This window comes from Odocoileus virginianus, chromosome 22, assembly GCF_023699985.2.
Source record: "Odocoileus virginianus isolate 20LAN1187 ecotype Illinois chromosome 22, Ovbor_1.2, whole genome shotgun sequence".
NCBI lineage: Eukaryota > Metazoa > Chordata > Mammalia > Artiodactyla > Cervidae > Odocoileus > Odocoileus virginianus.
In genome coordinates this window covers 21,233,261-21,521,618 of record NC_069695.1, presented here as the reverse complement: position 1 = coordinate 21,521,618, position 288,358 = coordinate 21,233,261, and the positions used below count along the sequence as shown (strand labels likewise).

At 38.7% G+C, this 288,358-nt stretch overlaps 2 protein-coding genes and 3 non-coding genes across 9 annotated transcripts; 1 reads left to right on the top strand and 4 right to left on the bottom strand.

The window, feature by feature from the left end:
• Window positions 1–42,339: 42,339 nt before the first annotated feature.
• On the bottom strand, window positions 42,340–42,409 carry LOC139030462 (small nucleolar RNA U2-30). The gene has a single exon (XR_011482833.1). It is a non-coding gene; the product is annotated as a small nucleolar RNA U2-30 (small nucleolar RNA).
• Window positions 42,410–42,546: 137 nt separating this feature from the next.
• LOC139030463 (small nucleolar RNA U2-19) lies at window positions 42,547–42,624 on the bottom strand. The gene has a single exon (XR_011482834.1). It is a non-coding gene; the product is annotated as a small nucleolar RNA U2-19 (small nucleolar RNA).
• Window positions 42,625–140,429: 97,805 nt separating this feature from the next.
• On the bottom strand, window positions 140,430–234,978 carry METTL4 (methyltransferase 4, N6-adenosine). Of its 5 annotated transcripts, none has more exons than XM_070452711.1 (11): window positions 234,621–234,978; window positions 233,778–233,984; window positions 232,685–232,818; window positions 231,651–232,044; window positions 230,084–230,146; window positions 226,054–226,423; window positions 223,601–223,670; window positions 217,351–217,525; window positions 214,727–214,833; window positions 214,252–214,343; window positions 140,430–140,973 (listed from the first exon to the last, which is right to left on the bottom strand). In XM_070452711.1, the coding sequence occupies exons 4-11, from the start codon at window positions 232,035–232,037 to the stop codon at window positions 140,723–140,725; spliced, it is 1,515 nt and encodes a 504-aa protein (XP_070308812.1). In that variant the 5' UTR covers window positions 232,038–232,044; window positions 232,685–232,818; window positions 233,778–233,984; window positions 234,621–234,978; the 3' UTR covers window positions 140,430–140,722. The 5 variants fall into 5 exon arrangements, with proteins under 5 accessions (XP_070308812.1, XP_070308811.1, XP_070308814.1 ...); XM_070452710.1 differs by having other exon boundaries at window positions 234,643–234,978; XM_070452713.1 differs by having other exon boundaries at window positions 234,907–234,962.
• Window positions 234,979–235,118: 140 nt separating this feature from the next.
• Window positions 235,119–270,157, top strand: NDC80 (NDC80 kinetochore complex component). The gene is made up of 17 exons (XM_020886354.2): window positions 235,119–235,200; window positions 236,856–236,965; window positions 238,388–238,465; window positions 242,822–242,945; window positions 243,049–243,221; window positions 243,913–244,015; window positions 245,867–245,956; window positions 248,087–248,180; window positions 249,215–249,321; window positions 250,140–250,284; window positions 251,672–251,877; window positions 255,770–255,922; window positions 258,515–258,604; window positions 265,950–266,042; window positions 266,509–266,639; window positions 267,420–267,522; window positions 269,741–270,157. The coding sequence occupies exons 2-17, from the start codon at window positions 236,865–236,867 to the stop codon at window positions 269,876–269,878; spliced, it is 1,929 nt and encodes a 642-aa protein (XP_020742013.1). The 5' UTR covers window positions 235,119–235,200; window positions 236,856–236,864; the 3' UTR covers window positions 269,879–270,157.
• A 4,267-nt stretch (window positions 270,158–274,424) lies between these two features.
• On the bottom strand, window positions 274,425–274,559 carry LOC139030502 (small nucleolar RNA SNORA70). The gene has a single exon (XR_011482866.1). It is a non-coding gene; the product is annotated as a small nucleolar RNA SNORA70 (small nucleolar RNA).
• Between the last annotated feature and the right edge of the window lie 13,799 nt (window positions 274,560–288,358).

The following is a 288,358-nucleotide window of genomic DNA, read 5'->3' as shown; positions in this document are numbered from 1 at the left end:
TGACAGAAAGTCTTAACCCAGCTACGAAATGGATAAGTCAAACAGGGTTTCTTCAGCAAAGGGTATCGAAGGAAGCCAGGACAGTCAAAATGCACAGCAGAGTGATCACCAATACCCCCTAGGGTAAGGGAAGGCCTGCACCTGGGAGCCTAGGTTTGCTGATATTTGATTGAGACCTACATCACACCTTCTGAAAGATAACTATTTCCTCCAGGAAAGTCAAGGCTGGAGGTATAGCACTACTGTAGATAATCTCACTGAGTATGAACCTGGCCTACAGTAACACCATCTCTCTCAAGGTCATCAACACGCCACATAAAACCACAGAGCACAGGACCCAAAGTACTCTCAGGCATGTTCTTCTTGTTGTTGCTGTTTAGTCGCTGAGTCGTGTCCGATCTTTTGCAACCCCATGGACTGTAGTCCACCAGGCTCCTCTATCCTTGGAATTTTCCAGGCAAGAAGACTAGAGTAGGTTGCCATTTCCTTCTCCAGGGGGTCTTCCCGACCCAGGGATTGAACCCACATCTGCACTTCAGGCAGATTCTTTACCGCAGAGCCACCAGGAAAGCACTCTCAGGCATAAACCCAGTCTAATATGTCTTGATCCGAGGGCATAGTTGAACTCAGTTCCAGGGAAGTGAATCAGAAGTTAGTTCTTCACTCACCTCTAGGAGTTCTGCTAAGGTTTAGGTTGGGAGTATATATTAAAATACGCATCGAAATTTGACTATGTGTTTCAATATTACAAACAAATTCTAAAAGACTTTCTTTATTTTAGGTCCTTGCCTTTAAAAAATTCAGCTATTTTTGAGTTTGTAAATAACAAGATGAAAGATACCATCTCAGAAAGTAACAGGCAAGTAACACACTGAGGCTGAAAATAGGCTTCATTCCCAACCAAGGAAATCATAAAACGAATATGATCACCACTATCTTTTTTTTTAAATGAGATCTTGCTTCACTACATAAGAATTTTCATTAAATGGTTGCCAAATTACAGCTTTGTCACAAATTATTTTAAACTAAATTGCAGATATATTAGAATTTTATCCTCTTCATTAGATTCTTAAATATCAATGTCAATATTCCTAATGCTTCATGACAGTAAGCCATGGGTGCATTACATGTATGGATTAAACAACATATGATCAAATATTTATCAATTTAAAATTAAGTGATAAATTCCCATCCAATTTATAATTTCTCTACATATATACTGGATAAACAGTAGCAGAGTTCAAACTGATGCACTTTTAAAAGGGAAAAACTCAAATAATTAGTTTATTCAGTGGGATGTGAAAACACACTTCATTGCCACCTTTAAGGATGAACCCTTGTCTGTCCCCTAATCAGTGGCCCTAAACTACCCTAACTGACCCCTAATCCATTAGCTCGTTTCCAGTCTTTTCTCTGTGCAGCTCAATCTACTGAAACAACCAACCAGCAACTCTGTTCATGTCACTCCCCTTTCCAAAAATAGTTTTCCTTTATCCTTCCCAATTCCCTCATTCTTCTAATCCTCTCATGTAGAAATTGTGTGTCCCACTCTAACTGGTTTACAGTCTCTTTCTTATAAAAGTAATTTTAAATGTGCAGTTCTTTGATTCTTTATTTCTTTTACTCTGTATGAACACTGTCCTAAATATTGTTTATCATGACTCTCCACTGTGCCCTTGGTCTTTGGCTGGATTCTCTATGTGAAATATCTTTTTCTAATTACCTCTGACTTTTGAACACCATGTGCTAAGGAACAGAGGCAAGAAACAAGAGGTACATGTTGGGGGCTGCCAAGAAGCTCAATATGCAGGCAAAGTGGATGCTTCTGAAGAGGGTACGGTGATGCCAGAAGTGCAGACAGGGATCAAAATTGAGGAGCTCTGACAACATCCAAAGGACTTTCACCAGAAAACTGAGAGCCATGGAAGGTGTTTAAGCAGAAAAGTGGTATGAACAGGTACATGTTTTAGCAAAGTCATTTTTGGTTGCATTTAGCAAATAAGACTAGAGTTAGGAAGACTAATCAGGGAAATCAGTTTCACTTGTGTGTATGTGTGCTCAGTCATGTTCGACTCTTTGCGACCCCATGGACTGTAGCCCAACAGGTTCCTCTGTCCATGAGATGTCCCAAACAAGAATACTGGAGTAGGTTGCCATTTCCTCTTCCAGGGGATCTTACCAACCCGGGGATCAAACTCTAGTCTCTTGTGTCTCCTGTATTGGTAGGTGGATTTTTTCCCACTGCACCACCTGGGAAGCCATCAGTTTCAGTAGCATAGGAGATAAATAGCCAGGATCTGAGTCAAGGAGTGGAGGTATGGATGGAGGGACAGATGGAGTCCAGAGATATCTGGGAGGTACTATTGATGACCACGTGCAGAGTTCTGACATGTGAGACTAGACTGAAGCACAGCAGGTTGAGGCAGATTGCGAGTTCATTTCTGATGCATTGAATATAATACATGTATATGTAAAGAGATGTGTGGTGTGGGCAGCGGAATAGAAAGAACAAGGAGGATGGAGGAAAAATATAAACACAAAACAAGAGACATTTTGAGCACTGATGCTGACAATGATGATAAATGTGGCACATGATTAACACTTCACTCTGATTTCTGACACTAAAAAGAAAAGAAAACTACAAGAAGAGGCAAGTTGTTTTGCAGCTGTTGAGTAAACAATGAAGCTCCTAAGGAAGTAAGAATTACTCCTATGGAACATTTCAGAAACACTTTGGGAAAGCAACACATACCAACTTTTCTCAGAAAGTTATTTATGGGATCCCAAGTAGCACTGTAAAAATATTTACACCTCAACCCATCCATCAAAAGTGCCAAGATGTCTCTTGGTGCCACTTTTGGCCCTAACAAAGCTTTGTGTTTTCAGAGGAGCCTTTAGAAGATATAATTTCTATATTTAACTATCTGTACATTCTTAATTAGTAGTTAAATGCATATTTTGAGTGAGTTTTTCTTCTCCAAATTAATCTCTGTGTAGTACATGGATTTGGCCACCTGTGATGTGAAGAGTCGAGTCATCAGAAAAGACCCCGATGCTGGGAAAGACTGAAGGCAGAAGGAGAAGGGGGCAACAGAGGATGAGATGGTTGGACGGCATCACCGACACAATGGACGTGAGTTTGAGCAAACTAGTGATAGGATAGTGAAGGACAGGGAGGCCTGGCCTGCTGCAGGCCATGACATCACAAAGAGTTGGACACAACTTAGCGACCGAACAACAATATATGGATAAGGTCTTTTCAGAATGTTTTCCACCATCTTTGCTATTCATTCATTTTTTTCCTCGGGGAAGCCTTTATTGAATCCCCAGACAAGGTCAGCACCCCACTGATACACTCCAATGAAACCAGGTACCTTTTCTTAGCACTCAGCACAGATGTCACTTTTATCTTACTGTATTTGCTTAATATTGTTTCTTCACTAATCTATAACCTCCAGAAGGCAAGGACTAATTCGTTTCACTTAATAGCTTATCCTTCAGGGCCTAGAATAGCATCCAGCACTTAGTAGGTATTCATGAAAGAGTTGTAGAATGAATGGGTTTCCCTGGCGGCTCAGTAAAGAATCTGCCTACAATGTGGGAGACCCGAGTTTGATCCCTGGATCAGGAAGATCCCCTGGATAAGGAACTGGCAACTCCCTGCAGTATTCTTGCCTGGAGAATCCCATGAACAGAGGAGCCTGGTGGGCTACAGTCCATGGGGTTGAAGAGTCAGGCATGACTGAATGACTAACACACACACAGAGAGAATGAATGTATAAAATAAAAAAAAAAGGAATGAAAGAAATTAGCATTTAAACTTCGACTAAGCAGAGCCTTCTCTTCAGTCACAGAAAATTCACAGGATCTCCAAGTCCGATGAAGGCATTCCTGACAGAGGCTCAGCAGAGAGTACAAGCACTCTGCAAAGGCAAAGCAAGGAGAAAACTGAATAATTATTTAAATTTAAAATATATTTCTCTGTCATGTCTTTGCATTTTATGTTCTGCCGGGAGGTCTGTACCGTGAGATTTTCATAAAGAAAAATGAGGAAATAGATGCAATAGAATAAGCAGTGGCACAGGGACATGAACTCTTCACAGTTGGTGGATGGTGGGCACAGAGGTGAGGGGTAAACTAGAAATTACACCAGAAATCGAGCTGGAGAGAGCCTTGAAGGCAATAAATCTGGATTTTAATCAGAACATGCTGGAAGGGGGCGTGGGTGCTGAGGATTCTTAATGCAAAATTTACACCAATTAGAGTTAGGCTTTAGAAAGCTGACTCTGGAAGCAAAGTAGAAAATGGCTAAGACTCACAGGGAGGAAAACCTGTTAGGAAATTACTGATACAATTTATATTGTAAGCATTTAGGGCCTGAAATAAGGTAGCAGCCAAGACAAAAAAAGGAGAGAGAGCTTTCATGATCCTTCTGAATGTTGGGTAATTTACTGTGATGCTGATTAAGGAGGCAGAAAAGGTCTAGAGAGCTGGGTGATGAATTCAGTCTCATTACTGAACCTCGGGGCTGTCTGTGTGAGCAATGTCTAGCAGGCAGCTAGACACAAGAGCTGCAGTCCTAAAGAAGGCCTGCTCGGAAGATGCATGTTAGTGAAAGTGAAAGTCATTCAGCCATGTCTGACTCTTTGTGACCCCATGAACTATACACAGTCCGTGGAATTCTCTAGGCCAGAATACTTGAGTGGGTAGCCTTTCCCTTCTCCAGGGGATCTTCCCAACCCAGGGATAGAACGCAGGTCTCCCACATTACAGATTCTTTACCAGCTGAGCCACAAGGGAAGCCCTGATATAGGCTGAGAAGGTGCATATACAGAGGAGATGGTCAAGGAAGGTTGTCCAGAAAGAAAGAAGAATAAAATTTAGGAGAGTATACTGAAGAAAGCCTACATTTACAAGTGAGAGGAAAAGAGGAAGGACAAAACATGGTTGGGAGAGAAATAGGAGTAATGATACAGAAGCCATATGGATGGGGTGTTTATGAACCCTGGGCATCATGGCAATCAACAAATAGGAGTAACTCCTGCTGGCTTAAGTATAAAAGAAATGTATTGGAAAGATGTTGGAGAGCACACAGAATTTCCAAGAGGTTCTGAAAAACACACTCAGAAAATAAGCAGAAACCACAGAACACTGGTTGGCCAAGAACACAGTGAAAACCATGCTATCGTTCCTCTGCTGAGCCATGGCAGCCAGCGTGGCTGGCCCTGGACACTGAACAGGGCCCCTGGTACCTGGTTCAGGCTTCCCCCAGGATATGGACCTGGACACTGCTTGTTCCCACCTGGATCAACTCTCTGTTGATCTGTCCCTGATTCTTTGACCACTAACTTGGGGTAGGAAGATTTCCTGGAGAAGGAAAGGGCTACCCACTCCAGTATTCTGGCCTGGAGAATTCCATGAACTGTATAGTCCATGGGGTCACAAAGAGTCGTACACGACTGAATGACTTTCACTTTCATTTGCAATTCAAACCCAGACATAAAGCGTCTTATTTGCCAAATCCACCCACCCATCCACTCCAACTGCCAATAATGCAAAGGATAAAGTCAAGTCCCCGGAATATTTATCTTGGGGGGAGGGAAAGAAGACATTCTATAGAAATGGAAAGATCATTTAGGGAGCAAGGGAGAAAGGGTAAGAAGACAAGGAAAAGAAAGGGACAAGGTAAGAAAGATAGAAATGGGGGGAGGGATGCTGGTGGGGGAAGCCTAGGACCAGCTTTGACTCTCCAGCATTGAGTTTTGCCTGAATCAGGACTTTCAAGACCTATTCTGTGATAGTATATGACACATCAAATCTACATAGCATCTTTACTTGAAAATAAGTCAGAAATAAAGATGGTATCCCTCATTTAGGAGCACAATTGGTTTTAACAGATGATTCTCAAAGTGAATTTTAAGAATCAGAGTATAAATCTGACCTCTCACGATGGCATTTTCCTTGTGACCTTGCCCACTCTGAAGCCAACTATAATTAAGCATGCTCATACGGATGTTAAATTATCCAACAATGACAATAGTACAAAGAAAAGAACTGAGAGAAATTCACAGGAAAATTAATTGAAATACCATATGTATTATCTGAATGTATTTCAGTATTCTTAACTGACCTATGATTCCTTGAGTAATTATCTGCAGATCTTCAAAATTGGTGAGAGTTTAATCAAAAAGCAAATAAAAAGGCATGTTACATCTTTTGTACTGGGAATAAAAATAGAGTCTAATTCCACATTAAAAAAAAATAACTTGGGCATTATGGAAAGAGTTACAGAAAAAAAAAAAGAAAGCGTGTGTGTGTTGGGGGACTGGGGAGATGAGACTTCCTCTATTGCCAAGCTAATATCCTTTTTCCAGACATTCTCACCATTAAAAATATATCTTTAATATTCATTTTCTTTAGGAAAAAAAAAGTGTCTCATCCCTTTAAATTCTCTATCCATTGAGTTCTTAGAATGCTTGATTCCAAACACAGTGGGGAGGGATTTTTTTCTTAATACTCACATGATCATTTCAGCTAATTCTTGTACTAAAGCAGGAGTTGTCCAGATGGGTACCAAGGAGCCCCAGATTTCTGCAGACATGCTTTAGAACTCACCACAGAAGGCAGAGACCCAGTAGGCCTGGTTCAAGACTCCGATGAACTTACACTTCCTACATCAGCTCTGTGCTGGGAAAGGCCAAACGCTGCTCTGGGCTGTGCTTAGTCACTCAGTCCTGTTGGACCCTTTGCAACCCCATGGACTGCAGTCCGCCAGGCTCTTCTGTCCGTGCGGATTCTCCAGGCAAGACTTCGAAGTGGGTTGCCATGGCCTTCTCCAAGGGATCTTCCCAACCCAGGGATCCAACTCAGGTCTCCCACATCACAGGCAGATTCTTTACTGATTGAGTCACCAGGGACCTCAAGAATACTGGAGTGGGTAGCCATTCCCTTCTTCCCAGCCCAAGAATCAACCCAGGGTCTCCTGCATTGCAGGCAGATTCTTTACCAGCTGAGCTACCAGAGAAGCCCAAATGTTGCTCTAGGGGAATACAATTCATCACTGACCAGTTATTCACACCACTGCTGTGAATAGTAGAGTTTACTAAAAAGTATGTAAGTATCCATTTTAGGACCCCAGACATAGAGAATGTTAATATTCCTAAAAGCCAAATGCTGCTAAAGAAGAAGGGGGTCTCAGCTTCTACTACCCACCCAAAAGGCTAGTCCATCCAGGATCTGGACCTCCAGATGAGCTTCAGATTGACGGTTGCCAGATTTACCATAAAAGCATAGAATGCTCAGTTAAATTTGAGTTTCAGAAAAATAATGAATAAACTTAGTGTAAGCATACTTATTGTAAAAGTGAAAGTGAAAGTGAAGTCGTGTCCGACTCTTTGCAACCCCGTGGACTGTAGCCTACCATGCTCCTCCATCCATGGGATTTTCCAAGCAAGAGTACTGGAGTGGGTTGCCACTTCCTTCTCCAATACTATTGTAGCATACCCCAAGTAATATTGGGGGATATACTTTATACTAAAAGTCTTTTCATTGTTTATCTGAAATCCAAATTCATCTGGACATCCCATTCCTCATCTGGCAACCATACTCAGATCAGGCTCAAGCATGTGGGTCTTCTGTAAAAGGAGTTTATATAACCCACAAGTGTCAAAACTTGCATCAAATATGTGAGTATTTTATCATCAGGAAGGTCTACTAGTGGGCAGAGCCAACAAACCAGCCTGGACAGTACTTCGGAAGTTCAGCACAGGAAGTGGTCCTGGCAGATGCCCTGCTGCTCATTTTGCTTCTGGCCTCCTGACTTAGCCATCCTCTCATCCCAGTTACTGACTTAACCTTACTGATCTGCTGAGGGTAGACTTTTTCCAACTCCTTCAGTTCCGAGGGATATCAGCTCCCAACCTGGCCAGGTGCAGAGCCTTGAATGAACTCCTTAGTCCTTTCACTTCTTCATGGTTATAGATATAAACAGGACTCCTTAACTCCATGAACCAGGGTTCCTAATTCTCAAAGCTAGAACCACTTAAAAACCCCAAAAGCAGCTCAGCAGGATTGCCTAAATCACTCTCTAACATCTAACCTTATATCCTTCTCAAGTAACAACTTCTCAGTAAGGACGTCCCTAACCACAATATTGAAAGCTACATATATATCTCTTTCATGGCACTCAAACAAGTTCATCTTGTTTAATTTCTGTCCCTCTTCACTAGAAGGTCAGTTCCAAGGGGGAAGTCTTTTTGCCTATCTTATTCAGTAACTAAAGCAGGAGAGACACTCAAAAATATGTTTTTGGAATACCATGCCCTTCTTCTAGTAGCTGGATTACTAGAAGTTATTATCTTGTTATTTTGTCCTAGGTCTAAGTCTCCTTTTCTTACCCAATACCAGGGTCCTACACTAGGGCCCTACCTTCCTTCCCTGGCCAATAATTTTCCAAAAATGTCCACCCTACTGTAGCCCTCAAAACCACACAGCCAGCTGGCTGGTACTTGCCATCAAAGCTTCTAGACCTGAACTTTCTGTATTTTTAAACATCTCTATAATGTCAGAGTCCATACTAACCTGCCTATAACCTACAAAAAGAGGAATACAGAGCCTTCTTGATTTTGAGATCAAAGAGGTACTATAACAATGTGGAAGAGATCTTCCTTCTCACACGTGTAAAAGTCTCTGAATTTCTAGTGTCTTTTCTGTGTACAGTCGGCCCTCTGTATCCATGAGTTCCACATCCACAGATTCAACCAAATGCAGGCCAAATAAATCCCACCCCCCAAAAATTGAAGAAAGTCCCAAAATCAAGACTCGATTAGCTGTGTACAACAACAATTTATATAGCATTTACAGTGTATTAGGTATTATAAGTAATCTACAGGTTACTTATTTCAGGTATGCAGGAGAATGTGTGCAGGATATGCAAACACCACACCATTTTAGTTAAGGGACTTGAGCATCCACGGATTTTGGTATTCACAGTAGTCCTAGAATCAAAGAACCAGTCCCCCATGGATATGGAGGGACAGCTGTATATGGATTAGCAGGCTGTACTTCTATGTCAGGACTCAGTGAATGAACTTCTGAAATTCACATGATCTACTACTTTCATACTAGAGGAATAAACTGACTTCAGAACACAAATATCCTGACAGAACAATATATTGCACTTGCATTTTGGGGGACTGTTAGTGTTCTAAGGGGGCTTCCCTGGTGGCTCAGCAATAAAGAAGCCTCTTGCAATGCAGGAGCCACAGGAGACATGGGTTCGATCGCTGGGTCAGGATGATCCCCTGGAGAAGGGCATGGCAACCCCCTCCAGTACTTCTGCCTGAAGAATCCCATGGACAGAGGATCCTGGCGGACTATAGTCTATAGGATCTCAAAAGAGTCGACACAACTGATGCAGCTGAGCAGTGTCCTGAGAACCACTAGATGGTGTGGTTTTGTGATTTTAGTAAGAAAAGTATGTTCGGTCTTCACCCCTGTTTCTAGGATGGAACTTCTAAAACTAGGAATTTCCTAAGTGGCGGGAGAAAAAATATTTTTGTTATGTCTAGAGTTAAAGAACATACATATAGTCATAAATATAATACTAAAGTTCTCTCAGAATGCCTGGAATTATAGCCTGACATTCAGCTTAATTGGATTTAACCATCAATTCCCAAGGGGGTTAACTACTAAGAGTATTTCACAGTCATTATATAAGAGCTATCCTTCAATCTTAATCTTCAACATAACATGGTAGCAAAGTTCCAACACAAAATATTGGAAAAAGCATTTTAGTGACATCCTAAAAATAAAGATGAATTCCAGCATCTATCATGTTTTCTGGTCATCTTGCGGTTGGCCAGGAAAAAAAAATAATGATTTTATAAGAAATATGAGTTTAGAAGCCAGAAGTGTGACAGCATGTGCCTTTGATCACCAATTCCCTTTGTAAATAAAGTTTCAATGTAAAACAAAGCTGAAATTCAAAATTATGGCACAGAAATACCCATTGCCTATTTTATTTTTTATTTACAGATTTGTGCTCCAGATGAAACAACCAGAAAACTACTGAAATCTTACCCATTAAAATATTGTATGGTTTATTCTGCTCCAAATTACATCAAAATCTAGTCATTTAGATGACTGCTTTAATAGCAAATTTTCAAATGAACATTTTCCCCCAGTAATGCAAATGAAAAAGCAAACTTTCTTGCTTTTTTATATGATTTATATATTCTTCAAAGTTAAAAATAACAGAGATTTTAATGTCTCTTGTTATAAACATGATATTATGAAAATCATGGAGTTTGTTTCATGCTTTTAGATCTTCTTTCTCTGTTATATAAAGAATCTCTATCATCTCTTGGTAGAATGTGATAAATAATTTGACTACTAAGCATATTCTACCTCCCAGAGAACTCAAGTAGTCAAGTCTCAAGGAAATCCACAGCTGCTTTTACATTATTCATTCTACAACTGTGCCATTCAACATGGTAGTCTCAGCACACTAGTCACATGGTAAAAAATAAAAATGAATCAATTCTAGGTTGTCCACAGTAGACTCACTTCAAATATAATGATATACATAGGTTACAAGCACTAATCAAAAGTAAGTTGTAGTCCATATTAATATCAAACAAAGTAAAATTCAGAACAAAGAAAATTTCCAGGGGATAAAGAAAAATATTGCCCATTGATAAAAGGACCAGTTCACACAATAATGCACAGCAATTCACACAATAAGGCACAGGAATTCAAAATGTTTGCCATATTACACTGGAGTTTCAGATTACATGAAACATAAACTGAAAGCATTGAAAAGAGATACATGCAAATCCATGATTATGATTAGAGAATTTGACATTCCTCTCTCGGTAACAATAGAACTAGTAGACAGAAACTCGCTAAGGATAAATAAGAACTGAACAATGCCATTAACCAATTAGATGTAATAAACATTAACAGAACATTTCACCCAACAACAGTCTTTTCTGGTGTACCTAGAACTTTCACCAAGATATGTCCTGAATCATAAAACAAATCTTAAAATATTTAAAAGAATTTGGATTATGAAAAATATATTTCAGACCATAGTGAATTATACTGAAAATCAATATCAGAGAGATGACAAAAAAAGCTACAAATGTGGAAACTAAACACTTCTAAATAATCCATGGGTCAAAAAAGAATTATAAAGGGAAATTTTAAATATTTTTTACTGAATGAAAATGAAAACAATAGCCAAAACAATTTGCAGAATATAGTATTATATTCTTATAAGAGAAAAGAAGAAATGTCTCAAATTAACCAAGATTCTACCTTAAGAAGCTAGAAAAAGAAAAGCAAAGTAAAAGCAAAGTGAGTCAAAGGAAATAATAAAGATAAGAGCAAAAGTCAATAAAATTGAAAAGAGGAAAGCCATAGAAAAAATTAATGAAGCCAAAGGCTGGTTCTTTGCAAAAGTCAATAAGATTGATGAACGTCTAGCAAGATTGAAAGTAAAAAAAGAGAGAAGAGGATTTGCCTTATGATAAAGGAAATGAAAACGAAAGAAATATGATTACTATACACACAAAAGTAATTTCCTCTTCCTTTTGGTGAATGAATATCACACTAATTTTTAGTCTTTTTATGGACCTACGGGCCTTCTTTAAGGAAAAGGGCAAGGATACAAACATTAGAAAGTTGATTTCCATGATGCATGGTTATAGGCACTGAATAGAATTTACCTGTGTCACTATTTTCATGGTAGAAACTTTCCCCAGCATTTTGACAGGAAGCAAACCAAGCCAAGCATTAGCCAAAGTTCACCTGTTCAACTGGAACAACTCACTTTGGCTATTTCAAACCCTCATAAAAACATAGAGAAATTTAAAGGATAATTTTAAAGATTTTTTAAAATGTTTCCTTGAGTTTTATAAGTCGCTCTAGCAGGTTAATTGAACCCAAGTAGGGGATTGTGGGAACCTCTGACATATAGCCAGTCAGAAGTACTGGTAACACCTTGGGTTTGTGATTAACATCTTATAGGGCTAGGCCCTTAACCTGGGGAATCAAATATTATCTCCATATAGACAGTGTCAGAATTGAATGAATTCTCAGACACACTGCGGGTATCTGAGAAGTGTTTGTTTGTGGTGTGAGAAAACCCCACACACATTGAAGAAACTGGGTTCAGAAACATTTTATTAATGCTCTAATACACCCTTCAAAAATACCTGTAGATTCTGGCAATGGACAAAATGATCATGAAAATGGAACAAAAGCAAGATTAAATTATGAAAGTGGTGAATATCAAAAATAAGTCTGAATTGAATTCTGACCAGCAAGAAAGAACTATTGCATAACCCTAACACCAGAAGCAACAGGAATCTTTAAGAAAAGTGGCCATATTCTCTTCAAGTTCATAAAAACCAAGGAGGCAATAATAGGCAGGACTTCCCTGGTGGCTCAGATAGTCTATCCACAAAGCGGGCGGGAGACCTGAGTTCGATCCCTGGGTTGGAAAGATCCCCTGGAGAAGGAGATGCAACTCACTCCAGTATTCTTGACTGGAAGATCCCATGGATGGAGGAGCCTAGCAGGGGTCACAAAGAGTCAGACACGACTGAGCAACTAACACTTTTACTTTTTCAGACATTCTATGCATTATCCATGAAGATATCAACAATAGCAGCAACAACAACAACAACAAAAAAAAAGCAGAAAAGATTAAGATGAGCCCATGTACACACGCTATAAAAGAAAGAAAGGTGCAAATGAACTAAGAAGTTCTGATAACTATAGATCTATCAATACAATTACAAATTATCCTAGAGAAGAAGAAAAGGGCAAAAGCAGCCAATGAAATTAATTTGTAAGGAAATGCTCTAATTAATAGAAAGATGTCTGTATATCTGAGGAAGCCACAAAAGAAGAATAAAAATATCCGAATTGACTCAAGAAAGAAGAACTGCAGAGTGAGCAAAGACTTGGAAACCTAGTATAAACAAGAGGAGGGGGGAAATACATTTGCAGTAAGTTCAAAACTGAAGAAAAAAAGAAAGGAATTGAACCAGTGCTTGGGGCAGATGGCAAAATGTTAACAGATGCAGAAAGAAGACAAAACGTTCCATTTTTTTTCTCTAAAATTTTAAATGCTATTTCTCTCGTTATTTCCAACCTGGAAAATTATCTTAAGATTGAGAAACAGAAAGAAAACCTGAGGGGATTACAGCCAAGGTAGATAATGAATTGAGTAGAAGAGAATACAGCTACTTTAAAGCAGCTTCTGCCTATAGCCCTAACAAAATATGCCCAACGTGCTGAAAGAACATGCATATTTGACTGCACACCACAGAAAAGGAGAGGGATGAAAAAAGACTGGCAAAACTCATTGCTATTTTCAAAGTGAGAGAAAAAATAATTGTGGAAATACAATTTTGTGAGAGTGCTTGATTTCCAAAAAAATTCTAGAACAGTTTATTACACAAGAGGAAAGTTGTAGTCTAAAAGAGCCAGCATGAGTTTACTCAAGAGCAGATCACAATGAACAAATTTCATTCATTTATTTGTATAAAAAAATTGAAGGATTTTTTTTTAATATTTATTTATTTTTATTTGTTGGAGGCTAATTACTTTACAACATTGCAGTGGTTTTTGTCATACATTGAAATGAATTAGCCATGGATTTACATGTATTCCCCATCCCGGTCCCCCCTCCCACCTCCCTCTCCACCCCATCCCTCTGGGTCTGAAGGATTTTTTTAAGATATTAAAGCTTTTCCCTCAGAAGTCTACAGAAATGCCCTCTTCTAATAATTCAGTTCTCAGTCCACATGCTACTTCTTCACAGAAACTTTCACAGACCACCCATCTAAAGTCCTTCCTTCCTGCTTTCAGTGTTCTATTTTCATTCACACTGCTTAATTTTTATGTAGCAATTATATAAAATTATTTTGTTTGTTTATTGGTTATATATCTGGCTCCCCACCCTTATGAGACTTTAAGAGCCCATGAGAATAAAGACTTTATTATTCCCCATTGCATCCCCTTTTCTTAGAAAAAAAAAATGCCTGGCATCAAATAGGCACTCAATAATATTTTGAAATGAATTGATTAATTAACAGATTATCTGAACTGAAGGAACTTAAAAGTAACCTAAGCCACACACAGTCCCTACTCTTACCCTCAATCAATGATCCCCGGAATGTTTTCTTAAACCTCCAATGGCAGGTTGCCTCACTTCAGTTACTTTATTTTATCTCAAAACAGCTCTAATTGTGGGTAAGCTCTACTTATATTAAACTAAACACTATCTACTCTTTGTGTCCATCCATGAATGTCATCAGAACCTAGCTCTTCCCATAAGTCAATATGTAACAACAGATTTAATCTCTCTTTTACATGACAGTCATTCAACATTTGCTTCTTCACACTGCACAGTTCCAGTTCATGAAAGTTTTCCACATCAGGAAGAATTCGGAGACCTCTCGCCATGACAGGCATTGTCTTATGAGCACATTTTAAGTCTAATCTCTAGACATTTGGACTGTCACAATGTAGATTGTCACTACCATCCTTTATCCTCACAATCAAAGAAGCAAACACAGACACACAGACAGATACTAAATTCTCCATCCCCACAGCTGATACAACAAATCACACCCGGAATTCTGTTTGCTTAAATCAGAATCATCTGCAAATAATCTCAATACAACGTCTAGATCACCACTACCTTCTGATCTCTTTGATACTAAAGAGAAAATCAAAGTGTCATCCCTGTACTAGATATTACTACATCCTAAAGTGACATATATTTTTGGCAAATAATTGATATGCTAGTTTCAGAGAGCCTAGTAAATCATTAATTCATTTTTCCATGTGCTGCTGCTAAGCAACATCACCTCCATCTCTTATTTACGCAGTTTCATTTTTATTTTGTTTCTGAAAGCAGTTGCATAGGCCTATGTTCAATGACACTCAACATGGATACAAGGATGCATTTAATATGTAAAAATGTAGCACTTCACTGGTGGCCCAGTGGTTAAGACTGCATGCTTCCACTGCATGGGGCACAGGTTCAATCCCTGGTCAGGGAAGTTCTGCATGCCATGCAGTACAGTCAATTAAAAAAAAAAAAAAAAAACACCTATACAACTGTAGACTACCCTGGCAGTTTAAGTGGTTAAGATTCCACACTTCCAGTGCAGGGGGCATGGGCTTGATCCCTGGTCAGGGAACTAAGATCCTACATGCCACGCAGCAGGGCTAAAAAAATAAAATAAAAGTCAATAAATTTAAAAAGCAAAACCCGTTATTTGGTTGAATTTTCCATAAGTATGTTAAAAAACAATATAATCTATTATCATAAAATGGAAGAAGGGAATAAGTACCAAAAAGCCATCAAAAACTATGACTGTAGGGAAAGAACTAAGGATCTTAACTGATATCAAGCAAAAGGGGCAGAAAGTTTACTTAAAGAAATAATGGCTGAAAACCACCTAGTATTCAGAGGCATATGAACATCTTGATCATCTTGATATATGAAGCTCAGAGGTTCCCAAACAGTATCACTCAAAAAAGATTACACCAAGACATCTTATAACAAATTCTCAAAAGTCAAAGACAGAATTCTGAAGGGAAGAAGACAAAAGCACCCCATCACATACACAGGAATACCCATAAGGCTATGAAGAGATTTCTCACAGAAACCTTGCAGGTCAAGAGGGAGTGATACATCACACAATCCTGATGATATAGTCAATGTGCTAAAAGTTAAAAAAAAAAAATGACCAAGAATACTATACCTGACAAAACTATCCTTCAGTATTAAAGGAGAAATAAACATTTTCCCAGACAAACAAAAGCTGAGTGAGTTCACCACCACTGGAACTGCTTTAAAGAAATACTAAAGGGAATTATTCAAGTTGGTATAAAAGGATGCCAATCAGTAATATGAAAACATATGAAAGTATAAAACTTAATGGAGAGCCTCTTATGATCCTCTGTATTTCAGTGTTGTCTGTTGTGATCTCTCCATTTTCGTCTCTAATTTTGTTAATTTGGTTCTTCTCCCTTTGTTTCTTAATGAGTCTTGCTAGTGGTTTGTCAATTTTGTTTACTTTTTCAAAAAACCAGCTTTTAGCTTTGTTGATTTTTGCTATGGTCTCTTTAGTTTCGTTTGCATTTATTTCTGCCCTAATTTTTAAGATTTCTTTCCTTCTACTAACCCTGGGGTTCTTCATTTCTTCCTTCTCTAGTTGCTTTAGGTGTAGTGTTAGGTTATTTATTTGACTTTTTTCTTGTTTCTTGAGGTAGGCCTGTAATGCTATGAATCTTCCCCTTAGCACTGCTTTTACAGTGTCCCATAGGATTTGGGTTGTTGTGTTTTCATTTTCATTCATTTCTATGCATATTTTGATTTCTTTTTTGATTTCTTCTATGATTTGTTGGTCATTCAGAAGTGTGTTGTTTAGCCTCCATATTGAATTTTTAATAATTTTTTTTCCTGTAATTGAGATCTAATCTTACTGCACTGTGGTCAGAAAAGATGACTGGAATGATTTCAGTTTTTTTTAATTTACCAAGACTAGATTTATGGGCGAGGATGTGATCTATTCTGGAGAAGGTTCCGTGTGCACTTGAGAAAAAGGTGAAGTTGATTGTTTTGGGGTGAAATGTCCTATAGATGTCAATTAGGTCTAGCTGGTCCATTGTGTCCGTTAAAGTTTGTGTTTCCTTGTTCATTTTCTGTTTAGTTGATCTATCCATAGTTGTGAGTGGGGTATTAAAGTCTCCTACTATTATTGTGTTACTATTAATTTCCTCTTTCATGCTCGTTAGCGTTTGCCTTACATATTGCAGTGCTCCTATGTTGGGTGCATATATATTTACAATTGTTATATCTTCTTCTTGGATTGATCCTTTGATCATTATGTAGTGTCCATCTTTGTCTCTTTTCACAGCCTTTATTTGAAAGTCTTTTTTATCTGAGTATTGCGACGCCTGCTTTCTTTTGGTCTCCGTTTGCATGGAATATTTTTTTCCAGCCCTTCACTTTTAGTCTGTATGTGTCCCTTGTTTTGAGGTGGGTCTCTTGTAGACAGCATATATAGGGGTCTTGCTTTTGTATCCATTCAGCCAGCCTTTGTCTTTTGGTTGGGGCATTCAACCCATTTACATTTAAGGTAATTATTGATAGGTATGGTCCTGTTGCCATTTATTTTGTTGTTTGGGGTTCATGTTTATACCACCTTTCTGTGTTTCCTGTCTAGAGAAGATCCTTTAGTATTTGTTGAAGGGCTGGTTTGGTGGTGCTGAATTCTCTCAGCTTTGGCTTGTCTGTAAAGCTTTTGAGTCCTCCTTCATATCTGAATGAGATCCTTGCTGGGTAGAGTAATCTAGGTTGTAGGTTATTCTCTTTCATTACTTTAAGTATGTCCTGCCATTCCCTTCTGGCCTGAAGGGATTCTATTGATAGATCAGCTGTTATCCTTATGGGAACCCCTTTGTGTGTTATTTGTTGTTTCTCCCTTGCTGCTTTTAATATTTGTTCTCTGTGTTTGATCTTTGTTAATTTAATGTTAATTAAATTAATGTTAATTAATATGTGTCTTGGGGTGTTTCGCCTTGGGTTTATCCTGTTTGGGACTCTCTGGGTTTCTTGGAATTGGGCGGCTATTTCCTTCCCCATTTTAGGGAAGTTTTCAGCTTTATCTCCTTGAGTAACTTCTCATGGCCTTTCTTTTTGTCTTCTTCTTCTGGGACTCCTATGATTCCAATGTTGGGGCGTTTCACATTGTCCCAGAGGTCCTTGAGGTTGCCCTCATTTCTTTTGATTCTTTTTTCTTTTTTCCTCTCTGCTTCATTTATTTCCACCATTTTATCTTCTAACTCACTTATCCTATCTTCTGTCTCTGTTATTCTACTCATGGTTCCCTCCAGAGTGTTTTTGATCTCATTAATTTCATTATTAATTTTTAATTGACTTTTTTTTATTTCTTCTAGGTCCTTGTTAAACATTTCTTGCATCTTCTCAATCTTTGTCTCCAGGCTATTTATCTGTAACTCCATTTTGTTTTCAAGATTTTGGATCATTTTTATTATCATTATTCTAAATTCTTTTTCAGGTAGATTCCCTATTTTCTCCTCTTTTGTTTGACTTGGTGGGCTTTTTTCATGTTCCTTTACCAGTTGGGTACCAAAAAAAAAAAAGAAAACTACAGGCCAATATCACTGATGAACATAGATGCAAAAATCCTTAACAAAATTCTAGCAAACAGAATCCAATAACATATTAAAAAAAATCATACACCATGACCAAGTGGGCTTTATCCCAGGAATGCAAGGATTCTTTAATATCTGCAAATCAATCAATGTAATACACCACATTAACAAATTGAAAGATAAAAACCATATGATTATCTCAATAGATGCAGAAAAAGCCTTTGACAAAATTCAACAGCCATTTATGATTAAAACTCTCCAGAAAGCAGGAATAGAAGGAACATACCTCAACATAATAAAAGCTATATATGACAAACCCACAGCAAGCATCACCCCCAATGGTGAAAAATTGAAAGCATTTCCCCTGAAAACAAGACAAGGGTGCCCACTTTCACCACTACTATTCAACATAGTTTTGGAAGTGTTGGCCACAGCAATCAGGGCAGAAAAAGAAGTAAAAGGAATCCAGGTAGGAAAAGAAGAAGTGAAACTCTCTCTGTTTCCAGATGATATGATCCTCTACATAGAAAACCCTAAAGACGGGGGGGAGGAGCCAAGATGGCGGAGGAATAGGACGGAGAGACCACTTTCTCTCCTACAAATTCATCGAAAGAACATTTGAATGCTGAGCAAATTTCACAAAACAACTTCTGATCGCTAGCAGAGGACATCAGGCGCCCAGAAAAGCAGCCCATTGTCTTCGAAGGGAGGTAGGACAAAATATAAACGATAATAAGGGAGTCAAAAGAGCTACGGACGGAGACCCGTCCCGGGAAGGGAGTCTTAATAGAGGAAGTTTCCAATCACCAGGAAACCCTCGCACTGGCGGGACTGGGGGAAGTTTTCTGCATTCTAACTGGGAGGAAAAATTAAACAAGGCCCACAGATTACGTGCCTAAAAGCAACTCCCAGCAGAAAAGTACCCCAGACGCCCGTACCCGCCAGCAACAAGCGGGGCGGAACGGAGAGGAGCGGGCGGCATTGCTTAGGGTGAGGACCGGCCCGAAGACCCTGAGAGCAATCGGAGGGAGCTTTTTTAAACTGTGGGATAGCAAGGGACAAAATTAACTGGCCCTAAAGACTCTACCAGAAAATTACTAGAGCTAATCAACGAATACAGTAAAGTTGCAGGATATAAAATTAACACACAGAAATCTCTTGCATTCCTATACACTAATAATGAGAAAACAGAAAGAGAAATTAAGGAAACAATACCATTCACCATTGCAACAAAAAGAATAAAATACTTAGGAGTATATCTACCTAAAGAAACAAAAGACCTATACATAGAAAACTATAAAACACTGATGAAAGAAATCAAAGAGGACACAAACAGATGGAGAAATATACCGTGTTCATGCATTGGAAGAATCAATATTGTCAAAATGTCTATACTACCCAAAGCAATCTATAGATTCAATGCAATCCCTATCAAACTACCAACGGTATTTTTCACAGAACTAGAACAAATAATTTCACAATTTGTATGGAAAGACAAAAAACTTCGAATAGCCAAAGTAACCTTGAGAAAGAAGAATGGAACTGGAGGAATCAACCTGCCTGACTTCAGACTCTACTACAAAGCCACAGTCATCAAGACAGTATGGTACTGGCACAAAGACAGAAATATAGATCAATGGAACAGAATAGAAAGCCCAGAGATAAATCCACGAACCTATGGTCACCTTATCTTCGACAAAGGAAGCAAGGATATACAATGGAAAAAAGACAACCTCTTTAACAAGTGGTGCTGGGAAAACTGGTCAACCACCTGTAAAAGAATGAAACTAGAACACTTTCTAACACCATACACAAAAATAAACTCAAAATGGATTAAAGATCTAAATGTAAGACCAGAAACTATAAAACTCCTAGAGGAGAACATAGGCAAAACACTCTCTGACATAAATCACAGCAGGATCCTCTATGACCCACATCCCAGAATATTAGAAACAAAAGCAAAAATAAACAAATGGGACCTAATGAAACTTAAAAGCTTTTGCACAACAAAGGAAACTATAAGCAAGGTGAAAAGACAGCCCTCAGATTGGGAGAAAATAATAGCAAATGAAGCAACAGACAAAGGATTAATCTCAAAAACATACAAGCAACTCCTCCAGCTCAACTCCAGAAAAATAAGTGACCCAGTCAAAAAATGGGCCAAAGAACTAAACAGACATTTCTCCAAGGAAGACATACAGATGGCTAACAAACACATGAAAAGATGCTCAACATCACTCATTATCAGAGAAATGCAAATCAAAACCACAATGAGGTACCATTACACGCCAGTCAGGATGGCTGCTATCCAAAAGTCTACAAGCAATAAATGCTGGAGAGGGTGTGGAGAAAAGGGAACCCTCTTACACTGTTGGTGGGAATGCAAATTAGTACAGCCACTATGGAAAACAGTGTGGAGATTTCTTAAAAAGCTGGAAATAGAACTGCCATATGACCCAGCAATCCCACTTCTGGGCATACACACCAAGGAAACCAGATCTGAAAGAGACACATGCACCCCAATGTTCATCGCAGCACTGTTTATCATAGCCAGGACATGGAAGCAACCTAGATGCCCATCAGCAGACGAATGGATGAGGAAGCTGTGGTACATATACACCATGGAATATTACTCAGCCATTAAAAAGAATTCATTTGAATCAGTTCTAATGAGATGGATGAAACTGGAGCCCATTATACAGAGTGAAGTAAGCCAGAAAGATAAAGACCATTACAGTATACTAACACATATATATGGAATTTAGAAAGATGGTAACAATAACCCTATATGCAAAACAGAAAAAGAGACTCAGATGTATAGAACAGACTTGTGGACTCTGGGAGAAGGCGAGGGTGGGATCTTTCGAGAGAACAGCATCGAAACATGTATATTATCTAGGGTGAAACAGATCACCAGCCCAGGTTGGGTGCATGAGACAAGTGCTCGGGCCTGGTGCACTGGGAAGACCCAGAGGGATGGGGTGGAGAGGGAGGTGGGAGGGGGGACCGGGATGGGGAATACATGTAAATCCATGGCTAATTCATTTCAATGTATGACAAAAACCACTGCAATGATGTAAAGTAATTAGCCTCCAACTAATAAAAATAAATGGAAAAAAAAAAAAGCAAAAAAAAAAAAAACTTAATGGAGAGCATAAGAATATACTCAAATTCAGAATACTATAATACTGTAATGGTATATAAATCACTTTTAGTTCTTATATGAAAGTTAAAATATAAAAGTATTAAAAATAACTAAAGGTATAATAGTTTATTAATGGTAAATAATATAAATGATATTAATTACTACATAAATAATATTGGAAGACATAGAATACAGATAATGTTCTTTTTTTAACCTAGGTGTTTTGCTTTGTGATAAACCTTTATGTTTTATATCTTTTTATTGTGTATTTATGTACACATTTGTCATATTTCACAACAGAAACGTTGTTTTAATACTCTTAAATTATAACCAAATGAGCCCTGATAGTGTTAATCATTTGAAGCCAGAAGCACTTCCAAAAGTATACAGAAATTAAAGTAGGAGACAGCATTCCACTTCAGTAAATGGCTTCTCCCTTCTGCCTCACAGAAATTAGTGGACTCCACATGGGCAGTTCCAGCCACTGTGAGCCGTCATAATAATGCATCATGAGAAGGGAATATAGGGACACAGAGGCACCTGGAAGGGTGCCTATTACAAGGTTCATTTTTCTTTTCACCTCATGCCTAAGAAGCTGAAAGAGAAAATATATGTGTCTCAAAGGCAAAAGAGCAGGCTTTCCACACTGATCATTAGAGCTTCCCACACATGCTCAGAACAGCCCTGGCTGGATGGTGATATTCCTCAGGAAAAGTAAAAGTTTTCAAGCTAATGCAACAGAGTTTTCTGCTCACATTCCAATCAAGGAGTGAATAAAGATAAGCACATGTGCAGGGAACTGGACATTTCTAATAAGCAAATCATGACTATGGGGAAAGCCTAAAAATCCATTAACTGTTCTTAAGGCAGATCTTTGGGGAGTCTTCATTATCTCTGTTTTGACTGCTTTAAGAAAGAGCTTGGGAAAGCCTATTAGGGAGCTTTACAAAATAATCTTTTGACAAGCGGCTCTTGTACTGGACTGTGGAAAACCTGACAGAACTTTGATTTTTTCCTTTTGATCCTTTCTCAGTTTTGTCCACAATCAAGCTGCCAGTGAAGGTATCAGCAGCCTTTCCTAAGCACTGGATGGTGTTTTTCACTCTTACCTTACTTTTCTCCCTTGTTAAACATGGAAACTCCTGAGACAGAAAGGCACACACTGCCCTCATCAGGTCAAATCATCCAGCAATATGGGATTCTTTGGAAGAAAAATCATAAAACTGAATGTAGCAGATATGCACAAAAAAGCAGACTTATTGCAAACCTCAGTGGAGAGAGAAATGGCAACCCATTCCAGTGTTCTTGCCTAGAGAATCCTGTGGACGGAGGAGCCTGGTGGGCTGCTATCCATAGGGTTGCATGAAGTCCGACACGACTGAAGCAACTTAACATGCATGCATGCATTGCAAACCTCTTGGATCCCACCTAAGGTTATTTCCATTGAATGAAACCTGCTGCTAATGAAGTTAGTTTTAAATGAATCACTCTTTAAACAGATCCTTATTTCAATATTCATTTGTGAGCATTTTCTCTGTAATTTTAACACCACAAACGTAGTTGTCTCATACCCTCACTTCTTACCAAGGAAAGTAACTCAAGGAAAAAGACAGAACTATTCTTTTTCCTCTCTCTCCATTTCTCAGAATCAATTCTTTAATTCTTAAAAAAATCAAGTAAATTCAGAACCATAAACAGTTTCCATAATATATCCTATTACATGATGTTAATCCTCCTCTGAAATTTTTAAACAAGAGCTATATGCTTTATCACTTTATCTTCTTTTTAAATTGCCTTGGGGAAATTTGGATTTTATTAATAAGTAATTGCAAGTGAAGTAAACATTTGATGATGTTGATGGCAAAATTTATTCATTAGGAGTATCTTAGAATCCTTCTGGAGTAAGAACCAATGCCTACTTATGTATGGAAATATGCGAGGCACTATAGGAATTCAACCTCAATGTAAACTAAACTGGCCATAGCCCATGCGATGTGATTTTAAAGAGATGCTTGTCCAAAAAAAAAAAAAAATTCCCCATCTGCCTGCCTAGATATCAGAAATTTCCATATCAAGTACTTTTTAGAATAAGTCTATAACTCAATCTAACTGCAAATGATAACACAGTAAACTTAAGTAAAGTATCTGGTGGTAGACAGTCTCTGAAGAAAACACACGCAAGACAGGTAAGGGTTTTTTTTTTTAGCTTATAAACAGAAGTTTATTTCTCATGGTTCTGAAGGCCGAAGTCTGAGATCAAGGTTGTAGGGTAAAGGTCTTTTTCCTTCTTAAAAAATTTATTTTTAATTGGAGCATAATTGCTTTACAGGGCTTCCCTGGTAACTCGGCAGTAAAGAACCCACCTGCCAATGCAGGCAACTCAGTTTCAAATCCTGGGTCAGAAAGATCCCTGGACAAGGAAATGGCAACCCATTCCAGTATTCTTGCTTAGGAAATCCCATGGACAAGGAATCTGGTAGGCTACAGTCCATGTGGTCACAAGGAGTCTGACATAACTTAGGGACTCAATAACAACACAATATAGACAGGTACACAAATTACTTATACATTGTGCTCGGCTTTTGCTAATTAGAAAAAGTAGCATTGTCAGTTACAATATTTTCATTGTCTATAAGATAAAATTGTACCAATTATTCAGGAGAAGTACAACTGCTCTTGGTATTAAGAGCAGATGGGAATATCTTCTGGGGATTCTCACATGAAATATAACGAGAAAGGCAATTAGCAGCATTACTGACAATTCACATTTTGTCTCATTTTGTTGGATATTTTTCCATTGATTGTCAGGAGAAGTGAATGGAATTACACTACAGTGCTAATGAAGACCAAATTTTCTGAGAATCATAGGCAAGTTAGCTTCTTCCTCTTTCATGAACTCCCGCACTTGGTGTATAACATCCATCATACCATTTACTTCACTCAGTTTGCATCTCTCTTTACAATCAACACAGTGTCTTCTTGCACATAGCTGTAATCAATAAAAGTTTTATGACTGAATAAATAAATGAATAAATGAAGCACTTGGCATCCAAAAGAGGGAGAGGAAGAAACGATAACAACCACAACAAAAATTGTGTCTGCTTCACAATTTGGCAGGAGTCAAAATCTCTGACATGTAATTTTCAACCTAAGACAGGTATTATTGATAAAGACAGATATAAATGACCTACCGTGACACTGAACTACTGCAGAGATTGAATGTCATGTATTAATCCTGTTCAGAAGCAAGCAATGTAACTTTACAACACTTTTCTATATTTTTCATCCTTTTCTTAACATTTTTTATTCTAACATGAAAATAGCTATTTGATAATAAGTCAGTATAAAATGGGATTCCCAGGTGGCTCAGTGGTAAAGAATCTGCCGACCAATGCAGAAGACACAGGGAAGGTGGGTTCTGTCCCTGGGTTGGGGACATCTCCTGCAGAAGGAAATGGCAACTGACTCCAATATCCTTGCCTGGGAAATCCCATGAACTAAGGAGCCTGGCAGGCTATAGACCATGAAGTCACAAAGAGTCAGACAATGCAAGAGGCAGTCATGTTATACCAAAGTCAGAAACAATTAAGGGAGAAATTGCTAGTCCAAGACTTTATTGTTTGAGCTAACTTCAGATTTTGTTACGCAAATCTCTTTCTTTTTCTGCTGGCGCTTTCATTTCAATTCTCTACTCTTCCCTACATTTTAGCCAAGTCATTGGCTCAGTTGGCAAATGACAGAGCTTTCCTATAGCTGAAACTGCATTTGTCACTTTAGTATCATTGTGTCCTGTCTCTTAGGATTGATGTAGTCTTGTCTCTAAGTGCAACGATCTGTCTTGTATCTCCCTTCTGAGTGAGATTTATGAGGGAGAGCATTTGAACTGCTCATCTCTCTCCAATTCAGTCATCATTCTGACACTAAAATGTCTCAGAATTTTCTCTTTATTGCAAAAGAAATGTTCTCTCCTTTTTTCTCTTCAACTAGCTTGTCCTGCTTTTTTCCTATAAAATAGCACACGATGGGGATAACTTGGAACCCTTGGGGCCTGCACTGTCTCAGCTGCAGCCAGGTATAACAACAACACTTCATTCATAGTTGATACATAATCTTTTTCTCCTTCTCCTTAGTCTTCGAATTTTATTTAGGCATCTAACTAAAGTCTGAATGCTCTTAAGAGCAGCATATTTAGTCTGATATCTTGCAAACAATAAGCAGGAATTAAACTTTGGCTAATTAACTAAAGCTATTGTTTTTCCAGTAGTCATGTATGGATGTGAGAGTTGGACTATAAAGAAAGCTGAGCACCAAAGAATTGATGCTTTCGAACTGCAGTGCTGGAGAAGACTCTTGAGAGTCCCTTAGACAGCAAGGAGATCAAACCAGTCCATCCTAAAGGAAATTAGTCTTGAATATTCATTGGAAGGACTGATGCTGAAGATGAAACTCCAGTGCTTTGGCCACCTGATGCGAAAAACTGACTCATTGGAAAAGACCCTGATGCTGGGAACGATTGAAGGTGGGAGGAGAAGGGGACAACAGACGATGAGATGGTTGGTTGGATGGCATCACCAACATGATGGACATGAGTTTGATCAGACACGACTAAGCAACTGTATAACAAATTAATTATATAGAGAGGAAAGGCTGAAACATACAGGTTTCATGGGGCAGACCCATTTCACGATGACTACAAATGTATTGTTAACAAATAAGATAAATATCATATACACTCATTTCCAATAGTGCCTGAAATGGCTCGAGAAACTGGATAGAATCTTGTGGTATATTAAGATGGGAAAGGAGTAGGTTTTGGAGAGCATGAGAAAAATCAAGATTTCTGTTTTGGTTATGTTAACTTTGAGACGGCCATAAGACCTCTATGTGGAAATGTAAAGCAGAAAGTTGGTCTTTGATCTGGCAACTTGTGCTAGTTCTCTGTGGTTGGGGAAATTAACACGATTCAAAGAATAACTGAATTTCAGAACTTGTAAAAATTCCTAGAAGGCACATAGTTCATTCAGCCTGGATTCAGATTGCTGCAGGCCTCACTGAGTTCAGCCAGTTTGTTGCTGAGATTATGAATCTGAGTTGTTTTGTACGTAGATCCCAATATAAGTACTTTTTCGTGTCACTGAAAAATCTTTGATTTACTTGTACCTGATTCCTGCATCTTGGTCCAAACTTGGGGTGGGGACAGGGTGGGAGGCAGAGGACAGGAGAAGCCATTTATTTATTCACTACCAACACAGCCATATGAAGTCCCAATAAATTTCACCACCAACCTACATTTCTGTCCTGTGTTTCTGCTATTTTCATGGCAAGAGCTACCTAATTCTACCTATAGCCTAAGCACTGGCCCAGAAGGGAAAATGCAAAGTTTTCTGCCACATGCCATTCTTTTTATTATTATTACTATTTTATTGGAGGATAATTGCTTTACAATATTGTGTTGGTTTCTTCCATACGTAAACATGAATCAACCACAGGTATACGTGTATCCCCTCCCTCCTGAGTCCCCCGCCCATCTCCCACCCCACTCGCCCCTCCAAGTTATCACGGAGCACGGGGTTGACTCCCTGTGTCAGACAGTACGCAGGGAGCTGTGTGTGGCTGAGCTCCCACTTGCTATCTGTTTTACATGTGGGAATGTATGTGTTTCCATACTATTCTCTCAATTTGACCCACCCTCTCCTTCCCCCACTGTGGCTACAAGTTCTGTTCTCTATGTCTGTGTATCCCATTGCTGCCCTGCAAATAGGTTCATCAGTACCATCTTTCTAGATTCCATATGCATGGTTAATATACAGTATTCGTCTTTCTCTTTCTGGCTTACTTCACTCTGTGTAACAGACTCTAAGGTAATCCACCTCATTAGGACTGACTCAAATGTGTTCTTTTTTATAGCTGAGTAATATTCCATTGTATATATTTACCATAGTTTCTGTATCCATTCATCTGACAATGGACATCTATGTTGCTTCCATATCCTCAGTTCAGTTCAGTTCAGTAGCTCAGTCATGTCCAAATGTTTGTGACCCAATGGATTGCAGCACGCCAGGCTTTCCTGTCCATCACCAGCTCCTGCAGCTGGCTCAGACTCATGTCCATCGATCTGGTGACCCCATACAACCATCTCAATCCTCTGTTTTCCCCTTCTCCTCCTGCCCTCAATCTTTCCCAGCATCAGGTCGTTTCAAATGAGTCAGTTCTTCACATCAGGTGGCCAAAGTACTGGAGTTTCAGCTTCAGCATCAGTCCTTCCAATGAATATTTAGGACTGATTTCCTTTAGGATGGACTGATTTGATCTCCTTGCAATCCAAGGAGCTCTCAAGAGTCTTCTCCAAAACCACAGTTCAAAAACATCAATTCTTCAGCACTCAGTTTTCTTTATAGTCCAACTCTCACAACCATACATGACTACTGGAAAAACCATAGCTTTGACTAGACAGACTTTTGTTGGCAAAGTAATGTCTCTACTTTTTAATATGCTGTCTAGGTTGGTCATAACTTTCCTTCCAAGGAGTAACCATCTTTTAAATTCATGGCTGCAATCACCATCTGCAGTGATTTTGGAGCCCCCCAAAAAATAAAGTCTGCCACTGTTTCCTCTATTTCTCCATCTATTTGCCATGAAGTGATGGGACCAGATGCCATGATCTTAGTTTTCTGAATGTTGAGCTTTAAGCCAGCTTTTTCTTTTTTTTTTTTCCCCCATTTATTTTTATTAGTTGGAGACTAAATACTTTACAATATTGTAGTGGGTTTTGTCCTACATTGACATGAAGCAGCCATGGATTTACATGTATTCCCCATCCCGATCCTCCCTCCCAATCCCTCTGGGTCTTCCCAATGCACCAGGCCCGAGCACTTGTCTCATGCATCCAACCTGGGCTGGTGATCTGTTTCACTATAGATAATATACATGTTTCGATGCTGTTCTCTCGAAACATCCCACCCTCGCCTTCTCCCACAGAGTCCAAAAGTCTGTTCTGTACATCTGTGTCTCTTTTTCTGTTTTGCATATAGGGTTATCATTACCATCTTTCTAAATTCCATATATATGTGTTAGTATGCTGTAATGTTCTTTATCTTTCTGGCTTACTTCACTCTGTATAATGGGCTCCAGTTTCATTCATCTCATTAAAACTGATTCAAATGAATTCTTTTTAATGGCTGAGTAATATTCCATGGTGTATATGTACCACAGCTTCCTTATCCATTCATCTGCTGATGGGCATCTAGGTTGTTTCCATGTCCTGGCTATGATAAACAGTGCTGTGATGAACATTGGGGTGCACGTGTCTCTTTCAGATCTGGTTTCCTCGGTGTGTATGCCCAGAAGTGGTATTGCTGGGTCATATGGCAGTTCTATTTCCAGTTTTTTAAGAAATCTCCACACTGTTCTCCATAGTGTAAGCCAGCTTTTTTACTCTCCTCTTACTCCTTTTACTCTCCTCTGCCCTTTCATCAAAAGGCCCTTTAGTTCTTCTTTGCTTTCTGCCATAAGGGTGGTATCATCTGCATATCTGAGGTTATTGATATTTCTCCCGACAATCTTGATTCCAGCTTGTACTTCATCCAGCCCAGCATTTCTCATGATGTACTCTGCATATAAGTTAAATAAGCAGGGTGACAATATACAGCATTGACATACTCCTTTTCCTATTGGGAACCAGTCTGTTGTTCCATGTCCAGTTCTAACTGTTGCTTCCTGACCTGCATACAGATTTCTCAAGAGGCAGGTCAGGTGGTCTGGTATTCCCATCTCTTGAAGAATTGTCCACAGTTTATTGTGATCCACACAGTCAAAGGCTTTGGCAGAGTCAATAAAGCAGAAATAGATGTTTTTCTGGAACTCTCTTGCTTTTTCAATGATCCAGCAGATGTTGGCAATTTGATTTCTGGTTCCTCTGCCTTTTCCAAAACCAGCTTTAACGTCTGGAAGTTCATGGTTCATGTATTGTTGAAGTCTGGCTTGAAGAATTTTGAGAATTACTTTACTAGCCTGTGAGATGAGTGCAATTGTGCGGTAATTTGAGCATTCTTTGGCATTGCCTTTCTTGGGACTGGAATGAAAACTGACCTTTTGCAGTCCTGTGGCCACTGCTGAGTTTCCCAAACGTGCTGGCATATTGAATGCAGCACTTTCACATCATCGTCTTTCAGGATTTGAAATAGCTCAACTAGAATTCCATCACCTACACTAGCTTTGTTCATAGTGATGCTTCCTAAGGCCCACTTGACCTCACATTCCAGGATGGATGGCTCTAGGTGAGTGGTCACACCATAATGATTATATGAGTCGTGAAGATCTTTTTTGTGTAGTTCTTCTGTGTATTCTTGCCACCTCTTCTTACTATCTTCTGCTTCTGTTAGGTCCATACCATTTCTGTCCTTTATTGAGCCCATCTTTGTTTGAAATGTTCCCTTGGTATCTCTTATTTTCTTGAAGAGATCTCTAGTCTTTCCCATTCTATTGTTTTCCTCTATTTCTTTGCATTGATCACTGAGGAAAGCTTTCTTATCTCTCCTTGCTACTCTTTGGAACTCTGCATTCAAATGGGAATATCTTTCCTTTTCTCTTTTGCTTTTCGCTTCTTTTCTTTTCACAGCTATTTGTAAGGCCTCCTCAGACAGCCACTTTGCTTTTTTGCATTTCTTTTTCTCGGGAATGGTCTTGATCCCTGCCTCCTGTACAATGTAACGAACCTCCATCCATGCAGTTCATGATACATATTAAATTATACTTGATGAGACAATCCTTGGAGAAAGTTCTGAGATTATATCTCAGTGAAGCACACAGGTAAGGATTTCTATTTTCTATGAATATCCTCAGTGAGCTCATATAATTCTGGGGCAGCCGCTACAAAAAGAAACTATACAATTCAAATCTGGGACACTATCATGGAAATCCCTGCCTGCATAACAAAGTAGGCAATCAGAGAACAACAAAACTCAATGCATTATTCATAATTGTACCTCTGGATCATATACAACCATCATAAAAGCCAAGGATGTTTTCAGTTTATATTACAAGTAATTTAGACATCATATGCCTATTTATAAAATGACATAACAGCTCTCAGATGCAGTATGGGAAGTTCCATAGTTTCATTTTCTGTAAAGATGTTTTAAAGTATTTACTGTTCTAAACCTTGAAAGGCACAGACAATAAAATCACTGTAATAATCCTTACAAGTGTATTAAAAACCAGAGACATCACTTGGCCGACATACATCCATGCAGTCAAAGCTATGGTTTTTCCAGCAGTCATGTATGGATGTGAGAGTTGGACCACAAAGAAGGCTGAGCACCAAAGAATTGATGGTTTTGAATTGTGGTGCTGAAGAAGACTCTTGAGAGTCCCTTGGACAGCAAGGAGATCAAACCAGTCAATCTTAAAGGAAATCAACCCTGAATATTCATTGGAAGGACTGATGCTGAAGTTGACGCTCCAATACTTTTGGCCATCTGATGCATAGAGCTGACTCACTGGAAAAGACCCTGTTGATGGGAAAGTTTGAGGGCAGGAGGAGAAGAGGGCAACAGAGAATGAGATGGTTGAATGGCATCACCGACTTAATGGACATGAGTTTGAGCAAGCTCCAGAAGATAGTGAAGGACTGGGAAGCCTGGCGTGCTGTAGTCCATGGGGTCACAAAGAGTTGGACACAACTGAGAAACTGAACAATGACAACAATTCTCACATGAAATAACAACTGGGAATATTTTCCTCAAAGCTGTTCTTCCCTCTTGTCCCTTAACTCTTGGTTCCAAACAGAACTCCCCAAAAGAAATAATGCATCCTGAATCCATTTCCCAAAGTGCAGCTCTTCAAAGCACCAAAATAACCTTATGTGCAGTGTCTACACAAAGATTGCTTTTAATCCTCAAATGAAAGTTCTATTTTAAAAAAGGGGGGGAGACAAAATCAGAGATCCAGAGATCCTGGATCCTGAGATCCAGGTTACACATCTCAGAATAACCTGGACTTTGACACTCACTATATAAAACAATAGAGGAAATTAAAAATGAGAAACTAGGATCACAAACAACATTATCTTGGGGAAAACAGAAATGTAAGAACATTTAAAAGAAAAAGGAACTGGCCCTTGAGTTTTAAAAACTTTGAATGAGATACACTATTACTGAGAGCTTGTATCTTTGCTTAAATTTCTCCATCAGTATTGTTCAAGTATGTGTGTAGATATTTGATTTTAGCTTCCTAGAGAGTTACTTCTGAAGAAAAGCACAAACAGACTAACCTAGAGTCCATACTATTATAGCAGGAAGAGACATTATTTCTACATGTATAAGGTTGGGGAGGCAGGAATGGGAGGAAGGGGATGTTGAAGAGGGAAAACACATTGGCTTGTATTTACTGTATGTATTGTTGCCTAGAAGTTGGAAATAACTCTATTTGTCTACAAAATAGTTCAAAAGGAAGCCCAAACTATGACTCGGCCAGTTCAACTAAGGTAGACAGATTTTCCTACAGTTAAAAAAGGACAGAGAAACCTAGCATTACAGCTAGCTTTTCCTTTGCTTTGTTTACATGCTGAGCCCAACTATTAAAAAAAAAAAAAAACTAAACAAATAAAAAAAAAAAAAAAAAGAAGACTAGAAACAAAAGAGCCAGTCTACTTTCCATATTCCGCAGTCTCTATTCCCCATTCCCAAACAAACAAAACCTGGTATTCTATAACAGTAATCCTTCCATTGTCTCTCAGTTTTAAAGCTTTTCTGATCTTTCAATGGAATTGATTTCTGCAATAACCAGACTCCAGTTAACAGCCAGTTCATGCTTATTGGCACTGCCTGCATTATGCTGTCTACAGCTCATCCACCTTGATCCCTTAAAGATACTTGAAGAAATGGTAATACGCCCTTTGTCAATGCCTAAGCTCTTGCGGCAACAAGTCTGTAAACAACAAGAAAAATAAACAGAGGCCATCCTATTTTATTAGAGCCTGATAATACATACTCACCAGGCCTTTTGCTTAAGCGCTGAAAACAAAGGCAAATACACCATGGCAAGAAGGAAAGAAATGCACACAGTCAAATATGGCCTTCACCGGAGCCACACTCCATGGAGTGTTCCTGCCAAGGTGGGTCTGACCGATTGCTACCCTCCTCACTCCCAGGCCTCCTGTATGGATTTTCTCCTCTCCTTCCTTCTCTCCCCAGTGTTACATACAAAGGGACTAACCAGCACATCATTAGAATTGAATTCACCTTCCTAGAAAACTCATTGTTTCCAGCTTGTTCAACCGCATCTACACCTGATTTTAGCCTCCATACAGTTGGCTCCTATCTCAAAAACAAAGTTGTTTCTGGAGCTTTGAGAAAAGTCTTCAGAGATAAAATCTGCTTTTTGGTCTAATAACAGAGATAAAAATCTGCTTTTTGGTCTAATAACAGCTTCCCTGATAGCTCAGTTGGTAAAGAATCCTCCTGCAATGCAGGAGACCCCAGTTAGATAACCTAGTCAGGAAGATCTGCTGGAGAAGGGATAGGCTACCCACTCCAGTATTCTTGAGCTTCAATGTGCCAGCTAAAAGCCAGAGTTTGTCTGTCTAAAAGGGAGGAATGGATTTGGGGAGGCACGTAGAACTTCCTGCCACATGCTTCTCTCATTATTTTGTATAACTGAGCATGATCTACGTGATCATCTTCACACAGCATCATAGACAGCATGGACTTTTTTGTGTGCTAAATTCTTCAAATGCATTATTTTATTTAATCCTCGCATCAAAACCATAAAGCTGGTACAATTTTTAATCCCATTTGACAAATTTAAAAAAAAACAGACTTAGGAAAGTGTATCAATTTCCCCAAGTTCCACTGGACATTTGTGAAATTTTCAGGTGGAAATTATGTTTGTAGCCTAAATTGATTGCATAAGGAAAACCATTTTTCTGTTTCATCAGCTATCCAAGTATTTAATATTTAAAATCAGGAAATACAGAGTGATAAAGTAAGCAAACACCAACATAAATAAACATAATTTGAAACAAATATGACAGAGGAGTTTTTGGTGATGGTTTTGAAGCAGGGAAAGGCTGCAAAGGAAACAATCGGACTTTTAGGTTCCCAAGAAGTCTGATGATTTGTGAGAATTATTAGCTAACTAATGAGGCACAGTGGTAAAGAATCCGCCGGCCAATGCAGGAGACTCGAGTTCAATCTCTGGGTCAAGAAGATCACCTGGAGAAAGAAATGGCAACCCCTTCCATAGTCTTGCCTGGGAAATCCCAAGGGCAGAGAGGCCTAGCAGGTTATAGTCCATGGGGTCGTAAAGAGTAAGGCACGACCGAACAACTAAGGAATACCACCACCTCTTCTCACAACTCACTAGCCTTAACCAGTCATGAGACTGCCTAACTGCAAGAGACAGATGAGAGAAACTGTCATCTTCTTGTGAGGTCAGAAGAAGAGAACAAAATACAAATAAGATGTAGAAGATTTATTACATAGCAGATGTTTAAAATGAGCTATTATTTTAGTATTTAATTATCCTTCAAAATTGATGGATTAGGAATGGAACTTCTTTAGTACTAATCCCGCTATGATTATTTATGTTTGTCTTTTTTTTCAGTTGGCTTATATGCTGTGTGTACTCAATCACTAGTCGTATCCAACTCTGTGACCCCACAGGCTATAGCTCACCAGGCTCCTCTGTCCATGGAATTTTCCAGGCAAGGATACTGAAGTGGGTTGCCATTTCCTACTCAATTGGCTTATAAATTAAGCTAACATTGTGCATGCTACTATACCAGGCTGGATTCAGTACTAAATTCAGGTTATCCCAGAAGTTGCCTGGTAGCTAGCCAAACTACCTACAAGCCTGCACTAACTTTGTTAGGCTATTACTATTTAATAAATCACTACTTTGTAAACAACAGTATAAGATTTCAGGCCACTAGGATTTAATTTCTAAATTGCCACATGTTGGCATGTAGCGGCAGTTTTGCACTACTAATTGCTGTATCATAATCACGATGGTGTGATCACTCACCTAGAGCCAGACATCCTAGAATGTGAAGTCAAGTGGGCCTTAGGAAGCATCACTATGAACAAAGCTAGTGGAGGTGGTGGAATTCCAGTTAAACTAAACAGTCCTTAAAGATGATGCTGTGAAAGTGCTGCACTCAATATGCCAGCACGTTTGGGAAACTCAGCAGTGGCCACAGGACTGCAAAAGGTCAGTTTTCATTCCAATCCCAAGGAAAGGCAATGCCAAAGAATGCTCAAATTACCGCACAATTGCACTCATCTCACAGGCTAGTAAAGTAATTCTCAAAATTCTCAAGCCAGGTTTCAACAGTACATGAACCATGAACTTCCAAATACAAGCTGGTTTTGGAAAAGGCAGAGGAACCAGAAATTAAATTGCCAACATCTGCTGGATCATTGAAAAAGCAAGAGAGTTCCAGAAAAACATCTATTTCTGCTTTATTGACTCTGCCAAAGCCTTTGACTGTGTGGATCACAATAAACTGTGGACAATTCTGAAACAGATGGGAATACCAGACCACCTGACCTGCCTCTTGAGAAACCTGTATGCAGGTCAGGAAGCAACAGTTAGAACTGGACATGGAACAACAGACTGGTTCCCAACAGGAAAAGGAGTATGTCAATGTTGTATATTGCTACCCTGCTTATTTAACTTATATGCAGAGAACATCATGAGAAATGCTGGGCTGGAAGAAGCACAAGCTGGAATCACGATTGCCGGGAGAAATATCAATAACCTCAGATATGCAGATGACACCACCCTTATGGCAGAAAGCAAAGAACTAAAAAGCCTCTTGATGAAAGTGAAAGAGGAGAGTGAAAAGGTTGGCTTAAAACTCAACATTCAGAAAACTAAGATCATGGCATCTGGTCCCATCACTTCATGGCAAATAGAAGGGGAAAGAGTGAAAACAGTGTCAGACTTTAATTTTGGGGGCCCCAAAATCACTGCAAATGGTGACTGCAGCCATGAAATTAAAAGATGCTAACTCCTTGGAAGGAAAGTTATGATCAACCTAAACAGCATATTAAAAAGCAGAGACATTACTTTGCCAACAAAGGTCCGTCTAGTCAAGGCTATGGTTTGTCCAGTAGTCATACATGTATGTGAGAGATGGACTATAAAGAAAGCTGAGCACTAAAGAATTGATGCTTTTGAACTGTGGTTTTGGAGAAGACTCTTGAGAGCTCCTTGGATTGCAAGATCAAATCAGTCCATCCTAAAGGAAATCAGTCCTGAATATTCATTGGAAGGACTGATGCTGAAGCTGAATCTTCAATACTTTGGCCCCCTGGTGGGAAGAGCTGACTCATTGGAAAAGACCCTGATGCTGGGAAAGATTGAAGGCAGGAGGAGAACGGGATGACAGAGGATGAGATGATTAGATGGCATCACCAAATCAATGGATATGAGTTTGAGTAAACTCCAGGAGTTGGAAATGGACAGGAAGACCTGGCGTGTTGCAGTCCATGTGGTCGCAAAGAATCAGACACAACTGAGCAACTTAACTGAACTGAACTGACTGAAATCCAGAATTTCTTACCTTCTCACCCTCTTCTAAAACAGAAAGGCATGAATAAATTTCTTTCTTTAAAATGTATTATAATAGACTACATTTCACCTTATAACAAACCAGTGCAAGAAACAAAAATTACAAGGATTCTTTCCACCTTTATTGTCAGAGGTCTAGACTGTCTCCGTCACTCAAGTAAGCCTTAGTCAACAGCCTTGTCTAGAACATAAATCATCACAGAAGTGACCTTGAGGAGCTCAAAAGATATTAGGTAGCTTGCTCTTCAAATGTCTTTAATAAATACGCTTATAGATTCAGATTTGGAGCGTCAAAGCTAAGTTGGCCAGGAAGACTTCTTAAAGAAGGGGCACAGTCATAAAGACCTTCAACAGATTGTTTTTAATCATGGAGACTGGCCACAACACTTGTTTCCTATCACTGCTGTTAGAAATCACAAGTTTAGGGACTTACAACACAAATTCATCATGTTACAGTTTTGGAGCTCAGAAGTCTGAAAACGGTCTTAATGGGCTCGGGGTTAAGGTCCTGGCAAGGTTGTGTTCCTTTATGGAGGATTTCAGAGAGAATCTGTTTTCTTGCTTCTAGACTGCTCATATTCCTTGGCTTGTGGCCCCTCCATCTTTGAGATAAGAAATTGTCAGTTGAGTCCTCTAATCACATCACTGTGATGCTCCTCCTGCCTCCCTGATCTATTATTAAAGACTCCAGTGATTACACTGGGCTTTCTTGGCCAATCCAGGATAATCTCAGCATCTTAAAGTTCTTAACATAATCACATCTGCAAAGTCTGTTTGCCATATGAAGCAACATTCACAGGGTATCTTATTCCATTCTTATAGCAAAAATATCATTGCTATAAAAAAAGATTTAGAAGATTTTACAGCAAGCATTTATTTCTTATAGTTATGGAGGCTGGGGAGTTCAAGATCAAGGTGCTAGCAGATTTGTTGTCTGGTGATAGCCTGCTTTCTGATTCATAGATGGCCACCTTCTCACTGTGTCTTCACATGGCAGAAGGGGAAGGAGTTCTCAGTAAGTCTCTTTTATAAGGGCAGCACCCCTTTCATGAGGGCTCCACCCTCATGACTTAATCACTTCCCCAAAGCCCCACCTCCTAATACCATCATATTGGGAGTTGGGATTTTAACTGTGTTTAAAGGGGACAAGGTCATTGTGATTAGGATGTAGGCATCTTTGGAGGACCATTATTCTGCCTACCACAGACATTACTCCCAGCAGCTCAGGGTGACTTATATAACTAAGGTTCTTTTTCATATGCAAACAGAAAAAAAACAAGTTTTGTCAGAGTTTTGTGGTCAGCCAAGAAGCTAATTGCCTAAGTAGTGCCAACAACCTTCAATGTCAACCTGGTAGTCAGCCCTGTCAGTTCCAGTACTACCCTTGCCACACAGTGAAACTAAGTGATCTTGCTTCCAACAGTAACATGCTCCTTCTCTGCGGAGTCATTGCAAAAACATGTCCGCCATCTTGGCCTGAATCAGTCGTTATAGAAAGTAGATTGAACGATACTTCAATGAAGCAATCTCCAGGAGGGAAATTACTGTGATACTAAAAAGTAAGGATAAAGTTATGTCTCTGATTTTGGCTTTATTACATTTTCCATTCCTGCTACTGCACTTTCTAAAAGAGGTTTTTAATCAAACTGAGTCTACCAGCTTTCTTGCAAACCAAACAAAACTGTTTTCCCTTGTAAAATCAAATCTAATAAAATTTCCTCATGAATCTGCTCTACAGGGAAAAAATACCCCAGAGCCTCAAGAGACTAAATGAACGTAACAAACTAAGTAGAAGCTTGCAGTAGAAAATTATGGATCATCTTTTGAGCACAAATTTTTGAGATATTTAACTTGGACCTATGGAGACATCCAAAAATGGGACAGTAGTTGATGAAAAAGGGAAGATGACTTAAGGGTCAAAGAGAAGAAATAGGAGATTAGAGGTACAAGCCTGTATGACCCCAAAGCAAATGGCTGTATTTCATTCATTTCATTCAAATAATGTTTTCACCTACTATATGACAGCCTTGATGCTAGTGATTGGGAATATGAGAACATTCATCACTGGCTTTATGGAGCTCACTGCTGGAGGGAGGCATACATCAAATAATTGAAGGAAGTACACCATAAATGGGAATAAGGGCTATGAAAGAAAAGTGACAACATAAGAGAACTAAAATAATTTGGATCTGCTAATCCCAAGCTATTTTATATATATAGGATGAATAAACAACAAGATCCTACTGTGTAGCACAGGGAACTACAGTCAATATACTGTAATAAGCCATAAGGAACAGAATATGAAAAACAATATTTATGTATAACTGAGTCACTTTGCTATATAGCAGAAATTAATGCAACATTACAAATCAACTATACTTCAAGAAATCTTTTTTTAAAAAGAAAAAGAGAACTGAGCTTTGTCTGGGTGAGAAGGGATGTAGGAAAGACAAATTTGAGCTTAGAGGCAAAGGAAGAGTTTTGGAACTTCCCTGGTGGTCCAGTGGTTAGGACTCATGCTTCCACTGTAGGGGGCATGGATTTGATCTCTGATTGGGGAAGATCCCACATGCCACGTGCTGTGGCAAGGGGAAAAAAAAAAAAGGAAGGAAGAGTTGGTATTAGTGGAAGAAGTGGATAGAAAAGCAACCTAGTAGAGGGATCAGGATGTACAAAGGCTTTGCTTCTCAAACCGTGGCTGCTAACTGGCCTCCATCAGTGATGGTTTAGTAATCTCATTTCAGTCCATCAGCTATCAAAGAGTTATGACTCAGGAAAATCATCATTATAAACAGTTGATAATTCTAAATGCAGAGTTCCACAGTTCCCACAAATATTTCAATAGTAAATATGTCAGCTAGGTGTCAAGATAAGAAAAATAGAAAGTTCAGGACACTGCTTTTCTGCAGAGACGATAGTGGAGTGTAATAACTGGGCAGAAATGCATGTTTTTTTTAATTGGCAGATAATTGCTTTATAATATTGAGTTGGTTTCCGCCATACAACAGCATGAATCAGTCATAAGTATACACATACCCGCTCCCTCTTGAGCCTCCCTCTGCACACACCCTCACCCATCTCACCACTCTAGGTCATCACAGAGCACCAGGCTGAGCTCCTGGTGTTATGCAGCAGCTTCCCACTAGTGAAATATTTTACACATGGTAATGTATATAAGAAATACATATATTTTTATTTGCTTCTAACTTTGATTGCTTTTTTTACACATTCTGAATTAAATATTTTAAGTATAATTCAGCCATTTTATTTAATACTAACCATATGAAGTTGGGTTTAATATATTTAAGAATGTTGAAGAAGTTATTTGTTCATCTGAAGCCTCAGCCTTTGCAAAGAAGTTCCCTTCTTTTTTTTTTTTTTTTTTTTTTTGCAGCAACTTGTAGGTATTTTCCCTTTAGAAAAAATTTCAGTGACAATATTGTAGCCCCCTTACCCCTCTGCAAAGTTCAGATACTTACTCATCATTGTTCACTGACTCTATATCCTTAGATAATTTTTTGTTTTTGATCCCATCTCTGCACAATGTGATTTTATAGCTTGTAAACTGCAAGAGCATTCACAGTATTATAAGAGAAACTATCTTAACATTTCTGGTCAATTTCTTTTAGTCAGGGAAGTTTGGTATATCTCTGAAATCTGTCAGAACTGTCAGGAGTTACCCTAATCTTGCTCTACTATGGATCTTTTTGTGTTTTCTCATCCTTAAAGTTTAGCTGACATTGTAAATCTCATTTTCTTTTATCTGTCTTTGCCATTTTTCTCTATTGCTTTTTCTTTTAGAGAGTATACCAGCTTGAAATCTTTCTGCTTTTCCCCTATCTGAAGATTGACAGAAAACAATGACGAGGCTGTCTTTTGCCAAAGGGTTCAATATAAAACAAATAAAAGTAGACATCAGATTACTTTTATAAAATGCCAGCAATAAAAGTTTTCTTATATTTAACACTCAACAAAAGGAGAATGATTCTGGTACATCTCTATACACAAGAAAAAAAACAAACTGCCTTTGAGCACAAAATGCACAATATCTGCCAATGTTCTTATTACCATATTATATATTTGGTTAAGATACAAATGACTCTGTGTGAAAGACTGACCTCTGTTTTATTGCCTATGTTTAATTTGCTTTTTGGCATACTTGGAAATCTATGAGCCCTCTAAGGGGAAGAATTTGCAGAGATTCTAGAATAGATGGAAGTCATACTCGGTTTAAGTCACTTTCATTCATCCTCTAAATATTAGTTTCCTGTGGATTGGCCCTCCGCTCACTTCTCTTCATTTTATATTCTCTTGCCCAGGTGACCTCATCCAGTTCCATAGGTTAAATGAAATCTATTAACTTCAGGCACTCCTGGCAAGATATTAACGGAATGTGAAAACCCTCCCACTTCAAACCTCCAGAAACACTGGACAGAACGTACAAAATTCACTCTAAATGGAGGAACAGAGGTTCTAAGTGATAATGTCAGAAATGACAAGGAAAGGGACCACAGAGGTAAGCAAATGCATCAATGATGCTGTTGCCTTCAAGTAAAATGATCAAAAACCCAGTAGGATACCTAAAAAGAAAACCCCAAATATACAAATGAAAACATGGCAGATTAATGATGATATCCACACATCCACAAGCTTACAGGGAAATATTAATGCATCCCTCTGTGTTGCTGATAGATCAAGCAGTCAAGAACTAGTACAGATATAAGAACTGGAGTGCATGATGAACAAGTTTTATACGTATATAACTACATACCTAACAATTGGAAAATACATATTTTTAAGAGAATCATTAATTTTTATGAAAATGGACAGCATAATAGTGTAAAGCATTTCTGTGGATACTGAAGGGACTCTTTGATACGAACCAAAGTATGTTGTCAATGCAATAAAAATGAAATGCAATTTTTAAAAAGGAGGGGGAAGATCCTACTGAAAACACAATCACACTGTGAACTACACTTAAAGAAGAAATCATCATGGAAATAATATAATATTTTAAACTGAAAGAGTATATATTAAAAATAATAAGATAGATATAAGTTTCTAGTAGTGAGGCAGATGAGAATTACTAACACCTACTACTACAAAGCACTTTTATATGTTTGAAAGAAAATATTGAAAATAGAATAACTTTTCAAGTAAATGTATGAGATTACAAAAATGCAAGAAGTATGAAGCCGAATACAAAGGCAGAACACTAGTCCAGGGAAGTAAATAAATACTGAAACCATCAGCTATCTTAAGAATTTATATATACATACACTCTTGTATACAGCAGGGTAAGTTCACTTATGTAGACAAACTCTCCATGGAGGCTTAAGTAAACAAACACACAAAAATAAACTGAAGATTTCCCCTAGAATCCATGGCAAATGGTAGGACCACTTATAAATGATTTAGGCCTAAATCTTTGATATCTACTTGATCTAAAATCCACAAGCTGAAAAATGTAATAAAAGTATTTAAGGCTAATACATTTTCCACAGTGTCAATTTAACTACATCTTGTAAATGCTGATGTGCAGCACTTTCATTTTTGTTCTGTACTAAGTATTTCCTAATTTCAGTTTAAATTATGTGTAAGTATTTTAAAATTTTCAACAAAATGAAATGTCTTATTATCACTTTACTATTTATTTCAAATTCAATTGTGCTGCCATAATAAAGTGATAATAGTAATTCTTTGAAATTATGATTCAAAACAAAGTCAGTTTTCATAAATGAGTTCTATGTGTGTTTAAATGAATATTTTCCAATTACTTGTACAGCATGCTATTTCCGATATGTCTGATCAAGAGGGCTTACCATGGAATACAATGTTGGTTTAACATTAGAAAATTCTTCAAGGTACTCCAAAATTTGTCTGAAGAAAAGACAAAAATAATTTGCTTAAGAAGTTCATAAAAAATCATTTAACAAACTTCAGTATCTTTTTGTGATTCTTTAAGTATCACTCAGAAAAATAAAATGCAGGTTCTATAATTTGATAAAGGTCATGTTACAAAATCACTGCAGACTGACTGCATCCATGAAATTAAAAGATGTTTGCTCCTTGGAAGAAAAGCTATGACAAACCTAGACAGTGTATTAAAATGCAGAGACATCACTTTGCCAATAAAGGTCTGTTTAGTCAAAGCTATCATTTTTCCAGTAGTCACGTATAGATGTGAGAGTTGGAGATGGACCATAACATTTGGAAATTCTCAGATTGTGTTTACTCAATTCATGGGATTCTCTTTAATGCAAAATTTATTTTTATAAGTATATAATACTGTGTATTATGCTACCTTAGTTTCATTTATATACACATAAATTGTATGTATATAATACATATATATTATATACGTGTACATTATTTATCTATGTATATTTTGTAGGTATACTTTTTTTAAATTCTGAGCTCAGATCAAGTGTAGAAATCTTTATAGTTATAAAGGTCTGCAGTAAAACATTTTCATCATTGCTCAGAACTTTGATCAGCCTTTCATGGAGGCACACCCACAGCCAGCTCTCACTTACCCACCAATAAGCCCCAGTCAACTTTACACACGCGCACACACACATACAACCTTCACACTCCTAATTTTAAATTACTCTTTTGTGTCTCAGAACTACAGTGATCATGCTTCAGGTAGACTGGGCAGTCTTCTGATGCTCAGATTTGGCTATTTTCTGTAGATATACTTCAATAGACTAAGAGAATAAGTTGTGTTATAAAACTGTGATTGGCAATGTAATAAAATCCAGCCTTTCATACTACAAACACTTTGGCTTTTCCAGAAATTCAACTGTCATTCAAAGATGGCAGCATCTTAATGCCTATGAATTGTGTGCTTCTGGGTTCTCCAGTTCTTTCTATCCTTTCCCTGAACTAGCGCCTGCATTTCTGTTACTGTCAGAAGGTAACAAAGATCTTCTCACAAGTTTAAAGTTGAAAGCAGAAAGATAACATCCTAGACACATGGAATGAAAATCCATTAATATAAGGTAATGAGTGGAAATGGGTTGTACGAACATTGTGTTTATCAATTTTATCACTGAATAATTTTTTATGTAAACTATTATCTGTACACAGGAGACAAAGTCATTACCTCTAACAAAAACAAAAATCTCACTTGTGCCTAGAATTTTAAGCCAATAGCTGGAACCACTGAGACCCAAGGCTGAGACACTTGCTCTAATACACAAATAATTAATTTCTTAATAGTTATTTTGTTAACATTGGTGATATTCAATGCCCAGTGGGAAGGTAGGTTTGTTGATGATAGTAATCATCCTTATTCAAGTGAAAGTTTTATTTGCCTCATATAAAAATGTATTTGTATCTATTTTACAATGTTGAAATTAATAATGCTTTTTAACATTGTCTTCAAATATTTTAAAATATAAGCAAAATCTCTAAGTTAGATTTCGTTAAGTCAAAAGCCAAAGGCAATAATTCTTTCCTGTATCTTTTTAATATGTTCTGTAAAAAGAGAGAGGGAAGGAAAAGAGGAAAAGGGAAGTGAGAAGTAACTCAGGCATTTTCACTGATGAAGTCCATATTTTGTCTCTCTCTCCATCTCGGTGACACCACAGTCAACATGTCCTGAGTTTACGGCAGCCATCTGGTGGCAAGAAGAGGTAGGGGACTTGTCTTGAAGCTGTGTTTACAGTGTGAACACACTGTTTCTCCTTAGGTCTTATGATCCCTGGGGGGCTGGGATCATAGCATGGGTTTTAACACCCCTTCCCCAGCTAGGCCTGACACTGCTCGGCCTGTGTTCAGACACCCTGCACACCTGCCACAAGCCATGCACTCTCCATCTTAGTTTCTGGGGCAACAACAGTGAACAAGGACGTTATTCCAATGACCTAACTGGGGATGTAGGGAAATCAGCAAGTAATTATAACAGAATGTGAGGATGGACTGTGACAATGGTAGACCATAGAAACCAGCCTGGGGAAGGGGATGGGAGTGACCAAGGAACTTCTAACTAAACCGAGATCTGAAGAAGGAAGGGTTAGTCTGCCAGAAAGGAAGAAATAGCAAATGATATTCCAGGGCTAAGGAGAGAAAGCCAGGAGGAAAGCAAGAAGATGGTAGGGCAAGTTTGTTTGTAACAGTCATGGTGATTCAGGTCCACATGTATCACACAGGTGCCTTCCCCATCAAGTGTGTTTGATGACAATATGGGAAGTGGAAGACCCACTCCCCTCCCTTAGAAGAGACCCAGTTCCTGTCTTGGAACCTGGAAAGTACCACAGGGTTAGAGAGGATCAGTTCCTGAGACTCCATTGGCTAGTGTCCCAGAAAGACCAGGACTTGCCAGTCAGAATCTAGTGCTGCTTATGAGCTGTGTGACCATGAGCCAGCTACTCAACACCTTGGGCCTGAGCTTTCTAAGCAATATCACCTCCCAGAGTTACTGAGGATTAAATGAGAAAGTATCTGTAAAATATGGTGCCCTTTCTCTTAGTGAGTGAAAGTTGCTCAGTTATATCCAACACTTTGTGACCCCATGGACTATTTAGTCCATGGAATTCTCCAGGCCAGAATACTGGAATGTGTAGCCTTTCCCTCTCCAGGTGATCTTCCCAACCCAGGGATCGAACCCAGGTCTCCCACATTGTAAGCAGATTCTTTACCAGCTGAGCCACAAGGGAAGCCCACCCTTTCTCTTAGGAGCTGCTCAATAATTGTTCCTTCTTTATCTCACCTCTTCCATCTTCAGTGCAAATGACCTCTGAGAGCAAATGCTTAAACCCCCCAGGCCCTACGCACACACACGTACATCCACCCACAACTCAGTTTCTATCCAAGAGACCCCAAATAATGCTCCCTGGCACTGCTCCCAAGTCATTTCTACTGGAGCCACAAGTATAGGAATGTGGAAAGCACTTTGGCTGTTTCTGAATGGACTGAGTCAAAATTAGGAAAGGAGTACATCAAGGCTGTACATTGTCACCCTGCTTATTTAACTTATATGCAGAGTATATCATGAGAAATGCCAGGTAGATGAAGCATAAGCTGGAATCAAGATCGCTGGGAGAAATATCAATAACCACAGATATGCAAATGACACCAACCTTACGGCAGAAAGTGAAGAGGAACTAAAGAGCCTTTTGATGAAGGTGAAAGAGGAAAGTGAAAAAGCTGGCTTAAAACTAAACATTCAGAAAACTAAGATCATGGCATCTGGTCCCATCACTTCATGGTAAATAGATAGGAAAACAATGGAAACAGTGACAGACTTTATTTTTTTGGGCTCCAAAATCACTGCAGACAGTGACTGCAGTCATGAAATTGAAAGCTGCTTGCTCCTTGGAAGAAAAGCTATGACAAACCTAGAAAGCATATTAAGAAGCAGAGATATTACTTTGCCAACAAAGGTTTGTCAAGTCAAAGCTATGGTTTTACCAGTAGTTGTGTATGGATGTGAGAGTTGGACCATAAAGAAAGCTGAGCACCAAAGAATTGATGTTTTTGAACTGTGGTGTTGGAGAAGAGTCTTGAGAGTCCCTTGGGCAGCAAGGAGATCAAACCAGTCAATCATAAAGGAAGTCAGTCCTAAGTATTCATTGAAAGGACTGATGCTGAAACTGAAGCTCCAATACTTTGGCCACCTGATGCAGAGAGCTGACTCATTGGAAAAGACCCTGATGCTGGGAAAGATTGAAGGTGGGAGGAGAAGGGGACGACAGAGGATGAGATAGTTGGATGGCATCATTGATTCAATGGACATGAGTTTGAGCAAGCTCTGGGAGATGGTGATGGACAGGGAAACCTAGTGTGCTGCAGTCCATAGAGTCGCAAAGAGCTGGACATGACTGAGCAACTGAACTGAACTGAACTGAACCACCTTGTTCTGCAGAGAGTCCAATGCAGGAAGGGTGTGTGCCGGCACTGGCACAGACTTTGCCAGGAGACGCAATCAGTCCTGTCTACACTGCAGCTGCCTCTCTGATTTCCATTAAAAGGGGAAAAATTCAAAAGCAGCACACTCCCACTTGTTTCGGTTTTATTTTCTTCGAAATAGAAGTCATTTGTAAAGTTCTCCAGTCCAAAAATATCTAAGCAAATTGATCAAGCTTACAAATCTAAAGGACATTTATGTGGTCGTGTTCTAAAAATTTGAGCGTTCAGACACATTAAAACCAGCTGGTCCCAGAGATGGTTTCACTCACCCTTCTTCGACATAAATTATATATGCTCTGCTGCTTCAAAGCCTCTTTAGCTTTAGCACAATATTTCTTTCCTTTAAAAATGCAACAGATCAGAAGAGAGTTGGAAATATCATCTGAGGCTATATAAAACAAAAGAGATGCTGCTAAAGAAATAAAAGTGTACTCAACCAAAAGAGAGAATAAACCTTCAGAGAATGAGCTGGGACAACCCTATGAGTCTCACCAGGAAACCAAATAATAAGCAAGGCAAGTTAATAATGAATGAACAAATAGACTGGAATTAGATACTCTAAATCCCTGAGAAAAAAGCCCTCCTCCTGTCTGTTCTGACTTTGGCTCTGTTTCTCATTTATTGATATCAAGAGCAGTGTATATCCTGGACTGACCCTTGAAAAATAAATGATCTTCAGAAATTCCACTCTATGAGAGGTTAAGACACATGACTCAGTGTATAGGGGTTAAATTTTAATAAAGTAAAAATGAAGAGTTTATCCCAAAGCACACTTGAGTTTAGGAGTTGGGTTTTCCTGCCCCAGACTGACATCCCACAGCAAAGGGCAGGATGGATCATGGAAAGTGAAAGTGTTAGTCACTCAGTCATGTCCAGCTCTTTATGACCCCATGGAGTGTAGCCTGCCAGGCTCCTCCATCCATGGCATTCTCCAGGCAAAAATACTGGAGTGGATTGCCATTTCCTCCTCCATGGGATCTTTCCAACCCAGGGATCAAACCCAGGTCTTCTGAGTTGTAGGTAGATTCTTTACCATTTGAGCCGCCAGGGAAGCCCAGAACGGAGCATACTCTCTGCGAAGAAAGAGTGAAGTCGATCACCTGCTATTTGTACTGAAACACGTAATTATGATCGTTTCTCCTGCTGAAGCCCTATGCCCTCTGGCAGTTGAGGAAATTTGGACAGAACATCATTCTACCAGGGACAGGTAAATAGCATCCAATATAATGACTCATTGGTAACTCATCCTTGGAAAAGCCCACCACTAATTCTTCAAAGTATATAAAATATTTAGCATTATCCTTATTTTCTGATGAAGAAAAGCGAGTCTCAGAGGTTAAGGAACTTGCTTAAGGCCACATCCCTTAACCTAGTAAGTGACAGAATTAGAACTTGAACCCTAATCTTTGACCCCAAACTTTTGGGCCTTGTCCTTACAGTGGCAACCTCCCCAGTACTGCACATTTTCCCCTGACTTAACCTAATTAGGCAACTGGATATAGCTCAGGTAAAAATGTATGTCATTATCCAAAGAAATCTGTCTCTCTCTGTCTCTATATCTCTGTCTCCCTGGGTATATGTGTGTCTCTCTTTGTGTGTATACAGCCTTGTACACCTTTTACTATGTAAACAGACATATTTTTCATAAAATTGGAATCATGCTATCTACTTGGTTTTGTATTTACCTTTAAAATATATTTTAAACATTTCCCCCATGGCATTAAGCATTCTATGTGCCTTTTAATGGATAAACTCAGCTTGCCTGAAAAATGCAGGAAAAGAACCTGAAAAGGCATTGTTGTTGTTGTTCAGTCACTAAGTTGTGTCTGACTCTTTGCAACCATGAACTACAGCTTGCCAGGCTCCCCTGTCCTCCACTGTCTCCCAGAGTTTGCTCAGATTCATGTCCATTGAGTCAGTTATGCTAGCTAACCATCTCATCCTCTGCCACCCTCTTTTCCTTTTGCCTTCAGTCTTTCCCAGCATCAGAGTCTTTTCCCGTGTGTAGGCATCAGGGTGAAAATGAAAAGGCATTAGTGTAAAATAATGTTGTTCAATTTAGAAGTAACCAGAACATGCTTATGGATCAAGAAGAAAGACTCCACCAGGTAACTGAAGAGGACTATTTACTAAACGAATTGAGGGTAAATACAGGAGGAGAAGGCAGAGAGTTAGGTTACAGGGCAGTGGGATTTAGCCTTGGGAACCAGCAAGCATATTTTCAAATGGAAACAGACATACTTTAAGTTGCATAGTTGGGGAAATGATGAAGAGATTGCTGGCTGTCTTTGATATTTGCAAAAAACTAAAGGTGTAGTCATCTTTTAACATATAAGAAAAAGAGAAGTTAATTTCAAATGATAATTGAAAGTTGACATTTTCCCTGAGGGCAGAGAAGTGGGGAATTAAAAAGGAGATGAAACTATCATATATAGGTACAGATTGTATTAGTTAGCATGAACTTAGAGCACATGGAAATGTAAATAACTCCATAGATATTGCTGAGATTTTGAGGTTTAACGGCTAAACAGATTTTATCTGAATGAACTGTTTGAATTTGCTTGGCCCTTCTGTTCTCATACTGCAGGTTCATAAAATACTCTTGAACATCTACTAAAAGAAGGAAATCTTTATTGGGGAAGAAGAGATAAACCTGTCTTATTCTTATGTAGCTTTGAATTTTTACTGTCTTTATAGACATGTTACATTCTGGCCTCATCTCTAGGTAGAGTAATAATTTTCTTTGGACTTTTCAAAGAAATTGCTATTCAACCTGAAAATCCTAATTTCTTATTTCTGAACTACATAGCAAAAGACTTAAATACTAGCTGTTTAATCTTTGTTTTTTCAGTTTATGTGGTCTATAGAAATTACTAATGAAACATTTCTGTATCTATATAAAAAAACGTAAGTTATGTGTGTGTTCAGTTGCTTAGTCATGGTCAGTTCTTTGCAACCCCATAGACTATAGCCCACCAGGATCCTTGGTCCATGGGATTTTCCAGGCAAAAATACCGGAGTGGGTTGCCATTTCCTGCTCCAGGGGATCCTCCCAACCCAGAGATCGAACCCACATTTCTTGCATCTCCTGCATTGGCAGATGAATTCTTTACCATTGTGCCACCTGGGAAGCAAAATATAGAAGCTGATATGTAATTAATGATGAAAATTATGAAAATTTCCCACTCTAGTTTCTCTGTGATTTAAAATTTTGTGTTTTGTTGTTGTTGTATCCTCAGGTTGATTCTATAGCCACAGTAGCAGAAGGTTTCTAGCATAATTTATTTAATAAGTGTCAGCAAAAGCCATCAATTCTGCTCCATCCAGTGCTGACCTTGGAAATCAAGGTCAGTTATGCCACAGCTGTGTGGTTTAGGAAAGTCTTTTGTTTTTACTCGCTCCTTTGCTAAATGAAATGATTTAACTTGGTTGTTTTTATGTTCCCATTCAAGGTCTTGAAATCCATATCTATATTTCAATTTGCATAGCAGGACATCATAATAATTAATAACATAGTTACAGACAGCCCTGCTGTGTAGATTATATTAATGGATGTAATGGAAAACAAACACTGAAATGAACCCTTAAAAGGCTTAAGAATAACATTGCTGCTGGCAGTGTTGGTGTCTTTCTAAGACAACCATCAGTTTTAAAGACTGGCTATGTTGAGTTGCTTATGTTATGACTAGGCTTCTTTCCCTAACAAATAATGTTCATACGATGATACCGAATGTAAGTGAAAAAGATCACACAGTACCCAGTCACCTCAGGAAATGGTCACAGTGTACTATAGGAAAGTAAGGCAACAAGAGCAATTATGAGAGTCAAGCTGTGACATGGAGAAGGTTGAAATGACATTTCGAAGTTGGAAATTCTATTTATAGTCACTGGGATTTTTCATGATAGTTTAGTTTTGGGCTTCCATGTTTTGGACATAATCTCAGCTTCAAGGAAAATTTATCTGAAGAGCATTATGTGAGTCTCCTAATTCATCTGAGTTTATATAGTATGTGAGGGAAAATAATCTGATATTTTGGGGAGAAAGCTCAAAGATAGCTTCCTCATATTAAGGAATAGCTGGATGTTTAACATACATATAGTGACTTGCTGACAACACGATTCATTTCAAACAAACAATTAAACAACTCCAATTAAGTGATTCTAGTATACAATCTATATTTTAATCTATTTCTATCTAGAATGTCTCTGGATAAATGCTGTTTCTGCTGTTAAAACAGATGCCCTTTTATTCCAGAAAGATGGTCTTGCAGACAAAAGGCATCAGATGATTAAAGACTTGTGTTCAAATATAGCACTGTAATAAGGAAATTCATGTAATCAGTCAGGGAAATACACTGGGAATTCTTACATCTGTTAAGGAACAGGGGACCAGCTGCATATTGCCCCAGATTACTTCATAAATACTTAATAATATATTATATCATCTGGCTACTTAGTTTACATCTAAAGTTGGTTTGTCACATTTGTCAGAACAAAGTGCCTTTGTCTTGTGAAAAAGGAAAGCAGTGGGTCCGCCAGACACTGACGTTTTACCGTTTTACAATTTTAGAGGGTAGGATAACAAGGAAAGCGCCTCTTTAGAAAAAACATGAAATAAGATATACAGAATAATTTGCTTATCAAGTTATTATTATCCATGCTTGCAGGAAATTCCCATGAGGAAATGAGGAAATAAATGAAAGCAACTAATTTTTTTTCATGTTGTCAGTATAACTGCTCCAAGGGACTGCCCTTCAAGTAGTCGACTTGTCAGGAAATAGAAACAGAGCAGGGTACAAAGATTTACAGACTTCCTGTTTCCACATCAGAGAACATGGGCTTTCTTGTTATTAATAATATTTGATCTCTGCAAACAGAAAATGTCTGGCCTCTTAATCTCATGCCGAAAGACCAGAAAAACTCACAAAGTCACTATCGTTTGTCTCACAGACTGTCATTTGATTCTTTGGGTTAAAAGCCCAGTGGAAGCAAAAGTTTAAGAACCTTCTACGCTTCCTGGGATTTAAATCATTTAACAATTTACAAATTAAATTATTAAACAGAAAAAAAGGCACAGTCCCCAGAGTCATGATGCATCTTTGTCACTCATTTAGTTTGTCTCATCCAGTTAAATCTAACTAGTTAGGAAACCCAGACTAAATCAATGGGAGGAGATGGCTGTAAACTAGCCAGATGGACTCTCATATATTTTCCTGCACAGGTCCAAAATACATTTCTAACCACTTGGTAAGGCCAGGGGTAGGCTCTCCATTAGCTTTCAATCATTTGCTGTTATCTCAGTACAGAGGAGCCTGTGGGTACAGTCCACGGGGTCGCACAGAGTCAGACATGACGAAAATGACTTTGCGCGCATGAATATACGTTAAAAAAGACTTCGGGTGTGTACAGCCACATAACTTCAGAAATACGGTATACGTTTATACCCCTAAAGAAATGAATTTAAAGTTTTTTTCTCAAATTATAGCTAAAAACTGGTGTTTTGTTTTTTAGTTTACAGTTAATTGTATATGAGGGTAAAAATATATTTTGGTTTATTTATCAAATACATAAATGTGCTAAATTTTTATTTCCTCACTTTATAAAATTTTATTAGTCTCATTTTTCTATATGGTCATTGCCTTTTGTTAATTTGTTCATTAGCACTATTACACTGAGGTTAGCATTGTCATTGATGATGGCTATAATAATGACTACATTTTTTGAGTTATTGGCCCTTTTTCTTTCACACGTTTTTTAAAAATTTGTTCAGTTTTGTGTCTGCATTTTAATTTTTGGCAAAGTATATTTTTCTTTTAATTTTTGGCAAGGTATGTTTTAAAAAGTAGTCTGCTTTTTTATGGAGGTATAGTTTATATACAGTAATATTATGGAAGTTACAGGTATACAATATAGTGATTCATAATGTTTAAAGGTTATACTCTATTGATGGATATCATAAAATATTGGCTTATATATCCCATGTTGTACCATATATTTTTGTAGCTTATTTTATCCCTAATTGTTTGTACCTCTTAATCCTGTATTGCCCCTCTCCCCTCCCCTCTCCCCACTGGTAACCACTAGTTGTTCTCTATACCTGTGAGTCAGATGCCACATTTTAATAAGTGTGCAAGATAATTCATAGATCACTGATGTTTGTAAAGCTCTTTGTTTATTTGTACCACAATTTGTCGTTGTTTAGTCCCTAAGTCGTGTCCAGCTCTTTGTGACCCTATGGACTGTAGCCTGCCAAGCTCCTCCGTCCATGGGATTTTCCAGGCAAGAATACTGGAGTGGATTGCCATTTCCTTCTCCAGAGGATCTTCCCCACCCAGGAATCAAACCCACGTCTCCTGCACTGGCAGGCATTGGCAGGCTGATTCTTTACTGCTGAAACACCAGGGAAGAATGAATGTACCACAATGCCCCTCATCTAAAGGGTCTTCTCTTCTCCAAACTCCCCAAGCTCAGAGCTCTTCTTCATGAGGCTGCCTTGTACCACTTCCCCTCACCTGCTCTCTTTTGTAGAATTCCTATTGCAAGTTTCCACTCATTTTGACACTTAACATTCTATTTGCCTTTCTCAAAACATGCCAGCCTTCCCCAACTATATTGTAATTGCCTGAGCAAAGGTTTGATTTGCTTTCCCCAGTACACCTGGATAGATAATAAAAGTTTATAGAGCAAATATATTTGTTCAATACTTTCTAAGTTGAAAATCATTTCGGTGTTTTCATGTTTTAGAAATATTTTATTTTGCAAAATATCCCACTGGCTCTTTAAAGTTTATTCCATGTCTCAGAAGAATTTAAATATATATTTGTCTCTTCTAAATAAACTGATGAAACGTTTCTACTTGTACCAGCCTTCCCTAAAATATACTAACATTCATTGGTTTATCTCCACGTTCCAAACACTTTTGACTTCTTGTATTTAAACCTTTATACTCAGCAGGGAAATATGTTCTATTGTTTCCCAGACCCTTCTTGGAGATGAATAAAATTTAGAGATCTTGCCTAAGGTCACACCGTGGTAAGTGGTGGAGCCAGGCTGGGAACTCTCAGTGACTCTTAACCATTAGGAAACAGTCTGCTTCATTTGCCTGCATAATTAATATCACTGTTAATTCTAATTAAACAGAATTATGGAGAAATGTCAAGGTATATGGAGATTAATTATAGGATGCCTGTAAGATATTTGATTCCTTGAGAAAAAAAATTAAATAGTCATGGAAAAGACTCCATTTTGGAGTGTTAGGTAATTCTCCACCATCACTACTTATGCATACACATGAATCTCTAACAGCGTTTCTAGTTTTTTTTTTCATGTAAAGTTAGAGGAGTTCAATGATAATCATTAATTGACAGTCTTCAGAATTTGCTCTAATTTGGATACGCATCAAGCTTATGGCCTGCAGATAAGTTATTATTTTCAGAGAAAATCTTTTTTTCTGAGAAATCTATAACAGAATAGTAATGTGTTGGCTGAAGTTAATACCCTATGGCCCTTCTAAGTTTTCAGATGCTAGCCAAGAGCAAACTTTATAAATAATCCCCTTTCTTCACAGTTTTATTATGCCATTGATTGCTTTCTATTTAATTTTTAATATATGAACATCTTTCAATAGTGGTAAATATCATGCTGTTATATTCAATGCCAATACTGTTTCCATTGTATGCATTGTTTATTTAATAAATCTATCAGTAGATTTTTTAAATGTGGCTTCATATTTTATTCTAATAAACAAAAATGCAAAGAAAAAAATGCCTATGGCAATGTTGTGATTTTTAGAAAAATCTAAATTAACCCAAATTTTTAACAACAAAATTAAACTTGTTAGTAAAAAGGTATAAAATTCAAGGAATAAGCCAACCAAAATCTTCTTCACATCCGAAGCATTACTAATGCAGTGATTTATACTGGCAGTTACATTCAATAGTATTTCAGAAGTAATATATACAATAAACCTCTCTGTGACCAATATATTTCAATAATGTGTGCTCTTTGCCAAAAGACCTACAGCAGAAAAGGGTAGAGGAGGAAAAGCAGGGGCTTTGGAGCCAGGCAGACCTGAGGCTGAATCCCAACTTAATGTTAACCTTGGGCATGTTTAACTTCTTAGATAACCTTTTACCTAAACTGGAACAGAAGGATAGAATGGCTCTCTTGCAAGGCTTTCTCAGGATAAATGTAACATCTGTAAATTTCCTTACAATGTTTAAAATATTATAGCTAGCATTACTACTTCAGGCATATTAGTTGCCACTCATATTGTGAAGATTATGAATAAATAAAAAGGGTGCACTTTTTAAATGATCCCACAGGCAGACTTTAGCAAGATAGCAAAATAAAACCCTCAGACTTCATTCCCCCCAAGGAAACACCAACTTAACAACATATACCATCTAAAAAGCCTTTACGAGAACTCCAGAAACTAGTTAAGAAATCACAGTATCCCAGACAAGTGTGAAGCCAAGCCCAGCCTCATTGAAATGGATACAGAAATCTGTTGCATTTAACCCAGGATAGCTCTTCCCTCAGGCCAACACAAAAACCTACCTTAATGAAATAGAGACCTCAGAATTATATGACAGAGTCAAAATAACCATCTTAAAGAAGGTCATTTGTTTATTTTTGCTTTTATTTCTAAAATTCTGGGATGTGGGTCATAGAGGATCCTGCTGTGATTTATGTCAGAGAGTGTTTTGCCTATGTTCTCCTCTAGGAGTTTTATAGTTTCTGGTCTTACATGAAACATGTATATTATCTAGGGTGAAACAGATCACCAGCCCAGGTTGGGTGCATGAGACAAGTGCTCGGGCCTGGTGCACTGGGAAGACCCAGAGGGATTGGGTGGAGAGGGAGGTGGGAGGGGGGGCCGGGATGGGGAATACATGTAAATCCATGGCTAATTCATTTCAATGTATGACAAAAACTACTGTAATGATGTAAAGTAATTAGCCTCCAACTAATAAAAATAAATGGAAAAAAAAAAAAAAAAAAGGTCAATGAACCATAAGAGAAAACTGACAACCAAATGAAACCAGGAAAACTATGCATGAACAAAATGAGAATATCAAGAGACAGTGTTTTAAAAAATAGAATTTCTGGAACTGAAGAATATAATAACTGAATTGAAAAGTACAGTAGCAGATATATTTAAAATGGATAACCAGCAAGGTCCTTCTGTATACACAGAGAACTCTGTTTGAGTTATATGGTAGCCTGGATGGAAGGGCAGTTTGGGGGAGAACAGATATATGTTATATGCATTACTGAGCCCAAGCTTTCTCTGCTCACCACACAACAGGCCAATGAATCTGAGAGATGAGAGGTTGAGGCAAGGAAGACTGAGGGAGCCAGCTGACGGAGAAGCTGGCGGGCTAGACCTCAAAATCTTGTCAGGGCCTGGCTGCCAGGTTCCTTTATGGATCAGAGATGGGGGAGTTGAGGAAACGAAGTAAAAAGACTATTCAATCCTTGCAAATATCCCCCAGAATGGCAGGCCTCAGGCAGGTGAATGTGTTGGTCTCACTTCCTTACAGTCCTTCACAGGTGGGTGACTCAGGTTATCTCCCTGAAAGAAAGTGTAGTGGCTCAGTCGTGTCAGAATCTGTGCCAGAATCTTTGCGACCCCGTGGACTGTAGCTCTCCAGGCTCCTCTGTCCATGGAATTCTCTAGGCAAGAATACTGGAGTGGCTACCATTCCCTTCTCCAGGGGATCTTCCTGACCCAGGGATTGAACCTGGGTCTCCCTCATTGCAGGCAGATTCTTTACCAACTAAGCCATTGAGATCCTAAACTGTTTCTTTGGGGTTTTTTTGGCTTCTCCCCACAGAAGTCCCCAGACCAGGGATCGAACCCACGGCCCCCACACTGGAAGCTCAGGGTCTTAATTTACGAACTGCCAGGAAAGCCTCAATCTCCCTGAGACAGGCCTTTATGTATGTTTTGTAACAAAAAAGGGTTAAAGTCACAGAAGTAGATTCAGTGAAAATTTAAAACTAACCCTTCCCAGTTACATATGTATGGCTGAGTCCTTTTCACCTGAAGCTATCATAATATTGTTAATCAGCTATATTCCAATATAAAATAAAAAGTTTAAAATTTTTTAATAAAAAAAATTTAAATACAGTAGCAGTGTTCAAGAGAACTCATAAAACTAAAGAAAGAAGAAATCAGTAAACTCAATGGTATCTTTTGAAATTATTGAGTCAGTGAAACAAAAAGGAAAAAGAATGAATAAAAGTGGGGGGGAAATGTCTAAGGGATTCACAAGACACCATTAGGTGGACCAATATACACATTATGAAAGTCCTAGGAGAGAGAGATAGGGAAACAAACAAATGCATATAAAAAGAGATCAGATTCATGGCAACTAGAGATGGCAAGGAGGGGAAGGGAAATTAGACGCTACAGACTTCCACTTATAAGCTAAATATACTAGGGATATTTGCTTCTTTAGAATTTAAACTGCTCTATAGATAGACAGTTAAATGCAAACTGTTCTGTGGCACATAGAGGACACCTGTGTGTTTCTCCTTAGGAAAAACATTAGGAAGAGGCAGGGAGAAGAGTAGAAACCGTGAGCACCATTACAGGAATTGCCTGTGGCTGTCATCTTACTTCCCTTGCTGCTGGGCGTGCAGAGAAGCTTTATTTTTGTCACAATATTAATAATCCAATACCAAAAGAACCTTGTAGTTACATTTCTGGTAGGGGGAAACATTTCCTGTTTTGCTCGTATCGTTTCTCAAGCCTTGGGACTCATAGTCAGAAATTAAACTGATATAGTACGACAATAGCGAAAGCATAATGTGAAATGAATAGCCAGGCTCCTATGTAAATCTTCATCCCGGAAGTCTGACACTGGTTTTGGGGTTTCAGTTGAAGTTGTTGTGTATTCTCTGCTCAGTTTCTCTGTCGTGCCTGACTCTTTGGGACCCCACGGATTATAGCCCATGAGGCTCCTCTGTCCGTGGGATTTTCCCGGCAAGAATACTGGAGTGGGTTGCCATTTCCTCCTCCAGGGGATCAGTTGAAGCTAAAGGTTATTATTTATACTAACTCCTTCACTGAGGCAAATGCTACTGAATTGCTAAATTGCAGCTATTTTCACGGTGTCACTGCTGAGCCTTCCAACAGAGAATCAGTTCACAAATAGTAATTTTGTGTTGGTGTTGATTGTCAAGCCAATTTAAGGTAGCTAGAGTAACTCAACAGGTAAATTTGAAAGACTCAGTGAAACTCATACTTTCGCTACAAAATAATCTTGAACATGAACCATGCATTGAAGGAAAATTACCAAAAACAAATGAGGTACAATGTATCATGGCCAAATAACAGCCTTTATTCATTGTTGCTGTTGTTCAGTTGCTCGGTCATGTCCGACTCCTTGCAACCCCATGGGCTGCAGCATGCCAGGCTTTATTCACACATGTGACAAATATCTCCTGAGTGCCCACTCTGTACCTGACCCCATGACAACACCGGAACTGTAACTGAGAAAGACACAGTCCCATTCCTCAGGTAGTATAGTGTTCAGAGGAGGAGTTAGAAAGGAAATTATTATTTTTAAGTATGGGAATTTCTCAGCCGCTCAGTGGTAGAGAATCCACCTGCAATGCAGGAGGTGTCAGGTTCTATCCCTGGGTTGGGAAGATCCCCTGGAGAAGGAAATGGCAACCCACTCCAGTATTCTTGCCTGAAGAACCCCATGGACAAAGAAGCCTCATAGGATATAATCCATGGGGTTGCAAAAAGTCAGACAAGACTGAGCGCCTGAACACACACAAGTGTGGGAAGTACTATAACAGGGCTATGTGAAAACTTTACTCTTCCTCGTAGGATCAGAGAAGACTTTTGAATAGAGAGTTATTTTAGTTGAATTTTGAGGGCCTATATTTTTTTAACTTTTTATTTTGCGTTGGTGTGTAGCTGATTAACAATATTATGATAGTTTCAGGTGGATAGCAAAGGGACTCAGCCATACATACACATGTATCCATTCTCCCACAAACTCCCCTCCCATCTGGGCTGCCACACATCATTGAGCAGAGTTCCCTGAGCTATACAGTAGGTCCCTGTTGGTTATCCATTTTAAACATAGCAATGTATACATGTCCATCCCAAATTCCTGAGGGGTTATAGGTTAAATAAGTTCTTTCCCATCTGGTGGAAATGGTGACCAACTGGGCAACTAGTCACTTAGAATTTATCTCATTTAACACCCCTCCCCCCCAAAAAAAAAGTACTGTCATGTCCCTCTTTGGTGAAAAGAGAAACTGATACTTGGAGAATATAAAGTAACTTGCCCAGCATCACAAGGCTGGTAAGAGACAGAGCTCAGATGAGTGTCCAGACAAGCCAATGGTCTGAGCTTGCTTTCTCCCTATCTGTACATGATCATCTATTCCAGTTGCTAAAGGGGGCAGGACAGTGCAGGCAGATGAAGCAGTTTACACAGAGCTCTGAGCCCCTGGAATTTAGAGTGCATCTAGCAGAGTGCTGGCAGCTGAAGCCACGAAAAGCACAGGTCAGCTAATGTGAGGCATATACACCACGTCCAGGCACCAGGCCTTTATCTTGTAGGTACTCTAAGAAGACTGGTCCTGCCTTTTCCTAACTTTTATGTGTCACCTTCCAGAATGGGGGAGGGAGACACCTGACCTCTGTCTGCAGGCTGGAATCAACCATCACAGGCAGAAGAAGCATTTGCTAAAGAATGAGACACAGGCAGATCTATGGCCCAAACTCTCAGGTGCATCACACTCTCCCTGCTCATCCCTGACCCCAATATGGGCTCTTATCCTATTCCCAAAATGTAGGCCTCACCATGTACCCCATCTCTGCAAACAGAACCCAATATAGTGTCTGTCCAACAACCCAGACTTAGAAACATGTCAATGATTCTCCTCCCCCCAGCACAGCAAGCCCCTCTGTCCACCTGTTAGCCTAGTTCATGCCCCCTGATCTGCCAGGATGCACTATTCCACCAAAATGAACTGCTTCATACCCATCCCATTTAAATTCAGAATCATTTAACTTAAGTGAAAGTAATCCACTTTTAATTATAATACAGACAGGAAATCCAATACTGGAGAGGCAGAACATAATGAGTTTGAAGCACTAATCTGGTATATTGTGACACCTAAACAAATTTATAGTGATGATATAGACATGATTTTAAAAGTCATCATCAAAGAACTATACTATCAATTTATATCAAGTTCAAGAACAGGTAAAGCTAATATATCATGATAGAAGTCAGAAAAATAGTTACCTCTGAGGAGAGAGTCTTACTAATTAGGAAAATGCAAGAAGAAAATTTGGAATAATGGAAATGTTCTCATCTTGATTTGGTTGGTAATTATATTTAAGATTCCAGCATTTTACTGGCATGAACATTATACCGGAATTTTTATAAATGCAAAGATAAAAGAGGATAGACAAAGTTTGAGAACTGATTTATTTATCTGCCCCTAGTTTTCAAATATGTTTAACCTTAACCACTGAAAAGATGAATGTCTGTACAGAAATATTTTCTCCTACAAAAGCAGATATTTCCATCTCTCACCATCAAATTCTACTAATTTTAGTTTGTGGAAAAAACAGAATTATTTAGTGAGGGTCTACAGAAGACCAAAATTTCAAAGCATGCCTGGAAAGAATTGGCAACTAGCAAGAACAAATTGAATTCCCCTTGCTTTTTTTTAATTGATAATTTGATTGCATTAACTTGGCTACATTAAGACAATTTATTTTTGTTTGGCTGGCTGTAGCTAAGCATTAGTTAGTAAGAGAATGTTTTTGAAACAGTTACATTATTATGGCCTCTTTATGCTCTTTTAATTTTTCTCATTATGCTTTTGTCCTTTACCTCAGGTTTTATGTTGCCCACTCCTTATATTGAAAATCAAATGCTGTATTTTAATCTCAAATATACAAATTATTTTGAGAATTTCTGTAAGTTAGTAAGAACAACTACCAGTCATGATATATATTAACTATCAGATCGCTACCATATAGAATCATTTTTGGGGGCATAAGATCAATGAATTAAATTTCTTTGGGGGTGATATTCAGAGATGACTTAGGGTGAAATCTTGTTAAGCTAAAGTGACTGAAGACAATACATTATTTAATAGTGTCTATTCCAATTGCCTGCAGAAACAGCTCATCAATCTTACCATCTTCTAGGGGTGCAGAGGGTATAATTCCTCATCACCTGACACAAAATAAATGTGAAAGTGCCTTCTGTAAATTTTTGGTATTTGAGTATGATGAACAATTGAAAATTAAAATGGATTTTCACTTAATCTCAAAATTGGATTTTGTCATAAAATGACAAGTTATATTTAGAGTATAACAAGGTATTGGCTGGGCTTGGTAAAGATTGTTCCAGCAATTACAAGATTTAATTTTTAAGAGTTTTATCTCTCTCATCCCCTCTTTCTCAAAAAAACAAAGATTTTGTCCCAAATTTAAAATTTGGCATTGCATGTATTTTGCTAAATTAGGAAATAAATTTAATCACAGAAATTCTATTAATTTGGTGTTATGAATTTATGATATACATTTTGTGTGTGAATAACTTATCAAAGAAACTGTAGAGTCCAATTATAGAATTCAAATAGAGTGTTGTCTTCAATACAAGCTCCTCTACAAATCTGTGACTTCTCTATTCCAGTGAAGCACGTGTTAGACTATGGCATTTGTTTATCAATACATCTCCACAATTAGATTACTGGCTCCTCAAAGAAAGGGGTAATGTCTTTTACATTTGTGTATCCCTAAGGCCTACTGGTGTGGCATACACAAGATCCCCAACAAATATATGATGGAATAAATGAATTAATTATTCTTACCTCCTCTATTGCAGTATCTGATTCTCTCCAAATATTTTATCACTTCATTCCTCATTTTTCCCACAGTCTCTAATTCTGGATTCCTCTTGCAGGTATATTCCATAATATTCTTGAGCCCTGGAATCCACTTTTAATTGATTATTCTTTTAATTCCTTACTAGTTTTATTAATGCTTATCTAGCTAAACTGTGTTGTAGCCTTTCAAAGTCACCTTGAAATTGAAATCCTTAAATCAAAATTGTTTCCACAACATATTAGAATCTAAGGGCTGGAAGGATCTTAGACATCATCTGGACCCACTCCCTCATTTACCAAAATAGAAAACTGAGACCTACAGAAAATAAGCCACTTGACTCAAATTTTACATTTCTTGTTCTCAGTTCTGCTTTCTTCAGTTGATATTAAATACTTCTGCCAAAGAATGTGTCTCATTGGAGAGATATGAAATTTTAAGGGTTCGACAGAATGAAAGAGGTTATGGAAGTAGGGCTGAGTAAGTCAAATAGGCAGCAGCCCTCTTAATGGTAGGCTTAAAACAAACACACTTTGTAAGGTAGTGAAGTCAGCTGCATGCTTGGGAGCCTGAAATACTCTGTTAGAAAATTAATCCATTAGTGTTATGAGAAATATCCAGTTTTTCTCTGGCCCAATCCTGCTTCTTCCTTTTTCCTCTCACTAGTACTATTCCTCAATAACGCTTTACTCCTGTCTCAGCAAAGCTTGATGCTGGAGCTCTAACAATGTCACCAGGAGCTGATTCCTCTCATTCCATTTCTTGGCTCCAAAGTCCTCAGTACTGATGCAATGCTCAAAATCTAGACCAAGGAGGCTACAACTCTTCTTCATATATTCTCTTATTCAAGTCTAGCAGAAAAGGGCACCTCTCTTCCTGAAACCTCGTAAAAAATCTCATTGTTTGGGTCCATTTTCATCCATAAAGTATGACCAAGTGGTAGCATGTGCTCATTGATGCTAGCCAATGCGGGCCCATTCCAGGCCGTAAGGATGTGATCAAGCCACCTAAACCACATGGGCTGAGAGTGGGACTTCTCCAGACAAAACCTGGGGCTACCCAAGGCTGTAGGTCCCTCCATCTGTGTAACCATCTTGAATTTGCCCCTATATGACCCGGGACCTGGAATACCACTAACATTCTTACCAAATTGTGCAATTTCACCCCAGAACCTCAGATAAGAGACTAAGAACTTTGCTTCTGCAAGGAAAGACCTATTTTACCAACTGCCTGCCTCTGCCAAAGACTCATGCCACACACTTCTGTATGGGGTTTGGCCACACGTTCGAAAAATTCTTCTGCTATGTCGCTATCAACCTTCTTGCAGCCAATGTATTTGTCTCAATCTGCCCAAATTATTTTTTTACAAAGATGCAAAGAGCCAACTCATTAGAAAAGACCCTGATGCTGGGAAAGATTGAAGGCAGGAGGAGAAGAGGTTGACAAAATGAGATGGTTGAATGGCATCACCGACTCAACGGACATGAGTTTGAGCAAGTGCTGGGAAATGGTGAGGGACAGGGAAGCCTGGAGTGCTACAGTTTGTGGGGTTACAAAAAGTTGGATACAGAGCAACTGAACAATGCTACTCTTCAGCTTCCCTGGTGGTCCAGTGGTTAAGACTTTGTACTTCCATTATGGATCTGATCCTGCTAGTGCCTGCCTCAGTTTTGAAACAGGCCCATCCAGGAATAAGTTGTTTCCCTGATATGAAAAGCATTTATTTATTTATCACTTCCCTGATATGAAAAGCAATCAAGAAAAATATATAAATGTATCAATTTCAACTCATTCGAATTTAGGATTTCTACCTTTCAAAAACAAACTCTGTATCTGGACCAAAAAATGAAACATTTTTTAGGCTTTCAGGCCATTTTCCCCATGATGGAAACATGTGATTTTATTGTTTCAGTAAAAACCAAGGTTCTCCAACAAACTTAGGTCAAGAGAAAAGTGTGCACTCTCAGAGACTAATTAAACTACAAAATGTAATTGTATTGCTTAATATGGTCTAGATTACCAGTCCTATTGTCAGAATATACTGATAGTGAATGTCATTCCTACCAACTTCCCAATTAATAAACATTTTCATCAATACTTAAAAAGACACAAAAGGTCAATTCTAAAGGTACCACACCACTCAAGTGTTCCTTCACCACAGACTTGATGTGGAAAGGGAGAAAGAGTATGAAAACAAAGCAGGAAATAGAGTTGTTTCTCTTTACCATGGATTTAGTGAGAGAGAATGTGCTTTTTTAATGACATTTTCTAGAGGACAAAAGCTAGAATATTTTTACTTAGAATGCTTTTGTATTAAGGTGACATTTCTCTCTCTGTTGCCTTTTTCCTGCATTTTGTTTGCTTACTGACCAGATTATTTGCCTGTTAGTTAACAAAATGAGGGTATGGAGCAGGTAATGGTTGGATTTGCATTATATTTCATCCCCCTGGAGAAAGTTGATGTGAAAAATACGTATTTTGAGCTTGGAAAAGCATTTTTTACTATGACTTTATTTTTTAGATTTGGAAATCAGCTTATGGGCTATTCCTGTAAGACAAGTTTTTTTTTTTCCCCGAACACAAAAGGGAGATTATTTCTTTCAAAAATAGGCAACCCAAGAAAGATAGTTTTTTATGATTGTGACTAAATGAAGTTTTAAACAAGACTCATGTAACTCTCTTTTTTATACTAGGACATACATGTTTTGAATGAAGTACAGTTGATGTACCATATTACACGGGACAGGTTTACAATGTAGTGATTCACCATTTTTCAAGGTTATACTCCATTTATAATTAAAGAATATGGGCTATACTCCCTGTGTCATACAGTGTGTCCTGGTAGCTGATTTTGTAAATAATGGTTTGCACCTCTCCTCCCTCCACCCCCTCCCCACTAGGTAACCACTAGCGTGTTCTCTGTATCTGTGAAGACTCCCATCATTCTTAAACTTTAGCTGACTCCCCTGTGCACGCTCCTCGTTTGTGTTTTACTCCCTCACACCACATCCCTCCCAACAGGGCATGTTTATGGCTAAATAGATCTTTCACAGTTTTAAACTCCTTAGACACTTCTGCTACTGTTTTGTGCTATCAACTCTTTGCTCCAAGGGAATCACACATGTGTTATGGGAACCTTAACAGTCCGCGATTGGCAAGTGATGGCAGGTCCCATCTGCTGCTGACATTTTCAAACTCTAATTATCAGCATCACATTACTTCAGCCTCTCTGGACAATGTGCATCTCTAATTCCCTGTCTGTGTCCCTCAATCCACTTCCCCGTCTCCCAAAGGATCGCTTTCCACTAATAACAGTCTTGGAATTAACATCTACAATTCTCTCATGACCTGTGCAGCAATATATGACATTTTTAATTTAAGAATTGAAACAGCTCCAAAGACTGGATGGAGCCTGTGGTATAATCCTGGCCTCGAGTCTGTACCACAGGTTAGAAAACCCCCACCCCTTTTGTTCTTCCCATGGAGGCAGGTAGCAGCACTTCTGCCACTCTGCCAAGCGACACTCCGACTTTGCTGATCATTTGGCAGTTTACTGCCAAGGCAGGAAAATCTGTCGAAGGCTTTCAGAAGGTCTGAGCATCTACATAGGATTTTGGAAGAGTGGGTTTATTTGTTCTACGACCTCACCTGCCTTTAGGTTACTGACAGTCCAGAAAATTGAATTGCCTCCACAACTCATTCATAATCCATTCCACGTCTTCCGGTACAGTCAAGTAAAATTGTCAGCACAGAGTAATTCATAAAGGTCTATCTCGAATGCTTCATAGAAAGCTATATAATGCACTTTTCTTCCAAGGATCTCAAGGAACTGCTCAGAGAATCTGAACTATATCCTAATATGAGGATTCAGGTCAGAGATTACCTCTTCATTTGCAGGAAAACATAAAATAAAGTAGGGGGAATTTTGACTCATTTTTCACAGTCAGGATTCATCTGACTAATGATGGGAAATTGACCATACTAGAAATGACAAAAGTCAAATCCCCTTCCATGCCATTCTTAGAAAATCTCTAAGTACAGATAAAAATAAATAAATAAACTATAACAAGTCAGACTCTTTTGCTAGTCCCAGTTCTTAAAATTCAATGAAAATAGAAAGAAAATTGTACAAGACTGGGATCCATCTTATAATGAGAATTTTGGAATTCTTAGGAAAGTACCTAGTTAAATAGTACCAAGTTAGTTTTATAATCCGTCTTTGGGACTATTTTCTACCAATATTTTATCCATTAATTGTTGGTGATATAGGTGATATAAGAAAGCAATAATGAGAAGAACATTTTATCCTATGCCTAAGAACTTAGGAGTAACAGAAACTAGGTTGTAACAAAGTTAGTAAAATACTAGGTGGGAATGAGGCTCAAGACACTCAGTCCCCCCGAGAGTAACTCAAACATTATAAATGGATGACAGAGAATTTGCGAACACCAAGCACTCAATTCAAATAAACTGGATGAGATCTTAGAATGAAAGGACTGGGATGAGAATGCAAGTTAGTAAATAGTAACAACCCAGTTGCCTGTAATTTGTCTGGATGAAGCTTAAGACCAAAACTGCAGTGGAGAGCTTGGAATACAGAAAAGGAAAGTGGAAAAAAATGATAATTTTTGGTGTTTATCCAGCACCATCCTGAGAGAAGAAACACTAAATCCAGGACAAACATATGAACCTTAGAGGGATAAATAATGTAGCTCTTAAGACCATTGGCTTTGGACTCCAACCTCTCAAATTTTCCAGCCTTTGACCTTAGGGGAGGACACCTCCCAGGAGGTTACTTCATGGAGTGGCTAGGAGTATTAATGAAGTGATATAAGTTACGGTATTTATAATGTGCCTACAGGATGATTCATAATCATATATTACTACAACTCTACTTCAGCTCAGGGATGATTCAAAATGCCATACCATCAGCTGGTTAAAATGACCAAGATTATCCATCTCTCTTTGTCTTAATACCATGCTTACCAAGCAACCTGTAAATTATTCACTTGGTCTCTGAAGTATCCTGATGTAACAAAGAGGGTACCCTGGGTGAGGTTACAAATATTCCTCCTCATCCTCCCCTACTCCGCTGTGATTTGGTAAACTGGTGGTCCACTTTGTGTATTGTCATCTCATATAGAATGATTGGCATGAGGTCAGCCCTTCTCGGTTTCCTCAACTCCAGGGCTCTGAAGAAGCCAGGTCCTGGACTGCCCAAAATGCAGCCCAACAAAGGCTTTTACACCTTCATACCTCTCCTGAAGACATTCAAACTGCCAAACTTCTCCCTTTCCTACCTGCAATGTCAATTAAAATATCCACGTTCTGAAGTGAATACATCACTTATCCACTTCTGTGAGTATAATTATAATTTATATCTGATAGGTTTGAAGCCCAAGATTCAACTTAATTTAGACCCAGATAGATGCTTTACTTCTATCTTTTCCTTAAAGACAAGATCAAATTATCTATCATGTTCCAACAGGTACTTAGAGCTGATTTTACCAATTAATGTAAAATTTTAAAAATTAATCCTGATGAGACATATCAAAGGAGAGTAGGAAAATGTGTATGCTATGGTAAAATCTTTAAAGATAATGTGTGCTGAAGAAGTTATCCTCAACAATCTCTTCTGTTTTTCTATATTTATTTTCACAATAGTATTCCTTAAAGAGTCCAGCAAATATAAGTAAAATGATATTTCCTTTATCAAAAGAATAAATCTTTCTAAAATACATTACACATTCTCTCCCAGCTTAGGTAAAGAAAAGAAAGTCTGCTGAACATAACTTAATTTTTCTTGATGGATCAAGGGTTGCCATCATGAACATTAATTATTGTTTTATGCTGTGCACTTGGGATTTTGATATATGGAGTTGATTATTCCTCCTCTGAATTTTTCCCAACAGCTGAGCTGTTGTATTTTTTTCTCTCTCTTTCCAGCTTCATGTCTGCTATTTACAGTCTCCTTTTTATCTTCTGTTCATTTTATGTTTAATTTTCTTATTTAACTTTCTATAGGGAAAGATATGTAGTATGGGATCAAAATATAAACCATAATTTACTTCTGAACAAATCTGATTAGAAAAACTATAGATAAACAACAAAGTATCACTTATTTACTATTGATATCAACAATATTCGTGAATGTGATTTAGGTTTCGAAAACCAGGCGATTCTTGAACCAAACCCAAAAATATGACAGACATTCACAAATACCAGGTTGAGTTCCAAGTGCTGACTCTAAAAGCTGTAGCATAGAAGCACAGAGCAGAATTCTGCTTCCTGTAAGCAGCTAGTTTCCAAAAGAAACAGAAGAAGCTGAAGTCCTGCTTCTGAATTAACTAGTAACTTCTAGAGGAGTGAAGAGTGCAGAGAAGCCAGGATGTTCTCACATATGGCTCAATTAACATGGGAAAGGAAATTCCACCCCCAAAGAGCCAAACAGACAAAGACTGGAACCTCAAATCCGCCACAATAATGTGAAGGCAATCAGATTACCAAACCTCAATAATCCCCATAACCTTGCTCATAGTCTCTTGAGATTCTTTTCTATAAATAGAATTATTTTCCATAGAGAACACTGTTAAATGATTTGCCAATGGTTTTAGGTATTTACAAATTCTCTCTGCTCAGAAAATATTTTCTCTTGAGGCTAGGCAGACATCACCCTAGCTTTTCTTGTAATGCTTTCTCTCATTCATGATCATGACTTTTCAGTCTAATTCAACTAAAGAGCCCTACAGGCTTCCAACTCCAAGACAGGCTATAACAGACTTCTCTGAGTCTCTGACTCAAGTACTCCTTGATCAACAAATACCCGCTTATATACTAGACATTAATAAAAATAATCCCCAAGGTCATCTGAGTAAATTTCATATTGATTCCAAATCAACTTGTGTGGTATAGAAAGAACCCAGCACTTTAAACTTAGTTCTGAATAACAGCTCCCTGTGATGATAAGTAAAGTCATCTAAAAGTACACTTGTTCTACTTTCCTTTCAGTTTAACTTGTTCTGAAAACCACTCCTCCCAGCTACCTCCCAGGTACCAGGCAACTAAGGTTCAGCGTGTGCTTTAGATTCCACTAATATGAAGTACTCATGGGATATCTGGAAAACAGAAGTCTTCAGAAGCTACTTCTATAGCTCCTATTATTTCTGCTGGTGCACAGAGATACAGGGATCATGGGGACTTGGTTTTCCCAAAAGAGTATCAGCAAAGAGCTGAGTGTCCAGTAACTGGTTTAGTGAATGCTGAGAGGCAGAAAGCAGACTATCCATTTTGCTCCTGTATGTATTGTAATCTCAGCCTGGCTCTGGAGGGCCTCATTCTGATGCCAGCATCTAAACCCCAGATCATAGCCAAGACAGTGTGGTCTTGGAGCAGCAATTGGCATGAAACTTCATGACTCCCAGTTACCCAGATGCAGTAGAGACAACAGTTCCTTTGGCTGGATAGTTCTGTAGTGGTGTTCTGGGAGTCATTCCATGAGGCCCAGGTTAGGGGCCGCTGCATCAGCACTTTCCATAATTTTAAAAATACTACATTTCTTAAATTAAATTCCTTTTCATTAAAATAGCTTGAATGATTTCTGTCCTTTGCAAAAGAACCTTCCTAAGTCGTTTCCTGTCTCTTACATCGTTTCCTTGTGTAAAAATAAATAAAATGTCTCTCGTCTTGTAGGCCAATTGTGATAATTAGTGGCGATTCATTTTATGCAGTGAGCGCATGTGTGCTCAGTCACTTTATGCTGTGAGTACTGAGTCAGTAAGTTTAACTGAGAAATGCCAAGTGGGCCCTCGCAGAGGTCTTCAGCACCATGGACAGTTCTAGCTTTTGCCGAAGCGGGTGTACCACAGCCCAAAATGCAAATCACTGGCTCCCCTCTCTCTTAGAAATCTTAAATTCCCTTCGAGATTAAGGACTCTCCTTCTCAAATAACATAACAGTTATATCATCGTAAAATCTCTTATGTGTCTGGCACAGCTCAGGGTAGGATTTTGATAACATCTAAAAAGTTTAAGGTATTTTACAAATAAAGTTTTTATACATGATATTTGGTTCCAGTGACCTTAAGGAAAAACTGGTTTATTGTGTGATTTAAAGAACTTACTGTACTTAGTTACTTGAAAGTATATTCATGGTATTATAGGTGGGAAAGACTGATTATAAAACAGGAAGATATCATGTTTGTGTGTATATATATAATATGTATATATATAATTTAAATATATAGCAAACAGCCTGAGGAGTGCTACATACTAAATTGGTAGTATTTATCTCCAGATAACAGGATTGCAAGATTTTTCCCCTTTTTCCTATATGGTTGTTAGTATCTTCCAAATGTTCTTAAATGAGCATATCTTTCTTATAAGAATAAATCATAACTTTTATGTGAAGGGTGTGCTTAATTCTTCTTTTATTTTCTTTTTCTACTTCTATCCAATCTCTCTGAACTCTCATCTGCTAAGTCACCTAACGGTCCGTGCCTACTCACACCATCCACGCTGCAAAGACTGCTCTGTTACAATGAACACCAGTGCTAGTCATTTGTTGTTAAACAGTAAATTTTGAAAATTCAGGTCAGTCTAAAGACATGGGCACCTTTATAGCATGTTCCTGAGCTTACAGAACCTCTCCTGCACCCATGAACTAAAAAACTCTCCAGTATTTCACTTACAAGCTGCACTGATAACAAGTAAATATGTTTTAATTCCTCAGTGATTGAGCTAAAAATATACATTGGCATGGGAGGCAAATTGAGAGCCTGGTCCATTACTACCAAGTCAGAAGACGTTCTGCATATGTGAAATTAACTCAATGACAGTAAATAAATGCAACTTTTGCCCAAAGTCTCCCAGGCAGAAGCAAAAGTCAGCATCTAAATGAGAAGAGGGAAGATATTCCTACATTTAGGCTTACATTTCTACCATTTTAGGGGGACATCTGATTTACATGTAGTGTCCTTTTGGAAAATCACTATTACTTACTGAAATCTTCAGAGGCAAATACAGCAATGGTCTCCATTAGAGTGTTATATTGGTGTGTGCGCATATGTGCTCAGTTGCTCAGCCATGTCTGACTATTTGTGACCCCATGGACTGTAGCCTACCAGGCTCATTTGTCCATGGGATTTTCCAAGCAAGAATACTGGAGTGGGCTGCCATTTCCTCCTCCAGGGGATCTTTCTGATCCAGGGATCAAACCCATGTCTCCTGTAGCTCCTGCATTGGCAGACAGGTTCTTTACCATCTGAGCCACATGGGAAGTCCTTTAGATTGGTGTACATAATCTCTTTTCTCATATGTTGCTTTATTCCCTTTTATACATTTTAATATTAACTAATCAAAAACTGTAAGTTCACGACTTCAGATTAATGACACTGCTTTCTGTTAAATGTCAGACACCAGCAACCTTCTGGTTCCTCCATTGTAAATGACTAGGTTGTTTTGATGTCCCATTTTCTTCCAGCTCTTAAGTTCTCAAAACCAAAGAAATATTCTCAGTCTATTCTTAGTTCTTTCATTTTACAACTTCACCATACATTAAACAAAAATACAAACAAAAAAAACAAAAAACAAAAAACCTTTGCCGCTCTAAGCACTTGCACATACATGACCTTGCTTGTCCCTCACCACTACACTGCTACAGAGTCTCTCCACAGGTACCATGGACAGAGCCGAGAACACTGGCCAGGCATTGGGTTAAAACTAAGGACCCCCTCCCCCAAAAAAAAAACTAAGGACCCAAGGACTGGTTACTGAAGTTCCCCATTTAGCAGGGAGTTTGCTGTCTGATAGAGAGTTTATGATTCTTACCTAACCAGCACAGACACAGCATAGCTTAGCACAGGAAAGCTCACCCTATTTGACCTGGGAAGCTCCTTTAAAGTGATCTAGTTCAACCACCTCACTCTGTAGGTGAAAACCCAGAAGTCTGGACTCCTTCTCATGAACAAAGCTAAAAGCATTGTCTGTTTTCAGTCTGACTCTTCCTTCCTCAATCAGCTTTGCCCTTCGAGAATGAATAATTTCCTCCAGAGGACAGGGAAATAGATGGAGTAAATTCCCTGAATCCCTCTGTAAATGGTGTGCAGTTTATCTGGTTGTCAGGTCTTTTCTTTAAAGGTCACTCTCTCGTGGTAAGAAACTTTCTGACGTTCTCGTTAGAAATAAACTGAATTGTTTGGAGAATGAAGATGTGATTGTGCATGGATGCTTTTTCTCTGGAGTTTTACTCAGTTTTTGGTATCTTATATACATATATACAAATTGATCACAAAACTTAACATGAAAAATATGAGAAAACAGATGTAACCTTTGACAAGTTGTAAGTAATATTCCATTTATCAACATTTTATTGTATAAAATATGCTGGTCCTATGGATAGCTTTGTAGTTTCTTATCTAATAAAGGTCATTTCCAATGTTGTTTTTAACCCAAATACCAAGGCTTTTATCCTTGCTCTGATCTTTCTTGTATTCCTCACAGAAAGCAAGGCATCTTCTTGTCCAGAAAGGACCTGAACCAAAGATGACTGACCCAGCAGAACAAGCCCCAGCACATGGGGAATGGGCAGATAACAATAACTAAAATTTACTGAGCACTTACTTACTGCCAAGCACTGTTCTAAGCGCTTTAATGCATTAAATTCATTTACCCTCACAGCAGCCCCTGAAGTTGTTTCAGAAGTTATGGAGTGAGCCAAGGGTGGCGTGGAAAAAGCACACACAGGATGTTGAGAACGCCTCCCAGAGGACAGACACACAGGACAGGCTCCAGATGAGGCCATGAGGAAGTGGGAGTGCACTGTGAGTGCAAGAATGCAAGGCAGAAAAGGAGCAAATGCATTCCCCTTATGCTCCCAAGGTCTTCCCTGGTAAAATAATCTGCCTGCAATGCGGGAGACCTGGGTTTTACCCCTGGGTCAGGAAGATCCCCTGGAGAAGGGAATGGCTACCCACTCCAGTATTCTTGCCTGGAGAATTTAATTTCTTTGACAACAATAAATGCATTATTACAGACTATAACCCTATTCTCCTTCCTCTATCCCTCCTCATAAAGACTTTACCACTATAAAATAGAATAGCAGAATATATAAAAGTATACATGCAACAAACTTGACCTAGATAGCACTTCCTCGATTCAGGTACCCCCCGACACACACCATGGATAGCATACTTCCCTTTACTGTGTCCTTGTGGCTATCATTTTAGGGAAGAAATAAAAATTTTTTTCATATAAGCCTCTCCCAGTGAGGCAATAGCAACTGTTCAGATCTTCTGAAAACTTGATAAAACTATTAAAAGATTACAAATGTTGATTAACAGTTTCACTGAGTATCAACAAGCAAAATTAAACACAGTTCAGGCTTTTTCTATTGCCATACCTTGAGCAATTTCAGACTGCTGTTGTAAAGAACTATGACCTACCAAAAGGTAGTTACACAGAGGAAAAAAACAATTCTTGCATCGTGCTTCCAAAACTGACAGAAAGGGAAATTGGTGATAGAAAATAATGTAGTAAAAGCAGTTCTCAAAATTGAATATTACATTATTTGCAATGGTGGCTCAGTGGTAAAGAATCCACCTGCCAATGCAGGAGACATGGGTTCGATCCCCAGGTTGGGAAGATCTCCTGGAGAAGGAAGCAGCAATGCACTCCAGTATTCTTGCCTGGAAGATCTCATGGACAGAGGAGCTTGATGGGCTACAGTTCATGGGGTCGCAAGAGTTAAACACGACTTAGTGACTAAACAACACAAACTTATCTCCCATTTTCATATTTGAAGATGGGGCCACAAACACAGCATTTTGCCTACTGTATGCTGTCATCCTCATTAGTACAGCACACTCAGCCTCTGCTACTAGGTGTGTTAGATCTTAGCAAACAGGAGAGCTGAGAATTTATGAGGATGGGCAGGGCAAAGGCCAGGAGGGGATAATGTAAACATCTTCATGGCCTCTCAACAGATACAAATCAATTGGGTGCTCTGGGTCTGACATAGGCAAATGTCAATATTCAAAAAGTTTAGTATGGTGAATGAAGATCAGAGCAGCTGGAGACCATATGATTCCTAACAGGCAGGTGGTGAGGAGTAAGTTCTGGATAAAAGGTAATGTGTCCAGGATGATGCAAGACACTAGCCACAGATATAAACTCTGGAACAAGGAGAAGTGTCTGTCAGGAGGAGGTTCCTTGGGTCCCAGTCAAACAGAATTCAAGTTCCAGCCCAGTTATCCACCGTAGATAGACTTGGGGGTTTTGAGGATATTGAAGGGCTAGGCGATGGCTTCTCAAGGAGTTACAACTGCGGGCATTAGACTGATTCCTCACCTCCCCTCCTAGATAAGGTAAGCTGCTAAATATCCCTATGGACGTGGTCAGAATTGACACAAAGACTGAACACAGCTACTTTCTCCAGCTGAAATTCTTTAGGGCTTAATGCTGAGCAGCACTAAGGGAACCTGAGATTAACACACCCTCCATGTGTGATGAAAATGACATATGTGTGGCCCCAGGTGCCTTTCCATTTGCAGATACAGCTGATATTTACAGCGCCCCTTGCTGTCTGCCATTTAGGTTATGTCTAGACAGAAAAATACGCCCAAAGAATAGTCAATCCAAAACTTAACATTTCGGGAACAGAATTGAATCAACTGCAATAAGAAGGATACATCATGTCTAAACCAATCCTAAAATGATCCTCTCCTACTACAACAACGACAAAAAGAATCATTTTGAAAAGGTCAATTCTATCGCACTGTGTGGTCGAAGTCTGAAATCGTTGCCTCTTAAAATCTCCACTCCAAAGAATAATTTATAATCACGGTCACTGGGAAAACCCACCTCTTACTGTTGTTTCCAAATGAGTCAGAACCATTATGCTATAATAACATATAGCCAACAACTGCAAAGTTTTGCCCCATGATTTTTGGAAGCTTTCCAAACTATGCCCTCCTTAGCCCTCCAGTCCATCACAAATGCTACACCTAGTTGTTTAATCACCAAGGAAAACACATTCTTAAATCAACTCTCTAATGGTAGATATTTTTTAAATGTTCTCTTTACAACCATAACTCTGATTCAGTAATTTCCTGGGTTGTATTAACAATGTTCTTCTTTGAGAGGTGCTATTCTGCTCTTAGGGGTTCCCTGGTTGCTCAGACAGTAAAGAATCTGCCTGCTATACAGATAGTAATCTGAGCTGCAATATGGGAGACCTGGGTTCAATCCCTGGGTCAGGAAGATCCCCTGGAGAAAGAAATGGCAACCCACTGCACTATTCTTGCCTGGAGAATTCTTTGGACAGAAGAGAATGGTGGGCTACAGTCCAAAGGGTCACAAGAGTCGGACATGACTTAGTAACTAAACCATCACCACCACCCTGCTCTAACGGCTGTTCCTACTTCAACAGAGTTTCCACTGTTCTTAATTCTGTATTGTTTCCAAAATTAAGTTCTTTCAAAGCTTTGGGTCTATTCAAAAGTTTTCTGCCCCAAATGTGCTCTGACTCTTCACTCATCAATTTCACTTCTAGGACTCCTTTCTAAAGAAGGAATCAGAGCGGAACATAGCTACTGATGCATTTGCAACGGGTTATAGAAAGAAGGGAAACGACCTAAGCATCCAGTTACAGAGCTGGTTAAATAAACTATGTTATATCCCCATTCCAGAATCTATGCAGTCTTTAAAAATATGTGAAAGAAAATGCAATAACATGAAACTTATTAACAGTATGCTGTGCCTAGTTGCTCAATCATGTGTCACTCTTTGAGACCCTGTGGACTATAGTTCGCCAGGCTCCTCTGTCCATGGGATTCTCCAGGCAAGAACACTGGAGTAGGTTGCCATTTCCTTGTCGAGGGGATCTTCCCCACTCAGGGGTTGAACCCAGGTCTCCCATATTGCAGCTCAGATTACTACCTGAGCCACCATGGTAGCCCAAGAATACTGGAGTGGGTAGCATATCCCTTCTCCAGGAGATCTTCCTGACCCAAGAATCAAACCAGGGTCTCCTGCCTTGCAGGCAGATTCTTTACTGGCTGAGCTACCAGGGAAGCTCTATTAACAATATACTGCTAACTAAAATAAATCTGGTAACAAAACAATATGTATGATACCTTTTGTTTTTAAAACTCTATCTACTTAATAAAACCTGTTTCATGTACATATATAAAAATCACTTCTTGTACAAAATACAAAATAACATTTCTATACTGGCTTCATAATGTTTTCATGATGAAATTTATAAGTGCCTTTAAATTTAAAATGTAACATAATAAAATTTTTAAATCATGAGTGAAAGCTTACTGAAAAAGAGGATTTAATATCGGATGTCAATCAAAATGACCAGGCTTCACCAACCATTAAAATGGAAATTCCTAGCTTTAATGGTGTCCTACTAAACTGATCCAAGTAAAATTGTACCAGTGAAACATCCTCTAACACAATATACATGGAAAGGATATGTATTCCATTTCTCATAGTGATAATAATATTGTGAATCATTCATTCTCCTTTTTTGAAACTTTTTCTAAAAAACCTTTCCCCTCGTTTGTTTCCTCCATCTCTTCTGCTATCTGATGGCACATCAGGAAATTTTATGTCTTCTCTGTTCAGCAAGAAATGGTAGAAATGGGAACTGGCTTGAGCCTCTGCCTCCAACAGCCAAGTTCTCTCTAACTCTTCTAACTCCCAAGACATTGGCTCGATATATTCAGCAGAGGAATAGAGGTCAATGTAACATGTTCATTAAAATAAGTATTTATACACTCTCTATATAGCATGATATATGGCTCCCCTGCTCGCAGGCAGCTATGTGATGTATGTATATTCACCTACAGCCTCAGCTTTATGAACTGAATTCCTTGGAGATGTCAGTGCTCCAATAACTAGGTACACAGTCAATAATTACTTTCATCTTTCTCCTTTTATTTACTCTTTAAGAGATTCATTAAGATGAAGAATGACACCCTTGCTTGGCTAAGCCATTTTGATTACTTTCCTAATTCATTTATCATGACCTTTGGAACTATTAGTTTGGTTTTTGCCTTCCAGTCATCCAGAATCTTATTTTATTAAAACTAGTTTCTGCATCCTCAGTGGTTGTTTTCAGATGGGTCTTTTGGTCTACACACTATTTAACAGAGGTGACATATGGCAGAATTTTTCTTTTATTAAGACACACAAGTATATAATATATATGGTCACTGAGAGTCACTATATATGTTTAAAGTTGGTACTGGATCACTCATAAACTTTCTTTATGGCTATTCATTTTGTAGCCTTGAATCCTTCCACAAAAAAGCAATGCTAAGGGAAGAAGGAAAGGTGAACAGTGGCTAATGTGGGGAGCTCATATCACAAACAAGGGGCTATACTAGGTGTTATGCTGTGTCACTGATCCTCACAGAAACATTACAAGTAAGCAACAGCCCACCTATTTTAGAGATAAAGAAGTTGTGGCTCAAAAAAGAGTAAGTGACTTGCTCAAGGTTACACAGTAAAGTACACAATAAATACTGATATGGAACCAACTATGCCGGTGGCTGGTGCCTTGTTCTGTTGACCCGTTCCTTCTCCTTTCTCAACCCTAACCACTAAAAAGATACGTGTCAGATATATGTCACTTGCATGACGCAAAGGTAAAAGTCTGCATCTCTATTGTCTCTTGCTTGAGTTCTTCCTCAAAGGAGACCTGCCAGGCATCCCTTAATCCTTAACGCAGAGTATCAATCATTGAGAGGTTAAACGTGCAGAAAACTTACTCTATCTTGTGGCTGTCTTAAAGTAGAGATCCAAAACACACTGAAAAAGACACTATCAAGGGAATGAGAAAACGAGACACACACTGGGAGAAAATATTTGCAAAAGACATATTTGATAAAGAACTGTGATCCAAAATAGACGAGCAACTCTAAGACTCAACAGTTTTTAATTTAAAAGATGTTCTACATCATATATCATTGGGGAATTGCAAATTAAAATGAGATACCACTACGCACCTATTAGAATTTCCAGACACCAAAACACTGATACCCCAAATGCTGGTAAGAATGTGGAACAACGGGAGTTTTCATTCATTGCTTGTGGGCATGCAAAATGGTACAGCCATTTTAGAAGACATGCTGGCAGATTATTTTTTACAAAACTAAGCATACTTTTACCATGTGACACAGTAATGTGTTCCTTGGTATTTACCCACAGAAGTTGGAATATTAAATCCACTCAGAGACCTGAACATGGTGCTTATATCAGCTTCATTCATAATTGCCAAAACTTGGAAGCAACCAAGATGTCCTTCAGTAAGTGAATGGATCAATCAACTGAATGGATTCACACACCCAAACACTGGAATGAATGTTACTAAGTACTAAAAAGAAATGAGATGTCAAGCCATGAGGAGATAGAGGAAATATAAATGCATATTATTAAGTGAAAGAAGCCACATGAAAAGGGTGCATACTGTATGATTGCAACTATATGACATTCTTGAAAAGGCAAAACTGTGAAGAAAAAAAACAATGATTCCTGGAGGTGACATTAGCAAGATATTTTGGTATATCCCAAGAAGTCCCAACACCCATCACTCCCACAAAAGCAACAAGAACAATAAATAAACAACTACAAACTGATGAAACTAGCTCTGGGAGAGCTCTAAACTATAGTGAGGAAACAAGAGAAACCTGGTGGGGCTAAAGAAAGGACGGCCCTCTCGAAGAGCATAGGAAGCATTTACCTGCCTTGCCCCTACCCCAGTCCAGAGCAGCTCAGCATCAGGAAGGATCCCACAGAGGGATCTTACCGTGCAGGGAAAAGGAGAGAAGGAGACCCCAGCAGTCTCACCACGGCAGAGGTTTGCAACCTGTTCTGTCAAGGACTCCCACAGTCTTCATCAAAACTGAGCTCAACTGACAGAGCCACCCCGAGTCCCCACTGCTGACTCTCCTCCTCAAGGATGGAGCTGCCTCCGCAGTAAGACCTGCCGCTACCCCCATGCCAGCTCTACACGACCAGGATGCCACTGCATCTTGCCATACAGGGGACTGGAGCTGCCATGGTTCTGCACCCACTCCAGGGTCTTAAGTCAGGGCTCTGACCCACCGTAACAGGGGCCAACTGCTGCTCTGTGTCCCACCCCCGGGCCCCAAGTCATGCTTTGACTGGTCATTACTGGTGCTCAGCTGTCACTGCCCTGAACTGTACCAAGTAGGGGCTTCAACCCACTATAGCCGGGCTCGTTACTGCGAGTATCCAACTCCCAGTGCTCAGTCACAGCGTTGCCCCATCATCACGGGGGAGAGCTAATATTGCCCAGCACCTCTCTCCCCATTTCCCAGTTGGAGATTTGGCCCCGCGTAACTGGAGCCAGACTGCTGCTCTGCACTCTCCCCCAGGGGACAAGTATCTCTCACCAAGGTATTGCATGCTAAGTCACTTCAGTCATGTCCAACTCTTGATGACCTCATGGGCTGTAGCCCACCAGGCTCCTCTGTCCATGGAATTTTCCAGGCAAGAATACTGGAGTGGCTACCATTCCCTTCTCCAGGGGATTTTCCCAACCCAGGGAGTGAATCCACATCTCTTATGTCTCATGTACTGGCAGGTGGGTTCTTTACCACTAGCTCCACCTGGGAAGCCCACCATGGTAGAACACAAAGCCGTAGTAAGTGGTGTTTGGTCCCTCTCAGCAGACAGGGTTAGGGTGTGGATGAATCAAGGGAAGACAAACATAATTTTAGTTAGGGCTGAATTTACTGATATAGGTGAATTTAACGAAGTTCTTGGATTCAATATGTTAGCTGCTGGGAGCAGTTCTAATTGTTTCATTGTTGATAGAGTTAAAAACTGGACTCATCAATCAATGTGATACACCACATCAACAAAAGGGAACCTTCCTATACTGTTGTGGGAATGGAAAACAGTATGGAGTTTCCTTAAAAAAACTAAAAATAGAGTCGCCATATTTGTCCAGAAATCCCACTCCTATGCATTGATACTCCAATTTTAAAAATAAATTTTAAAAAACGAGGGGAAAAACGATTTAATGCAGAAGCAAACATGAAAATCCTGTGGTCATCTAATGAGACAGACAAGAAATAGACTTGGAAAACTAAGAAAATGTAAAAGGCTCCACTTTTCCCACCATTGTGTTTATTTTGGGAAATAATTATTATATTAAATGCATGGGTTATTAATATTATTCTAAAATTAATGAAAAAATTTAAAAATAAAAAGTCCCTCTCGAGAGAAAAAAGAGCAATATTACAATATGGATAATGTTTAGATTTATATAAAAATAATGGAGTAAATTTTTTAAAAGAATAAGTGTGATTTTACCTAGGAAAATGAGAAATTACTACTGTCTTGCTCAACCAGTGGAACCTGAACTCCATTAATATTGCTGTGAAAGGGCACTGTGTCAGAACTCAACAGCTTCACAATCCAGGGTGGGGTCACATTTGACCAAACATTGATAAACACCTCAAATATGAAATAGAAACCAAATAATCACTTTAAACTACAAAATTCCACCTGCACTGTTTACAGCTTAGCCATCTGATTAAAATTTACATGCCATTCACTGCAACTCTGGTAAAGATATCTATGAGCAGAAATTTCATTTTGCTCACCTCACCAAAAAAACAAAAAGTCATAACTTAGAAATAAACTTCTTGCAACCCCATTGATAATCCTAAGACTCTAATAGACCTATACAGATTTATCTCCAAATAGGTGCAAATTACTTGATTAAGGATTTACCATAACGAATATTAAAAATATCTATAATGATTATAACCCAAAATGACAACAGAAACTTTCTGTCGAAGTATGAAAGAAAACAGCTTTTACTATATTATCTATTGCTAGATGAGCTTAAGATTCATTGAACCCACATCTCTTGCATCTGCGTCTCCTGCATTGGCAAAGTGGATTCTTTACCACTGTGCCACCTGGGACGGCCCCCTTTAGTTCCCACTTGGGTGCTAATTTCACAAAATCATTAGAGGCAAATAAGGTAATTTATTATTGTGGTCATTTGTCCTGTGTTTTTACAGCATCAGTTCGCTTTTCCAAGATGTCCAGCACTTGTGCCAAGAGAAAGTGAGAGACAATGTCTACAAAATGGATTGAGCAACCAAGGAATCAGGAAGCCAGGCAGGAATTAACACTTTAGAAATAACTGTAAATTATTTACACCAAAGTACTACATTTAAAAATTAAGATATATATTTTAAGATCATTCCTTAACTCCATACACAAAAATAAGTTCAAAATGGATTAAAGACCTAAATGTGAGACCAGATATGATAAAACTCCTAGAGGAAAACATAGGCAGAACACTCTCTGACATAAATCAAAGCAACACCTTTTTTGATCCATATCCCAGAATAATGAAAATAAAAGCAAAGATAAACAAATGGGACCTACTTAAACTCAAAAGCTTTTTGCACAGCAAAGGAAACAAGAAACAAAACAAAAGACAACCCACAGATTGGGAGAAAATATTTGCAAATGATGCAACCAATAAGGGTTTAGTCTCCAAAATTTACAAATAGTTTATGACACTTCATAAACTCATAGCCTCAAACTTCATAGACTCAAAACAAACAGCTCACTCAAGAAATGGGCAGACCTGAATAGATATTTCTCAAAAGAGGACATACAGATGGCCAATAGGCAAATGAAAAGATGTTCAACATTGCTAGTTTTAGAGAAATGCAAATCAAAATCACAGTGAGATATCACCTCACACTAGTCAGAATAGCTATCATCAAAAATTCTAAAAACAACAAATGATGGAGAGGATGTGGAGAGAAGGAACCCTCCTATATTGTTGCTGGGAATGTAAATTGGTACAGCCACTAAGGAGAACAGTACAGAAGTTTCTTAAAAAACTAAAAACAGGAGTACCATAGGACCCTACAATCCCTCTCTTGGGCATATAGCTGGAGAAAAACATGATCCAAAATGATACATGCACCCCGATGTTCACTGCAGCACTGTTTACAATGGCCAAGACATGGAAGCAACCTAAATGTCCATCGACAGAGGATGGATAAAGAAGATGTGGTACATATCTACAATGGAATATTACTCAGCCATTTAAAAAGAATGAAATAAAGCAATTTGCAGCAACACAGATGGACCCAAACAGTGTCATACTGAGTGAAGTAAGTCAGAGAAGGAGAAATATAATATGACATCCGTTATACATGGAATCTAAAACAAAATGATACAAATGAACTTACAAAACAGAAAAATACAGACTTAGAAAAACGAACTTATGGTTGTCAGGGAGAACGATAGTTAGGGACTTTGAGAGGGTCATGTACACACTGCTGTATTTAAAATGGATAACCAACAAAGACCTATTATAGGGCACATGAAACTCTGCTCAATGTTGTGTGCCAGCCTGGATGGGAAGAGGGTTTGGGGTAGAATGGATACATGTTTATGTACAGCTGAGTCCCTTTGTTGTTCACCTGAAACTACCACAACATCGTTAATTGGCTATATCGCAATACAAAAGAAAAAGGTTAATGTTTAAGGGAAAAAATTAAAAGATAAATATTTTAATTAATTAATTATTTTTAATCATAAATTTTAAAAATTCTGTTTTAATGATTAAGTACAAATCCATTAATGACTAATATTAATAACTCATCAAATGCATAGTTGGTACAATCAAGAGTCCTTAACTTCAAGAATCTCACACTCTGTTGGGGTAGGAAGATGGTAAGGTTTCAGTACTTGCTAGGGTTAGCAAAATGTATGTAAGTCAAATTAGGAGTCCCAGGACTCCTTTCAAGGGAGTAATACTGAGTTGGGATTTGATGGTAGAGTAGATATTAATTAGAAGAACAGGTGGTGGCAAGATATTCCAAGCAGAAGGGAAAGCAATTCAGAAGAGAGGACGGCATGACAGAGTATGACTTATTCTCAACACTACATCTCAGACACATGAAGATGAGGCAAAAGCAGAAACTAGGAGTCAGAGAATAAAGACATTCACAGGCTAAGCTGAATAGACAATTTATCTGTAAAGTGATGGGATTTGGGGGGACCATTTCAAAAGGGGAGTGTCATCTTCAGGCTTGCATTTTAGCAACGTAATGAGTGATGGGAAAGAAGAGACATCAGATAAAAGAGACATTAGGAAGCTATTGTATCCTATTTTAATTACTGAAATCTCTCACAATGACAAAACTATCACATAGGACAGTAAATGTATAGTAATTCAATCAAGCTTCTTGGAAAAGACACATTTAGCAATCTGGGATGATGCAGAATTACAGGAAATATCAAATGATTCAACACTGGTTCTTTTTGTCATTTTACAGACATCATTTTAATATTAGACCAAGTCACAGAACATTTAGTGCACAAACCAGCTTCTTTTTTTCAAGATCTAGCATTTTTATCATAGTCTTTTATCTCATTTTGGACCACTTGTACCCAGTACTCTATCCCACTATAGACTGTTGAACTTAATCAACAAAATCAAAAGTGATTTCTGACCAGATTTATGGAGGACATGAGCATTTATACTGTCAAAGTGTTTGCATAACCAAAAGTACAGTAATAAAGATGAAAATGCCTCCAATTTTGCTTAGAAAATAATACTTTATAAGCTTGTTTCATCTATGAACCCAAAGCTTAGAATGCTTTTGCTGTCATTGTTGTTTTGCACTGAGTCGTGTCCAACTCTCTGGAACCCCCATGGACTGTAGTCCACTAAGCTTCTCTGTCCATGGGATTTTCCAAGCAAGAACACTGGAGTAAGTTGCCATTTCTTCATTCAGGGGATCTTCCCAACCTAGGGATCGAACCCACGTCTCCTACACCAGCAGGCAGATTCTTTACTGCTGAGCCACCAAGGAATTGGACAAAAGCTAATCAAGACTAAAAAATTTTCCTTCATGTTATTTCCTGCACTGATTCTCTGCACTTTGGGAAGATTTTTTTTCTTTCTTTCTTTACCTATCTTTCCTCTATCTTCTCTTTTCTAAGAGATACGAAACTATTTTACAACGATCTCCTCAGGCCTTAAAAATGATGGCACCTTATCAAAATTTAGAAAGAAATGCTCTCTGTAGAAAGGGTTTCTGAGACAAGCAGGTGAAAGAAAGACCAGTGTGTGTGTGTGTCCACTTTGCAACTGAAATACCTTAAATATCCATATAAAAATACTAAAAAGCAAATAAACCAGGAAGGAAGCATAATATAAAGAAAGATGATAGAAGACAAAGACAGAAGTGGTTGAGAACTCTTTCTTGGCCCTTTTTTCTCTCCACATGACTGAATGAAGATGACTATCTCCTCCTTCAAGAATTTAGCTCCAAGCCTTGAGTTACCAATCAGCAGCCCCACGGTGCCTCCTTGAAGATCCATCCTGTGTCCCAGACTCTAGAGCTAATTGCTGGTCAAACAACCCCAGCTAGATATTCTCCAAGCACTTCAAACACAACCTCTCCAAAATGTCCAAGGTCAGTTTCCCTGACAGTATTTCTCATGTCAACAAATGGAACCCATCATCCTTCCAGTTTCCCTCCTTTGAGGACAGAGAATGAGCAAGCAAAGAGGAAGCTGGTGTTAGCCTGGATGCAGTCTCTTTCATCTCTCATATCCAGTCAATCATAAAGTCCTGATAATCTTACTTTACTGGTGTCTTTAGAATCAGTTCAGTTTTTTTCATCTTAAACACCACTCCATCATTCTCTCCTAGTGAAATACTGTAATAAACTCTACCCGTCCTTCTGCCTCTAGGCTAGCCCAGATCCTATCTATTCCTCATGCTATCACCAAAGGAATCACTCAAAAGCAGATCCGGTCACATCACTCAACAACTTAATATGACTCTTGAGAATCTTCTAAATGAAAGTGAACCTCCTTATAGGATCTGTCATGACTGCACCATCTGTCTCTCTAGCTTCCCCCTCACAATTCCCACCACTTCCATCCTCCCTCAGCCTCAGTGATGCACCTGTACACAACTACTTGCACTTTCTAGAATGGATCATTCTCTCTCATTCCCCAGCCTTTACACATGTTATTAATATTTTCTGTCTGAGACACCCATTCCTGTTTCCATTCTTAATAGATACCTATCTACCTTTCAGGACTCAAGACTACATCTAGATTGCAACCCCCCTCTCTGGACACCATTAGTGCTTTGTCAGTTTATTTATTTGCCACGCCTGTAGTGAACTGCAAGCACTTTGAGCTCTGACTGCCTTTGCCATTTTATTCCCAGGCTTAGCCCTGTACCTAGCGTAATAGGAGCTCGACATATGTTTTGTTAAAGGGATTCGGTATCTCTCTTACTATGATTCAGACTTTCAGATTAAATTTTAAAGTTTGGTTACAGCAGCTAACAAAAGAACGGAAATGTAGGAATGGCACAATTATGAAATTAAGAACTCAGGATGAAAGCATTAAACAAAGCAGAGCATCACTGCATTTGTCCAAATGATGCCCTCCTATCCTCCTTCCATCGAGACTGGATTAGGTTTCTCCCCAACCACCTCAGCTCTCTTGCAACCCTCTCTAACTGCATTGTCCTCACATCTCGTGGTGTGCTTACAGACTATTCCAGGAGATCTTTGAGAGGAGTGGCTACATCTTATTTATGTTTTTATCTCTAACTCTTGATAAATGTTGAATGAATAAGACACAGTCACAAATCTTTTGCACTAAATAACACGACATCAAAATATATGAAGGAAAATGGTTGTAAATGAAAGTAGGAAGGACAGTCACACAATCATGAGATATTTTAACTCACTACTATCCATCTATGACAAGTCAATTTAATAAAAAATAAATAAGGGCATAGAAGAATTGAACTATATAACAAGGTTACATTAATATATGCTGAACTTTGTAACCCCAGAAATGGGGAATGCTTCTATAAATCAAACATTTACTAAAATGAATCATGACTTGGCCACAAAGAAAACTTAAACTCAGCCCACACAGCTCAAATGATATACACCGAGTTCCTGAAGGAAATATAAAAATAAAAAGGAATGAAAAAAGAGAAACAGCAGAAATTTTAAAATATCCAACCACTTGGAATATAAACATTATTTCCCTAAATGATTAAAATGTTGTACTAGGAGGAATATTTAAGTTTAAAGGCTATGGAACTTACATAAAAGCAAGTGGATAAATATGAGTAAATAAAAATTTTAAAGTTACATAAATCAAAAATGTAACAAAATTAAAAAGGCAAGGAATAAGCTCTTTCAAAATATTTGCCAGAAACATAAAACAATTGACATCTTTAAAGAGCTGTTATAAATTGGCATATTAGTGCATATATATGGAATCTAGAAAAATGGTACTAATAAACCTGTCTGCAGGGAAGGAGTGGAGACACAGATGTAGAGAACAGACCTGTGGATGCAGCAGAGGAAGGAGAGGGTGGGACGAACTGAGAAAGTAGCATTGACGTGTACACACTACATGCGTGAAACAGCTAGCTAGTGGGAAGCTGCGGCCTAGTGCAGGGAACCCAGGCTGGTGTTCTGCGATGACCTAGAAGGGTAGGGTAGAGGGTGAGGATGAGAGGGAGGCTAAAAACGGAGGGCATGTTGTGTTGTGTTAGGTGCTCAGTTGTGTCCAACTGTTTGCGATCCCATGGACTGTAGTCCACCGGGGTCCTCTGTCCACGGAATTCTCTAGGCAAGAATACTGGAGTGGTCACGGTCCCTTCTCCAGGGGATCTTCTCAACCCAGGGATCAAACCTGGGTCTCTTGCATTGCAGGCAGATTCTTTACAATCTGAGCCCCCAGGGAAGCCCTACACACACACACATAGTTGTGATTGATTCACACTGTGGTACAGCAGAAACCACGCAACATTGTAAAGCAATTATCCTGATTGAAAAATAAAAAGATACATAAATAAAATGGAAAACCAGCAAGGACCTACTGTATAGCACAGGAAACTCCGCTCAGTATTATATAACAACCTAAATGGGAAACAATTTGAAAAAGAATGAGGAAGCAAGTGCTAGTTACTCAGCTGTGTCCTACTCTTTGCGACTCTATGGACTGTATCCCACCAGGCTCCTCTGTCCATGGAATCCTCCAAGCAAGAATTCTGGAGTGGGTTGTCATTCCCTTCAGGGGATCTTCCTGACTCAGTGTTCAAACCCGGATCTCCCGCGTTGCAGGCAGATTCTTTACTGTTTTAGTCACCAGGGAAGCCCCAACCACTGAAAAAGAGTAGATACATGTATATGTGTAACTGAATCTCTTTGCTGTACACCGGAGACTAACAGAACATTGTTAATCAACTACACTCCAATATAAAATAAAAAGTTAAAAAAGGTAAAAAGGGGCTTCCCTGATAGCTCAGTTGGTTAAAAAAAAAAAAAAAGTAAAAAAAATTAGTGAGAAAAGTACCTTTTCTACAATTTTAATAGTAAATGATATTAATATACAATTTAATAAAGTAAATTTAAAGTGAAAATTTCAGGGTTAGTAGAAGGAAAGAAATCTTAAAAATTAGGGCAGAAATAAATGCAAAAGGAACCAAAGAGACCATAGCAAAAATCAACAAAGCTAAAAGCTTGTTTTTTGAAAAAATAAACAAAATTGACAAACTGTTAGCAAGACTCATTAAGAAACAAAGGGAGAACCAAATTAACAAAATTAGAAATGAAAATGGAGAGATCACAACAGACAACACTGAAATACAAAAGGTCACAAGAGACTACTACCAGCAGCTCTATGCCAATAAAATGGACAACTTAGAAGAAATGGACAAATTCTTAGAAAAGTATAACTTTCCAAAACTGAACCAGAAAGAAATAGAAGATCTTAACAGACCCATCACAAGCACGGAAATCGAAACTGTAATCAGAAATCTTCCAGCAAACAAAAGCCCAGGACCAGATGGCTTCACAGCTGAATTCTACCAAAAATTTAGAGAAAAGCTAACACCTATCTTACTCAAACTCTTCCAGAAAATTGCAAAAGAAGGTAAACTTCCAAACTCATTCTATGAGGCCACCATCACCCTAATTCCAAAACCAGACAAAGATACCACAAAAAAAGAAAACTACAAGCCAATATCACTGATGAACATAGATGCAAAAATCCTTAACAAAATTCTAGCAAACAGAATCCAACAACATATTAAAAAAAAAATCATACACCATGACCAAGTGGGCTTTATCCCAGGAATGCAAGGATTCTTTAATATCCGCAAATCAATCAATGTGATACACCACATTAACAAATTGAAAGATAAAAACCATATGATTATCTCAATAGACGCAGAAAAAGCCTTTGACAAAATTCAACATCCATTTATGATTAAAACTCTCCAGAAAGCAGGAATAGAAGGAACATACCTCAACATAATAAAAGCTATATATGACAAACCCACAGCAAGCATCACCCCCAATGGTGAAAAATTAAAAGCATTTCCCCTGAAAACAAGACAAGGGTGCCCACTTTCACCACTACTATTCAACATAGTTTTGGAAGTGTTGGCCACAGCAATCAGGGCAGAAAAAGAAGTAAAAGGAATCCAGATAGGAAAAGAAGAAGTGAAACTCTCTCTGTTTGCAGATGATATGATCCTCTACATAGAAAACCCTAAAGACTCTACCAGAAAATTACTAGCGCTAATCAATGAATATAGTAAAGTTGCAGGATATAAAATTAACACACAGAAATCCCTTGCATTCCTATACACTAACAATGAGAAAACAGAAAGAGAAATTAAGGAAACAATACCATTCACCATTGCAACAAAAAAAAATAAAATACTTAGGAGTATATCTACCTAAAGAAACAAAAGACCTATACATAGAAAACTATAAAACACTGATGAAAGAAATCAAAGAGGACACAAACAGACGGAGAAATATACCGTGTTCATGGATTGGAAGAATCAATATCGTCAAAATGGCTATACTACCCAAAGCAATCTATAGATTCAATGCAATCCCTATCAAGCTACCAATGGTATTTTTCACAGAACTAGAACAAATAATTTCACAATTTGTACGGAAAGACAAAAAACCTCGAATAGCCAAAGTAATCTTGAGAAAGAAGAATGGAACTGGAGGAATCAACCTGCCTGACTTCAGACTCTACTACAAAGCCACAGTCATCAAGACAGTATGGTACTGGCACAAAGACAGAAATATAGATCAATGGAACAGAATAGAAAGCCCAGAGATAAATCCATGAACCTATGGACACCTTCTCTTCGACAAAGGAGGCAAGGATATACAATGGAAAAAAGACAACCTCTTTAACAAGTGGTGCTGGGAAAACTGGTCAACCACCTGTAAAAGAATGAAACTAGAACACTTGCTACCACCATACACAAAAATAAACTCAAAATGAGTTAAAGATCTCAATGTAAGACCAGAAACTATCAAACTCCTAGAGGAGAACATAGGCAAAACACTCTCCAACATGAATCACAGCAGGATCCTCTATGACCCACCTCCCAGAATATTGGAAATAAAAGAAAAAATAAATAAATGGGACCTAATTAAACTTAAAAACTTTTGCACAACAAAGGAAACTATAAGCAAGGTGAAAAGGCAGCCCTCAGATTGGGAGAAAATAATAGCAAACGAAGCAACAGACAAAGGATTAATCTCAAAAATATACAAGCAACTCCTCCAGCTCAACTCCAGAAAAATAAATGACCCAGTCAAAAAATGGGCCAAAGAACTAAACAGACATTTCTCCAAAGAAGACATACAGATGGCTAACAAACACATGAAAAGATGCTCAACATCACTCATCATCAGAGAAATGCAAATCAAAACCACAATGAGGTACCATTACACATCAGTCAGGATGGCTGCTATCCAAAAGTCTACAAGCAATAAATGCTGGAGAGGGTGTGGAGAAAAGGGAACCCTCTTACACTGTTGGTGGGAATGCAAATTAGTACAGCCACCATGGAAAACAGTGTGGAGATTTCTTAAAAAGCTGGAAATAGAACTGCCATATGACCCAGCAATACCACTTCTGGGCATACACACCGAGGAAACCAGATCTGAAAGAGACACGTCCACCCCAATGTTCATCACAGCACTGTTTATAATAGCCAGGACATGGAAGCAACCTAGATGCCCATCAGCAGACGAATGGATGAGGAAGCTGTGGTACATATACACCATGGAATATTACTCAGCCGTTAAAAAGAATTCATTTGAATCAGTTCTAATGAGATGGATGAAACTGGAGCCCATTATACAGAGTGAAGTAAGCCAGAAAGATAAAGACCAATACAGTATACTAACACATATATATGGAATTTAGAAAGATGGTAATGATAACCCTATATGCAAAACAGAAAAAGAGACACAGATGTACAGAACAGACTTTTGGACTCTGTGGGAGAAGGCAAGGGTGGGATGTTTCAAGAGAACAGCATCGAAACATGTATACTATCAAGGGTAAAACAGATCACCAGCCCAGGTTGGATGCATGAGACAAGTGCTCGGGCCTGGTGCACTGGGAAGACCCAGAGGGATCAGGTGGAGGGGGAGGTGGGAGGGGGGATCGGAATTGGGAATACATGTAAATCCATGGCTGATTCATGTCAATGTATGGCAAAAAACCACTACAATATTGTAAAGTAATTAGCCTCCAACTAATAAAAATAAATGGGAAAAAAAAAAAACACTGAAACATCTCCAAACAAAAAAAAATAAAATGAAAGTTGCTCAGTCGTGTCCGACTCTTTGCCACCCCATGGACTATACAGTCCAAGGAATTCTCCAGGCCAGAACACTGGAGTGGGTAGCCTTTCCTTTCTCCAGGGGATCTTCCCAACCTAGGGATCGAACCCAGGTCTCCTGAATTGCAAGCAGATTCTTTACCAGCTGAGCCACAGAGAAGCCCAATTGAATTTAAAGAGGTTATTAAATATTCAAATAGTTTAACTTCACCAAGAAATAACTGTAATTTAAAGCAAAATATCATTTTTGCCTATCAAAGTAGCCTATCAAATTTTCCTATCAAAGTCTCGACTTTTTTATTGCTTTGTCCTTATCATTTTGCTTCTTAAATGCTTGTGTTCAGTGCTGATAAGATATAGTGAAAGACATACACTAAGCCCTCTGTTTAAAACAGTGTCAGTTTGTTCAATGTTTATTGGAAAACAGCTTAGAACTCTTTAGGGATGGTTTTATAAAAGTTGACGTTATAGACGGTCTCTGACTTAGATGGTTCAACTTACAATTTTTCAACTTTACAATGGTTTGAAAGTGATACACGTACAATAGAAGGTATGCTTCATACTTTGAATTCTGATCTTTCCCAGGCTACTGATATGCAGTATGCAGCTCTCTTGTGATGCTGGACAGGGGAGGGAGCCACAGCTCCCAGTCAGTCACGAGATCACGAGGGTGAAATCTCATATGCTTACAACCATTCCATACCCATAAGACCATTTTCATGTTCATGTTCAGTATACAATTCAATAAATTACATGAGATATTCAATACTTTATTATAAATAGACTGTGTTAGGAGATTTTGCCCAACCATAGGCTGATGTAAGTGGTCTGAGCCTGTTTAAGATAGATTAAACACAGGCTAAGCAGTGATGTTTGGTAGGTGAGGTGGATTAAATGTACTTTTTTCTTTTGGATTTATGATATCTTCAACATATGATGGGGTTATTGATGATGAGGTTATTGGGACATAATCCCAGCATAAATTGAGAAAATCTGTATTTGAAGTGACAATTCCCTCTCAAGAGATTCAGCTCAAGGAAGTATTCCCAATTGCTTCCTCAGATTTGTGCATTAAAATATTATTGCAAAGCATCATTTATACTAGCAAAGAATAAAAATCATTTAAATGTCTAGCAAGAGGGAAGTGATAAACTACAGTGCATATGTAATGCAATATTAGGCTTCCCCGGTGGCTCAGATGGTAAAGAATTTGCCTGCAATGCAGGAGACCTGGATTTGATCCCTGGGCCAGGAAGATCCAGTGATAGAAGATGCAATATTGTGAAGTCATCACAGTTTATACAGTTTGTAAATGCATGAAAATATTTATGATCATTTCAGTTAGGTCACTCTATAACAAACCACCCCAAAACTTAATGCCTTAGAGCAACAGCTTATATTCCTCACAGTTCTGGGTTAAATTTGGCTGGGATCCTGGGACAGCTGGAAGGGAAAAAGGGGCCTCTCTCATGAGCCCAGTCTTTGGTTTTCCTCCACATGACCCACTCCATAGGATTTCTTGAACTTTCTCAGAGAATGGGGACTGGAATCTAAGAAAACAGTAGGTCTCTTAAGGCCCAGCCTCAAAAGTTATAGTGTCTCTTCTGCTGCATTTTATTGGTCAAAACATGTCCCAGGGCCAGTACCCAATTCAAGAGAAGGGAAAACAGACTGCATCTCTCAATGGGAGAAGCAGCAAAGAATCTGTGACCATTTTAATCAACTCCAGTAACATGACAATGCTATCGATTAGTCACCCAATCATGTCTGACTCTATGCGACCCCATGGACTGTAGCCCCTTGGGCTCCTCTGTCCATGGAATTTTCAGGCACGAATACTGGAGTGGGTTGCCATTTCCCTCTCCAGGAGATCTTCCCAAAGCAGAGATCATACCTGTGTCTCTTACACTGGCAGACAAATTCTTTACCACCAAGCCACCAGTTGAAGCCCATATGACAATAAGTCAATAAAAAAGGATTAATATATGTATAACAATATGAACTCAACTCTGATATGTAATATTCCTACATATTTATCTATATTCTATAAATAAAAAAGCATGTTACACATAGATCTATATTTTACATATGAATTAAAAGTCAAAGGGTAAACTACTACAAAGATTATCTCTAGCTAGTGGAAGGAGTAGAATCATAATTTTCTTCTTAAAGTTCTGTTTTTTCCCAAGTTATGAGAATGTATTACTTTTTCAGCTGGAACATAAATGTAATTTAAAAAATATTTTATTCCCATGTAGAAACACTTAAAGCAATGGCCTACAAAAGGCTAGAAAGCATTAAAGGAAATTGAATCAGAAATGGAAGAAAACCAACATCAAACTGAAAAGCAAAAATGGGGGACGGTATAATTCTTTTTTTGACTGTACAGAATATTGAGACATTTGAATCATCAAACATTTCACAACATGTTTATGACCACACTGAACAAATGTGTAACTGGTTTTCATCTTTCATTGTATTTACATGACACGAGTATTTTTCTGCCTGCAAAAAAGATAAAATGAAGCACTTCCCTTGTTTTCCATATATACATCTAAGCCACAATAAAACAGATGCAGCAGAAGCCTTGAGGCAGAGATAAATAAAACTTGAAAATCTTTAATGGATGTATTAAAAAAACATTCCAAAACCTAATAGCAAAATAGACATGCTCAAAAAAAAAAAAAAATTCACTGTTGTTTCTCATGATTCTATGGTTCTGTAAAGAAAACAGGGGCTAGTGTTTTCACAAAGTTACTGTACTATTTCAATTTGTTGCTGTGTTTAGTCACTGAGTCATGTCCAACTCTGCAACCCCATGAACTGCAGCACGCCAGGATCCTCTCTTCTCCACTATCTCCTGGAGTTTGCTCAAATTCATGCCCATTGAGTCAGTGATGCTATCTAACCATTTCAACCTCTGTCACCCCTTTTTCCCTTCAATCTTTCCCAGCATCAGGGTCTTTACAAGTGAGTTGGCTCTTGGCCAAAGTGTTGGAGCTTCAGCTGCAGCATCAGTCCTTTCTGTGAATATTTAGGAGTGATTTCCTTTAGAATTGACTGGTTTATCTCCTTGCAGTCCAAGCGACTCTCAAGAGTCTTTGCCAGCATCAAAATTTGAAAGCATCAATTCTTTGGCATTCAGTCTTTTTTATGGTCCAAATCTCACATCTATACATGACTCCTGGAAAAACCACAACTTTGGCTATTTCAGTATAGCATCATAAACTAATGTTGCATGATTATGATGGCAACTCTAGATGATACAGAATGAAAACATTATGCAAGGGGAAAAATATGCATTCCTGTTACACAACCCTTTAGATAAGCATTATGTTCAAGAACTCAGCACTGCTATTTAATAGAATTGTCAGGAGATTCCAGATTTTATCTTTGCACCTTGATGACCAGGAGTTTTGGAATCATTCTTGACTCACACCAAAAAATCACATATTTGAAAAAAAGAATTCTCTCTCCCTCTAGAAAACAACAAAGTAATCCATGGTTCAGCAATTTAAAAGAAGAAATAATACTGGAAAACATTAGCCAAAAAATGTGTTATGGGTGCATGCTATTTACAGATGGGCATCTATTGAACTCCAAAATATCACCTGTTTCCAATTTAAGAATGACTTCTGCTGATGTACACAGGTCAGCAGAAGCCTCTCTTTCCTTGCATCTGGAGGTTTCTAATACCAGGTATTGATTAGATCCCACTCAGCCTATACATGAATTCTTAACAATCTTTCTCCAAACACTTGAATATGGTATGGCAATTTTTCTGGGCCCTAGGATTTCCCCAGTGGCTCAGCAGTAAAAAATCTACCTGCAGTGCAGGACCCATGGAGGCAAAGACATGGGTTCAATTTCTGGGTCAGGAAGATCCACTGGAGAAGGAAATTGCAACCCACTCTAGTATTCTTGCTTGGACAATCCTATGGACAGAGGAGCCTGTCAGGCTACAGTCCATGGGATCGCAAGAGTTGGACACAACAACTAAACAACAACTGGGCACTAAGCAGTACTGATAAATTAGTAAGTCACTCAGTCGTGTCCAACTCTTTGCGACCCCAAGGACTACAGCACACCAGGCCTCCCTGTCCATCATCAACTCCCAAAGCTTGCTCAAACCCATGTCCATCAAGTCAGTGATGCTATCCAGCCATCTCATCCTCTGTAGTCCCCTTCTCCTCCCGCCTTCAATCTTTCCCAGCATCAGGGTCTTTTCAAATGAGTCAGCTCTTCACATCAGGTGGCCAAAGTATTGCAGTTTCAGCTTCAACATCAGTCCTTCCAATGAACACCCAGGACTGATTTCCTTTAAGATGGACTGGCTGGATCTCCTTGCAGTCCAAGGGACTCTCAAGAGTCTTCTCCAACACCACAGTTCAAAAGCATCACTTCTTCAGTGCTCAGCTTTCTTTATGGTCCAACTCTCACATCCATACATGACCACTGGATAAACTATAGCCTTGACTAGACGGACCATTGTTGGCAAAATAATGTCTCTGCTTTTTAATATGCTGTCTAGGTTGATCATATCTTTTCTTCCAAGGAGAAACGTCATTAATTTCATGGCTGCAGTCAGCATTTGCAGTGATTTTGGAGCCCATGAAAATAAAGTCTGTCACTGTTTCCATTGTTTCCCCATCTATTTGCCATGAAGTGATGGGACTGGATGCCATGATCTTTGTTCTCTGAATGTTGAGTTTTAAGCCAACTTTTTCACTCTCCTCTTTCACCTTCATCAAAAAGGCTCTTTAGTTACTCTTCAATTTCTGCCATAATGGTAGTGTCATCTGTGTATCTGAGGTTATTGATATATCTCCTGGCAATCTTGATTCCAGCTTGTGCTTCATCCAGCCCGGCATTTCACATGATATACTCTGCATATAAGTTAAATAAGCAGGGTGACAATATACAGCCTTGACACACTCCTTTCCCGATTTAGAACTAGTCTATTGTTCCATGTCTGGTTCTAACTGTTGCTTCTTGACCTGCATACAGATTTCTCAGGAGGCAGGTAAGGTCATCTGGTATTCCCATCTTTTGAAGAATTTTCCACAGTTTGTTGTGATCTACACAGTCAAAGGCTTTGGCATAGTCAATAAAGCAGAAATAGATGTTTTTTCTGGAACTCTCTTGCTTTTTCAATGATCCAGTGGATGTTGGCAATTTAATCTCTGCTTCCTATGCCTTTTCTAAATCCAGCTTGAACATCTGGAAGTTCACAGTTCATGTACTGTTGAAGCCTGGCTTGGAGAATTTTGAGCACTACTTTGCTAGCATGTGAGATCAGTTGTGAGCTGAGTGCAATTGTGAGGTAGTTTGAACATTCTTCAGCATTGTCTTTCTTTGGGATTGGAATGAAAACTGACCTTCTCCAGTCCTGTGGCCACTGCTAAGTTTGCCAAATGTGCTGGCATATTGAGTGCAGCACTTCCACAGCATCATCTTTTACGATTTGAAATAGCTCAACTGGAATTTCATCACCTCTGCTAATGTTGTTCATAGTGATGCTTCCTAAGGCCCAGACATCGCAGTCCAGGATGTTTGGCTCTAGGTGGATGATCACACCATATTGGTTATCTGGGTCATGAAGATCTTTTTTGTATAGTTCTTCTGTGTATTCTTTCCACCTCTTCTTAATATCTTCTGCTTCTGTTAGGTCCATACCATTTCTGTCCTTTGTTGTGCCCATCTTTGCATGAAATGTTCCCTTGGTATTTCTAATTTTATTGAAGAGATCTCTAGTCTTTCCCATTCTATTATTTTCCCCTATTTGTTTTCATTGATCATTGAGGAAGGCTTTCTTATCTCTCCTGGCTATTCTTTGGAACTCTGCATTCAAGTGGGTATATCTTTCCTTTTCTCCTTTGCCTTTCACTTCTCTTCTTTTCACAGCTATTTGTAAGGCCTCCTCAAACAACCATTTTTTTCTTTTTGCATTTCTTTTTCTTGGGGATGGTCTTGATCCCTGCCTCATGTACAATGTCACAAACCTCCGTCCATAGTTCTTCAGGCACTCTGTCTATCAGATCTAATCCCTTGAATCTATTTGTCATTTCCACTGTATAATCATAAGGGATTTTATTTAAGTCATACCTGAATGGTCTAGTGGTTTTCCCTACTTTCTTCAATTTAAGTCTGAATTTGGCAATAAGGAGTTCACGATCTGAGCCAGTCAGCTCCTAGTCTTGTTTTAGCTAACTGTATAGAGCTTCTCCATTTTTTGGTTGCAAAGAATATAACCAATCTGATTTCAGTATTGACCATCCGGTGATGTACATGTGTAGAGCCTTCTCTTTTGTTGTTGAAAGGGGGTGTTTGCTATGACCTGTGCGTTCTCTTGGCAAAACTCTGTTAGCCTTTTCCCTGCTTCATTTTGTACTCCAAGGCCAAATTTGCCTGTTACTCCAGGTATCTCTTGATTTCCTACTTTTGCATTCCAGTCCCCTATAATGAAGAGGACATCAGTTTTGGGTAATGATACATACCATGAAGAAAATATTTGTGATATGAGAGATAATCATAAAATGTAAACTTCTGTCTCTGGGTCATCCTTCCAGAAAATAGGATCAATTAGATAACAAGTACTCCTTTGGGTCCAGGTAAATACACATAACATTTTTAATATATTTCTATAAAAGTGAAAACAGTCCTCCTAAAGCTTTGACAATACATATTTTATATTCAGTTAAGCTATTTCAAAATGTTATATAATTTCTGAGGACTAAGAGGAATTTCAGACTCTTTAAACACTAATGAGATCTCAAGAGATTATTCTAAAATACTTCTAATCCTTCCCTACTGTTTCATCACTGGTTCGTACACAGTTCTTTTACCTTCATTAAGCTTCAAAGTTTTTTCTTAAATAATTATTTTAGTTGTCCATGGATTCTGAATGCTTTGCACTAGGAGATAAAACAGCAGCTTAATTTGGTTTTGTTTGTTTGTTTTAGGGATTTAGACTTTTGAGATATATTCAGTTTTCATGACCTAATGCCTGATCAATCTCATTTGAACTCAAATTTTTATCGACTTGATACATCTTTGAAGGAAAAATTTAATGTGTTGGATACTGTTTAGCTGGGTGACTGGGTTCTGCTTTACCTAAACTTTAACACACTTAAATAAATTCATTTATAACTAGGATTCTAGGTTCCTTATAACACCACAGTTTTTTTTTTCAGTCAAATTCTACACTTCTAACCTCATCCACATCAAGATAAACTTATTGAAGCAACTTATTAAAGCAAGCTTCAACTAATAAGAATATCCCATTTTCAAATCCATGGCCACAATGGTAAAAAATAATCTGTCTGCAATGTAGGAGACCTGGGTTCAATCCTTGGGTCAGGAAAATCTCCTGGAGAAAAGAATGGCTACCCACTCCAGTATTCTTGCCTGAAGAATTCCACGGACAGAGAGCCGGGCAGGCTACAGTCCTTTGGGTCGCAAAGTGTCAGACACAACTGAGTGACTAACACTTTCACTTTTTCATTCTCAGATCCAAAAATATAGTTCCTGTTTTCAACACTGAAAGTGGGAATTTTCTTTTTATGTATTTCTTAATAGCTAGAGCTTTGTTGTAGGAAAGATTCTATCATCTTCCATTATTGCAGATACTAAATTAAGAATGATCAAACTGAGCTCCTTTTAGTGATGTAGATAGTGAGAGCAATAAAAGTATTCCCATTCCCTATAATAACCTCTCTGCAGTATCATTTTTATATTTCTTTGTATGGGTTTTCTTTTTTTTATACAAACCACCATATTTCCACAGAAGGCACAATTCCTTACCTTTGAACAGAAAAATATAAAGCTACATTTAGAAGACAGCATTTTTGGATGTCCTTCCCTAGTGAAGTGTAAAGTTCTGCTTCTATATTTGATTAATTGTGTCAAACTAACTTTCATTCAGTTCAGTTCAGTCGCTCAGTCGTGTCTGACTCCTTGCGACCCCATGAATCGCAGCACTCCAGGCCTCCCTGTCCATCACCAACTCCTGGAGTTTACTCAAACTCATGCCCATCGAGTCAGTGATGCCATCCAGCCATCTCATCCTCTGTCGTCCCCTTCTCCTCCTGCTCCTAATCCCTCCCAGCATCAGGGTCTTTTCCAATGAATCAACTCTTCGCATGAGGTGGCCAAAGTATTGGAGTTTCAGCTTCAGCATCAGTCCTTCCAATGAACAACCAGGACTGATCTCCTTTAGGATGGACTGGTTGGATCGCCTTGCAGTCCAAGGGACTCTCAAGACTAACTTTAAGCATATGTAAATATCTCTCTTGTCTTGAAGTGCTAGAGTTTTATTAATACAAGGTTAGGAATGGAAATAGACATTTTAAAACTGCCTCCATGATTTATCTTGGTTTTTTAGTAAGCTATGTCAAAGTTCAAATTGTTAACCAAAATTACTCCATAAAAAGTTATCTATTATTGTAAACTTGCTCAACAAAGTGTCTTTTCCTAAAAAAACTCAGATTAGTTCATAAACATTAAAGTTAATCTTTTAATCTCCCAACTCTCTTTTGCAGTAGATGCTGTATTTACACTAGAAAGAATTCTATTCCCAGCTGTCAAAAAATATATATTTATTTATCCCTATTTCACTGCTTTTCTACTGAAGAGGTTGGCATTATATTTAATCCCATCATGACCCAAGATAAGAGTTCTTCTCTATCCTTTCATGCTGAAAGGTTTTAAGGCATGTACTTCATCAAAGCATAGGATGAAGCATCCTGCTATGAGACCTCTAGTTATCTCCAAAACATTAAAAATAAAGTGTGGTAAAGTTTAAGTCATTTGTTGTTTGGTTTCACATTCATTTTTATCAGTTACACTCAATTTTAACACTGGCTTATTTGGAATGGAACAGTTTAACTTAACTTTCAAGCGGTATTATGGAATTATGAAAAACCACCTGCCAATGCTTTTATTACTTAATATTTTACAGTATTTTACAATTTAATATCAAGTCAATTTGACTCTTTCAGCAATCCTTTGTTAGGTAGGGCAGAAACTGTCATATCTTTTTTATAAACGAGAAAACCAAAGAGGAGGAGGTTAAGTACTACCAGCCCCTGGAAGTGTTGAGCCTGGAAACCCTACTTGTGCACCAAAGCTTTTGCAGCTGTATGGATGCATTGATAACACCATCTCTACAAGAAGCCCTTATCAAATGTCTCACAAATAACTAGTAAAGGGATTTAAAATTTTTAAAGAATGCAGTATAAGAAGTAAAATACACAACCTTTGCCCATAAAGAGTTTTCATTCAAGAACTGAGAGAACTATTAAAAGGAAAAAGTAGAGAACAATTTCAAAACACATACACAACGTATGTTAATATGGCACAAAGTCATTACTGTCTACCTCCTTCCACATGCAGCACACTCCAAGGATGAGCATTTCTTATATGGCCTTCTTTATAATTGACAGATAGATCTCACTTAAGAGAGGTGTAATCTCTATCCCAAATTAGAAGCAATATAAGGTCAGCATGCTTTTGTTGTTGTTCAGCTGCTCAGCTGTGTCTGCCTCTGTGACCCCATGGACCGCAACACACCAGGCTTTCCTGTCCTTCACCATCTCCTGGAGTTTGCTCAGGCTCATGTCCATTGAGTCGGTGATGCCATCCAACCACCTCATCCTCTGTCATCCCCTTATCCCCCTGCCTTCAACATGCTAGAAGTATCTCAATGAATGGATGCAGTTGACAGCAAAAGTAACAATTTAAAGAAGCAAATTAAACTACAAACAGTTAATAATTTAGAAGTCAAAAACTATTTAATATAACACGATAAAAACAATTGTGGAATATGTGGACCTAAACTTTTGCTTCCTTTAAGAAACATTACAAATAACATGTCAATTTTATTATTTAAAAAATAATCAGTTAAAGAATATAAGCAATAGTGCTCAGGTGCTCAGACATTCAGTTGTGTCTGACTCTTTGTGACCCCATGGGGTATAGCCCTCCAGGTTCCTCTGTCCGTGGGATTCTCCCAGCAAGAATACTGGAGTGGGTTGCCATATCCTCCTCCAAGGGATCTTCCTGACACAGGGATCAAACCTGTGTCTCCTGCATTTCCTGCATTGGCAGGCAGAATTTTCTTTATCACTAGTGCCACCTGGGATGCCGCAATGGTGGACAATATCTAAAATGAGTTTATCTTCCTTTCCTCATGATAGAAATTAAGGAGGATGCTGGAGGAAGGTGACTATTACCCTCCCAAAATCCTCCTCATGGTTCAAGGAGGCTCCTGGAAGTTCTAGGTGATAAGCTTGTGTAGCAGTAGCAAGAACATTATAACTATCTTAACCCACCTCATTATAGAAACAAATTCTTTGAGATTTACCTGAATTCTAGGTTGAAATCAGGTTTCTCTGTTCCATAAAGAAACAAGAATCAGAAAAGTGCCCTAAGATCCTACATCCCAGCCAGAAAACACCTAATGAGCTGAAAGTGTCAGTCACTCAGTCACGTCCAACTCTTTGCAACCCCACAGACTGTAGCCCACCAGGCTCCTCTGCCCATGGAATTTTCCAGGCAAGAATACTGGAGTGGGTTGCCATTTCCTTCTGCAGAGGATATTCCTGACCTAGGGATCAAACCCGGGTCTCCTGCATTGAAAGCAGATTCTTTACGGCCTGAGCCACCTGGGAAGCCCCACACCTGATAGGAATTATCAATTAAGCAATCAGCATTATAAATTGCAAAGAGAGCTTCTGAATATCCACTCTAATGAGAAAGGAAATATAATCACTACAGCAATAAAGAGAGAATCACTACAGAATAAAGGAGAAGAATAGCTTTGGTGGGAGATATTGTAACTGAGGGATTTCATACTAATTTCACCAGAGGGTATTCTCTAATATCACCTTCCAAATCAGACCTGCAAGAAGGATAAAAATCAGAGAACTATTAAAACTCACAAATAATCTCTCCTATTTTGAACACACAGTGTTTTTGATACAACAAAACAAAGGTGCTTCAGATTTGAAGACATTTTCCTCACTTCAGTTTCATTCACTCTTTTCCTAAATATCACTGACTCCTTTATTGGACCTTGTTACTCATCGCTATCACTTTTTTCATCTCTTTAACATGGAAATAAAATATACATGCAGGAACCCTGGGCTGAACTTACATCAGATGCCGCTAGAACTTTGTAATATTACAAAACAAATTCTGAGATACAGACTTGAAAGTGTAGATAGTTCTATGAAGCTTGAGTTTCCAGTTTTTCTCCTTCCTAGAACCAGCCCTTAAGCACACATTTCTGCTTTTCTTTTATTTATACAGACTTTGAACATTCTTTGATACATTTCAAAACACAGAAATCCCAGCGAGAAGACATCTCGAGCTATTTTGCAAATCTATATATTCAGAAAAGTGAATATCAACTACCAAAAACCATCATTGCCTTAATATTTACTTCTCACAAAGAGATTCAGAGACAAAGAAACTATAATTTTTATTATTACTAGAAGAAGGAGACACAGCTAAATGTGCATATACTTCTCCTTATTTACTTCTACTTTTCTAACAAAATATTTACTGAAACTCTACTTTAAAAATCCATCTGTGACCCTTTCTTCCATTTATAACCTCACACGTTCATTCTTTCCCCCTAATCTATATTCTTTACTCCTCTTGTATGTCTGACTTCAAAACATTATAGATACAGGAATAATGCTCTTCTATCAATTTTTAAATTTCTCTTATAATATGTAGTACCATAGGGTTTATTGGGTTCTTTTTTCCATTCTAAAAAGTATCATAATTCCTTCCCTAATAGCCATAGCTGCTATTTCTCTGAAGAAAACTGGGACTTGACATCGGAGGTACACTTTGCTTTAAGCTGAATGTATCCTGAATGATCCCTCTTAGGCGAGTTTGTAGGCAGGACGTCTCTGAGCACTGTTGACAAAACTGATTCCTTTGAACACGTCTACGGTTGTACGTGCCCCAAGTCACAGAACCACACCTGTCTACCCTAGACACCTCCTCAGAAGAAGGCTGGTCCAACAAATGACAGCGTTTCTTCTACATTGCCAATGAAGGGAGAGTGGTTATGAGGAGTGACAAGTGGAAACACCTCTAAAGTTAATCTTTTAATTGCTCAACTCTTTTGCAGTAGACATTTACACTAGGAAAAATTTTATTCCAGGCTGTCAAAATATATATGTTTATGTATCCCTAGTTTGTGCTGTATGCTAAGTCGCTTCAGTCATGTCCGACTCTGTGCAGCCCCACGGACTGTAGCCCTCCAGGCTCCTCTGTCGGTGGGATTCTCCAGGCAAGAACACTGGAGTGGGTTTGCCATTTCCTCCTCCATGGGATCCTTCTGACCCAGGGATCGAATCTGTATCTGCTGCCTTGGCAGGTGGATTATTTCTGCTAAGCCACCAGGGGAGCCCACCAAAGAAGGCATATGGATGTTGAATAAGCATATATGAAAAGATGTTCAATATCTTCAGTTCAGTTCAGTTCAGTTCAGTCGCTCCATCATGTCCGACTCTTTGCGACCCCATGAATCGCAGCATGCCAGTTCAATATCTCAGGGAAAGACAAATTAAGACTACAGTAAGAAACCATTATGCATCCACTAGAACAGCTAAAATTTTTTAAACTACATATAACAACCAGTGGTGGGAATGGAACATTACTCTGTCCTACTTAGTGTCTACCCAGTATCCAGTACAGTGTCTGGCGTGCTAAATAGATACATACATACATAAACAACAATTCCTCCTAACTGAACTGGTGGGACTTCCCTGGTGGTCCAGTGACTAAGACTCCACACTCCCAGTGCAAGAGGTCCACATTCAATCCCTGGTCCGAGAACTAGATCCCACATACTGCAACTAAGACCCAGCAAATCCCAATAAATGTTTTTAAAAAAAAAAAAAAACTGAACTAATTAGGAAAGAGGAAAAAGTCACAACAAAGTAGGAATTGTGATCAACGGCAAATGCTGCATGGATGTAAGATTCAATAAAGGCAGCAAACGCTCTGATGTGCCCATTTTTTCTTTAGTGGATCATGCTTTTGGAGTCCTATTTGAGAAATTTTTCTTAGCCTAATGTTACAAGGGTTTTCTTCTGTCTTCTCAGATGAGCACATAATCCAAGTTTGACCTATAAAAGTCAGCTCTGGCCTCTTCTCTGGGATCGAGTCACTGTTTTCATTTCTATTTCATTTTATTAGCATTTTGATAAACTGGTAAAATGTGAACTTACATCAGATATTGGCCATCTTTGTTACTGTGTGGCGTGCTCCTGCCTGAGAAAGAAAGCAGACCCAAGAGAGGGAGAGAGGACATTTCTGGCCAGCATTAAGTCTTGCACTTTTCAATCGTACAACCCAACACTTCCTCTTTACTTAAGGAAGTTTGGGTCTGTTTCTCTCATTAGTAATCAAACAATCCTGATGAATAGATTGATTGTCTGGAGCCATTTCAGTATAAGCAAATGAAATTCCTAATATGTAACCACAAGGCTGTTGTCAAGAAAAGACTAATAATAAACGCAAATTGTTAGCATCATGCCTTGTTTGCTGTTGTTTAGTCTCTTGGTCATGTCCGACTCTGAGACCCCATGGACTGTAGCCTGCCAGGGTCCTCTGTCCCTGGGATTTCCCAGGCAAGAATACTGGAGTGGGTAGCCATTCCTTTCTCCAAAGTGAATGAAATTCCTAATACCTAGCCACAGGATAGCTGTTAAGAAAAGAATAATAATATATGTAAATTGCTAGTACCACGCCTGTTTTTGCATGCTCAGTCACATCAGTCGTGTCCAACTCTTTGCGACCCCATGGGCTGTAGCCCACCAGGGTCCTCTGTCCGTGGGGATTCTCCAGGTAAAAATACTGGAGTGGGTTGCCATTTCCTCCTCCAGGGGATCTTCCCAACTCAGGGATTGAACCCAGGTCTCCTGCACTGCAGGCAGATTCTTTACCATCTGAGCCACCAGGGAAGCCCATGGACCATGCCTAACAAATATTAATCTCTCAAAAAATGTAAGTACAATGCAGACATCACCCAGATTGCAGAAGGTTGAAGACAAAATTAAAGATGAAGATAGAAATAGGTAGTGGTAATTTTCAAGTATTTTTGCTATCAAGCGAGAGAAGGAAGGTAAAGCTGATAGGAGGTTTAGAATAAGAAAGATTTAAGCGGGATTTCTCTTCTTGCAATATTCTGTTAAGATTGCTAACAAAAATTTGTTTCATCATGTTCAGTCAATATCAAACTAAATTTAATTTTGGCTTTTTCCTAGCACCTTCAGATTCTTAATTATTACTGCTCTGAGGCTTGCTGATCTTATAAAAATCTCATTACAAACTTTAAGAAACTATGTGAGAAAAATAAAACAAAATGTTTATGAACTAGACCTTTGGATGGAACACTTTGATGAAATGTCCTTTCTTTATAATTAATAAAATATTTTCTAGATAATGTTGCTATTGATCCACTTTTCTCTGATAGCTTTTAAAATAAAATTATATTAAGTTGCTGTGTATTATTCTTTGATACCCAAAGTGATCATATTAGAATCATATCAAGTTATCATTTTTTTTAATGAATCTGAAAGTCAAAATCAGGACTTAGATTAATAAAAAGCTAAATAGGATGACAGACATGCCTCAAAATTACAAGGATAGTGTCATCTTGAATCTTATTTCTTTTCTATACAATGTTAATTATTAACAAATCACAGGTTATTTTGTCATTCTTTCTAAAGATGCATTATTCAAATTTTAATAATGAACTCTTGTATATACAATGTCTCAATTCAAAGTGCTAACTCACTGATGGTATAGTTTGTGACACTACATTAGAAAAAGAAAATGTTGATTTGAACCAGATTAAGTTAACGTTACGTGTTTCTCCAATTACCAATAAGAAAATATCTTATTCTATTGCTATAATTTTCCAGTGGGTGTTGTTGGTGAAATGGGGAATGTCAAAGTATGAACCAATTAAGCAAATCCAATAACTAAAGTTTCATCTTCATATCACCAAAAATTACAATAACACAACTGAAAAATATTGCCATCCACTTTAGAGTACAATAACAGATAATCTAATTCTACTTTCTATAAACATGTAGTAAAATTCTCTAGGCTGTATTAGGGATAACTAATATGTGTGACTCTCATTGTTTATAAATCCCTTTAAATAAATATCTCACTAAACTTTGTGAAGTAAATAAGAACTTTCAAAGATGCAGAAAGCTCAAGTTCAGAGACATTTATTGACACCTAAAGGACAGTTACTAAAAAATGAAATCAGAATTCAAATTCATCATTCAAATCAGTATTTCATTGTTCTAGTATAGCATATACATCTAGATAGATACATGATAGATAAAAAGATATTAATAGATAAAGACAGACAGAAATAAACATACTTATAATTTCTTACCAAGCTACTCCCATACAAATACTAAAATAATAAAATTGAGAACTCCCTAAGTCCCTCAGATCAGATCAAGCTTCATATTGATCTTTTGCCTCTCACAGTCAAAGCTGTTCTTTCACAAACTTCTTTTAAATTTTGATTCTCTATAAGAAAACAAAAACTTCTCAAGGGCATGAGTCTGACTCCATGGCTGCAGGCATCTTCCAGATAATATCGACAGAACACACCCCTCCTTGACCAAAAGTGTCCAGGAACACGGAATGTGGCTGCTTATCTCCTGCTAAGCACCTGAAACCCACGGTGCTCCAACCTTTGCTGCAACCAGCAGGTTTCAGGCTTGGATTATTCTTCTAATGAAGAAAGCCAGATGGTGGCCAGTGAGGTTACCAGACAAGAGGCGTTTCCTTTTCCACAAAATCTGCCTGAGTGTTTCATAAAAGAAACGCTGCCTCATCTTTTCCAGACTTTCCAATAAGTTCATATTCCTAGTACTTTCAGTTCTTGAGAAATTTCCAAAAATGTTTTTCATACGAAAAGGCTTCTATGTGGGTGTATATTCTCATATTATTGCATATGGGTATAGACTAGACTACTTGACTGTGTTAGCCCCTGATCTGAGCGCTTCTATGCTATAATTGACTTACTTTTTATGATAATTCTATGTGGGGGAGTGGGTACAGTTCTTGCCCCCACTTTCCAGTTCTCACCATAAGGCTTAAGAAGATTAGTGAATAACTACCAGCTGTCAATGTATTGTTGTGCTCAGTCTCTTAGTCATGCCTGACTCTTTGCAACCCCCTGGACTGTATCTCGCCCGGCTCCTCTGTCCATGGGATTCTTCAAGCAAGAATACTAGAATGGGTTGCCATCTCCTTCTTCAGGAAATCTTCCTGACCCAGGGATTGGATCTGCGTATCTTTTCATCTCCTGTGTTGGTAGGAGGATTCTTTTCCACTGAGCCACCTGGGAAGCCCTACAAAGTTGAAACTCTAGGGGCTGAAACAGGACCAGGCTTGTCCCTTCTCTGCCCCCATTAAGCTGCCTCAGCAAATGTACACAAAATCCTCTGGTACATTCCTGGGTGATCCACAGTCACTCAGAGATCTTGGCGAATTGAACTAGTCATACTGCAGTTTGAGTTAATAGAAGAGGATCTCTTTTCAAAGACTATAACATCAAAGACAGCATTTAAAGATAAGATGCTTTAAAAATACACACGGGAAACATTCTAAAACATTTATCATTTACTACGATCAAGTAAAGGTTTGAATTTCCTACTGAGATTGTAAATAAATTATTTAATTTATGACTGTGTATACTTAAGAAAATAAAGAGTATTTGTACCAAGCCTAAGATAAGTTACATGTTAAAGATAGGAGAGAAAAGAACAATGAGAAGTAAGCAAACATAAGAAAGGACATTCTAGCCTCTGACTGAGGTCCAAAAAGGATTGGAACTTGTTCATAATTAACATGCTGTAAGTCAAATTTTGGGCTTCCCAGGTGGCACAGTGATAAAGAATCCACCTGCCAATGCAGAAGACTAGGATTCGATCCCTGGCCTGAGAAGATACCCTGAGAGAGGAAAAGGCAACCCTCTCCAGTATTCTTGCCTGGAGAATTCCATGGACAGAAGAGCCTGGCAGGCCACAGTCCATGGGGTTGCAAAGAGTTGGACACAACTGAGCAACTAACACACACACACATACACACAAGTGATGTTTAGGTTCAGAAAAAATAGAAATTATTAAGCTATTCTCCAGATAACACAAAGTTCTCCATTAAACCTCACTAGGTATCAATCAAAATATTACTTTTTTAGTAATCTAATGAGGACACAATATAAAATTATACTTTTTATTTTTTAAATTCCCTCATTTTTCCCACAAGGAGTGTGTGTGTGTGTGTGTGTGTGTGTGTGTGTGTGTGTGTGTGTGTGAATGACTGCCCCATAATCCTCAAACAGAGTAGAAGGGTTAGAACCATTTTAGGGTGCTATGATTTGGGACTGTTTGCTGCCAGAACATAACCTAAACTGATTTATTCTCTCTGTGAAGAGACTATGTACGTATTCTTCTTTCAAGTTAACCTATTCTGAGGGACTGGCACATAGTACCTGGTTAACAACTGCCAAGCATGTCACATCTTCTGAATAAAGCCTGGTGATCAAGGAAGCAGTAAATGTCACAGTTAAATCACCCTCACTCCAACACCCACACTATCATCCCCAACTCAGACTGAAAGGTTAGATTACTTTGTAAATATCTCCAAAGGTTCAAGAAAGGATTTCAGATCTGGATACAGCATTCCTAATTTCTTGAAGAGTAGCCTACATGTGTGCTCACTGCTTTGTATGCCTTTGCACTGATGCACAATTCAGTACATGATTCATACTGTTCTGCTTACTATCCTCCTCCTCAGTCCTCAAACTTCTCTTCAATCAGCGAAAGGTCTTTTGGAAAGTTTTAATCTTTTTTTTTTTTTTCAAATATATTTTGAAAGAAAACTCCCAAAGATGTAGGAGAACATTTTCTAGGTCTTGTGAGGGCGGTTTTGCACATCATACAACAAAAATTATTCATCACTGTTACACACTCTTCCCTCCATTCAGTATAGAATCAATTGTAATCCAAAGTCCTACACATGGAGTCAGAACCTGAAAACAGTGAAAGAATACAACAAAAAGAATTGCCTCCACCTTTGTACTCATACAGACAAATCTGCTCAATATGGAATAGGCATTTCTTCATGGTTTTTTCCACTGTATGATTTAAAGAGCTTTTTGCACTAATAACAAAAATAAAAATCCTGTTTTCAATTTAGCTCATAATTAAAACTCTCTTTTTTACTCTTTTCAAGCCTACGTAAAGCCAACAAGAAAAGATTTTGTGCAACAAAGCTGAATGAGACATCTTACTGAAGGTCACATTTAGAACTTTGAACCTCCAATTGTTGAATGTTTCTTTCACTCTGAAAACACTGTGATCAAACAGAAGAATCTCAACATTGTCATGTGAATGACATTCATTATTCTACTTGGAGAATTACATAAATTTCTGTGGATTGACAGCGAAGGTCAACAGCCTCTTTGCTCAGTCCAAGACTAAAAATAAAATCCCAACAGTTCAGCATTTTGGAGAGAAAATTTAAAAGACTTCCTGTAATACATTTTTAAGTTTAGAAAACTGTACATTTATAGACTGTAAAAACTCAATGAATTTTAAATATCCAGTTCCTTCTTAAAAATAATCCATCACATTTCTTTGAGGAGTTTATACTATATGAAAGTATTACTTCTTGCTTTTGTATAAAAGCAAGGAAAATCTTGCTAGTTCAAATCTAGGAAATCTAGGAAAATCTTCCTAGTTCAAATTGGAAACTACTCTTCATTCCACTACCATTCAATTAAAAAGAAATGATGACTTACAAAGTTGTGTTTGCTTTTATTTACATAAATTAACAATAATCCCAACCAAGTTCTTGCTCTTCTAAAATTTATATTTGACTTCACATATTATGAAGTTTTCTTTTCCTGATGTTTTCTTCCCTGATAATCATATTTTTACTGGTATCAATTTTACATTGCATTTTATACTTTTCCTATAGTTTAAGAATCTATAATTATTATTATGAGAAGAAGCTGGGTTTTTTAACCACCTCTTACTATAACCTGCAATCAACATATTCATTTCTCAGGCTCCCTCTTAGCTTTTCTTAACCAAGATTAACATTAGAAATGAAATGATTCTCCTTTATTAATGTCATTTGTGATAATCAGTTAATACTGAGTTTGAATTTCACAAATAATTGTGTACTCACATATTTTGCATTTTTCAGTAAAGATTAAAGTTCAGCATGTATTTTCCTATACTGAAGTAAACTAAAAAGAATTAGCAAATTCACTAGAACCCTGATTTTATTGGACTTTAGTCAAAACAAGGGTCTTCCCAGGTGGCTCAGCAGTAAAGAATCCACCTGCAATGCAGGAGACCCATGTTTGATCCCTGGGTTGGGAAGATCCCCTGAATAAGGAAATGGCAAACCACTCCAGTACTCTTGCCTGGAAAATCCCATGGACAGAGGAGCCTGGTGGGCTATAGTCCATGGGGTCACAAAGAGTCAGACACAACTTAGTCACTGAGCAGCAGCAGGCAGAACAAGAGAGTCTCCATACAGTCAGGGCTTCCTTTTTTAATCTTTCCGTATTTCCTCATGCCTGCCTGTTTTTAATCCTACCTCATGATTAATTGGCTCAGACTGTAAAGCGTCTGTCTATCAATGCGGGAGACCTGGGTTCAATCCCTGGGTCGGGAAGATTCCCTAGAGAAGGAAATGGCAACCCACTCCAGTACTCTTGCCTAGAAAATCCCATGGATGGAGGAACCTGGTGCAGGCTACTGTCCATGGGGTCACAAAGAGTCGGACACGACTGAGCAATTTCACTTTCACATGATTAATTACAAGAGCCCAATAAAGAAGAGCAGTTTGCCTTAGGTCATATAGAACCAGAGAGGTCTTAAGAAAACAGTAAGATCCAACTCTATAGGGGCTCTCAGATGATATCAAATACTGAAAAACAATATTACTGTGCCAGATAATCACAATGGTGTGATCACTCACCTCAAACCAGACATCCTGGAATGTGAAGTCAAGTGGGCCTTAGAAAGCATCACTACAAACAAAGCTAGTAGATGTGATGGAATTCCAGTTGAGCTATTTCAAATCCTGAAAGATGATGCTGTGAAAAAGTGCTGCTCTCAATATGCCAGCAAATGTGGAAAACTCAGCAATGGCCACAGGACTGGAAAAGGTCAGTTTTCATTCCAATTCCTAAGAAAGGCAATCCCAAAGAATGCTCAAACTACCGCACAATTGCACTCATCTCACACGTTAGTAAAGTAATGCTCAAAATTCTCCAAGCCAGGCTTCAGCAATATGTGAACCGAGAACTTCCAGATGTTCAAGCTGGTTTTAGAAAAGGCAGAGGAACCAGAGATCAAATTGGCAACATCTGCTGGATCATCGAAAAAGCAAGAGAGTTCCAGAAAAACATCTATTTCTGCTTTATTGACTACATGAAAGCCTTCGACTGTGTGGATCACAATAAACTGTGGAAAATTCTGAATGAGATGGGAATACCAGACCACCTGACCTGCCTCTTGAGAAACCTGTATGCAGGACAGGAAGCAACAGTTAGAACTGGACGTGGAACAACAGACTGGTTCCAAATCAGGAAAAGGAGTACGTCAAGGCTGTATATTGTCACCCTGCTTATTTAACTTATATGCAGAGTACATCATGAGAAACGCTGGGCTGGAAGAAGCACAATCTGGAATCAAGATTGCCAGGTGAAATATCAATAACCTCAGATATGCAGATGACACCACCCTTATGGCAGAGAGTGAAGAGGAACTGAAAAGCCTCTTGATGAAAGTGAAAGAGGAGAGTGAAAAAGTTGGCTTAAAGCTTAACATTCAGAAAACGAAGATCATGGCATCTGGTCCCATCATTTCATGGCAAATAGATGGGGAGACAGTGAAAACAGTGTCAGAGTTTATTTTTGGGGGCTCCAAAATCACTGCAGATGGTGACTGTAGCCACGAAATTAAAAGACGCTTATTCCTTGGAAGGAAAGTTATGACCAACCTAGATAGCATATTAAAAAGCAGACATTACTTTGCCAACAAAGGTCCATCTGGTCAAGGCTATGGTTTTTCCAGTGGTCATGTATGGATGTGAGAGTTGGACTGTGAAGAAAGCTGAGCGCTGAAAAATTGATGCTTTTGAACTGTGGTGTTGGAGAAGACTCTTGAGAGTCCCTTGGACTCCAAGGAGATCCAACCAGTCCATCCTAAAGGAGATCAGTCCTGGGTGTTCATTGGAAGGACTGATGCTGAAGCTGAAACTCCAATACTTTGGCCACCTCATGTGAAGAGTTGACTCATTGGAAAAGACCCTGATCCTGGGAGGGATCGGGGGCAGGAGGAGAAGGGGACGACAGAGGATGAGATGGCTGGATGGCATCACCAACTCGATGGGCATGAGTTTGAATAAACTTAGGGAGTTGGTGATGGACAGAGAGGCCTGGCGTGCTGCGATTCATGGGGTCGCAAAGAGTCGGACACGACTGAGCAGCTGAACTGAACTGAACTGAAAGCCACAAAAACAAAAATATTGCTAAAAGCCACTAATATATAGCAGAAGCCTAAATCTAAGGTCTATTCATGCATATGTGGAAAGGCGGGATGTCTGGGAACGTGCGTGTGATGTCGGTGTATGGTATCTGCGTGTGTACATGGTGTTTGTGAGCATGTGTGTGTGGTGTCTACAAGTGTGTGTGTGTGCATCATATTGTGTGTGCATAGTGTCTGTGTGTTTGTGTCTGCATGCATGTGTGATGTTTCTGTGTGTATCCATGTAGAAGAGAGGTGTGCAGGAGGACAAAGAAACAGAAACGAGAGAAAAAGGATAGTAGAAAGCCAAAGACCATTTTCCCTCTTTCAGAGCTGATGTCTTCCATGGGACCAGGAAGATTTTTGAGGCTGGAAGGTGTGGAAGAAACAACATTTCACAGCCAGCTATGCCACTTAAGGAACGCTCTGATAATAAAGAAAGTTCAGGAAGCCCAATCCAGACAGATGGCATATGCCCTCTAAGGCTGCATACGGTGTGCACATGTGTGCTCAGTTATGCCTGACTCTGTGACTCCATGGACTACAGACTGCCAGGCTCCTCTATGAGGCTCTCCAGGCAAGAATACTGAAGTGGGTTGCCATTTCCTGCTCCAGGGGATCTTCCCAACCCAAGGATCAAACCCAAGTTTCTTGTGTCTCCTGCATTGACAGGCAGATTCTTTACCCACTTGCACCACCTGGGAAGGCTGCATAGTCACAAGTCATTTTTAGTGGCCTGATTTTCTTTAATTTAACTTCGTAGTGACATATATGGGAAAGTATAGATGACAGAATTTCTGGGTTTTTTAAAGCTTGAACCCCCACCGAATAGAAACAAAAAGGAATTCTGCCAGGCCTGTTGTAGTTCTCTGTGACTTAAAAAAATTTTTCAGCAGCAGAGGCATACTTTTCGGGAGACAGTGTGCAGGTTTACTGCTGAACTGCCTTAATCAACTTTTTTTATATTAATTTATTTTTTATTGAAGGATAATTGCTTTACAGAATTTTGCTCTTTTCTATCAAACTTTTAAATTAATATTTTATGTGCCAAAATTGTCCTCTCCTTCCCATCCCCATCTGAGAATTTATTAACAGCCCCTCTCAAGAGACCAGCTGGAAGCAGGTCCTGAAGATACAGGAATTTTTCCTGGCTATTATCTAGCAAAACTTTCTTTAATAGCAGTAGCTATAACCTGGCAGGTGCAAGCAAAATAAATTCAATTCAGATTTTTTTTTACCTAAACTATATATCCCTCCCAGGAAAATAACCTATGTTTCAGTAGATCCCAAGTTCAAAGATGTCGTTTCATCAGCTTCCAACTAACAAATCCAAACAGAGAAGGAAAAAAAATTTAATTTTGCCAACGCTTGACTCTGAAGGACGTTCAGGGGGACTATAAGAGGGACTTTCTATCTTTGAGTTCACGTGCGCACATGTGGGTCAAGAATCAGGAAGTTTCCACTCTGAGGAGCACATGTCCATGTGTCTGTCACCAGCCAGGCTGCATGGTGGCCTTTGCCACTCTTCTCAAACCCACAGCCCAGAATCTTATTTTACAAAAGCCCTGACTGCCCCATCCCTGATCTCTTAGGTCCACTTGATATTTCCTTATGGAGACAAAATACAAAAAGAAGCTGCAAAGAGGAAACGTTACAGAATTCAAAAACTTCTTTTATTTCCTCAACCTTCAAACCTTCAGTTCTTTTGGATGACTATCCAGAAGTGAGACTGATGGATCATATGGCAGTTCTATTTTTAATTTTTTGAGGAACCTCCATGCTGTTTTCCATAGTGACTTCACCAATTTACATTCCCACCAACATTGTACAAGGATTCCAATGTTTTCACATCCTTGCCAGCATGTATTATCTTTTATTTTTTTGATACTATATACATCCTAACAAGCACAATATGATATTTCATTGTGGTTTTGATTTGCATTTTCCTGATGATTAATGATGTTGAGAATCTTTTCATATACCTACCTGTTGGCTATTTGGACATCTTTGAAGAAGTGTTTGTTCCTCTTTTATTAGTTGGGTTATCTGTTGATTTTTCTAGTTGAGCTTTAAGAGTTCCTTATGTTTTTTAGATATATTAACCCCTTGTCATATATATGGTTTGTAAATATTTTCTCCAATTCTGTAAGTTTCCTTTTCATTCTGTTGACTGTTTTCTTTACTGTGCAGAAGCTTTTTAGTTGATGTAGTCCCACTTGTCTACTTTTGCTTATTTTGCTTGTACATTTGGTGTCAGGGTTATTTCTTTTGGCTGGATTTCCTTAAGCCATATACTTACTTCAAAGACCTTCTTTGTTAAAGCTCTTGCTACATATTGCTAAACTGCATAAGTTTCTGGTTTATACTATCAGAGGCAATAAGAAATCCTCATTCTAACACCAATTATCTTTTTTTTAAATAATAAAAATACAACTTTTCTTCCTTATTTCACTACATTTCTCTACCAGAGAAGATAAATATTATCTCTATAGCAGTATTTTCTTATCCAGTACTTTGTAAATGGTCTTCTTCCTTGCCATGATATTTTAACAGATTTGTGGCTTTTTATTGATATCTATTGGTTTTTTTATATATTGTGAAGACTCTAGTTCTTAGTCATATAAACATATATATATAAGTCCATTGTTTTATATAATTTTTATTTGCCTTTTACTTTAGGGTTTTATTTCCTTACAAAAAGGTTTTCTGTTTTAGATAAAACCTATTAAACTTTCTATGTAACTTCTTTTATCAATTTAAGCCTAGAAAGTTCTTATACATAGAGATATCAGCTATTTCTGTACATATTCATCTAACTTTTTATAGTCTGATAGTTTTCATTTGACTCATCAGGACATCTAAATTTCTTTTTAAAATTATAAGAATTTGAACTAGATTTATAAATTTTTCTAGCCAAGTTTCCTTAATTGGTTATTTAAAACTTACAAGTTTTATATTTATTCATTATCCCTACTTAATCATATATTAGAGTCTGTTTCTGGCCTAACCTTTTCCATTACTTTTTGTCTATTTTTGTATCAGAAACACACTTTTAAGCACTATTATTTAATAATATCTTCTATTACATGGCAATTATACATAATGCTTCTTTTTAAAATGTCTTTGCATATCTTGCCCAGTTATTCTTCCACAAAAATTTCATAAAAGTAGTGTCCTACTCAAAAAATAACTCTGTCAGTGTATTTAATCAAAAGTATATTAATCTATATGTTAAATTAGGAAAAGTAAATACCTTTATGATATCAATTTTTCTAGATATCAATTCTTTCCAAATTTATGTAAAGATTTAATTCTATTTCAACCAAATACAAGTAAGTTTACATAAACTTTCTTCATATACTTCTCAAGTGTTTTTTGCTAAGGTTGTTCATGTATTTTATTATGGTCATTTTATTAATATATTTTATCATTAATCATTGTTAGTATAAAAGAAAAGTCTTTATTTTGGACTTAATGATAACTCATGTTTTCTAAAATTTAATTAATTATAATCATTTAATTTATACTCAAACTTTATAACTAAGCAGTTTAAAAAATGATAATGAAATTATATCAACTATGTAAGAGATTTCCAAATATCACTAGCTAAATAAAACAGAATTTGAGGAAGAATCCAACAGTTACTATAGATGGAAAGAAGTTCAAACTGAGCTAAATATCTCATCAGAAGAAAGATTTCCAGAAATCTCCCCTTTGGGGGAAGTGAGGAAGGACATCAGGGTGGTCTCACAAAGTGGCCAGCGATGGAAGATTAACCGAGATGATCTGCAAAGAACGATGGTTGCAAAATAATCAGCCTACATTACACAATCAAGACATCTAAAATTTCATCATTAGAGCAACCTATGATGCCTCTTCTCATGCCTTTGTAGAGAAGTAACATATACAAATTTTTTACTGAAGTATGGTTGACATTCAACATTACATTAGTGTCAGGCATACTACATAGTGATTTGACATGTACACATTATGAAATGATCACCATGATAAGTCTAGTAGCCATCTGTCCCCATACAAAGTTATTACATTATTGACCATATTCCTTATGCTGTATATTACATCCCATGGCTTATTTATTTTATACCTGGAAGTTTCTAACCTCTTTATTCCCTTCCCCTATTTCACCCACCATCCCACCCTTGCCAAGTGACACGTGTAATTAAAATCTGTGTGTGATTTATAAGAGCTTCTTTCCTTTTCGTGAGAAAAACTGAACACGTGGGAAGCATCATCTCCCAATGAAGACAGAGTTTAAAGAAGTATAAATGCCACCAACACCAGTCATACTTCAGGTAAGAGACAATTTTTCCTCAGGCTGGTATTTTACTGATTTATTTTTTTCCCTAACCTACAACCTCCTTCTCCTATCCTTTTCCGTCATCACCAGTCTTCCCTCAGAACACCTGGGCTCTAGCTTCACTTCTTCCAACAGAAGGTATAGCTTCAAGCTGCCACTGATTGCCTGGTCTCAATTACTCAGAAATTAGGTGTTGAGCAAAACGATCACTTTGAAGTCTTATCATTTTTAAGTGTTGAGGTTTCAGTAATATTTGTGAAGGGAAAGGGTGAAACATCCTACCAACTGTATTGATTTTGCTGAAAGACAATGTCCAAATTCTTCAGGACAAAAAAAACTACTTAGGTGTTTCACTGTCTAATCCAAAGCAAAAATGAAATGTCATGAGATGTGGTTTTTAACTATTATTAGTACACTGATTTGCTATTTTTAGACCCTTAGACTTGAGAAATGAAATAAAATGTACATCATTCTGTTTGGGAAAATATTCTTTTCAGGCCAGTTATCCTGTGGCAGGACTGAACACACACACGTACCTCTTCTCCTTCATAAATCCCCACTAACAAACCTGCGAAGGAGATGTTTTTACAAGAAAACATAAACAATACAAGGAGACTGGAAAAGCAGTGGCAGGCGTGCAGGGAGTGAAGAAAGACTAAACAGAACACAGAGATTTTTCAGGGCACTGAAACTACTCTGTATGACACTATAATGGTGGATACATGTCATTATACCTTCATTAAAACCATAGAAAATACAACACCGAGAGTGAACTCTAATGTAAAAAAGGTGGAAGGTGGATCTGGTGAAGCAGACAGAGAGTACCAGCTCAGAGTTACTCATATGAGCTTTTCTGCCTAGAAAAGACTACCTTGGTCCATTTTCCAGGGTCTAAAATGTTTTTCACCACCTCCTTTTGCAAAGAAACCAGTACTTTTAATATTTCATAGTGTTTTCATTACCTCTGATCAAAACTCTTTCACAGCCAGGATTTTTTTTTTTTTTATTAGTTGGAGGCTAATTACTTTACAGTATCGTAGTGGGTTTTGCCATACATTGACATGAATCAGCCATGGATTTACAAGTTACCTTAAAACACAGTGTCTTTGAAAAGCATTTAACTCCCAAACCCATTAAGAGATTTTCTTGGGTTTTTTTTATTATTATTAAAATATTTATTACCCAGTGGGCATTTAGCAACTTGGGGTCAATGATCAGCAATGGGTCATAATAATAATTGAAAGAAACATCTAATCTGCCTCAGAAAGGCCAGACTGGCCTCTAGTCTATCCTAAACTTCTCCTTTCTTATATTGGGAGGTGGACTAGTTTTCAGGGCTTTGTTTGCCTCTTTGTTTCCTTTTAAGACTTAAGGAAGCAAATTCTGGCAAACTTCTTAGAGATGTATGATGCCATTAGACTGAGTTAATTTGATAGTCTGTTAATTTTGTTCTTCAGCTGTAATATATCATATCTATAAGAACCATTGCTTTATGCTTTGTAACACAAACCAGCAGGCTGACATCAACTACATTTTTGTTTCTTTTCTGAGGATCAATTATTTTATGAGAAAAGCAAAGACAATTTCACCTTTTTTGACAGCTTAAAAAAAAAAAAAAAACAGACTTCAGTATCCTACCCTGTGAAATTTGCCACAATGTCCTATTTGCATTTAACTTCAGTTGCAAGTTCAAACACAGACCTGATGTACGAGCAGAGCTGTCTGCTCTATTCTAAAGAACTCTTAAATATCCGAAATGTTCTGAGTGGTTGGGTTTTTTTTTTTTTTTTTTTGCAAGAGAAATGAATCAGACACACAATAAATCAGTATTTCTGATAAAAATGCTACTCTGCTATTTCCATCACCTCTTCTATTCTTTTCATTTACAAATTGAATTCCCTCCTTTCTCACAACAGAGTCAGGATTTCAGACTAAAACCCTGTAGTTACACTACTGTCCACAGTAGGCTCACAATGTATGTTTCACTTATTTTTTATTATCACCCTTGAAAAATCTACCCACTCTTTTTCACTGGTGGTCAGTGATGATGTCAGGACTTGTACTCTCAGTATTCCAGTGAGAAGACAACACTTCCTTCTAACTAACTTGCTGACTTATATGCATCACTGAAGTGCCCTAGGCCCTTCCTATTAAGTTTAAAATAAAGAGGTACTCAACCTGTACTAAATGCATGAAAATATCAAAACATCATTTCTGACTGATCTTCAATTGATTCCAATGTTACCTTTTGAGAATAAGAAAAAATTAGTTGGAAAATAAGCATTTCTTATAACTGAACAATAGATCTGCAGTATGTTCTCACAAGGCAAAGGAAAAAAATGTCTAGAAAGCATCAAACCACTTCCAGGTGGCTAAAATGAGAGTATTCATTCTTTCAAGGAGAATCACATAATTAATGAAAAGCGTTCATATCTGCTTTGAAAGGCATTGAAAATATTCTCTCAGTTGCTAAACTGGTTCCCAATTTATTTTGCAAAAACTGAAATATTTCTTCCCAGTATTTGTTCAAACACCATAAAGTGACCTGGTGATTTACCTTCTACTAAAATGTTAGCCAGATCTCATGGAATAAACTATAAGAAATTTTCAAAATTTCCAAACTATCCACCATAATAAGCACTTAAATTTTGGCCCATGAATCATAGGCATTTAGCCCGGTTTTTCTCCACATACTGCCCATCTCCTTCTGACAGCCTTCTCATGATTAATCATTATCTCCCCCTCCGGTGTATTCTTTGTACATTTACTAAATCAGAATAGTAGAGCACAACGCCTAATAGTTCTTTGGGGTTTTGCTACTGTTCTTTTTCCTTAACTAAAATACAGCCTTCCTGAAAGCATAGTACATGCATACTAAGTTGCTTCAGTCATGTCCAACTCTTTGCAACCCCAAGAACTGTAGCCCACCAGGCTCTTCTGTCCAAGGGCTTCTCCAGGCAAGAATACTGGAGTGGGTTGCCATGCCCTTCTCCAGGGGATCTTCCTGATCCAGGGATCAAACCCCAGTTCCTGCACTGCAGGTGGATTCCTTACCAACGAGCCACCAGGGAAGCCCTGAAAGCATAGTACCTGCCTTTAAATTCTTTTCTAATATTCCAGTCATTAACCAAAAGAAGGTCCCCTGCATGAGTGACACTTGCCTTAACAGAACTACTCAGCCCTACTGTTCATCTCGGGAAGTTCTGTGCCTTATGGATGGCTTTAAGAATTCTGCTTCTCTTAGGAATCTTCTAGTTGGAAGCAGGAGAAAAGTCTCACATTGACTTACACACAAAAAAATATTTACTGTTGCTTTAAATGAAAGGTCACACTAAGTAGGAACTTGAGAGATTCTTTATTCAGGACTCAGATGATATCAGCAGTGTTCTTCGCTTCTCTCTCTGCAGTGGGTTCTGCAACTTCAGGCTCCTCTTATCTTTACACACAATCCAGAGCCAGAGCGAAAGTCAAACAAAAGCTCCAACAGAAGCCTGGGTTGAGTCTTCATAGTTGAGATTGGCCAGGTCAGTGGCTCTGACTGGCTTACCTTGGGTAAGGACCCCAGCGCTGGAGACCAGGGTGGAGGCAACTCCAACCCGAAGCTTCTGGGCCAGGAGGGGAGGCAGAATGGCCTCCGGGCAAAACTGTGGTGGGGGAAAATGGACACAGTGGAACAAAACCAACCCACAGCCACTTGTGGGACTGCATCCACTTCTGCCTTTCAGGTAATTTGCTATTATTTTCCTTAGCAATAAATTTTGTCAGAATAGTAACCCTGTGCGGGGTCCATAGTGCTGCTATTATGTCCCTAATGGCAAACACATTCCACAGGACTATTGAATGAAATTCTTATTTTTCTTCCTTCCAGAAATGATTTCCAGATTTGTATGATATAAAATAACAGATACACTAATGATGTACTCAGACTTCCACTGCACTTTAGTGTGCTCTTCTCAAGATCTCAATATAACAAATCATGTGGTTTTCCTTCATTATCTGTCTTTTGACATATGAACAACTATAACACCATAGATAAATACTTTCTATCAATTTATGAAGTCTAATTTCTGCATTAATCATCTGCAATTCTTAATAGGGTCCTAAATGATCTCCCTGAGTTAACAGGTCTTGACTCATGATTTTAGCTATTTTTGTCATATCTAACATGGCACTAAAAGCTCCCCATGGCAAGAGGGAATGTGTTAAAAGTCTGTGGCTAATGTCTCTCCCTTGTTCCTCGATGCCTTCCTTAAGAGGCCCATTCCTTTTAGCACTTTCAGACCAGGCAACTGTGTTCACCAGTGTCACTGCCTTTTTCTCCTTTGTAAACACTTGAGAAACAAGTCAAATGTCATTCTATCATTTCCTCTCCTTCTTGCTTCCCTTTAAATACTTTGGAAGAAAATTATCTTTCCAAAAATGTATTTGGATTTATTCATCCAGTAAAACTGTATCTTTGCATATTGTGGAATAGTTTTTAAGCAATGCCAAGGATTTTTTTAGTTTAGTTTTTGCTTGTTTGGCTTTTTTTTTTTTTTTTTTTTTGCCTCTTGTCAATTTCATCCCACATTAATTCCTTTTCATAAAGTTGACTTTTTTCCATTCAAATTTCTTTCAGATTTTTATCTGTCCTGTATTCTTTCCCTGAAGGCATCTTAGTACCTTCTTAAAGATGCCTTCTCCAAACAGCTCTTCAAAGGACTAGGATACTGCTTAAACCTAAAATCACCATCCTAAACTTATTTCTGTTTTATTATCCACTTGTCAAAAATGAAAACTGAAAGAAGTCATAAAATATTGTTAAACTTATTAACATTTTGTATTTACATATACAAACACCATAAATCCCAAAATAGTCAGGTGAAGTCCTGGATATTTTTACCTATTGATTTTAATTAAATTTAAGTTGTCAGGATTGCAAGTAAGAGAGAAAGGAGAAATAGATGAAAAAAAAACCACGAGCAAGCTTTTTATCCCAGCTCTTGGGGGAAAAAACTAATAAGCCACCTCCACGGTGAATTTCTAGTGAATCATTAACCAGGGATTTGTTGCCTTGGTTACTGAGCCAGGTAGAGATTTCAGAAAAAAAGCAATGTGACCTATGAGCTCAGGAAACTGAAGAAGTGAAATTTCTGCATGATGATATTTGCAGTTTCTACAGAAAGAAATGAAAAGAGTAAAAAACGTATGTTAAAATAAAATGGAAAAAAGGATATCCTGATTTTTGTCCCAATGTCAAGACATTTACACACACACACTTAATAGCATCTCAGTGTTAGTTTGCTTATGAGATTTTATAACAGACCAGTTCCAATATCTGAGACAACTCCCATCCTAGAAAACAGAATACTGTGCTCACCAGTGGTCACTGGACATGGACTTTTTCATTGAGTTACGGGTCTATGATTCTTTACATTATACTGTATCAAAATAGAAATCACAAGAATATTCCTACCAGACCCAAAACCAAAAGGAAAAACTGGAGTCAGAATCTGAAGGCATGACTTCAAGTAGTAAACCTTCACCTTTATCACAAAACTCAGGGTCACACTCAAGACCCCAGTGGTTTTCTAACCAACGCCCACCCAATGATGGGAGAGACCATGGTATCCATAATAGTTCATTTCGTCCCATTTCTCTGGAGAACTCTGGATCTTACACGATCCAAGCCCTACATCTTATTTTTTTGTGCCAATTCTCCAAGTCAGTCCAGTTTATGCTAAGACCAAGGCCTCAGGATAGGAAGTAAAAGGCTGGCAAAGTCACAGCTGCCCTTTAAAGAGAATATGACATCTAAATAAGAAAACATAAGAACCTTAAATTCTGTCAGTGGCTAGTGATAAATAGGCAGCATGACATGGCCAGTAGGTCAGAGGCTCTGGGATCAGCTGGCTTGGATTTGCATTCTAGCTCGACTGCTCACTGACTGGGTGGCCCTGAGAGTGAGACTAAACTGTTTGTCAGCTATGCAATGGGAATAATCACACCTACCCCAGAAGACTGACTGTTATCAAAATTCAGTGAGATAATACAGGCAAAGCTTCGAGCTCAATAAAAATTACTATCTTTCTTTCCTCCTATTTCCCATCTGCATCTCTCTTACTTCCATTTTTCATTTAAAAAGTAAGTTTCCTGAAATATTTAAACTTGAGATTCTAAAATTTAGAACATTTTCCATACAGATCTTTAAGTGATACTTTTTCTTTAAGTGCAATATTACTAGGGTTTTCTTGGTCTGGAACCCTTCAATACACATAAACAAATAAATACTTTAAAGCAAAGCTGAAAGCAAAAGTTTAAAAGGTAGACTTAAGGTTCAGATTGAGGTGTCAATTCCTAAAACATGCATATCATTTAATTTGTGCCCAAACTGGAATGTGGTCACTGATGGCTCCCATCTGGTCTTACGGCCTCAGATAGGAGGTATTCATGATTAAGATATATTCTCAATCATAAATTACTCTGGGTTTACAATCTTCCCATCATCCTGTATCTGAAGTTGCAGGATTTCTTTCACCATCATTTATTCAGTTTGGGAAATACTTAAAAGTTCTCTGTTCAAGCTTAGCGCCGGACTAAGTTACATGAGATGAACAGTCGGCATCTGCAATTTATCACAAATTCAACAGAAGATGTTGAGATCTGCTTTATTCCCAATCAGGCTTTATCTAGACTTCCCTTTTTATGACCATAATGGGCTTTCTGCCTTTATTTCCTTTCTTACATACTTATTACTTGATATTTATTTATCCTTCACCTTTCAGAGGCAGCCAAATCCTAAGATGTTTAAATATACGGCACAGATTTTTGAATTTTTTTAGGGCTCACTTTTAGCTAGAATTATCTTGCCAGTGGCAATAACAAAATAGCAGAAATACCACTGGGGCTTTGAATCATCTGCTTCGTAAAACTTTCTTTTTCTTACCTCCTCCATGATTCAAATATCTCCTTATATTTCATATACAAGAGATGATTTTTAAACATTAGCCAATAAGATTATGTATTTAATAATGATATTTGAAGGTACCCATTTTACAAAGAATATTTTTACTCTATGATTCCCTATATTTTCCTGTAGAAGTCTGTTATGTGAACATGGACCTTTGGCCTATTTAATGTCAAATATTAGGGTAGATATCACAAAAAAGAAAAAAGTGGTTTCTGCTTTCAAGGGGTTGATAGTCTCCCGGAAATGAGAAGCATATAAACGAATCATTATTGTATCATTTTGAAAAGGGTTCCCTGGAAAGACAGCCTGGGGCAGGATGAACTCTGAAGGTTTATTTGCAGCACACGATCGCCAGGAAGCAAGAGTAAGGAAAACTGTAAGAATAGCTGGGAAGATGGGGAGCGAGGCAAAAGGATGCCTCACTGGGCTGGCAACTGCTTCTCAGAGAATCCTGAAAAGACACAGCGGGCCACTGGAAGTGCATTTGCTCAGCTACTCAGATGTCTGCACAGAGACACTCTGCGTAGACAGAGAAGCCTGTGGAAAGAAACAGGACCTTCCTACCTGGCTGCCTTCTGCCTGTTTCCGTTGGTTGACTTTGACGCAGAAGAGAATCGATTTCCATGCCAGTCAGTTTGCACCATCAAGCCCTTAGGCAGCCCCCGGGAAGCCAGAGGCAGGCACGCAGCTGGCTGACCCGCCACCATGGTAGGTAAAGCAGAGCTCACAGAGAAAGACCTGGGAGGTACACGGGTCCAAGAGACTCTGGAAAAGCACACACAATGGATCAGGTACAAACAGGATGCACTAAAGCCAGGTGAAAATGTTAGGAAAACTCAGACAAGGGGCCACTGAGGAAAGCTGAGGTGAGTGTGGCGGGAATAGTGAACTGATGGAACTACATTTTTGATGGAAAGAGTATATGCATGTTATGTATACATAGTAAAAGATAGCATACTGGTTCTTAGAATGGCCCCCATTGTTCAATCTGTCTTTAAATTTGTATCTGTGTGTTGGCTACTGTTCTCTAACAAGAAATCTCAGCTCCCCTGAGGGCAGTGGGCTTAACAAAGGACGTGGTTAGGAGGAGAAACCAATAAGCCCATTTACTGCCCATGCAAACGTATTAGATTTAGCATCAGCTTCCAAAGGCTGACCATCTTCTATGACAGCTGGTGCCCACGCTCTCATGTCCTGCCCTGTGACCTTTCTATCCTTTCCCAGATAAATTCCTCAGAAGGAAAGATAAGCAAAGTCAAATATAGAGGTGATAGCTAGCCTAACTAAGATTTTTGGTTTTATGGTGCTTTGGTTTAATTAAAACTACAACTTTTAGAATTCAGCCTCCATATAGGCTGCTGCTGCTGATTCAATTTGTGGATCCATATACTTAGTCATTTTGTCGTTTTATGGGTATTAAAGTATAAGCAGATGAGCAAAAAATTTAGATAATTTAGAAAAATTTAAAAATTTAGAAAATTTTTTAATTTTATCAACTGAGCACAAATGGTTTCATTCTGTTCACCTATCTACATCTTCTCCATGAAATATGTCCTTTTCCATTTTTTAATGTCAATTTTTATTTCTTCTCAGCAATACTGTACTAAGTAGGCATCTTAGTAGCCCTCTAAACATTATAAGTGGCTTCAGAAAATCACCCCCTTTATAGAGTTTGCTGTTTGGTTTAGGAGACAATCGAGAGTCAGAATCTCAAGGACAGCAGTTACTATGGGGATTTGTTAAGGCCAAAATACACTCCTGAAACACTAAATAAAGATAACAACCTCAGATAAAATAAAAATTTTTAGAAGAGTTCAAAAAGAGAGAAATAAATATGTTTGAAAACTTGAAGATTGATGAGGAGGAGGTGGTAGATGATTGCAACCTGAGGAATTCCCAGACATTAAACAGATAAAGCAGGGAAGAAAAAAAAAAAAAGAACATCCCAGTTACAGGGAAAAGTAGGAGCAACGGAACACAGGCAGAAGGAAGCACAGCAACATCTCAGGACAACGGGGTCGGGGGATAAGGAGCCCAGCAGTGCAGAGAGTTTGGCTCAGTGATAAAGAATCTGCCTGTCAGTGCAGGAGACTAGGGTTTGATTTCTGAGTAGGGAAGATCCCCTGGAGAAGAAAAAGGGCCCACTCTAGTATTCTGGCCCAGGAAATTTCATGGATGGAGAAGCCTGGCAGGCTTCAGTCCATGGGATCGCAAGAGAGTCAGACACAACAATTAGCAATGAACCAACAATAACAAGAGCAGAGGGTGCTGGTTGGGGAGGAACAGGAAATAAAACTGATAGGATGGCAAATGGGAAAATTTGAAATTCCAGGACACCGTGACATGGATTTTTAAACATACATTAAATCCTATGACTGACTCTGGAGCTAACTTTACTCAATCTTGCTAACCTTCCAGAAGTCCAAAATATAATTACAAATGGTACAGTGAGTGGTTGGACCAGAACTAAGTGCCTGAAAACAGGAAAAGCCTGTGCTATCCCAATGAGAAGCATGAATCACTCTGTATCACCCAGAAGATGCACTCCAGTGTATTTAAAGTAGCCCAAGAAGGATGATCTACACATTCAAAAAAAGTACAGATTTGTAATCGGCGGTCACCACTTTTCCTCCCCAACCAAACACATGCACACATCGTTTGAGAAAACAAAACAATACCATTTCTTAAGATGTGAAATGTTCCCTGTCTCATAGCAGGTGGAAAATTCCATCAGCCCGTCTTTATATTTCTACAGCTTTTATTAACGAAGCATACAAACAAATTTTCTGTAACCTCAGTCTGAACTTTCATTATTCTCTTGAAATTTTTATTTTCTTTTATCAATTCAGTTCAGTCAGTTGTGTCCGACTTTTTGCAACCCCAGGCTTTGCAGCACCCCAGGCTTCTCTGTCCTTCACTATCTCCTAGAGTTTGCTCAACTAGTCCATTGAGTCAGTGATGCCATCCAACCATCTCATCCTCTGTCGCCCCCTTCTCCTTTTGCCTTCAATCTTTCCCAGCATCGGGGTCTTTTCTTTTCTTTTATAAACTTCTCTTAGTTGCTAGGATCTAGCAGGTGATTTTAATTCTAGGTTTTTGTAACTTGAACATGATTCCCAGCAAATTAAATATATATAGTCAATCTCATAAATAGGGCTATGAAAAATCTTCAGGAAACTATGTCTGTGTGGTTTGTGGCAGAACTACAGCCACAGAGGACTTTACACATTATCACTGATTTCAGATATTACTTGGTCTGGAATTTAATGACAGACTGAGGCTACTTTTCCCAGCATGTGAAAAGATACAGTTGATGGCCAGCTATTGTCTTGATGGCATTCTGACAAACCAAGAAATGTATGCTAAAGAGAGAACTGCCATTAGTGGTGGTAGATAGAGCTCTATGTGTTGATGTGGCCTTTCTCAGACTCTTGCTGTCCAAGGCAAGGAGACCATTAGATTCTAGCTTCCAGCCTGACCTGAACTTTGAGCACAATTGCTTAAAGAACTGAGGAGATTATTGAGTTATTCGGAACCTGAGGAGGTCTTGAGAATCTGAAGAAGTATTTTGTTGTCATTCAGTCGTTAAGTTGTGTCTAACTCTGTGTGATCCCATAGACTGACTGCAGCACACCAGTCTCCCCTGTCCTTCACGATCTCCTGGAGTTTGCTCAAAATTCATGTCCATTGAGTCAGTGATGCCTTCCAACCATCTCATCCTCTGTCGCCCCTTCTCCTTTCACCTTCAGTCTTTCCTAGCATCAGAGTCTTTTCCAATGAGTCAGCTCTTCACTTCAAGTGGCCAAAGTATTGGAGTTTCAGCATCAGTCCTTCTACTGAATATTCAGAGTTAATTTCCTTTAGGATTGGCTTGTTTGATCTCCTTGCAGTTCAAGAGACTCTCAAGAGTCTTCTCCAACACGATAGTTCAAAAGCATCAACTCTTCAGTGCTCAGCCTTCTTTATGGTCCAACTCTCACATCTGTACATGACTACTGGAAAAGCCATAGATTTGACTATATAGACCTTTGTCAGCAAACCGACGTCTCTGCTTTTTAATATTCTGTGTAAGTTTGTCATAGTTTTCCTTCCAAGGAGAGGAAATATATGAGAACCATTCATTCACCTTACTCCTTGTTTCTTGCTTTCTTTACACTGCTTGTTTGCCAATTTGGTTGTGAACCCACATAAGCGGAAATGAATGCAGATCTAAGCTATCATTCTCGCTAGACTTCAAAACTGAACTTTACTATGTGTTCTGTCACAACAAGTTCTGTTGGGTTTCTCAAAATTGCTTGCTGTTTTTTGAATGATAATATCATTTCAATTATACAAATAGTATTTACTTTAGCTGCAATATATCAAGCATCGAGCAAGACAGTGAGAAAGCCAAAGATGAATAAAAATAGACCCTCTGCCTTCAAGGAACTTGGAGTCTACCGGAGGAGACAGACAAAGAAATAAATGTATTTCACAGTGATATCCACTGAGGTCAGTGGGAACTCAGAGAGGCATCTTGGCCAACCAGCTGAGAACAGAAGGCCTGATGGAAGTGGAAAAGAACAGGAGAGATAAATTATCTTCAAGTCTTGCTAAAAGAGGAGATTGTTGAAAAAAAATCTTTAGCATGGATAGTCCGAAGGAAATGAGGTGAAGCTATTCCAGAGGGGAGAGTACAAACCAAGGGAAAAAGGCAATAAACAGTGTGCTGTGTTCAAGGAACCAGAAACAGTGTGCAGCCACCACAGCATAAAATGTGAGGCAGGGACAGCAGAAGATGATGTTTCATATGGTCCATGACGGACTTTGAGGCGGATCCATAGGGGATGTGGATCAGTGAAGGCTTTACACCAATAAACACCATATTTGTTACCCACTGAACTGTCAGTCACCAGGGTAGAAGAGATCCCTCAGTGACAGTTTACTAATAAGTCTTAATCCAGAGAAAAGAAGTCCTGTAGACACATTATCCAGCCCACGAGCTTGCGTGTTACTGTGGTCTCCTGGCCAAAAAAGTTCATGTTCTTTCCTGTATATGTGTGTGCCAGGGAGATAGATTAATCTGTATCTAATAGTTTCTCAAAAACCACATTTACAAGAAAGTGCACAAATATTATTGTGAATTATGTGGCAAAGACAGCAATGAAACCTTAGCTTACACTATAATTCTGAGAGCATACGATTCCGGAAGCAGTGAATGGAAAGGACTCTAACCACTATCACTCAGAGAACAGTGAGGTATAAACTGCCACTGAGACAGAAACCAGACCTGCTAATACAGTAATTACTGGAGGTCAGACTCTCCACAATTATCAGTAATGTTCAGGGTCCACTCAGTTCAGGTGTCTAAATATAACAACCCCCTGAGGGGTTCTCTCAGCTGAGGAACATGAGTTGGCCAGAAGTACTCATTGGGAATGACTCAACTCACACTCAAAGACCAAAAAAAAAAAAAAAACAAATATAAATAGCAAGGCAATAAGGTTCTGAAATTGACCTTCAGGTCCTCTGAAGACACAGGCAAGCACACGTGGCTGGCCTGACACAGCAGAGCATCAGCTGGTTCAGCAGGGACCATCGTCTTCCTGGATGGCCCCATGTGTGCTGGGTATCTCTGTGCTGTGCCACCCTAGGGCTGGTGCTACTTCCTGTCAGTATGATCAGCCTTGGTTCATGAAAATATTCATCGTTCTTCTGCAGCTGTTGATTTATACTGTTTCATAGTAATATGCTTTGCAAAATGCTTGCAGCCTACTTTATTCATTGTCTCTTGGAATAGCTTTTATTTGCCTACTGACTTAGGCAGCTCTAACATGAACTTCACATGCTGAAGTCTCTAACAGGTATAGAACTCTAGGGTGCTGGGGCCAAGAAAAAGATTTAATCTGTTCCCTTGCCAAAAAGAGTCTCTATGGTGTCAGGGCTCCAGCTACAAACAAACCTACAATGTATATGCCCTTGATACTTTCTACCTTAATCATTCTGTCTCCAAGAGTAAAAACTCAGAAACGGTATTGCATATACTGTACTTGCTACATTCGGCATTCTCAACTTTCACCCCAGGGTGACATATTTAACCTTGTTATCAAAAAATCATTGTATTTTAAAAATATAACTGAGGAATCCAGTTTTTAGAAACCACTATCATGCTTTTCTGGGAAAAGAGACATAGTTCAACACTGTAGTTTTTATATATTTTATCATGGAACTCTGTGCAGTCTGCCTCAGTTTCTAGGCCCCATCTTACCAGAAGCCAAATCTACCTAGGATGGGCTTAATTCAAATTGGTTTCAGTAATATAGCTGATCTTGTACTCAGTTGTCTTCCAAATACTGATCCTGGACCTAAGTCTTTGTAGTTTGTAGTTTTTTATGCTTTCTATACTGTGATAAACTTCCTAGTTATCCAAACTTTGATTTGGAATTATTCTGCCCCCGCATAGTTACAGCTGCCTCTGCTCACTTCTGCTCTCAACTGAGGGATATATTGAAAGTGTTAGTCACTCAGTCATCTCAGACTCTTTTCAACCCCATGGACTGTAGCCCACCAGGTTCCCTCATCCATAGGACTCTCCAGGCAAGAATACTGGAGTGGGTTGCCATTTCCTTCTCCAGGGGATCTTCCCCACCCAGGGATCAAACCCACATCTCCTGCATCACAAGCAGATTCTTTACCATCTGAGCCACCAGGGAAGCTCATGAGGGATATATTGGGTTGCTTAATAATTAAGCACATTTTCCTCCACATATTCACCTTTTTGACCAGAAATTCAGGGGAGAGAATTCTATTGCTGCTCTGGTAAAATGCCTAGATAGGGCAATGAGTATCACATAATTTGAGAGGAGAGAAGGGAAGGAGTACTTATCCTATAAAGTCCAGAGTCAAGAGGATATGTTCTTTCAACTCCACAGGATACTGAAAATCTTCATGTCTCCAACAAAATGCTATAGCGTCCCCGGAACTTCGTGAGTTGCAGAAACATTTATATATGTGTTTCTAAACAACTTAACCACTCCAGACTTGGAGACACTGGCAACTATGCTACCAGTTCTAACTTTAGCTTCTTATGCTGGCACTCTATTCCTAAAAAAAAAACCTTCTTGTTATGGAGCTCTGGCCTTGACTTGTGGCAAACTGTCTCTGTGATGATGCTAGTTAATTACCTTTCAGCTCCTGTATATGACTACATTAATAAAACCTCACCCACATTCTGCATGGTGATGTTGTGATGGCAACTGATGCATGTAGAAATGCTTGGGAAAAAATATAACTTGATATTATAGCATCAGCATTAGAGCAAGTAGTACAAACTACATTGCCAGCCTAGTGAGGAAATGTGTTAAGGCAATGTGAGAGCTGAGGACCAACACTGGGGAATTACCTCTTCCTCTAGCCACTGCCTGGCTTTGGTCCTCCCTCAAAGACAGGGATGATTAATGAAAGGCATCATTTTGAAAGAAGAGATGCAGGAATGCATGCTTTCTGGCTATCAGGAGCGGGGATCGGGATGGGGAATACATGTAAATCCATGGCTGATTCATGTCAATGTATGACAAAAACCACTACAATATTGTAAAGTAATTAGCCTCCAACTAATAAAAATAAATGGAAAAAAAGTAAAAAATAAAAAAAGAAAGTTCTAAGTTGGTCTGATATGGAGCATAGATCTTTGTTGTTACAGCATCTCCTTAGTTAGATCAGAGTCATATAACCCCAGAGATGGAACAGATTCAAGTAACCATCTATCTCATTTAGCTGCCTCATTTTTCAGATGAGGACACCAAGGCATATGACCCAAACCTACATGGCCATTTCGCAGCACAGTGCCTGGACCCTGTCCTTCCTCCTCTATACCTCATCACCTACTGCTTCCATGGTTCAGCATCGTTTTGAAATAGGTAGCAGAAAGGGCAATTGATTCATTTATTCATTCATTCAACAAAAATTTACTGAGTCCTTATTTTGGACCAGGAATACTGAAGGCACTGGAATTGTAACAGTAAATAAAACAGCCAAGAATCATTGTCTTTGTCTCTTCAATAAGTGGTGCTGGGAAAACTGAACAGCTACATGTAAGAGAATGAAATTAGAACATTCTATAACACTATAAACAAAAATAAACTCAAGATATACATCTTTGGTTAATTCATGTTGATGTATGACAGAAACCACACCTATAATATTATAAAATAATTATCAATCAATTTAAAATAAATATTTTACAAAATAAACACATAAGCTCGATAGACTAAAGACGTAAATGGATATATGACAAAAACTGCAATATTGTAAAGCAATTATCTTCCAATTAAAAATAAATAATTTTTTTTAAAAAAGACCTAAACTTAAAACCAGATACTATAAAACTGTTAGAGGAAAACATAGGCAGAAAACTCTTTGACATGAATCACAGCAATATCTTTTTGGATCCATCTCCTATAGTAATGAAAAAAATAAAAATAAACAAATGGGGCCTAATTAAACTTAAAAACTTTTGCCCAGCAAAGGAAACCATAAACAAAGCAAAAAGACAACCCACAGACTGGGAGAAAATATTCACAAATGATGCAACCAACAAGGGATTAATCTCCAAAATATACAAACACCTCATGCAGCTCACTATCAAAACAAACAAACAAACACCCATCAAAAAATGAGTGAAATATCTAAACAGACATTTCTCCAATACAGATGGCCAAAATGCACATGAAAAGATGATCAACATCTCTAATTACTAGAAAAATGCAAATCAAAACTACAACGAGGTATCACCTCATAACAATCACAATTGCCATCATCAAAAATTCTGCAAACAATAAATGCTGGAGAAGGGGTAGAAAAAAAGGAACCCTCCTATATTGTTGGTAGGAATGTAAATTTGTGCAGCCACTGTGGAGAACAGTATGGAAGTTCCTTAAAAAGCTAAAAATAGAGTTACCATATAATCCAGCAATCCCACTCTGGGACACATATCTGGATAAAACCACAATTTGAAAAGACAGATGCACACCCATGTTCACTGATGCACTGTTACAACATCCAAGACATGGAAGCAACACAAATATCCATCAACAGAGGAATGGATAAAGATGTAGTACATATATGCAATGGAATATTACTCAGCCATAAAAAAGAATGAAATAATGACATTTGCAGCAACATGGATGGACCTACAGATTATCATACTAACTGAAGTAAGTCAGACAGAGAAAGACAAATATCATATGATGTCACTTACATGTGGAATCTTTAAAAAATGATACAAATGAACTTATTTACAAAACAGAAACAGACTCACAGACATAGAAATCAAATGTATGGTGACCAAAGAGAAAAGGTGGGGGAGAGGGATAAATTAGGAGTTTGGGATTAGCATAAACGTATACAAAATAATCAATCAGACCTTATAACATAGGGAACTCTACTCAAAGCCACTGTTTCCGTGGAGTTTACCTTCTATAGTAAGAGATAGAAAAACAAGTTCTTGGAGAAAATAAATAAATAAAGGAAGGTACGGGGGAGGAAATAAAATTTGTACATGAGGTAGCCAGGGAATGTGACTTTTAAGTAAAACCTGAAGGAATTGAGAAAATTAGCCAAGCAAATATATCCCAGACAAGCATTTCAGACAGAGGCAAGAGCAAAGGTTTTGAGTTAGTGGCTCCTGGCGTGTGCAAGGAACAGCAAGGAGGCTGGTGTGGCCGGCGTGAGTGAACGAGAGAGTCAGTGAACTCCAAGAGGTTCAGCAAGGGACAAGTGGATGGAGAGTGCCGTAGGTCACGGTAAGGACAGCAGTGGACTCAGATGGAGAGCCATGGTGGAACACCATGACCATGTGTTCATTTGTACAAAATTACAGTGAGGATATGGTTAAGAACAGAACAAGAATAACAGCAGGAAGGATTATCATAGTAATCCAGAGAGACGAGAGTGGTTTGGGCCAGAATGGCAGCACTGAGGGTGGTGGAGTGGACCGAGTTTGCTGATGACCAGATGTGCAGTGTGAGAAAAAGAGAGGTGCCAAGCATGATGCCGGGGTTTTCACACTGACAACTGGAAAAAGAGTTGCCTTGAGCAGAGACAAGGAAGAATACAAAAGACACTGGTTTGGAAAACATATACTGGGTATCAGGGGCTCCGTTCCTGACATAAATCTGCAGAGCTTATTTGATGTCTGTATGGAGGTGTCAGCTGGGTGGTTGGGTATTTCAGTTTAGAGTCCAGAGGACAGAGCCTAGTTGAAGATACAAATTTAGGAGTAAAGCAAGTAGAAGATATTGAAAGTCATGAGACTGGATCAGATCACCCACGGAGAGTGAGGACAGAAGGAGGAGGGCCTCAATTACTGAGCCCCAGGATTCTCCCACATGTAAACACTGAGCTGATGTGCTAGAAGAGAATATCAGAGCACTAGAAACCCAGCAAAATAATTGTGACGAATTTTCTCTGAATCCCTATCTCCACTCCACACATCCTTTCATGCTTAAATTCTTGTTCCCTTTTATGAGCTTACTATTGTGTTATCCAACTTGATTGTTTATCTTACTCATCAGTCTTTACTTCAAAGGACTTATGATATTTTCCAAAACCCACAGACTCTCCTACTCTCTGGAAGAAAATATTTGCTGCCATCAATTACACTCAAAAAAATATGCCACAACAGCCTGGATGAGGGGAACTGGGGAGAGAATAGATACATGTATATGTATGCATGAGTCCCTGTGCTGTTCACAGCATTGTTAATCAATTATACTTCAATATAAAATTAAAAGGTAAAGTAAAAAAAAGAAAATGCCAACATGCCACAAGACATCACTAAAAATGTATAGTGTTCTCAGATGACCATATGAAGGGGGAAACAGTCATATGTGTACATAACTTCATGTGTGTATGTGAACACAGATAATATTTATTAAGTGCTTACTAGTGCTGGTCATTATAAGTAGATATGTATATATATTATCACAATATCTCATAGAATCACATGAAGTAAACACTATTATTATTCACTTTTAGAGATAAGGAAAATGAGGCTTTCAGATGTTAACTAACTTGCCAAACTTATTAGCTAGGCTGGTTAAGAAGAACTGAACCTGGACAGTTTGACTCCAGAACCCTTACTCTTTAAACTTTTGTCCAGAGTTTGCAAACTGGCCACCAATCTAGGAAATGGATTTAAAATCATATAGCTGTTTGGCTTTGGGCTGCAAGGTGTTTTCAAAAAAGAAATGTACTTTGAATGTATTTAGGAGGTACATATGTTCATTACATCACAGCCTGCACTAGTCTTTACAGGCTTCATCCTTCCCTCCTTGGCGTGTAATTTGCCTGCATACCGAGTACATTTGAGTTGTTGACACTTGCTGTGCTATACATCTTTCTATAATTTTTAACAGGCTTCTGAAACACATATTTTATTTCTTGCACACATACACACCACCAATCCGCCATCAGGAAAAATTAAACAAAATAAGGCTGTCCTTTCTTTCCATCCTTAATACTTTTTTCCCTGTGGTGGTCATTCATAATGTCTGAGATTATCACCTAGATTTACCTCTCCAAACCTAGCTTCAACTTCACTTCCACAATGTAGGGGAAGCTTGATTTTTGCCTGGAAGTACAGAGCTATACCCTGAGCATGTCCCATGACAGAAGGACTCAACCTCCAAGAGGGGCTTCAGCTCATCATTTGTTTGGTGTTGTCATAAGTCATCTCTGAGCAGTAGCCTACGACACATACGTGTTTTGTAAGTGTGAGTAGATTCAAGTTATTTTTGTTTGGAAATGGCCAAACCACTGCTGATAAGCATTGCCTTCTGAACTCTTGCTTAACTACATGCCAATTAGACATTCAGGACTTAAGAATATTTTCTTAAATTACCTACATCAGGAAGCTAACGTGTTTCTTCAACTGCTTCTGCTTCTTGAGTATCAAGAAGGGCACTATGATTCTGGCTCTATTTTGGATTTAGAGGGGAGAAATCTCAGTTCTATGTGTAGCCTTTTTTTTTTTTGCTTCCTTTACAGAAAGTAAGAAGACATTTTAACAAAAGCCAGATTGAAATTCTTTTTGCTATAAAAGGAAATGATGGTTGGGGGGAAAAAAAGGAAATAATGGAAGATATTATTTATTTGTAGACCTAAACTCTTGGGTAGATTATCTTAGCAAATATTAAAACCAGTTTTTCAGAAGCTGCTCTTTGCATTTCGAGTTCCAGCAGAGCAAAATAAAGCTGGGTGCTGAGCACCAAATTGGGCACATGCCTCACCCACCTAATGGGCTGATTTCTGCACCTGGGGCACTGAAAGAGCACAGTTATTAACCGCTAGGAGTTTTTCTCTTTTTGCCAGAGAAAGGGTTGGATTTCTTTTCCCTTTATATATTAGTATACAAGACATGATTTTAACCTTTGACCTAAAGCATCACCTACTACATGTTTAATAATTCAATTCACTAATTAGAACAGCAGAATTCATTCTCATTTAGAATTGATTAAATACTTTAAATATATAAAAAATAACTAACACACTCTGCCAAGTTTGCACACGCAATTCACAAAGTGATTCTAATAGTAAATAGCTATAACAATTGTCCCCATTTCATACACGCAGCAACTCAGAGAACCAAATGACCCTCCCAAGATCACACGGCTCCAAGTGATAACTGTGCAGGGACTCCAAGCCATGTCTTACCATTCCAAAGCTCATGTTTCTTCCATGAGTTGGCTGTCCTTGTTGTTTGGCTGCCCTGATGCTGGTGACAGACTCATTAGACCAGGGACCCACTCTCTCACCACTCTGAGTCAATAATTTGCATTAGAAATGGATGAGGAGAGCAAAAAATTATTTGCTTGCCATCATCTGACAACTTTCCCTGAGTCAGTAGAAAAACATAAAAAGCTCCCACAGTTTGTTCCTAAATCACAAGGACAGTTTTCCCCATGGGGCATCAGCTCTGCAGGGTGTTGCCCACAGAGAGGTTTTGTGATCACATTTCCATTCCTTCCAGGTTCATCAGTGTGCTAATGGGCACCATGATGCTCCCGGAAAAGGGTCTAATACAACATGTTTTCCGGGTATATTTCACCACAGAACCCACTTTATCGAGTAACCAGACAGATGAGTGTCCTTCGGATTCTCATGGGGAGCTACCGTTCTTATGAATCCTGCAACTAACGAAATTTTGGAAAGCGCGTTCTCGGGAGCATCTCTCATAGCTTGAAAACACACTGTGTAGGACAGTTGGAAGTAAACTTAGAGAATTCATTCTCTTCCAAAATTTGGTATAGAATGAAAATATAAATAGACTCAGAAGCAGCTCAGAACAAATTTGTGAAGGGCACATTTATCATGGCTTACTGAGGGAGACTAGCAATGATGCAACCTAATGTCCAGGCAAATGTCACTTAGCCAGCTTCTACCCTACCACTCCGTGCCCCTCTCTGGGGTAGGGTTCCAAACTATGTGTCCCGGGCCTGACCCAGGAAGACAGCTCTTGGGTTCTTAACTCAAATTTACTTCAGGGTGGCACTGAGAACTGTATGCCTTCTTGTTAGCCATGATGAGAGGAACCCAAGGCTTAAAAATAATTATATTTAAATTCAGACTCATCTACATTTAGAATGCCTCACCACATCCCAATATATTCTTTGGAACTAATACTTATTATTTCTTATTCACTTTCCTTCAGAATTGAATAAAATAAGAAAGTAATACTTTATAAGAAATATTATATAAAACTCCCTTCTTTCCCTAAAATGAATTCCAGAGATAATATATAACTTACTTACATACACATAATCTTTTTAAAAAAAAAAATCAATAAACCATTCTAACAGTATCATAAAGGAGAAATGAAAATTTTTAATGGAACAATATGAATTTTCACATATGAATGCTCTAGCATTGTGGCGTTTCAGGATATTGAGAAATCCTGACTCACACCCACTAAATAATAGTAGCCCCACTTTCATTGTGATCACTCAAAACACCTCTTTCTCCTTTTGAAAATGCCTCTACACATCCATGTCTTCCCACTTAGAAGTAGTGTATTAAATAAATTCAAGTAGGAATCAATGTTCCAATTACTTCCTTAACAGATCACTCTAGCTATTGAGTGGCGAATGAACCAAGGAGGAGAAGAGTGCATACAGTAAGACTGGCCAGGAGGCAGTGTGATAATCTGTGTAATAAATGCTATGTTCGTGCAACTGACAATCACACCTACAGTTAGTCTGTTCTGTGGCCAGAAGCCTATTGGATATCTCTATCTTAATATGCTGGTGATAAGTGAAATATTTCAATCCTCAAATTAAATTTTAGAATCCCCCCCATTCTTCTACAACAAAATAGCATCTCTAATTTTAGCACCACATCCGTCCTGCATATCTTTTCTGCAGCATCTCTTGAATTTTTGTTTTGCTTTACATACAGTCTGGGATGACAATCTTTGAGCCATCCTAGGAACTTAAATTTTCACTGAAATCACCCAGAAATTGCAGCGTAAAGGTTCCTTTCCTTTCAGACCAGAAATTAACATTGGGAGAAATAGAGTTTTTGCTGTATTCCAGATAGATTACTCTCGCTAAAACCAGAAGCGTAACTTTTTTTATCCTGCTATTAAAAGTACATTCCAGTAAATGGGTATCAATAAAACATGCAATTATAAAAAGAACATTTTGGTCAAACCCTCGAATGTTAATCACACAGAGAATTCCAGAGACAGGCTCCTCATACAATAAACACATTAGCATTTGGGTTTAGAAAGTATAACAAAGGGGCTTGCCACTGGCGCTAGTGGTAAAGAACCTGTCTGCCAATGCAGGAGACACCAGAGATGCGGGTTCGATCCCTGGGTGGGAAAGATCTCTGGAGGAAGACATAGCAACCCACTGCAGTATTCTTGCCTGGAGAATTCCATGAACAGAGGAGCCTGTCAGACTACAGTCCATAGAGTCACAAAGAGTTGGACACGACTGAAGCGACTTAGTGTGTATGCAGTATAACAAAACTTTATGTGGTTTATTGTTTTCCTTGGCTCTTTAAGAACACACCACATTTACAGAGAAGGGACAAAGGGGAAAGACATTATCAGAGATGTCCCAGATCCCTTTCTTGAAGTGAGAGACAATAAAAAATCATCTTGTATAAAATGCCTTCTTGTATAAAAAGAGTATCTAGTTGCATAATTCCCGAGTCAGTGCAGAGGATGGATTTGAATTCACAGCATTTTCAGCTGTCAGAACACAAAAAACAAGCAGACTTAGCTCTGTTCCCCTCATGTTCAGTGACTCGTCTGAACCTCTCCTTCAGGCGTCTGGGATCCACTGACCAGTCTCATCCTTTCTTCCAGCTCCCACTGTGGCCCTGGACGTGACTTCCCGGAGAAAACAGTCCCTTGAAAGAACCTGCGGAGAGGCAGGATTCTGGGCCCCAGTCCATCTCAGAAGGACGGCGGCGGAAGGAGGATCGCTTTATCAGGCACTTTTCTGCAATGCAGTGGGAGGTCTGAGCTCTACAGAGTCAGGGCAGTAAAGTTGTGCTTGAAAACTCCCTGATTTTCCAGAATAGTGTGGCCAGTTCTCCCCAAAACAGACGCTCTAAGGGCAGAACTCACACAGCCTGTCCAGCTCAACCTCTGCCCCACAGGGAACCTTCTCCTTCTATGAATTTCTTCACCAAGTGATTGCAAAGTGCAAATGTTGGCCCTTGTTAAACCTACCTTGCATTAATGCCTAACTGAGCAATATCTTGTCAGAGAAACTGTGAACTCCTATCTTCACATCAGCAAATAATGTCTTATATATCCTTTTCAAGTCCAACACATGCATGTATTAAATCAATATCAAATGAATGAATCAAGGTATTGGGGAGAGGGTGACTTTTTTTTTTTTTTACTAGATCATGTAGTAGTTTTATTTTCAATTTTTTGAGAAACCTCCGTATTATTTCTTATAGTGACTATACCAACTTACATTCCTACCAACAATGCACATGGATTTCCTTTCCTCTGCATGCTCACCAACACTTATTATGTGTCATTTTGATGATAATTATTCTGAGAGGTATGAGGTAATACCTCATTGTGGTTTTGATTTGCATTCTGTTGATGAGCATCTTTTCATGTGTCTGTTGGCCATCTGTATGCCTTCTTTGGAGAAATGTTTATTCACGTCTTCTGCCCATTTTTAATTGAGTTGTTTCTTTTTTGATGTTGAGTTGTCCAGTTCTTCAGGTTTCCCTGGTGGCTCAGATGGTAGAGAATCTGCCTGCATTGCAGGAGACCTGGGTTCAATTGCTGGGTTGGGAAGATCCCCTGGAGGAAGGCATGGCAACCCACTCTAGTATCCTTGCCTGGAGAATGCTCATGGACAGAGGAGCCTGGTGGGCTACAGTCCATGGGGTTGCAAAGAGGAGAGGGTGACTTTTAACTAGCATAGAACTGTTCTCAACATCTCTGTGCAGTTTAGTGAAATGTCTTTAGATGTTCATCTCTGATCATGAAACCATTTTAAATGTTTTTAATTCATTCATTCAGCATGCAGAGACTGCCCTTCAAGGGGAAGGATGCCATGGAAGATACAGGCAGAGTTCAGGTCATGGAGACCCTCGTAACTTATTAGAAGTCAGAAAGTCGCTGAGGAATTTTGAAAAGTCAAAGTGTTAGTCGCTCAGTCATGTCCAATCCTTTATGACCTCGTCGACTATAGCTGGCTATAGGACCCTCCATCCATGGAATTCTCCAGCAAGAATACTGGAGTGAGGTGATAGTTATTCCCTTCTCAAGGGGATCTTCCCAACCCAGAGGTCAAACCCAAGTCTCCTGGACTGCAGGCAGACTCTACCATTTTAGCCACCAGGGAAGCCCCTTCATAAGGAATTTTATGCACTGCATAAAATGGTCAGTTTTGCTTCATCTTCTGCTGACCATGTGAAATATGGCTTTGAAGGGCAGAACTGGAAGCAGGGTATGGTGTAGGACATCAGGAGAGAAATGATGAGGACTTCAAATACAATAGTCACAAGGATGTACAAATGGGAAGAGGTGTAAGATACAAAATAAATACAATTTGATGAGCTTTAGAGGTCAAAATTCAAGAATGACAGTCAAATCTCTACCTTGGGTGACTAGGTGTAAATGGCTTAGGAAAATATAATTAGCTTCACTTCCAAAAATAACTCTAGATTTTTCTCATTCTTCTTTCATAACACACATCACCCTGGAAATGCCATGTATGTCTTCACTGTGTGCTCAGCTCAGTCACTAAGCCATGTCCAACTCTCTGAAACCCCATGGATGGTAGCCTGCCAGGCTCCTCTATGCATAGAACTTCCCAGGCAAGAATGCTGGAACAGGTTGCCATTTCCTTCTCCAGGGGATATTCCCAACCCAGGGATCAAACCCGCATCTTCTCTTTGGCAGGTGGATCCTTTACAACTGAGCCACCTGGGAAGCCCATAAGTCTTTATTATTAATACCAGCCTACACTCTGCAAGAGGGCCTGAACCACACTGTCCCTGACAGTGGTAACACTGTCCCTATCACCAGGTACAAGCTCCAAGACATTCTAGACATTTACTAAACACTCCTTGAATTAACATCAGCATATTGATTTGAGGTGACTCCTGTATATCTAGGAAGAAGAATGTTTGGGAAAAAAGCCACTGTTACCTCTGAGCCTACCCACATCAACTTCAAGAGAAAGAATGCATTCTGTTTTGAGTATCATTCCCTCCAAAAATAAAATTTCCAGTCTCTCTAGTTTAACACTTCCATGGTTAAGCAGAACTCACTGTCAAAAACGTCTTCCTGGAATATGGTACAAAATCAACATGTTTCCATTTATACCAAAATTCATTTCGTGAGATAAACAGTTTATCTTTTTTAAAGCTGTCTCATCCCAGGAATCAACAAAGATTGAAAGGAGACATACCTCAAAGAAATGCAAGTAAAAGCTAGTACCCAAGTACCAAGTTTTTGGCTACACACACATAATTTTATTTTCCTTAAGAATAAACTCATAAAAGCACGATAGTTACATGGTCTTTTAAACCCTAACCATCTTGATTTAATATTCTTCTAGGTAATAGAAAATAATACTTTCTTTTTTGTGAGGTTAAGCATTAAACACTGATCCAACATAAATATAACAACGTTCTGTGCTTAATATACACGTTAATAACTTTGACTTCTTGTGGATTAATAGAATTTTTACCAGAGTCCCAACAGAAAACAGGTGGCATGCTTCACATAGGCTAATTTGAGAGCTTATTCACAGAGATGAATTATAACAGTAATGCTGTTTGGGGAACCACAATATACAGGAGAATCACCAAAGGCTGAAGTAGCCTGTGACCACGGCTGTGCCAGGATGAAGGAGGAGCTCAGGGACTACTGAATCTGCAGAGAGTCAAATAGAGAAGAACCTTCGAGAGGACCAGAGACTTCTGTTGGAAGACACAGAATCAACTTCACAGTGGGGAATCCACAGGAATGAACACCCAGGCAGCTCTCTCCTCCTTCCCTCTGATCTTCTACGAGACCTCCCCACCTGAAGACCCCTCTGAAGACCAAGGAAATGTGAGCCATCCCAGTCAGCCTCCTGGAGCAGAGAACAGGGTAGAAAAAGGTGGAAAGTGGATCTGGAGGGGCAAAGAGAAAATATCAACTCAGAGTTACTCATCTGAGATTTTCTGCCTAGAAAAGATTACCCAGGGTCTAAAATGTTATCTATCACCTCCTCTTGCCAAGGAGAAATTTTCCTGTGTTAACATTAAATTTCTAAGTAAACAGTTATCAAAAATCTTGTGTTCCTCCAGCATGGCAAGCAGAAAATCTAAAAGATGAGTGTAATTATAGAACATTGGGGAAATAAGTACAGAGAAAGTACAAAGCAAAACACACAGTAAAACCATAAATGAACACTTATACATCAGAAAAAAGTCTTTAGAATTGTTTAGAAAGTCTTTAGAATTTAGGGATGGTTTCACAGTTTGTGTCAGATGGCCATAAACACACATATCAAGATTGTTAGATTGGAGCTAAAAGCATCTTTCTTTTATCTCTTTTTGGAGATTTAAAATCCCCTCACTTGTGGAACTGTACTTCAACAGTCCTTTCATCTAAATGCTTAGATACTTACTTTAAAAGTACTGTTTCAATTCAAAAAAAATATCATTTTTGTTACTGATTTCTACTGATTACCAATAATACAAAATTTTATCTTGTATGTCCATTTGCTATCATAATACAATACATCCGCTTATTATCATAATACAATATGTTCAAGGCATTAGATTTCCATCTAGCATTTTCTTGAAGTACCTGATATGTTTATTGCAAAGCATGTCACTTAGTCGTGCATAGATAAAGTTAGTGTAATGGTAGTAGGTAACTGTTGCTCTCATTTGTTCCTCTCTTGAAGACACAGTAATTTTTTCAAAGTATGCATTCAGAAATGCACTCTTAACTGTGAGATTATGACTGAAGTTTTGTTTTAACAATATGCATTGTCATGAATGCAAAATGTTTTTTAAAATGCACCGCATTCTCCTATTGAGTATCTTAAAGTTTATGATAAAAACAGCAAAATGCAATGGGCCACAGAGATTCTAGGTAGGGCCAGGTGGACAAGAACCCTAAAATCAAAATAGTAACTCTAAAATATAGTTATTTTCTTTATTCATATATTTACTGATGCTGAAGCAGAAGCTCCAATACTTTGGCCACCCCGTGGGAAGAGCCGACTCATTGGAAAAGATGCTGGTGCCGGAAAAGATTGAGGGCAGGAGAAGAAGGGGGCAGCAGAGGGTGAGATGGTTGGGTGGCATCACCGACTCAATGGACATGAATTTGAGCAGACTCCGGGAGATAGTGAAGGACAGGGAAGCCTGGCATGCTGCAGTCCATGGGGTCGCAAAGAGTCAGATACGACTGAACGATTGAACAACAACTGTAGCACTACATCCTGCCTTCTCTTGAAAAGAAATGAAAGGTTTCATTGTAATTTCCTCCTCATTTTCCCTATCTTTCCTTAGATTAGAGGCTGACAGCTTAGATCACGTTCCGAGAGAGCAATGAAACCACAGTCTGGCCGTGTGTTATTTGAAGGCTTGGGTAACATTCACTGAGGGTAAAGTTGGCTGAAGTGAGAGAACCTGATTTGCATCACTGGGGCTGCCAGCAGGACAGAGATCTTAGCCCCTGTCTCCCGTTGTGAACAAGATCTATAAAGGAAGCTGAGCCTCGATTCTTTCCACCAGGGCACTCATTTTACACCATGCCAACTGACAGCATTTTCAAAAGCAGAATTTCAGCTGGTTAAACAAGAAAGTCCCTCTAATTGGTTTATACTATAACTAGACAAAAGAGAGGAAATAAAGATTCATGGTGTGACCTCTCTCAAATACTAAACAGGTAACAGGTGTTGCGGGGGCAGGGGGGCGGTGAGGAAATGGCTCTTATTTAGAGTCGGATATTGCAAACACCATACAGAACAATAGCCATATTGTTTAAACTTTCACCTGAAGTGCAAAATTTTAAATGCTTATCGCATTCACTATTTCACGAGACTTTCATAACCTACTTATACCCCTGTTTAGGAGACCCTGGAGAAAAGAATGGCAACCCACTCCAGTATTCTTGCCTGGAGAATCCCTTGGACAGAGGAGCCTGGTGCGCTACTGTCCATAGAGTCACAAAGAGTCGGACATAACAGAGTGACTGACACTTTAACTTTTACCATAACAGTGCTATTTTAAAATATGCCAGTTCCCTCAACAGCAGCTGTACTGGCCAATGTCTGTCTTAACTGGTCCTTTACTATACTGACTTGAATAGCATCCTGAGTGTCAGTATTCTCAAAGTAGCTTTAATGAAGGATTTTTATCAACCTATTTCATTGTTAAAGGTATCAGATCAAATTCCACAGTTCTATTTCTACTTAGAGTGTAGAAAATCATAATATTGCTCCTGCCACAATAAGAAAACACCAGATAAACTATAAAGTATGTTTTCCTTTAAAAACCATCAAAGAACATTAAACACAAAGAAATCATATTTACAGAAAGGAGTAAGCCCTTTCTAGGTGAGTAAATGGTGACTGCTTTCATACCTTGGCTATGTCACATCTGGAGCTATCAATAGATGGAGGAGCTAGGCTGCCATAAGCATTATTTGTTGGGACAAGAAGAAAACCAAAAAAAAAAAAAAAAAAAAAACCACGAGACTGTATGATCTAGAAATATAATGTAAAATCTAAAAAGAGTCCTAAATGTAATGCTGATTATCCTAATTCAACAATTCTTCCCCAATCTAGCTACTCAAGTAGCAACTGAGGCCAGGGTTCAAAGGTAGAGAGAGATATAGATTTCTAGTTCCCAAGTCACAAATTTGTGCTTGTGAAGTGGGAGTGAACTCGCTCATAAGATATTTTAAAACAGAGATGATCTGAAATTAATTAAAGCTTCAACCTAGCACTGACCCAGTTCAATTCTAATAAATATCGACTGTTCACCCCAGCTTTTTCACAAAGGAAAAGGCATGTCCTCTATTTTTTTTAAAAGTCTATTTCAACTATTTCTGTTTTTTACATACAATATCCAGTGTACAATAAAAAGTTATGAGACATGGACTGAAATATGAAAATGTGACCCATAATCAAGGCAGAAAAGAGTCCACAGAAGCAGACCCACAGTTAATCAAGATGATGTTATTAACAGACTTAGATCTTAAAATATCTATTGTAAATATTTAGAGAATGGAGAAGAAATGGAAAAATAGAAAGAGCAAGTTTGGAGAAAAAAAATCAAGAACTCATTCTCAGATATGTTAAGTTTGAGATATCTATCTGATACCCAAGTAAAGACAATTTAATAAAGAGATCTAGACTGGAAACATACATTTTGGAATCCTCAGGACACAGATGTTATTTAAAGTTACAAGACTGGGTTAAGTTTACTTAGGGGAAAGGATGGAGAGAAAAATTAAGAAGTCTAAGGACTTAGACCTGAGATATTCTAAATTTGGGAGGATAGGGATGTCAGGAGGAAGTAGTAAACTGGGGTGAAAGAAAGCACCCTTCTTTTCCAGATATGTGCCCAGGAGTGAGATTTCTGGATCATATGGTAACTCTTAATTTTAGTTTTTAAAGGCATTCCATACTGTTCTCCATAGTGGCTGCACCAATCTACATTCCCACCAACCGTATAGCAGGTTCCCTTTTCTCTACACCCTCTCCACCATTTATTATTTGCAGACTTTTTTCATGGCCATTCTGACCAATTCAAGATGATACCTTGTTGTAGCTTTGATATGCACTTTTCTAATAATTAGTAGGGCTTCCCTGGTGGTCAGTGGTAAAGAATCCACCTGCCAATGCAGGAGATGCCTGTTCAATCTCTGGGTTGGAAAGATCCCCTGAGGAAGGAAATGGAAACCCCCTCCAGTATTCTTGCCTGGGAAATCCCATGGAAAGAGGAGCCTGGCAGGCTATAGTCCATGGGGTTGCGAAGAGTTGGACATGGCTTAGCAAATAAAAGAACAACTGTTTATGTAAATTGGCAAGTAATACATAGATTCATTCTTATTGAACATTTTAACAATACAGAAATACCTAGAATTAATATCAAAACTCTTTTTCCCTACATTCATCACAATTCTCTCCCAGAGGAACCGTTTTTATCACTTGGAGTATATTCTTCCAAACATTTCTCTATGCATTTTCATACATGATGTGATATATTGGCTTGGTTAAAAGTGATTTTTCATAAAAGAGTTCATGAATACATATTGCTCTTTAGCTTTCTTTTCACATATAATAAGGTATTAGTCATATTTCTATGTCAGCATTGTAGCTCTAATCCATTCTTCTAACTCCTACATGGATTGTACCTATTCAATTGTGTGTAAAAAAAGTTTAAAAAAAGATATATCCACATCCCCTGATTCAAAGAAAGCTAAAGGAGCTTCAGTTTTATTTTTTGGACTTTCAGGGCTTTCCCTTTATTATTTTTTGCTTCCGGTGTTGTCCTCGTTCCCTGAAATTAAACTGTTTCATGCAAATGTCTGTCATGCCTTTCTCTTTCCTTGAAAAATATATTTACAATAGTTGAATTTTGTAACATTTTTATAAATTTAGCTCATTTCAGTACTTCATCTTGTGATTAACTGTAAATCATCTAACTCTTTAGGTGCTGCGATAAGAAGGGGATTTATCATCATAGATCAGAAATTATTGATGAGTTGCAAACAAATGAAGCAGAAGAAAGTGGTGCATGCTTCAAGTATGTATAAATACTTAAAACACTTTTTCTATGTGCTTGAGTCAGCATAGCATCAGACCTTCTCTGCATTGTTTATTAAATGTTCTTAGTACAAATTTACAATATTAAGTGGTTGTTCTCCCTAGGGAAGATTAGAAATTAAGGAGGAGCTCAATGACTGAAACACATTCACACATTTTTTCTTGGTTTAATCATGCTTTCTTGATGGATTTTGTCCCCTAATTCTTGTTTCCCATATTTGTTTCATTCTGATGAAGATTGCCTAGAGCTCAATTTGGTTGAAAATGAAAACTTGTTCTTATTGATGGTGATAGATACCTTATTGCATAAATTATGGCCTTTGAAGTTTATATGGTAGATTGGATTAGTTCTTTAGAGTTGAAAGATAAGCAAGTTTCAGATGGCTTGTCAATAGGATCAAAGTAGAAGCATTGTTTCCATTACATAACTATGACATGAAATTCAAATAAGCAAGCACAACAGCAAAACACACATAGACACATACATACATGCTTTAACAATTTTTAAAAATTTAATGTAAATATTTCTATTACATAGGCCCTTGTGATTAGTCAGTTTGCCGGTGACTGAATAAATAAGATTTATATTGTTAAAGAAAAGGTTTTGACACGTGTGAATCATCACTATATTTTCTCCATTCTCCATCATAGTCTATTTGAATACAGCATAATGCCAAGTTCACTAGCACTTGCGTTTGAAATGGTCCACACCATGTGCCTTCCTCACAAGAGGAAAGGCATGTCCTCTATCTTTAAAAAATATCTAGTTCAACTATTGCTGTTTTTTACATACAATATCCAGAATACAATCAAAACTTATGACACATGGGCTGAGTATGAAAATGTGACCTGTAATTAAGGGAGAAAAAAGTTCACAAAAGCATAAAAGATGAAAACTTCTAATTTGAAAAGATACATGCACCCCCGTGGAAATAACCTAAGCATCCATTGCAGATGAATGGATAAAGAACATGTGGTATATATACACAATGAAATACTACTCAGCCATTAAAAAGAATCAAATAATGCTACTTACAGTAATATGGATGGACCTAGTGAGTATTATACTAAGTGAAATAAGTCAGACAGAGACAGACAAATATCATATGACATCACTTATATGTGGGATCAAAAAACTGATTTATTTACAAAATTTCATTATTTACAAAGAACTTATTTATAAAACAGACTCACAGACCTAGAAAACAAACTTATGGTTACCAGAAGGGAAGGGATAAATTAAGAGTTTGGGATTAACAGATACACACTACTGTATATAAAATAAACAATAAGAACCTAATGTATAGCACAGGGCATATATTCAATACATTGTAATATTATAATAATCCATAATAGAAAAGAATCTAAAGTATATATATATGTGTGTGTATGTGTGTGTGTGTGTGTGTGTATGTATAACTGAATCACTTTTCTATATACCTGAAACTAACATAAAACCAAATATACTTCATTTTTTTAAAGTTCCTATTTTATATACCTATTCATACCATAAATTTATATATGCACAAACAGCCTTCAAGAAGAGCTCAAAACCAAAGTCATCTTTTGTACTTCTCTACAACCTTGACTTCAATACTTAATGAAATGAAGTCCTAGCTTTGTTACCAAATATGAGGAAGTAGTGATTTGTGCTTATCTTTTTTAATTTATTTGTTTTTAGTTGGAGGATAATTGCTTTACAATGTTGTGTTGGTTTCTGCCATACATCAACATGAGTCAGTACATACGCCCCCTCCGAACCTCCCTCCCACCTCCCACCCCATCCCATCCCTCTAGGTTGTCACAGAGGACCAGGTTGAGCTCCCTGCATCATACATCAAATTCCCACTGGCTATCTATTTTACATACAGCAATATATATGTTTCAATGCTAGATTAGTGCTTATCTTTGTTCACCATATTATGCTTCAATCCCATCTGGTATACTTCAATTCAATTCTGGTATGAACCACATGGGGTTAACACAGACCCCACCAGTTAAAGGGCCCAGCCTACAAGAAGATTGCCTCACTTCAGACCAGTGAGCTACAAACGTGGGGGGTTCCAACAAGCCCCCTAATGTTTGATAATTCACTAGAATGATCCACAGAATTCAGGAAAATGCAATCTTTATGATGACAGTTTTATTAAAAAGGAGTTGTAACTCAAGAACAGCCAAATAAAGAGACACACAGGACAAGATCAAAGATGGTCCCAGACTCAGAGCTTCTGTGCCCTGTCTTCATGAAATCGAGGTACATCACCCTCCCAGCACATCAACATGTTCACCAACCAGGAACCATCACCGAGTTCAGTGTCCAGAATTTTAACTTGGGCTTCATTAATTAATGAAATTAAATTAAACCCAGTTTTTACTTGGGTTTCATTACATAAGCATGACTGATTGAATCATTGTTCACATGATTTAACTCAGTCTCCAGCCTCTGTCCCTCCCCAGAGGTCAGGCTGTCTCAAAGTTTCAATTCCATAATCATATGGTTGGTTTTTCTGACAGCCAACCCCACCTCATTATTACAAACTCAGATGTGATCCAAGGGGCTCATGAATAACAAAAACACTTCTATCACTTGGGAAGTTCCAAGGGTTTCAGAAATCCCCAGCAAGGAACCTGGGACAAAGAAGAGAAAATTTATTATAAACAAAGCAATTTAAGTACTGGGGACAGTACTTAAATTTGACAAATCCAGCATTTTTACGTTATCAATCTAGAACTGCCAACACATGTGTTAATCACTCAGTCATGTCCGACTCTTTGCAACCCCACGGGCTGTAGCACACCAGGCTTCTCTGTCCATGGAATTCCCAGGCAAGAATACTGGAGTGGATAGCCATTCTCTTCTCCAGGGATCTTCCTGACCCAGGGACTGAACCCAGGTCTCCTGCACTGCAGGTGGATTCTTTGCCATCTGAGCTACCAACATAGCATCCTTGAATATCTATTCCATTGATTAATCAACTTTCAGCAAATACTATAGTTAATACTTCAAGCTTGTTGCTTTATGTATCCATAATCCTGACAGGCAGGACAGTATCATGGGTAAGTGTTATAAACTACAGAACTAGATTTCTTGGGCTCAAATCCAGGACTCTGCCACATCTCAGTTCTTAGGCAAATTACCTCTGTGTACTTCTGCCTCCCCAACAGAAAAAATGAGACATAAAAATTACACCCATCTCCTATGGTGGTTGTAAGGAATAAAAGTGCTAATACAGACAAAGTTTTTAGAATGGTACCTGGAACTCAGTAAATGTTCACTTTTATTGTTGTTATTATATCAGAACTCTTGGCACAAAGGGCCTTAATGTATACCTAATTATCTTTAAAGTTGGAAATCTTTTCCCAAAAGCAAATAAATCATCAAGTTCCAAAATAAGAGTGTTGGAGTAAACAATCTTAAGGACTCTTACAACTCAGAAACATTATGATTATATAACTGGCCTCTTGACAGCTAAACGAGTTCTAACTATGTAGCCTAACTGTTATGATGTTCTTATATATTCCTTTCATTTCTCTGATACTGTCAACTCATTGCAAGTGATCATGTAACACAGTGCTTCATAACTGATTTTTCACCATTGTTATTTGAATATGAAGAAATAATCTGTGCCAATATGTCCCAGATAGACTCTATTTCAGAACCATATTGCCGAGATAAGAGACAAAGATTGAGGATATACCCAGATTTGCAGGTGTCTATCGAGGTGGGAAAGAGCTATTTTCTCTTTTCTACAAAGGAAAGTCTACTTTATCTGCCTCCATTTGGGATCAGAGAAGGAAACCTATCTTCTGCCAAACTCATCCTTTATTATTACATATCCTCTGTGTTTGTCTTTCACTCATCTTTTGGTCTGGAACTGGTTCAAAGCAGTTGATGTGACAGATCATAAAATTTCATTAAAACCATTTAAAATTTCTAGCATCCTGCCATCTCTTCGCCTCAGATTTTTTCTTATTATTTCACCTGTAGGCTAGAATCCCACAAGCTACATCTGGATGGGAGAAAATTAAATCAATTTCTCCATTTCTATAGATCAGTTTCTGGAAGATAAAATGCTTTGTTTGGGTTTCTTTAGAAAGCTAACATTCAAATGTTAAGAACCACTCGAGCTTAATGCAGAAGAGGCATGATTCTTAATCCTCATATAAATAATCAGCAAGTAACCAAGCATATCATTTCCCTTGAGTATATATCTATGTGCCAGCACAGCTTCAGTTATGTGGTCCATTCAGAAAGCCTCATATTGGTAACAGAGCAGAGTAATGAGAATGGATTTTAAAAGTACTTTGGCGGGGGGAGGGAAATGACCAAATAGCTTAATTAAACATAAATGAAAATAATAGAGAAAAAATTAGGGGGAAAGTCAAATATTTAAGAAGGGAGTATTATATTGGAGAATGCTGTCTATGCCATATATCTTAATATTAGACATCTTTTCCATTAAAATGTGAGCTTACTGGTTCGCATGTCTAAAACACTGAAATTTTGGCTCTATGAGTTGCATGGATCCAAGGCCAGCTAACCTGCATGAAGTATCCAGAATGTTGACTCATGGCTAAACACCCACCCGGAAGATCTGTGCCATGCCACAGGACTCTAACCTTGCTCCTGTTTCAGTCAACAGCTGTGTCATTTTTATCTAAATGAAGACATCCTTATCAGAGTCTCATAGAAAGCCAAATAAAGCACTAGGGTGATGATTGATGGACCCAATGTCAAAATAATCTTGGTGTTTGAAACTACATCAAACAAAATTAGACAAAAGTAAAAGTAAAAGTCTACATTTAAATTTGTTTTTTTTTTTAATTGCACAAGAATAGCATAAGGAGATCTGCTTTAACTGCATTTCTTATGAAAATTACCTGCTAATTTGTTTTAGTATAAAATCAATATGAGCCAACAGTATAAACTAGCCTAAATAGAATGATGAAAATGATTTGCATTAGTCAAAAAAGCGGTCCAGATCAAGAATCTGAAAACACTATGTGCTCATGGTGCTGTGGTTTGGGTTTCAAAAAAATTTGGATAATTATCATGAGGTCATTAAGAGGAAGACTGACCACCAAGTGTACTTGGATTTACATTTCAGAAACTGGACTAGGTTCTCTACCATTTACTCTGTCACAGAGAGTTTTTCCCAGTGCTGCTGAGAAACTAACAGCAGCAGTCCACCTCTCCTCCATCTTCTGTTTGTCTGAAAAGAAAAAGAGAGAGAGAAAGAAATGGAGAAGAGGGAGAGAAAGGGCACTGGTGTTTCCTCTTGGTCTTAACTTATTTAGTAATATTAAAGGTCAGACAAGTCCACAGAAATTAGAGATGAAAACCATCTTCAAATAGGTTCCATCCTGGAGTGACTTTTTAGAGAATTTCATCTCCTACACTGGATGGAGGGAGCAACCTGTGCTGTCTTCCCCTCACCCATTGTGGAGGGAACCTTATTCCCCCATGTCTAGTACTCTAGGCCTCCTGTCCAAATGGATGCTTTTTATGTGTTATCACGGATTGTTTTTATTTGAGGCACACAACATCAATCCTCAATATATGTGTAATATTTTAATTTTGTTAAAATTGCTAAAATAAATTTTGTTAAATTGTTAAATGCTTGTTTATTTTGTTAAATCAATGCTTGTGAGTAGATGTGAATTTATACTACACAGATATCATGTATATTCTTAAGTACAAATGGCTTTATAATTTTACTCACTAAACAATCCATCCTCATAAACTATATTTTCACAGAGTTCTCAAAAGGAAGTAAAGTAATTTAAAAGGGTATCAGGTAAATTAAAAAGAAGGGGAGGTTACAAGTAAAATTCTCCCTGAAAACCTTTCTTCAGAATAGAGACAACACAGGAAGAAAGTGTGAGTGGAGAAGAATCAGGTTAAACACATTCTTCAAACTGTGCATATTCTTCAAACTGTTGAAAAACTCTCAAGGAAGAGAAGATGGACATACTCTCATTATATCAACTAATGATCAGAAATGACAATGACAGAGCTTTCTATTCAACGTAAGAAGAATTTTCAACAATGAAAAGAGCTTCAGCTAAAATAGCGAGCTCCGGGAAGAATTCAAGCAGGGGTTGGGTAATCTCTCAATGATACTGTAAGAAAACACAAAATTCATGGAGTTCAAGGTTGATTAGAGGATCTCTAAGGGATTATCAACACTTAAGAGTCTGTTATCTGTGCATATGATAAAACACAATAAAAACTTTTAAATGTAAAAATTATAAAAGGGACAATGTCAAGACTTTGCTCATAACTGCACAATTGCATTACTCAAAATATGGCTAATGCTGATGAGTTAAATGATAGTAACATTACACAGCCAAAGACTGCAGTACATGTTGTATAATTTTGAAGACTGAGGTTATCTGAGCATGGGCCTTGAGAAAGGATGACAAATTTGTGAAACATACTGGGTTTTTGTTCAAAAAGAGATTTAAAACTATGTTTAATGAGCTCAGGAGAAAAAAAAAAGCAAATAAGACATTATTTAAAGGAAAGCACGTGAACGCAATCTTTCTTTGAAAAACTACTGAATGGTAATTCCAATCAAAGACAAAGTAAATCAAAACAACGAACTCTGAAACAGAGAAGCCAAGGTAAAATGAAGATAGTGGGAAGCTTTGAAATTGTTTGAGTAAATACAGAGAGGCTGTAGGGATTATGACCACAGGGATTATGGCTCCATGTGAAAGGCACCTTCTCTCTACCAGGAGGATAGAAGACATCCTTATCACCTGAGACTGGGGATTCAGGGCCAAGGAGGCTGTATAAACAGACCTGTTAGGTTAACCCTTATCTTTCTAGTTACTACATTTTTTTAATTGGAGGATAATTGCTTTACAATGTTGTTTTGGTTTCTGCTCTACAACAATGAGAATCAGCTACATGTATACGCCTACCCCTCCCTCTGGAGCCTCCCTCCCATCTCCCCGATCCTACCCCTCTAGATCATCACAGAGCACCAAGCTGGGCTCCCCATGCCATGCAGCAGCTTCCCACTAGCTAGCTATGTTACACATGGTAGTGTCTAGTCACTACTTTTTCACCATTCACTATCCATAGCCCAAACTCCTTTGTTACGTGAATCCTTCACAAATTTATTACTTCTTTGTCTAAAAGATATAAAAGCTTCCAGCTCTGGTCACTTCATGTCTTCATTCCCTTGTGAAGGCTTCCCTGTGTATGTAAAAATTCAACAAAATATACATAAATACATTTCTCCTGTAAACCTGTCTTGCCTGCTCGGTCATTCAGTCATGTCTGCCTCTTTGCGACCCTATGGAATGTAGCCCGTCAGGCTCCTCCTGTCCATGGGATTCTCCAGGCTAGAATACTGGAGTGGGTTGCCGTGCCCGCCTCCAGAGGATCTTCCAGATCCAGGAATCAGTGTAGTTCTTAGGCCCAGACATTCAAGAGGGTAGAAGAGAGTTTTTCCTCCCTACTTAAATAGCTCTTTGTGATTATGAATCCATTGCTTCGTTTCTCCCTACATAGTTGGGTGTTGGCATTATAAATAGATAATTTTTAATTATGAGTTTCAATATAAAAGTTTAAAAAGAATGTTAACCTTGATCAATTGTGAAATAAACAATTCACTAATGGAAAAAATCTACTTAGTTATCTCTCCCCAACAAACTGTTAGGACTTTCTTAAACAGGACTTCTAGAATTGTAAGTTACTAACATCGGAAGATAATAATAACAAATGCTATCCATAGTGCATGAGACTGTTGTTCACAGTTGAAATTCTCTGCTTAAAGGAAAAAAGCCTCCCATCTGGGATGCTCAAGGACCCTCTCAATCTAAGAATGTGCTTATATTACAAACAAGAGGAAGCAAAAAAGCGACAAGTATGTAGCAGACCTAAACCAAAGCTGTCACTGGGGTCTTGGTAAAGAGGAGACAAGGCCAATAAGTCTGAGACTTAATAACTGGCTGGAACAACTGAGACTGAAGAGAGGAGCAATAAATGGTAACTACAAATTTACAATCCTGAGAGTAAAGAAGGATGACAATACTTAAATCAGAATAAAGTTAGGGGCCGCTTGGTTCAAATCACGTTTTGTTTTGGGGGTCAGTCAACATCTGAGGACAGCTGTCTGATAAACAGCAATAGGTAGAAGACTCCGAAAAGGACGGAGGTCAGGATTACAGGGGCGCACTGACATCCACTGCCACTGCAGACCCCCCACAGGACGCCCCCCACTCCCATGCGCATGTGCCAACTCACTTCAGTCACCTTCCACTCTTTGCAACCCCGTGGACTGTAGCCCGTCAGGCTCCTTTGTCCATGGGATTCTCCAGGCAAGAATACTGAAGTCAGTTGCCATCTCCTCCTCCAGGGCATCTTCCCGACCCGGCGCGGATCGAGCCCACATCTCATTATGTCTCTGGCATTGCAGGTGGATTCTTGACCACTAGCGCCACCGGAGAAGCCCCTATGTACCTATGACTGGATTACAAAACCCACAAAAACTACAGAAGTCCCAACTGGTTTAAGGGCAGGAAACACTGAGAGAGAATAATTTCTTTATTTTCTTCTAAAGAAATACCTACAATATAAGAAAGGGAAAAGAAAGAAACTCTCTAGTGGAGCAAAATAGATAGACTATGACCTTCTAATGTGATTAAAGTCTATTGGTACTGATAAGAAAGACGACACAATTACACAGTGCTTTTCATCTTCTAAGCACATTACAAGTATTATATCAACTAATTAACAATGGGAAACCTGATGTTTCTGGGAAAAGACTGCTTTGACTACCTTTTTTCACCCTTCAGATGAACTTTTTCTAAATCTCAAAATACAACTTGCACAAAATGAGTGATATTTAAGCTTTTCAAACTAGTGGTTATGCCAAGCAGTTCATTTTCCTGGTACTTCAGAGCCGAGTTACAATTTAAAAGGGATGTAGGTAAGCTGTGTAAAAAGAAAAACAACTCTACTGCTCATAAAAGCCCAGCTAGTGAGAGAGCACCACTGGGCCCTGATAAATGGTAACATGAAGATGTGTGCTGTTGGCCTGTGGCTTCTACATCCTCCAGAAGCAGATGGAATAAGGGCACCGATTCCACATGCGTTGAGGGCTCTAGTGTGGGTTCCAATTCAGACTTTCTTTTTCACCTCCAGTCATTTTAAAATTAGTGATCATCTGCTGGAGAAGACTCTTGAGAGTCCCTTGAACTGCAAGGAGATCAAAACCAGTCAACCCTAAACAAAATCAACCCTGGATATTCATTGGAAGGACTGATGCTGAAGCTGAAGCTTCAATACTTTCGCTACCTGATGTGAAGAGCCAACTCATTGGAAAAGACCCTGATGCTGAGAAAGACTGAAGGCATGAGGAGAAGGGGATGGCTGAGGATAAGATAGTTAGATGGCATCAGTGATTCAATGCACATGAGTTTGAGCAAACTCTGGGAGTTGATGATGGACAGGGAGGCCTGGCGTGCTGCAGCCCATGGGGTTTCAAAGATCGGACACGACTGAGCAACTGACCAACAAAGCATGTGTCACAAGAAAACTGGGCTAATAGAGTGTGTTGAACACCCTTTGAAGACAAATTTTTGTTCATGAAAAAGTCTCTTACGAGCATCTTTAAGAATCGGGATCAGAATTTTCAGCTCTTCCCTCATTCAACTAAAGGGTATTAAATACCTATTATGAGCAAAGTACTCCAAGGAGGGTTAGCCTTGTTTAGAGTTGTAGGGGCACCTCTCTAATCACCTGAAGAAGTAGGTAGCTATCATTCCTACATACTCTCCTTCTGTCTGTCCATAAAAATCCTGTCTGCCTTGGCTAGGTTTCAATTCCCAGTCGAGAGGAAGGCAGCATGAGATAAGGGAAAATCAGCAGACTTAGGTTTATACATGAGCTCTGCATATACTGCTCTAGCAGTAAAAACTTCGGCAGTTATTTACCTCCTCTGGACCTTCACGTCCTCATATCAGGTGAGAATGATAAGGCTTTCACGGTAGCATAAGCAGAGCACGTATATAGGGTGCAATTGGCTTCATTCCTTTAATTATGAAAAATGATTTTTCATTTCTCTCTTTTTTCTTTTTTTAATGTATTTATTTATTTTAATTGGAGGATAACTACTTTACAATATTGTGATGGTTTCTGCCATACATCAACATGAATGGGCCATAGGCATACATGTCTCCACACCCTCCGGAACCCCCTCCCACATCCCTTCCCACCCACTCCCTCCAGGTTGTCCCAGATCCCTAACTGGGTTCCTTCTGCTGAAATGGCTGGTTTATTAATAAATTATAAATAATAATCATTTCTTTGCAAGCTTACAGTAAATATTAAATAAAATAATGTAAGAGAAATGCCTAGCCAATGGTATAGCACAGTAAGATATATAGGATTTAGAAAAGGCAATGGCACCCCACTCCAGTACTCTTGTCTGGAAAATCCCATGGACGGAGGAACCTGGTAGGCTGCAGTCCATCAGGTCGCTCCAAGTCGGACACGACTGAGCAACTTCACTTTCACTTTTCACCATCACACTTTGGAGAAGGAAATGGCAACCCACCCCAGTGTTCTTGCCTTGAGAATCCCAGGGACGGGGGAGCCTGGTGGGCTGCTGTTTATGGGGTCGCACAGGGTAGGACAAAACTGAAGTGACTTAGCAGCAGACCTGGTTATAAATCTTGATTATGGCATTTAGTGAGTAGGAGCCATGGATTATGCTTTCCTGACATCTCATAGTACCTTTCACAATGTTAAGTATACAGTAAACACTAAGTTTTGGTTGACTGACATTGACTTATTCATCAGTCAAGTAAAATACACAGCCACTTTACCTCTTTACAGATATAGAATAACAGGTAGGATCTACTAGAGCATTTGAGCTCTTTCTAGCCTGGTAGCACTGGCTCTAAAGTTACTGGAGTCAGAAAGACCACTTTCACTTTTTTTTAAATACTTATTTATTTGGCTGTGCTGGGTCTTAGTTGCAGCATATGGGATCTAGTTCCCTGGGCAGGGATGGAACTCAGGCCTCCTGTATTGGGAGTGCCGAGTCTTAGCCACTGGACCACCAGGGACCACCACCTTTCTGAAGCACATACATTGTCAGCTCAGCAAACTCCAAAATGAACTCCAAGGGGCAATAGGAGGCCTCTCACTTATCTTGTGAGCTGAGCCTCAGGAATACAGATAAATTTATCTCTGGACATCTAATAATTCTCAGTCTATGTATTGTTCCAGCTCAGATATCTAAGGAATATTCTTTCTGACCTCTGCTTATGTGCCCTTCAATAATTTATTCCAAAGGTTATGAATTGCAAAGGTGTGGATTATAATTCCAGTAAATATTTTCTTTGAATTGTTCCTTTTCCCCATTCTTCCCAGTCATCCTTTAATCAAAACGAGACCTGAGCAGACATGCACAAATTCTCATTTGTTCTATCCAGACAAATTCTCAATTCCTCTTGCCTATATCTAACTTTGTTATCTATATTTATGATATAATATGTTATATCTATATACATCTAGGGAAGAGCAATTGCAAAATTTATCAAGAATTCTCTTCAGAAAACTGCTCTCATAATAAGCACAAATTGTTAGCATTTATCACCATATGATGTAATCATATAAAAGCCTTTTCTTCTACCCTCATCCCCATAAGGTACCTCTCTATTACATTATAATGATAAATGGCAAAATGTTTTGCATGACACTTAAACTATTACAGAATTCTACAGGAAATGCTGGATGGTACAAAGGGTTTCTGATAAGCAGCTACAGCTAAAAGTCAGCTTCATATTCTTAAGTGAAGAATGTTTATCTATCTCACACTGTTTATTTCCACAAAACAATTTGCAAGTGAACACAACTACATCGTAAGGTCAACATGAACATGTATTGGGAGTAAACATGCCATTGGGTGTTTGAACAGGTAATAGTTAAGTATTCAGCTTGGGGACGGACATAACACTTCGTTTCAGTTGCGAACAATCTAAACCAGCCACGTTATTCCTACATTGTAGGATTATCCTACAATGTAGGAATATCCTACAATGCAGTAACTCCCAATTCTCACTGATGATTTGATATAAGTAATTAGATAAAGCCCAAATTTATATTATTCAATAGTTAAGTCCCAACCATCCACTGCTACTTGAAGGAAGCATCACATCTGGTGTGTGAGTGCCCGGTTGCATCTGACTCTTTTGTGACCCCATGGACTGTAGCCCACCAGGCTCCTCTTTCTGTGGGGTTTTCCAGTTGGACAACCCAATACTGCAGTGGTTTGCCACTTCCTACTCCAGGGGATCTTCCCAACCCAGGGATCGAGTTCGTGCCTCTTGCATCTCCTGCGCTGGCAGGCAGATGCTTTACCACTGCGTCACCAGGGAAGCCCAGCTAATATTTACTGCATGTGTAATCTGTGCCAGCCACTGTGCTCATTGCTTTGCCTCCATTACTCATTTAGCCCTAGGCAAGTCCTATTATTATTCTCATTTAACATCAGGCAACTCAGACCCAGAAGGGCTAAACAACTTTCCCAGTTTCAGCCAGGCACTAAGAGATAGAAGAGAGAAGCACACAGAGGCGACTGGTTTCGGAGTCTTAAGTTCTCAGCTCCCCCCTGTATTTCATCTTTCTCGCTGCTCATATTTCAATCTACATCTATAGGCTTACCTCGTATATGTCCAGGGTATGTTTGAAAGAATTAACTTATGACTGATTCATGTTGATGTTTGGCAGAAACCAACACAATACTTAAGGCAATTATTGTTCAATTAAAAATAAACATATTTAATTTTTTTAAAAAAGAATTACATGAGTAAACCATACGACAGCATTTTAGACCAAGCTGCACTGACAAATAGCTTAACCAATAAGAGGCATGACAAAACAGACAATAAACAGGATTGTTTTGCTGGTAGGATGATCACAAGGATCTGAGTTCATTCCCCCTTCAACTCTGATGTTTTAGTATTGCCTCTCTTCATGGTCCCCAGAGGCTGCAATTCTAAGCATCACAGCTGTCAGACAACATCCAGAGAAGAAGAGGGGCACTGCATACTGGTGTCTGTTCTTGCTTGTTTTTTGTTGTTTTCTTTTTGAGTTAAAGAAACCTTTCCCAGAACCTCCCCAGCAGACTGACCCTTGAGTTCCATTGGCCAGGACATCTGCCCACTGCCAAATCAAAGGAGATAAGACCACATGATTAACTCTTGATAGATAGATAGTATTAGACAGATAGATAGAAGCACAAATTGTTAGCTTCTTACACCACACTTTTTTAACCAAAGTGCCAAGAAAAACCTCTTCCAGAGGAGTTGTTGTCATCCACCATGAGAACTCAAGGTTTTTCCCTCATTTTGAGATGAGAAACTTAAGAATTACAGTGAAAGTTTGGGTCCTGACCTGACTGTTAAGATTAGCTTGAAAATAAAACAGAGACACTATTCCATTAATATTATGTCTAGAAGTTCAATGAATTCCACTAGAGTTTCAAGGCCTGTTGTCCTTATTTTTCATTAAGAGCATGCCTCATCTCCTTCCCTCCCCACAAAAAAACCTTTATACTCTTTGTCCTGGGGCCTTCTAAACAAAGAACAACAGACAAGTAATCTGACAACTGTGGGAGTGTTGAGACAATTGCAAACATGACATGGGACGGGAAGGAAGAACCAGAGAGCAAGGAGAGGCAGAGAAATTGAGGCTTCAGGCAGGGAGAGAAGAAGAACATGGAGTTTGGAAGTCAAGGGAAGAAAGATTGCCCTCAAGGAACCTCCAGAGTCTGTCTCTACAAACCAGTCTCAACGAATCAGAGAAACCACAACCACTGTACTCTCTTCTGGAAGCAAGCCCAGGGCAGGAAGAGAAGAAGAACATGGAGTTTGGAAGTCAAGGGAAGAAAGATTGCCCTCAAGGAACCTCCAGAGTCTGTCTCTACAAACCAGTCTCAACGAATCAGAGAAACCACAACCACTGTACTCTTCTGGAAGCAAGCCCAGGGCTTGTCTATAATAACAAAGACCTTTTCATTCCTCCTCTTCTCCCTAAGCATCCCCTTAGCATACCACCCACCTCAGATCCTGTCTTTGTGATCCTCCAGTCTCCGTGTTCCTCTTTCCAACCTCTGACAACCCCGAAGAAACATTTTCTAAAGAAATTTGTATGTCACATTCCAGCCAGAAGGCATGGCAGGCTGAAGCATCCTGATATAAAAGCAACTAGTGAGCAACCCCACTTCACACTGAATTTGTTTTTCATCCCCAGAGCAAACACACTTAAGCTGTATAGTCTTTAAAACTATAAAATATGTATCTTTTTATATCTCTAGGAAGTTTTCATAGGCAGCTTTCTGATTTCATTCTCCTCAAGCAGTTAGGGAGCCGAATAGGGGTCAATCATACTAGCTGCTTCCCAGGTGGCACTAGTGGTAAAGAACTTGACTGCCAATGCAGGAGACCAAGAGACACAGGTTCAACTCCTGGGTCGGGAAGATCCCCTGGAGGAGGAAATGGCAACCATCCCAGTTTTCTTGCCTGAAGAATTCCTGGACAGAGGAGCCTGGTGGGATACAGTCCATGGGGGTCACAAAGAGTTGGACACAACTGATCACACACTCTATACTGTAGCTGCAAATTCATTTCTTCAGCCCAAAGAGAAGAAAACGCAAGAATCTGTGGTTGGGGTTTGTGGCACTACTGAGTCAGCAGAGCAATTTTCTCTATCCAATGCTGACATGAGCTCTAAGGGTAAGGGAGTCTGTGTAGCAAAGACTGCATGGATGGTAAGACAGAGAAGCACAGAGAATTCACATTTAGGACCCAGGGAATCAGAGGGGGAGCGACTGCAGAGCAGCGGGTGGATGGGCAGCAGGGTGCAAAGGACTGAATGGAATGACAACGTGGGGCCAGAGCTGAGCCAGGCCCTGCAGGAACTGGAATGTCAGGATCAGAGCAACTTCCTACAGCTGGCTCTCCTGCTCCCTGCAGTGCACTCACTTCTGAAAATGCTCCTTTCGCTGTTTCCTTCCCACAGCACATCTTTTTCTTCTCGCCATTTTCATAAGACTTCACCGAGATTTGCAAACAGAAATATTTCACCCTCTCTGCTATTCCCTTTCTGGTTCTAATTATTGTTACAGGAATTATTTCCCTATTTTTCTCCACAGCTAGATTTTTCAAGTACTTCACAGTTTGCCAGCAGCCTCCTCCTTGCCTACGTCTAAGAACTCCCAAAAAAGCAACTCCAACATTCTTAACCTTTTTCATCCCTAAAACATCCATATTTGTGCCCACCTTTGAGCAAAGAACAAACCAAATCTTCAACAAAGCAAAAAGCTATTCTAGAAGCATATGGAATTGTGTCTTTTGGAGGCTTATCAGTTAAATTGTGCCACACTCCCCCCACAAATTTATATGATGTAACTATATTTGGGAATAAGTTCTTTACAGTGGTAATCAAGTTAAAATGAGGTCACACACACAAAAAAAAATGAGGGCACTAGGGTGAGTCCAATACAACTGATGTTCTTTTAAAAATGGGAAATTTGGTACTTCCTTGGCAGTCCAGTGGTTGAGACTCCATGCTTCCCCTGCAGGGGGCCCCGGTTCAATCCCTGATTGAACAAGGATCTCACCTGCCGAGTGATGAGACCAAAAAACAATTACAAAAATTTTTTGACAGTATGATTACCCTTGTATTAGGTACCTAAAGTAATCAAATTCATAAAAGGAGAAAGTGGAATGAAGATTTTCTGGGGCTGGGGGATGGGAAAGCAGGAGTTGCTGGGGATTGAGTTCTGGAGATTTGCGGCACAGCAGAGTGAATACGCTTAACACCGCTAACTGTGCAATTAAAAAAAAAACACAGTTAAGATGGTACTTTTTACGCTGTGCTTTTTTTTAACCACAAATAAAATTTTTAAAAAACAGAATGAAAATGAAAATGGGAAACACGGACAGGGAGATATGCAGAAAGGAAAAAAGCAAGAGGAGGAGGAGGCATAGGGCGAAAAGAGCCAGGCACACAGGAGGGAGGGAGCCTGGAACGGCCTTCAGAAGGAACCTGCCACACCCCGCTCTAAGACTTCCAACCTCCAGATGGTGAGGTGACAAACTGCTGTTGTTTTAACTACTCAGGCTGTGGGATTTTCTGCCATCACAGCTCTAACAAACTTACAGAGTTACATCATGGAAAGGATAGAACGGCAGGGTTCCAGGGGCAGGTGGGCCATCTGGAACATTCCAGCCCCAGTGGAAGATGAAGACACGGGATCACATCTACAAAGCACACAGCAGTGCTGACGTTCCGTCAGAACACATGGGCTCTCACCACCATTCCAGGACCCATAGACACAAACTCCACTCTTACTGCCCCATGAGGTGACTGATGGGCTCATCCACCCAGACAGAGGGCCTGGGGCGGGCTGCACAGACCACCCATTAAGTCTCTCCTACCAGGCGAGAAAAGACCCGAGACCTTCAGTTCACACCATCAAATATAAAGAAACATCACTTAATGAAGACACTGGGATGGATATTATGGGACAGACAAAATCAACAAGATAAATTCCTTCCTTCAAAGAGAACAGGTTCCGAGATAGCATCAAACTAGAAACCATCTGGGGAAATGAATCCGCAGGTTCATTACCATGCTCTGAGCACATGCAGATACTTCACAAAAACACTGCTTTCAACTCCCAAGAGTTACCGAGAAAACGACTCAGAGAGCATCCTTGCTCGCTAGGAGCCCAGCACTTCCTGCATGAGAGCATGGTGTGAATCTGCATGTGCTCCTGCTTCACAAATAACAATCCCAGAGGGACAAAGAAGCCACATGGCTCAGCATAAGGTCGTAGCATATGTCTGTTTTGGAAGTTCTAGTACATTAGTTTCTCATTTCTGTATTCTGAGAAATATCTTCTTGAAATAAAAACATTTATTACACATATTTTCAGACATATTCAATAGTAAAGTGTGAAAGTCGCTCAGTCCTGTCCGACTCTGTGACCCCATGGACCGTAGCACACCAGGCTCCTCTGTCCATGGAATTCTCCAGGCAAGAATATTGGAGCAGGTGGTAGCCATTTCCTTCTCCAGGGGAATCTTCCCAACCCCGGGGATCGAACTCTGGTCTCCCACATTGCAGGCAGATTCTTTACTGTCTGAACCACTGGGGAAGCCCATTCAATAGTAAAGAGGAGAGTATAGCAGACTCACCAGTCCCCATGTATACAACACCTGGCTGCATGTCATTTTCAGGAGACTATTTCATCTATTCCCCAACCTCCTCCCCACCCACTAGATCACTATAAAACAAATCCCAAACACATCATTTCATTCACATGTACTTCAGTACACATCTCTACAAGACAGGATGCATACTCAAATGTCACACTTAAAATTAATAGCAGCTCCTTAATATCAACAATCTTTTACAATTGTTTTATAACTTTTACAGTTTATCATTTTCATAGTTGGTTCTAAACCAGAGATTTGGTTGACAGTTCTCTTAAGTGCCTTTTCATCCAGTTTTCTCCTCCCACTTTTTTCCTGTATCATTTAGTCATGGCAGAAATTGAGCCATTTGTCCCGACTAATTTCCCACATTCTGGGTTACTGATTACATCCCTAAGGAATAATTTAACATGTTTCTATGAACAGTAGTTAAATATAAAGGCATGATTAGATTCACCCTGATTATTTAACTTACATGCAGAATACATCATGAGAAATGCTGGGCTGGAAGAAGCACAAGCTGGAATCAAGATTGCTGGGAGAAATATCAATAACCTGATATGCAGATGACACCACCCTTATGGCAGAGAGTGAAGATGAACTAAAAAGCCTCTTGATGAAAGTGAAAGAGGAGAGTGAAAAAGTTGGCTTAAAGCTTAACATTCGGAAAAACTAAGATCATGGCATCTGGTCCCACCACTTCATGGGAAATAGATGGGGAGACAGTGGAAGCAGTGTCAGACTTTATTTTTCTGGGCTCCAAAATCACTGCAGATGGTGACTGCAGCCATGAAATTAAAAGACGCTTACTCCTTGGAAGGAAAGTGATGACCAATCTAGATAGCATATTAAAAAGCAGAGACATTACTTTGCCAACAAAGGTCCATCTGGTCAAGGTTATGGTTTTTCCAATGGTCATGTATGGATTTGAGAGTTGGACTGTGAAGAAAGCTGAGTGCCGAAAAATTGATGCTTTTGAACTGTGGTGTTGAAGAAGACTCTTGAGAGTCCCTTGGACTGCAAGGAGATTCAACCAGTCCATCCTAAAGGAGATCAGTCCTGGGTGTTCATTGGAAGGACTGATGCTGAAGCTGAAACTCCAGTACCTTGGCCACCTCATGCTGAAGAGTTGACTCATTGGAAAAGACCCTGATGCTGGGAGGGATTGGGGGAAGGAGGAGAAGGGGATGACAGAGGATGAGATGGTTGGATGGCATCACATACTCGATGGACATGGGTCTGAGTAAACTCCGGGAGTTGGTGATGGACAGGGAGGCCTGGCGTGCTGCGATTCATGGGGTCACAAAGAGTCGGACACGACTGAGCAACTGAACTGATTAGATTCAAGCTCAACACTTAACAAGAATGCTTTATAAATGGTGCAGGATCCACACTGTCTGATTGCCTCTCTGAAACAATGACATGAACCAGCTAGCTCACATGCTGTCAGCCTGTCAATCCATGAGAGCTTCTGCCCTACTATCTCTTCCTCCAAGTAGAGGTTGGAGTGAGAACATGAATGCAGCAGGTTTATTGGGGAGGTGATCTCAGAAAGCAGCAGTGAGCAAGCAAGGCCAGTGACACAGAAGAGGAAGGAAAAAGCAATGAAAGTGGATATTTGCAATTCCACTGAGGCGCCCGCAAAAGACCTCCAAGAGTAGTCCATCTAGAAAACAGGAGGCAGGAGCATTTGTCCTTTAGGTCCCATCTCTGGGATAAGGGTTGCTTCTACACTCAGGACTGACTGACAGCTGGAGCCAGGGAAACTTGTGGGGTAACCCAGAGAAGGCTCTGGAGCAGGAAGTAAAAATACTCCATGTGCACTGAGGGACGCTGATAGGATAGTGGGTGAGGGCAGCATATCTGTCTACCAGAGCTGAGGCTAAAATCAGAGGTGGTCCCAGAGGATGTTGCATGAGCTTCAGAGACACCTGACACAGTCCCCATTAGGCTTTCTCTAATGCTAATGATTTTAGCAGTGCTCTTGCCTGGAAAATCCCATGGACGGAGAAGCCTGGTAGGCTACAGTCCATGGAGTTGCTAAGAGTCGAACATGACTGAGCGACTTCACTTTCACTTTTCACTTTCACGCAGTGGAGAAGCAACCTGCTCCAGTATTCTTGCCTGGAGAATCCCAGGGACAGAGGAGTCTGGTGGGCTGCCATCTATGGGGTCGCACAAAGTCAGACACAACTGCAGTGACTTAGCAGCAGCGGTGGTGAGCATTGCCTAGATGCATTACATAATTAAGTTAGGGGCACAAAATGAAGATAGTTTAGTTGTGTACTACTCTTTTCATTTGTTAGGCAATATTCCTTAAAAAAGTTTTTCCTACATGAATTATGTGGTTACCCTGAAATAGTGTTACTCAGAAAGCACTCTGCAGTTGATTGAGTTTTCCCCCCTTATCCATCTGCTTTCAAAATAATAATATGATGACCTATAAGTGTTTTTTTTTTCATTATTACCCTTATGGAATCATGAGTTTTTAAACATTTTCTATGTGTTTCAGTAGACTGTAGTAATTATTCTTTCCAATATTCAAATTGTTCATCATTAGTGGAAAACCCTTCAAGTGGGTCCTTTTGACATGACCCCAGTTGTCTTGAGAGTCACTCTGCTGTTTGATACATAATGTTCCATGTCATCTTGAGCATTTTCTCCCTAAGATCTGAAATTAGCTTTTCATCCAAGGAAACTTGGTTCCTTTTAGGAGATATTCATAGACCAAAATCAGGTACCACAACAAGGTACTCTTAGCTACTGGGTTGATCATTGTTTCTAGATGTTTTGTGGAGCAGATATAAAAATATATCATGAGTCCACATTGAAATTTCCAACTCAAATTTAGGAGATTCATGTAACTACTTGATTTTATATTTGCATCTCTTTTCCCTCATACTGAAAAAAAAAGGTTCTTCATGACATCATGAAAATTACTCATTTTAGCCAACTCCATGTATAGTATATTTTCAAAATAAGAATACCAGTATTATCAGCAATGGTATGAATCCTGAAAAAAAAAGTTTGATTTATGTCTTTAGGTTACATCCCACCAGTTTCAAATTGATGTGTCATAAATTCACTTGAAATATTTTTTCTCAATGTGGGTAAGCTACCAACTGTAAACCCAAGTTTATTTGTTTCACTTTCCTTTCAGTTATTTAGAATTGCTTTTTAATGTCGATTTAATTTTGTTGTATAATTACCAAAAATCTACATAATTCCCAATTCAAAAGTAAATCAAGGTACATTCAGAGAATTCAAGTTTCTATATCTGTTACCTCCATTCCCTTATAGAAACCAATTTATTTAGAATCATTTTTGTGTTTTTTTTTCATTCATTGAATTTTTTAAATAAAAGCAAGTACATTCTGTATAATATTCTTTATAGTTGTGATGGTTAATTTAATGTGCCAACTTGGTTGGGCCACAGTGCCCAGAGTTTTGGCCAAACACCATTCTGGATGCTTCTGTAAGAGAGTTTTTGGATGAGATCTGTCTACATCTACCTAGTAGTCCCTCAGGTAACTGCATCAGTATTTATTCACCAGTCCTCTACTGATGAATTATTGGGCTGTTCCCAATCTTTTCTGTTACAGATGGTGCCGCAATAAATTACCTTGTGCATCATTTTGTTTTTTTGCCAGTGAATCTTAATAAATTTTAGAAGTAGGATTGCTTGGTCAAAAAGAAATGCATACATAATTTTGCTAGATATTATCATATCCACCCTCACAGGAGTCATACAGCTCTGCATTCCACCAGCAATATATGAAGGGGCATCCCACGTGCCTTGGTGGCAAAGAATCTGCCTGCCAATGTAGGAGCTGCAGAAGGGCTCAATCCCTGAATGGGGAAAGGCCGCTGGAGAAGGAAATGGCAACCCACTCCAGTATTCTTGCCAGGATAATCCCATGGGCAGAGGAGCCTGGCAGGCTACAGTCCATGGGGTCACAAAGAGTTGGACACAACTGAGTGACTGAGAACATCACAACAATATATGATAGTGCCTATTTCTACCTAGACTCCCCAACAGAATATGAGTATCATACGATTACATTTACAAGGGCAGGTACTTTTTATAGGTAAGAAAAGGTATCAGTATAATTTTGATTTGTGTCTCTCAAGGTGAGCAAGGTTGAATATCTGTTTACATATTATAGGAATTTTTTACTTCTTTTCCTATTAACTGCATGTTCAAATCTTGTGCCAATTTTTCTATAGAGTTTTAGAATTTTTCTTCTCTATATTTAAAAGCCCTCATACATTTTTTAATATTTGTTAAGTACTTACATTTTCTTCCCTTTTTACTTTTTATGGCATTTTTGGTGGTGGTGGTGGTGGTGGTAGGTTTTTTTGTTTTTGTTCTTATTTACTTTTAGGCCATGCCATGGGGCCGCAACAAAGTCGGACATGACTGAGCAACTTTCATTTCACTTTACTCCATGTGGTGTGAAGGATGTTAGTTTCCTGATCAAGGATCAAACCTATGCCCCCTGTACTGGGAGCACAGAGTCTTAACCTCTGGATCATCAGGGAAGTATTAACCTTTTGTCTGTGATATGTCTATTATATTTTTTCCAGTTTATCTTGTTTCACGCAAATGTTTCAAATTTTTATCATTATTTTCCCCTGGTAACTACATCACATAAATGCCAGTGAGTTGTTATTAAAAGTTAATTCCAACCACAGAGAAAACCAAACACTGGCCTCATAGCATTTATAGCACTGTGAAATGTTCTTTCATTTTCTATTCTCCGCATTCAATTTCTGCTTTGATCTTTCACATAAGCCTGCTGTTTACCTTCTACCACAAGTGCTTAGGGTCAAATTCAAGATCACTATTGTAGAACAGAGTTCCCTGTCCTCATCCATCTCCCAGGGAAGAGAAATGCCTTTTTCTACCAAGCTAAGGTAGTCCAATCAGCCTAAACATCAGCCCCTTAAGTTATTAGCTATGAAAAGTAGAAGGGCCACATTTCATTTTTCTCAAAAGATGTTTAAATGTGTTGTAAACAAGGGATTTATCTGGGACCTTGATCCTGAATGATTTAGAGTCAGGAAGCCAAAACCCTGGGGGGCACTGGCTCCTGAAAGGAGAGTGTACAAAAGCTGGCAACTCTGACAAGGGCTCTTTCTGATTCAGGAAAAAAGGAGTGCCCGGGAGCAGTGGGATTGAGGGGAACACATCATTTCTGTGTTGGCTCATGAAGGCCACGGCATTCCAGCAGCCCATCACTTCTGGGGTCATTCACATGTCATGAGACACAGGTAGAGACGGGAAAACAATGATACATTCTCCAATTGTAACAGTGGAGAGTAGACAACTACAATCAGTAGAGAAGTGGGAAAAGTCTTTGAGTAAGACCCTTTAATTCACCAAGTGAGTAGATACAAAATCATAACTTCTCCAATTGACTGATGTTTTTCGAAATTTTTTCTTAGTGAGAACAAAACCTTTGATTCCTCTATTAGAATTTTTTAAATTAAAAAAAAAAAGACTTTAAATGTAAATATTCCCTGAGAGGTGATTCTGTGTATTATTGACTGAAGGCATCATTAAGCATTTCACTTTTTCCTCAGGGCCATTTTGAATTGGGGGTGAGAAGAAGGAGGGCAGCGAGTGACAGAGGTGAAAGAAAGGAAGCTGTGAGGGAGGGGGAAGGACCAGAAGAGAGCCTGGAGGCACGAAAAATCAACTTCTCAGCTTCAACATTTTGCCCAGAGCAAGCCCAGGGTGTTTGATTTCTTAGCCTGCCTAAAAAATGAAAAAGAACTTCCCCTGAAAGCTTCATTAACTCCATAAGCCAGTGATTATAGCAGCCTTTAATAGAAGAAGAATGACTTCCCTTTTCACAGAAACCTTAAGGGAAGACAACTCAAATCAACTTTTGAAATGCCTGGAGGAAAAATGGGAAGGCGTAAGAGAGAGGCCAAGAGGAGAGGGGAGGAGGGAAAAGGAGAAAGAAGGCAGGAGGTGAAGAAAGACAAGGCGAGTCACGGCAGAGCAGGATCCACAGGGCAATCATGGTTAGGGTTTGGGGAGGGGAACAAACTCCAATATGCCCCCTAACAAAGCAAAGAGTAAAAACTCTTCTGGTTAATCATTCCAGCCTGCGGGAGATCCAGCCACAACTGTCCTGGAAAAGTGTCCTTCCTTTTTGCTACTAAACAGTTGAACCCCTTCTTAGTTGTGGGATATGGAGGTGAAGCTGAGCTACCTACAGCTATAAAGGCTGAAATGCCTGCAGGTATGGATATGTTACACGGACAAGCACTTCTCCGAATTCAGTGGGTCTGTGCTCAGTTGCCCAGTCATGTCCTACTCTTTGCAACCCCATGGACTGTAGACTGCCAGGCTCCTCTGTCCATGGAATTTCCAAGCAAGAATACTGGAGTGGGTAGCCATTCCCTTCTCCAGAGGATCTTCCCAACCCAGGGATGGGACCCTCATCTCCTGCATTGGCAGGTGGATTCTTTACCACCCATCTGGGAAGCACTTATGTAAACTATCATCTTCAGTTAATAATAATTTATTGATATTGGCTTGTTAAGTATCAAATGTACCACACTAAAACAAAATGTAAATGATAAGAGAAACTGTATAAATAATAGGGGGAACTGTGTGGCAGAAAAGAGGATCTATGAGAACTCTGTAGTTTGGGCAGTTTATTTGTAAACCTGAAACTATTCTGAAAAGTAAAGTCTATTAAAATTTTTTAATCTCTGAACAAACAGTACTGCTTTCACATTGAAAATCTCAAAGCAAAAGTAGAGAGTGCTTTACCAAAACAAAGTGGTATCTATATGTAATTTTACAAGGGTGTTTTTCAGTAAATAGCCCTAAGCTCTTTTCTCAGACTCCCAAGTAAATAAGCCAAGTTTGGTATATAGCTTGTGATTCATCCTGGCCTATTTTCTACAAAATAGGAAAATATTCCCCATGGTTACTTCACTGAATTACTTCTTTATGTCTCCAGAACCTTCTACATCTGACACTTTAAAGCCCTTTCCTATGTGACATTTATTCTCTTGCTTTTGTTGTTGTTATTTGATATCATCCTTCTACTTTCCTTCAACAAAACAAAGTTCATGTCCTCTTCAAGTGCCATGTGCTCCATGTGTCCAACTCTGCAACACCATGGACTGTAGCCCTCCAGGCTCCTCTGTCCATGCCATTTTCCAGGCAAGAATACTGGAGTGGGCTGCTATTTCCTCCTCCAGCAGATCTTCCCAACTCAGAGATCGAACCAGCATCGCCTGTGTCTCCTGCATTAGCAGGTGGATTCCTTACCTGCTGAGCCATTGCGGAAGCCCCATATTCTCTTAGTCCCAAGATTTTCTTGCACATCTCAGCATCTCACAGAGATTCCCTGAATTTTCCTCGTTATCTTCCTTGCAATCTCGATCCTATCTTCCATAAATTACTCCTAGTTTTCGAATCCTTTCCTGAACTCTTTCTATATTTCATGAATTCTCTGAAGGTGTTGGTTCATCAAGCAAGTCTCAGAGAACTGACTGGGGTTAACATATGACTAAGAAATTTTAAAATATAGGGAAAATGAATTACAGTGAGATTAAGTGATTCTTGGCTGAAGATCACAGAGTGTGTAACTTTGAGGTTGAAATTACACTGTGTATTCTTTATTTCAATCTAATCCTCTTCCGTTGGACAGCATTACCATCTTAAAGAAGAAGAATAGCATGCATCTGCTCTCACACCACACAGCAGAGAGGAGAAAGCTGGCTATCAGAAATGCTTAAATAATATTTATTCATAATGACCACTAGTATCCAGGAGCAAAAACTAAAACTTCTTGTCTGGAGCTACCTATCTCAAGTATAAATTAAATTAATACTATAGTCCCACCCTGGGCTTCCCTGGTCAGTAAGATAGTAAAGAATCTTCCTGCAAAGCAGGAGACCCAGGTTCAATCCTTGGGTCAAGAAGATCACGCCAAGAAGGGAAAGGTAACCCACCCAGTATCCTTGTCTGGAGAATTTCATGGACAGAGGAGCCTGGTGAGCTACAGTCCTGGGGTTGCAAAGAGTCAGACATGACTGAGCAACTAATACACACACACACACACACACACACACACACACACACACAGTCCCACCTTATCTGTAGGGAATAATGCCCAAGGCCCCCCAATGGATGCCTGAAACCAGAGACACCATCAAATCCTACAAGTACTATGTTTATTCCTACACATACATACCTATGATAAAGTTTAATTTATAAAATAAGCACAGTAAGAGATTAACAATTTATTGGCTGTTATTGGATCAACAGCCAATAAATAAATAAAAAGAATTTTTAAAAATTCATACTGAAGCAGTCCCCAAATTTTTTGGCAAAAGGACCAATATCTGGTAATGCTGAAGAAGCTGAAGTTGAATGAGTCTATGAAGACCTACAAGACCTTCTAGAACTAACACCAAAAAAAAGATGTCCTTTTCATTATAGGGTACTGGAATGCGAAAGTAGGAAGTCAAGAGACACCTGGAGTAATAGGCAAATTTGACCTTGGAATACAAAATGAGGCAGGGCAAAGGCTAACAGAGTGTTGCCAAGAAAAGGCACTGGTCATAGCAAACACCCTCTTTCAACAACACAAGAGAAGACTACACGTGGACATCACCGGATGGTCAATACCAAAATCAGATTGACTATATTTTTTGCAACCAAAGATGGAGAAGCTCTATACTGTCAGCAAAAACAAGACCAAGAGCTGAATGTGGCTCAGATCAAGAACTCCTTATTGCCAAATTCAGACTTAAATTGAAGAAAGTAGGGAAAACCATTAGACCATTCAGGTATGACCTAAATCAAATCCCTTACGATTATACAGTGGAAGTGAGAAATAGATTCAAGGGATTAGATCTGATAGACAGAGTGCCTGAAAAACTATGGACGGAGGTTCTTAACATTGTACAGGAGGCAGGGATCAAGACCATCCCCAAGAAAAAGAAATGCAAAAAGGCAAAATGGTTGTTTGAGGAGGGCTTACAGATAGCTGAGGAAAGAAGAGAAGAGAAAGACAAAGGAGAAAAGGAAAGATATATCCATTTGAATGCAAAGTTCCAAAGAATAGCAAGGAGAGATGAGAAAGCCTTCTTCAATGATCATGTAAACAAATAGGGGGAAATAATAGAATGGGAAAGACTAGAGATCTCTTCAATAAAATTAGAGATACCAAGGGAACATTTCATGCAAATATGGGCTCAATAAAAGACAGAAATGCTATGGACCTCACAGAAGCAGAAGATATTAAGAAGAGGTGGCAAGAATACACAGAAGATCTATACAAAAAGATCTTCATGACCCAGATAACCAATATGGTGTGATCACCCACCTAGAGCCAGATATCCTGGAATGTGATGTCTGGGCCCTAGGAAGCATCACTATGAACAAAACTAGTGGAGGTGATGAAATTCCAGTTGAACTATTTCAAATCCTAAAATGTGATGCCGTGAAAGTGTTGCACTCAATATGCCAGCACATTTGGAAAACTCAGCAGTGGCCACAGGACTGGAAAAGATCAGTTTTCACTCCAATCCCAAAGAAAGGCAATGCCAAAGAAGGTTCAAACTACTGCACAATTGCACTCATCTCACACACCAGCAAAGTAATGATCAAAATCCTCCAAGCCAGGCTTCAACAGTATGTGAACTGTAAACTTCCTGATGTTCAAGCTAGATTTAGAAAAGGCAGAGGAACCAGAGATCATATTGCCAACATCTGTTGGATCACTGAAAAAGCAAGAGAGTTCCAGAAAAAAATATATACTTCTGCTTTATTGACTATGCCAAAGCCTTTGACTGTGTGGATCATAGCAAACTGTGGAAAATTCTTCAAGAGATGGGAATACCAGATGACCTTACCTGCCTCCTGAAAAATCTGTATGCAGGTCAAGATGTAACAGTTAGAACTGAACATGGAACAACAGACTGGTTCCAAATTGGGAAAAGAGTACGTCAAAGCTGTATATTGTCACCCTGCTTATTTAACTTAAATGCAGATTACATCATGCAACATGCTGGGCTGGATGAAGTACAGTTCAATTCAGTTCAGTTGCTCAGTCATGTCCACCTCTTTGTGACCCCATGGTCCACAGCAGGCCAGGTTTCTCTGTCCATCACCAATTTCAGGAGTTTACTCAAACTCATGTCCATTGAGTCAGTGATGCCATCCAACCATTTCATCCTCTGTTGCCCCCTTCTCCTCCCACCTTCAATCTTTCCCAGCATCAGGGTCTTTTCAGATGAGTCAGTTCTTCACATCAGGTGGCCAAAGTATTGGAGTTTCAGCTTCCAATGAATATTCAGGACTGATTTCCTTTAGGATGGACTGGTTGGATCTCCTTGCAGTTCAGGGACCCTCAAGAGTCTTCTCCAACACCACAGTTCTTCCACGCTCAGCTTTCTTTATAGTCCAACTCTCACATCCATACATGACTAGTGGAAGAATCAAGACTGCCGGGAGAAATATCAATAACCTCAGATACACAGATGACACCACCCTTATGGCAGAAAGTGAAGAAGAACTAAAGAGCCTCTTTATGAACATGAAAGAGGAGAGTGAAAAAGTTGGCTTAAAACTCAACATTCAGAAAACAAAGAATGGCATCTGGTCCCATCACTTCATGGCAAATAGATGAGGAAACAATGGAAACAGTGACAGACTTTATTTTAGGGGGCTCTAAAATCACTTCAGATGGTGACTGCAGCCATGAAATTAAAAGACGCTTGCTCCTTGAAAGAAAAGCTATGACCAACCTAGATAGCATATTAAAAAGCAGAGACATTACTTTGCCAACAAAGGTCCATCTAGTCAAAGCTCTGGTTTTTCCAGTAGTCGTGTTACTGGAAAAACATGAGCTTGAGCAAACTCCAGGAGTTGGTGATGGATAGGGAATCCTGGCGTGCTGCAGTCCGTGGGGTCACCAATAGTCGGACACGACAGAGCAACTGAACTGAACTGAACTGACCAGTACCTGGAAGATAATTTTTCCATGGACCCAGGAATGTAGGGGTATGGTTTCGATTTCACCTGCCACTCACCTCCTGTAGTCTGACCCAGTTCCTAACAAGCTACAGGCTAATAACAGTTTGTGGCCCGGGGATTGGGGACACTTGTCTTACTACAGAAATGTAATGCCTTCATCATCTTAACTAAGCCCTTCAGTTCGTGGTGTTGGAGAAGACTCTTGAAAGTCCCTTGGACTCCAAGGAGATCCAACCAGTCCATCCTAAAGGAGATCAGTCCTGGGTGTTCAGTGGAAGGATTGATGCTGAAGCTGAAACTCCAATACTTTGGCCACCTGATATGAAGAGTTGACTCACTGGAAAAGACCCTGATGCTGGGAGCGATTGGGGGCAGGAGGAGAAAGGGACAACAGAGGATGAGATGGTTGGATGGCATCACCGACTCAATGGGCATGAGTTTGAGTAAACTCCGGGAGTTGGTGATGGACAGGGAGGCCTGGCATGCTGCGATTCATGGGGTCGCAAAGCGTCAATCATGCACTAATACCAAAATTTTGCAGTTTGAGATGTGACAGCAAAATTTAAATTATTAATTTGATTTCCAAAAACCTTTGTCCAGATTTATATTCCTAGTAATGGCAGAGAAACCTGCTTATCCCACCGCCTCTTCACCACATAGTATGTTGTTATGGTTGCTTTTAATCTGTGCTAATTTGTTGGGTGAAACAGGCAAAATTTTTATTGTTTTAATTTGCATTTCATTGATGACTAAAGAGGATGAATAATTTTCATTTCTCTTAGCTATTTATACTTCCTTTCTGCATATTTGCATTCATCTCCTTTATTCCAATTTCAGCCAGGTTTTGCTGTTTTGTTGATGGGTATCCTCTCTTTGTAAATTAGGATATTAATCTTTTATCATATCATAACAAATATTTTTCTCAATATACCATTTACTTTTCCATTCTGCTTATCATGTTTTGATAACCTAAATGGGGAAAGAGCTGTAACTCATTACTTATTTGGGGAGATGTCACCAGCTCAAGAATCTGATGAAGTCTCTCATCAGAAAATGAACACACACATACACATCTACAAACAATTTTAAAGGGCTTATAGACCTCTGGAATTCCATCTATAGACTCTTTAATTACAACACTCATTCATTACTCTTTCATCTGGGTCCTAACCATCTTAAAAACCCTCCAGGATGATAGAAACTCATTGCAACATCTTGCTAATTTTGATGTGTGAAAAAAAATGTAGAATTCATTGTGTGTACTGTCTTGGAGAAAAGCAATGTGCAATTGTAGGAAGAAAATGTCTTAGGGGCCAGAAAACCTGAGCTCTCATCCTAATTCTGTCACTAAGTAAATGAGCTCGGAAAAGTTACTTAATCTTTGTCAATCTTCAACAATAAATATGCACATGTATGTGTGTGTGCTCATGTGAGTGTGTAAGGTGTAGTGAGAGAATTATTCTATAAAGTCTTTTTTATTTCTAAAAAGAACATATATTTCACACCAAAAGATTCTGTTATACAATACTTTTACACTGAAGTCATTTAAAAAAAAAAAAAAAACATCCTGGAGAAAAGAAACATAAACTCCTAACATCACAGCTGTGACTCTTCAGCACTCCTTAGTTACAAGTAGTTATACTACCATTTAATGGTACCATTAAAAATGCATCATCACCATAGTAACTGCAACATTACAAGACACCAAATCTCTCCCTGAAATACTCATGCTGAGCAGCATACATTGTCTTTTGTAATGGTTGCTTCTACCTTTTATTTTTTTTAACTAAGAATGCACAGCTTTCCCTTCTTTATTTGTAACTATGAAAACCTATCAAGACTTGGCTTTTTTAAAAAGTTTTTATGATACTTGGAAATACATAGTACCAGCTGTCAACAGTGCCCCTGTCTTGCAGATTGGGAAACAAAAATGTTTCCACTCTCAGTAAAATTCTGATATAATTCTCCTCCTACCGCCATTCATCTCTTTATCCCTATTTATCCCCTCTGATGGCCCTTTGCCTTTGGGCTCTATTTTTAACTCCCCCACTCCTGACACTCTGTCATTTGCACATCCTATGTCTGTTTCTTCCTAGGTGGTGACTAAGAACCAAAACATCAGTTGATACTGATTTGGGAAATAAACTCATAAGGTTATCTGCATTTTAAGAGAGGAATCTTAAAGGCTATGAGTCTTTCAAGACTGAACTAGATGTGGAGATGGGATTTGGTGGGAGAGAGGTTCAAGAGGAAAGGATATATGTATACCTATGGCTGATACAATTCATTGTACAAGAGAAACTAACAGAAGGTTGTAAAGCAATTATACTCCAATTAAAAAAAATTTTTTTAAAGAAGTAATACTTTACTAGACCTGGGTTAGTAATTTGGAATAAGCCCAGCCTTAAGCCTTTTCAACCAACCATAGACAAACTACATTCTATGCTATCTACTTTTGAGGTCTCTCTTTTATCCATGAAAAAAATGTTTCTTGAGCATCTATCCAGAGCTCTCCTAGGACACTCAGCCAATGAGATAGATCAGACATATCAAACATTTGTATCTAGTTCAAGGGGGGCAGAAAACCAAAAAGTGAACAAAAAATAAATAAATAAATTCAGGTCCAAAACAGTTTTCCAAGTAATGGAACCCACTACTGCGAAGTCCTGAGATAGAAACAAATTCTATATGTCTTTGAAATAGGAAAAGGCCAGTGTACCTGGAGTACAATGTATGAAGCGGAAAATGGTTCAGGATTAAATCAGAGAGAAAGTATGGGCCAGTTCCTATAAGATCCTAAAGACAAAAAATAAGAGTGTGGATATTATTCTAAATCTATTTTTTTTTCATTTATTTTTAATAGTTGGAGGCTAATTACTTCACAACATTGCAGTGGGTTTTGTCATACATTGACATGAATCAGCCATGGAGTTACATGTATTCCCCATCCCGATCCCCCCTCCCACCTCCCTCTCCACCTGATTCCTCTGGGTCTTTCCAGTGCACCAGGCCCGAGCACTTGTCTCATGCATCCCACCTGGGCTGGTGATCTGTTTCACTATAGATAATATACATGCTGTTCTCTTGAAACATCCCACCCTTGCCTTCTCCCACAGAGTCCAAAAGTCTGCTCTGTACATCTGTGTCTCTTTTTCTGTTTTGCATATAGGGTTATCGTTACCATCTTTCTGAATTCCATATATATGTATTAGTATACTGTATTGGTGTTTATCTTTCTGGCTTACTTCACTCTGTATAATGGGCTCCAGTTTCATCCATCTCATTAGAACTGATTCAAATGAATTCTTTTTAACGGCTGAGTAATATTCCATGGTGTATATGTACCACAGCTTCCTTATCCATTCGTCTGCTGATGGGCATCTAGGTTGCTTCCATGTCCTGGTTATTATAAACCAATGGGAAACCAATGGAAGATTTCAAAGAGAGGAATACAATTACCTGAATTACGTTTTTAAAAGATCACTCCTGGTGAATAAACTATAGCAGGAGACAAGGGAAGGAAGGAGACAAATTTGAGGAAATTTCAATAACAGAAGGTACAGTCCCTTAGACAGCAAGGAGATCAAACCAGTCAATCCTAAAGGAAATCAATTCTGAGTATTCACTGGAAGGACTGGTGCTGAAGCTGAAGCTCCAATACTTTGGCCACCTGATGCGAAGAACCATTCTTGGCAACCACTTTGATGTAAAATAGGGGTGTGTCTGAGAGGGTAGGAGATGTGAAAGGAAGAAAGAACAACTTTATAAAGTTATTTCCAGTGTTACTGAGATGAGAGGGGAAATTTTGGAAGAAGATGATTAATATAGCTCCAGCCTGGAGAATAATTCCCTCTCTGAAAGATTAATAAGAACATTTAAAGATGTTGGGACGGTGTTTAAGAAGGCTTCTTTTCGCTTTCAACAAATGAGGCATTGATATTTCCTCAGTTACTTTGATTGTGTTGGATTAAAACATGGTTATAAATTACCTTCAGCCCCTCCTAATAAGAAATGGAGTCTCTACTCCTCTCTCTGAATCTGGGCAGGCTTTGCAGCTTGCTTTGGACAAAGTGGTTGCCAAGAACAGTTGGGGGAGGCAGAGAAAGGTGAGAGTGAGGGAGGAGTTGTTATATATAGTATAGGCTTTTATTTTGAGTTAAAGAACAAACCATTTCAAATATTTCATTACTCAAATCATAAAATACGAGGAGATGGTAGAATTTCAAAAGGTCTTCAATGGAAAAAAATATTTAGATTATATTAGTCAGCTTGGGAAGTAAATGATAGATTCTGATGAGAGGTGTATCTAAAGTTTGCATGGAATATTGGGTGGAAAAAGAAAAGTAATAGATATACATCAGCTATTTAAATAAAATGCGCTGTTGCTGGGCCTTGAGAATGACCATAGGGAGTTCAGTTAATGAGGTTTTTGCTGTCATTTAGTTGCTAAGTCAGGTCTAACTCTTTTGAGACCCTGTAGACTGTAGCTTGCCAGACTCCTCTGTCCATGGGATTTATCAGGCAAGAATCCTGGAGTGGGTTGGCACTGCCTTCTTCAGGGAATCTTCCTGACCCAGAGATCAAACCCACATTTCCTACATTGCCAGGCAGATTCTTTACCTCTGGGAAGCTCTTGGTTAATGAGGAGAACAATCTAAATACATTGCACATGTTCTAACTTGTAGGAAACTGTATTCTCTTAGCAGTCGATACAAAACTTATTTTGTAGGGAGAGCACCACCTTTATTAAGAAGAAGCTGTGATGCGTTCTTTTGCAACAGAAACAAATTGGCTAGGCTTTGGTTTCTTGAGGAAGAGAGAAAATGTTGTTACTGTTGTTCAGTCGCTAAGTCATGTCCAACACCTTGCAACCCGGTGGAATATGGCCCAACAGACTCCTCTGTACTCCACTACCTCCCCTAGTCTCCCTTCTTGGATCACAGCTTTGTCATTGTGAAGGGGCTTATGTAACTCAATGAAGCTATGAACCATGCCATGCAGGACCACCCAAGATGGATGGGTCATAATGAAGAGTTCTGACAAAACACGATCCACTGGAGAAGGAAATGGCAACCCACTCCAGTATTCTTGCCTGGAGAATCCCATGCACAGAACGAAAAAAGAGATAGTAGTTAGCATTGAAAAGAGCGAGAGACAAGTGTTCTGCTTGAGTGAGGGGAAAAGAGGAAAACCTAAGTTAGCCCAATGCTGATGGGGAGGAGAGTCTAGAGAAAGACACTGGACACAAGGGAAGAAATTGGGGCAATAAGATGCTGGAGGGAGATGACTTAAGGGAAACGTTGAGTAGGATAACTCCCCTCAAAAAAAAAAAAACACAAAGTCTATCAAAATCCAGAAAATTCTGCATGTGCCTGAATTTTCTTCCTTTACAGACTCTTTAGGTTGCAAGTGAAAAAAAAAAATCCTAACCCTAACTAGTCTAGGAAAGACAGGGGTAGGAGGAAAGTACAGGGCTGGAAACCAGAGACCAGAGGGCATTGATTTTCTCCATCTCTCATCTCGGCTGTCTATAGGTGTCAACCTCATCTCTTCTCCTTGCCAGGGGCAGGGAATACGAGCCTCAGCCACTCCAGGCCCCACATCCCACATTGCACCACGTCACTGAGGCCAGAGGCAACTCTATCCATGGCCCAGCATGGCTCCGACATCCACCCCAGGCTATCACTGTGGCCAAAAAGATGGCAGCTTCGATTGCATGACAGTGGAAGCACTGATCCAAAAAAAGGGGAGAAGTTTTGACACATAAAACACTGAATGTCCAGTTCAGACTTTATGTGGAAAATACTGAAGCATCTAAGTCTCCATGCCAGCTGGTTCAGGAGTGAGAAATAGTCACCAACTTTTAGTGCTACAAAGCCGAATACTGAATTACTTTCAATGTGAGAAACAGTTCAAAGCCATATACTAATCATTTCCTCTTTAGTCATCAAGTAGCATATCATGCCATTTCTATTTTCTGGTTTTTTCAAGAAGAAAAACAGATGACAACAGACTAGGGTTAGGATATGTTATAACACAGTAAATTAAAAGACACAATTTCTCACAGTAACGTTTTCTTAGCTCCATCAGGCCTTAATATGTAAATACACACATATGTTTTTATGATATCATTAATATACACAAATGTTCAAAGGAAATGTTAAAGAAAATTTTAATTACACACACATGAAACACAAAAGGACAGGATCCTTGTATCTTTTATGCAATTAAAGCAAATGTGAACTGAAATATAGCTATTTTGCCTATTAGCAAAGCTCTCTCATATATGGTATGAAATCAAACCCTTTAGGTTTTTATCTAAGTTACTGCCTCCAAGTCTTTCTTGCTTGTTTTGATCTTAAAATAGAAAGCAGTAACAGTGTGGAGCAGAAAAATCTGAAAAGGAAGCAAAACCAGTCAATATCCATCTTTAGAAGGTTGAGGTTTATGTGTAACAATAACCATCACATAAAGGTAACTGTCCCGCTTCTCGCTACACACGCAACATACCTCAGGGCATTCGCTTCTGTCAGAAGCATCTTCACTACCACAAATCACATTTTCCAAGAAGGGAAGAGTCAGCTATGACTTCTGGATAGTTTGTGATCAGAAAGATCTCGTTTAGAATAGGAAGCTCCAGGGCCACTGCTGGGGTTTTCATTGCTGGTAAATTACCAGGAGGGTTTCCCAAGTGGCTCAGCAGTACAGAATCTACCTGCCAAGCAGGAGACACAGGTTCGATCCCTGGGTCAGGAAGATCCCCCAGAGGAGGAATTCTTACCTGGGCAATCCCATGGACAGAGGAGCCTGGAAGGCTACAATCCATGGGGTCGCAAAAGAGTTGGACACAACTGAACAACTAAATAACAACAACAAAATTGCCAGGAAGGAGAGAGAGCATCCAGCTACTTTTTTAAACACTCTCCCTATCAAAAAAGGGCCTCATTTCCATGCCTTGTTAGATATCTGTGTGGGAGGATAACACAAGGGACCAAAAAGGAAATAAGCTTACTGCAGAGAAAGAGACTGTTTAGATGGGTTTTGAGCTGGAGTAATCACACCCAGGCTCATCTTTTCTTATCCTTTTTAAGGGGATGATTGCTTCAATAAGCCTGCCACTCTTTTCATACTGGGCAATCAAGTGGAACTTGTCCAGAGAAGATTTTAAACAGAGGTGTACTGCCTGAAATAGAGTCCCATCAGCAGCTGAAGGAGCTTTGCACTCTAGTCACTTGTACTGTACTTGTTATAGAAACATCCACATTGCCGATCCAAGCAAAACCACATGGAGATAGAAACAAGCCTAACCAGAGTCTTCTGTGAAGGGGCAGGGTGGGGTGTGGCCAGTGGGGCAGTGCTGCATACTTCCTCCACCCACATGATTCAGTGTTAGCCACTAAGTTATGTCCAACTCTTTGCGACCCCATGGACTGTGGCCCGCCAGGCTACTCTGTCTGTGAGATTTTCCAGGCAAGAATATTGGAGTGGGTTGTCATTTCCTTCCCCAGGAGATCTTCCTGTCCCAGGGATCAAACCCATGGCTCCTGCATAGCAGGTAGATACTTAACCACTGAGCCAGTAAGGAAGCCCACATGGCTAAACACAAATATCATCCACAGTTGCTGATCCGATTCAGGTCTCTGTCCCGAATCATCTCAGAAGGCTTAGGGGTTTTTGTTTGATTTTGTTGGTTGGCTAATTGATCAGTTAGTTGGCTCAGCATCCTAAAAATACAAGTTTAAGCAATGTTGAGGCATCCCAGGTGGTGCAGTGGTAAAGAATCCACCTGCCAATGCAAGAGATGCGGGTTCGATCCCTGGATCAGGAAGATTCCCTGGAGAAGGAAATAGCAACCCACTCCAGTATTCTTGCCTGGAAAATCTCACAGACAGAGGAGCCTGATGGGCTATAGTCCATGGGATGCCAAACAGTTGGACGTGAATGAGCACAGCACAGCAAGCGGTGCTGACCGGACATACCTAATGGAACGTATCACAAAGAATACAGGAATACGGAGAAACATAAGCCTAGCATACACAGACCCCACACCACAACATAACAGTTATTCTGGTGTTCATCTGAGCACCTCTCTACTGAGCACCGGTAAAAGCACTAGCCGGGGGCAGCTGAGGGAACAATGCCTGTTCTTGTTCTGGACAGATCCATTTTTCTTTCATTGTCCAATGTATCTAATCTGTTGATCCTCTTTTATGGTCACATAAAAACTGGTCCCATCTGCTTTGGTCAGTTCTTTCACCAAAGCTGATTAATTTTCTCTGTCAGAAATTTCCCAAAGCTCAGATTCATAAACTTTCCAGTTGTTACAGCCTTTATTCTACTGCTCATAACAACACAGCCTGTTTTAAATTCACCCTTCATGCAGGTGATCTCAAGGACCACTACTCCTTCCACCACTGGTGAAAACTAAACAACTTCTGGGCTAAGTGCTACCTCAAGGTCTCTTTTCTTATTACTCAAAATAAAAGTTACTTTAGGAATTCTTTCTATCAAACACTCCCACCCTTCACATTTATTGTTGAACAATTTCAGACCCATTAACAAGGGCATTTAAAAAGAAACACTACAAAATTATAAATTAGAGGAATTAACTTATTTTACAAATGTGTTCACTGTAAGATTCACTTAAAGAACACATTTTTCCAGCTTCTGTGAATGGATAGGTGGGCTTAAAGCTGACAGCAAAATGAAAAGGAAAGGCTCCTTCTTCAACAATTAAGCTTTTCAAGACATGACATGAGTGAACTAAACCAAGCCCAGCGCCCTGTACAGTAGCACAGATTGCCCTTGCAGCCAGTCCTGCTGGTCCTCCTGTCTGCTAGACCAGGCATCTCCCCCTTCCTGCCCCAGGGCTTCTGTGACACTAAGACACTCACAGGTGTACCCTCCGAAAGCTTGAATGAACTACCAGCCATGGAGCAACCCTGGAGCCATGGAGGATGGGAGCCCACGAGTAAGCACTACCCTCCTCTGCCACTCAGGTAGACAATCCACAGGTGCAGTGTACACGGCTCCTCGGAGAGTCCAGTAGGATTTGTCTTTAGCTATCAAGCTGTCACTGTGGTAAACAGCCAAGTGATGGATCAGCTTTCCCTCCTTCCCTCACCCACACACAAAGTCTTATCTCAGATTCTACTCCCAGGCTGAGACAAAGGCACACCTTTGGTAAAGCGCTTTATCAAGATGTGGCTCATCAAAGCTCTCTCTCTCTGCCCTTCTGAGTTTCAAGAGTCAGTGACCAGAAAAGAGAAGTGATGAACAAATTTTTCCCAGGGTCCAGAACAAGAAAGCTGAAAGACTTTATGCTCATCCCACTCATCCATCGTTTCAGTTCACTCCTCTTCCCAACCATCCACCCTATGTCTCAACACAGATACTCATATTTTCTTTAAAACCCATCTGGTTACTCCTTGTAACAAGATTCTAGAAATTCTATTTATTGAAGTCCTGTTTTTCATGACATTCATCTGGCCTTGGTCCTGTAATAATCTCACTGGAAGAGAAAACACGATCATGACTCAAGCTCTCAATGAGGAAGAAGAACAAACTTTGTTATTTTATCAACAGTGCAATACACTAATTTAAAGGAAGTAAAGTACTCTCAAAACACCACTTTAAAAGAATAAAAGACAATTGGATTCTTGGCTACCTAAGAAGCACATTCTGATAACTAGAAAAATTATTATATACTTTACTGATAACTATATTCTGATAACTATAAAAAATTATTATATATTTTATTATATATTATATGATATGTTATAGTATTATACTTTGTTCTCTCGAGATAGTATCCTTCCTTTCATGTCTTTTACTCATCATCACAGTTATTCAATAACCTAAGGAGCCATATTAGAACAGGAAAATGATATAAAATAGCAAAATAACTTTGGCTGACCAGAATGGCTGACCCTCCATCTGGGTTTTGTCACCTCATAGATGCCCACTCATAGGCAACTTTCAGTAAAAATCCAATAATCCAGAGTCCAGACTGGTAATGTACCAACATGAGTATTGAATTTTTCTATACTACTGAGTATTACACTGTTGATACCAGATACCAAAATATATCTCAGTTCTCATCATCAAATGTGCAATAACATACTTTGATATTTTATTATGAAAGTATAGTACTATAAGTAGTTGACATAACAGGAAAGTATATTCTAGAAACTGCTAAATACAATGGACTATCAATAAACTAGTAAATCAATACCCATAAATCATATAAATATTAGTTTGATTTTTCACAGGAATCTATCATTAGTATATTAGATAATTCACTGCAGGAGATTAGGATGCATAGTATCTACGTACATGCTCAGTCATGTCCGACTCTTTACGACACCATGAACTGTAGCCCGCCAGGATCCTCTGTCCATGGGATTTCCCAGGAAGAATGGGGAGTGGGTTTCCATTTCCTCCTTTAGGGGATCTTCCTGACCCAAGGATCAAACCTGCATCTCTTGTGTCTCCTGCATTGGCAGGTGTATTCTTTACCACAGGGCCACCCAGGAAGCCCATTCATATCTTATGGCATTTGCAGAAAATAGTTTCAATAATTTTTCCAACTATGCCTCTTAAACAATGATGACAATTGATCTTTTGTCTCAATGTAGCATATTTTAAATAACACTGTAATACCAAATTTAATTTCTTTCTTATATATACTTTCACCATTTTCAGTTTCTGAGTATCTGCAAAAAATTGTGTTGCTCTCATTCTATGAGGTACCACTGAAATCCACAACCACAGAGGGTTTGAAGAGTGAATTTATAAACTGAACATTAGGATTATCTACCTTGTTTTCAAATAAAGAATGCGTATAGATTTTACTCAGATCTATATATTACAGAATGACACCTTTTTCAGTTTTTATTTTTCATAACCTCTCCATGTTTTAGGTTTCCAGGTTTAGGTTTCCTTGCTGCTCAAGTGGGGAGAATAATGCCTACTCTACATTCTTAACCAATGAAGAGTGCCTGGTGTTAAGTGTTTAAGTGAGCTTACTGATTCACATAAATAAGGATGAAACACAGAGCAAAGCCCAAACTAAATCATAATTTTTAATTAATATGAATTCCCAAAACTAAATGCAAATGAAGGCCTTTAAGAAATTAGCAGTTTCCTAGAAGATAGAGTTTATTTTTCCAGGTAGCTAGAAATTTTTCAGCTTTCACTTGTCTTCATTCATTGTAGCACAATTGAAGGCTTCTCCTGATGAGGGCTCACAGCAGTTGCAATATATTCAGAGCTTCTCAATTCCAGAAAAATAAATGACCCAGTCAAAAAATGGGATAAAGAACTAAACAGACATTTCTCCAAAGAAGACATACAGATGGCTAACAAACACATGAAAAGATGCTCAACATCACTCATTACCAGAGAAATGCAAATCAAAACCACAATGAGGTACCATTACATGCCAGTCAGGATGGCTGCTATCCAAAAGTCTACAAGCAATAAATGCTGGAGAGGGTGTGGAGAAAAGGGAACCCTCTTACACTGTTGGTGGGAATGCAAACTAGTACAGCCACTGTGGAGAACAGTGTGGAGATTTCTTTAAAAAACTGGAAATAGAACTGCCATATGACCCAGCAATCCCACTCCTGGGCATACACACCGAGGAAACTAGATCTGAAAGAGACACATGCACCCCAATGTTCATCGCAGCATTGTTTATAATAGCCAGGACATGGAAGCAACCTAGATGCCCATCAGCAGACGAATGGATAAGAAAGCTGTGGTACATATACACAATGGAATATTACTCAGCCATTAAAAAGAATACATTTGAATCAGTTCTAATGAGATGGATAAAACTGGAGCCCATTATACAGTGTGAAGTAAGCCAGAAAGATAAACACCAATACAGTATACTAATACATATATATGGAATTCAGAAAGATGGTAACAATAACCCTATATGCAAGACAGAAAAAGAGACACAGAGGTACAGAACAGACTTTTGGACTCTGTGGGAGAAGGTGAGGGTGGGATGATCTGAGAGAACAGCATGGAAACGTGTATATTTATCAAGTGTGAAACAGATCGCCAGTCCAGGTTGGATGCATGAGACAAGTGCTCGGGCCTGGTGCACTGGGAAGACCCAGAGGGATCGGGTGGAAAGGGAGGTGGGAGGGGGGTTCAGGATGGGGAACACATGTAAATCCATGACTGATTCATGTCAATGTATGGCAAAAACCACTACAATATTGTAAAGTAATTAGCCTCCAACTAATAAAAATAAATGAAAAAAAAAATATTCAGAGCTTCTAAATATACCATACTGTTATACAGATTTCCTTCAGTGACCCTTCAATTCTTATCATGCGGCTAAGGAAAAAAGATTCTTAACCTCTGAATATATAAATATTCAAAACAAAGGTCCTATTATCTCTCTCAAATGTAAGCAGCATATCCAAGTCAAATGCTGGCACCTAATAGGATTAACTGAGAAAAAAACACAGTGTATCAAGTTCACTAATTTGGAAAGAACTTCCAAAAAAACTGATAGGGAAAAGACCAATAAACTAGTAGGAAAATGGTCAAAACATATGAACAGTTGGCAGAAAAGGAAAGACAGAATGTCTCTGGAGTAATAGGAAGTAATACACAACTTTCCTCAAAATAAGAGAAGTGAAAATTTTAACAACACTCAGCCACCTTTTGTCAACTATTAGATAGGAAATAACTAAAAAGTTTAACACTCTGTGTTGGTAAGTGTATGGGGAAATAGGCAGTATCATATACTGCTGGTGGAAGTTGTATAGATCCAACTTCTATGAAGAGCAATTTTGCAATATGTATCAGATAATCTACTCTTTTTCTGTTTTTTTTTTCTGAGTCCCCAAAGCAGTTTCCCTTATATTTTTTGTTATAGATGTATAGTTGATTTAAAATGTTATGTTAGTTTCAGATGTACAATAAAGTGAATAAGATATATATATATATATATATATACATATAATATACATACATATATATATTCTCTTTCAGATTCTTTTCCATTATAGGGTTATTACAAGATAGTCAATATAGTTGCCTGTGCTATATCTTTAACAAAGAAAAGTCCTTTTCTAGGAATTTATCAAATCATATTCAAACATGTACAAAATTTGTACAAAATTACACACAAGATATCTTACTGCAACATTGCTTGATATAGCAAAGACTGGAAACAAACTACATGGTCATCAATAGATGACTGGGTTAAATAAACTGTGATATATCCACTCAATGAAATATGCTGGAATTATAAAAACTAATAAGGATTCTCTTTTTGTAACAATATGGAACGCTTTCAAATGTTGAGTCTTAAAAAAAAAACCACACAAGGTGCAAAATTGTATGAAGAGTATTTTATCATGTATATCAGAGGAGGGGAATATCTACATATTTATTTATTTACATTTGCATACATTTACAAAACTGATACCACTGTTTGCTTCTAAAGAGAAGAATTGGATGGTGGAGGAATGGAATGGAAGAGAGTTTCATTATAAGCCTTTTTGTAATTTTTGAATTTTTTAATCATACGTATGTATTTGCTATACAAAAATATACATAAATAAAATTTAGATTAAAAAAGAAAAAGACACTCTAAGCTGAGCATCAGGAAACGCTGACCACTAGTTCCATCTCAGTCCTGCGCTCTTATTCCATCTCCTCTGTGGCTCATTTTTCCCTTCAAAGAATACGGAAGTTAGAGTGGCAAATCTCTAAGGTCTCCTCTAAGTGTAGAGTTTTAGGCATGTGTAAGAAACCATAGCTTCAGAAGAAAAAACAGAAAAATACTTCTCTGTATTTTACATATAAAGCTTAATGGTGACTCCAGCCCACACAACTGTGATTCACTTTGTCACAATCACAAAGTAAAAGCCCAGATTCTAAGCAAACCATCCTGATCTCTTCTACAAACAAATGGCATCAACATGGTCTTTATGGAAATTGGAAGTATCCATCCTGAGTTCCTGTAACCACATGTCAAGCAAGCAGGTGCCTGTCACTGTCCAACTCCTGAAGACAGGTAGCTTTCACTTTCCAATGCAGCCCACTTGAGGAATGTCAAAGACCCCTAGACCATTCATGCATGTGTACTGAGTTGCTTCAGTCCTGTCTGACTCTTGGCAACCCAATGGACTGTAGCCCACCAGGCTCCTCTGTCTGTGGGATTCTCCAGGCAAGAATACTGGAGTGGTTTGCCATGTCCTTCTCCAGGGAATCTTCCCAACCCAGGGATCAAATCTGCATCTCTTATGTCTTGCGCCTTGGCAAGCAGGTTCTTTACCACTAGCGCCACCTGGCAAGCCCAGACCCATCCACTTCATCCACTCTCACTGCAAGGAACAATTGCTTCATTTAATATATTAATAGAAGTATGCTGGTTTATATCTGTGCATACACAACTCAGTGGGGCACATACAACTCAGTGGTTGGCATACACAACTATGTATAGATTTAAAGCTATGTCATGTACATATAATACATACGTGTATGTACTAATACATATTATATATACTTACCTTAAGGTAAACTTGTATATATAATGTATACATATTACATTACCTTAAGATAACAATTCACCTTAAAGTCTACTTAAGATGAAAAGTAAGGACCAAGAACACATTTGCTGCAAAGATGCAACACTTTATACTGTAAGATTAACCAAACAACTCAGCACACTCTAACAGTAATTTATTTATAATTCCAAAGCAAAAGAACGCTAAAAATCATCCCATACTCAAGATGATATCATTCATGGGTGATATAGGGATGACAGTTTCTCCTTGATACCATGGCAACTGCAGCTATCCACATGTGAACAAGTGCAACAGAAGTTTTATAAACTTGCCAACCACTACATAGTAACCTGACTAAGGTACTAAATGAGGTCTTCCCTGTAGCTCAAAAGGTAAAGAATCTGCCTACAATGCAGGAGACCCAGGCTCAATCCCTGGGTCTGGAAGATCCTCTGGAAAAGGTCACGGCAATCCTCTTCGTATTCTTACATGGAGAATCCCCATGGACAGAGGAGCCTGGTGGGCTACAGCCCATGGGATCACCAAGAGTCAGACTCAACTGAGCAACTAACACTAATATGCTAAATGAAAAGCCTCTGTGTTGGGGTTTAATTGCTAAGTCATGTCCGACTCTTGCAAACCCATGGACTATAGCCTACCAGGCTCCTCTGTCCATGAGATTTTCCAGGCAAGAATAAAACTGGAGTGGGTAGCCATTTCCTTTTCCAAGGGATCTTCCAGACCCAGGGATTGAACCTGTGTCTCTAGAGTCTCCTGCATTGTCAGGCAGATTCTTTACCAACTAAGCCAGCAGGGAAGCCCATGAAGACCAAATTGTAGTTAACTTTAATAACTCTTTTAACAGGTTATTGGTGACTAGCACTTATTCACAACCTAAAAATGAAAGTATAGAATATATTATTTGCCTCTGTTTTCCTCATTTATAAAATAGTAACAATATTTATTTCTACCTTACAAGATTACTTTAAGGATCAAATGATTAAAAAGTTTGTAATAATATTTTATAAACTGCAATGGGGTTGATATAGTTTGCAGGTATAAATTTTTGTTATTAAATCCTAAAATGAGTCTGGCTACAATAGCCATGCAACCTTGAGTTGCTATGTATAGTCACTGTTGAACTGTTAAGGGTTTCAAAGGCTTCTGGAAGTCCAAGGAATTTTGACAAACATTAAAGTTTAGTTGAGTAATTAAAATTAAAGTTATTCATAAAACATTGTTTAGAAAACTATATATTGAAGGTGAAATGACAGATTTATACAATAAGCATATAGTTAATCAATATAAACAAATTTCCTAACAAATGTGGTTCGCTGGTACACTCAATCTCTAATTTCTTTTTTTTTTTTTTCTAATTTCTGATAAACAACTCTTGAAGAAGCAAAATGAGCCAAATTTTCACATTCCCTACTTGGAAAATATGCCCTGTAGATATTTAATAACACATTCTGCTTTTCTGAGATCATTATATTAGTATATGCAAACTTACCTTCAGGATCTGTTTTAATTACAAATGTGTCATGCATAAAACATGTGGAATCTTTTCAACATGTTCATTATCCTCTACCCCATTCTTCAATTCACAAGGCAAGTTTAATTGTGGTCTATTCATCAACTCTCCTTTAGTCTTCAGGTTTCTGCAGATATTAGTTCAGCTGAAATTTTTAGAAAACAGTCCTCTGGCAGGTTACCCCTGATTGGGTTCCACTTGAGAGGACAGTATTAATCAATGCACTGGAAAACACGCAAGCACCAAAGCCACATTAAATCTGTGCCATCCCACAGGGCTCTGATTATGAAAATAGATTCACATATTTTAATGATAATATTAGCAGCCACAATTCTTTATCCAATGAAACCTGAAGCAGTCACGCAGATTAGCACTGGTTTAACATTTTTAAAACTTTGTTTTTAAATGGGCTTCCGAGGAAACTACAGCCTCCCTGCTTACTTATTCTCCCTACTTCATTAGAGTAACATGAGCTTAATTAGATTTATGTTGAGGCTATGTGCTCCTCTGAAGTCTGGGTTTCTATGAATATTGAATCATTAAACAATTGCAGTGGAAACATTTAAAAGAAAAAATCTTTTACCAAATCAAAAGAGATTCAAGAAATCCCAAGCTACCTGAGCCTAGAGGGTTTGAAATGCAATTAGTTGGTGGATACACTAATATTTATTTGAGACAATGGACCAGAATTTGATTCTCAGGTGAGGAGCTAAAGTAAAAAGCCATAGAGGCAAACTTGTAAGAAAGCTAGAGAACTTCAGGAGAAAAACTAAAGTAAAAGGTTGTTAGAATTGGATGGTGGTGTTAGACATTGAGGACATCATAGGTGATTTTTTATAATAAGGGCTAGGTGTCCTGAGGAGAGAGGGTCTAATTGAATCGGCGTTCAAGTGGTTGAAAGGAAAGCAATTTTGACCAGCCACCAAAAAGTGGTTTTGAGACCCAGATAAAAGAAAAACAAAAAAAACTTTCTCTCCCCAAAAGGAAGGATGAGACCAGGGAGAAATAGCTCTGTCCTTATACTAGACTGACTGTTTCATATCCTTTTTTTCCAAGACACATGACAGATGACCAAATGATATTTCCTTTTAAGATGTATTTCCCACAGCAATTTTTTTAAAAAGCTAGGATGTAGATTTGCAATTTTTCACCATATTTCATCCTGTTTCTTCAACTCTAGAATTGTTAATGTGTGACTGTACCATCTTTGTGGGGTAAGTACTATATGGGGAAAGTTAAATTATTCATTACATGGAATATATCTCATGATTTAGACAACTCAGGTTGTTACCCTACCAAGCAGAGAGTGAGACAAACTAGGAAGGGCAACTGGAGCTTCTAGAGAAGGCCAACGTTATCTGTCCACTTGTCAACAAGTTCATGGAAGCCCACAGGTTAAAAGATTTTCTGGATCTGAAACCAGCCACTCACAACCAGTCCTCCACACCAGGAGCCAAGACATCTCTACACAAGTCACACTGCCTTATACTTTGAGGGTAATCAATAATGCATGCTCAGTCATGAACAACTCTTTTTGACCCCATGGACTGTAGCCCACCAGGCTCCTCTGTCCATGGGATTTTCCAGGCAAGAATACTGGAATGGGTTGCCCAACCCAGGGATCAAAGCCACATCTCTTGCATCTCCTGCATTGGAAGATTCTTTACCACTGTGTCATGTGGGAAGCCCATTTTGAGGGTAGGAAATCAGAATTAACAAAATCCAGTCTAAAAGCTCACAACTACCCCACATCACACCAAACCATCATAGAATTTTCTTTAAAATACTAGGTAAAGAATAGATTGTGAAAACTAAATGTTGGCCACCCAGGGAACTTACCTGTGATTTGCAACTGGTTGAAAGTACGCATGTTAAGTCGCTTCAGTTTTGTCATTTGTGATCCTATGGACTATAGCCTGCCAGGCTTCTCTGTTTGTGGGATTCTCCAGGCAAGAATAGTGGAGTGGGTTGCCATTTCCTCCTCCAGGGGATCTTCCAAACCCATGGATTGAACCTGCATCTCCTGAGTCTCCTGCATTGGCACGCGGATTCTTTACCACTAGCACCGCCTGAGAAACCCGGTTAAAAGTATGAAACTGGGGGATTCCCTGGAGGGCCAGTGGTTAGGACTAGGAGCTTTCACTGCCAGGGTCTGGGTTCAATCCCTGGTTGAGAAACTAAGATTCCACAAGCTGTGCAGCATGGCCAAAAAATAAATAAATTTTTTGAAAAATAAAAACCCACCACAGGGTATTGAAATATACAGAGAAAAATCAAAACAATCTTCCGTGTCTTTCAGAAAACTTACTTCTCACCCTTTCCAAGATGCAGTACTTATTGTTATCCCTCTTCAGATGCATTGACCCACATACTCCCAGCAAGTTTATTTACTGTTTCTGCTTTATCTTATCGCTCCAGTTAAATTGCAAATTTCAGGTGATCAGGACTGTACTTCTCTCAGCCCTTCCAGCAATGCTAGACACCAAGAAGTCTTCCTACTAAATTCTTATATGATTAATTAATTAAGCAAATTTAATTAACCCCTACATTTCTCTAACATTGTTTTCTTGCAATCTATTATTTTTTGTGGTTTTAAATGTAATTGCAATTAAAGTAAATAAAATAAGTTTATGGTGGATGTCATAAACTTAAAAGTAAGAAAAATATTCTGCCTTTAATCAGACACATCGTCAAAAATTTAAACATACTTTTTATGTATTTATATATTCTCAGGTCTTAGTTGTAGCATGAAGGCTCTTCCTCACGGTATGCAGGCTTAGTTGTCCTGACACATGTGAGATTTTAGTTCCCCAATCAGGGATCAAACCTGCATCCCCTGCATTAGAAGGTGGACTCTTAACTACTGAACCACAAGGGAAGTCTCAAAAATAAATATACTTTCATTATTGAACAGCACCTAGTTTTAGCATGAGAATAATGGTGAGCTCTTAGAAGAAATAGACCAAAATGTATATCTGATTAATAAGGAACGTTTTGCCCTACATATTAAACTCCTAATAATATAAGTTGTTTTTTATTTTATTCTAATAGGTTCTTTTGCATTAATTTTACTATTGAAAGTTACCGTCTTACTTCCAGAGTCACTTCCCTAAAGATAACTTTTATCTCAATAAGTCTGAGAAAATATAAATCTAAGCAAGACAACTTAGAATAACTTAATTTATAGAGATTTGCATTTACAGCCACATTATTAAATTCAAAATTAAAGGTGAGCACTGCCTAATCGTATGTCCCTGGCCAGTTTTCCAGAAAGCCCAATCTAGAAGACAGCACAAAAGTCAATGATTTGATTTCTAATGTTTTGTTCATTACAGAGAAAATTACAATGAGAGAAAGAGATCAACAAAAAGTCATGTGTAAGGAACTTGAATTCCTCAAGGAACAGAGGCAAAATATTAGGTCAGATCAGTGATTCTCACCCTGTGCTGAAAGCTGAAAACTGCTGCTGCTGCTGCTAAGTCACTTCAGTTGTGTCCGACTCTGTGCGACCCCATAGACGGCAGCCCACTAGGCTCCTCTGTTCCTGGGATTCTCCAGGCAAGAACACTGGAGTGGGTTGCCATTTCCTTCTCCAATGCATGAAAGTGAAAAGTGAAAGTGAAGTCGCTCAGTCGTGCCCGACTCTTAGCCCATGGTCTGCAACCTACCAGGCTCCTCCATTCATGGGATTTTCCAGGCAAGAGTACTGGAGTGGGGTGCCACTGCCTTCTCTGCAAGCTTCTAAAAAATACCAATGCTCGGGCCCCAGCCCCAGAGATTCTAATTTGTCTGGTAGAGTCCCAGGCATTTGTAGTTTTGAAAGTCCCTCCAGTGATTCTAATGTACAGCTGGAGTTGAGAATCATTAAATGATACAAGATTACACATAAACCTTCTTTAAAAAAAAAAATTCTTACATTTTTCCCTCTGTCTACTTCCAGTGCCAATTCAGGCAAAGTTAGAACTGTCCTTTAAGAAGAACTTGCTTTATGTAGAAATAAAAATCAACATACACACACACATAAAACTGTAGGTTTCCCTTGAAAACCATCATCAAAATTATTCTGTGTGTAGCTAGAGCCAAAATTGTAAAAATGAAATTTATAAATAATGTTCGTTAACTCTTTTATTCTTTTGTATTTACATGGACTCTTTCAGTCTAAAGTGATAAAACTGAAATCAGCCTAGTTTAAATGAAAGAAAAGGGGGGAGTGGATGAATCAGCTAAAAACTGCAAAGGATCATCACGGATCCATATTACCCACAGTAGACCCAGGGCCCAATGTCACCAAGACCTGCTTTCTCACTCCCCTAGTGCTCCCAATCCTAGTTCTGCTTCTCTGTGAATGTTGGCCGCATTCTCTCCCTCAATGAATATCCTGCAAGTGACAGGAGCCCCAAGTTCGCATCTTTGCAGCAACCTTACCTAAAAGGCAAAATCTGATCTTTCCTGCCCCTCCAGAAGAAAAGTCCCAGACAGTGACTCTGATTAACACAAGCTGTATCACAGGTCCATGCTAAAAATGTCAACATATTACCTATCTAAAAATATATCACTTGAAAGCCAAACTGAGTTTTAAAACATTAACAGGAATGGGCATAGGAAAGAAGTAGAGATTAAAAGACCAATCAGGAGAACTCTGTTTGTCTGAAACAAAATAACTTGTTACAGGAGATACAATAGTTGATTTACAGAAATAGTCAAAGGTCATATCAAAAACAGACTTTTATCTTAAAGCGATGAACTTGATTTTTATTCTGAGAGCTGAGAGGGCCACAAAAGGATTTCAGCGGAAGAATGATATGATCAGATTTGTTTTAGGAAGATTACTTTGGCATGTGGGAATAGACTGAACAGAAAGCATTTTAAAAATAGAAATCCATTAGAAAGATATTTCAGCTTTCTGCATGAAAGGACATCTAAACTCATACTAAGGCAATAGTAAAACAAACCCAAAACAGGAAATGGACTCAAGAGAGTTTAAGGAAGTGGGATCTACATCAAATGAAATGGTGTACGGCGTACTCAGAAAGGGAGAGGGTACAGGATGACTCAGTGATTTCTGGCTTGAGAAACTTGGAAGATAGTGATGCTATCCACTAAGAGAATTCAGGAATAGAGGCAGATTTGGAAGGAGATTATAAATTCTGTTTAACATATTAAAGTAGATTTATCTATAGGATCCAAATGGAGATCAATTCGTACCATACATTCAGCCTAAAGATCAACCTTAATTGTAAAGTCACGGTGTTAGATGATTTGTACATAACTCCACTGATGGTCACTTCTCAGGACACAGGCAGAAGCAGGAGCAGTTAGCAGAACGGGGTACCATGTATTTTTAACAAATAAGGAGTGGGGGGTGGGGGTGGCATATAATCCCAACCAGAATGGTGTAAAGGGTATTCTAGCTGATGGCATAAACCCCAAGCGAGGTCCAACGAGAGAGGAGAGACAAAGATTTTGAAGGGTTAGCGAGGACAAATGAATACTGACCACCTCACCCCTTCCCAGGTCTATAGTTTGCAGCACTGAAGAGGATGATAAGGGAGTGGGGATTCTGGAGGAAAGACAAGTGCTCAGGTTTAGATGTCTTTCTTTTTCTGGCTCCCCAGTGTCCAAACCAGACCTTGGCCTCGGGAAGAAAAAAGAAAAGAAGCCAAAGAAGCAGTCTCCGTTCCCCTTGCCCAATGAAAAGAGAACTTGTGTCCAGGTTCGGCCAGTTCCATGGTTGACACCCCCTCCCACCCCAGAGGCAGTCACGGAAGAGTGCAGCCAACCTGAGAAATTCTCCATGGTTCAGGTTGGGAGGGGGTTGTTGTTTCGAGGAGAGTCCTAACTTTGCTTTAAGGTTTTACTTCACTTATGTCTGGTTCTCCTCCCCCAGAGACTCACCACCCTATCAGCATGCATGCCCTTTTTCTTCTGAGCCTGGCTCTCAATCCTTCCCATTATTAGACATCTTCACAATGAATTATTTTTCTTCTTAAGTTAACCAAAGTTGGTTTCTCTTGTTTGCAACAAGCAACTCTAACAGATACAAATGACAAGTACTTTCAGAGGCAGAATGAAGAATGCACTATGCTAAAGTTCCTGGCTCTCCTAAGAGCTCTAAACTGTAATATTAGAAGCATCACATAGTTGCTAGACATAAAAGCACAAGTTCAAAGGAGAAAAGTGATGTGACAAAGGAAAAATTAAAGCAGTTCCATGTCCAAATACACCATAGCTAAAATCAAAAGGCAAATCAAAAGTACATGAGAAAATGTTGAGTTGTCCTACGGCTTTCCAAAATTAGGAATATTTCTCTTCTCTCATCAAGACCATGTGCTGGTTGTTTTGATCCTCATAAGAAAGAAATTATATGAGACAAAACGTCAAAAGATTTTAGTCTCTATTTCTCATCAAATGTGGAGCCTTGTAGTACTGCTTGCACAATTCCTACACGCTGCCTGGAGGTGAGATTCCACAACTAGGTAGGCATTTCTGGATTTAAGAGATTGTGAAACATCCTTGGCAATGAGTTTCTTAGATGATGTTCCTTGACCTTGACAGTGAAGCTTCCATTGATGTGTCTACAGTCTTTTCAAGGCAGGGCAGAGGATGGAGGGAGAAGTAGGAAGAGGATCATGTTCCCATCCCACTAGTTGTTTCACTCGGGCTAGAAGTTACAATTTCAACTGCATATCTAGTTATAATTTCCCTTTACCTTACATGGGCTACTGAAAGAAACACTTGTAAGGCAAACAACCATGATTGCTAACTGAAAAGGTTTTTAGCATATGAGTAGCCCTTCCGCGTTTTCTTGTGATGATCACATAGCCCACCTCTGGGAAGGGCACAAAAATGAGGGTCATCTCACTTACACACAGCAGGTTATGGTCACACTCTATAGTCTCCTATCTGCTTCCCATGAGAAGGAAAAACTATTTCACAGGCATTAGGTCTCATGGAATAAAGGTCCTGATGTTCTTCCAATCCATATAAAATCACTTTTTCTCTGCTCCTTGGGCTCTTAACTGTTGGATTCAGCTTCACTTCCATGGCAGTAAACTTATATATGACTGATAATGAAAACTGATATGCTACACTTCAATGAACTCAGTTTTGAAACTACAGAATCCTTTTCTGTGATAGGCAGCCCTGTTAATCCGGATGATTCCAGCATGTAGGAGGTCCAAATGGCAGGTGGAAAAGCTGGCAAAGAGGGCAATGAAGGGGAAAGTTTGAGAGGAAACGGTTGCAGCACAGAGCCAGGCTGGAATAGCCACACTGGAAAGGGCACAGGGCTAAAGGGGTTGACATTTCAGGGACATGGAAGATGCCAGGGCTTGGAGGCAGAGTGAGATTAACTAGTCATCCCAGGTTACTGCACTGGGACAGAATGGATTATTGTGTGTTGCCTTTGTTAACTGCAGTGCAGGCAGAAATCTCTAAGGTGCAGAGGACTGATCTGATCTGTGCTCTGAATTGAACATCGGTTTAAAAAAAATAAAAAACTTTTATGCTTTAGCAAATTATAGCTGCAAGTGGACTGAGGTGCCAAGTGAGAGAGAGGCCCATATCACAAGAGAAGTGACCAGCATTCTGATGACCTTTTAAGGAAGCAGAATAAGGGGCATCAAGGCAATGCTCTGTCCTCACCCACAAACTCACAGGACTCCTGTTCTACTGTCATCTTTACACAATTTTTCAATCACTTTGCTTCTATTCTATATGCTATCTGGTGGTTATAAACTGTAAGCCCAGGAGGCCAAGGACATTGTCTGTCTTTTTCCACACTATCTCCCCAGCACAGTTCCTGATAGGTAGGTATAGAATAAATATTTGAGCTAGTAAATGAATTACATTGTTGACCCAAGGGCCAAACACTCTATCATCTATCTCCCACTTTTTCAAGATGTACCAAAAAACTCAAGAGAAAATGTCTAAAATATTCTCGTGTCATTTTTTAGGCCCTTTTTCTCGGATATGAGCAAAAGTATTAGTTCGCAGATTAAGGACTTAAAGCAAACTTAAAGCAAACAAAAGAAATTGCACATAGAATGCTAAGAATATTATAAAAATAAAATATATCAACACATGATACCTTCTAGGTTTCACTGCTTTGGGGACAAGCTCCATATATACATTTCACCCCTACAGGTAAGAGCATGCGCTACTCTATTTAGACAGGGGGCGGTAGTGGGCACATGACTACCAGACAGCAGCATTTGTATAATTTTACACAGAAATGTCTTGACATGTATAGAAGAGAGTTTTCTAAAATATTGAGTTCCACAGATATTTCAGCAATCAACTGTGGAACGCTGAAAAAAAATGACATGAAAAACCTGAATGATGACATAAGAAATACAGTAAAATCCTAAAGTATATTTTGCATAGTAACAATCCTTACCAATATATGTCTTTTAGCAAATATTTATAAATACTTAAAGAAACAGGGTACAGATTGGTAGCCCTTAAATATTTCAGAAAATAACTGCTTCTAAGTGCAAAACAAATTGACTAATACTCTCTTACTTTGTAAGTTTTTTTTTTACTTTAGCAACTTGAAATCATTCATAAACTATACATTTACAATTGGGCTAATATTATAGGACATCTTGTGGAGTTATTCAAATCATTAATTTTTTCAGTTATTAAATATTTGAGAAAACAATTTTACTTAGAAAGGATCTTCCCCTTGAAGAAAGTAAGGGCGTCCACTCTTATAGTCTTCTTCCCATCCTTAACTCTTCCGAAATGGATTTTTCTCAGCAAAACCATGAAGACTATGGCATGATAGTCTTCTTTAAAATTTCTGCATCTCTGAATCCTCTGCTAATCCCCTGCTTCTAGAAAACTTTCTCTCTTCCATTTGGGGAGAAAGAAGAACTGGGTATGAGACCTAACTCTGCCTATAGGTAAGACAAGACACTTAACCTCTCTGGGATGCATAAATAAAAGAGGAATACAGGAATATACTACAGGGTTGTTGTGAAGAAAACTAAGACCCTGTATGTAGCAGCCCTTTGTAAACTGGAAAGTTTTAGAGACACAGTATTGTGTTTGGCATGTAAAATTTCAGCTCACCCTGTCCAAGCTCTCTCCCCACTCCATTCACCTTCAACTTTAACACAAGTATTTCCAATCCAACATTCAACATACATTTATTGAGTTCCCACTGTGCAATAAAGCACTATGCTAAGAGCTAAAGATCAAAAGAAGGAATAGTCAAGAGGAAGGAGAAAATCATATGGGCTCAGCTGTCCCATTGTATTTGAAAGAATAGAACAACCTTGAGACATATCATGTACAGAATAATCAAAAAGCTTGACATTTTTTTTAACCAAAGCTTTTTTTCTCATTTTCCTTTCTTTCTGCTCTTTCGCTTGCTAACTTTTAAAAATGTCAAGAAAGGAAACATACATTTTATCTCATTAAAAATTTTCAGAGCTGAACATGCTATAGAACAATGTGCCCTTGGAGACAATGAACCATCTTTTCCATCATTACATTTAAAATTAAAATGTGATGTAATAACAAAAATATAATATTTCTTAGCCTTCACTAATGGAAAGGTTGACAGAAGCTCTCGAGTCCTTGATTCCTCCGTTGACTGCCTAACCTCAGCAGAGATCCACAAGAGCATATTCCTGGTCCTAAGCCAGAGACCTCTCCTACCCAGGTGAGCTTGGACAGACCATGTGTGAGGCAAAGCCCCTTCCAAGGCTAGAATCATACCCTCCACTCATCCTCTGTACTCCACCCTAGTCCTTCTAGGCTTTCCAAGGGCGAAAGTGAAAGGGGAGGTAGCCCTAGGCCACACTAGAGAGAAGGGCAGTGAAAGGGAAGGAAAAGGGAGAGGAGGAGATCCAAAATAAATGCTTGCTCCCCAACAAATCATGCAGACAAAGCACTTTTAACCTCCCTATACTTCTCTCTGAAACTTCCCTCTTTATGTCAAGTTCTATGCCACAGTCTAGTTGTATGCACCTGAGGACTTCTTTAAACATCTAAATTACTTTTCCCTAAAAAGGAGGGACAAGCATGGTTCCAGAGCCCACACAGAGTAAAGAGTAAGCCTCTACATTATCAATTTAACCAGTTCGATCATGTTTTCTTTTATGAAGCTCAGTACTGAATTTGTCAAAATGGTAAAAAAAAAAAAAAAAAAAAAAAAACATTCACAAAGGAGGAAACGTAAGTGGCTATTTTTTTTTATTTGTATGCAGGCTTTATCTGTGGGTGTGTATGTGTGTGTGGTCAGTCGCTCAGTCCTGTCTGACTCTTTTTCCACCCCATGGACTGTAACTGGTCTGGCTCCTCTGTCCATGGGATTTCCCAGGCGAGAATACTGGCACAGGTTGCCATTTCCTACTCCAGGGGATCTTCCTGATCCAGGGATTAAACCCACTTCTCTAGTGTCTCCTGCATGGACTGGCAGATTCTTTACCACTGCACCTCCTGGGAATACAATATTTATTTGGATCTGCCCATATCTGCTATGTCTATTAAGCTTTTGGTTTTAGTTTCATTTTTGGCGAGCTAAGTGAACACAAATCTCTCCCTGTCAAATGGCCTGAGTACCTCTGAAACTCCACTTTAATTAGTTGAATTAGGTCAAAATACATGTAAAGATTAGTATTTGGAGAATAACTGCTACCAAGATGAAATCAATAGGAAGAAAACTTCACAACTGAAAAGAAGTAGATACAAGAAAATCTCTGTGACCTCTCTCAGTCTGCCTAAATACAAGGTCCCTTCTCTTTATCTGGAAGGACAAAGGTTAGTCCTCAGAGACAATTTTAGACCCTATCAGCCTGGAGAAGGCACCAGAGGAATCCACATAACAAACTTTACTAACTAGCCTTTTATCTCCACCCCTGGAAGCCTGAAACTGCTTTTCTTTGTCCTGCTATTTCTCCACAAATTTATTATTGTTTGTTGAAGATGCTATATAAGCTGGAATTCTAAACCACCTAGAGGAGTTACTCTTTTTCCTCTGGGCATCTCATGTGTAAATGAGACATATATATATATGTTCATTTTTCTATTGTTAAAAAAAAGATTTCTGGATTTGGGTCTTGTCTGATGGGAGTGAATGGGAATTTCAAACAAGATCCATTGGTTCTTCAGAATCTTATATCAGCAGACAAAATACTAAGGTGGACTGAACAGGAGAGAGTATAAAATGAAAAAAGAAAAGGCTGTCAAATCTCCCAAATTCTACAGACAGGAAGCAGGCTAATAAAATAATTCAACTGTAAATATAACTGTAAATTCAACTGTAAATACCTTCCATAGAAAAGGAGAACTCAAACTATTAGGTATAAAATAAACTACAAGGATCTATTATACAATATGGGGGATATAGCCAATATTTTGTAATAACTGTAAACATGACATGTGCATGCAAAGTTGCTTTGGTCATGTCCAACTCTTTGCGACACTATGGACCGTAGCCCACCAGGCTCCTCTGTTAGGGTTAGGGATTCTCCAGGCAAGAATATTGGAGTGGCATTATCAGAGAAATGCAAATCAAAACCACCATGAGGTACCATCTCACGCTGGTCAGAATGGCTGCTATCAAAAAGTCTACAAACAATGCTGGAGAGGATGTGGAGAAAAAGGAACCCTCTTATACTGTTGGTGGGAATGCGAACTAGTATAGCCACTATGAAGAACAGTGTGAAGATTCCTTAAAAAACTGTAAAGAGAACTGCATACAACCTAGCAATCCCACTGCTGAGCATACACACTGAGGAAACCAGAATTTAAAGAGACACGTGTACCCCAATGTTCAATGCAGCACTGTTTACAATAGCCAGGACATGGAAGCAACCTAGATGTGCATTGGCAGATGAATGGATAAGAAAGCTGTGGTACATATACACAATGGAATAACTCAGCTATTAAAAAGAATGCATTTGAATCAGTTCTTATGAGGTGGATGAAACTGGAACCTATTATACACAGTGAAGTAAGTCAGAAAGAAAAACACCAATACAGTATATTAATGCATATAAATGGAATTTAGAAAGATGGTTAACGAAGACCCTATATGCGAGACAGCAAAAGAGACACAGATGTAAAGAACAGACTTTTGGACTCTGTAGGAGAAGGCAAGGGTGGGATGATTTGAGAGAATAGCATTGAAATATGTATATTATCATATGTGAAACAGATTGCCAGTCCAGGTTCAATGCATGAGACAAGTGCTCAGGGCTGGTGCACTGGGATGACCCAGAGGGATGGGATGGGGAGGGAGCTGGGAGGAGGGTTCAGGATGGGGAACACATGTAAATCCATGGCTGATTCATGTCAAAATGTATGGCAAAAACCACTACAATATTGTAATTAGCCTCCAATTAAATTAATTTAAAAAAATAATAATATTGGAGTGGGTTGCCATGCCCTCCTCCAGGGGATCTTCCCTACCCAGGGATTGAACCTACGTCTCTTACATCTCTCTTACATCTCCTGCATTGGCATGAGGGTTGGTTCTTTTATTAGTGCTACCTGGGCAGCCCGTAAATGTGGTATAGCATTTTATAAACTGTGAATCACCATGTTGTACACCAGTAAATTACTGTACATCAACTATACTTCAATGTTTCATAAAAAGAATGATTCAAAAGATGGAAACAAAAGCAGAGGGCAGAAACAGAGCTCAGAGGATGGAGCCAAGAACCCAAAATGCAGAGCTGAAAACCACCCATTACTGCCTGGCCTTGAAGCTCTAATCAAGGAACTCTGCCTGGAGTTTACCTGGCTGGATTTTTAAACTGCTTTGGACAAGCAGACAAGTAAAAATGCTATTTGTTCCCCATTCTCTCCTATTTTTTAACTGGAAAAGCTGTAACGCTTATGCCAAGCCCATTCAACTACTGTGGAAGTGTTGGAGGCAGGTCACATTTTCTTTAGTTTCACAGGTCCACAGATGTAGAACTTTGCCCAGGACCCGTACTTAATGGATTACACCGGAGCCTGTTCTAATCTGATTTAGATGATGAGCTATGGGACTTTTAAGGTGGTAGAATTTCTAAGAGACTCTGGACTTGATGCTGTAATAGAATGATTCCATTTCGAACCTGAGGATAGGGTAAATGTATTTCACTTGTGGGACAGACATGGATTGTTGAGGATCAGGGGTTGGGTTGTGTTAGGCGAAATCTTAAGAATGACTCCCAGTGACCTTCTTGCTTGTATAACCCTCTCCCCTTTGAGTTTGGTGGGGACCTGTGACATGATGAATTATCACGCCCATGACTATTTCATTGTATGAAAAAAGGGAGATTAACCAGGTGGGTCCAATCTAATCGGAAAAGCACTTTAAAAACAGAATTTTCTCTAGATGACAACACAAGGCAAAGTCAGAGAATCAAAGGGTAAGAAGCACTCAATGCACTTCTTTGACCTTGAAGATGGAAGGAGTCATGTGCAAAGACCAGAGAACAGCCTCTAGAAGCTGAGTTGACTCCTAGCCAATGGCCCGCAAGGAAACAACTGAATTCTGCTATCAATCTGAATGAACTTGAAAATGGATTCTTCCAGGGACTTCCCTGGTGGTCTAGTAGTTAGGACTCGCTTTCACAGCTGTGGCCTGGCCTCAATGCTACAAATGACCATTCATTCACCTAGCTGTCATCCAAGGCTACCCCACTGCTGTGTCACAGTTATCTGATGACCAGGCCAAAATTTAATCAGCAAAAGTGGTTGGAAAAAAGTTTTCCTCATGCTCTCCACTCCTAGAGATCAATTCATTTTTATATAGCCCCAAGTACTTGCACCGATACTGAAGAAGTCCAGTAGTTTTCACTCATGTTCACAGAAGCCGTAGAAAATCTATGTCAACTCCTAGGAATATTTAGAAGAAAATATTCCATGAAATTATCATGGTATTCTGGTATTCTGACTTGCTTTCAAGCTGGATCAGATTGATCAACAGATTCATGAATTTGATTAAGATTCTCTATGGAGTTTGGGGTTGGTCTACACAACCGAACACTGATGGCAGATAACCATGGTGCATCAAATTATCTGCACCTGTACTTCTGTCACTTAATCTAACAAGCAGAACTGCCACCTTCCAGTCCAAGTCTACCTCTTGCAGAAGGGCTTCCTTAAAAATGTGAATTAAAAAATGGCTATTCTGATTGAGGAAATACAATTGCATGGTAAATGTGCTAACAGCCTATGTCAAAGGGTTTAGCAGCCCGTCTGACTCTTGAGTCACACACAGACTGTCACTCCAACTAATGTCACTAAAATCCCTAACAAAAAAATATTGTGCTCATAATCCAAGATGGATGGCATCATACATTGAGAAAGTTATCTTGGATGACTACCTATAAACCATTCTAAATTTGCTTCAGGCCACATGGTGGATCCTCTGATTAGTAGCTGATATGCTTACTATTAAGACCGAAAGTTCATTAGGAAACATGGTACAACATGAAGTGTCCTAACTGAGCAAACAGAATAGAATTCACATCTTGGTTATCATTTATTAACCATGTCAGCTCACCTCTATGAACCTGTTCCCTCATTATAACTTCAACTTCATAAGACTGCTTGGAGGATAAAGTGACATAACTGAAGTAAAAGAACTCTGATAACCCAAAAACTAGGCCAAAAGTGCTGTGGTGCTTCCCAGCATGTGGCAACCCAACAGGACATGATGTGAGTCAAATGAAGTGAATTAAGCAGCATCTTTAAGGAAGGGAAAGCCCTTTAAGGTGATTATAATCTTCCTCTGAATCACAGTCAGTAAAAAATCCAATGTCTCTCTGAAGCCGAATACATAAAAATCGCTGAAGATAGGTCTCTAGAGTTCCAAGACTGAAAAGGTAAGATTTGGGAGACGGGTTTTCTGGTGAGAGCGAGTTTGAGTCCAGAATCTTGATGACTAGAACAGGACAAGGCAGATAGAGTCTACAAGGTCAGAACAAAGGCAGCAACTAAAGTAAGGCTCAGAGTTAAGCCTCTGAAACTCACATACTCAAAGAATTAACAAACTTCAAAAACAGAATTTTTATTTGGCAAAATCAGCAAATAAACTGGCAATCCTGACAGTCAGTCAGTCATTTCAATCTAACATTTTACTTAGTAGATAAACATTTGTAGAAAATCTGTAAATAGTATAAACACTTTTCTCAAAATGCTAAAAGGCCAAACACAATAGATTACATAGTCTATGTTTTCATTTATATGAAATTCTAAAAAATGCAAAACTAATGATACAAAACAAATCATTATTTGCCAATGGCAAAGGTGGGAGGATACCGCTGACGCAAATGGACACATGAATTTCAGGGGATGAAGGAAATGTTCTATATAATGTTTATGGCTGTAGACAGACACCTGTATATACATCTTCAAAACTCACTGAATTCTACACCGAAAACTGGAGAACGTTACTCTGTGAAAAAATATACCTCAAAAAAATTTTTACAGGTTACACATAAGTCAGCATGCTTTTCAAAGAATAATTTCAGTAAAATATTTTATTTAGTAAACACTTATTTGTAGAAAATCCGGAAATAATATATAAAAATTTTTTCACAATCATAAGCAGTGGTTACTTTTTTTTTTTACTTTTTTTGGGGAGGGAACTTTTTTTTTACTTTTATTTTCTAATTTAAATTTTATATTGGGGTATAGTGGATTTACAATGTTGTTAGTCTCAGGTGTACAGCAAAGTGAGTCAATTATACACAAATATACATCCACTTTTTCAGGTTCTTCTCCCATATAGGTTATTATAGAACACTGAGTATAGTTCCCTGTACTATGCAGTAGGTCTTTTCTGATGATCTATTTGTGTATCTGTTAATCCCAAACTCCTAATTTATTCCTCCCCCCTCTCAGCCTTTCTCCTTTGCTAACCATATATTTGTTTTCAAAGACTATAAGTCTGTTTCTGTTTTGTAAATAAATTCATTTGTATCAACTTTTTAGTTTTTCATATAAGTGGTATCATAAGCTATTTGTCTTTCTCTGACTTATTTCATTTAGTATGATAATCTCTAGGTCCATCCACATTGCTGCAAATGGTATTATTTCTTTTTTTATGGCTAACAGTCCACTGTACATATCACATCTTCTTTATTCATTCCTCTCTCAATGGACATTTCAGCTGCTTCATATTTTGTCTGCTGTGACTAGTGCTGCAATGAACACAGGGGTGCACATATCTTTTCAAACTATAGTTTTCTCTGGATATGAGCCCAGGAGTGGGACTGCTGGATCATGTGGCAGATTTTGGTTTTTTAAGGAATGTCCATACTACTCTCCATAGTGGTTGTACCAATTTACATTCCCAACACTGCAGGAGGGTTCCCTTTTCTCCACACCCTCTTCTATTGTTTGTAGATTTTTGATGATGGTCATTCTGACCAGTGTGGGATGATACCTCATTTCTCTAAAAATCAGCAATGCTGAGCATCTTCACGTGTGTTTTTTGGCCATCTGTATGTATTTTTTTGGAGAAATGCCTATTTAGATCTGCCCCTTTTTTTTTTAAACTGGGTTATTTTTGTTTTTTTTTTTAATATTGAGCTGCAAGAGCTATTTGTATTATTTTGGAGATTAATCTTTGTTGGTCACCTCATTTGCAAATATTAATATATTCTTCCATTCTGTGAGTTGTTTTTTCACTTTGCTTATGGTTGCCTTTACTGTGCAAAAGCTTTTAAGCTTAACTGGGTCCCATTTCTGTATTTTTGGTTTTATTTTCATTGGTCTATGAGGTAGATCCAAAAAGATATTGCTGCAATTTATGTCAAAGACTGTTCTGCCTATGTTTTCCTATAAGAGTTTTATAGTATCTGGTCTTACGTTTAGGCCTTTAATCCATTTTGAGTTTACTTTTGTGTACAGTGTTAGAGAATATTCTAAGCTCATTCTTTAATATACAGCTGTGTTCCCAGTGTCACTTACTGAAGAGACTGTCTTTTCTCGATTGTATATTCTTGCCTCCTTTATTGTAGATTAGCTAACCATAGGTGTGTGGGTTTCTATCTAGGCATTCTATCTTGTTCCATTGATCTATATTTCTGTTTCTGTTCCAGTACAATACTGCTTTGATTACTGTAGCTTTGTAATATAGCTTAAAGTCAGGGAGTCCAGTTTCTCCAACTCCATTTTTCCTTGCCAGAATTGCTTTGGATATCCTGAGTTTTTCATGTTTCCATACAAATTTTAAAATTTTTGTTCCAGCTCTGTGAAAAATTCTATTGGTAATCTGTTAGGGATTGCACTGGATCTGTACATTGCCTTGGGTAGCATAGTAATTTTGGCAATATTGATTCTTCCAATCCAAGAACAGTGTGTCTTTCCATCTGTTTGTGTCATATTCCATTTCTTTCATCAGCATGTCACAGTTTTTAGAGTTTTTACTAGCTTTTTCCTGTAGCTGATTTCTAATCTCATAGTATTGTGGTTGGAAAATATGTTTGATGTGATTTCAACTTTTTAAAATTTACTGAGGTTTGTTTTGAGACCCAGCATGTGATCCACCCTACAGAATGCTCCAAGTGCACTAAAGAAGAATGCGTATTCTGCTGCTTTCAGATGGAATAGTCTATAAATATCAATTAAGTCCAAGCAATGTTTACTCTCTAACATTGTAAGAATTTTTTTTTCCTTTTAGAGGAACAAGCAAAACTAAAAAGTACTTGAAAAATGACCATGAATGCAATTTAAAACCCTCCAAAAAAAAGTCTCATGAACTCAGTACAATGATGTGCTACTTGACAGGCCTTTGAATGTTTTCCAGAATGTAACACTAAACAAGAAGTTCTAAATTCAGGTTGTACAGGGGTCAAGTAAAACATATAACTGATTGGCATGGGGCAAGGTTACTGAAGTAACCTGGACAGTACGTGGCCCTTCCCAAATGTTGGCATCACTGGGTCCCACAGACTGATGTCAGCAAAAAGTACAGACTGCACAGCCAGACTGTCTAGCCAGAGCTTCTGATGATTAAAGACTTAGTATGTGAAATTTCCTGATTTCCTGAAATTCTCTTATGGTTCAAAAATTTTTTTACAACACCATGTGGGCTAAACAAAACACAACCATATGCAGAATTATGACTTCAGGTCCATAATGCATGCTTTCTGAACTTTTTCAATAACAAAGTCTTGCCTTCTTTCAAACTGCTTACCTCTTTTATTTGTAGAGTCCAGAATAATGTGGAATACTAGTGCACCTGAAGTAAAATTCATCTTGAAATTATATGACGGTCAGTCACTTCTAGTCACTTTGCTGAAAAGCGAAGTTCTGTTTACATCTCTAAGCATATTGGTTGGTAAAAAAAAAAAAGGGAAACACCAATCCGAATGAAAGGAGGAGTAAGGAAAAACCAAAGAAAAACACAATTTTAAGAGCCTAGTCAGCTTTTAGACTTCAGAGCAACAAAATAATCCATGTGTTGAAATTTGAGAACTTCATTGCCCCAACTAGTCCAACCTGGCTGTAAATTTCGAGCAAACAATTCCAAACATTCTCCCTCTGGCTTGATATAGTCTTTTAGAACCTCTGTCCAAAAAGAGAAAAGAAAAAAAAAAAAAAACCACAAAAATTATTATTAAGGAAGGAATCAACCTCCTTTAGTAGTTAAGAGGAGAAAAGCAGAGATGTTTCCTTAAAAAAGAAAAACAGCAAGTTAATTTCAAGGATTTCATCATAGACTTCACTATTTATAATTAGAAAGTCATTTGAAATAAGCACCCTTGAGATTGAGAATACCATCAGAACTTTCAATAGTCCTGATTTATCAGTTTTCATTTGTAGAGGAGAAATGAGGATTTTAACACCCACACCAGTGACTTTTCAGTTTTCCAATAATGCTGACATAGCTCCCGAGTACTAGCTTAATTTATTTTTTAATAAATGTAATCCATGCATGGACAAAAGTATATAGGAATAATACAAAGACAATCCACTTTACAAACTAAGATAAATATCAGGGTAAGTCTCCACAAAAACATACTTTAGTGTTAAGAGTTGGACACACAGATAAATATTCAGAACATATACCTAACAAATAACTCTTACCTCCTCAGCTATAATTTGGCAGTACTGAGAACATTTCTTCACTTCCAAATTACAGATACTTCTTTACCTAAAATTTCACTATATTATTTCCACAGTTAAACATTCCTTGTTCAATATATTCATAACTACTGAGCACTGTATTTTGTTGGGAAAATGGCATCTCATAGCTGTAATCTACACTAACAAGCTTTTTTTTAAGCACATGCTCATGTGAATGACAAATATTTAAATCGGTTTAACCTTGATCACGTTGCTGGTTAGCTATATATTTTTTGGAACAGGAACTTAGTATGAAAATAACAATTTAAGTATGAAAAGTCATTAGAACAGGCAAAATATAGTTCCTAATGGCTTTATAGGATTGAGCTTCAAAGAAATCCATCAAATTCTCTTTAGGAATGATAAGGGTTCCTTAGAAATACTTCATAGAGGTTAGATTTAAAAGGTAATATATGAAAAATTTTATATTTCATAAAGTTCTTTAGTTGCTTCCACAGCAAAATAATTGTTTGTCTAAAAACACTGATCCTATCTATCAAAGAATCAAAAGTATTCATTGCCTACAACTCAAACAAACTCAAATCTAGGCTTTGATAGCTTCTAGGAGATGCTGACAGAGAAGGCAATGGCAACCCACTCCAGTAATCTTGCCTGGAAAATCCCATGGACAGAGGAGCCTGGTGGGCTGCAGTCCATGGGGACGCTAAGAGTCAGACACAACTGAGTGACTTCACTTTCACTTTTCACTTTCACGCATTGGAGAAGGAAATGGCAACCCACTCCAGTGTTCTTGCCTGGAGAGTCCCAGGGACGGGGGAACCTGGTGGGCTGCCGTCTATGGGGTCGCACAGAATTGGACATGACTGAAGTGCCTTAGCACCAGTAGCAGCAGGAGATGCTGACATGAGACTTCTAGTCCTTTCATAAGTATATAACTAAATGCTATTAACCTTGAGTTAGAAACATTTCCCCAGAGTCTTAAAGGACAATAAACTTTTATATCACTTTTCCATGTTTTGCCCCATGAATTCAATGCCTCACCAGCCTCAACTCACTTTTAAAGTGGTCTAACATTATACTGACCCACTCCAGTATTCTTGCCTGGAGAATCCCAGGGACAGAGGAGCCTGGTGGGCTGCCGTCTATGGGGTCGCACAGAGTCGGACACAACTGAAGCGACTTAGCAGCAGCAGCAGCAGCAACATTATACTGAAGTAAGGTTTTGTTTTCTTGTTTCTGCTTGTTTGTTCAGTTCTTCAGTACAAAGATGTTAATGACTCTACTTTGGCATATTAAACTAGAATCCAAACTGGAATCAGCCAATCAAAACTGTTTACTATTTCTGAGCACCCATTATAAGCACTATGGAACTTAACAAAAGAAACAGATATCCATGTTTTCTAAGACTTCACAAACTAACAGAAAAAGATGGCCAGGTATTTGAAGTGAAAAAAATACATAAAACCTAAACCCATTTATCCTCTCCCACTTTATCAATGGAACACATTTTGGCATCACATTTTTCCTTTTTAGTTGCAAAACACAGAAAATCAAGGAGTAAAGTTTTTACAATGTTAACTACATATGTTTAATTTCAAAACAAAGCAAAAGAAACAAGGCAAATTAATGGAAATGTTTTATTCTTACTAATTTTAAATATCAATTTAAATGAAAATGTAAGATCTTAAAAGTTCTCATCACAGGAAAAAATATTATAATTATGTGTAGACTTATTGTGATCAGTGAAAATGTATATATACCTTGAATCATATGTTACACACCTGAAACTAATACGATGTTATATGGCATTTATATCCCAATTTTTAAAAGTAAATTCACATGTATAAATTTAAATATGACATATGTATAAATAATTACATAACATCTGGCATTAGTAAAACATTCTTCTAACCAATGGAGAGGAAATAGTTCATATATAGCTAGTTCATTCCCCTTCTGCTTGGGAGCAAGAGGCGGCTGGGGGAAAAGTACTCAGATGTCAGTGCATAGAATCTCATCAAATTGTATTTAACTCTCCAGATACAGACTGTTAGTGAGTAAACCAGTGAAAAGAAGCAGAAACTCCTCTAAGGAGCAATATGAAAAACAAAATTTTGATTCAAATACTTTTATTTCATTATATTCATACCTTAAATCTTTAAACTTAAAAGATTATAAATTTACATTAGGCTGAAAAGCCATAGCTATTGTTGGCTTATGTTTCAATCCACAGGAAGAAATTTCAAAACTTAAAAAGAGTAAATGTATCATTTTGAAATGGAATATGCTGCCAATTTGGTGTTTTTTAAATTTTGCAGTACAAATAACAAACTAAAACTTGTTTAAAAAAAAAACACCTTGGTGTTTTTAGAAGTTAAGGAGAAAACATTTCATTCTGTAAATTTGCAAAAAGCACTTTAAGAACATTTACATGTAAAAGTTTTAAGCATTACATAGAAAGCATGTATTATACCAAATCCTACAGTTATAATTTCAGAATAAAATATATTGCAGAAATCTGAAAGTTGCTTTCTGATGGCCTTATGTAGCTCTACATCCAAAACACAGACACTTACTATACAGAAACATGAACTCAAAAATAAAGGATTATAAATACTTCTTACCTACCAGTACTTAACCAAAACATAAGGATTACATATATTGAATCATGCAAAATTTTCCCCTCAAAATCTAACTTTTCTTTTTAAATCTTCTCAATCCTAAAAATGTGTTTGTGTTGCTCTCTATTGGGAACACAGAAGAACTGCACTTCATAAATACAAGCTATAAAATGTAGTGTTAATTTTCATTAATAGTAATAAAACACTAATTTTAATCACTATTTTATAAAACCTTGTATCTTAAGACTCATCTTTAAACATAATCTATATAAAATGAATTGAGAAATAGTTTATCATTTGGGAATGAAAGGTTTTTTGGGTCTGACATTTGGATTTTTCAAAGTAAAAAGAATAAGTCCTAAAGACAAACCTTTTATTAAACTTTGATACTCACCAAATGATAAAGAAAATTCAAATGAGAAGAATACAACTTAGATTTCCTCCACTGAGTATAACTGGTAGCAAACATAATTTTTTTCTCAAAGAACAGTACAGACTTTCCATTTAAGTCAAATGTTTACTTGCATTAAAGAATCTATCACAGTCCAAAGTTTAAAGGCAATTACTCACTGAGAATCCCTCTAGGTCAAAAAATGGATCAACAGGTAGACATCTGAATATTTCTCAAATGAATTAACACTAAAGACTCATCTGCATAAGCAATCTAAGATACGAGAAATCTGGAGTGCTACCGGTAAGTAAACATCCTTTTGGGAATGTGAATTCACCTTCCTATGTATCCTAGCTCATGAACTTTGAATGACAAATTCAGTATTTCTCAAGGACTTATATTCCTTCCTATTTTTTTATTCTTTCAGTTGAAAAACTTAGCATTTACTGATCTCCTACTATATGTGACAGACTTTCAAATGCAACCAATCCTCACAACTCTGAAAGACTAAATATCATTATCCACTCTTCAAACGACAACTCTGAGGTGGAAAATTATCAGTAACTCGCTCAAGTAGCAAAGCCAGGATTCAAGGTCCTTGAATCTGAAAAGCCAAAACTCTCCACTATTCCTTGCTGTTTAGTTTCATTAAATGATGAACATCACACTAAAACATTAAGACTAGTAAGAACTGCAGGATACAGCAACTACCTTTCCAACGGCTCAGAAGAGCAACACTACTCAACATAAAACTGAGACTGTCTACCATATCAAGGGAATTGTAAGCATCTCTCTGCTGCTGCTGCGGCTGCTGCTAAGTCCCTTCAGTCGTGTCTGACTCTGTGCGACCCCAGAGACGGCAGCCCACCAGGCTCCCCCGTCCCTGGGATTCTCCAGGCAAGAACACTGGAATGGGTTGCCATTTCCTTCTCCAATGCATGAAAGTGAAAAGGGAAAGTGAAGCCAGTCAGTGTGTCTGACTCTTAGCGTCCCCATGGACTGCAGCCCAACAGGCTCCTCCATCCATGGAATTTTCCAGGCAAGAGCACTGGAGTGAGTTGCCACTGCCTTCTCCAAAGCATCTCTCTGACTGCTTTCTAAGCTCTGGGCTTTAGAACAAGCAAGGGGTGGAGCCCTGACAGTACAATAAAGCCCCCGGAACTACAGTCCTCAGAAGTACCACCAGTCTTCACTGGGTTGCGCCAATGAGCCCCATTAGTCAGGGGACCCTAAAACACAGTGGGAGAGGAAAGACTGCGGTAAGGTAAGATGACTCTATACTGTCCCCTGGGTGTTCCCACAGCTCCATCTCCGCTTCAACAGTTTGGACCTAACAGACCCTTTTTCCAGCCACCCTCCAGACTTCTTTCAGATCACAACCTCCCCAAGACCATTCAGCACCATTTTTGCGGTGAGCTCCTTACTGCCAACCACGATGATGCGCTCCCAGACCCATGAGAATTATTCCACCCAGCGGAAGAAGTGGTCGGCCACTGGTGGGCGGGTCTCCGACACCCACCTCTCTGTGGGCTTTGATTCGAGGCCACGATGCGCCCCTGGAGGGCTCCCGACCCCGCTCCTCCCATGCGCTGGCCTGGCAGCCTCTGAGGATGCAGGGCCAGCACAGCGGCAGCGGCAGCATCCCCCGCTTCCCCGAGGCCCGAGCCGCCCCCAGACAAGTGGGACAAGCACTGGATGCCACCACGGGCCTGGAGAAGGCCCTGAACCAGACCGCTCTGGATCTGCACGCCCTGGGTTCTGCCCACATAGGTCCCCCATCTCTGTGCCTTCCTGAAGCGCCACCTCCTGGATGTGGTGGCCACCTGACCAACCTCTGCAGGCCAGCCAGGTTGGTACCTCCTGGGAAGGCTGACACTCCCAGAGCACAAGAGGCCAGCGAGCCCAGCTCCCCCTCGGAGGCCAGGCTCCCCCACCTGATGTCAGGGCCTCTGGCCAAGCCCCTCCCTGGTTAACCATCTGGAGCCCTTTCCCCAAAGCCAGGGACCAAACGCAAACAATAAAAGGTTTCTGGAGCAAAAAAAGAAAAAAAAAACACAAAAATAATCTATTCTCTATTGCACAAATTCTGCTATATGATTTTAGAATATTAATTAAAATAACACATATCTGATTGAATTTCCAAATCTCTAGACCATTCAAATGCAGTAATCAATCCTTTTGTCAATTTCACAGAAGTCAGAACAATTCTACTTTACAGAAACATACCAGCGAGAGGTGGCTTATGTGAATGCAGCGCGCAGGGCACACTGACAATTAACTTGTGGTCTGGAATGGGCAGCTCTTCCTCATCGGCATTCCTGCAGAAGCAGAACAACGTAACTGTATCTTAAAGGACAACTTATTACATTTAAGCCACAGTTATCTTGATTTCTTTTCACCTTTCAAACAGCATCTTCCTTTATAATAAATTTAAGAAGAGAAATAATCATGGAAATCAACAATTTAAGTATTAAGAAATTTCAGATAGTTTCCTCTTCTACAATCATGACTATTACACATTAGATAAAGCAAATGACAATATACAATTTCATGTGCCATTAGCATTCACAGTTTTCTTGTCGGGGCCATTTCCAGATTTTCAAAAATGTAAAAATTCAGGAAAACCAATGATTACTGTGTTAATTTTTGAAAGTCTGAAAATTAATACATTTATACAACTTTGAAAAATCATCCTTCCTACCTTAACAGTGAAGCAGCTTTTTCTCGAACTCTTCCCAGTATAAGACCTTCATAAGGCTTTTTGTGTGGAGAATCTAATGGGAACACAAACTCTCCTGAACTGGTGATCTGACAAAAAGGAGACAGAAACAAAAACAACCCATACAAACATAAATATCCAGGAAAAGGATTGTTTTTTTTTTTTCTTCCAGTATACAGTTTCTACCAAAGAAAAAGAATTATTAAACCTCAAGGCTACTGCTATCCAATAAAAATATAATGTGGGCCACAGTTGGAAGTCACCCATGTAATTTAAAATTTCTAGTATCAACATTTAAAAAAAGCAAGAAGAATGAGACAAAATTCATCTTAACTATACTTTAATTTTAAATTATTTTTAATTTAATCTAACATATCTAAAATATTATTTTAGTATGTAGCCAATTCAAAAAATTACTGAGGTATGTTACAGTCTTTCATATTAAGTATTTTAAATTCAAAAGACTTAGATGTGACATTTATCACCTCATCTCATTGTGGACCAGTCACCTTTCAAGTGCTGAAGAGCTGCATGTAGCTGGTGACACACCACACCACACCACACCACGGCGGGCAGGGCAGCATTACATGACTAAAGCATTATTTTAAATTTCTGTCATCTTGCACATAAAACTCTTGGTTTCTCATTAAAATATGTTACTAGAAACCATGCCATCATTTATTCATTTGTTCATTCAAATAACATTTACCTAGATTACTGGCAATGTGACTAAGTATATTACAATAAAGTATTTTCCTTTATTTATAGAAAACAGTGTCATTAAATACTGTCAAGAGTTAAAATTAATAATCAAAGTAGCTTGGGAACTGATGAGACAGACAATGAAAGTTCTAACCTCTTGGCATTATAAATCTGAAATTCAATCTCATCATTTCATCCTGGAGTGATTGATCAGACTCCCAGAGACTCACTCTAACTAATCAAACTCATAACACAATTTAAAACAATATTCAATTCGTTAATTAAGCATGGAGGCAGATATTTGCACTATCATAATATTCATATATATCCTCTATGGAATCCTTTAGCCTATATCAAGGTACCTAAAAACCAAGCCAGTAAAGTCCTTTTATCACCTCTAGGGCCTGCAAATAGCAGCAGCTATTCCACACAGTGCTGTATAAACACTGGCAAATTCTGACGCTTTGGATTCCTTCATACTCAAGGCAGATTACTCCATTGATGTAACAATATATGCAAACACCTAGTAAGTATTTCATATGTTTACATATTTTACATATTTCATAAGTAAGTAAAACATATTTTTGTTTTAAACTATCATACCACCTCTTAGAACTGATTACTACTAGAAATGAACAGTCTTAGTTTTCATGTATTAACATTTTACTGAAAAAAAAAAAAAAAAACATTTTACTGGTTTTAATTTCAGAAGGTAACCTTTTCCTGACTTTGGTCCCAGTTTCTGACTATGAAAGGACTGTCGTAACAGAGAGAGTAGAATGGAGTTTTACATGCCCGTAACAATCCTATAGCAAATCAACCAGAGCTAAGCCCAAAGTACAACTGTAAAAGCAAACAAACAATTATAAGCACTTGTTTGCCAAGTGTCATAAAATAGGTACAAATAAACAATGCACACAGCTTTCAGAAGATGCTCCAGTACACTACAAAGCACATTAAAAACAGCCCTCTCCTGTGTCTAAAATGAACAGACCAGTAACATAAATGTTAAACATTCAGTCCATAAAACCTGGTTTGTCTTTTTAAAATTTAGGATGGCTTTTGTGGAATTCATTTAAGTAGACAGTGTACCTTTAAAAGGATAGCCAATGAACTTTGAATGACATGTGACTTTTCTATATTTTTTGGTATTCTTGAAACCAAGCAAAGATTAATATTAAAGACCTTTCAACTCATCAAGGAGTTGGAATCATTTCTTTCAAAAACAAGCACTGAGGAACACAGTTAAGATTCACAGTATAAAAGGCCTTGCGAGAAAAAAGAAAAAGAAGTCAAAGGGCAGCTGAAGTTTTGAATGAGTAAAGAGGAAGAAGATAAACAGTAAGACAATTTCTATGTTTAGTGGTGGACAAATCCCCCAAGGTTTTTGCTTACTGTCTCTTAAACTACAGACCATCAGAGCTTTTTAAAGTGTCATCCTATGCATGAGACAATTGCTCGGGCCTGGTGCACTGGGAAGACCCAGAGGGATGGGGTGGAGAGGGAGGTGGGAGGGGGGACCGGGATGGGGAATACATGTAAACCCATGGCTAATTCATTTCAATGTACGACAAAAACCACTGCAATGCTGTAAAGTAATTAGCCTCCAACTAATAAAAATAAATGGGAAAAAAAAAAAAGTGTCATCCTGATATCCATCTGAGTGATTTCCTACGACTAGGAGTTTGGGGTTCTACTCCAAAAAGATACAGAATGGGCAAAAAGCCTTGAGAATAAGAAGACAAAGGTATTTAGCAGCAAAGCAAATGTTTTAATTAGAGCATGTTGAAGAAGTAGAGTGATGCCATGGTAAACATTAAAAAGTAGGCGCTACCTTTATGTGACTTGTGCATTACACCTTATGAATAAATAAAGTTAACAAATACGTTAACTTGGGGACTTACTTTTACCCAGTGCCATTCAGCAACTACCTCCACAGACCAAGATGGGTAAAGCTCTTCCTTGACAAAACGCAGGTGCTTCTGTCTATTTGTTACCCATGTAACAATGAGACAGCTTGGAGCAGCCAGCTTAGGGACAGGTATCTGCTTTATCTGCAGTGGTGATAAATAACTATATCTAAAAATAAACAGAAAAAAAAATATTAGCAAAATTCACTGCAAAAGAGAAAAATAAGCAGGGAGAAGACCTGTATAACACTGATTCCACAAACACAAAGCTACAATTATTTATTTGTGTAACTAAATACAAAGCCACAGTGACACCCAGTGGACACATTGTTACAGGCAAGTTGGAAATACTACTTTTCATTTATACTAACTCAAAATGACCAGGCCAAATTTCTTTATCACTTCTGAATGTATTACATTCCAGTAATTTTACTAATATTTTCTATATGCTTTTATGCCATTTAAAATTAAGCAAATATAATCTTGTGATGACCTGTACACTACACATGTGCTTGTGAATTCGCTAAGTCGTGTCCAAATCTTTTGGGACCCGACGGACTGTAGCCCACCAGGCTCCCCTGTCCATGGGATTCTCCAGGCAAGAATACTGGAGTGGGTTGCCATGCCCTCCTCCAGGGGATCTTCCCAACACAACCCAGGGATTGAACCCGTGTCTCTTACATCTCCTGCATTGGCAGGCAGGTTCTTTACCACTAGCACAACCTGGGAAGCCCAGAGACCCCGTTAACAGTCTGGAAACTGTCTCAATATCCCATCATATTTCCAACACTCAATCTATCATCCTACTTCTTTCATCCTTCAGTCAATTCTACTGGGCTCTCTGAAACACTCATGCTTTCATTACAAAAAAATTCTATAGCCCTGAACCTCCTGGCCATCAGTAGTACAAAGCCTAGTTTCTCTTGTTAGAACTCTACTTGTTCCATAACACCCCATCAAACCAATGTGGTCATTTTTCCAATCCCAACATACACAGCCATGAGAGGAGAGGTCGGTATTCTCCTGGATCCCCTCCAGTTCCAGGCTGTCAGTCATCTACCTTTGTGTGAAACCCCCTTCTCTTTGAGAATTATGCTATCTAGCCTCCAGCCTTCTATGGAACCCATTACATCCTCACTCTCCATACTCAATGAAGACTTAAGTTCTAAGATCTTTATGCCTAGCCAATGTAAATCTTGCCAGTATCCTGGGTGATGTCAAAGGACAATCTAAATAATGGGCACGCTCAACTATTCTTCCCCTAGATAAATACAATTGTATGCATATGATCACCACCGCCTCACTCCTTTACTCTACAGCTCCTGCAAACCTCCAATCTTAAATTCAATTCAACTTCAACACAATTCTATTCAACTTCATATAGAAAAAAATCAGATGGAGAAAAATGCTAAACTGAAAATTGGCAATCCATTCTCAGGCTCTCAAAACTACTCATCAATTATTTTACTTACCCTTGGTCAACTACTACAAACTCGCATCTCTTCTTAAGTCCTTTGCCCAAACACACCCTTGGCAGATTAAATATGCCAAATATCAGTCAAAATAAAGGTCTTCAGACTCCTTCAACCACCTAACCCTCTGCCAGGTGTATGATGAGAGTGTATAATAACCTTCAACAGCATGGTTTCATGTGTTTAAAGCTTATCCCTAGAGCTGTGTTCTTTTACTCCCATCTTCTAGTCTATCAGTAATGCTAAGTACTCTCCTCCTTCTGTATTTTCAACCTGTCTAGTAGTTTCTTACCATCAGCCTATAAATATGCTTATACTATACAGTTTTACTTTTTATTTTCTTTTTCATTATTGTTTTTCTACATACTATACACTTTTAAAGGAAGAAAGAGGAGAAAAGACTGGGGGGAGGATGGGTGGAGAAGAGGGAAAAAGAAAAGAGGAGAAGAGAAAAATAACAGAAAAGAAAAAAGAAATGCCCTCAGTTAGGTCTCCTATCTACAGATAAGCTAGTTCAGTCCAGTCGCTCAGTCGTGTCCGACTCTTTGTGACCCCGAGAATCGCAGCATGCCAGGCCTCCCTGTCCATCCCCAACTCCCGGAGTTTACTGAATGTCATGTCCATTGAGTCAGTGATGACATCCCACCATCTCATCCTCTGTTGTCCCCTTCTCCTCCCTGCCTTCAATCTTTCCCAGCATCAGGGTCTTTTCAAATGAGTCAGCTCTTCGCATCAGGTGGCCAAAGTATTGGAGTTTCAGCTTCAGCATCCGTCCTTCCAATGAATATTCAGGACTCATTTCCTTTAGGATGGACTGGTTGGATCTCCGTGCAGTCCAAGGGACTCTCAAGAGTCTCCTCCAACACCACAGTTCGAAAGCACCAATTCTTCAGTGCTCAGGTTTCTTCACAGTCCAACTCTCACATCCATACATGACTGCTGGAAAAATCATAGCCTTGACCAGACGGACTTTTGTTGGCAAAGTAATGTCTCTGCTTTTTAATATGCTATCTAGGTTGGTCATAACTTTTCATCCAAGGAGTGAGAATCTTTTAATTTCATGGCTGCAATCACCATCTGCAGTGATTTTGGAACCCAGAAAAATAAAGTCAGCCCGTTTCCACTGTTTCCCCATCTATTTCCCATGAAGTGATGGGATCAGATGCCATGATCTTAATTTTCTGAATGTTGAGCTTTAAGCCAACTTTTTCACTTTCTTCTTTCACTTTCATCAAGAGGCTCTTTAGTTCTTCTTCACTTTCTGCCATAAGAGTGGTGACATCTGCATATCTGAGGTTATTGATATTTCTCCCAGCAATCTTGATTCCAGCTTGTGCTTCATTCAGCCCAGGGTTTCTCATTAATATAGTCTGCATATAAGTTAAATAAGCCGGGTGACAATATACGGCCTTGACGTACTCCTTTTCCTATTTGGAACCATTCTGTTGTTCCATGTCCAGTTCTAACCGTTGCTTCCTGACCTGAATACAGGATTCTCAAGAGGCAATTCAGGTGGTCTGTTATTCCCTTCTCTTTAAGAATTTTCCACACTTTACTGTGGTCCACACAAAGGCTTCGGCATAGTCAATAAAGCAGAAACAGATGTTTTTCTGGAACTCTCTTGCTTTTTCGATGATCCAGCAAATGTTGCCAATTTGATCTCTGGTTCCTCTGCCTTTTCTAAAACCAGCTTGAACATCTGGAAGTTCACAGTTCACGTATTGCTGAAGTATGGCTTGGAGAATTTTGAGGATTACTTTGCTAGCATGTGAGATGAGTGCAATTGTGCAGTAGTTTGAACATTCTTTGGCATTGCCTTTCTTGGGGAATGGAATGAAAACTGACCTTTTCCAGTCCCGTGGCCACTGCTGAGTTTTCCAAATGTGCTGGAATATTGAGTATAGCACTTTCATAGCATCATCTCTTAGGATTTGAAATAGCTCAACTGGAATTCCATCACCTCCACTAGCTTTGTTCGTAGTGATGCTTCCTAAGGCCCACTTGACTTCACATTCCAGGATGTCTGGCTCTAGGTGAGTGATCACACCATCATGATTATCTGCATCATGAAGATCTTTTTTGTACAGTTCTTCTGTGTATTCTTGCCAACTCTTCTTAATATCTTCTGCTTCTGTTAGGTCCAAACCATTTCTGTACTTTATTGAGCCCATCTTTGTATGAAGTGTTCTCTTGGTATCTCTAATTTTCTTGACAAGATCTCTAGTCTTTCCCATTCTATTATTTTCCTCTATTTCTTTGCACTGATCACTGAGAGGGCTTTCTTATCTCTCCTTGCTATTCTTTGGAACTCTGCATTTAAATGGGTGTATCTTTCCTTTTCTCCTTTGCTTTTCGCTTCTCTTCTTTTCACAGCTACTTGTAAGGCCTCCTCAGAGAGCCATTTTGCTTTGTTGCATTTCTTTTTCTTTGGAATGGTTTTGATCCCTTTCTCCTGTACAATGTCACGAACCTCCATCCATAGTTCATCAGGCACTCTGTGTAGCAGATCTAGTCCCTTAAATCTATTTCTCACTTCCACTATATAATCATAAGGGATTTGATTTAGGTCATACCTGAATGCATGGCGCTGGAGCAGCGAGCAGCTGAAAGGAGACACCCCTGCTATTTACCTGGGGCCAAACTATGGTGGAGGTAATGAAGAGAATGGCCACCTCCTTCAACAAGATCCCACGCATGCACTGCTACGCTCAGTGCCCCCAACCCTGCAGCAGGCCACCGCCGACCCACGCCTCCACTGGAGACTCCTGGACACTCACAAGCAAGTCTGGGTCAGTCTCCTGTGGGATCATTACTCCTTTCTCCCGGGTCCTGGTACACAAGGTTCTGTTTGTGCCCTCCAAGAGTCTATTTCCCAGTCCTGTGTAAGTTCTGGCAGCTCTATGGCGAGGTTAATGGCGACCTCCTCCAAGAGGGCTTATGCCATACCCAGGTCTGCCGCACCCAGAGCCCCTGTCCCTGCGGCAGGCCACTGCTGACCCGTACCTCCACAGGAGATGCGCAAACACAGTTCTGTCTCAGTCTCTGTGGGGTCTCTGGGTCCTGGTGCACACAAGGTTTGTTTATGCCCTCTGAGCGTCTCTGGCGAGAATGGGGTTTGATTCTAAACATGAATTCACCCCTTCTACAGTCTTGCTGGGACTTCTCCTTTGCCCTTGGACGTGGGGTATCTCCTCATAGCCACTCCAGCACCTACTGTCTTACTGGGGTTTCTCTGACCTTGGAAATGGGGTATCTCCTCACGGCCAGTCCAGCAAAGCACAGCTGCTGCTCCTGACCTTGGACGTGGGGGATCTCCTCACGGCCGCTAGCTGTGATATGCTATGGACTGGCCTATCCACGTAATGCATAGTAATCTCCTTTCCTTGGCAGCCTTAATTGCATTTGGAATTTTATTTTCTCTTTGCCATGTATCCTAACATACTCATAAATTCCAGAGATTAAGATAAGGACATGGAAGGGAGTGTGGAACAGGGGTAGGGGGTGGGGAGGGAAAGAACACTATTTCGCCTATCACAGATGGTAAAACTGGGAACAATGCATATATCACAGTAACTCCCTGTATGATTCTTATTAATAAAATAAAACTAGAAAATTGAAAAGGAAACTTAATTACCTATTTTGACTACTGCACTATGATTATATAAGTAAATATCTTTGTTTTCAAGAAATACAGAATAGATATTTCAGAGTAACTTACTCTTTCTCCTAAATAACTTATTCTCAAACTGTTCAGAAAAAAATTATATATATATACAGATATTTACCCACACACACACAAATACACACATATAGAGAATAGAAATAATGAATTCTTTGTATGGTCCTTGCAACTTTTAAGGGGGAAAAATCCAATTATTGGTACAGCTCATAAACAAAAAAAATAAGGAAACTGAAGATAACTGTGGAGAAGAAGAAATTTCACATGAAGTTTAAGTCAAGGTAACAGAAATTGTTCAGTCTAGAAGACTGAAGAGTGAGACAAAATATAACCGAAGATATTCACCGGAACTAGAGGGAAATTTTTAGTTTTTTGAAAAGCTATTTAACTTTGTCTTATTTACTAACTGAACTTGTCACTCTAAAAGGTTACATAAACTGAACAGTGGCATAAATTAAAACAAATTTCAGAATGAATTAGACAATTTCATTCATAGAAGATTACTAAGGAATGCTATATTTTGGCACATATTTCAAAACTTTAGAATTTGATATCAAAGAAGGCAAAGTGAAAGGTGAAGTTGCTCAGTCGTATCCGACTCTTTGCAACCCCATGGACTGTAGCCTACGAGGCTCCTCCGTCCATGAAATTTTCCAGGCAAGAGTACTAGAGTGGGTTGCCATTTCCTTCTCCAAGAGATCTTTCCGACCTAGGGATTGAACCCAAGTCTCCCGCATTGCAGGCAGAAGCTTTACCATCTGAGCCACCAGGGAAGCCCCAAAGAAGGCAAAAATGTTGTCTTTTGGTGTTATAGACACATTTCTGAACTAATTCAGTCAGCAACCTTCATCTTTAGTAAATATTACTTTCAACATTCTTTTTTTTTTACTTTTAACATTCTTATACCTATATATAGTTCTAGTTTAAGAGAATTATCTACTTAACCTATCCACTTAATGGAATTAAAATTTTAAAACTAAAGGGTTTTAGTTTTTCAGATACTTTGTACCATAAAGTAACACTTTCAGTTTATGTAACTATAATGTACAAACAACTATAGCTTTCAGAAAGCATATGTAACAGATACACTCACCTGTTACTTCTTTTAACTGATTTGTTCTGCCATGGTGGATCTATCACAATCACATCATATGTTTTCTTACCTGAAAACAAAGAAAGGATTTCAGAAAATACCTCCTACTTGTACCACTTTAAAAACTAAACATGTTCTTCAACAATGAAGTGCATTCACTACGGACATAAATATGCTGGTAAATATATTTAAATATGCTGGCCAAAAAAAAGGATTTGTGGCATTTATTCAAATAGAATAATTCATCCAAAAAAAATTGAGATTCCCCTTATAATTTAGTACTTCTGGGATTTTACTGTAATTGCACCTGTTGCACTCTTCCTAAAAACTACAGCTCCCTTAGCTAGACATTGTGCTGTCACTTCAGTAACATCCGATTCTATAAACTTATGGACTATAGTCTGCCAGGCTCCTCTGTCCATAGGATTCTCCAAGCAAGAATACTGAAATGGGCTGCCATGCCCTCCTCCAGAGGATCTTCCCAACCCAGGGATTTTCCCAACGCAGGGATCGAACCCTCATCTCTTCTGTCTGTTGCATTTGCAGGTGGGTTCTTTACCACTCGGAGAAGGAAATGGCAACCCACTCCAGTCCTCTTGCCTGGAAAATCCCAGGCACAGAAGAGCCTGGTGGGCTACAGTCCATGGGGTTGCAAAGAGTCGGACATGACTGAGCGACTTCACTTCACTTCACTAGTGAACTTCACTAGCGACTTCACTTCACTTCCACTAGTGCCACCTGGGAAGCCCCTAGCTAGACATCGATGATTTGTAAATGCCCTATTAGCTAGACATCGATGATTTGTAAATGCCCTATGTAAGTCTTGGCAGCCATATTAAAATGGTCCTTTCAAACACAGGATGGATGTGGGGTTTTTTGCCTTTTTTTTTTTTCACTTTTTTACATGAAATAAAACTTCAATTTTTTAACTGACATACTGACCTTAATATTGATAAAATGTCCCCAACTGTCTATTAGTATCCTTTTCCCTGGTCTAGGATCCCCAACAAAGTCACATTTAATTGCTATGTCTCATAAATTTCTTCCAATGTGGAAAAATTTCTCAGTTTTTATCTTTTTTGACCTTGATACTTTTGAAGACTACTACTGGCTGGTCATCAGCAGGAAGCACAGGGTGTCAGAATGTCTCATGGTTAGTGATACCACCTTGAGTCTTTTATTTGGTTAAAGTGCTGTCAGCCAGGTTTCTCCAGTTCTACCTCAGTAATTATTAACTATCTCGTAGGGACATACTTTAAGACTCTGCAAATATCCTGCATCTCATCTTTTCACCCACCATTTTGACACCCAAGTACTATGCTATGTGTCAAATGGAAATTTCCTAGTTACATCATTCCACCTACATTTATTAATTGGGATTTTACTATAAGGAAAAGCTGCCCCTTTCCCTTTTATACACAAAGGTATATTTTTGTAAGTGGACAATCTCATAAGTAATCAAAAGAATGCCAATTAAAATAAGGATGTAATGGTTTTTAAACGATTAGAGTAACAAAGATGAGAAAGAATGGGGAAAAGAATGTTCAAATATTGCATCATTTTCTCATTATTTTGTTATCTTGTCACTTACCCTGAAGAATTTTATGACACTGTGACATGAATAACCACTCATGTTTAAAATGGCTTGAAAGTAATTAAAAGAAGTTTTTCATTAATAAGCTGCTACTGTAATAACTTAAAATTTTGCTACAAAATGTACAAATAACAGTATATAACAGATTAAATTCAATTTAATCACTATACCTCTTATGTCATCCCTTAGAATATTATGATAGTTATAATTTATTGGGAACATATCACTGAGCTAAGCTTGTGGTGCAAATTATCTCAACTAATCCTCAAAATTACCCTCAGAAGTAGATATCATATCCATTTTATAGATTAGGAAACTGAGGCTCAGTTTTGTGAAGTGTCTGAAGACTCATAGTTAAGCTTCAGAAATCCATATTCAAATTTTCGTGTAGATAACTCTGAACATCAATACCTAAATTTTCAACTTTACACAGGAAAATACTTTTGAGAAACTTTAGATAATAAACTTGAAAATAGCTTAAAATGTAACCTAAAAGTCTAAGAATGGCTTGGGAATTAACATTCATATCTGAAGCATTTCTACTTTGCTATGAATAAAAGTTAAAATTACTTGGCCAAACACAATTGTATCCTGAATTCCTAAGTATAGAGCAGTAACTATATTTATTCTCTTGGGGACTAGTTAAGTTTTTGATACCTTGTTTGTAATAAGATTTATTTTTTTAATTTTTAAAGCATAAGTCAGCACTTTAAAACTGAATTTAAAGTTTTAAATTAAAAAAAAATACAGAGAAAATTATTCACCCTATCACAAAATGCTGAAGCTCACTCAACATTCAGACTTGCTCTTGACTTTTGAGGCCACAAAAAACTATCTAATAATAAACATAACTACTTACAGTTCAGAAGTGGGTGCATACAAGAAATGTCAGACAAAAGAAATCTGCTTTTTGGTGGCAGCAGGTATTTCTGTCCCATTAAAGTAATCATTTTTGTAAAGCTAGAAGTATTTTCAACAATCCGTGAAAATAAATCCTGCTCTGTAACAGAGGCATCATCTTCCATCAACTGTAACGTCTGAAGTTCCACTTCATTCAGAGAAGGCAAATGCTTTGCCATTTCACACAATTCTGACAAATTACAGGTATCAAGTGGTAAAGTAACTGGCTCACTGCACTTGTTCCGTTTTTCAGAACATGAATGAAGAAAGCCACTTGTGAGACCTTCTTGGATTAACTGTGAGGATCCATCCAAAATCAGCCCCCTTATCTGTAAGAGAATTTAAGTATATTAAAACATCACTGACATTAAAACAATTTTCTAAATAATAAAGTTTCCTACTATGCTTTGAATATTTCAACTTATGGATTAAAGCCAACATTCTTAATGCTTACAATAAAATAATTTTATACTACAAGAAAAAGTAAGTGTGACTATACCTTTGAATGGCTATTTCCTAACTGTGGAATAATATAAATCTCATAAATTCACTGGAAACTAAATAACCAAGCAATATATATTTTTAAAAATCCTTAAAAATTTATAAGATGAATTTGATGATGTTTCTAGAAGTGAAAATTCTAGTCTATAAAAAGAATTAAGTTTTAATCACATTTAATCTTAATTTTTCTAGTAATTTTTAATTTTAAAATAAACATATCTTTGATTTCATAAAAATACAGCTTGAATTGTTAAAGAAAAAGTCAACTCTATAAAATGAATACAATTTTAAAAAGTTTTGCAATAACAGAACCAAAACAATTATAAAATTAAAAGCCAGTACTGCTTCTGGATAAGATGGAGTACTTTTCATCTGAAATTACTTTTAAAAAGTTATTTTCAGAAAAAAGGCTTTCAGACCTTGGGTGGATGTCAAGCACTGCAGAATATTATTATTAATACAATTACACATGTACTCAGTCATGTCCAACTCTTTGCGGCCCCTGGACTGTAGCCCACCAGGCTCCTCTTCTGCCCTTGGGATTCTCCAGGCAAAAATTCTCCATGGCTGACATTCTCCAGCCATGTCCTCCTCCAGGGGATCTTCCCAATCCAGAGACTGAACCTCCATCTCTTGCATCTCCTGCATTGGCAGGTGGATTCTTCACCATTGCGCCACCTGGGAAGCCCCAGAATTGTACTCCCTAAATAAACAGAGAGCCCAATTGCTCCAGCTTACTGCCTTGAGAAAGTTTTCATGTAGCAAGACAGGGAGGAGACCGGTTCAGAGACCAGCAGTCTCTCGGAGCCAAGGAACTAGAGCTGGGAGTCTGGAAGGGCCAAGGTGGGGAGAGTTTTCGGGGAGGACACCAGAGCAGAGAGCGGCACAGACGTAGAGCTCTTGAGAGTTGCAGGTCAAGTCTCCAGCTGAGCAGTGATCAGTACATACATGTGGCTTCTTAATTTAATAAACTCGTTACTTTAATACTTTGATCTAAATCTGTTTTAATAAAATCTTGCTAACTTGTTAGCTTCTAAATAAAGTAAAATCATCATTGTTCTTAACAGGGGTACTGGGTGCATAACAGATTTTGTGTCAGTAAAAGGGAATAATCATCAGCCTTAGACTAAAATCCTCATTCTAAACTCACCCAAGCAAAATCGACCCAACAAATGATAGACCAATAAACAAAAAATCTCTAAAGACAGAAGTTCTGAACAACACTATCAATCCACTTAACCTAACTGACATTCATAGAACATTGTATCCAACAACTAAAGAATACATATTCAAAAATATGTAAAAAATAGCACACAATACAGTCACAAAGATAATTCACATGCTGGACTGTAAAATAAAACTCAATAATTTTAAAGGACTCACATCAGAGTATATTCTTATACTCCAATGGATTTAAGCTAGAAATCAATAACAAAAAGATATTAAGATAAACATCAAATATCTGAGAATGAAATAACAGACTTCTAAATAATTCATATAGGTCAAAAATAAAATCACAAGGGAAATGAGAAAATATTTTGAAGTGAATGAAAGTGAAAATACAACATATCCAAATACGTGGAATACAACTAAAGCAGCAATTCAAGGGAAACTTACAGCTTTATATGCTTATATTAGAAAAGAAAAATGATCTGAACTCACTGACAAAAGGCTCTACTTTAAGAAGTTATTAACAGAAAAAGAGCAAAGTAAACCAAAAGGAAGAAAATAATAGACAAGAAGTATCATCAGAATAGAAAACAGGCAGTAAGGAAAATTAACTAAGTTAAAAGCTAGTTCTTTGAATATACTTGACATCCTTTTACGTGTCTGATAAAGGATTAATATTCAGAATATAAAAGAACTCCAAAAACAACACCAAAAACCCAATTTAAAAATGAGCAAAGGACATGAACAGCCATTTCTCCAAAGAAGACATACAAATGGCCAACAGCACATACAAATATGCTCAACATCAAAGATCAACAGAAAAATGTAAATCAAAACCACAATGAGACACCATTCTTACCCATTAGGATGGCAACTGAAAAAAAAGTAAAAACAGAAAATAAGTGCTGACATGGATATGGAGAAACTGGAAATGCTTATGCACTGCTGGTGGGAAGGCAGAATGGTACTACCACTGTGGAACACACGAAGGCAGTTCCTCAAAAAATTAGAAACAGAATTATCATATGATCCAGTAAAGCCACTTCTGGGTATACTCCCAAAAAAAACTGAAGGTAGGGACACTCATGTTTATGTGTGAGTGTATAAACATGTATGTGTTATGTGTTTACACATGCTTATATATACATGTTATATCTGCACACTCATGTTTATAGCAGCATTATTCACTACAGCCAAAAGGTAGAAACATCCCAAATGTGGAAGAACAGAAGAATAGATAAATAAAATGTGGCATGTAGGGGGAAGAGGAAATGAGGAGTTACTGTTTAATGGGTAGAATTTCAGTTGGGATGGCAAAATCATTCTGGATATAAATAATGGTGATGATTAGAAAACAATGTGAATGTACTCAGTGCCACTAACGTGTACACCTAAAAATGGTTAAAGTGGTAAATTTTATGTTTTATATATATATATAGCCACAAAAAAGAAAAAAAGCTACCAAAAATTTTTTTCACAAGACTGGTTCTTTGAAAAATACAACCAAAAAACAAGACCCACATAGAAAAGAAAGAATACAAATCACCAACATAGCAATGAAAAGGGTGATCATTTATCATCACAAATCCTATAAACATTAAAAGCATGGGAAAAGAATACTATGAACAACATCAGGCAAATAAATTTGACAACTTGGATAAAATGGACAAGTTTCTTGGAAAATACAACTTGCCAAAACTGACATAAGCAAAAGCAGAAAATCTGAAAATCCCTGGGCTCTACTGAAGAACCTGATATTATTACTAAAAACCTTCCCCAAAAGGAAACTCCAGGCCTAGATAATCTCACTGGTGAATTACATCAAATATTCAAAGATGAATCAACATTAATCCTAAACAACTTTAACAAAGAATGTATATAGATGCACATCAATGAAAAGACTCTCAATATTATTAGTCACTAGGGAAATGCAAGCTAAAAACCTCAATAAGATATCACCACACTCTTACAGCGTAAGTTTATTTATGTGAAATATATGCTTAAGCAATGTAGCAGAAGTTTATGCTATCTTTTACCTACTGACAGTACACTTTTATAACTTAAGAAATTTCTAGACTTTACCAGTATAGCATAAGTTTATGTATGTTAAATGTATGTTAAGTATATGGAGTTTTAATAAAAATTGGTTTAAATTGTTAATTACTATAAAAGTAACAATAAACCACTCCACTGTTAAATTCTAACCTTGATCAAAATGATTGCTTGATTTTTAAGACCACCCTTATTCACATTGTCCTTTTACTTATACTAGTTCACATTAACCTTCCAATGTCATCAATGAACATTTTACACCGTACCTTTCTGTGGTATTCCATAGCATCCAGTTCACCTTGATTGAAAGCAACACATCTCTTTCTCTTCTAAAGAGTAAATTACAGGGAAAAAATTTTGTGGCCATCCATCACAATATTGATACCTTGAAATACATTAATATTTCTTTTTTATTTATCACATTTTCCATACTGTCTATCTCATTCTTTAAGACTTAATAATTAACTACTGAGGTTGAAAAAAGTGCAAAGAGTATGGACTAGGGAGGTAAACTTTCTCAAATAATCATAATTATTATTACTATTACTACAAACTTAATGGGTGATAAAAGGCCACCTAGGCCTCGTCTGCTATTAGAAAGAACTAGAACGATATAATTAAATGCAGCACTGACATCCATAGACACAAGGAAACTGATACTGTAATAAAGAGTCACCAGTGTAACCTATCAGTTGCTATATGGGGTAATTATTCTGAAATTTCTTAATTTCTACACCAAAGAAAAAAAATCTGCAATGTACTTTTAATAGATCTTTATGCATAATCTGAAGATTGGGTACAAATAAGATATATCTGTTCTACATCTAACAACTCCAAAGAACATGTGAGTATAATACACAGCAGAGACTTTCTACTTTTTGTTGCTGAAATCTCAGTGCCTACATGGTTGCAAACTCCTAGCAGGCTAACAACAAAAGTTTGCTGGCTGAATAAATAAATGGAATCTCTATTACTTTCCTTATTATACTTCTCAACATGCTTTCTTATTTGGTATCTTTCTTCCCCACTCAATTATAAGATCCAAAAGGCAGATTATATCTATCTTGTTTCCTTATTCTGTTTGCAACAGCATATAGAAACATTTATTGGTTGAATAATGAGTGTAATTTCTGTCTCTAACAACAAAAAAAAAAGTTAATATAATCTATCTGAAATGGACTTGGTATAATTATCTCTGAATTCTTCAAGTACATAAAAAGTATTAATTTAAAAAAATTAATTCATAAAATTAATTAAAGCATAATTAATTTGACCCTAATGGCATTCTCAAAACTTCTGATAACACCAATGTGTATACAAATATAAATACTTTAAGAATATATACATTTTCCATAGTAACTTTCTACTTTTATTACTAGAAATCTTTCAAAAATATTACCCTTCTTCCAAACATTTATTATACCAGTTTATCTCCAAAGGAAAAATCTCTAAAATCCCCCCAAATCCATATACTGCTTTAGAATTTTATAGAGAACAAAACATGTTTTTGAGCAAAAATATATGTAAAAACATGCAATTAATACAGAAACCTAAGCAAACAGGGTTTTGTGTGTGTGTGTGTGTAGCTTTGTTTGTTAATTTACAAAGCATTCACTTTTGAATCAACTTTGCTTACTTTTGAAATATGCAAATTTGGTTTTCTAAAAATGGTAGAATGTTAGCAAAAAAATTAAAATTACTCTGGATATCCTAAAGCATCACTATGATTTATTGACTATTCTTTATAATTAGTAAATCACAAGATATTCGAGACACTGGAATAATACATTTGTGTTCTCTGTAGAAAAATAAGAATTTCTTAAGAGTTATTACCTTGCCATTAACAGAAATGGAGATTTCTTTCTTAACATCATCTACTAGATCTTCCTTTTCATTACTTTCTTGGTACTCTTTGTGACTAGCTGAAGTTATATAAGGTTTGCTGACATCAAACAGTTCAGATCGAAATACGTATTTCTGTACGAACATTTCACAATTTCCTCTATCATCATTCTCTGGCTTATTGGTGGAAGCAACAAATGTAGCAGAGGCTCCAAAAGAGGACACAGAATCCACGTGAAGAGAATCAAGGTGAACAGAAGTAGGCTGGCTTTTACTACAGCAAGGCTCATGATGCTGGTGAAGTTCATAGCTTATCTTGTTAATGAAAGCGAGGTGATCCAGCAGCCATCCTGGTAATAGCTCATGCACCACAGACATTCTCTTCCTTTAAAACATACAAATACCTCTTGGAATCAGAGACTAGAAGTAAAACCCTAGTTTGACTGGAAGTAAAACTTCCCTGAGAAATTCTTAAATGTCCTGTCTATCAATAAAAATATACTTCATACACACGTAGATTTTATGTGCAAGTATATAAACTTGAATATACACAGAAGCGAATTTAAAATTTTTGAGTTGTTAATATGTATAGTAGGACTAAGAAAAACTAAAAAACATTGCAATGAAACATTAAAACAATATAAACTTTTTAATATTTATTTTTTAAGTAAAGGATAAGTAGTTTACAGAGTTTTGCTGTTTTCTGTCAAACCTCAACATGAATCAGCCATAGATATACACATATCCCCTCCCTTTTGAAACTCACTCCCAATTCCACCCCTCTAGGTTGATACAGAGCCCGTGTTGGAGCTTCCTGAGACATACAGCAAATTCCCATTGGCTATCTATTTTACATATGGTGATGTATGTTCCCATGTTACTCTCTCCATATATCTCACCCTCTCCTCCCCGTTCCCCATGTCCATAAGTCTATTCTCTATGTCTAAAACAATGTAAACTTTTAACTTCAGGGTTGATAATTCAAAAATTTCAGCCAACTTGACCAAAGAGGGTGAAAACCTGACCTTATTTCTGGAATTCCAATGAGATCCTCCTGTTTCTCGAGCCTCCATACAACCTCCTGCTTGGCACCTGGCTCTAGCCAGTAGGTCTACAGCTATAAGTCACGAAGACACTGAATCCTCAAATAGTGAGTGTCCTGTCAAACCAAAGAATATTGCATTACCTGTGAGAATTCAGCCTGTTAAGTGACATAAGCCTAGAGAAGACCACAGAATTTCCATAGGAGCTGTTAGGGTGTCAGCTCGTTTTTAAACCACACTTACTACAGTAAGCCCCTCCAGCACAACTGCTTTACTAATCACTGCTACCAATGGAGTGCAGAAAGAGTCAAAACAGAGCAAAATGCAATTTTAACAGGCTATCAGAAGCACTAACCCCGAGTAAAACTGCAAGGTAAAGAGTCCGGATCTGCAACTGGTTCTGAGCAGTCCTCTTCCGGCAGCTAGGTTTTTTCAGAACTTATCTTTTCCTAAAAGACAGTCTTAGGGAATTCCCTGGTAGTCCAGTGATTAGGACTCTGGACTTTCACAGAGGCTGGATTCCAGGTTCTCGGTTCCAGTCCCAGTCAGGGAACTAAGATCCCATAGGCCAAATGGCACAGCCAAAAAAAAAAAAGACCAAAAAAGGCGTTAAGTTCTGGATTTTCCTTACTAAACATTGTGTAGTGGAGAACTTAAAAGGGGATATAGAATAAGAAATAAAATAAGAAATACATTAAGCCGGTTAATAGCACAGCTAATAACAGTAGCAATGAATATAGATTGAAATTTCTAACACCATTTGCATTAGCATTATGACCATGGACCAGTCATTTGATTTCACTGAGCTTCGATTTTATCATTTTAGGACATCTTAGGGGGCAGTTTAGGGAATTATATGAGGTAACTAACTTTAAGTGTTGTATTCGTGTTTCACACAAAGCAATCAAATAACTACTACTGGTGACAGTAATTCTGTTACTGGTCCTCCCTTCAGATTCATCAGGCTTCCCACGTGGCTCAGTGGTAAAGAATACCTCTGCCAAAGGAGACACAGGAGACGGGGATTTTATCCCTGGATCAGAAAGATCCCCTGGAGGAAGAAATGGCAACTCACCCCAGTATTCTTGCCTGGAAAATCCCATGAGCAGAGGAGCCTGGCGGGCTACAGCCCATGGGGTATCAAGAGTGGAGGCAACTGAGCATCAGAGTCATCACTGGTGGTGAAGCGGTCTTAAAACGGAGAGTGCACGCTAGAAATGCAGATGGGAAGGCTGAAAGTCACACAGGAAAGGTGACTTGCCCTAAAGTATGTGTGGTGACCCTAGGACGAAAGAGCAGATAAAACCAAGGAGGGTCCTGAAATGCAGGAACAGAAAAACCAGACCCTTATGGTCCTTCCCTCCCCATGTTCTAACTATTAATGGAACAGTATAACCTGTGTCCCCTCCTACTCCATAGAGAGAAGGTATTTGCCCTACTCTTCCCCCACCCGGTATACGTGTCTCATCCAATCAGCAAATGACCCGCAAGACCCCTATTCCACTCCTTGTACCCTGGGGATAAAAGTGGACTAAGGACCCCTGTTCAACGTCGGTTTTCCCTTGAGCTGGCCCGCTGTTCTAACAGCGTCTCCCATTCTAATAAACTTTATTTCCCTCTCATTCTGTCTCAGGTCTGGAAATCCTTTTCCAACCCGCACGCGGACCACGACAGATGGCACAACTGCTACAAGACCCAGGTATCCAGTCCTGGAGCTCTGAGCTCCCCGTCACTCCCACCACTTTTCAGGTTTGGGGCTGTGTTTGCCTCTGAGTTCAAACTCAGGGAAGCGGGTGATGTCCTGTTTTAGCAAAGTAGCTTACTGGGCTCCCCTGCTAGTTCAACCGTAAAGAATTTGCCTACATCAGCAGCGCGACCCTCAGGCCGACTGCGCCCACATTCCATCACTAACGCCTACCTCGCCGCCTTCCCAGACTTACTTCAGGAAACAGCACGCGTCTAACCCAGAGATTCTGACAGACAAGCTTTTCAGGACAAAGTGGGGGATGGGGGCAGCAAACAAAAATTCTCCTTTTCTAAGAGTCAATGGGAGCGGCCATGTTGCTGTACGGAAAAAGAAAAAAAAAAAAAAAAAAACGCTTTTCCAGGCCTGGAGCGCTCTGCTCGCTACTCAGTGATGTACAGCGCCCGGACATTCACCGTTAAATTCAAACGTCGGACCTGACTTTGCAGAGGACACTTACAGTGGCCAGGAAAAGCCAGTGCAGCCGGTGAGGTGGCGGCGCCCCAGCAACACGCAAAACTTCAAGCGACGAGGAGCAGCGCGCGAGAATTGCGTACGAGAGTTGCGCACGAAAATTGCGCACGCGCGCTCACGTCATGCGCGATGACGTACACGCTGGCGGAGATTTTAAAATTCGAAAGGCGGCGGCGGGTGGAAGGAGTTTGTGTTTTGGCGGCTGCTGTCCTGTCCAGCGGGCAGTTGCAGGGTTTACAGCAATTCGCTCCCTGGATCGTGTCGGGAAGCTGGGAGAAAGGTAACTAATGATTTTGGGTGGATTTTGCTCTGGGCAGCGGGAGAGAGAACGCCAGGTCGCCAGGTTAGATTCACAAGCCCTGGGAGGCGACGTTTTGGTGTTTGTTGTTGAAACCGACCTCTCGAGCCAGTCGGTACGAGGCGCTAGTTTCCCGGAGTCCAGTAAATTTCCTACGGCAGTGATTTTCCGAGGGAGAAGGGGAGGGCCAAGCGGACACTGATGAGAAGAAGAGGGCCTGGAGAGAGAAAAAAGGGAAGAATTCATGACAGCACACAGAGGTGACAAGATGAGGAACTGTTTGCTGTTTTTGCGTTTGAGCTATTAGTGTAGCATCCCGATTGCCGTGTACGGAGTATATCCAGAAGTATTAATCTCAGATTCTGAGAGTACATTTTAAGTGGAGATTGGGAGGGAACATATAGATGAGAGTGGAAGAGTTTAATAGATACAGAAGTGTATACTGAAGAAGAAATGGGTGTCCACACAAAGAAGGAAAGAGTATATCAGTTTCAAAGACAAAGGAGAGCTTAGAGAAAAGGATAACCACAGATGTCCATTGTCCTGGAAACCAGGGCAGGACCTGGAAAGGTGAGGAGTACAGTGTCTAATGCCTGAAAGACAAGATCCTGTTGCAGAGAAAAGCCAATTCTGACTCTAGTTAGAACTGTTTCTTTGACTTGTTTTCTGTTGCTTTTGTTATTATAATCATATGTAATGGCCGACCTCAGAGAATCCTGCCCCTCTGCCTGACTGTTAAAGTGCCTTTGTTCCGAACGCTGTCCACCTGTAAATAACAGGAGGGAAGAAATTAACACGTCCCCTGCCTAAGGCTTGCCATTCTAAGAGATATTCTCAAGATTAATGGCCATTTTACTTTATTTCCTCACCTCCCTGGCATCTCTGATCTATAAAAGAACCTGGCATTTCAGTTAGCTCTTTCAACACCATGTCTCAGATTAATTGGCCTGTCCTGCAGCGATCAGAGTGAGGTTGGACTCAATAACAATAGGATCCGAAGATTTGTCAGTGAAAGATACCCCAGGAGGTGGAAAGGGAGTGAGATGTGAATGTAGTCTGAGTAAGTGGAAGCGGCCTGTAGGCCAGATAATTTATCCTTGATAAAAGGGAGATTGAATCAAGAGAGCCAGTAATTGAAGAATATAAATGAGAAAGAGAAGGTTAAGAACAGAGCTAAAGAGGATGGACATTAGGAAAAGAAAACAGGATGGTTTCCTTTGAGACCAAAGGAAACATCAGAGGTAGTTGTTGTCAGGTGGCCTGACTTCCCATCGAAATAGGCACAGCCAACAGTGGTGATGTGATCTGAGTTAGGATTCAGGGTTTTAACTACCATAAATTCCCTTGTGAAGAGGAATCATACCTTTTTCACCTTTCTATTGTTTGCACTGCTTTGCACACTCCTTTGTACATGGTAGGCAGTTAGTAAGTATTTTCGTGTGTTGAGTATTTTTAAAGGAAATCAAATAGATAAATACTCCCTGTAAATGAGGACTTCACCTTACATGAACAAGATAACTCAGGAAGGAGCAATGGAACTTGGCTGCCTTTCTGTTTGAGGATGAAGATAATAGTTGAAGTTTAATGTACCATCTACATCTGGAAAGACTTGTTTAATACCAAATTCATGAATGCAGGTCATAAGCATGAAACGCAGTTCAGTTTCCACCGGTGGTGCTGGCCGCCTGTCTATGCAGGAATTAAGATCCCAGGACTTAAATAAACCAGGTCTCCATACCCCTCAAACGTGAGTACCACATGCCTTATTGTCTTGGCAGAGAAATCTGTAAAGGTGGTTAATGCAAAGATGTAGTGTGAGTAATACTGTGATGAATCTTGTCTGTTGCCAGCGGTACCTGATTTGGAGTCAATGAAAGCTGAGAGTAGGCGCGACACTAGGGTTGTATCTTATCTCATTTGATACTTAAATCTCAAAAGCCACATCCTTTGTAAGGCAATCTCTAAGGGACTGCCAATTCCCCTTCAGTGCCCTTTCATTCTTATTTTCCTGCTTTCCACAGAGCTGCTTGTTTGAGCAGGTTCTGTGCTATAATTTGCAGTTTACTACAGTTTATTCAACTAGCACAGTTCTCAGTCAAAACCACTACTTGCTCTGACAATTAACTGCAGTTTAGGAGCCACCTATAGAACACTGCTTCTCTGAACTATTTCCTGGAGATTCAATGGTGTCCAAAAAAGGTGTCCAGAAGAACTTGCTATTACTGAATTCAATATCCTCTAATAATGTATAATAATTGTAATGGAAAAAAATCTGAAGAAGTATACGCATGTGTATATATTTATGTATATACATGCAGGATATTACAGGAATCCCAACAAACTTTCTGGCCAACCCTATATAATAAACACTCAGTTTGGTGTATACCTGTAACATCATAAATCAACTATGCTTCACATTTTTTTTTTTATATTTTAAATAAAAAATCAGCTGTGGGGGGAGAACTTTCAATCATAAACTAATTTTTCCCTATGAATGATTTTCTTAAAATTAAAAGAAGGCTGTTTGTAATCTATGTGAGTTGTATCAATCCTATATTACCAAGGTACAAGGTACTTGCTAATTGCTCTTAAATTACTTAGGTTTACATTGTATGAGCCTCTGCTCTTTTTAGAAATTTGAAATATTTATACATTTTTTTCTTCTGAAATCAAATTTTTTGTACTTTTGTACATTACTACTGCAAAAGATTTGTGCCTTAAATTGTGTCAGAAGGTAAAAGACTGCTTTTTTGTCAATATTTTTGGTCAGTAATTGACAGAATGTATGTTCTTGAGTATAGCCACATTCTAATAAAGAGTAAGCCTCAAAAGAACAAAATTTAAATGTGACTATCAGTCTATGATTGAAAATACCTATTTTTAAATTACTCATTTTCCTTTGAAGTTGTTTTCCATAAATGTACATATTTTAAGATAATTAAAGTAACAATGTAGATATGGGTTTTTTCCCACTTTCTTCTTAACACTTTAGTTAAGCAAGTATATACTATATTTAAGTTTATCCCATTTATAACAACTGTAATTGCTGCTGAAAATTTTCATGCTTTTGGATTATTTTTGTAGGGAATGGGTAACGTATTTCCAAAAGTCTCTTGAACTAATATTTTTCCATTCATTTGAAGAGTTTGTTTTTCTCCTTTTCTTAAAGCAAAGAGAAATCAACCTTTGGAAAACTGAATATAAACAGACCCACATCTGAAAGAAAAACCTCTGTATTTGGTAAAAGGTAATGATATTTTTTATTAATTTTAATGGAAAAGATTCTTATAGCCATACATTGAGTTAAATGCTAAAAGTACAAAAAATTAGATATCATGGTCCCTTTTAAGAGAAAGTTTTAATCTTGTTTTCCTCTGTTTTAAATGGTTAAATTGGTTATATTTGCCTTAAATGATGCTGAAAGATACATCAGAACATTCAGACCACTGTTTCATTGTTACAACTGAATACTTGATGGAAAATTCTTCACATAGATACTCTGGAATCAGAGCATTTTAGCATTCGGAATCGTCATCTAGTCCAACATTTTAGTCACAGACTATTTAATACTCTTAAATATTATCAAACCAGTCAATCCTAAAGGAAATCAATGCTGAATATTCATTGGAAGGACTCCTGCTGAAGCTCCAGTGCTTTGGCCACTTGATGCAAAGAGCTGACTCATTGGGAAAGACCCTGATGCTGGGAAAGATTGAGGTCAGGAAGAGAAGGGGACGACAGAGAATGAGATGGTTAGAAGGCATCACCGACTCAATGGACATGAATTTGAACATACTCTGAAAGATAGTGAGGGACAGGGAATCCTGGCGTGCTACAGTCCATGGGGTCACAAAGAGCCAGATATGACTTAGTGACTGAACAACAACAAAACAAATATTATGGACTCTTATTTTATGGGCTATATCTAGAGATATTAACTATATTAGAAATTGAAACTGAGGGGGAAATTTTTAATATTTATTCATTGAATTTAAAATAACAATAACCCATTACATGTTAACATAAATAACATGCTTTTATTTTTTAAAACATTTTTTAAAAGCAAAAGTATTTCAGTGAGAAGGGTGACATTGTTTTACGTTTTTGCAGTCTCTTAATGTCTGGCTTCATAGAAGGTAGCTAGATTCTCATCTGTTTCTGAACTCAGTCTGCTGCGGTGTCTGACATCATGTAGCCAGCCTTTGGAAAACTCCACTGTACACTCAGGAGAGAGAGGATGAGAACAAAACGGGTGGAAAAGAACCTTAATTTTATTGTGAAAAGAGTTTTGACTTCTCAGATCCCCGAGATCACCCTTTGAGAACCGCTGTCTAGAGTAGATCAGAGGTTGTTTGGAGTGAGGTAAGGATTGACTGTTCAGAGCGATGAGACTTTGGGATAATGGAAATGTTTAATTTTGATCATGGTAGAATTTTCACAGGTGTGTACCTTGTCAAACCTGATCAAACTGTATGCTTTAAGCTGGTGCATTTTATTCTAAGCAAATTATACCTCAATAAAGTTAATTTTTTTTAAGAAATTCCCAACTCCAAACAAACATTTTTTTTTTAATCTCAGTCAGTCAGTTCAGTCAGTTCAGTTCAGTCTCTCAGTCCTGTCCGACTCTTTGCGACCCCATGAATCGCAGCACGCCAGGCCTTCCTGTCCGTCACAAACTCCTGGAGTTTACTCAAACTCATGCCATTGAGTCGGTGATGCCATCCAGCCATCTCATCCTCTGTCGTCCCCTTCTCCTCCTGCCCCCAATCCCTCCCAGCATCAGGGTCTTTTCCAAGGAGTCAACTCTTTGCATGAGGTGGCCAAAGTATTGGAGTTTCAGCTTCAGCATCAGTCCATCCAATGAACACCCACGACTGATTTCCTTTAGGATGGACTGGTTGGATCTCCTTGCAGTCCAAGGGACTCTCAAGAGTCTTCTCCAACACCACAGTTCAAAAGCATCAATTTTTTGGCGCTCAGTTTTCTTCACAGTCCAACTCTCACATCCATACATGACCACTGGAAAAACCATAGCCTTGACCAGACGGACCTTTGTTGGCAAAGTAATGTCTCTGCTTTTTAATATGCTATCTAGGTTGGCCATAACTTTCCTTCCAAGGAGTAAGCATCTTTTAATTTCATGGCTGCAGTCACCATCCACAGTGATTTTGGAGCCCAAAAAAATAAAGTGACACTGTTTCCACTGTCTCCCCATCTATTTCCCATGAGGTGATGGGACCAGATGCCATGATCTTAGTTTTGTGAATGTTAAGCTTTAAGCCCACTTTTTCACTCTCCTCTTTCACTTTCATCAAGAGGCTTTTCAGTTCCTCTTCACTTCTGCCGTAAGGGTGGTGACATCTGCATATCTGAGGTTATTGATATTTCTCCCAGCAATCTTGATTCCAGCTTGTGCTTCTTCCAGCCCAGCGTTTCTCATGATGTACTCTGCATATAAGTTAAATGAGCAGGGTGACAATATACAGCCTTGATGTACTCCTTTTCCTATTTGGAACCAGTCTGCTGTTCCATGTCCAGTTCTAACTGTTGCTTCCTGTCCTGCATACAGGTTTCTCAAGAGGCAGGTCAGGTGGTCTGGTATTCCCATCTCTTTCAGAATTTTCCATAGTTTATTGTGATCCACACAGTCTAAGGCTTTGGCGTAGTCAATAAAGCAGAAACAGATGTTTTTCTGGAACTCTCTTACTTTTTCAATAATCCAGCGGACGTTGGCAATTTGATCTCTGATCCCTCTTCCTTTTCTAAAACCAGCTTGAACATCTGGAAGTTCTCGGTTCACGTATTGCTGAAGCCTGGCTTGGAGAATTTTGAGCATTACTTTACTAGCGTGTAAGATGAGTGCGATTGTGCGGTAGTTTGAGCATTCTTTGGGATTGCCTTTCTTCGGGATTGGAATGAAAACTGACCTTTTCCAGTCCTGTGGCCACTCTCACCAAAACTTAACTTTAAGACAGGTGTTGATTTAACTATTTTGAAAATATTTAGAGATGACGTATTTGTTACCTTGTGAGAAATCTTTGTCATAAACCCAGGTTAAACGGTCTCTGGTGTTCACTCTAGCTGAAAAATCTTAAGGAATTCTTATAATGTAACTTTCATCTCAGAGCTGAAGTCAGAGATAATGGGGATAATGGTGATAAAATCTAATATTTGCTGAGCATTTTTGTAAGCCAGAAAAGTGCTATTTTATGTCTCGTCTGTTCAATCCTCAGAACTGCCCTATGTGTAGATAGTCATTGTCTTCATTTTATCAATAAGGAAATTGAAGCACTGAGACATTAAGTAATTTACCCAAAGTCATACAACTGGTAACAGAGATAGCATTTTTCACCACAGACTCTGGTTCTAGACCCTACACTCTTAAACTGTGAGTTGAGTAATACAGTATTTTGATTGGTTAGGAAATACTTTTATAATTTCAAAAGCTATTAGTGCTTTTGAAAAGCTATTAGTGTTTGTGTAGAATAATAAGATCTGAGTCTATACATGTATTCCTTGGTAAAAAAAAAATATATATATATATGCATATTAAAGATTAACTACTAGCAGTAGGGAGAAGAGTGATTCTCGAGTTATCAAATTCTCAGGGAGAAAATTAGCTAATTAGTCAGAGTAGCAGTGAAAGAGGGCCCATGCTAAAGAACTTTTAGGGCCTGGGCAGAAGAGAACTTGAAAGCAGCAAGCAAACTTGCAGGGAGAAACTCTGTTTTAATGAACAGAGTTGAGATATTAGAGCAGTGTTCACTGTAACTCAGCTTTGTGGAGTCTGTCCAGTAAAGAAAAGTACTGTTCCAAGTATACTTAATAAACTACAATAGTTAGGTGAGTTGGACCACAAAGATTAGCAAAAGGGGTTATTATAAAGGTTTAAACAGATGGGAAGTTTTGTTTGGGGGGGACCGCACTTAGAATGGAGCATATATGCTATAGCTGTTAATGACCAAAAGGTAGTAACACATATATTTATGGTAAATCACAGTCAGATACACAATATCACGTGACAATAACATTCATGAAAAAAGCACACAAAATCTGTTTCAACATCTCAAAGGTAATTTTCTCACAATAAATAATGGCAAATAAAGAGATTGGAAGTAAAGGAGCAGTCATGAAGGGTGAGTAGGCGATTGAAAGGATTTGGGTTGTTGAAACCTGGAAAACGGTTGGTGCAAAGAACCTGCCGAACTCAGAATACACATTTTTAGAGGATAATGTGTGTGTTAGTGATGCAAACCACCAAAAGAGTATTTCTTCCTGCCTCATTTTATACTTTAATTTTCATTATTTTCTCTTCTTTTCTCTGCTTTGAATAAGAGAAATCTGTTTAAATAAAAACTGAAGAATTGAATTTTAATGTTTGATGCTGATGTTAAAATATAAAATCATGGGACTTCCCTGGTGATCCAGGGGCTAAGACTTCAATGCAGGTGGCCTGACACAGGTTCCATCCCTGGTCAGGGAATTAGATCCTACATGCTGCAACTAAGACCCAGCGTGGCCAAATGAGTAAATATGTAAGATCACCTTGAAATAATTAGGCTTCACCTCAGAAGGAAATAATTTTGACTGATTTTGTTTGCAGAACTAGTGGACATGGATCCCGGAATAGTCAGTTTGGTATATTTTCCACTTCTGAAAAAATCAAGGACCCAAGACCACTTAATGACAAAGCATTCATTCAGCAATGTATTCGACAACTCTGTGAGGTATTTTATATTCTTTAATATTGTAAACTGTGAGTTCTCTTTAAGTAATTTTCAATAATTTTCCTATTGTGAAACATATGACATTTCATAAAAATCATTGTAGTTTCTTTCAGAAAACGGTTATGCATATAGTGTATCCATGAAATCTCTACAAGCTCCTTCTGTTAAAGACTTCCTGAAGATCTTCACTTTTCTTTATGGCTTCCTCTGCCCTTCATATGAACTTCCTGACACAAAGTTTGAAGAAGAGGTTCCAAGAATCTTTAGAGATCTTGGGTTTGTATGTTATATTTCTCTTTAGCCTAGAGAGATTATTGGAACACAGAGAAGAATGAAACTCAATAAGTGCATAAAGATTTTGAGTTAGAGAAGTAGTATATTTTAAGATGGCCCCTGTGGGTCACATATGCAAGATCAATCGAAAAGGCAAAAAGAAACAACTATTTGGGGATTATTACTGAAGTACAGATGATAGATCCTAAAGCCCTCAACTACTCATGTGACAAGGAATAGATAGGATGGACTAGATACTATGAATTTTATAGCTCAGAAAAGATAGGTGTCAAAACCTGGTGAAAATGGAGTGAGATAAGAGTCCAGAAAAGCCTGCGTAGGATAAACACGGGGAGGGGTGGATTTGAGAAGGAGAAGTACATACATGGTTTTATTTAGGGTACGTTGCATTTGAGAGAACAAATAATCTTTCAGAAGAGAAGTCCAGCCTGTTGGTTGTTAAGTCAAGTTTTGCAACTTAGGGGATACGTGTACAAAGTAATCTTCAAAAAAATACACAAAATCCTTTGAGAGTAAGATGACAAAGGAAAGAATCTCGACAAGTATTTTACTTCTAAACAAGTCAAGACTGTTGGTATATACTTAGAATTTTTTTAATATAACTTCTTGCTTAATTTAGCCATTATTTTTACAAAAATTAACATGCTAGCTTATTTTTTCTGATTTTTCATAGGTATCCTTTTGCATTATCGAAAAGCTCCATGTATACAGTGGGGGCCCCTCATACGTGGCCTCACATTGTGGCAGCCTTGGTTTGGCTAATAGAGTGCATCAAGGTATTTGATTTCTCATTTTAAATATATACATAGGAAAGATTTTTTTCCCCTCTCCTCAGAATATTTCTTTTTCTCTCCCAATCTTGCTTTTACCAGTTAGCTCCAAGTCTGAGTCAGTTTTCAGAGCATGTTTGGTTTTATGTTCTTCAAAATGTTACTACATGAGTCCACAGGAGAGGAAGGGCAATATCCAAAAGGCAAGGAGATCATTTGTTTTCATGAGGTTTTACAGCTAGAAACAAACAAAACCCAAAAAAATCCAAACAAACAACAACCAAAAAAAAAAACACACAGCAAAATAATGTCAGTAGGAACTTCCCCTGAACATTTATCTCAGATTCCTCTGAGACCTTTTCTCCTCTCATATTTTATAATATTGAGGAGTGGTGGTTTGTTAGTAAATAACACCTTTACATAAGAGAAGTTTACTCAAGTCCATATTTCTAGTTTATATGATTTCAGATTGAAATTTTTTCAACCAAATCTTCTCAGTTCAGAATTTTCAGTTCTTGTAGTAAAAGAGTTTTTTCTCTAGTTCTGGGGATCTGTTTGTGCCTCTAGAAGGCTCACCTTGAACTTTGCAGAGTAGCAAGAGTTCTCACAAGGACCTTTGACACAGCAACAGAAACTGTCTTTATCTACCCTGATGACAGGTAGGAGATTGTTTTTCATCTTGGGCTGTGCCCTGCATGTCTTTCAGTCTTAATTAAATCTGATTGTCACATGAGGCCTTGTCAAGTGAAGAAAAGATAAAGGATGAGTTGACAGAGCTTGCCTGCATCCACTCTAGATACACAAAAGGGATTATGAGTGCCTTTGGAACAGGAAAGGAGCAGATAGGAACAAGCAACTCTAGCCTCAGAACAGTATCCCCACTCAGCAATCCTGTGAATGAGTGCTAGGCTAAGAAAATTTATTGTTCTTTTATATTCCTAATGCATAGTCCATTTTTTTTAGAGCTCAGTGTTGATCATACTGGATATGCATTGTATCTTTCGGTTTTATAGCAAATTCTTTTTAATTTTATTTTTAAAACAAGTTATAAAACAGATGTTCCAAAGTGGAATTTCTATGCCTTAAAAACATTTAGGCATTTTCCTGCCAGCTTGTTAATTATAAACATCTGACTGTTTTGCTATAATTTATTATTTGCTATCACTTTCAGCTTAAATATTTGTTTAAATGAAGACTATATTGTAGAATTCAACCTAAGGTACATTCTTAAACATTTTGAAGGAGTCAGTGGATAATATTTGAGCACCAAAATTAAGTTCATTCAAGAGAAATAATTATTACTGGCTTAGCTTTTATGGCAGTTCTGTTTTCAATTCTCAGAATTATGTTAAAATGTGTAGCAATACATATGTTCTCAATGGGCTACTAACTGTAAAATATCAGCATATTTTTCTCTATTATTGCTTAATCTGTCAGTCATGTCCAACTCTTTTGTGACTCCACGGACTCCTCTTTTCATAGGATTTCCCAGGCAAGAATATTAAAGTAGATTGCTGTTCCATCCTCCAAGAAATCTTCCCGACCCAGGGATTGCACCTCGGTCTCCTGCATTCGCAGGCGGGTTCTTTACGACTGAACCCTGAGGAAAGCATATTTTTCTTTGTAGAATAGAACTAAATATGGATCCCATCCTTTTTTAATCCTAAGGGACTTAGTTATTAAACTGTCAAAAGGATTATATTGTAAGGTTTAAAAGAATAACCTCTCAAGAGACTTTATCATGCAGTAATGTAAATGCTTCTAAAAATGACACTGAAAACAAGTTTGACAAAACTTGGAAAATGTGTTTTTCTCATAAAGTTAATCAATTTAATATGTTGTTTGTATACTGAATAGTTACATAATGCCATGAAAGAAAGCTCACCTATATTTGATGATGGACAGCCTTGGGGAGAAGAAACTGAAGATGGAATTATGCATAATAAGGTACCTTACTTTACCATAAACATTAGTCACCTGATATTATTAACTAAGTGTGTCATTATTGAAATTAACATAATCTTTTGTAGAACTTGTTTTTTTGCTTCCTGAAAACCTAAAATTGATTTTTGGAAATACTAGTCAATGGATTTACTCTTGGATTCACACTATAATTTCCTAAAAATAAATAAGCACAGAAACTTGAAAATGTTAAGTAAAAAAGACAAGGCAATTAGAATTAAAACATAACATGTTACTGTTTATGTGTAGATATAATATTTCTTTTTCTCCCCTGTATAATCAATACTGGCATCATTATTCTAATATATTTTGTGGACACAAAGCATAAAAGACTGGGTCTTAAAATAGATGACATGTGGGTTTTTTGTTTGTTTTGTTTTGACCTTTTTAGCTAGGATAGTTGCCACTTCTAAAAGTGACTGAGATAAAATAGATAGTCCAAATTGGTTCCCAGACTGTCCTTTAATGGAGCCTATACTATGTAACTAACTCCGCCCTATTTCCTGAAACACACAAATTTATGTCTCCAAATGGAGCAAACACCCACTCCAAGGAATAAATTTATAGTATTGAGATTTAACATCAGTTTCCCCTAGCTTATATAAAAGACCAATCACTATGCAGGTCCCTAAGATGAAAAATAAACATTCTGTGTTCTAATTCTGTTCTTCACCTTCTGGAACATTTGTCATAAAAAGAAAGTGGAAATAGCCTCAACCTCATCTTTTATTACTACCTAGGGAATGGTTCAAATTCAAAGGTAAATTTACTGACTACCATGGTAGTGTTGCATAGTTGTTTGTTTGTTTTAAACTTAATACTTTATCGGTGATCCCTGCTAGAAAAGCAGCTAGAAAGCCTCTGATCCTCTTGAGAGAGTTCTCCTCCTATGTTGCAATATGTTTGCTAGACTAAATTTATTATATCTCAGTTTTTACCCAAATAAAATTATAATACCTACTAAACTAATTAAACTAATTTAAACTAATTAAATATTAATTTCTTGATAGTCATCCTAAAGATTAAATGAGTCAAAGTTATTCCTGCTATCTTAGCTGTTATTTCAGATGACAATATATAAAGAAGCACTTTGGAAATTATAAAGTAATTATAATTTAATTAATTTTAAATTTAATTTAAAAGAATTACCAAAATACCCAGCTTCACCAGGTTCTGAGTCTCCACTTTGTGGATCTAGAGACTCAATTTTTTTTTCTAAACCTTCAAAATCAAAATCAACCAAACTTAAGAAAACTGATTCACTCTTAGTAAATTCACACCTGAAGAGGAATGAAAATCTATTTATTTCCCCCCAGTGATCCATCTTTCCAGTTACAGGAATACTCATGCCACCCATTCAGGGTACCCCTTCCGTATCAACCAGGTAGGTAATGAGAAGGTTGCTTACTAAGCAGAGCATCAGGGCAAAGGGAATTGGTTTGTCTTAAGGGATGCTGACTTCATCTGACTGGAAAATTCTTATCAGCTCTCCTTACCTCCTAACAAAGGATACATCCTTAGTGACCAGAACACCTCAGAACTGCAAAATGGAGTGTTACTTTCCCTTGGATAAATACCGAGTGCTTATATTCTACTGTTCAAATCTCCATTAACCATGCCATTTTTTTAACCTGAAGTTACAGTGTAAATTATAGCCTTTGTTAATTATGTTCTGGCTTTCATAACCAAATCTTGTCAGATTAATTGGATTTCAATGATTAGCAGTTCATTTAAATTTTTCATAGGTTAGATTATCCCCAGAGATGCTTACGTTTGCATTAATAAGCATCATCTCACCTTCTCAAAACCCTTCTCTGAAGATATGGGCTTTTGTGGGGTGTTTTTTTTTAACCATTTACTAAATAACACCTTTATTCAAATTTAAGTGTTCTTTTAATCCTCATTATTCACTTTAGAAGTAGCAGACTGAGTAAATCTGTGCACCATAATTAATGATATTCCCTAGATTTGTGTCTCATTTACAGGAGTTCATGTGACCACTTGGTATTCCTGACTTTCATTATTTTAATTCATATTTAAATTTTCACTTGGAAAAGTGAAACAAACTAAATAGAGACTCTTGACTGAGTTTTTAAATCTGCTTCACCCAACCAGCTGTTTTTGGACTACACCATAAAATGCTATGAAAGTTTCATGACTGGTGCTGACAGCTTTGACGAGATGAATGCAGAGCTGCAGTCCAAGCTGAGTAAGTGCTTTTGCTGCTAGCGTGCTGGCGTGTAGCTTATCTTACTATGCCGAATGTTTGTATGAGCGCCTCACTTTGAATGTATTTAGATACCTCCTGATTTTTATTATAACTGCTGCTTTGGTGGAGAGAAATAAAGGATGTCCTTGCTTTATTATTTTAGTAAGTAAAGTACCAGTTAGTGAAAAGATCTATGGTCTCCCTTAATTCATGTCAGGAAGCTAAGGGGCCATTGTATTGTCAAAGAAAGAAATTATTTTTGCACTCAACTATGATCTAGTGACATACAGAACTTACTAACTTTTAAAAAATGTTCCAGAGGTATTGTACATCGTTTTTCTTTTTTTATAATAGTCATATATAAAATGCCAGAGTGGTAGGTAAAATAGATAAGTTTAAGCTGTGTAAAGCTATCCTCCAAAGACTATAGAATCATTCAGAATAGGAGGATACCCTGCCACTCTCAGCCCAAAAAATGAAGGCATTCTCCTGTGTATCCCTGGGATATACCTCCCTGAAAAATAGTGAGGACGAGCGTGTCCACATGAGAAAGGGAGCAAGCAGAATATATGATGCTGGGTTTCTCTTTAAAGGGGAAAATTCATAGGGATCTAAAACCAAAAGCACTAGTGACTTCTTTGGTATTTCGGTTATATCAAGCATATAAATTATATTCATTTATTCAAACTATTTATTATATACATACTGTGTGCTGCCCACCATGTCGGCACCAGAGATACAATAATGAGTGAGAGAAATCTCTGCCCTCATGAGCTTGCATTCTATTAGACAGAGACAATAATCAAATGAACAATAAGTCAGATGGTGGTAAGTGCTACGCAGGGCTGAGAGGCAGAGAGTGCAGGGGACCACAGTGGGGGATTGCAGTTTTACAGATGGTAGGAGGTCCTTCACTGAGAGGGTTTCAAGTAGAGACTAGAGGAAGTGAGGGAGAGAGCAATGGTAAAAACCTGGGGAAGAATTTTCTAGGCAGATCTGAGACCTTATGAAATTATGGGGTTTTTTTTCTCCAGAGGATTTATTTAACGTAGATGCTTCCAAGCTGGAATCATTAGCAGCAAAAAACAGAGCACTGAATGAACAAATTGCAAGATTGGAGCAAGAAAGAGAAAAAGAACCGGTTAGTAAACATGCTTATCTTCAATAGGCTTACACGCTTACTAACACTCTTGGATCTCTGTGGAGAAAACTATATAAAGAAACAGCTATATAGAGAAAAAAAATTTTTTTAATGCATTAGCAAAATGCATTTAAATGCATAAATTTGCATTAGCAAATGCATTACCAAATGCATTAGCAAAATAAGCTTCAAAGTTAGATTTTTTTATATAGGCCACAACTCCTAATGAAAACATGTTTGGTCTCCCTAGAGCTTTGTTTTCCCTTGTGATCTATTGGTCTTGGACTAACGGTGTTCAGAATATGATGAAAGAATCTTATCTACTTACATCAGACCTAAAGGATCTTTAGAACAAGGTCCCCATGTTACATACCTCATGGGAGCACCAACAAGAGGCCCTGAACTTTGTAGTCAGTGGAAAGAGAAGGATAATTAACGAGTTTATATAATATATTGTATAATATATTATATTCTGAGGGCTTTCTAAAAGCTAAATGATGATGTCCAGATATCTAATGTTATTTTGTGTATTATGATACTGAAATGTTCTATAAAATAACAGATTTTTAAATGTTTGTACTTTTTCAATCTGGCCCTTGACTTTTTCTATCCCAAATTGGCTTCTGAAAAGTACTCCTCTCAATTGGGTAATAACAGTAAACTCCCCTTTTAGTTCTTTTTGACTCCTTCTAGAAATGAAAAGAAAACTCTTAATTTACCTTTCTCTAAGATGAATTTGAGTATTGCTTTACTTTCAAGTAAAGTATGGAATGATTATTGACAAGAATAACTAACTTCATATTCTTTTTCTTTTAAAGAATCGTCTAGAGTCATTGAGAAAACTGAAAGCTTCTTTACAAGCAGATGTTCAGAAGTATCAGGCATACATGAACAATCTGGAGTCTCATTCAGCCATTCTTGACCAGAAATTGAATGGTCTCGATGAAGAAATTTCTAGAGTAGGTAAGCACGACTAGTGCTGAAAGTTCATTTAGACGGGTGGGAGCGTACATGGGACTTACCACATATAGAGCCATCTTTGTCATCTGTATCTTTTTGCCTCTTAATGGTAAATGTTGGTAGCAGGGCAAGTTTTTAGTGACTTCTATATTCGTTTCCTGAGGTTGCTGTAACAAATTACCACAAACTTGGTGACTTAAAACAGTGGAAGTTTATCCACTCACAGAAGGCTAGAAGCTGGAGATTGGCAGGGCCACATCTCTGAAGACCCTGAGGGAGAGCCCATTCCTTGCCTCTTCCAGCATTCCTGAGATTGTGGCCACACCACTCCAGTCTCTGCCTCCATCCACACACTGCCTTCTCTGTGTGCATGTCTGTCTTTTGTCTGTGTTAATTGCTCTCTGCCTGTCTTTTCAGAATATTTATGACCTTCAGGGCCCACCTCAATAATCCAGGATAATCTCTTTACTGCAAAATACTTAATCACATCTGTGAAGACTCCTTGTCCAAATAAAGTATTGTTTACAAATTCCAGGCTCTGAGACTTCACATCTTTGGGTGACCATGATTCAACCTAGTATACCTTCTAACATGTTTTCAGATACCTGGCTTTTTGAAGCCAAGAGGGACCTAACCTAAGAACATATGCTGCCTGAACATAAGCATATCTTCAATTCCACCTTGTAATTAATATGCCAGGTTTTAAATCTTTGCTAGCCTCAGTCTGCTATATTTGCCTTATCCTCTGTCACTATCACTACCTCCTAGGCTACTCCGCAGCTTAACCTGATTGAAAATAACATGAAAAGATGCTGTAAAAGCCTAACTAAAGAAAGCTTGTTTATCTCTTGTGTGCTCCTAACCTTGGTTTCATAAACACATATGGATCTTAATCATAAAACTGAAAATACTGTGGCCCATGAATTGCTTCTATGGGATGCTTCTATGGTGCCAAAAGTAGCACAAAGAAAGATAGCTACACATCACAGAGCCATTGGCTGGCAGTTTACAAAATAAATAGCTATGTGGACCTACTATACTATTTTCCCAGGTCTCTGCCTACTTTGATTTTATTCTTTTAAGGGTTTTACAGCTGTGTCTGTCTCATGTAGGAATTATGTAGATACTCTTTAGGATATTTGATTTAACTCTTATTCTTTGGAGTATTAATCATCTGTCATATCAAGAACAGTAATTATCTGGAGTATTTGCTAAATTGATTTATTTTTTTCCAAGTAAGTCTGACTACATATATTAGCTTTGCTCTACATCAGCTCTTTAAATAGTTCACACTTGACCACTAATATTTGTTCTCCATAATGACAAGGAAATTTAGACATCTTAATCAACTAGAATTGAAGGAACTTAATTTCTTTCTTTTGCAATGCAGAACTAGAATGTGAAACAATGAAACAGGAGAATTCTCGACTACAGAATATTGTTGACAACCAGAAGTATTCGGTTGCAGACATTGAGAGAATAAATCATGAAAGAAATGAATTGCAGCAGACCATTAATAAATTAACCAAGGACCTAGAGGCTGAACAGCAGCAGTTGTGGAATGAAGAGCTAAAATATGCCCGAGGCAAAGAGGCGGTATGTCTTACCATTCCCAGGGCAGCACCTCATCAGAACTTCCCTTTGTAAAGGTCCATCCCAATTTGGAAGAACTGAGTGGGTAGAATAAATTGGCGAAAGAGTTACAATTTTTCAGCATTGACATTTTACTAAAATCACACTCATCTCTTCATGACAGTTTAGTAACAGCCCAATTTCTCGGTCATACCTAAGATAACATGTATTTTCCAATAGTGAACCAAGAAATGAACCAAAAATGTCTTTAAGGCTGTGGAAATAGTTTTCATAAGTCCCAGGCCTCTTATTCTAGAAGTGGACATGAGTCACTTCTTCATTTACGTCCTCACTGCTCAGACATGTGTTTAATATCTGCTGTGTACCACTTACTATGTCGAGTGCAGAGGCAGGAACTTAAGAAACTTAAGAAACTGCTGTTCTAGTTGACATTTCTCTACCATGAGATCAGACCTCCACTGCATACTGAAGAAGCCTATAGTACACATGACCAAGATTTTGGTGTGCGTAGTATAGGGTGATGGATGGTGGTGGTTTTCAGAAAGCCTTCCTTGCAGATGTAAGACCTTAGCTGAATTGGGAATGTGAGGAGGGAGGATTAGCCTGGCTAGATTGGGGAGCCAGAAAGTGATGTGTGTGGGGAAGTTAGGGAGAAAGCAGCAGCAGGCACTCTGCTGTCCTGAGCTTTCCATGTGGCTAGAGCCTAACAGCAAGGGATGTGCATGTGCAGAAGATGAGACTCAAGGATAAGAAAGACCAGGTGGTGAACATCCTTTTCAGGTTTAGAAGCTTGGACTTTATCCTGAAAGCTCCAGGAAGCAGACCATTAATATGTTAAACACATAAGATCACATTTCAGGAAGATCTCATTTTTGATGATGTGATAAGTGGATAGAAGGAAACAAAGCAGTCAGATAAGGATCTGTGGTAAGTAATTAGTAGAAATTATAGGCTGAAGTTTAGATAATGCTAGTGGAGATTCAAAGAAATGGGTGGACTCTGTCTGTTTAGGAGGTAGAATGAATAAAGAGATGAAAGAAAGGAAGCCGACACCAGGGTCTGGCTTGAGTGATGGGGCAGGCATTGAGTAGTATCATTCACTTAGGAACAGAAGAGATGGAGAAGTTGGCAGTCAGGAGTAGAGATGGTAGGCTAGACATGTTGTGCCCATATGCAGCATTTAAATGAAAATATCTTATAGACTATTTTACATGGGCCTGTACTGCAGCATTAAATACCTGGGTTTGCAGTATAGATTTGGTGAAAATGTGTATATGTTGTCATTGGAGCCACAGGGTAGACGAATTCACCAAGGAAGAATACAGAGGAGGAAGATAGAATTCTGGAAATACCAGCATCTTGGGAGTGGACAGAGGCCCCTTAAGAAAGACCTGAAAGGGGAGAAGGAAATGGCAACCCACTCCAGTATTCTTGCCTGGAAAAGTCCATGGACAGAGGAGCCTGGTGGGCTGCAATCCATGGGGTTACATGACTGAGCATGTGTGCACGGGGGTGGAGGGAAATGGGTTGGTAGCAATAAAAAGAAAGGCCTGAAAGGAAGTAGGTTCTCGGTTCCCCTACCAGGGATCTAATCTACATCCCCTATATTAGAAGGGCAGGACCACCAGGGAAGTCCCAGAAGGCATGTCTTTTTAAAAAGGCTTCTTTAAGCATCTACGTTTGCCTATGGGGCAGTGCAGGTTTTTCACCCTGATCATATTGTGAAGTTCATTATAAGCATAATGAAAGTTTCTTGGTCACAATTTAACTGTTTTACATTATTAAAAATCTGTATTTTACACAGCTGCATATGTAATTCTTAATATGGAATGCACAATTCAGCCTGAGCAATTAAGCACTGCCTCATTTTTTGAGCCATTTCAGCAGATTTTTGCTTTGCCTTAATTATCTGTGCTTCCCTCGTACTCCTGACCTGCTCATTTCTGTCCCTGTGTATAAAAGAGAAAAATATGCATTTCTAAGAAACAGCCAGTGATGGTGATCGCAGACGTCTTTGAACCTAGAATTTGGTAAATCTGTGTTGTAGCCCCGGGTTTGCCAGCACATGTTTATGTGACCTCAGCACAACATCTGACTTCTCAGAGCCTCAGTTTCCTTATTTACAAACTGAAGTGTGAATAGACCAGGTCAGTGAACCTGAAATGTCCCTTCAACAGTTAGCACATTTTGCCTCTCAAGCACTGTGTGGGAGAGGGGAAGTTATGAATCTCTAGATTAGGTGAACTCTGTTAACTAGCTCAAACTAGCTGTATGGGTGCTGTTTTTTATTTGGAGGATCAGGCTGAAAGAAGAAAATTACCCAGGAAGTGGGTAAGCAGTGGCCTAGTGAGGGGCCAGTTGGGCCAAGGTCAGTGAGAAGAAAACCTTAGGGTACTGAGTAGGAGAGATTAAAGAATGGAGGCAGAATACTGAAGTCCAGCATAAAGAGTCCACCCCTTAGTTTTCTTTCCAGACTGATTTTTACCCCACCCGTCACCTCTGACTGGGAGTCCCCTTCTGGAGCTCTTTGCTGAGATGGGCATTGAGGCTATCTCCAGACTCTTCAGGAGGAATGTGGTACATGTTCTCTGTCTGAACTGGTTGGTGGAAGGAGAAATGTGCGTACATCTGCTGTCCCCACAGTCTGGCAGGATGGAGTGCATGGCCTTGTGAAAACTACTTTATTACAGCAACAAAATCACAGTGAAAAACAGGATAATTCCTAGGATTATTTAGTATAAGGCCAGAGAGAACTCCATACAGCAGTCATCCCTGGAGAGCTACTATATTACAAATTATAGTAATTGAAATGATTTCCTGATTTATTAATATGAAATCTTAAATTTTGCATATAAGTGTTGCTTTTAAGTTTTTGGAAATTGAAGATTATTTAAGCAGGTTCTGATAGATACTTTTGCCCTTGCATTCTTTCAAAGTATTCATTTTATAGATGGTAACTATATGAAAACAAATTGCCTGGACTCTGCAGGTTCGTTTATTTCATCAGATACTGAGTACTCTATGCCAAGTAGTGTTCTAGTTGCTAGGGATGCAACTGCTCTCATGGAGTGTGCTTTCAGGTGACGGAGATGAACACAAGAGTAATCTCTGTCAGGTGATACCAAGTGCTCTGAAGGATAAAGTAAGAGAGTAGAGAAATTGGGGGTGTTAATGTTAGAGGGAAAGCCTCCTGATAATGTAATATGAGCAGAACCCTGAATGGAGGGAAGAAGACCAGGCATATGGAAAATGTTAGTAAAATATTTTTATCAAAAAAAAATACATATATATTTTTATCAAAACAGTTGAAATAACATTCAGAGACTTGAGTGACTACAGTTCGCTCATTTTAAATAAATGAAATGTTTTATTTTGTATATTGACAAAGCTAAGGTTTGTTTCTGTTTCATAATTTCTCTGTCTGGTACTTTAAAAAGTGAATTTTAGTTAATACCTCAACATGGACTTTTATTCCAAACTCCTTGTCAGATAAATGGAAGAACAGTAGTAGCTTGTTGTTCTTATTCAGTCACTAAGTCATGTCTGACTCTGTGTGACCCCATGGGCTGCAGCATGCCAGTCCTCCTTGTCATCCACTGTCTCCCAGAGTTTGTTCAAACTCATGTCCATTGAGTTAGTGATGCTGTCTACCTGTATTGCTTACTAATTAATTATGGTGTTAAAACTATCTTAAAAGTTAATGTGAATAAAATCTTTCATTCTTTATATTTTAAAACTGCTACTGTTACTACTAAAAATGCCAACTTTAAAACTAATGAAAAACACATAATCTTTGAGTAAAGCTGCAAAAAAAAACAAAATGCCAATTGAAAACCTTATGGAATGGAACTGTCTGTTTTATTTCACTGTTTCTTTTTGTGTTCTCTTCTTACAGATTGAAACACAACTAGCAGAGTATCATAAATTGGCTAGAAAATTAAAACTTATCCCTAAGGGTGCTGAAAATTCCAAAGGTTATGACTTTGAAATTAAGTTTAATCCTGATGCTGGTGCCAACTGCCTTGTCAAATACAGAGCTCAAGTTTATGTACGTAATCGTGAGTACTTCAGAAGGTTTTTAAGTGATATGATTGATGTCTGCTCATAATATTTATAACTAACAGTTTAAACTTCAGCAGGTCCATAACTCAAGACTAGATGTAAAGATACAACACTGAAACTGGCCTTCTTTCTTCCTGGTGGTAGACACCTGCTCTCTGTTGTACCTTACTCTTCGAATTGTAAAGGCTCATCTTCTTCTCTTTCTCTAAAAGATTTGATTATATATAAAATAGATGCAAGGATTATTAAGACAAAAATGAGACCTGATGCTTGCTCTCAAGTTGCTACTCATCTCAGGGGAGAAAGACATAATAAATACTTTATACATGCTTTATTAGAAGTCTTCACAAGGTATACTAACAAAATCAGTTCTCAATTGAGAGAAGTCTCTACAGCAGTGGTGAACCTGGAATGAAATCTTCAAAGATGAGATATTTATGGGGTGATCTGTGGAAAGGTTTCAGGCACAAGGACACACAGGAAGGCATGAAGTATAACAGAGCATTAAGTACCACCAGCGGCCAATAATGAGAGTACTGTACATAATTTTCAAATATGGCCAAGGATGTAATTTGAGGAAGAAAAATTTTAAGTGCTCCCCCAAAATGTTAATTTTCAAAATAGTTTTTAATACAAGGATGTCAGTTAAAGTCTAAAACCATGCATTTTTTTCTCTTGAGAATCATTCATTCATTCTATGAATTATTTATTGAGTATCAGCTACATTCCATACCAACCAGATGCTGAGATAAAATACCCAGAAAGAGGAATTCCCTGGTGGCCCAGTGGTTAGGACTCAGCATTTTCACTGTCAGGTCCAGGTTAAATCTCAGGTTGGGGAACTAAAATCTCAAGCCGCACAGCGCAACCAAAAAACAACAACAGAAAAAACTTGTAAAGATACAGTCCCTACTTTCCATATTGTTGTTTATTGGCAGACAGATTTTGATTAAATAAATCTAAGCTCATTTTCAATAGAAAAAAATGCATCCAATGAACATTTAATCTTTTACTATTTTGTTTCTCAAGCAGCTGCTTGGTAGATAGGCAGATAGAGTTTCAGTTTAGTTCAGTTCAGTCGCTCAGTCGTGTCCGACTCTTTGCGACCCCACGAATCGCAGCACGCCAGGCCTCCCTGTCCATCACCAGCTGCTGGAGTTTACTCAAAGTCATGTCCATCAAGTCGGTGATGCCATCCAACCATCTCATCCTCTGTCGTCCCCTTCTTCTCCTGCCCCAATCCCTCCCAGCATCAGGGTCTTTTCCAGTGAGTCAGCTCTTCACATGAGGTGGCCAAAGTATTGGAGTTTCAGCTTCAACATCAGTCCGTCCAATGAACACCCAGGACTATAGAGTTTACTCACCTGTATTTTGAGTAGTTTGATGTGTTAGTGCAAGAAAACAATTTCTGGATCAAATTACTGTAGAAAAGATTACCCAATGCAAAACGAATGCATATGCTCAGAAAAGAAGAAGCAGCTTTTCTTTGCCCCCTGGAAATAGTTTTACATAATAATAGGACAATAAAAATATCATCAAAAAGATGCAGCCTCAACTGTCATAAGTAGTATTTGGAGAAAGATTCTTAAAGAGATTAAAGAGTCAACTGCATCCTTCAGAAAACAACAGCCAAAATTTAAAACTCAGCAAAGATTTCAAAAGACCTACTGAAAACATAGTAGGGTTTTGAAAACATGTACAGAGTTTTCTTTTGGAGCAATGAAATTGTTACAGAATGAAAATACCTTGTGAATGTACTAAATGCCATGGAGTTGTATACTTTAAAAGAGTTGTGGGTGAGAGAAAGCCTCCCTCCTGCCTCCCAGTTTTGGCACACCAACTTAAGCAATCACCAGCTGGAAAACTGGCCACTGAGAAATCCTGGGACATCTGACAAAGGCAGGTATAAGCTAAGCTTTCTTACCTTGTCGGCCTCCTAGACCTCAGACTGCAAAAGCCAGTGGAATGGAAAGTGGTGAGAGCCCCTTTTCTCTCCTCTTGTGTTAAGTCCTCCCACAGGAACTCAGGAAAGGCAGGGGGGGATATTGCCCTCTCTCTGACGGGGTCCAGATCTTCCTCGTTCTGCAGCCTCAGTCCTACTTTGCGCAGCTTCTACATCCAGTCCTTGTTGGTGGACAATCGTCTTGTTTCAGGTCTTCTGCTGTTACAACAGAGTTAGAATGAGGAGCAAAAAAATGAGGAAGAAATATAATTTTAAAGAATTGGAAAGGATTAAGGGGAAAAGGATGCATCTAGAGAACAGAGCATAAAAATAAAACCTGCATATTATTTCTTTTCAAGAAAGATAAACTACGTGTACTTAAAGAATGTTTAGTAATAGCAGTGAATTTCCAGAACAGAGAAGCCAATCTAGAATTTTGCAAGTATTCAAAACCAAAAGCATGTTACATTCCATAGTTATGGAAATTGCATTAAAATTAGTTTTATTTTTTTATTGATGGTGTATTAACTTAGATTTGAAAACACTATGGCTTCACTTCTTTTCTCCAAAAGATTCCTTGTGAGAGAACTTTTGGAGCTATGTCATATGTAACCGGCATTCCTATATGTTTTATAGGCACCACTCAAGGAACTCTTGAACCAAACTGAAGAAGAAATTAATAAAGCTCTAAATAAAAAGATGGGTTTAGAGGATACTTTAGAACAAGTAAGTAAAAGCAGTTGTTAAACATAATGTTTTGTGGTTTCCAATTGCTAAGGAATGGATTTTTAATAAAATAAGAAAAATGAGAGGTATACCCTTGACCTAGAAATACTTGAAGTAACTCTTTTTTTTATGAAGTAACTTTTTAAGTAACTTAAACATTCTAAGCTTCACATATCATTGATGATGAAATGATATGAAACTGAGTAAATCTCCCTTTTTTTCTAATGGCAAATCACCTCCTATAACTTGAGGTGATTTAGTAATATTCTTTTTTATAGTAAAAGGAAATTGAGATGGCTACCTTAAAAGTGAGTATATATCATTTGCAGTTAGAAGCTAACTAGCCATGAGAGATTAAGAGACTTCCGTTTACCAGGTTCTTCATTCAGGACCATGGAATTCAGGGAGATTCAACTTTAAGTGCTCATAAAATTCTGCTTCTGAAAGTAGTTTCAGAGAATTCCTGCCTCTGAGATACTTGAAACATACAATCACCAATATAGCTGAGAAAGAAGACTATTGTATTCAGTAACCTTTAGGGTAGGGTAAACATTGTTATAGTAGATTAAGAAAAGTTAAAAACTCCTCAAATACAAACAAAAGGTATTATTTACATGGTTAGTGCCTTGTCACTCTTTTAAACCCTGGACTGCATACCTCCAGGCTCCTCTGCCCAAGAGGAACAATTAAAAGAACCCCCTAGCTAATTGATCTCTTTGAGAACTATGTGTTCTGGCTAACAGATTTTAAGATATAAAAGAAATCCTATCTTTTCTGAGAATAGAAGCTTGTTAATTTTTTCTCATCTGAAAATAAAATCTATGCATTTCACAAATAACTTTGAAAGTAACCCACACTTTTTTTATGTTAACAAATTTTCATCAATACTTACTTTGTATTAGAAAGAATTTTTCACACCTCCCATACATAGAAAAAGTTGTTAAGAGTTTCTTGATATTATTGTTATTATAATTTGGGGTTTCTACAAATGTATGGGTTTTGTGACATCACAGTGGGGGGAAAAGATAAGAATTAGGACTGCTTTAACGGGTGATTCCCAGTGGTAATGGTTATTTGAGGTGAAGTGTTAGCCAACTTCAGTTCAGTTTCTTTCTGGTTGGAGTGGGCAGTAAACCTGAAGACTCAAAAAAGTATGAATTTCAAGCAGTAGGAATCTCTTGACTGAAATCTGTTTCAGACTGACTTGAAACTTTTTAAAGTCTATAGGCAGGAAAATTTGGACAGGGTAGGGAGGCAATTATGAAATGCCTACTATAGTTGAGGCTCCATGTTAGTGTCCCAAAGATCAATATCACCAAAGTTTGTATGAAATATAAAGTCCCATTCGGAGAAGACTAACATATGCTATTATGCTAATCAGATTTGCTTTTTTTTTTTTTTCCCTGCAAAACTCCTTTGGTCCTAGAATAAAGTGACTGAGAGAGAAGGCAAGTGAAATTAAGAGGTTAAGCTGTAGTCCTCAAGTAGGAAATTACGGAAATGAAGGGAGGAAACTAAGAAAGGGGACAGCTGAGGAAATGTTCAGGAGGCAGGACCCAAGCATTTTGTGGCTGAATGAATGCTAGGAGAGAAAGAAGGAGCAACAGTGACTTCCAGTTTTCTGGGGTGGGCAGCGTAAATTAGGAGGAAAACGAGGCTGGGAGTGGCCAGGCAGTGCAGGAGATGTTGAGCTTGCTGTCCATGAGAGACAACCAAAAGGAAGCTGAAGCAATAGATTGAAAACATAAAAAAGATACTGGATCTGAAGCCAGGGGTGTGGGTGACATTTCTTAAAATGTGTAGAAGAAAGTGACAAAAGATTGGCAAAGGAAGGAAGTAGACAGAATAGATGGAGAATAATCAGAAGAGGGAGGATATACTGTAAAAGCCAAGTAAAGAAGAAAGAGTCACCCTAACTAAGCTTACTGTGGTAAAGAGTTCACAGTATATGAAAAGTAAGTGAAAAGGGGCTTCCATGGTGGCTCAGACAGTAAAGAATCTTCCTGCAACGCAGCAGACCCAGGTTCAAGCCCTGGGTCAGGAAGATCCCCTGGAGAAGGAAACCCACTCCAGTATTCTTGCCTGGAGAATTCCATGGACCAAAGAGTTCACAATATATACATAAATCATCTTGCTGTACATCTTAAACCGATGCAATTTTTTTTTAATTGAAGGATAATTGCTTTATAATATTGCCTTGGTTTCTACCAAACATCAACGTGAAACAGCCATAGGTCTACCCATGTAAACCAATGCAACATTGTATGTCAATTATATCTCAATAAAACTAGGATAAAAAGGGAGTGATCAGAGATGTCATGCTCCAGAAACTAAAAACTGAAACTGTTTTTAACTTTTATAGCCTATTAACAATGTGATAGTTTCAGGTGAACAGTGAAGGGACTCAGCCATACAGCCATAGTATACATGTATCCATTCTCCCCAAAACCCCCCTCCCATCCAGGCTGCCACAGAACATTAAGCTGAGTTCCCTGTGCGATACAGTAGGTCTTTGTTGGTTATCTATTTTAAGTATAACGATGTGTACATGCCCATCCCAAACTCCCTAACTATCCCTTCCCTCCATCCTTCCCCTCAGCAATCTTAAGTTCATTTCATTTCTAAGTTTGTGAGTCTGTTTCTGTTTTGTAAGTTCATTTGTATCATTTCCTTTTAGATTCCATACTTAAGAGATGTCATATATTTCTCCTTCTGTCTGACTTCAGTCAGTATGACAATCTCTAGGTCCATCCTTGTTGCTGCAGACGGCATTATTTCAGGCTTTTTAATGGCTGAGTAATATCCATGGTGTGTGCGTGTATGTTATATCTACATACACAGTACATTTTCTTTATCCATGCCTGTGTCTGTGAACGTTTAGTTTGCGTCCATTTCTTGGCTATTGTTAACGGTGCTGCAGTGAGCATTAGGGTGCTAAAACTATGTTTTGATTGGACAAGTAGTTTAACCAGGCTAAGATGGCGTAAGATAAAAGAGCAGTTTGAAATAGTAAAGGTTAAACAGTAGCAAAACTAATCAATCTGATAAGTGCTTTAAAATAATTCCCAAAACCATTCAAGAAAAAATGAGAAATGGATGCACTATAAATATGGAGGAATTTACTTAAATTATGAAGTAATACAAAACTCTGTCTTTAAGAAATTTTGCTTATAAGACTGGTTTAACCCTCATACCACAGCCTAACAAAGATACCACAAAAGAAGAAAAACCAATCACACTTACGGATATAAGTATAAAGCTTAAATATTAGCAATTAGAATTTGTTTAGCAAGTAGTTTTTTTAAGAGTCTGCTATATATGCCTGTACTACAGTCAGTGTTGGTGATATAATATCTGTCTTTGTGAATTCTTATTTGTTTGGAAAGGTGGGCGTGAAAACAATTTTAACAAATTCATAACATGTTTAGAGTATAAATACAGCGTGTTGTGGATTCTCAATACACCTACCTAAGATAAGCATAAGTTCTTTCTGAAGGAGGTAGTAGATGAGATGAGTTGTGAATAACAAGAGGAGTTGGCCAGTGGATACACAAAAGGATACAAACACAGACACACATACCTGCCTCTGAAGGCCCAGACACCGAAGACCATGATGTGTTAAAGAATTACCTTGAGTATAAGTAGGATAGGGAAGAAATTCGGAAAAACAAAAACCTAATTCTGAAGAGACTTACTTGTTATTACTTACTGGTAGAATTTTTATTCTGTAGGCAGCAGGTACCACTGAAGGTTTTTTAAGGAAGGGAATAAAACCTGTGTATCTTAGGAAGCTTACAGTGTTGACATTCTGAAGAATACTTTAGGAGGTACATGCGACTGGAGACATACAATTAAGAGACCGAACAGTATCCTGAGCCATAAATGGTAAGGAGGCAAACCAACACTATTGCAGTGAGGATGGAGAACAGAGATTTACAGATTAAAACAAAGCAGGGAATTCCCTGGTGATCCAGTGGTTAGGACTCTAAGCTCTCACTGCTGAGGGCCTAGGTTCAATCTCTGGTCGGGAAGCTAAAAATCCTGCAAGTTATGCAGCACTACCAAAAAAAAACAGATTTGAGCAACATTATTTAGTCATCTACTTGGATGTGAAGGTTAAGGAAGAGAGTGAGATTAAGAATGTCCAGGAGTCCAACTTTGCTATACAGTATCAAAGAAAAGTTATTCGTGACACTTGTTAGCAGTGGTAAGTTAGACTGTATACAAGAGGGGCTATTACAGTGGAGTTTTGTAGTAGGTGAGAAAGACGGGGCTCATCCCAAATGCAGCAAAGAAAAGTGAGAATTTATAGCCAAGGGGCAGGGTGGGGATCAGCAGCTGGAAATATCAGAGTAGGGGTATTCTGTCTAAGCACCATCCTAATAGGTTTCTTTCTGAAGGCCGGCCAAGGTGACTAGTCATCACCAGAAGCAGGGGATAAGGAATGATCAGATATTCAGGATGGGAGATTCTGGTTTAAGTGACTTGGCAGGATTCTTGCTTAAAATTGGATAACACAGTGACAAACATGAAAGCCCAAAAATCAATCTAACTGAGAAGAGTTCAGAAGATCCTGAGTAGTTTGGTCAAAAAGAGATTGTCAGTGACAATATTCTATAACCTTGATGAAAAATACGTAGAAGGTTGTAAAACAGAATTTCAGGCTGGGACATGCTGTTGCAGGTCTCTGGGACATCAAAGTGGAGAATGTCCAGTAGGCAATTGGAGTTTGCAAATAATACAGATACAGGTAGGTATTTTTAGCTTGCATGTAATTAACAGCCAGGAGATTCCCCAGGTATGAGAACAAGCGAGAGCTCTCCCAAGTGAGCAAATGAGGATACAGCCGAAGAGAGACTACTAGGAGAACATCCAAAGTACAAGCAAAGAAAGAAATCTATTGAGTTAGAAGGACACACCCCCCCGCCCAAGCCTTAAAGAGGAAACCAGGAGTTTGCATGATCTTAGAGACCAAGGAAGAAAGTTTCAATAGGCAGTGGTCAGTAACAACAGATCTTACTCAGATTAAGTCTGAAAAGTGCACATTGGCTTTAATCATAAAGATGTTCCTCCTGACATTTACAAAAGCAACATGAACCAGAGGAGTCAGAAAGCATGTTACTGTGGAGTGTAAATGGTGAAACAGGAAGATACTATAATCCGAATAGGTTATTCTTCATGGGCTGCTACAAATCTATTGCAGATGTTTGAATCCAAGGAAAGGCGGTGAAACTGTGGCTGAAAAGTGGTGTGTGGGAAAGATTTTTGGTTTTGGTGTGTGGTGTTTTGTTTTTTTTTATAGGAGAGGGTTGTTTGGTTTTGAAGATGAGGGGGAGAGTTCAACGGGAAAAGGGTGAAGTTTAAAAAAGCAGAAACAAAAGACCTTGGATTTGAATGTGGTCCATGAAGAAATACAAAAGCACGAGATCAGAAAAGAGCTGAAGAGGTTACTTCTCTTCATGAAGAAAATGTGCCTTGCATCCTTAAACTAACTGGAAGGAAGAAGGAATGGTCTCATGTTGGTTGGTTGGTTGGTTGGTTGGAGGCAAGAAGTGATGGAATTCCAGTCTGGTGGCTTCTATCAATTATAAAAGAAAAAAGTCATCTGATCAATTGATGATTTCTTTGTTTATAAGTGACTTAAGAGCTAAGAAAGAAGGGAGGGAGGGAGGAAGTCAAATATTAATAGCTCTTAGGAGTTGCAGAATTATTGGTGACTTATTTTTAATTCCTCTCCTGTTTACTGCAATGGAATGTGTACTCATATTCAAAAGAGGGGAGAGGAAATGTCTAATTAATTGGTAAAACTGACATGGCAAGAAGCGCTACTCAGTTAAAAGTAAACACATTTGACCAACCATGAGGGCCCGTAGAAATTCTGGTTATTGGTTATTGGAGTGTCGATTTTGGTCTTATTGCAAGTGAATTAATGACAGTTTGCTTCAGAAGTAGCATCTTTAGATTGTAAGCAAAAGTTTATAGCTTCAGAAACTGGTCTTTAAAATGTGAAAGGAAAGTCATGTAGAAAAAGTCCTTGGAGTTAGTTTTGATTTCTGGGCATATGCTAGTTGAATGATCCTGAGTAAACTGCATTCTTTCTAACCCACTCTTCTCTCTCTCGTGAATAGGAAAGAAATGTCCCTTTCAAGGGACTTTGGATGACTGAATGAGAAGTACTGTGTGCAAGAAAAAAAAAAAGACAGTACTATACTGCAAGTTTCTTAAATAAGTTTAGTCATTTTACCATCCTACCTTTTACCAAATAGCAATAGCTTTACTAAATTTTTCCCAAATCATATGTTTTGTTTTAAATTTATGTATGTGTAGAATAATCCTTTTAAAGAAAGAAGTCAACTACTTTCTGTTTCCTGTTGCAAATACTATTCTCTTGATCTAGCTGAAAACATTCTGTATTAATTACTGGTATCAACTGGTATCAGCACTTGTAACAGGAAATGAAAGAAACACCTTTTTTTTTTTTTTTTAAGAAACACTTTTTTTCTTCCCTGTTTTGGTTTCAGCAGATCTTAAAGCTCAAACTTCAACAAGATTAAATGTTAACTTGATTATTCTTTGGAAGAATGCATTGACTAGAACCAGTTAGTAAATATTATCAAATAAAATCAGCATGAGTAATTCTCTTTAACATCCCAGAAAGTGAACACACAAATGAAAGCCACATAACTAAAGTAGATAAAATCTAAATAAAGTTAAGACTTTAAAACAGCAGGGGGAGGAGTGGGTGGGGCTAACTGAGAGAGTTTCATTGACATAAATACACTCCCATGTGTAAAATAGATAGTAGGAAGCTGCTCTATAGCACAGGGAACTCAGCTCGGTGCTCTGTGAGGACCTAATGGGCTGGGATGGCGGGAGAGGGAAGTGATATACATATAGCTGATTCATATTGTACAGCAGACACTAACAACATTGTAAAGCAAATTCTGTTCACCTATCCATTAAATGAAAAAAAAAAAACTTACAGAGCAAAACAATTTATATTTAAGGACTCTCACAGCTACAGAAAAATAGAAAATCAGATATTGGTATCTTTATTTTACTGAGAATTAAGCCAAAATTTTTTTTAAGCCAAATTTTTTTATTCCTAACTAATGCCCTGCCATACCATTCTGCATTTAAATATTACGTATTTAAGAAATGTCTTCTTGAAATTAACTTTTCTTGGAAAAATAATAAATTTGTATGACATGAAAGGTAAGTCCACAAGAATTAGAAGGAAAAAAAATGGTTCAGTTAGTTGATTGATAATACAAAAGTTTTATAACTTATTAGAAAATTTTTGATGTATAGTTATGATTTCTCAACCAAAGTTTTATTCCTCAAGTTAAGTACGATGATCACAGAAAGCAGGAGAAGTGTACGAACTCTGAAAGAAGAAGTTCAAAAGCTGGATGATCTTTACCAACAAAAAGTCAAGGTGAGAGTTTTGCCCATTTGTTTAGGTTCTCCAAAACCACGTTGTCCTATATCTTGTCTACAGTAATCTTCTTGTCCAGAGTTTATTGTAAGGAGTTTTTTTTTTTTTTCTAAAGAACTTTTTTCTGGAATTCCACTATTTTACCATAGACCATGTTTAATATTCCACTACTATTTTATACTTACATTTGTGATTCAGTATATTTCCAATATACAGGCTTGAAATTACTGCTAAATGAATGCAGTATAGGCCTGTTCGAAAGGTCACATTTATGTTTATAGTATAAAATTTCCGAAAGACCATTTAAAGTCTTAGCACATGTAAAGCAATAAACAATCCTGTGAATACAAATGATGATGATGCCACCTGATTTTTTTAAATGCTTGACACAGAATTTTTTTTCATCCCCCTGGAGCATACAGAATGTGAATATTGAGAAACCATAACTGTGACTTTACCCTGCTAGGAAGCTGAGGAGGAGGACAGGAAGTGCGCGGATGAGCTGGAGTCCCTGGAGAAACACAAGCAGCTGCTGGAGGGCGCGGTTAACGAGGGCCTCAGCGAGGCTGTGAGCGAGTTAGACGCTGTGCAGCGGGAGTAAGTCCGCGCCCAGAGCTGCGATGCTTGCTTTCTGTTCAGTTATGTAGCATTTTTATAAAACTGGACCTGGTTTACTTGCTTGGCTTTACAGTTTAGAGCTGGTTTGGGGAGAAGGAGCGTGAGTAGAACTGAATGACGCAGAGCAGCTTAAGATACTTCCCCTGGATGATACGTTCCTCTCCCATCACAGCTGCTGTCCCCATTACCTTTCCAGTCAGGAGAGAACTGAATGCTTTCAGTCCATAGGCTCTATTTAATTTATATTCAAATACACTCAAAAAACTTAAAAAAAATCTTTCTTCGAGTCTGGAACTATAATCCTTAAAATCACATGTCCCTGTTTCCTTACTTGTAGCCCAGGGATAGGAAATTCAGGTGAAGGTGTTTGGGGCATATAGTTTTTGTTTATAATTTGAATCCAAATGCCTAAAAGTAGGACTCCTATTCCCTCCTTCATCTGTATTTAGTGTCTTGTCCCTGAAAGTATTTACATTTATAATCCTTTTGGAGACTCGGGTAAACAGTATGCTTCCAAGTTTTATCTGTTAGAAGTGTGAAGGTTTGGTACTGTTCGGTGCTGTTGTTTGCATGGGATCCTTGGAAATGTTTTTATTTCTGTTTGATTGCAAACTGGACCTCTGTGAATTAGACACAGAGCAAGCAGAACATAGACAACCACAGCCTGGTTTTATTGAAATACGAAAAGAAGTGAGCTAGCAAGAGCTGATATATTAGGTTTTCTCCTACACAATTCAAACAAGAGTTTCTGTCCTACAGATACCAACTAGTCGTGCAGACCACAACTGAAGAGAGACGGAAAGTGGGAAATAACTTGCAGCGTCTTTTAGAGATGGTTGCTATACATGTCGGGTCTGTGGAGGTAAGTGTATGGAGGTCTTTCCTACAATCTAAGCTTTTTCAAACTCTGATGTATTTCTGTTTTGCTTCTACAGAAATTAAATGATAATTTTTATTTCTCTGGAAAATATGATCTAGTACAAATTCATCAGAAGAGTCTTACATAGCAGTGTGAATCTGTAGTAATCTGTTTTACATAGGTTTTTAACTAATGAATGACATACCCATTTATTGGTATATGATTCATCAATAAGATAAAAGAAGTACTGATGCATGCTGCAACATGAATGAATGTCGAAAACGTGATACTCAGTGAAAGATGCAAAAGTGCACATATTTATGACTCCTTAATATAAAATGTCCAGAAAAGGCAGATTCACAGAGGCAGAAAGTAGGTTTATGTTGCCAGGGGCTGGGGTGGGAATAAGGGCAGATGGGCACAAAGATTGTGGTGAAGGTTGTGCAGCTTTGTCACTTGATTAAGTTACTCTTCTTGTTCCTTAAGACATGTTTGTTTTCATTGAGTTATAATATAAATACAAAAAATAGCATAGCCCTTAATAAAAAATAAGTAATCTGTCTTATTTGCGTAAGCAATATACAATGATATTTTATTACATCCAACAGTGTATAATGATATGGCAGGCCATATTCTACACACCAAAAATATATTAGTACATACAAGATTTATTTAAGATGAAAGAGCATGTTTTAATGACAAATATTTTTCCTGTTGCAAAGCAAGAGTTAACTGAGTCAATCTGAAGATCAAATTGACTTTATTCAGTGATTCATGTTTTGGGCAGCATCCCATGTGGCGAATAAAAAGGAGCTCCAGAAAAGACAAGGTTTTAAAAGTCAGAGGAGGTGGGACAAAGAAGTCATAAATTAAATAGGGTTATTCAGGCAAGGTGACAAGGTCACCTCCCTTTGTGGGACAGAGGTTCTATTAGGCAGATGACCTCACTGGTACCAACCAGGAAGTTCCAGAAGGACCAGTTATGATGACATTGCTGGGGAAGGTTGAAACTGCAGTTAGACTGAGTATTAAGTTCCACCTTAGTGATGTAGGTGTAGCTAAAGTGATTCCATTTTGAGCCTGATGTTTCTTTTTAACATTCCTTCCTGTTAATTTCATGTATGTAAACACAGAATAAAGTATTTTGGAAACACGTAATTTACCTTATCTCCACCTTTCAAGTAGCTTGAAGGTTTAACAATAAAACCATCTCTGCGACCTGCTGTGCAGAGCCCACAAGCTAAAATAAATTGCTAAATCTGAAGGTCCTTAGAAATTCACTAGGAGATAAAGTTGGGGGGAGCTCATAATATCACATTAAAAGGGTTCATTTGTTAGACAACAGAGCATGTGATCTTCCCTCCCCTCATCTCTCCTGCATGGCACTGAACTTCTGCTCACTTGCTGGCCAGTGCTCTTCTCTGCTTAGTGGTAAAAACTAAGAAAAGCACCCTGAAATACTGCATCAGAAAACCTGGGTTCTACCCACAGCTTCCTAGTTCCACCACTCAGTGTCTCCATAACCTTTCATGGTTCCTTGTTCAAGAGTTATTTTTCATCTGGACCACAGACCAGAAAATGATTTGAGTGGTTACATTTTTGGAGGTCAGAAGTCTAAAATGATCCCTTGGGGCTGCACTCCTTCTAGAAGTCACAAGTTGTCCTTGGGTTGTGGTCTCTTCCTTCATCTTCAAAGCTAGTAACCCGGCATCATCTGTCCTCTCTAACCTATCTTTGTCCTTATGCCTTCCTTCTCTGACTCCCACACAGCTGATTCCTTCTCGCAAAGACCCTTATAATTACGCTGGCCCCACCAGGATCATGCAAAATAATCTCCTTTTCTCAGAATCCTTAACTTGTTCACGTCTTCAAAGTTCCTTTGACCACGTTACATAGCATTCATAGGTTCTGGTGATCAGGACATGGACAGCTTTTAGGAGTCTCTTCAGCCTACCACACCTGGGAACAAACAAAAATTCATTAACAGTAAAATGGATAAGTAAATGTTGATATATTCATTCAATAGAATGTTGTATAGAAGTACATGTATAAGCTATAGCTATACAAAAGGAGCACAGGAGGGGCTGACCAGGTAGATGTAAGAGTGTTCTGTTTATTCTTATTCTTACAAATGTTGCACTCTTATTTTTAGATTTCACAATTAAACGCTTTAAAAGAAATTGATGTTTTTACATTAACAATTGCTAATTGTTTCCATTAGAAACACCTTGAGGAGCAGATTGCTAAAAATGATAGAGAGTGTAAAGAATATGCATCTGAAGATCTCTTGGAAAACATCAGAGAAATTGGAGACAAGTACAAGAAGAAAGCTGCTCTAATTCAGGCTCTTGATGAATGAAGATGAAGTGTTGATTAAGCAAGAACTTTATTAACAGTGTAAAATTTGAAACGTCCTTTGTAGGTCTGAAAAATCTTTAGCATATCCTATATCCCTCCTTACAATGAAGTCTCATGACCACATCTTCCCAAGCCCGTGAAATATTTTTATATCTTTTCTAAATCTAGTTCATTAACATATGTAGAACCTGAAATTATGGTAACTTGTTGGATTGTTATATTTAGATATGAAAGACCAGTTGTATTATGTACCTGGAGTTAATAAATTGCCTCAATACAGTGTGTTTTTCCCCTGATTTCTCTGCCTAACTTGACATGGTTAGAAAAATAAGTATTTCAAGTATAAGAATTTTAAAGTATAACTAAACAGGAATCAGCAAACTAATTAGGGCAAATCTAATCACACCCATTCATTGACAAGTCATCTGTGACTGCTTTCCCCCTACAAAAGTTTAGGGATTTCCCTGGTGGTCCAGTAGTTGGGACTCTGTGCTTCCAATGCAGGGGGCACAGGTTCAATCCCTGGTCAGGGAACTAGGCTCCTATATGCCACACAGTAGCCAAAAAGAAAAAAGAGCAGAATTTATTGTGTGTGACAGATCAGATGGCCTGAAAAGCCAAAAATGTGTACTATCCACCCCTTTACAGAAAGTTTGCCAGCCCCTGGGGTAAACTACACAGGTTGGCACTGACCGACTGACTGAAAACCTTTCCTAATCACTCTGGACACATGCTCACACCCACTGTATCCAGAGCCGAGAAACTAAATATCTGGATCCATGCTATCTTTACTCTGAATTTTTCAAAGCTGAAGGATGTGGAATGTGAGAATCAGTGGAAATAATCTCATTCAACCCCTCATTTTAGAGATGAAAATTTATTCCTACAGAAGTTCTGATTTACCTCAGGCCATGCCTCTTAGTGGCAGAAGCCCCCCTCAGCTTCTTAAACCTGCACTCAATCCTGACCACAGGAGCCCTGAAATATGAATGTTGTGGACGGGGAGGGAGTCACGTTAGAAAAAGAAGTTTCTTTGAAAGGTCTAAATTGTTGGGGCTCTCCTTGAACTTGCATCCACCTCCAGTTGAACATTCTATTCTTTTTATTCCAACTCTAATGCACATCAGAGTGAAAAGCATGATAAAATGAAACATAAGCAGTATACAGCATGAGGCTCAGAAGGTAAAGAATCCCCCTACAATGCAGGAGACACAAGTTCAATTCCTCAGTCGGGTCGGGAGGAGGAGGAAATGGCAACTCATTCCAGTATCATTGACTGGGAAATCCCATGAACGGAGGAGCCTGGTGCACCACAGTCCCTGGGGTTGTAAAGAGTTGGACACCACTTAGCAACTAAACACACACATATACAGAGTGGAATGTCTTTTAGGAAGGGCAGGGAGGGGGCATTCAGCCTGGAGTGTCCAATCAAAGACAAGTCATTACTGGGAGATAATTAATAGGTATGGCAAGATTAATGGTTACCAATGTATTCAAGAATCTTGACTCTGACATCTAATAAAACTATTCAATGATGGAAATGTTCTGTCTTCACTAACCAGTATGGTACCAGCCATATGAATCTGTGTGCTTGGATGGTATATATATATATATATATATATATATATATATATATATGACAAAATACATACTCAGGGCTGTGCCACTCAGAACATAGTATGGAAACAGCACCCACATCACTGGGGAGCTCGTTAAAAATAGGTTTGGCCCCACCCCAAACCTATTAAATCAGAATCTGCACTTTTTGCAGTGTATTGACACAGACTTACGTATTTAAACTTTTCTTAAGTTCTGGCATATATATATATCCTCCTGTAGAATCATCCTCACAAGCTGTTGAATATATCTCTGCTAAAATTTCCTCCTGGCCCTTTTCAGTCTCTCCTCTTGCCCCCACCTGACACCTGCCTGACATGCATCCTCAGGCAAGCACTGATCTGCTTTCTGTTACTTTAGTTTACATTTTCTATAAATAGAACCATATGGTATGTACATTTGTGTTTCTTTTATAAAGCTGTGAGGTCCATGTTACAATAGTTCATACCTTTTCATTGATGAGTAGTGTTCCATTGTATGTATATATTGAGTTTGTTTATTTACCTGTTGATGGACATTTGGATTGTTTATAGTTTGGGGCTATTTTGTAAATAAACTCATTATGAGCTTTCATGTACAGATGTTTGTATGGGCGTATCCTTTCATTTCGCTTGGGTAAACACGTAGGAGTAGAATGGCTAGTTCATATGTGGCAAGTGCATATTTAACTTTTATGAAACTTAGAAAACGTTTCCTAACGTGGTTCCTACCTGCAGTATATGAGCTGCTTACGTCCTTACTCACAGTTGTATGGTTTTAATTTAGCCATCCTAAGGGTGTGTGGTTCTATCTATTATGATATTAATTTGCAGTTCCCTAATGAGCAAAGGTGTTAAATACCTTTTCATATGTGTTTCTTATCAACCATATATGTTATGTATATGTATTCTCCCAGTCTGTGATTTGCCTTCTCATTTTCTTAATGTGCCTAGTCACTCAGTTGTGTCCAACTCTTTTCGATCCCATGTGTAGCCTGCCAGGCTCCTCTGTCCATGGGTATTCTCCAGGCAAGATTACTGCCCTCCTCCAGGGGATCTTCCCAACCCAGGGACTGAACCCAGGTTTCCTGCATAGTAGGCGGATTCTTTATTATCTGAGTCACCAGGGAAGCCCTATTTTTTTAACGGGCTTTTTTTTTTAAGTTCCCAATCTAGTCTCACATTTATACTTTTTGGGGGGATCTATACTTCATTGCTACTTGGGCTTCTCTCTAGTTACAGCAAATGGGGTCTGCTCTCTAGTTGCAGTTCTGGTACACAGGCTTCTTATTACGGTGGCTTCTCTCGTTGCAGAACACGGGCTCTAGGACAGACAGACCTCAGTAGTTGCTGCGTGAGGACTCAGTAGTTGTGGCTCCCAGATTCTAGAGCACAGGCTCAATAGCTGTGGCACACAGGCTTAGTGGCTGTGCAGCATGTGGGATATTCCCAGACCAGAAATCAAACCTGTGTCTCCTACATTGGCAGGCAGATTCTTCACCACCGAGCCACCAGGGAAACCCGAACAAAAGTTTTAAATTTTGATGAGGCCAAATTTATTGCTTTATATAAACTACTTTGTGCATATCATGTAGTAAGATTTAAGGAATCTTTGCCAAGCCCAAGAAATCTTTGCCAATATCACTGTGATTTACACCTGTGTTTTTTCTAGAAGTTTTATACTTTTGACTACTAAGCCAAAATCTGAATTCAAGTGTGCATTTTTAAAAAGCCACTAAGTTCTTCATATGTACATTAAAATTTGAGGTGCATTTCTTTTTTTAAAAGAGAAAGTCACCACTAGTTAAAAATTATCCGTAACGTGACACTATTCAATAGAAACTCTAGGAATGACAATAAAATTGCACTCCGTTTAACCAAAATGATTACCTCAGCACAATTTGGAACATGCTCAGGAGACAGAAATGATCCCTGTACTTTCATTTTTCACTTAACACTTTTTACCTCACTCTGCATGCTTTCTTCTGAATTCCTAAGGACACACTTCTCTCCAGAACTAACATGATTACAGTACAATAGATATTGTTCCAGTTACAAGTTCCAAGAATCCTGGAGTCAGAAAAGGCTTTATATATACAGGTCAATGAGGAACCCCTCCCATAACATTTCTGTAGATGGTTACCTGGCTCTCGTCTGGTTAGCGAGACGAGTTAGGACTGCTTCCAAATGGTTCATTCCTTTGAAGCATTTAATGACTGAGCATCACTGCTTGCCATAAAGTTCTATCTCATATTGGGCCAAAATCTGCCTTTGTGTAACTTCCTCCAGTTTCGACTTTTTGTCACAGAACAGTTGGGTGGTCATAGTTTCCAGTTCCACTCAGTGACATTGGTTGTCTATTTATTATTATAAATCTTATATTTGATCCTGTGTTTGATGAAGTCAGTCTTTCCCCAATTGTTTTGATCTTTGTTATTTTACCTTGCTTTTGATATTACTATTTTAAGCCTTTCCTCTATAGGAGTATTTTTTCTTTTCTTTCTTTCTTCCTTTTTTTTTTTTTTTTTTTTTTTGGTTTGGACAGGAAACTAGGGTTTATTAGTGGGCTTGAGTAAGGCAGGAACAGTACCAAGGGTCACATGAGTACAGGCGCACCATTTGTCCAGGGGCCATGATTAGTGATTACTTGACCCCCTAGCCGTCCAGGATGAGCCGCTTTTCTGACACATTTTCAAATTCATCCACATGAACCTTAGTAAATCCCCACTTCTTGGAGATGTGGATCTTCTGGCGGCCAGGGAACTTGAACTTGGCCCTGCGGAGGGCCTCAGTCACATGCTTCTTGTTCTGCAGGTTTGTGTGGATGGACATTATGATCTGGCTGGCATGGACCCTGGCCACTTCACCCTGGGTCTTTCCAAAGGCAACACACATACCTTTCTGGAGCCTAGACTGGGACCAGCATGCCAGTTGTGACTGTCCACTGGAAAGGGCTGTCTCCAAGGTCTCTCAGGGCAACCTGTACAGATAACAGATGGCATACACTACCAAGAAGGCTGCTGTCTGCCGCCGTTGCACACCAGGCCCCCATGGGGAACAGAACACAGTCGATTTAACTGGCAGAAAATTATTTTCTTTTTTAATTTTGAAGTAATTTGACTTTTTAAAAGTTGTAAGATGCATACATACAAATAATCCCATTCACACAAATACCATAGCTAATATTTTACTACATTTATTTATCATTCTCTCCCCCTGCCCTCCCTATTTACTTATTTATTTATTTAGCTAGCTCTCTATCTTGACTCTCTTGTAAGTTGCAGACATGATACTCCTTTACCTCTAATGTTTCAGTGCATATTTCCTAAAACCAATGACAATCTCTTATATAACCACAAGGCAATTTCAAAATCAGGAAATTAATATTGATATGTTATTACCTGATCTACAGAACTTACTCAAATTTTTCCAGTTGTCCCAATAATGTCCTTTATTTAGGACTTTTTCTCCTGTTCTAAGATGCAATTCAGAATCACATATTTTTCATTTATTAATAGTTGCTTGATCTATTGAATCTCTTTTACACTGAAAGAGTTCCTCATTCTGTCTTTGACTTTCATGACCTTGACATTTTTGAAGATTCCAGTGATTTAGACTGTTGTTCAATTTTTTCTTAACATGTTCCTGTGATTATATAGGGTATATAGACCTTGAAGGATATGACAGAACTGATGTCACATTCTTCTCAGTACACTGCTTCAAAAGGTACATGATGTTTATGGTTCCATTAATGTTAACTGTTTAATGCCTGAAGAACTATGGGCAGAGGTTCATGACATTGTGCAGGAGGCAGTGATCAAGACCATCCCCAAGAAAAAGAAACGCAAAAAGGCAAAAAGGTTGTCTGAGGAGGCCTTACAAATAGCTGAGGAAAGAGAAGCAAAAGGTAAAGGAGAAAAGGAAAGATTTACCCATTTGAATGCTGAATTCCAAAGAATAGCAAGGAGAGATGAAGCCTTCTTCAGTGATCAATGCAAAGAAATAGAGGAAAACAATAGAATGGGAAAGACTAGAAGTCTCTTCAAGAAAATTAGAGATACCAAGGGAACATTTCATGCAAAGATGGGCCCAATAAAGGAAAGAAATTGTATGGACCTAACAGAAGCAGAAGATACTAAGAAGAGGTGGCAAGCATACACAGAAGAACTATACAAAAAAATCTTCATGACCCAGATAACCATGGATGGTGTGATCACTCACCTAGAGCCAGACATCCTGGAATGTGAAGTCAAGTGGGCCTTAGGAAGCATCACTACAAACAAAGCTAGTGGAGGTGATAGAATTCCAGTTAAGCTATTTCAAATCTTAAAAAATGATGCTGTGAAAGTGCTACACTCAATATGCCAGCACATTTGGAAAACTCAGCAATGGCCACAGGACTGGAAAAGGTCAGTTTTCATTCCAATCCCAAAGAACAGCAATGGCAAAGAATGTTCAGACTACTGCACCATTGTACTCATCTCACACACTAACAAAGTAATGCTCAAAATTCTCCAAGCCAGACTTCAACAGTACATGAACCGTGAACTCCCAGATGGTCAAGCTGGATTTTAAAAAGGCAGAGGAACCAGAGATCAAATTGCCAATATCCATCGGATCATCAAAAAAAGCAAGAGAATTCCAGAATACACATCTACTTCTGTTTTATTGATTACACAAAAGACTTTGACTGTGTAGATCACAACAAATGGTAGAAAATTCTGAAAGAGATGGGCATACCAGACCACCTGACCTGCCTCTTGAGAAATCTGTATGCAGGTCAAGAAGCAACAGTTAGAACTGGACATGGAACAACAGACTGGTTCCAAATAGAGAAAAGAGTACGTCAAGGCTGTATATTGTCACCCTGCTTATTTAACTTATATGCAGAGTACATCATCCAAAATGCCAGGCTGGATGAAGCAGAAGCTGGAATCAAGATTGCCAGGAAAAATATTAATAACCTCAGATATGCAGATGACACTGCCCTTATGGCAGAAAGTGAAGAGGAACGGAAGAACCTCTTGAGGAAAGTGAAAGAGGAGAGTAAAAAAGTTGGCTTAAAGCTCAACATTCAGAAAATTAAGATCATGGCCTCTGGTCCCATCACTTCATGGCAAACAGATGGGGAAACAATGGAAACAGTGACAGATTTTATTTTTGGAGACTCCAAAAATCACCGCAGATGGTGACTGCAGCCATAAAATTAAAAGACACTTGATCCTTTGAAGAAAAGCTATGACCAACCTAGACAGCATATTAAAAAGCAGAGGCATAAAAAATAAATAAATAAATAAATAAAAAGCAGAGACATTATTTTGTCAACAAAGGTCCGTCTAGTCAAAGCTATGGTTTTCCCAGTAGTCATGTATGGATGTGAAAGCTGGACCATAAAGAAAGCTGAATGCAGAAAAATTGATGCTTTTGAACTGTGGTGTTGGAGAAGATGCTTGAGAGTCCCTTGGACTGCAAGGAAATCCAACCAATCCATCCTAAAGGAAACCAGTCCTGAATATTCATTGGAAGGACTGATGCTGAAGCTGAAACTCCAATACTTTGGCCACCTGATGTGAAGAACTGACTCATTGGAAAAGACCCTGATGCTGGGAAAGATTGAAGGAAGAAGGAGAAAGGGACGACAGAGGATGAGATGGCCTGAGTTGGATGGCATCACCAACTTGACTGACGTGAATTTGAGCAAGTTCCGGGAGTTGGTGATGGACAGGGAAGCCTGGCATGCTGCAGTCCATGGAGTCACAGAGTTGGACATGACTGAGCAACTGAACTGAACTGAACTGAATGTTAACTTTAGTCACTTGGTTTGGATGGTATCTGCAAGATTACTCTTTCCCTGTAATTAAGAATTGGGGAGAAGGAACTTCCCTGGTGGTCTAGTTGTTAAGACTGTACTTTCAATGCAAGGGATGTTAGTTCCATCCCTAGTCTGGGAACTGAGATCCCACATGTCATGTAGTGCAGCAAAAAGACAAAAAAGGGGGGAGGGTACTTTCTGTGGACGCTCAGCCATGTCTGACTCTTCGCAACCCCATGGACTGCAGCACACCAGACTTCCCTGTCCTTCACTTTCTCCTGGAATTGAGCTATATAAATATAATGTTTGTCATCAAGCTTTCACTTGATAGATTCAACATCAGTGTGCCCTGAATGAATCATTACTGTGTTGCCAAAGACTGATGTTTTAACAGAGATATAGTTGGCACATAGTTTAAAGTGTACAACATAACGATTCGACATTTGTATGTATTGCAAAATGACCATCACAATGAATCTAGTTAAACATTCATCACCAGAAGTAGTTACAATTTTTTTGTGTGATGAGAACTTTTAATGCCTGCTTTTTTAGAAGCTTTTAAATGTACGATATAGTTTTATAAGCTATAGACACCGTGCTGTAATTAAGCAATTTAAAAAATTTCTAGTTCTAGAAATTTAAAAATGCCAAAAGTAATGTTTAAATTTCTAATTCTATTACTTACTTCTACATTAATTAGTTGATATCCTACTGTAAGAAAGAACTTTGCCTTATCCTCTATTTATTTCTTTAAATCAGTATGAATCCATGGATTCTTAATCAGTGAGTTGTAATTGGTAACTATCATCATTTATTTTGATGTTTAAAATAAACAAAATGACTCATTATCAGAGAAATGAAAATCAAAACCACAATGAGGTACCATTACACGCCAGTCAGGATGGCTGCTATCCAAAAGTCTACAAGCAATAAATGCTGGAGAGGGTGTGGAGAAAAGGGAACCCTCTTACACTGTTGGTGGGAATGCAAACTAGTACAGCCACTATAGAGAACAGTGTGAGATTCCTTAAAAAACTGGAAATAGAATGGCCATATGACCCAGCAATCCCACTTCTGGGCATACACACCGAGGAAACCAGATCTGAAAGAGACACACGTGCACCCCAATGTTCATCGCAGCACTGTTTATAATAGCCAGGACATGGAAGCAACCTAGATGCCCATCAGCAGATAAATGGATAAGGAAGCTGTGGTACATATATACCATGGAATATTACTCAGCCGTTAAAAAGGATTCATTTGAATCAGTTCTAATGAGATGGATGAAACTGGAGCCCATTATACAGAGTGAAGTAAGCCAGAAAGATAAAGAACATTACAGCATACTAACGCATATGTATGGAATTTAGAAAGGTGGTAATGATAACCCTATATGCAAAACAGAAAAAGAGACACAGATGTACAGAACAGACTTTTGGACTCTGTGGGAGAAGGCGAGGGTGGGATGTTTCGAAAGAACAGCATGTATATTATCTATAGTGAAACAGATCACCAGCCCAGGTTGGATGCATGAGACAAGTGCTCGGGCCTGGTGCACTGGGAAGACCCAGAGGAATCGGGTGGAGAGGGAGGTGGGAGGGGGGATCGGGATGGGGAATACATGTAACTCCATGGCTGATTCATGTCAGTGTATGACAAAACCCACTGAAATGTTGTGAAGTAATTCGCCTCCAACTAATAAAAATTTTAAAAAAATAAATAAAAATAAAAAATGGAAAAAAAATAAACAAGATGGACCTTCAGAGGGAGCGGTAGCCAGATCAGTCTTGGTAGGTGGGAGTCTTTGCTTCTGGACCTACACGGAACTCTCAGACTTGACCAGTGGGAGCCCCTGCAGGCTGATTCCTTGTCCTTTTTTGAAATTTCTCCAACACACTTTCAGCATTTCCTTGCTTTCTGGCACAAGAAAATGTTCCAGGTCTGTTCTATACTTTCCCTGCCTACCCTGCAATTAGCCATTCTCTGAAGATGCCAAGTGTGTGTTAGTCAACAATAATATTTGGAAACCAAAACTATCACTGTGTGTGTTGATTGTACCTAAGGTGCCAATACACCTGGGTCATCTCCAAGCACAGAAGTAGAAAATGTAAGTATTTATATACATAAAGACATCTATATTTATATCTGTATCAATATATTAAAAACCAGGAGTTCACACTGATAGCTCCAGTTCCAATACAACACCACACACGTGCTTGATTATGGGAGCCAGAACATAGGTCAAATATTCAAGAATTCATTGGCCTAAGGCGACTTTTCAAGAATGTGGATTTAACCCCCTGGAAAGGACCCCAGGGGATGGGATGAACTCACCACTCTTACGAGGTTGAATAAGACAAAGGCTTTTTCTCAGCAAAGGGGGAGTGCCTAGGTTGCTCTGACAGAGAGTATAGGAAGAAATAGAAAAGTCTTCCCTTGTGTCTGAGTGGTGAAGAACCGACCTGCCAATACAGGAGACATGGGTTCAACCCCTGGTCTGGGAAGATCCCCTGGAGAAGAAAATGGCAACCCACTCCAGTATTCATGCCTGGAGAATTCCACGGACAGAATCCGGAAGCCTGTGAGGTCATTAAGAGCCAGATACAACTTAGCAACTCAACAACAGGAAAGTTGAGGAAAGTGAGCTCGCTGGAATACATAATTTAAGCCAGATGGGCCCCCTGTGTTCCACAGGAGGACCCCAAGGACACCCCATCCGTGGAGGCCATAGGGACCGCCCTGGTGGCAGAGGTAGCTGCATCACTGGGGAGTTCGGTGCTGGCTCCTCTGCAGGCTGGCATGACAGTGAGGGGCAGACAATGAGCTCATGAACATTCATGGGGATAATGGAGCTCCACAGTAACAAAGGCAGGAGGCTGCCCACAGTGCAGAGAAAGTCAGAAAAGCAGTCAAGGAGGCTTAATTTGAAGATGCCGTGGAGCTGGTTAATAGGGATGGTGGTCCTAGAAGCAAAAGAGAAGACTGAAGTTCCATGTAGGTCCAGAAGCAAAGACTCCCACTTACCAAGACTAACCTGGCTACTGCTCCTTCTGAATGTCCGTCTTGTCAGCCACAGAGACCAACACTGTGCCCCTGGTACAGCGCTGTGGCTTGTTTCTGTTCAGTCACTCAGTCACGTCCGACTCCTTCTGACCCCATGGACTGTAGCTCACCAGGTCTTTTCTAGCACTATCGCTAGAGGAGGCCAACTGGCCACTAGGTGGCAAATTGACCAGACGAGGCCCTGTCTGTCCTGGAAGGGCAGCAATTCTCCTTGACCAGAATAGAAACCTATTCTGAGGGAGAGTTTGCCTTTCCTGCCCACGTAGCCTCAACTTGCAGCCCTGTCTGGAGCTTTAGGAATGCTTGACTCACCCATGCAGAGTTCCACACACATAACATCTGATCAATGAAAGAAATGGAGGATTGAGCTCGTGATCATAGAATACACTGGTTTATTTTGGACTGGATTATCCAGGGTACTATTCTTTTCCTTCCTTTCTTTCTTTTTTTTTTTTTTTTCTTCCTTTCTTTCTTTTTTGGCTGCACCCGGCTTTCAGTTGCAGCATGTGAACTCTTTACTTGTGACTTGTGGGATCTAGTTCCCTGACTAGGGATCAAACCTGGGTCCCTTGCTTTGGGAGTAAGGGAGTCTTAGCCAGTGGACCACGAGGGAAGTCCCTTCCAAGGGACTATTCTTCCAAACATGCAACTGAAATGCCAGTTTAGAGGAAGCAGTCTGAAGCAATAAGTCCACAACCTTTAACATACCACATATTTATGGGAATTCTCCAGTGATCCAATGGTTAGGACTCTGAGATTTATTTCACGGTGGTGACTGAGATACGATCCCTAGTTGGGGAACTAAGATCCTGCAAGCCATTTGACCTGGCCAAAAAAAAAAAAAAGAAAAGATGCAACATGTTTATTAAGTCAGAGAGTACTATGTGGAGCCAGTAGGAAGGCTTCACGGGAGTGGGAATCAAGGGGTAGAAGCTAGTGTTTCTCCAGTGGCCATCCCTCCCAGTCACCAACTGGGGACTGTGCTCATCTCAAGCCCTGAACTGCAAGGCTTAAGCTCCCATTTCTAAGGGACACATTCTCCTTGTAGGAGGTATGGTAGTGCCAGATCTTCCCCATGTCTTCAGTGTGGGTGATGATGCCCTGCTCCATGGGGCACTCCAGGGTCTGGACAGTGAGCCTTCCTTGGATCTTGCCCTCCACGTAGCTGTCCTTCTGCCCCATACCCACCGTCTTGGTGTTGGGGCACCAGACGATGGATGGGAACACAGCTAGGGGTATTATCTTCAGCAAAGCCACAGTCGACGACAAGCACATCCATGTCTCCCTGCCTTGTGCCCCTCGGAGCCCACAAGCCAGGGGAGGGGGGGCTGCAGCAAGCCCCCCAGGTTCTCGTGATCCTGTGCCTTCATCATCTACAGTTTCAGCTGGTGGTTTCTCTTTGTTCAAAGAATTCTTTCACATAGTTTGACAGTTCCACATAAAAGGAGCTTTGCCCCCCTCGCTTTTATTCACTTCTAGTTATATTGCACTGTGATCAGAGAATACTGTCTCTACTATTCAGTGTTTGCACTGTACTGAGGTTTTTCTTTCTGGCCTCGTAGTTTTTGTGAATGTTCACAAGCAATTGAAAGGAAAGGGCATTTTCTTTTTTCGGATGTATTATGTGCTATTAATATATCATCAATCAGATCTACCTTATCAATTATGTTATATATAATTCTATATTATACAATTGACAGTCATATTACTAAGGTCTTCATAATTCATTTAACTTTTATGTACTTGATCTCTCACAGACTGAGAAAAAGGAAGGTGAAGTGATTTTTGCCGAGTTCTCAATAGTTAGTGGTAAAATTCATCAGTAAATGATGAAACAGAATTGAGGCAGCATGATGGCCGAACCTCAGCTCTGAACTATTATACCACCTGCCTTCCAGGGACATTCATTAGATTTGTCTCTGTATGGTGTCACTTGGGGTTTAAACCATTTAGTAGGAGACAGAGAGGTGTCCCAAGGGAACAACATGAAAGCAATAGAAAGGGTACAGGAGCTTGTGAAGCAATTTAATAAGGTAGTCGGGAAGTCAGTTTATTCTCCGAGAAGCTGAGTGTATGAATGTAACAAGACTCTCAAAAAAGGAACTGAAACTTAAGGGGATTATAGGCCAGTGGAGTTGCCAAGGGCATGTGTACTTAGCAAGGGTGCGGTGTGGCGGGGCAAGGTGCACGAGGTCAAGTTGGGAATGGTAAGTGGCTAATGTCAAGCAACTGAACAAGTGGGAGACACTCTCCACCAATCATCTGTAAGAGGGTGATCATAGCGCTGGAGGTCCAGTGGCTAAGACTCCTCGCTTCCAATGCAGGGGGCCCGGGTTTGATTCCTAGTCAAGGAGCTAGATCCCACATGCCTCAGTATAGAGTTCTCATGCTGCAGCTAAGACCTGGCACAGCCAACATAAATAAGTAAAAATAAATATTTTTTAAAAAAGAATTCCACATTTTTTTAAAAAGTGGGTGATGATAGAGGGATATTTTATCCCTTGCAGACCTTCCAACCTCCAACTGGGAGGACGATTATCAGCTCTGAAGAAATTCTACCCACCAGAAGAGTGTGGGTTGAGATACAAAGAGGGAAGGTCCCCAGTGGTTTGCCCACAAAAGGGAGGTGACGGTGCCACTGTAGTGGAGGGTGGGGTAATGAACTGCTCTCCACTGGCAGGCTTTCCAACTCCTAAGAAAGGAGAAAGATATCTGTGCTCAAGAAGCTAGTCTTCTACTGGCAGAAATGGGTCTGTCTTAGGAAAGTCTTTCAGTATTAGGTCTACAAGAAGACAGAGCAATGTCATTAGAGGGAAAAATTACTGCCTGCTTATCTTTCAACATCAGTAGAAAGAGCATCAGTTCTTTACAAATCAGAGAATAAGGTAATTGTCCAGGCTCTTAAGGGAAGGTCCTTTGCTCATGAGAGTAGAGAAGGCAAAACTCCATCGGCATGAGGGGAGAGAAACAGAATGGATGTAAAACTCTCAATGTGTAGGAGAGGGACTTCCCTGACGGTCTAGTGACTAAGACTCCACACTCCCAATGCAGGGAACCCGGGTTCAATCTCCAGGTATGAAACCACTTTGGAGTAGGGGAGAGGAGGTTAGGTCTCTTTGATAGAGTTGGTTTTCCAGGCACCTTGTGGGAGGAAGAGTCAATGTTCAAGTTATTTGGATCCTGAGAGGGAATCCCAGATGTGCTGGTCTACTTACACCCTCAGGACTCATTTCTTGGAAGAGTGATTTGGAGAGGTGAAATAGCTGATCATTTGAAACCATCCATTCTGAGACGAGCAAGGAAAGCTTTGGGATTGAATCGGGCCAGCGGAGAAAGGAGTGAGGCTGAAGTGGCTTTAACACATCGAGCAGGAAACCTCAGATGGAAGGTAGTGAGCAAGGAGTAGATACTGAAGGCAGCAAACCCCAAATCCCCCTTTGTGGATGCTCTTAGTCTCTAGGGGAGGAACTTCCCTGGTGGTCCAGTGGCTAAGACTCAGCACTCCCAATGCAGGAGGCCTGGGTTCAATTCCTGGTTAGGAAACTGATTCCACATGCTGCAGCTAAAGATTAGTGCAGAGAAAGGGAACTTGAGAAGTTCCATCAAGTAAATGGGTTTCCCAGGTGGCATTAGTAGTAAAGAACTTGTCTGCTAATGCAGGAGACATAAGAGACAAGGGTTCGATCCCTGGGTTGGGAAGATACCCTGGAGTAGGAAATGGCAACCCACTCCAGCATTCTTGCCTAGAGAATCCCATGGACAGAGGAGCCTAGTGGGCTAGAGTTCATAGGGTCAGAGTCAGACATGACTGAGCAGTTTAGCAAGCACATGTATTGAGTGAATAGGAAAATTTGGCTTCTAGGAAGAGAGAGAGTCAGGTGACCCCAGTTCTATGGGACAGCGCTCCGTTAAAGAAGTTACCAGAGCCAGCCAAAGCCAGGTAAAGCCCACCAACCAAAGAAAAGATCCACAAGCCACACCTCTAGGAAAAGGCTGACTTTACTGAACTCCCTGGTGTGCAAAAGAACTCCCCATGGGATGTCTCAGTAAGACAGAGCAGGGTGTGCACGCTTGTGCCAGTCAATCCTGAGAAAGGATGGCTTGTTAGTCATTTTTCCAACCCCAGTACTGCCTTAAGTGTATTTGGTTAGAGACACTGTCAAAGTCAGTAAGACATTGTCCTGTTGGCCTGACTGTGTCTTGTTCAAAACATTGTCTAACACAGTCTGACTAATAGCAGAGTGGCTTTGCACTTAATCAGGTCCTAAGTGGGTTAGAGGTTGAAGGTTGGAGGAGGTAATTTGGCCGACTAGAAGACCACGGAAAGGCCTCGGCAGCGTTGTGGTTCCAGAAGATAACTCGAGGAAAAATTCACCTGAGCAAAGGAAAGTGGGGAGTTTAGCTTATGTGAAGGAAGGAGGCCACTACGCAGTTATTGGAATACCTGAGATGAACCTCACCTAGAACACCCAGAAACTCTTTCCTGCACTTCCATGGGGATCCTACTCCTTGAGAAGACAGGCTCACAGGGCGAGAACAGCATTATGTTAAGCACGTTCTGTATTTCCCCCTACCTGTTGTAGTTGGCTCTGTGCTGGAATACCTTGAGGAATTTGGCTTTTAGTTGGGAGTAGTTTCTCTCTAAGGCTAGCAAAGTGGAAGACAACACATTACTTGGTATAAACTTCCCTTTGTTCTGCAAAGGCAACAGGGGTTGGAAAGGCTTAGCTTTGCAATGAAAGGCAAACACATTCCAGAAAATGGAAAGGGTTGAGAGACTGTGAATCTGAAAGTCATAAACGCTCAGGGGACTCTGTGAGTATATATGCATGTGAATGTGTGTGCATGCACGCGTGTGTGTGTACACTTGTGATTCTGCTCGACTTCTTTTTTGAGAAGCCTGTTTTTTTTTTTTTAAGCTTTAGAACACAGGAACAGGAGGGACACACCCAACAGCTGAGGAAGCAGGAAACATCTACTCTAAAACTGAAGAACAAAAACATGAAAACTGAGAGCATCTTTTGTGTATTTTTGTGTAATTTGTTCCCACTAAACTTTCCTGAAAAAATTCACACTTTGTGCGTGATTGGGAATGGGAGTGCTTGGATCTCTTTGTGCAATGAATCCAGTGTGATTCAAGCAGTTTCATTTCTGCAAACTTACTGATTGCTTTGGAGAATATTTCTTCTCTGGGTCACATTTCAGAAGCATTAGGAGCTGAGTCCCATGGGGCAGCAGTGGGTCAATTACAGGAGTAATGTTCATCTCAAGCTGGAGGAAGGTCTGTAAAGAACAACTGGCTGGGCTGGACAAAGGTCAATTTGAATTAAGCTATCGATGATAGTGTTTACAACTTAAAAAAAAAATAGACTTGAGGCATGTGAAAAGTACAAGTCGTCCTTGTTTTTCATAATTTATATGCTTACATAAAAGAAAATGAGCTACTTGCTATAACATTTATGTATCTCTAGTGGGGATGTGCGTGCACGCTGTTGCTTCAGTTGTGTCCCACTCTTTGCAACTCCATGGACTATATAGTCCACCAGGCTCCTCCGTCCGCAGGATTCTCCAGGCAAGAATACTGGAGTGGGTTGCCATGCCCTCCTTCAGGGCATCTTCCCAACCTGTGGATCGAACCCACATCTGTCTGTGTCTCCTGCATTGTAGGCAGGTTTCCTGGGAAGCCCCTAGTGCGGATGCTATGTTCTAACTCTCTAACAAGTCAAGTGCCCTGTAGGGGGGGAGGGTGAGCAGCATTCAGCTTTTAGGAAAAAGCTTAGATCTCTTTCAGGAAAGTGAAACCTAGATAGAAAATAGAAACTGTCCATAGGGAAACTTGTGCTTTTCTCCCTGGGCTTTGTTTGGGGACTACATTTGAAATAATGCAGATATGTTCAGGGAACTACTCATTGTTAGGGAAAGCTTTTTCTGCCCTTTTTTGTGTTCTTTTGTTTGTTTGTTTGCTCCTCTTGTTTAGCCGCTCAATGCGGCATGCAGGGATCTTAGTTTCCCGACCAGGGACCGAACCCATGCCCCATGCAGTTGGAGGAGGCTGGAAACCCCCAGATACTATAGCTGGAGAGAACTTTCTGAAGTGCAAATGGAAGCAGGCCCCATCTGAGGTTAAAAACCTTCAATAGCTCCTTACTCACATTGTATTCCTGACAGAGGACAGAATTTCAGGTGAGTCCAGGCCATTAGGCATCTGACTCGTTTCTTAATTTAAGAATAAATAGTATTTTAGTATCATCTGGGAACCATGATGGATCTCAGAAAATCATTGAGACCCGTGAATGTGTTTGCAAAGGCTGATGTGTACTCGGACACATTCAATTTAATGATAAATTGCATTAGACTTTCCACGATTTAGAATATCTGGAAGAGCAGATTAATTATATGTAGTTTTCCTCATCTTATTGCTTTACGGTGTATGTATTTTTATCCACAGAGCAGGAAACAACCATATTTTCAGCGCTTGAAGTGTCTAAAGATCATTTGGGTCCAGGAGGTGTGGGGAAGAAAGCAACAACACCCCCCAACCCCAGGCTGGAAAGTCTTCCTTGGGAGATAAGGTGTAAACTGAATCCACTGAGCTAAACTAAGGATGTGGAGGGTGGTTGGTAGTGAAAGGAAGAGCTGGGAAGGACCACGGGAGTCTATGGAAGGGAGGAATGCAATGTCAGCGTCCCTCGCCACAGGACACTTATTTCCCGGGCCACTGGCTCCTTGGGAGGATGGAGGTGGCGGCGGTTGGGGGGTGGGGGCTTTTTCTCATTCATTTTTGAAGCCCTAGTACCTGACACACAATAAGTATGTGATGGGCAACAAATGCTGCGTGGATTAGTGAATAAATGAATGATCACTTCTAATAAGGCATCACGGTTATCTATGTTTATGTGTCTGTTTTACTCATCTGTCTCAATAATTCTGTGCTTAGTATTGGTGGAATCATCTTGAGTTGCATAGCTTAGCAAGGGGGTAGGGTGGGCACTTAGGAGCCAGTGTTCTTACTCTTGGCTCAGTTTTCACATCCCTTAATGCTGCCCCATTAAAACAAAATGCTCATAATAACCTGCTCCTCCTCTGAGTGCTTCTCAGGCTCACAAACCGAAAGTTTCTTCTCTGACAATCCAGTTTCGTTTCTTTTAGTCACTCCTCTTATTAGTAAGCAACATTTTTTTTTTAAGCAGTGAGTTTCAATATTCAAAACTACCACCTTGTATTTTAGGTAACTATGCACATTTTAGTTAATTTATTTAAAAGAACACCAAAAAAGTGTGTCCTTTCATATTTGTCTTCATTCTTAACGTCGAACCTGGTACTGTAATGTCTCAGTGATAATAGGTGCCGTCTAAAGAAGAGTTCGGTGTATTTATCAGTATAGAACTTTACCTCTAGATTCTTACTGATCAAAGCACAATGTATTAAAATTAAAACTTTCAGAAAAATTTGTTCAGAATTCAAACAAGACTAATAAACATTAGTATCTATTTTGAATTAGATTTACAGTCTTTGGCAGACTATAATACGTTTTCAAAAGAATGACACGTTTTAATATTTCAGCACTATGTTCTATAGTTTTAGATGAGTTCAAGGAAATTTAGTACTTGTGAATATGCATAGAGGTTATACAGAGAACTCAATTAGTGGAAAAATGATAGTTCACAATATTACATGAGCCACAAATGAACTTATCTGTAGTGTATAAATGTTCAAACTTGGGAGACAGATAAATTTGACTTTTAGTCCTAGCTCTGTCAATTACTAGCCATATGACTTTTGGCAAGCGGTTTATCCTTTATGTTTCAGTTTCCTCAATTCTAACATAGGAGTATTCCTGGTTGCTCAAATGGTAAAGAGTCCACCTGCAATGCAGGAGACCCGGGTCCAATCCTTGGATTGGGAAGATCCCCTGGAGAAGGAAATGGCAACCCACTCCAGTATTCTTGCCTGGAGAATTCCGTGGACAAAGGAGCCTTGCGGGCTACAGCCTGTAAAGTCACAGTCTTAT

Excerpts from the sequence above, each read along its gene's own strand:
- METTL4 (XM_070452711.1), bottom strand. The coding sequence starts at position 232,037 with ATGTCTGTGGTGCATGAGCTATTACCAGGATGGCTGCTGGATCACCTC. Across the intron at positions 226,424-230,083 it reads CTATGGAATACCACAGAAAG|ATAAGGGGGCTGATTTTGGA; the intron begins GTACGGTGTAAA and ends ATTCTCTTACAG. Across the intron at positions 223,671-226,053 it reads TATGCACCCACTTCTGAACT|GTAAGAAAACATATGATGTG; the intron begins GTAAGTAGTTAT and ends CTTTGTTTTCAG.
- NDC80 (XM_020886354.2), top strand. The coding sequence starts at position 236,865 with ATGAAACGCAGTTCAGTTTCCACCGGTGGTGCTGGCCGCCTGTCTATG. Across the intron at positions 236,966-238,387 it reads GGTCTCCATACCCCTCAAAC|CAAAGAGAAATCAACCTTTG; the intron begins GTGAGTACCACA and ends CTTTTCTTAAAG. Across the intron at positions 267,523-269,740 it reads TACATGTCGGGTCTGTGGAG|AAACACCTTGAGGAGCAGAT; the intron begins GTAAGTGTATGG and ends TGTTTCCATTAG.